This window comes from Ictidomys tridecemlineatus, chromosome 9 (genome assembly GCF_052094955.1).
Source record: "Ictidomys tridecemlineatus isolate mIctTri1 chromosome 9, mIctTri1.hap1, whole genome shotgun sequence".
Classification (NCBI taxonomy): domain Eukaryota; kingdom Metazoa; phylum Chordata; class Mammalia; order Rodentia; family Sciuridae; genus Ictidomys; species Ictidomys tridecemlineatus.
In genome coordinates this window covers 35,628,812-35,872,604 of record NC_135485.1, presented here as the reverse complement: position 1 = coordinate 35,872,604, position 243,793 = coordinate 35,628,812, and the positions used below count along the sequence as shown (strand labels likewise).

The 243,793-nt window shown below is 34.0% G+C and overlaps 2 protein-coding genes across 5 annotated transcripts; both read left to right on the top strand.

Annotated features, from left to right (window-relative positions):
- Window positions 1-374: 374 nt before the first annotated feature.
- On the top strand, window positions 375-73,600 carry Gabra4 (gamma-aminobutyric acid type A receptor subunit alpha4). Its single transcript, XM_005319966.3, has 9 exons — window positions 375-974; window positions 1,364-1,482; window positions 15,132-15,199; window positions 16,219-16,439; window positions 16,588-16,670; window positions 19,383-19,526; window positions 22,784-22,936; window positions 29,062-29,321; window positions 64,213-73,600. Exons 1-9 carry the CDS (start codon window positions 889-891, stop codon window positions 64,744-64,746), a joined length of 1,668 nt encoding a protein of 555 aa, XP_005320023.1. The 5' UTR covers window positions 375-888; the 3' UTR covers window positions 64,747-73,600.
- An 11,926-nt stretch (window positions 73,601-85,526) lies between these two features.
- On the top strand, window positions 85,527-224,266 carry Cox7b2 (cytochrome c oxidase subunit 7B2). 4 transcript variants are annotated; one of them, XM_040292476.2, is made up of 5 exons: window positions 85,527-85,677; window positions 101,225-101,309; window positions 133,642-133,698; window positions 178,608-178,732; window positions 223,752-224,266. In XM_040292476.2, exon 5 carries the CDS (start codon window positions 223,814-223,816, stop codon window positions 224,057-224,059), a length of 246 nt encoding a protein of 81 aa, XP_040148410.1. In that variant the 5' UTR covers window positions 85,527-85,677; window positions 101,225-101,309; window positions 133,642-133,698; window positions 178,608-178,732; window positions 223,752-223,813; the 3' UTR covers window positions 224,060-224,266. The 4 variants fall into 4 exon arrangements, with proteins under 4 accessions (XP_040148410.1, XP_040148409.1, XP_040148412.1 ...); XM_040292475.2 differs by having other exon boundaries at window positions 178,605-178,732; XM_040292478.2 differs by lacking the exon at window positions 178,608-178,732.
- Window positions 224,267-243,793: the final 19,527 nt, after the last annotated feature.

Genomic DNA, 243,793 nt, shown 5'->3' with positions numbered 1-243,793 from the left:
GATGGAACAGCAAAGTGGAGGCCGTGCGTGTGTCGGTGGGCGCTGGCAGAGTAAGCACATTTGGCATTTTTAAAGCAATAGCTTGACAAATAAACAGGGGGTCCACTTCTTAAGTTTGGCGAGAGTCCGCCCAGGTAGTTGAAACCGCTATTATCAGGAGGAATCTCTTCTTCCTTTTGTCACCACTGACATTCCTCCTACCGCTAGCTGCTCAACGGGAGGGTCCCAAAGATTATATCTGCCCAGACCAGATCCCCTTTCCTCACTCACCGCCGCCTCCTACCCCTACGCCCAGCAAACCCTGTCATCCCGCCCTTTCTCCACCTCCAGCACTGACAATGGGTACAAACAGGTCCTCGCACAACCTAATAGAGAGGAGCTTCATTGGTTAGATCCAAATCCCGGCGGAAGAGAGGAGGACCAGGAGGGAGAAGAGGAAGCCCAGCTCCGCTGTGGGCGGAGATACATTGGATTGAGGGCTTGCAGACCTGGAGAGGGGCGAAGGACCTAGGTCCCCGTCCCCAGAGTTACAGGTTGGAACAAACTTGCCTGGCTTTGCGTCGCTGACGCGTCCAAGTTAACCCCTGTACCTTGATGTGCCGGCACCAGAGGGCGAGGAGCGGTATACATAGCTCTACATACACATTGAACGCTGAGCGAGGAAAGGAGGGGGCGAGGAAAGGCAGGTTCCGCCTCCCCTGGCCCGCGTGCACACACACGCCCACCGCGGCTCGGGCTGGCGGAGCGCGGGCGAGTGTGAGCGCGGGCGAGTGTGAGCGCGAGTGTGCGCACGCCGCAGGAGCCACTCTGCCCTCTCCTCGCACCCTGCTCAGGGCATCTTGAGAGCCTGGAAACGTGAACAGGCTTAAAGTATGGCATGTTGCAAAGATGGTTTCTGCCAAGAAGGTACCCGCGATTGCGCTGTGCTCCGGGTTCAGTTTCGCCCTCCTGCACTTCCTGTGCCAGGCTGTTTGGTGAGTTCTCTGGGGTCCTTGGGGGGCGCGGGGGGAAAGGAGAGAAGTGGGTAGCTCTTGGCCCTCTCTGTCCGCCCACCCCTCTCTGAGCGAAATGGACCTGCTTTACTGTAATATCGTGGGCTGAAGCCAAGCTTTTCTGTGACCGCGTAGATGCAGAGAGGACCAGGGGCTCCTGGTGCAAAAAGAATGTGGGTACAGGGGTTCGGGCTGCCAGGGGCAAGGGGTGCGCTTTTCTGACCATTTTGGTCTTCCTGTATTCCAACCCCCAACCCTGTCTCTAGCTTGGGGCAAGCGACTATTTCCCTAGAAGGCAAACCTGTTTCCACCTGTTCTCAGTTGCATTCTTAAAATAATCCTTTCCACCCCCGTTTTTTTGGCTCTTGCAGTTTAAACGAATCCCCAGGACAGAACCAAAAGGAGGAGAAATTGTGCCCGGAAAATTTTACCCGCATCCTGGACAGTTTGCTCGATGGTTATGACAACAGGCTGCGTCCTGGATTTGGGGGTATGAACTATTTTAGATGCACAAGTGTGTTCTGTCTGTCCCTTCCTAATCGGTCTGTCTGTCTGTGGAAAAATCATTAAGTATGCCCTGTGTGCAAAAATGAAAAAATTCTCTTTCTGGCCCTCTTCCCCCTACCCTCCCTCCGCCAGTTTTCCCTCTCTCTTCCTCTCCTCTCTTGGTGAGACCTATGACAAGAAGACCGCCCCCACCAGTACTTTCCCATCTCCCTGCCCCCTCAGAAGCTTTGCCTCTCCTCCACACTAATTACCTACCGACCTGACAGCAGGGTAGGGATGGTTGGGGAGAGAGGAGAGTCAACAACAGATTTATTTGAGAGCTTAGCTGAGACTGCCCTGCTCCCTGTGAACTGAGTTTCCCTCAAACTGGTTACTTGGCCCAGAGCAGGTTCCACTGGAGGCAGCTGATCTGAAGTCCCTTGTCCTCCCACGTGTCCCTTTCTCTGCCAAAAGCTCGGCCTGTGTTCTACCTAGGGCATGAATCTGGGGCACGAAGCTGACTGCTTTGCTAGGGAACTCAATCCATTCCTTTTCTCTTCATTTTACTTTCTTTAGGAAGGTGGCATTTGCTTCCCTGCTAAGATGATGGAGTCAGTAGTGTTCAGCTTTATTTCTTCTTTCAACCATATACATATATAGCCTAACAGATAATCAGCCATTAACAGTACTGTTGCTCTCCTATTCATATTTTCTTTGCATATATAATAAGAACCTATGTGGCAAGCTCTGTGCTGTAGCTTCAAACAGCTTCTCAGTCCAGTTCCATGAAGATAAGTGACTTCCTAGGATCCCACTCACCAGGTCGGCCCACCTCTTCTAATAGCAAAGTCCCTGTTCTTTCTACTGTTCTAATTACCCTTCAGCAAATGAATTGAATAAGAAATAAACACTAGTTTGAAGGAGCTTACATTCTTTTAGCAGTAATAATAGTACCAATAATAACATCCACTAATTTTGTATTCATTATATAAAATTTTCATGTAGACCATGCATTTTTACAGGTATTTCTTTATGCCTCACAACAGCCCCAAGAGCAAACCCTAACTTTATCCTTTTTTTTACAGATGAAGAAACTGAGGCTTGAAAAATTAAGTAACTGCTTCAAGCTCACAGTTAGTAAATGTCAGGGACAGAATATGAACCATGATTGATTGTGTATTTAAAAAATAAACCATGTAGATTGGGATGGTATTATGTACAATGAGATGTGATCAATATCACATAATATTAGAAACATGGAGGAATCTAATGCTTCCTATTGAGGCTATATAAGAGAGAGATGGTGGGAGAATAGAGAAGGCAAAAGAGTGGGGAGTGGACAGCATTAGATATGAGGGAGGATGAGTGTGATCCCAGGTTAGAAAGAGTTGTTGGAGATAATGTAGTTGGATGGAGTAGAGTTGATGATTCTTTGAAATCTGTCTAAGGTCATTCTTCTCATTTAACAAATGAGGCAACGAGGACAAGAAAGGATTTAGACAAGGACACATAGCATATTAATGATAGGCTTGGATCAGGTCTTCTGAATTCCAAATGATTTTTTTTTGTGTGTGTGTATGTGTGTGTGTGTATTTTATTGAGAAAGTCATGGGAAGCCACTGAAGGCATTAATTCAGTATTTGTGTGTAGACAGTGATAAAGATGGATGAAAAGGATGGGAGTTTTTTTTCTGGTTCTTTTCCCATTGCTACTCCAGGGATAGGTTGCCCACACTGCATTTGCCTTCATGCAAATCTGAAAAGAGGCTTCATTAGAGAAGTGAATCATTTGTCAAGGCATGATCTTTCATAAGTGACTGGGAAATTATCATTTTAGATCAAAAATAGTTTTGTGGAGAATGTTTCAGATGATGTGGTGCCATTTAAAACTATATTATACCAATAAGAGAGGATTTATCTGCCCAGAAAGGGTAAGTTTTAAACATGACATTTCAAGTAAAAAAAATAAATTAATTAACAAAAGCATCAACTAGTATATAGTTTAAATATGCATCAGAGAACTGATGTACCTGAACATAAATGAAAGTGAAAAGCCATAACTGGAACTATATGGTTTTATTATTATAGGTTGAAAGTTAAAATAATATCTGTCTAATTGGTTATAAAGCAAGTTGCAATTCAAAAGGGAGAAGGTATCCATTGTATATGGATTTTATTTTTTCTTTTTGACCATGTACTCTCTCCTGTAACACTATATTGATAATGAGTGAAAACAATCTGTGTAAGCCAATCCTGGATTTTGGTTAACTACAATACTGCTAAATTACTCATCTTACTTCTCATTGCCAAGTGATCTGCATTATTCACCTGGGCATACTTTCAAAGCATTGTGGGAAGGGGCTGAATTCTCCTCACTTTAATGGTTAGCAGTTAATTAATGATTAAGAATTTACTACAAAGTACAATGTTAGGCTTTTTTTTTTCCTTGTACTCTGCTCATAAATATTTGTGGTAGATGTGATTCATTTTTTTTTAAGAAATGGGTCATTTTCTAAATGTGTACTATTCCAAATGTGACAGATGAATAGTAATTATCACCTGCAGAAAATGTGTTATCTGTTTACATGAAATTGTAAATGTGCACCAACTGAAAATAATAAGAAAACTTGTTGTTAGCACAGACTCTGGATGCTAGAAGTTTGATCCCTTCTATGACATTTTATACTTTGTGGAAAGTTTGACATTTTATAAATAAGATGAAAACAATTCAGATTTTGACTGGTACACTATAAATATGGATCGACTTCCTGGTTCCTTTAATCCTACTTCTGCTCTTTGTGGAACATTTACTTTTTATCTGTTTATACAACTTTGCTGTGTTCCATTTAAAATAAAGCTAAAAGCAAAGATTTGAATTGAAATTGGATGGTTTGTGATTGCTCAGTAGGCCAGGCAGGGGTTGAAATAGATTTGGAAACTAAATTACATATTTTTAACTCAGCAGCACAGCTTGCAGTGGGGAAATAAAAGGAGCTGAAATGGTTCTCTTCTTTTCATCCCTCCAGGATCTCTTCTCCCTTGTCTCCACATTCTCCCTTTGGGGAAGAAAAGGGGAAAAGGTGAGAAGAGAAGGAAGGAGGCATGTTGAGAGAAGCTGGAATGGGACTTCAGAAGGGACATAGCTCTTTCAACCTCTGATGAATCAGTTGCTATCATGCTGAAGTAGCTTGGACCTGCTTAGAAGTGACGCACAAGAGAACCCTTCCACAGAGAAGCTAGAGGATCATTCCTCTTTGTTCTGGTCCACTTTCAAAACTGTTATCTGCCTTTTTAAAAATGCATAGCTAGGTTACTAACCACTGGCAGATAATTTGGGAATCTTGCCCTAACTCAATTATGCAAGGTTGCTCATAACATAGTAGGACTTGACTGCACATTAGTGGTGTCCTTTACAGTTTTGAAAACATTTTTATATACAGTATTTACTAAGATTATCACATAGACAAAGAGAAGTAGGGAAAGCCTCATTAATCTCTTAGAGAAGAAGGTAGAATTTCCCAAGAACTCTACAGTGAGTAATAGATGAGGTCACAAAATCCAATCCAACTTTAAGCCCTTAGGCAGCTGGTCTATTGCTAGGTCCACCTCTGAGGCTTTTTGCATAATCCTATATATCATTAATTGAATTGTCCCCAAAATGCCTTCTTGTTACTCAGTTACATAAATTCTTGAGATAAACAAAACTATATTTCCCCCAAAGGAGTGAAATGAAACTCAGTTCTTCCTGGTACTGGGAATTGAGCCCAGGGACACTATACCACCGAGCTGTATCCCTAGTCCTTTTTTTTTTTTTTTCTTTGAGACAGAGACTTGCTAAGTTGCCAAGACAGACCTTAAATTTGAACTCCTCTTGTCTCAACCTCTGGAATAGCTAGGATTTCAGGAGTATACTACTGAAATAAGAACTTTGATTCTAAACATTTTATAACATTTAAAATGGAAAAAAATGAATGCAGAAACTTTTATTCATTGAGGTTAATTGAAATATTGTCTCACAAAAAACAAGTTTTCCAAGAAATGCTTTCAAATGATTTATATCTCAAAGTGAGTTCCTGTGTACTAGCTTTATTAATTGAATGTCAACAGAGAACACATTTTTTAAAATACATGGATGTAAAATACATTTCAACTCCACACAGTGATAGAAATGTAAAGCTTCATTCTCTTTTGATTTGTTACATTCATTTATTCATTCATTTATCTATTCATCTATTTATGTGCATTGAGAAATTACTCTGTGTCAGAATAATGCAAGGCTGTGAAGATATGGTTCTGATCCAGCATTGGCCCTCATAGTCTTTATGGAGAGAAATAAAAATAGCAAAGAAGCAAATAACAAAATAATTAAATGAAAATGCTATGATAAAAGCTAATAGCATGTAAGAGAGAGAAAAAGAATTTGGATGGGGGAATCTATTTTAGATAGAAATGGTAGTCAAGGAGGTTTTTCAAATTAAGAAAGACCTACACATGGCAGGCATGGAAAGTGTAGGAGAAAAGTTATTTTCAGGCAGAAAAAATAAAAAATAAAAAGCCAGTGCAAAGTCCAAAGGTATATTGTACAGAATTGTCATTTAGACAGTGAAAGGTGTTTGTTCTGCCTGTAGTCAGAAGGCGAGAGCAAGTCTTATAGAATGAGTTTGGGATGGTGAACAGAGTCTAGGTCATGCAAGACCTTTGGGGATCCTGTATAAAAACAGATTATTTCCTCAGTGAACCTGAAAATTGTTAGAATTCTTTAAGAGGAGAGATTTTCATGCTATTACTTAGATAGTAATATGATCCATCTAGTTGCTACATGAAGAAAAAGAGGCAGGGCAATATGGAAACAAGAGAACCAGTGAAGAAGTTTTTTTGTTGTTGTTTTTGGCAGGTTAGAGTTCTCTCCATTAAGTTGATGGTTACATGGAAAAACAATATAGATGTAGTAAAAATGGGTGTAAGTGGATAAGTGGAATCAGTTGAGGCTTTTTTTTTTTTTTGGTAGGTTTAATTGGACGAAGAATTGCTGTTAAATTTGATGTGGGGGGTGATATACAAAAGGGAAACTTTTTAAAAGATTGCTTGTTTTCTATTTTGGGAAAATGGGTGAGGATGATATTTTTTAAAGTTAAGGAGGGTTACCCAACTTTCTGCTCTCATGAACTCACACTGTAGTGGAAGAAATGGAAAAGAAGCATCAGAGATAAATGGTTTATAGTGTGCTAGATTTGCTGAACTGCTATTGAGTGGACTATTAAAGCAGGGGAGGAGGTTGCAGTTTAAACTTGGGCGTAGTTAGGGAGAGTTCATCGGGAAGGTGCTATTGAACACTGATCATAGGTGAGTAAGAGCTTAAGCCCCATTTGGGTGGGGTCTTGGGGAGAGATGAGATTCTAGGTGCGAACATGCATGCCTGTGCTGCAGGGATAAGGAAAAAGAAGGTGTCTATGTGATGAAGACATAAGGTTGTGCAAACCTTTGAATGCTGAGGACTTTGCTTTTCCTCAGAGTCAGACCAGTCACGACTTGAGGGATTTTAGCAGGGGCAAGTTCCGCTAAAGACTCACCTTGACTGCTGTGTTGAGAACAGTCAGTCAGAGGCAAAGACAGATATGCAGAGGTTTTTCACAATAAACCAGGCAAAAGAGGATGGATATTTTGTCCAAGCTGGCAGCGGAGAAGTGTGTCATTTTCTAAGAAATGATTGGCTTCTGCCCATATTTTGAAGTTAGAGTCAAATGATGACAGCTAGACTGTGGGATATGACAGAAAGGAAGGTGTGAAGGCTGACTCCAAAGTTTTTGACTTAAACACCCAGTAAAAATGGAGTTGTTAAATTATAGCAGAAGCAGATTGGGGTATGATGAACTGTTTTATGTGCCTAAGTTTGAGATGCCTACTAGAATCAAGTGGTCATGAGCCTGGAATTTAGGGATGATGGGCATGTCAACATACATGTTATTTAAAATCATAAGACCAGAGAGGTCACTGGGAGATTACAGATGTTAGAGAAGAGGCTCCAATATTGAGCTCTGATGCTAAGCAGAGAGAAGGGAAAAGGAATCTCTTTCCCGGAAGATTGTGGAGGCATGGCTGGTGAGGTGTGATAGCAGGAAAACAGAGTGTGCATGAGTAGGAAAAAAACCAGTATTTTAATTAAGTTAAACACTTCTGAGAGTTCAAGAAGGGAAAGATATGAACCTAAAATTGACCAATAGATTTTGCAATGTGCATATATTCAATAATTTTGACAAGAGCAGTTTTTAGCAGTATGGTGAATGAAGAAGTCTGGGTACATTCAAGACAGAATGAGAGGAATTTTCTTCTGGGTGTTTGTACAGGAAGTAGATAAATGGGATAGTAGTTGTAAAGAGACAGAATCCAGAGAGCTTTTTAAAAGTGGGAGAAATATGATTACTTTTAAAATTGGCAGGGAAAATACTATAAGTGGAGGGAACTGATGGTATGTATTGATGAAAGGAATTTTTTGTGCACCTTAAGCATGAAAACTGGATATAATTGATGATGAAGTTAAATAGGGAGGGAAGAAGTTGAGGCAGTGTGTACAGATTTTCTTTTTCAGAACTTTAAATGTGAAAGAGACACAGAGGGTTACCTTTTTTAAGGTTAGAAATATCATAACTTGTTTGTGTACTACTGAGAATAATCTAGTTGAGGATAATTTAATGTTAGAGTGGAGGGAAGGGACATTTGAAAGAAAGATCCCCTTTAGAAGATAGACTGGACTTTCTTATTCTTTCAATTTACCAAAACCAAACAAAACACAACAGTTATGTTATTCCTGTGTTAATGCAGGAATATTCAGAGGTAAAATGATTACGTTATGAGAGCTGTAAACAAACCACTCCATCCTAGTTTGAATGGACTGATTGGGTGGTATCTCTACATAGATGGGGTGTGGCTGGTGAGGTGGATCACTGTGGGCATGCCCTGGAAGGGGCGATCTTCTCTGTGTCCCCTTCTCCTTTCTCCCCTTCTCATTTCAGTGATTCCTAGTAGCCATGAGCTGAACAGCTTTTCTCTGTCATGTCCTTCCACCATAATTTTCTGCCTTACCTTGGGCCCAGAGTAGTGGAGTTGACTGAACATGTATTGAATCTCTGAAGAAGCCAAAATAAACTTTCCTCCTCTAAATTGCTCTTGTCAGGTATTTTGGTCCTGGTGACAAAAGGGTGACTACCGCAATAGTACTATTATATGTTTACATTTTCTGTAAAGTAAGGATATGAAGGATGCATTTGGTGTTTCCTGAAACAGGCACTGCAAAATATAGATTGTGGGATATTAGTAAATTGGTGGATATTTAGGTAATACTTCGTGGCTTATTAGATTTTTTTCAGGTAGAAAAAATACCATAGCTAATACTTGTTTATCATTAAACATTGCTGCTTTGTACCAGGCCTTTACAGATATATTTATTCTAATAAGCCTCAGGTGCATATAATTGATTTCTGGATTAAAATATCCTTGATTTATGAAACATTTTTATTGGCTCACACATAACCTTCTTTCCATTCCTCCATCTATACATCTACCCACCCATCCATGTACTAATTAAAATATGGTAAACATACCAACTAAACCATTAGCCAGCACAGAGTAGGACCTTGACAACTTTTATTCTGCTATGTGCTCCCTTCATGCTATCTTTCTCTCTTCCCCTCCCAAATTAACCACCACTCTGAATACTTTTTGAATTTATTTTCAATTTATAAAAAGTTATCTTTTTTTGAAAGTATATTTTAAATGTTTAATTGCCTTGAAATGTCTGTATTTAAACTTTTGATGTTTTTTAGACTTAATTATGTATTGCTTAGCTTCATTCTTATTGTTGCATGCTGTTATAGATCGTTCATTTTAACTGTTGTGTGATATTCCCATAGCATAGAAACCAGCTTATTTATCTTCTCTGCTTGGCAGTTGGCTTATTACTTGTTTCCAAGATTGTATTGCTGTGAATATTCTGGTCCAAATTTCCTGCTGTAAATGTACAAGAGTTTCTTTTGCATACATATCAAGGAATAGATTTTTCTAGGTCTTCGTGTAAGTGGGAGTTTCACTTGAAAAGATAATGCCAAACTGTTTTTCATGATGAGTTTGTAAGATGAAAGTCCCTTTTACAATGAACATGAGATTCAGAATCCAAATACCCTTTAATGTCAGGGAAGAGTGTGTATGTTTGGGTGTATGTGTTTCCTATGGAATATTTGACATGGTAATTTTATCCTGCAGGGATCTTATTTTTTTCTGAGTTTTGTCACGATCTAATGTAGTTGAATATTTTTTCTCGTCTTTACTGGCCATGAGTGAATATTCTTTTTCAGTGAATTGCTTGGCTTCATATTTTTGCACAATTTATTGTTGCTTTTCCTATTCATTTGATAGCTTTAATTATTTGCAGAATAGACCAGCATTGATAGAAGGATAATATTATAAAAGAAGCATTAATCTTTAATGTCTCCTAAGTAAAAGAAACTTCTAGAAACCTATGTTTTCCTGCTTTCTTAGCAATATTAATGGATATCTGTTATTTTTTTTTAATATTCAGGAAAGCTTTATTCCTGTATTTTTGTAAATGACAGGGAAAATTAGTGATTTGGGTATATATTTCACTTAAGATTCTTTGTTGTTTTCCCTCTTAAGTTTTTGAAATCTCTAGAATTTTAGACACCACTAGTGGATTTAGGTGGACACATGATGTGGATGGCTAAAAATTCCAGCACTGTTTCCCTTAGGTGCATAGCTGGGGAGCCAATGTAGAGAACAAGGATTGACTAGTTTTAAGATGAGCAGAACACCTTAGGGCTTTCTCATGATGTAACAGCAAATTGGAAATCATTTTTGGAGAAAAATTAAGCAGTGATACCCTCAACCAGCTCTGTGACTGCTAAAGTAACTAGTGAAAAATTATCTGATACTTTGTTAATTACCTTCACTCTTTCCCAGTAAGATAGAATCATTAATTAGGTGGAAGTATTTTCCTGAATTGCTCTTGGTCTTGGCTCTTTCTTGGACTTGTTAAAGACCACCTTGCTTGCCTTACAGAAAATTTCTTATAATCCCTTAGAGAATTACAGTAATCCTCCTGCCCCCAGCCCGCCCCCCCAAAAAAACCTCCAGAAAAACAAGAAAGAAAAAAAAAGAAGAAAAATAAAATTTCCTTATTATCAAAAAATAAGCAGGATTTTGTAATAAAAGATGTCTTTGATGTTACACGAATGCATTTAAAATTATGGGAAGAAGTCTTTCCAAGCTCAAAATTATTTGGTTTCTATGTAATTATGCTCTTAGTAAGGTTGATTTGAACATCCTAAACAGTGGTATTAGAGGAAGCGTCTCTAAGAATTATTCTTAATTGCATAGCGACCATTATTCATTGACACTTGATTTATCAGAAACCTATTACATTTAAGGCTTTTGATTGGTTCTGGGAGAGAATACAAATATAAATAAGACACAGTTTCTGCTTTAATCTGGAAATATTTTTAGCTTAACTGATGCAGCAAATGAATCTCATTTTTTCCTTTTGAAGGGTTTTAAAATCACTACTTGAGATGATATTAGAAACATATTGAAACACATAGTTATTCAGCACCTAGTATGTGCAAAGCACTGTGCTAGTTTGGGTCTTCATAAAGGATTGAGATTTCACCTTTGCTGTAGACAGACAGACTCAAGCAGACTGAAATGAGAATAAAGTAAAGGCATAAAATGGTACTGCAGGAATGTAGCTTAGAAGCTACTCATGAACACAACAGGAATTATAGGTATTTCATATTATTGACTAGATATAAAATTCCACATTTACTTGAATAATTGTTTATTATTTTATGACATAATATAATATTGTAAAGCTAGAACACATTTAGGAGTTTAATACAAGAGAGTTAGCATTCTGATTTTGGCATACAGTATTTAGCCTCTGTGAGCTCAGTTTCCAGATACAAAGAATTCTTATGATAATAGCACTGTAAAGCATATTGTGAGGATTTAAAAAATTAATATATGAGAAGAGATTCATATAATAGATCTTTAATGAATAATAATTGTTATCTCTCTGCTTATTGCACTTTGGGGGAAAAAATCCTATTCCTTATCCTCTGTGAGCAGTTGCCCATAGAGGTGCTCTGTGGATCTGTTCACTCTTTATCTCCATTGCCACCTCCCTGTCCAGGCCACCATCATCTATCAACTTGCCTAGAGTAGGAGCTGTTCTGCTCTTGCCGCTCTATAATTATTGACCATTCAACTGCCAGCATGATTTTGTAAAAAATATAATTCAGTCATGATCTCTCGGTGATTATGGGATAGAAATGAAACTTCTTATAATAGCCTACAAGAAAAGTGAGAGCTAAGCTGATATCAGAGGAAGAAACCCAGGGAGAAAACATGGAGAGGGGGAGAGATTAACCTCTGTATTCCTTTCCTAGGGCTACCATGACACAATACCACAGACTAAGTGGCTTAAACAATGGAAAGTTTACTTTTTCACAGTTCTGGAGGCAGTAAGGTTGTTTGCTTCTAAACCCTCTTTCCTTGCCTTAGAAGTGGCATCTGTTTCCTATGTCTTTACATGTCTTCCAGACACCAGCCAGATTGGATTAGGGCCCAGCCTGGTGACCTAATTTTAATGTAATTATCTCTTTAAAGTCCTTATCTCCAAATATGGTCACATTTCAAGGAACTGAGAGTTAGGACTTCAACATGTGAATATGAGAGTAACATAATTTAGCTTGTAACAACCCCATCTTTCACTGACATTTCTGCAAGTTCTCTTCATGTAATTTTAACAACATTCACTATGACATTCGTATGAGCTCAGGAGTAGCTGATCTGCTGCACCTGGGCTTTTATTCTCTCTTTGTAGCTTTCATTTCTTATCATTCTTTTCCTTCTTTGCTTTGCTTCAGCCTCACTGGCCTCTTTTCTTGTCCTTGAATACACCAAGACCTCTCCCACCTCTTAGCTTTGTTTCTTGTCTGTCTTTCCACCTGGATCCAGTTCTCTCAGTTCTTCCAATGGCTCATGCTTATCCTATAAGTCTTGGGTTAAAACTCACTGCTTTGAAGAAGCAGCACTGTAGGCAAATCTATAGTCGTCTTCCCAGGCTCTCTCTCACCAGCCTGTTATCCACTCTCCCCTTAGAAATAATAGTATTTTGCTACTTGTTTCTTTACTATTTATACATGACTCCTCCCTGGTAGTGTGTTAAGTGTTTAGGGCTGGGAACTCATCAGTCTTGTTTATCATTAGAGTGTCCGGGCCTGACATAGCTAGGCCTGTTTTTTGAATCAGTGTCCAAATGAATTTCCTTTATTAATCATATGCTTTTTGGATCTCACTCAGTCTCAAAGATACATGCAGTCATATAAAGCAAATACTGCATAATGTCACAAACAAACACTAAGTTTATAATTCTGAACACAAAATATTTTTCAAGAACTACTGAAAAAGTAGCATGTTACATAAGAATTTGGAGATACCCATTAGTATCGTGGAATGATTATAACCACAAGAATTTGCATATGCACACCTTACAACAAATTAATAACAAAAATATTGACCTAGTTTTCATTCTCCTAGACTTCCCTCACTCTTTTGGAAATATCTATAATATTAATGTGTTATAGGATACAGTATTATAAACATCATTCTAGAAAACAGAACAGTATCTGTAAACTAGAGTTAAACTGAACAACCTTACCTAGGAACTTAGAGATGCAGATTGTCAGGCCCCACCTTACACCTACTAAAACTGATCTTTTATGTAGTTTTTGGTTTCTCAGAAATCTTGTCAAATAGTCCATTTTCAGGACATAATCAATCTTAATTGTTTGAAACCTCTTGCCCTTTACCCTGCCCTGCAATGACATGGTCTTTCTGCTGTTCAACACTTTTGCAGTTGTTTTTAAGGAATTAGAGTGATCTCTCCAACTTTTGAAACTGTTTAAGTGAAATTACTATATCCTAGCATTCAACGTACATTACTTGCTTCCTGAATTACCTATTTGGCTTTAATGAGCTTATTACTACCATTTTTATTGTTGTGTACAATTTCTAATTCAAATACAAATTTAATTAACTTCTCTGCTGTCCAAAGATGTAATTTTTAACAAGTAAAACTCACGAAAAATCAGCATGATCTACACTTTTTCTCTCACTATATTTACAAAGGCTTTTTTCCCTTAGGATACTTATTCAATAAAGAATTTTGTCAGTCTCCTTCAATCTATCTTTTTTTGTGTATGTGGCCCATCTTCATCCTTTACAGTGAGAAACATTTTGATTCATTTTTATGAGGCTAACTTTAGACCTAGGACATTAATGATACCAATTGTTCTTTGCCTTATTTTGGCATAGATCCAATTTCCCAACCTGTATCCAAGGGAAATATTCCATCTTGAGAGCAGATGTTATTATTTCCACTTATGGAGTATCTAGCTTCTGGCCATGCAATGTTAAAAATCATCATTTAAGAAAATGATGTTCAAGAGGGCAACAATTTCTATATATTAATAATAAAATGATATATTATCCATAATAGTAACTATCATTATTGAACACATTATATTCTAGCAACTGGGAAAAGTAATTTACATATGTTATCTCAATTAAAACTTCTAATGGTCATTAAAATCCTTATCTATGAAGATATCTTACCTATAGAGGTAAAATCTTTACCTGTGAAGAGGTCCAAGGTCATATAATTCAAAGGTGTTAGAGCCCAATTTGAACTCCAAAATTTCTGATTTTAAGCATTATGCTTCCAATCCGATTGTGGCCCTGTTTCCTCAGCTAAAATCTGTCAGTGATGTTGCCCTCCTGGCACGGCCTTGCCTTTCTGCCCAGACACTGTTCATGAACCAGTTTTACTAAGGCATAGGAAAGAATTTGAGTAATAGCCATTATCAGGAGCAAGAAGAAACTAATATGGAAAGAGTATTTTCACGAGAGAGTCACTGTTACCAGCATCTCATTTGAGCACTTTCATTGGGTCTCTTTTAAGTCTTGCCTGATCCATGTGGTGCCAGCTATTGAGGAGTTAAGTAACTTGCTTAAGATCACATGGAGAATAGGAAGCAGTGCAGGGATACATGTGACTTATAGGAGATCTAGTCTTTGATCCCAATCACCAGCGAATGGTGTGCTTATTGTTAAAGGTGACTTGAATCATTTTAAAAGTTATTTACCAGTATCCTAAACTTTCCAAAGATGCATTCTTTGCAGCCACTACAATTTTTCTCCTCTTCATTCTTGTGGCCATGTTTCCTCTTTTTAGTAGCTCACTTCTTTCTAGGGGCCAATCAGATGATGCATTATAAAAAAAAAAAAAATCACAAAGGCTAAAAGCATTTGTGTCTTTGCACTGCCTGTTGTAATAGTGCCCAGGGGTGATGTGTCTTTGAAGAAGCAAGGTCTTGGTAAGTAATTGGGGTTTCTTTTTTTCCCATTAAGTAAACACTGTTTTCTGATTTGGTTTACTTTAGTAGAGATTCATTATCTCACAGGAAATTTTAGATGCTTATAAAAATATATCATACCTGTATTTACTCTTTAATTATCTAACCCTGCTAAGCTGTTAAATTGGTAATTATTTTTTTTTCACACATATTTACTTTATACCTACTAGGTCCTGTTACGGAAGTGAAAACTGACATATATGTCACCAGCTTTGGACCTGTATCTGATGTTGAAATGGTAGGTATTTGGGAAGCAGTGTACCTTTTGGGGTTTGGAGAAACATGCCAGAAAAGAGACAATTAAAATTTATTTTATTGTCAGTCACACAAAGTTAGAAATTCAAAGAATAACCAAATTAAACTTAAAAGTTTACAAAGAGTAAGACACTGAATTTGCATTTCAGCTCCAACTTTTGAGTGTTGATTGATTTAAAGTCATTCTCAACAAGAGAACTTTCCTATTACTAGTTGCAAAGTACAACTTTGTATATAGTTTTTTTTCCTCTTTAGAAAACTATTGAGGAAGAGAAAATTAGAGGTTATAATTAGTTTGGGTGTGAGCTAATTGCATACACTATATTGTAGTCCTGATTGCACTTGGTATTTTATGTGCAGTTCCTTGCTGCCCACTCTTCCCTTCTCTTTCTCCCTTAATCTCATGCCTAAAGAGGCTAGAATATGAGCATTGGTCAGGAGGAATTTGTTCATCCAACTGTGCTATTTTATATTAAATATATTTATTTAACAAGACAGGAACCTCCTTCATTTTTTTTCCTGACCCTGTGCTTGGAATGATTTGAAATGGTTGGGTTATTTGACAAATTGTGATAAACTTTATGAAAACACAATTTATCCATTTTGCTTTGTCTTAAAAATGCCTACCATCTTATGATTAATCATATAATGATATTTGTTATCCATTAACTGATTTTTGCTATCTGGTCTAAAGTGAAGCCCAAGTCTAATTACCTGGAGCTGGCATTTTTATTGAAAGATGGTCATTATTATGAAATGATTAATATGTGTGGTAACTTATTTTCTATGAGCATAGAAGACGAAGGGAGCCAGATGGACATCAGATACTGTAATTACTGAGAATCTTTTTACTCTATTGATTTAAGATAATTTCTACTTCTATTAATTTCATTTGGGAAAGTCTTTTCTATGAGTGGGAAGAGGCTAGAACTTAATGCATTTTTCTGTATGTACATGTGTAGCTCTCTGTGATCTGAAGATGTCACAAACTCATTTCCCCAGGAATACACAATGGATGTGTTCTTCAGGCAGACGTGGATTGACAAAAGGCTAAAGTATGATGGCCCCATTGAAATTCTGAGGTTGAACAATATGATGGTAACAAAAGTATGGACCCCTGATACTTTCTTCAGGAATGGAAAGAAATCTGTCGCACATAATATGACAGCTCCAAATAAGCTTTTTAGAATTATGAGAAATGGCACTATTTTATATACAATGAGGTAATCAATTTTTTCTTTTTCCTTCCGTTTAGCCTTTATTTTCTCCCTACTTTTCTTCCTTTTTTCCCCTCTTTCTTTCATTTTAGAGATATATAGAATTAATTTTAATAAAGGGTTGATTTTATTTAATTGCATTTTTCTATCATAGACTCACCATAAGTGCGGAGTGCCCCATGAGATTGGTGGATTTTCCCATGGATGGTCATGCTTGCCCTCTAAAATTCGGGAGTTGTAAGTTACAAATGAAAGTGTTTGAATTTCTGATTATCTCACACAAGTTGATATGTGTTTGTGTGTGTGTGTGTGTGCTTATGTATGCCTGTGATCTTCTCATAATATAGCATTTAAATCATTATCCATGAAAAAAAAAATTTGTGCAAGCTTTGATTTTTAGGAGTCTGTTAGCCGGTATTTTATGTAAAGAATTAAAACTTCTCTTTTCTTTCCCCAGGTCAAAAACCTACTTGTACAGATAACTTGAATAGATTAATTGATTGAGTCATAATTAATAGGTTGGTGGTCAGTGTTAGGGACCTCTGAACTTTACATGTTGGTGGTATAACATAGAAAGTACCAATGATTTTCTTTATAATTTAATAGTTGCTGTTATTGGCAGAGTTGTTAGGTTGTTTATAGCAGACTTAGTAAAAGCCCAAAGAAGACTCATGACTTCCTGGCATGACATCAGTTAAAACAAAAGCAGCCCTATCAATGGCTGAAGCAGGACACAAGAATCATAGGAGATACAAGGGCAGGGCTGGGGTGGAGTTGGTGGGGTGGGTGGAGATGGTGAGGTGGGTAGAGATGGTGGGGTGGGTGGTCCAGAGATTATAGTGCCTTCTAGACCACATTAAGGAGTTTGAATTCTATTTGAAAGCTTGGAGCCAGGAGTTTTGAAAGATTTATAAAGGGGTAAATCTTTGATTGACATTTCATAATTTCTTACTTTAGTTCTCCTACCGAGAATGGGTTATAGAGATGCTGGAATGGAAGCAGGAGAGTTGGAGTATGTTGTTTTAATACAAGCAAAAATGATGATGGATTAGGCTAGGATGGTATTAGAGGAGTGACTGTGAAATAGATGTGTCTGGGAAATTTTGTAGAGATGAAGGCAAAAGGATGAGATGAATGGATAGGAAGGAATATAAGATTCCTTTCTTTGAGCTCCCTTCTCTGAGATGGTAACAAAATGTGATTGCTCTTCTAAGGTCTGCCTCAAACATTTGATTCAATCAGAATCTACCAAAAATAGATGCTGGCTTTTACTATTGCTTCAGACTCTTAGTTGCACTGATTGTGAAACTTGCCTGCTGTTATCATTGCTCATTGCTTAACTTAATGAGAATCGGCAGTCACCATTCTTTTTATAACCCTGGTAATCACAATATTCAGTGGGCTAACTTGAAGCTAAAGAAAGTCATTTGCTCACTGACCAATGATTTAATGAGAGAAGATAAAAACAGAAAAATACACATAAAGGGTGATCTCACTATAGTTGGAATTAAGATCCCTTTGTAGTATAATAATTTAAATTTTATACAAGCTATTTTTTATTTAGAAGAAGTATTTTCCATCTGCCACCCCCTCTAGTTCTTGTATAAAGCACTTTTCTGAGTGACCTGAATGTAGTTGGTGATCAATCATGCTTTGTATAAAACTAAAGAAATCATACACTAGTGGTTGATGTTTGGGGGCAGGGAATTAAAAAAAAAAAAAAGAGGCACATCATACTTAGCAAGTTAAGGCCTTACATTTTCTGGAAAGAGAAAAAGAGCACTTAACTATGTTTATAATTCAGAGGAAAGAGAGAAACCAGGAAGGAAAAGGCTCTTCTAGTAAGGTAGGATAGCTAAGAGAATACCTGATTTAAAACATCATCTGTAGAACATCATGTATAGGGCTTTAAATATCTGACAAAGCATGAGTATTTAGTAGATAAATGCTGACATATTACTGGATAATGCTAAATGATACCACAGCCTCGGAGTATGTTTTGCAAAATGGCTTTTAAGGAGAATCTGTCTAGGTATGGACTCCCTTTGTAGAATTACACAATTCCCCAAGACCTCCTGTGTTCTAGCCATTTTAGGAAGGTTTGGGGTGGTGGTGGTGGGGAATGGCACATGATTCATTTTGGTTCTTTTGAACTTATTTGTGTGTGAGCCAAGCTATCTGTTCTGGGTAGACTGGTAAGCAAGCAGCTGGTCTCCATTTGCACTGAGCACCGAATAATAGAAAATGGGCTTAAATTGCTGCTGGGAAGAATTTGTTGAAGATAGAAGGGGAAATGTCCTGATTATAAGAGTTTAAAGGTAGTGGAACTGGTTGTGTAATTATATTCCCCGGAGAGCTTTACAAACAGCATAGCCAGTTGTCACTGTAGAATGGTTTCCAAAGAGCATGGTATTACCCAGAGGCAGAGTCTAGAAGAGGTGACCCCTGGTGAGCTCCTGACCAGTAGAATTTGTTTTTGTTTTGTTGTTGTGTTATTAGAGGAAGCTTCTGATACATTTGAAAATGGCAGAGGTGCATTAGAATGGAAGAAGTCAGTGTTGATCAAGCACTGGAAGAGAGAAGTGCAAGATGCAGGGGTTTGGCAGTACCCTATTGGGAGTTTAATAATCTGCTCTTTAGCTGCTTATCTTATTAGCTTGGGATCACATCCAAATGTTTTAATGCATATGGCCTTGTAGAAGCCTCAGTTTTTATCTCTTCCTCCTCTAGTTATTTGGCACAAAAACAGTGAATCCTGCTGATTTGTAATGCTTTTTGTTTAATATCTATAGATTTCTAAATTGCAACATGTTTGAGTAAAACGAGTTGAGAGAACATTGTTTTCATTTACCCCATCTTTCTTGAACACATATCATGTTTTTAAGTGTTGACCACCAATGCCCATAAAAGAGAACCCTGACAGTAACCACATTCTCTGCTCTCATTCAGATGCATATCCGAAGAGTGAGATGATTTACACATGGACAAAAGGTCCAGAGAAATCAGTGGAAGTGCCAAAGGAGTCTTCCAGCTTAGTTCAGTATGATCTGATTGGGCAAACTGTATCAAGTGAGACTATCAAATCCATTACAGGTGAGAAGTTTAATGGTTAAAGCCAATATGCTATGTAACATCAGCAGTAGAGTTTTGTCCTGGCTTCATTGAAACATCTAGTGTTTTCATGAGAACAACAAAAATTTCCCAGAAATAGAGTTGATGCATAAACCATAGCTCAGAATTTCTTTATTTATATTTATCATCTTATTTCAGTTTAAAATAAATTCTGAGTTGGTGAAATGTGAGAAGTGAGTTGGTTTTCTTATTCAGAAACAGAAGTCAGTAATCAAGTATATTAAAACTATTTTCAACAAAATCATGAGGCAATAAGTCAGTCTGATCCTTCTGGTTTTGGTGCTTTCCAAAAATCTCTCTTTTTTTTAATGTTGCCCAAGTTTATTATGTCACCTTCCCCCCTTTTCCCCAAAGGAAAAGCAAAATCTAAATCTTTTTTTTTTTTTTAAAGAGAGAATTTTTTTTTTTTTTACGAGAGAGAGAGACAGAGAGAGAGAGAGAGAGAGAGAGAGAGAGAGAGAGAGATATCGATCTTTCTTTTTAGAGAGAGAGAGAGAGAATTTTAATGTTTTATTTTTTAGTTCTCGGCGGACACAACATCTTTGTTGGTATGTGGTGCTGAGGATGGAACCCAGGCCGCACGCATTCCAGGCGAGCGCGCTGCCGCTTGAGCCACATCCCCAGCCCCAAAATCTAAATCTTAATTTCAAAACATTAAAAGAAACTAAAATTGTCCTACAAATGGATGGATGTCTGTTATTGATGATTCTTTGTCTTTGGAAAATGAATGGAAAGATTGCAGGATTTAGTTCTTATCATATTTAGTGGGGAAGATCTAATTATTGCTTCTTCTAGAACTCTTTCTTATATACATACACATATAAAGGGGAAAATGTTTTATCATTTTTGTCTAGTACATTTTTGTGCTGCTATAATAAAATGTCATGAACTTGGAAGCCATAAAGAGCAGAAATTTGTTTCTCACAATTCTGGAGGGTGAGAAGTGTGTGATTAAAGTGCCATCAGATTCACTGTCAGGTGAGAGCTTGTTTCCTGGCTCATAGAATAGAAGAGAGCAGGGGCTCACACCAGGAACTTCTTTTATAAGGGTAATAACCCCTTGCATGAGGCCCCACCTTCCTGATCCCAAAGCACTGCACTGTGATTATCTCCTCATTGATGATTAATTAGGTTTTAACATAAGAATTTTGGGGATTAAATATTCAGGCCATAGCAATAGTTAAAATTCATTCAGCAGATACCTTCTTATAGGCTTCATCATGAATTCTTTCCATGTATTGACTCACTTAGTTCTCATAGCCACCCCATGAAATGAATACTATCACCAACTTCATTTTACTGATGAGGAATATGTAAATACAATGTATTTAAGTAACTTGCTTGAGTCATACAGCTATTAAATGGCAAAACCAAAATTCAAACACAGGCATTCTGAGTTCCAAAAACCTTCTCAAAATGTTCTGAATGCCAGATCGGGATGTTAAAATTGCATTAGTAGGGGCAGGAGTTGTGACCCAGTGGTAGAATGCTTGCTCGGCATGTGTGAGGCCCTGGGTTCGATCCTCAGCACTGCATATAAATAAATAAAATAAATAAAAGATCCGCTGACAAGTGAAAAATATTTTTAAAATTTTTGAATTAGTAGAAAATGAGTGGTTATTGTTAGATCTGGGACAAGATTGTGAAATGATAATGTATGTTTTGTTTTAAGAAAAAAAGATAATAAATCAGTCATGTGAAGGCATGATGACTCTAGAATAGTTAAAAATCATACAGGCAGGGAATGAAATGGTGGTTGCCAGGGCTTAGAGGGGAAAGACAAAATTCCCATGACTTTATCTTCCCAGCCCTTGTCATGACTATCATTTCAGGGGATACCCTCTTCTCATCAATTATGAAACTATACAGTAGCCTTCTATCATGGCACTTTGCCCCTTGTCTGTCCAGGAGAAAAACTCTTTTGATAGATATTTATGTTCTAATCTGAATGTCAAAGAGGCAAACTTTCAATTGTACAAGATAATAAATCCTAGAGATTGCCTGTAGAGCCTAGTACCTTCGATCAATAATACTGTAGTGAATGCTTAAGAATTTGCAAAGAGAATAGATAAAAGAGTTCTTTTCACACACACACAAAAAAATATTGAATGAGATGATGGGAAGAAACTTTTGGAGATAGTGGATAGCTTTATGAAAGATTGTGGTGATGGTTTTATGAATGAATACTTATCTCCAAACTAATCAATCACATACATTAAATATATAGAGAGTTTTGCATTCCAATCATACCTCAATAAGGTGGTTTAAAAACTATTCAGTCAATATGATATGTCAAGAGCTTTGTAATGTTGTGAACAACCAATAAAAAAAAAAAAACAAAAAAACAACTATGCAGTCAGGGCACTTTCCACTTATCCTTATAGGAAACAAAATTTTTTTGGAAAGATCTTCATGTTCTAATCTGCAAGGGGGGGTTAAAACACATCTGGAGATGTGAGATTTCTGAACCTTGGGCTTCACAGTCTGTGAATAAGGCTACTGCTTCCTAAATAACTTTCTTAATATGTCCTTTCAGGCGTGATGGTAAAAATATTCCTCAACAGCTACCAGAAATGTTAGGGTATGTTTCACTTACTAGTTTTTTAGGTTATGCCTCTATGCTATACATGTCTGTTTACATTTTTGTTTATAACATTTAGATATACAGGTCTTTCCTAAAATTAAGGCAGCCTTTCCCTTAGCTTGTATGTGTATATGTGTACGATACATATAAATGGAATATGTATATATATTTATATATTTTATATATGAATGAAATCTATATATTTCATTTCTGTCCAAAATTAAGCTGTATATTTTCGTGTGTGTGTGTGTGTGTGTGTTTCCATTTTTTCCCTAGTGATTTTTGTAAAAATTAGTTCTAAATTCTGCTCTCAAAAAATGGTGAAAATGAAAACTAATTGCTTTAGCAGTAATAGGTCTTCAAAATAGAAAGCATTGCAAAAACTTTTAAAAATGATATCCCAATTTAGTAAATTACTTAGTCGCTACACAAAATAAAGTATTTTTCTGAATAATGGTTTTCTATATCATCCACCCTCCTGCCATGAGGAAACTTTGTACTTCTTGTTTGTATTATGCACAAAAGATAATTTCTTTGCTCAGAGTACTGTGTGTTAGTCTGAAATACAATCATGAAGCCATTCAATAATTAACTGCAGAACCAATAATGCATTTTTTTCATGTTTTCTTGGCAGGTGAATACATTGTCATGACAGTTTATTTCCACCTGAGACGGAAGATGGGATATTTTATGATTCAGACTTATATTCCATGCATTATGACAGTGATTCTTTCTCAAGTTTCTTTCTGGATAAACAAGGAATCAGTTCCAGCGAGGACTGTATTTGGTAAGTGCAATTCATTTCTTGGATGTTTTTTGTCCACATTACATAATGATCACGATTCATAAGAAATATGAATAATAGTCTAAGAAAATGATAAACACAAATATATCAAACTTTACTGAATACAGAATCACATAAGCTTTTATTTTTATCTAGCCAATACAAAATAATAATGCTTGAGGAGATATGAGTAGTCTTTCACTTCCTCTGGGGCCACAATGGATTTCCCTTGTTGAGAATCAGTCAAATGAAGACCAACTGTGCACTGCATATAATTTCACTTTTGGTGATATTCTTGGGTTCCTAGCATAATGCTGTGTAATTGAATTAAAATTATATCTAGGTGTTAAAATGAAATGCACTAAGAGCTTAAAATAAAACAAATAAAAGTCATGGCTGAATGAATATGAAAGCCTTAGAATAACTTGTCTTTTAATGAAGAGGAACAAAATGCAATTGGTTTACACTCATTGAATTGGAAGGTATTATGTGCTTAGTTTATAAGCTCATTATTATACTCTATCTACATAACATTTTTTCTGAACCAACATTTTTTTCTTTTTCTTTTAATTGTGGTTTCCTACATATAGGATTCTTAACAATATGAAGTCCAGAACATGTGAGCTTAAACGATTTTGTACTTGTTAATACATCTTTTACAGATCAGTCATGCTTTTACATCATAAAATGATTTACTGTTTAATTTATATTTTTCTGTATTCTTTCTGTATTTATTGTGAGTAGCAAAAGCATTTAGTGGTGGGATAAGAAGGAAAAAGATCAGAATGTCTCTGGAGTGAATATAGTCCTCACAAGAGATGAAGGTTTCCCTTTGCTTTTCTGTTTAGAAGCATCAAAGCCATGTGCAATATTCCTTCGCATTCAATAGCTGAAGAGATGTTGATAAGAGAGAACTGGAGGAAAGAATTGGAGCCTTTCATCCTACCTCTGCTGATAATGGTGTTTTAATGTCCTCAGTGGACCTGAAATACTCCAATAGAGGTGTTTCCTCCCTAGACAACCTCCTTCCTTTAATCTTAGGCTCACCTAAGAGGGTATTTGAGAAACTCATACTAATGTGGAGGCAGGGTGTGATCTCAGCAATACAGTGAGCAGGTATAATGGCACTATCTACTTCATAGAGTTATGGGTGTTCAATTAACAAATAATTGCACATTCTAAGTGTGGAATAAATTTTAGCTACTAAATATAGGTATGAAAATGAAAGAGATAAAACAACATATCTAAGCATTGGATGCTAAGAGGTCATGGTTTAAATCTGCTACTTACTTTTTCCATCCAGAAAATTGTGTTAATATATCTCTCCCTCATAGACTAGAGGGAATTTAAAGAGTTATGAATAGTACTCAGTGTAGGACACGTGGAACACATTCTGTGTGTTACTTTCTCTTTCCTATACCTCTCTTTCATAGGGGAGATTAAATTTTTTTCAGAATTGGTTTGTACTGGTGTTTTAAAGAAAAAATTTACATTTCTAGTGGGTACTACCAGGCATCCTGAAATTCTTAGGTCTTCATACAGTAAGTTCAGAGGCAACCTGACTGTGTAGGAACTGTCTACAAAGGCTGAGCATCAGATCCAAGTCCCTTAACTAATCCTACTACAAAAAAATTAATAATTCAGGAGCTATAGTTATTAAAAAATTTTAAATTTGTTTCTATTAGGCTTTACAAATAAAGAAAGCAGTTGTATTCATATTATCATACTATTTTCTGTGGCCTTAAAGAACTAGAAAGAACTAGAGCAAAAATTACCATTTGTGATGAAGAGGTAATAGTGTCATAAGTGTAGACTTTGGTTCTACCCACAGGGTCTACTACTTACCAGCTATGAACTTTCAGTGAGCTACTTTTATATAACTCATGTTTCCTCATATGTTAAAAATGGACAAATGGCTGTACTTATCTCATAAGGATTCTGTGAGGATTAAATGAGTATTAAGTTTGAATAAGGCAGTTGAAATAATACTTCTCACACAATTTATACAGTTTAAGTTGTTTATACAGTTTAAGTTGTTTATACAGTTTAAGTTGTTTATTAGAGTAATGTTCCACATTGCATCTCTGTCTTATCCAAGAATCACTGTTTGATTGGTTGATGAACTTTGTTTTCTTTATTGACTATAAACTGGCAGCTATTTTTCTGTCTCCATTGTCCCCAAATATTAGAAATCCCCAGTGATGGAGGGAGGAATAGCATTGTTTACAGTAATACTCACTCAGTGCTTTCTATTTGAATACAATATTGCAAGGAAATGATGTAGTATGTTGTGAAGGAATTAATATTACTATTACCAGTGATGAAAGGACTTGCCATATATGTTGAGATCATCTATGTTAACCTTCACAATAATTCTGCAAGATGGGCACTACTAATTTTTATAGATAAGGAAAATAGCTGTAACATATTAGGAAGCTTATATCAAGTTTCATAATTGTACGTGGTGGACACAAGATATTATCTAACTTTAAGAACTCAGTCACTCTCTATTCACAGTGATTAGGACTTTTCTTTTGAAATTTGTCCCTGTCTGTGTCCTGTGCCAGGATACTGCTTTTGACTGATCAAGAAAATTATGCCAATAATTATATGTTCGAAGACCTAAGATGCATTCGGATGGTAATTATTAGACTACTCAGTGAGGATTTAGAATGGTATTTTCTTAGGGAAGTAAAGCTGTAAGTATTGGGGGATATTACCAATCTATTTCATATGAGATTTAGGTGAACATTAATTCTGGGCTAGTTTTTTTCTTTTCTAAGTCTCCTTTCCCTCTTCACTCATAAGGAGAGAATTTGCTGAGTCAGAGTCAGCATTTGAAACCATGCAAAACCAAATCTCAAAAGATCAGCATAACTTTGAGAAGCAGAACATGCTAAATTCTTCACAAAGGACTTCTATCTCCAGACTTGTATGACTCTTAAGTTTTCTAATTATTCCAGTATGGTAAAACATTAAACACAAGTAAATGCCAGCTGGCATATCTAAATCATTGCTATTTCATTTTCTAGGAATGGCCAGCCAAAATTTCACTCCAGTGTACAGTCTTAGTCTCCTCTTACATATCCTTTCCCAGCTCCTGGGCCAGACAATATGGTGCATATTCAGCATTCTAAATGCAAGGACTGGCATCAGTACTTGAATGTGTCAAAAAAAGTTTATGGCTTTGAAAAGTCAGGACGGCATTTACAACAAATTCTTGTACTTCTTTCTAGATGGAGAGGAATGGTGAATTCTTAACTGAAGGGCTGGTTTCTGTTTGCTGTTCTATTGGTGTGTTGTCAGTCAAATGCTTTATCTAAAGCCAGGGATAATAAATCATGCAAGTGCTTTCTTTAAATTTGAACACGTGGTAGAAAGAACTTTTTAATGCCCAAAGTGGTGGAAACTTTTGAACATTTAGCCCTCTTTTTATGCCAGCTAATTTCATAATTTTGCCAACAGTCATAAAATAGGAACCATAATATCTGGAGGGCCATTGCATAAACTTGAAAATCAAGCTGATACAAAGCACTGAAAGAGAAAAGAAAAGCAGCAGCATATACAGCTTTTTTAATTTTAATTTTTATTTTTGGGTATTGGTATCCACATCATCATTTCTGTCATGAGCCTGGTGATCTGTCCACTTCTAAAGAACTGGCATGAAATTTTTGGATTCTCACTTCAATAATTGCTTTAGTAACCTACTTATGAGACATTCAGAAGGGATTTTTTTTTTCACTTGTCAGTAGGAGAACCTGAGGACCACCACTTCTGAGCCTCAGGAGAAATTTTTCTGTGTTAAAAAAAAGTTTAAGTAGCATAGGGATTCTTAAGTTCTTTTTATTTGAATTTGAGTTTCTTTCTAGTTATCATATTAGAGTCTCTGTAGAATTTTCTGAGTACTGAGTAGTATTCTTGTTTAGATTACACTCTTCATATTTTATTTCCAAGTGCTTTCATCATCATTTCTGTCACAATAGAAGAAACATACTACTCACATATCTCAGAAAGTTGGAGAACATTTTTGAATTCCTAATAGTCCATTACATTTAAGTCATATGGATAAGAAGAAACATTTTTGATTTAGCTTAAACTTTGAGGCTAAAGTTTTTCAAGGTTGTTTTAGGATTTATTCATATAGCTCACAGCCAGCAGCATTACAGTGATGCCATTTTTCTGAGTCTGAGAATGGGGAACTAATTGTTTGAAACTCTTTCAGAAACAAAGCCCAATAAATTCACAGTATTTTATTTTCAAATATATGTGGATATATCTGACTGGGTAAACATTTGAACATTTATTTTAGACTGATGAAATGCTAAAAAAATCACAAAAATTCCAGATAAGGAACACTTTCAAAATCTCAAATTTCTTTCTCTGTATAGTTTTTAAGAATGTTTTTGAAAGCTCTATAGCTCATGTGCTGCACAGTTGCTCCAATTTTTCATGTCCTAAGTATTGAAGATTCAGAAGGAGACTGAAATTCAAAGAAAACGGATTGGTGAGGAATTGGAAAAAATGAGTTTTTATTTACTGTGCATTTAACCTGTGCCTGGCACGAGGTGGAATATTATGTTAATCCCTAAAGCTGTATTCAACATGTCTGCCGTCAACAAGAGCAATCAAGTAGGAAACAAGGTTTACATATGTGGAACAGTAAGGGAAATAGCACAAGACAGGGAATAACTAAGTGCTTAATTGAGGAGCCAGTATTGTCCACTCTCAATCAAAACATGGGTATTCCTTTATTGTCACATTGGTTCACTGTGTCTTCATTTGAACATGCATTATTTGCCTTTCAGCTGGGGTCTGCCATGGATTGGAATATACAGTTTAGATGCCTTCATCACTGTCGTCATCACTGCCATCACCACCACCACCATCATCATCCCCAGACACCTGGGTGTGTCAACTTTAGTACCTATCTTAGGCATTGTATAGAATGAGTTCAAATGGATGTAGTAAATCTTCACAGGAATTTCTAGGCTGAACTAGAAATATGGATTAGATAGACATAGTTGGAAAAGGGGACAACTATGGAAATATTAGTATCCTCGAATAATGCATTGCTCTATAGTACCAGTGGCAAGTGGAGTTTTTCTACTGAGAATGGTGACTGACTTGTCTCTAGGCTGAAGGGGATGTTTTCCTGGAGGTGGTATTTCAGAAGTTTGTTGAGGGAAGAGAAATACCTCTGTTCTTGTTGAAGATATTTTCCTGACAGCTATAACAGAGGAATGATGAGCATCCATGTTTTAGAGGTCAAATTGCTCTAGAAACCTATTTGTCTAGGAATATACTTTTATAGTTTTAGTAAATTAGGTTCCTGAACAACTGGTAAATTTATTATTTTAATTTCATAGATAATATTCAGTTGAAAATAAAGACATATATCATTTGTGCTTTTTCTGGCAGTAATTCCCAATAGCAGTGGATCATTCTTACCTAGGAAATTCTGATGCTCCCATTTAGGAGTTTAGTGTTCTCAACGTGTCATGCCTGGTTGAGAGTCACTGCTTTAATAAATCACTCTTTTTGCAAGGTGTGTGTAGTGATTCCTTAGGTATATTGTCTCAAATTCCAGTAGCAACTCACTATGTGCTATGTCCTTCACATACTTTTAAATTTCATATCAAATTCAGTAGGTATCAGTAGGACTCATTTTGTCCCAGCGTCTTAGATATCATATTTGCTCAATGTCCTGTGCATAGGATGGCTTATGTATGTAAAAGATGTAACATCAACACAATGTCTATTAATAGGAAAATCTATTTTCATTCTTAATAAGAATAAAGAATGTGTAAGTTCCATATTATGATTTCTATCCAATTTTAATGCACTTTTGTCAATTTTATTGAAATATTTGCAGAATTGAAAACTTGGAACATAATGGGTTCCAAGACACATAGAGCAAATGATTAGAAGGGTCAGAAATTGAACCATATTTGTCTCTCACTACAAACCTGTGCTAATTTCATTTGAGCCACTAGAACTCAAATTCTCCATCAGTGATGATATTGTATGAGATGTTATTAACCTTGTTCCTCTAATCCTTAGAGTTTATTTTTTGTTTTGTATTGAAATAACAGCAGTTTGCTTTATCTCTTTGCTTTTTTGCTTTAAAGGAATAACCACAGTCCTCACTATGACCACACTAAGCATCAGTGCAAGGCATTCTTTGCCCAAAGTGTCCTACGCTACTGCCATGGATTGGTTCATAGCTGTCTGCTTTGCTTTTGTATTTTCGGCCCTTATTGAGTTTGCTGCTGTCAATTATTTCACCAATATTCAAATGCAAAAAGCCAAAAAGAAGACATCCAAACCTCTTGCAGAAATTCCACCTGCTCCAGTACCGAAAGAAAAGCATCCTGAAGTACCTCTGCAGGTATTTGGTTTAATCTCCTTTAGCCTAAGTTCTTAGCTTTTTTGATCAAATATGTGCCAGAACTTGAAATTTGAGTGACAATTTGTAAGTAACTTAAAAGTCCAGGAAAATATAAGAAAGTTGTTTATGAATTCAAAGTTTAAAACAGATTAATAGCTTAAAAATTAAACAGCTCTGAATGAGGCAGATATAATCAAAATTACTTTTTGTTTGAAAGTTCCTTTCAGAATGAAAGTTTCTCACAGAAAGAGGCAAAAGGTCATATGTACTGTTGTGAGTAACTTGTGGACATTGTTGATTGGTTTGCAAAGGCATTTTAGTGGACCTCATTGCACAAAGTAAAGCAATGGCTCATAATGTGACCCCAAGTGAGGACTATCTCCTGGGACTGGGAGGAACCTGTTCCCTGCTATTTAATAAGAAAACAAAGTCAACAAACAAGATACATAACTGTGGTTGATGTACATCCATAATTGAGACTTTTTAGCTCTACTGGGCTATATTTAATAGAATGTAGAAAGCCTAATAAGAACTACTATAATTTACATTTGACTAATCAGGATTCTGATTTAAGAAAAAATGATCATGTTTTTTTCCCACATGGTCTCTAACTGTATAAAAACAAGAAGCTCTTCATAAAAACAGGAAATATAATGGGCATTCTCTTTCTCTCTCTTTTTCCTTCTGTTCCTCACCCTTCTGCTCCACTACTCTGCTTTCTCTCTTCTTCTTTGTCTCCATTTACTTTTCTTGAATAAGCAGAAAAATGTCTGTAGTCACCCATGCGCAGCCTAATGTAGTTGCCACTAATGATCGTCTAAAAATCCTTTGATCTATATATACCCAAATCAAAGTGTGCAGAAATCATCAACTTTATTCTCTTCAAATGACAGCTCAGTCCTTTCTTCCTTCATTCACTTACCCACTCATTTGACAAATATATATTTAACACCAGCTGCCAATCAGACTCTGTTTGAGGGTCTAAGAATCATTAATGTATCAAAATATCCCAACATATATCCTCCAGAATGGAGTTTATGTTCATTTGTGTGAGGTGAGGGAGGGGAAGCAATTACAAAAAAAAAAAAAAGTAAAACAGGTAGTGATTTAGGTGTAGGTAGTGCTATGATAGATAGCATCACAGTACTACAGAGGCCAGGAAATAGGGGTGCAGAGTGAGAGGCCTGGGATTTGACTCTCAGAGGGGAGAGGACAGTAGAACAAGTGAGGTTAGGTGCCCTTTGTGGCAGGGATTAACTGGTCAGAGTCCTGAAGTTCATAGCTTTGCTCCTACAGGGCTCCTCATGCTGGGTCTCTAAGAATGGCATATGAGCAGGTAGAAAATTGAATGCTTTTCCACCAAGTTTACATAGCTGATCTTTTCTTCTAAGTGACTCTGTATCATCAAGATTTTCAAAATTATCAGAATGCATTTTGTATACTGTTTTTAGTCTTAAAATGCTGTTTTTCAGTTTTTATTTTCTTTGGTGGTTTTATTTTCTTTCCTATTCACCATGGGAAACTTATTGCCTCTCTGCCTTTTATTCTTATTTCATTGGTTTTGTTGTGTTGAAGCCCTGGCCAGAGAATCCTATTTATAGCTTCTTTAAAAGCATCATGCTTTTGATTTATTCATTTTATTGTTTCTGTTTACTTATTATCGATTCAAGATTTTATTTTAATTCCATTTTTCTTTGGGTTAATTATGCATTTTTAGCTTCTTGAGTTTGCTTCTTGATAATTTATTTTCACTGTTTCTTATGTAATAATAAAGTTACTTTTACTGCAGTGAGATTCCTTTGTCTACAACTGTGCAAATAATCAATAATTTTGATTATATAATATATTTGTTAACTATTCTAGAATTATGTTGTTGCTTTACTTTTTGAGCAATAACATTTAAATTTCTAAGTGAGTTTTTCTCATTTATTTAATTTTGTGTCATAGTGCATATGTTCAGAAATATTGCATATGAAGATTTAAATATTAAAATATCTTCATTGTGCCCTGAGTCATGCTAAAAATTTATAATGTTTAAATTTAAAGGAGTTAATTTTTAGTTGTCAAATCAGTTTTACTTAAAGCACTATTTTTTACTGTGTGTGTGTGTGTGTGTGTGTGTGTGTGTGTGTGTGTGTGTTTGTGTGTGGTGCTGGGCCTTGGTCATGCTAGACAGTCACTCTACCACTGAGTTACATCTCCAGTTTTGATCTTAACATTTTTATTCCATTATTTTTTTCATATTAACTTTTTATATTTATTATTATTACTATTATTATTATTATTATTTTTTATTATTGAACCCAGGGCCTTGTGCATGCCAGGCAAGCACTCTACCAAATGAGGTATATCCCCAGACCCCTATTTTTCACTTTTAATAAGTCACCTCTAGTCTTCAGTTTTTCAAATGCCGAGAAATATGTGAAAAATTTTCTTTTGAACTCTTGAATGTTTTGGGATTGCATTGACTTTTTTCCATTAGAACTGTTTTTGTTTTGCATATTTTAGTGCTATGACATCCAACATTTATAGATTCACAACTGCTGTTTCCCTATCAGTCCATGAGTACATCAAATACACTTTATATTTTTCTCTCATATAATACCTTTTCCCTCAAATACTATTTGGTCTGATTTTAATTTTAAAAATTTTCTTTCTATCTTTCCTTCTTTCTTCTTCTCCTTCTCCTCTTCCCCTTCCTCCCCCTCTTCTCCCTGCTTTGCTTTTTGTTGTGGTGGTGGTGCTATGCATTGAATCCAGGGCCTTGGTCATGCTAGACAGTCACTCTACCACTGAGTTACACCTCCACTTTGATTTTAACATTTTTTATTTCATTCTTTTTTCATATTAACTTTTTATATTTTTTATTATTATTATTATTACTATTATTATTTTGTTAAATTTTCCTTATTCTTTTTCCCCCTCATGTATTCTGGAAGCTCTGTATCCTATTTTCATATGATTAGTTGTTAAACTTAAGTTTTAGAACAATATATTTCAACTTGTGAATTTCTTATAATGTTAAGTTATAAAATATACTGACTGTACCTTGTCACTATTAACTCCTTCAGTTTCAAGATTGCTCTAGTTCTAAAGATTCTAGATTTGGAAATGTGTTTTTTATATGTAAATGTATAAACATCTGTGTTTATAATGAATTGATGTAGTTCCCTCTTTGTTTTTTCAAACTCTGATGAGACTTATTACACTGGTGCTATGATGAAATATTACAGATATTTCTCAAATAAGTAAATAGTAGTACACATTGGAACACATATTTGAATAAGCAATATGATGAAATATCACAAATATTTCTCAAATATCCCTTGTAATCAAAATAAAACTATTTTGCAGAATTTCCAAAGGTGTGTAAAGAAACAAATAACCTTCCATTTGCTCCCTGAAGCATATCCTTTGACTACAGCAGTTGCTATAACTAGTAAATGTTTGATTGAACTCATCTGACTGGCTAAGTTCATTATGATTCATTAGTTCCTTTCTGTAGCATGGTGTATATTCTGTGTGCACATGGCATATCCAAGGTCAAGAAGATGAGATGTGTTTGTGAAGGGCATAAAGTCATAACATTTATGAATTGGGAAGGACTTTAAAACTAGTCAGAATACTAATCACATGCTTCACGTCCTCTACATTGTGTGACTGTGTATGTGTTACGGCAATTCACTTGATGAATATCTGTGTTCTAATAACAGTGATTAATGGGTTGCCCCCTCCCCAACTTCCTGAATCCAGCTCCTTTACAGAGAACAGCTGGCTTTAGAGTGTTAATTGCCATTGAATGGCTTTAGTATCAAGTTCAAATTTGAAGGTTGAGAACACATTAAACATCAGGGGGAGACTATGGGAGAGATAGTAAATAGGGAAAAAGAAATCAAGAAGGGAAATTTAATAAGAGCAAAATTTACAACATATTATGGAAAGGAAATATAAGAATCTGCCAAGGTTGAAGTTTCAGTAGAGACTAATCAGACTGTTAAAATTTGCTTGTTCAAATATGTGTTCCAATGTGTACTACTGTTTACTTATTTGAATGATACTGACTTTGCTTAAAATGTGTTTGAGCCCCTCATTTGGAATTGACTTCAGAGTTTAATGATATTTAGTAATTCAATAGTCCTTTGGGAAGCTCAGTAGTGGTTTGATTCATTGTCACCATATGTGACCTATGGACTGTTAATGACCTAGCAGAGGCTTATGGTGACCATTTCTATTCTCTGGGAATTGGAAGCTTATGGTTTATGGAATATTCATGAAATAGGAGAAGAGGCCAACTGGCAGGATGAAAGAGAATCTATCAGTAGTTTGAGTATGTTCTTGGATATCTCAGGAGGCAGAGCAGATGTTTTGTTTCTGCTCATTATTATCTTAGTTATGCCTTTGAATATATCTCTAATACTTGAGTTGAACTCCATTCTTGTGGCTTTATTCTTCCAAACCCTTACTACTTCTTAAAATTACCTTCTCTTCCACTGATGGAGGTGATTTGGATGAACAGAATGGTTTGAAAAATAAGTAACCATAGAGCTGTAAAAGGAAGCTATCTTAATAAAAGCACATTTTAAAAAATAACTTGAAAATATATTCTTTATCCCTTTTTGGCCACAAAGTGTGCAAAAAATCCAGTGATAACATTAATTGAACTCTTGTTTTGTGTTAGGTACTATGTGGTATGCTTACCCTGTGTTACTTAATTGCTAGCTCACAATGTCCTTTACAGATGAAGAAACTGAGGTCTATAGTTTAAATATACTCATGATAAAACAGCTAGAAAATGATAAACCTAAAATTACAATTAATTCAGCTTTGATTGCAGAGCTTGTTTTACCAAACTCTATATCATTTAATTTATGATCTCTCTATAAAGAATAGATATAAGAATGCAGGTGTGTATATATATAGATCTATATGTGTACATATGGTACATATATGTATAGAAATAGATAATGATCAGCCTAATACCGGGTCTTTTGTTCATATTCCTATGAATAATGAATAATAATAATTTTTTAATGTTTTTATCAGACAGTATTAGGAACTTTCCCAGGCATTTTATCTATAACTTAATTCTAATAACATATATAATATGTCCTATTTTCATTCATGTTTTACCAGTGTGGAAATTATTAATTAGGAATTAAATAATTTGCCTAAGGTCTTCTGTCTGGTTAGTGAACCCCATACTTTTAAGTCTCAATCCCTAATGACTGATTAGACCTGTTGAGTGAGGGATATGGAGGATGGGATAGAGGATGGTGGCACTATTAACTAGGTTCAACTTTAGAATTGGAAGATTTCTAAAGCAAGACATTTTTCTCTTTTACTACAGAAGTGATAACTTTCATTTTTCTAATTACATGTACTTATTTCTCTACTGCCTATATCTCCTTTTCCATCTACTTAAATTCTTTTTTCTCTTTATTTTTATTTCACTGTAGATATTCTGCATGAACTTTTCCATTTCAAACTGTACATATATTCTTACAAGCTACTTGCAAAATTAAAGAGCTATTTCCTCTGCTTATAGTCTTTAAGGAAAAGATGATTCAAAAAAGAGAATATAAATAATTCAAGGTATACCTTAGAGTTAGTAATTCAAGGGCCCTCTTAAGAATCTTCTTTTTTACTATCCACTTTCCAAAGTCAAACACAAGGTTTGTTTCCCATATGGTGCTCTTTCTGAGTCAGCTCCGGAATCTCCAGGAAATGATCTCAAAGTTGCACACCTATAAAGTAGGGACATTCATAGAAACTTCTAGAAAGACTTGTAGTAAAGATTGCATTACATCATGCATGTAAAATATACATACAGTACTTAAGTGCCCAAAATAAATGTACTCATGATTATTACTGTCCTTAATTTCATTAAACATTTTTAACATTTAAAGTATTCATGACACTTTATAATATTTGTCACCTTATAATATTCTGTCATATTTCCCTCAAATTATTTCATATGTGATTCCTGTATTTGCCTAGCTAGACCTTAAGCTCATTAGTAAAGTGATTATGATTTCATTTCATTTTCCCATGAAGCACATACTATAGTATTTCACAGTAATAGTTGTCTGTTGATTGATAAGGGATCAACTATAGGAATTGGACAATAGGAAATATGCTACCTCTGAAAACCAACATATTTATCTCCAATTTTCCAAAACATGTCTTTTATGTAAAATTCATAAGGCAGATGTTAAGTAGTGAGTTATAGCTCAATCACTGTAAGCTTTTAGGACAGCAGATACTCATTTTAGCATTCTTTTTTTGTCGTTACTATTTTTATTTTTATTGTTACATAATTCTGTGGTGCAATATGATGTTTCATTTCACATATACATTGTATATTGATCAGGTCTGAGGCACACTTTGTCAGCAGTTGGAGTTAGCTAGTGGGCAGCAACAGAAGACTAAGGACACTGAAAAGTAAGCAAAATGAATAACCTTAACAAATCAACACGTGTAGCTGTGCATTATAGGAAAAGATCATTTTATTGTCTTTTTATCATCTTAGTCATACCACTTTCACAGATATGAAATATTAAATACAATGATTTCCCTGCATGCTTCACTCCATTGCTAAAGGGTGTACAAACTAGGTCAGTTTCAGATTTTTACTTCAATCATTCTCAAAACTGCTCTTAGAAATGCTAGTATTTAAATAAATTAAGCTTACATGCAAAACAAAACAACAACTTACTTTTCCATGGGTTCTTATTTCTTTCATTTCTTAACTTACTTTATAGTCTCTTTCCTTGGCAGTTTGAAAAAGGACATGAAGCGGTACTGTCAGTTCATTTGACATTTAGGTGTGCTGTGACAGAAGTTTAATGACATTCTTTAAATCTTATATAAATAAGTACCTCCCCAAACTCATACCTTTTTAAGTACAGAATGTTCTGTAGTTAGTAATGCTCTTTAGGCAATGAGTGATTGTTTAATTGCACAATTATTAAACTGTATGATTTAAGTGTCACGAATACCAATTATGTTTCATCTTCAATCATTTTTATGTTAGTTTTGTTATTTTTTGAAGGTGCATAGATATGATATGCTAATGCATGACAGCAAATCTCAGCTAGACAGTATACAAGCATCTACCAGGCAGCTATTGTGCACCAGTCACTAAGCAAGGCACTGAGGATTCAAAGAAGACAAAATGTATGAATTTAGTCTAGTGACAGAGACAGGCTGTTAATTTTGTGAATGACTATATTTAGTATCGAAATGTACAGTCCAAGTGTCATTTTTAGAATAATTTTAATATCCTTATACTAGTGTGAACTCATCTTAAATTTTACTGTTACCTTAGATCTGTTAACACTGGTGTCTATATTCAGTTACATCCTGGAATCTATTGTAATTATGGGGTATGTATGGAACACCTATAATCATTAGTTTGGAAATATTGTTCTTGTGTTCACTACCATGAAGGTAGTGGGGAAGATAGACATTGAATAATGAATTTAAAAAATAATGACAAATAAGCTAATATTGTGCCGAAGAGATAAAGGTGGTAATGAGGAACTAGAATTAAGCTGAGACATCAAATTAGTTTTTGAAATGCAAAAAGTGACAAGTGATGGGATATCATTCAAAATGACAAGAGGAAGAAGCAGTCAATTTTAGTAGCTTATTGAAACTTTATTATGCATATTTTGGTAATTATTTGTAATAATGTCCCATGGAAAGAAAAATAACAAGATTAGCATCATAATTGAAGATAGCCTATTTCCTTTTTTAGAGGGGACAATGCCATCAATTTAATGCTGCCTTAGTAAGACTGGTTATATTAGCTAGGGTTTAAGGAAGAAGTAAGACAACTTTTCAATCAAGAATAATGAGTGTGAGCATTTGTGGTATAGATACAGATATAGATGATATAGATTAATAAAAACTTTGTTCATGTATTTTCATGTACTCTATTTATAAATATTATGACAATGAAGAGGGCTGTGAAGCATATTTAATATAAAATTTGAGAAGGTCCATATCACCATGATCACCATCATATGAGAATGCCCATTTATTTCATAAATACTATATGGTATGTATTGTGCTAGCTTTTGCTTCACATGTGTTGTCTCTAACCTTGACAACAAATCTTATGATGAGTTGTGTGTTGTTATGCACATAATTTAATGGCTGAGAAAACTGAGCTTCAGTGAAACATTTTGGTAAGTTGCCTAGATCATATGTGTAGTAAATGGTAGAGTTGGATTTGAGCCCTGTCCGTTTGGCATCAGAAAGCTGGATGCTTTTAGATGCATGGTGCTGCCTCTCACCTAGAAATAACTGTAGGCAGACATTAAGGGATTTTGTCTCTATTCTCATTTCTCCAGTGCAGCTTTGATCACACAACCCAATACTTTCTTTTCCATTTCTCCATCTGTTAAAGGAGGAAGGTAGGCAAGACAATACATTCCCTTCTAATTTAAACAATCAGTGTCACTACTAACTCATTCACTCTGTAAATTAATGCAGATTTACTCTTTAACATGTATATAGTTTAGTATACTTGTTATATCAAGAGCTGATTAGAAGGAAGGTAGTTCTTTCTGGAGTCATTAAATCAGATCCCATTAAATATTCAGGTTATTTTATGCTCTTCTATACAGCAAAAATCCATACTGCTCCAACAACAGCAAATCCATCAACTGATGCACTAACCACATGTCATAGAGTATTTTAAGCATTTTATATATATTAACTCATAATCTTCACAGCAATCCTTTTTATAGATGAGGAAATTGAAGCCCCAAAAGGTCTAAGTGATTTGCCCAAAGTCACACAGCTGCTAAGTGACAGAGCCAAGATTTAAATTCAGATAGTCTGCATGCAAATGTATGTTCAAAAACCGGTACAAACTCCTGCCTCTCATCACTGCTGACCTCTTCCCAACCTCCTGGTGCATACCCACTTCCAAACCCATCCCCAATTTTTCGAAAGGTTGTCATAATGTTCACATTGTTGAAAGTAAAAGCTGTACTTGGAAATGCTATCCCATTTATAAGCAAGTCACATCCTTTAGCCAGTAGTTTAGCAAAGTCACAGGAAATTAATATACTCTAAATCTCCAGCTTAGCATAAAATATATGTGGATTTTGTTGAGGTTAAAAACTATAAATTTAATACAGTCATGTAACAAACTGTAGATTAACCAATCCAATTTTTTTCATATTTTTTGACATTTTAATTAAAACCTTGAAAAAGTAGTACTCTTAATTTTGATTTAGAATAACCAATTTTAGCTGGGCACAGTGGCACATACCTATAATCCCAGCAGTTCGAGAGGCTGAGAAAGGAGGATCACAAATTCAAAGCCAGCCTCAGCAACCACAAGGCTCTAAGCACCTCAGTGAGACCCTGTCTCTAAATAAAATACAAAATAAGTCTGGGGATATGATTCAGTGGTTAAGTATTCCTGAGTTCCATCCCTGGTACCAAAAAAGAAAAAAAAACTATAACTTACTTTACATGCATTAATATATCACTTAAGCTTTTGTTTTATAACAAACATTTAAAAGAATCATTTTAAATGTTGCAAGAAATATTTTAAAGAAGTTAAAGAGGCAATTTTTGCCCTAATGAAATTTATACTATAAAGGTGACAGAATATAGTGAGTAATTAAGAGGAACCAATGTCCTATGAGGACCAAGGGACATTGTAAAGAAATGTACTGACCTTTATGGTGTGGGGGCTGGTGGAAGAACTCAGAATTGTATGAGGTGTTTTATTGATAATCAGCACATGAAGAAAGTCAAATAAGTCAGCTACTCACTGTAAATATCATTAGTTGACTTATGATATTATGGACTAGCTTAAGGATTATTTTAGAATTACGATATAATTTATAAACTACTAGCATATTATTGGAATTTTTATTTTTCCATTTACTTTATTACTTCCCCAGCATACTTGGCACAAATTTCTTAAGAATGTAGCAGGTGATCAAGAAATACCTACTTCTTGACTTCAGTCTTCATGTAGTTGAAATATTGACTGTTTTGTCAGAGATAGCAATTGTGAATGAACCATACCTTTCCATTGGTAAAGTTTTATTATTAAATGTTTTTTAAAAGGTCTTTCAAAATTTTTATTTATTTGATCTTTTTCCATCTATGTCAACAGTGTGAGTGAGCCAGTGCTTCTTTTTGGAATGGAAAAAAATCAACTTCAAAAATATACAACTCCTTTAAACATCTTCCCTCAACATTTAGTTATATTTTCCAGCAAGTTCTAGTCCCTAAGCTACCGAGTAAAATTATTCATTCCTTCTGGTTTATTTGACTAAGCTGCCAATTTTCCCTTTGCTATTTTGAGGAGCTAATTTTCCCACAACATAATATACATCGCTAAATTTCCAGCTTTTTGCTCAGCCTCAGATGATTTAGCAGTTTCAAGAAACATCAGTTTGGGTTTGACTTATTTCATTTCACTTAAATGAATTAGAGGACATTATGTAAGAAAAAAAAATGTCTTTGGTAAAAGAAAATTATTATGTATTTTTGTCAATTTCCCCACAATTTTAAGAAGAGATCACTTTCCATTTAGATTGTAAGGTATAAAATGCATTCCTTAATATTATCTGGTATTTCTAATTCCAAAAGATATTTATCCTGCCTAGATCCTTTTCTTGAATAATATACCATATGCTTTTCCAAACTGTCTTTTGCTGCCCTCTTTAGTGCTCCTGAATTTTCACCTTCTTCTTACTTATTCTACAACATTCTTTTCTCTTTCGATTTATAGCACTTAAGCTTTGACTTTAATTTTTATAACCTTGCTGCTATCATATAGATGATTTGTATGGGGATTTCTATATCCATTCTAGTTTCAATGTTCTCAAACAGTACAGTCCAGTGAATTTTTCTTCTCAGGATAACTTCTCCTTTTCCCTTTCTCTTTCTTTTGGGAGTGGGTAAGCTAAAACAAACCTCAGATTCGAAGAGGAGAAAGTCAACTCTTCCTAAACAAAATGGATATATTGTTGTTTCTAGTTTACAAACCATGAGTATATATATGAACAATTGAGGGGAGTCTACTGGGCAGATTTAAAAAGGAAGCATTTTGAAAATATGAGCTTTAAGACCAGAGTTTAGGGCTGGGGATGTGGCTCAAGCGGTAGCGCGCTCACCTGGCATGCACGCGGCCCGGGTTCGATCCTCAGCACCACATACAAACAAAGATGTTGTGTCCACCGAGAACTAAAAAATAAATATTAAAAATTCTCTCTCACTCTCTCTCTCTCCTCTATCTTTAAAAAAAAAAAAGACCAGAGTTTAGTGCAGACCCTGATACCCAATATTCATTGACTATGTCAGTGAGTGAAAGAGAATATTAATGCCATGTGGTTCCTGCAAAAATATTAATTACAACTGAAAAGTCCTAAATAACAACAATATCATAGGAAACACCCACATATCCATTCCTGTGTTGTTTTTGCTTTCTGAGACCCACTCAGGACTTTGGGAAAACTGAAGAAAGCATGCATATCTCTTCTGTTAATCCCAATCCCCTTGATTTCTTTGGAACCCTATGGAGCAAGTACTATTCCTGTCCATCATTGCTGTGCCAGTGACCCTTAGTTTTATTGTGTGGATTACCTCTGTTTCCCTGTACAGATGGGTCCTTGATGGAAGGTGATAGTAGTGCTCACCTCTGGTGGTCAGGTTCTACTTGGAACACCAGTTACATGTTCCATGGTTCTGTTTGAAGGCAGAGTCTAGAAGATTCTTCTGAGAGCGGGGGTGTTTGGAGGAGCTCTAATGAGGGCATACTGCTTAGAAGGTGGGAAGGGAGTTCCTGTGTGGAGCTTAAAGGGTGCTTCTCCAGGGAGTAAGCAAGAACTGGGCAACCATTTAGTAACTTTATTGTTATTTTCTTAGAGCAGGCCTTAACTTTAAAAATTGGGGAGAGGGGGCTGTGCTGTGGCTCAGCGGTAGCACACTGGCCTGGCATGTGTGAGGCACTGGGTTGGATTCTCAGCACTACATATAAATAAAGATCTATCAACAATTTTTAAAAAAGGGGGGGGCAGTTTCAAGTAGACAGCATGGATTGGACACTTGACCTTCAGAAGTTACTCCTTTCTTAAAGAAATGAGCCTATGGTTTGTTTTGAGATAAACCTGTTTTTTTTTTTTGTTTTGTTTTGTTTTGTTTTGTTTTTTAGGTTGAATTATGTGAAAATGGCTAAAAAAGAATAGGTGGAATATGATCTTTAGAAATAAAGATGAGACCTCATTCTGATTTTTATCAGATGTTTTATTTTTGATAGTAAAATAATATTTAAAAATAAATTGTCCCACTGATGATAATGACAAAGGTTTTTAAACTGGTTTGTTTCTAAGGCAAGGTTGTTGGTTTGAACTGAGAATATGAAAACTGTGGAGCTCCATTTCTAAGCTTGGAGCTGTACAGAGCAAATCCTTGCCTGGGTGTCTGAATGCTCTCTGTAGGAATGTTTTGTTTGTGTTTCTTTGTTGCATGTATTTTATTTTATTTTGATTTGAAGCAGTAGAGGTTTGTATAGATTCTGAGCTTCAACAGCTACTCTCCCTTGCTTAGCTCAGTATTGCTACATCTGCAAGCAAGAAACCCACTTTGCTAAAGCCTTAGCTGATCCTGGAAAATGTTAACATGCTGTCTGTCTAATATTTGCCAATGGGCTGATCTAAAAATGGCACCAAGGAGGTTACCTATTATCCATAGAACATTTGGGGACTTAAATAGATTATGGTCAATGGGGACATGATCTGCTGACAGAAAGTTATTTTAGTATCCCGCAGCAATTTATAAGAATAGAATGAGATTTTTATATAATGAACCATGTTTGTTTTATGTTAAGTAAAAAGTAAACCCCCTCCTTGAGTAGCATTCAGTATTTAATTTCTTTTTCTTTTAACTTATTTTCCCCACAGTGTTTCTTTGTGAATTACATTCATAAAGAAACTTTCAAAATAAAATAATTTATTTTTGTACCTTTTCAATGCATAATATTAACATTCTATAATGTTAACTTTGTATAATGTTAGCATTGTATAATATTATCTTTGTAACATAGTCAAATTTACTTTATCAGAGTCATTACTGCAAATGTTTGTAAAGCAGTGTATCAATGTATCATCGAGATCAAATATGGCAAGACTTAAAAATCACCATTTCTTAATGGAAAATACATTTTTATATGATCCTCAGATTTCTAAATAATTAAAAAAAATTTTAACTAACATACAATGAATAGGTTGATTTTTTTTCATTATTTGCCTGTGATTGCCCAAGTTTGTGACCACTGTCCTTGTGGCCTACCCAGTTCAGCATTTGTTGTGGACAGAAGTACCTTGGCTTGATCAGTGGATTAGATAGTCACTCTCTCAGGGGAAAATTTAAAAGCCTCTATTTTTCTAGAGTTGAAAATTTGCTAAAGCATTTAACCCCAAATAGTAATCTAGGCATATATAATTGTAATTTAGGCATGCTTTCATGGGGTTAATAGTTAAAATGACAATTAATAGAGGATTTCAGAATCTTATGAGACAATTTTAGATAATTATTGTCTACAACTAACTTCCTGATTGCGGTCCAGTCATTTTGTAGCCATTAAGCGTGACTAGATACTCACAGTTCCAGAAATCAAGCATTATGAAGTTTTCCAGTTCCAAAACATGCACATGAAAATGAAGAGGGGGGTGGAGAAGAGAGGGGGAAGAGAGAGAGAAATGAGAAGGATTTCAGATCTTTATTGTGCTGCAATAGTTGTACAAGGCACAGGCCAACTATTCTGTAATGTAACATAAATAAGTGCTGTTGCTTTATTCTCACGGACTTTTTTTAAGATTTTTTTTTTTAGTTGTTGGTAGACCTTTATTTTTATTTATTTATATGTGTTGCTGAGGCTTGAACCCAGTGCCTCACACATGCCAGGCAAGTGCGCTACTGCTGAGCCACAACCCTGGCCCCTCTCAGGGACTTTTTGTTAAACTGTGTTCCTCATTTGGGAAAAAAAATAAAAAAGAGGGGGTGGGGGAGAGGAAGAAGTATGTAAAATTTGCAGTGGAAACAAGTAGAGTGGTTTCATAAATACAAAAGTGAGAAGAGAAATCTTGAATAACATGTCCTTTCTTCTACCTGCTGCAATCTGCCTTATACATCATCTAAGCCCTTCCTTTTTTAGGTCTATTCCATAAATCAGCAATGGAATATATCCTAAAGTGAAATCATAATTGTTGGCCTGAAGGAGAATATCTGCTGGACTTACATTAGGAGGAGAGCAGTACAAAGCCCAGTGTTACATTCCGGAGAGAGCACTGTTGCTTGGATTGTGGTGCTCTGCTTGATAGGCCTGATTTAGCACTGTGTAGAGCAACCTAATTCATTATAGAGCTGTTCATCTCAGAAATTGCTACATGAAATAAAACATTATATACGCTTATTTCAGGCCAATCTACCAGCACAGTACAGTGAGCACAATCATACTCTGAGCTATGCAAACACTGAGATGCAGTTTTTTGCTTTGCTTTTACTAGCTCACCCTAATGTTCTTCCCTAGTTTGAATGTTCTCTACAATCTGATTATTGTGTTTACTCCCCTGTGTTCTTTCTTCATGTCATTAATATCCTATTTTCTGGCTGATGGTCTCTTTACTTGGGATAATAGTTTGATAGATTTCCGAAGCATAAGCAAATGTGATTATTTTAATGGTTAAAGTACAGATTGGATGTTCAATTGAGATCTTCTGGCTGTTTCAATTCAGCTGACAGGGTTCATGGTGGAGGCCTCTTTATGTTCATTATTAGAACAATTTTAAAGAATGCAGAAAAGCTAGAAACATTATTCACATGTCTCTTGATATATTGACCATAGGTGATAGAGTGAGATGACAAGAATACAGCTCCAAGTACGCTCCGTGAAATGACTCCTTCTAATTGCCATTTGCTTGTTGCTACTATTTCCAGTATGCAGTAGTGTATTCCAGCTGACAGCCCCAGCATGAACCACAAGGCATGTGAGTGAAGGTGTCTTCATGGTGACCCCTGTGCCAGCTTCTCTGACTGAAACCACACTAGACATCCTGAGTGAGAACTCTCTAGCTGAATCCAATCAACCGCTAAGCCCATGAAAGATGATAGTCAAATGATCGTGGTTGTGTTAACCCACTGTTTAGGGATGATTTGGTTTGTAGCTCTAGATAACTCTAGATAACTGAGACACACCTGTTTTTAAGTCAGACATTCATTCAAATACTGACTCTGCCTCTTGCTAAGACAAGAGTCTTAAAATTTCCCAATTCTCTTTGTTCATCTTGCAGAAGTTTAATCTGAAACACTGCAGGTGCTCAATAAATATGAGTTTCCCTCCTTTCCTCCTTTTCTTCCTGTTTTCCTTCCATTCTTCTTTCCCTCCTTTGCCTCCTTCTTCCCTTCCTTCCCATTTAAATTCAACTGAGTGCAGCTGCTTTTGTGGTAGGCCATTTCAAACTGGAATATGTTAGTGCCAGGTGTGGATTTAATTGGACCTTTACTTAGAACACAAGCAGACAGAATTCAGGATGCATTTTTTTTTTCAGTGAAAACTGCTGAATCACTCGTTCTAAAATCGGCATAAAATATGCTCAGACCTTCCACAGACAGTGTGTGATGTGATCAAGTGCCTTGGGCAAATGGGGTAAACAAAATTTTTAAAAAGGAATGTTTCCATCAGTTCATGGTGAACATTATCTGAATTCAGTTCGGGCAAAAAAAATATCTTAAAAAGCTAGATAAAGGAAATGAAGGCATGAGCAACATGTTATTTGTAGGAATGACATACATTATCTCCTTGGCAACTGCAGGGTGGCATGCAATTTGGCAATCTATGTTGTGTCATCTTGGATGCCTGGAAGTCACTGTTTCCTACGGAAACAAAGGAAAGAACAACATGAGAAAAAGAGTTCTGATTTTAGTGTTCTAGAAAAGTATTTTAAAACCAAGGGACCAGCAGGCTTCCACAGTACAACTCGAATGCCAAATGGCATTTTATGTTTATTTATTAATTGCACATTCTTTAGAATATGGATTCAATTAAAAAAAAAAATTTGGCCCTGCTGAGTTTTTTATTTATTCTTTGTGATAAAATGATGATTTAAGACATTGTGTGAAACTTTCAGTGCTCTCGAAAAACTCAGGGTCTCATACTCAGGCTTATACATTTTCATTTATCCATTCAATCAACAAATATTTGTGGAGTGCCTAATTTGTGCCAGGCACTGAGGCTGTAGAAACCTTTTACCTTACCTGTGTCTTAAACTCATTCTGTCACATCCATGGAATAATGTGGCATTTCTTTATTAGGAGTGAATCAGTAATTTAGCAAGCATTCACGTAGCCCTAGTTCAGAGACCCTACCTATTATAGTGAGAGCTAAGGGTTAGCAAAAATGAACTGTAAGGCTAAACAGTACTTGATGAGGGAGTTGCAAGACCATTCTCATAATGCCTTTTCTTTTTGGTCAGTAATTTTTGAGCCTTTCATAGTTGTGGTCCTCTTGTTTTCATCAACAGCCTCCAAATGAATAGCTCCAAAGTATTTATCATGGTGACTCACGTTCAATATAATTCCATTTGGTAGGTCATTTGACTGAAGTTGAATATCTTAAATGAAGAAAATGCAGTTTGCCATGTAGCTGAAAAGTCTTCACTTTGATGAGATTCAAAGAAGTGTCTGCATTCCAGAATGCTGTAAAGGCCTCTTAAAGGGTTGCTGGGGGACTGCTTGATCACTGTAGGAGGAGGATATGGCTGGTTACAAGAGATGGAAGCATCATGTCAGAGTTGTACCAGAATCATCAGTGGGCCACTGGGATTTTTTTTTTCCCCCAGAATAGTCCTGGAGATAAGGATTTGAGGTTAACTGTGGAACAGACACTTGGGTTCAGTCATTAGCTCTTCCCAAGGATGGTGTTGCCTCCCACTGATCCACTTAGCATTTCCAAAGCATTGCTTTTGCTGTTTATTTTTTCATCCACTTGCAACCTCATCATAGTAGAAAATGAGGCATTTATTCACACATTTCTGGGGTCTCTTAAGAAATGACTTTGAGGTTGACTGCTAACGTCCACCAGACTCTAATGAAAGTATCTGAAGGCTGACTTTCTGAACAGTGATTTCAGGTGTTCTTCTTGCTCAGAAGAGTAGAAGTCATATGCCTGATTTTATAATTTTAGTGTTAAAATTAACAACCAGATTTCACTTCCTGAAATTTTCTCCCATAGGGGCTTATTTTACTATGTCCTCTCTAAGAGCAGTATTTCAGCTTAGAATTTTCTTGGATTTGTGGAGATATTCATGGAAGATTTAAATAGCATTGCAGCTGTACAGAAAAGCTGTTCTAGTGTGTGCTTTGAAAATCAGCTTTTCAATAAACGATAGCTTTAGAACTATGATTGAGAGGGGAAAAAAAATCAGTCTTGTTAAACAAGCTATTGCAGCCACTGGCTACATGTTCCAAGCAGTTTGAAGAAGAGACTCATTCTCATCATTTGCTCTTGGAGAGGCAGGTTGGTGCTTGTGGGTCTTGTGCCTTTCCTGAGTGGCACCAAAGGGCAAGGGGAATGTGGAGGTTTATCCAGAAGGGACCCTCTAATGCTCAGTGGCAATACTTATCAACAGATGTATGAAACAGGAGAGGAAAAGCATTTCATTCCAGTTACCAGTTAAAATTCCAAGATTGACTCATTAAACAGTCCATTAACTAGTGTAGTGGCCTAGGAAGTATACTCTGGATAGAATAAATGACTGTCATCTGGTTTTCAAGTGGATTTAAATGTGCTGCTTTTGGCTATATTGCTTTGCCAACTACATATCTCCTGGGACACATTGTGTGAAACTCATTTTTTGCTGTTTTGAGTGTACAAGAGGGGATGATTTTGTTGTTGATTTATTTTAGTACAGTTGACTCATAATCTATTTATTATTTCTTCATTTGACTTATTTTTATTGAATGTTTCCTAGTGTTTGGTACTGTGCTAGTTGATGAGGAAAGGAAACAATAAGGCACCACATAGCCCTAAAGAAACTCGCTGTTGGGGAGGGTGCTGACACAGCATGTGAAGTGCCAGGATACAGAAAACATTAGGATGCTGTGTGATGATATCAGAGTCCTGACTGCAGTGTCTATGAAGGTGGTGGAGTGTCAGGTTAAATTTCTCAGAGGAAGCAGTGTTTAGATTCTATCTTAGAAGATATAAAAGGAAGGCAAAGAAGATGGTGGTAAACAGAGAGTGAGAAGAGAAATATGCTGAGACCCAGAAGCAAGGAATATGGTAGAATTTAACCAAGACATCCTGGTTAGTATCCAGATATTTTCATATGAGTTGCCCCCAAAGCTGACTCTGTTGCAAGTATTTTCTGGCAAACAATTTATTTCTGAGGTGATCCCAAGAGGAAATATGGAGCAAGGGAGAAAGGAAGAAAAGGTGATCCAGTATCATTAATATGCAGTTTTACCATTGTTTCCTCATCTTACTGGAAACTCCAGCATATGAGGAATGAGCCTCGAAACTGACCATTAGGTGGTAAAAAGTTGGGGTACTAGCTTACCAGCTCCTGTCTCCCACTGATTAATTTCACTTGGGCATAATTTTTTAATTAAAATCTAATAAATTTAAGGTGTATAGTGTAATATTTTAATATACATATACTGAACTAATTACTAGTCAATTCATTAATATTTTCACAAAGTTACCTGATTTCTTTTTTCTTTTGGTGTATATGTGGTCAGAATACAAAGTCTTCTCTCAGAAAATTTCAAGTATTTAGCACATTATTATTAACTATAGTCATTATCCTATACATTTGATCTTTAGAACTTATTGAAATGTTGTACCGTTGGAGCATCATGTCCTTACTCCCCTCCCCCACTCCCTCCTCCAACCTGGTAACCACCTTTCAATTCTCTGCATCTATGAATTCCATGTTTTTAGAATCCATATAAAAGTGAAATTATGCAGTATTTTTCTAATTCTTGCACTCTGGTCAAACCGTCTCTTCTATCCTAGTCAAGCTCCTATCACTAGAACATCCTTTGGTGACAGAATGTCAATTCTAAAGGAATAGGAACTGTTTTCTGTTCCTCAATTTCATATCATCAGAGCCAAGAATAATGCCTAGAACATAAATAGACTTTCAATATTGGTTGCACATTGAATCTATCAATGGATAGATGAGTAAATGAATAAGTTAAAAGTTTGGTATGCTTTTGGCACACCTGAATTATGTCCTGCTGAATATGAGTTTAGAGTTCTAAAAAAATTTGGAGAAAGTAGATGTAAATTTTATGACTGATATAAAGATTATAATTAAAGCAACTGGATAGGATCATTCACTGAAGATTGAGAAAACTTAGATGATTGAGTGCCAACGTCATGGGAAGTTAACATTTTAAGATTAGACAAAGGAAGAGCATCCCACACTAGAGACTGAAAAAGGTAAATGGAACATTACTGTAATGTGGAATTATGAGGAAATTTTTAAAAGCAAGGAAGGAGTGATCAGCAGTGCTGGATGCTACTGAGATAGTATATAAGTTGCAGATTTAAAAAAATGCCAGTTGGAATAAGCCACAAAAATTTCAAAGGAAGGATTGGAGAGGAATTGAAAATGATTGAAAGAAAAAATGCCATCCATAGTGAAAACAATAATTGTAGATAATTTTTCCACACTGGTACTGATAGAGAATAGTAGGTGGAAGGGGTCAAATATTTGAGAAGTTTTAGAAGTTGATGTTTTTCTTATTTAAAATCTGAAAGAAATTTTTGTATACTATATTTTAAGATGGTGCAAATAGAATAATATCCCTAGGAATCTTGGGATATTATTCTATGAAATCTTATGCCTTTCTTGAAGCATCCATCAATCCAATGGAAACTTTTAAATGGGAGCCCTTCATGATCTCTTTTTACAATTGGCAGATCTCGGCAGCTTGGGTTTTAGCTAGTTATTAGTATTGCTTCAAGGAATGAAGCTGATTATCTCCACCTATGAATAGTAAATAAGATGAATTTTTAACAGGGCACAATGCATTGGTTACCATATATTTCCAACGCTTGCTGAGGTGGAAAGTTACAGTTTTCTTTTAATATCCAATTCTGTTAACAAAAAATACAGAGAATATCTGAGTTTAGAAATAGTGGAGACTTCCTTAGTAATATTTTATACCACAGGGACTATCTATGATAGAATGTGAAATGTTAACACAATAATAATATTTAATAAGTATTGATCATTGACTATGTGGTAAGTGTTGTATTAAGCACTCTACTCTTATCCACTAGTATCTCTAAACAGTAGTTATTGTCATTATCCTCACTTTGTCTCAGAGGAATTTGAAGCAAATGATAGCCCAAGAAACTTCCCCAAGGTTACACAGCTAATTTTCAGCAGAGTCCAAATCTTGATCTACCTGATTCAGAATCTCTGGTTCTGACTTTAGTTTTTTAACAGCTAATAATTCTGTCATATGAAAATGATAATGAAGGATAATGATATTTGACTGCTTTAGGCTTCAGGATTTGTTTTATAGATTTTGAAGGAGGGCACATTTTCCTTGCTGCCTATCAGATATTTGGGTCTTCTAGTTTCCGGCCTGCCTGGCTGAAGTGGTTATCTTGGCAGTATACATTAATGTGCTGATGAGCCATTTGCCATAAATTGCAACTCAGCTACTGGTTCAATTCATGCTAAATTTGCAATCTGCCTTTACTGAAGTGCAAAATTGGCTTTCTTGTCATAAAGTGGTAAAACATGCAAAATAGTCTAATACCTTATTTTCTAGCTCAAGGAAGATTAGCTGGGCTCTGAGAAAGTTTTAAAATTTTTTCACTTTAGATGAACAGCTGTTTCCGCATGAGAGCCTTGTGAAGTGTTGAATGGTTTTGATAGTGCCCCCTTGGAAATTAGAGCTCATACCATGGGACTTACTCCTCAGGACAAGTAAAATTATTTCCTGGAGAACAGCCAAATGACTTCAGCTATTCAGAGGGTTGTCTACTTGATAATATAAGCATTATGAAATGTCAGAATAGAATGTGAATTTGTTCTAGTGACTTAATGCAGTATTTTACTGTAGGTGGAGTAGATCTGTAATGAATTGTGTTAACAGGATAATTCAACCTCTGCTTTCTGATCAATTTACTGTGCTTCCTTGTATAAAGACTGGGGATAAGAATTGATTTAAAAATATGAGTTTATACAAATGGATGGCTTATTAAGTCTTCTGCTGCATGTTCTTGTGTCCATGCTTTGTACATCATTTGACATATGCATTGCTGAACTTAATGTATGTATTTATTGATAGAAAATTTCACCATTTAAGAACCTAAGAGCTCTAGTTTCCAACTAGTGCTTAAGTTGATACTGTTTGTAATACAAGTAGAGGCAAAGTTGCAGTGTCTTATGTACAAGGAGATGTGTCCATCAATTTTACCATATCTTTTGAAGAGCAGATTTTTAAACAGCATTTTAAGCATTTTGTTTAAACTGAGGGGAGAATTTGTAGAAGCAAGTTAAGGAACAGTTTCTCTCTTGCAGAAGACTATCATAAAAATGTTTGCTATACAGAAGATGTAGGTTTTGAGTGTTGATTCATTTGAAAACAACTTGAAGAGAAAGTTTTTCGGTTAGAAAAAACAACTAAATTGCATTTGTTGTTAAAATAAAGTGTTCTGTAAAATAAACCATCCAAGTGTAGGCCTATTTTTAAATATTTAGCCTTAAATGTAGAGAATATTTGTCATACAAAATCTCTAATCACTTTATGGCAACAAGCACCAGAGTAGGAAGAATATTATGAATGAGAATAAAGATAATCAGTGGAAAGCTCCAGAACACTTTTCCCAGATTCTAGCTGGAAGGATTATCTAATCAGAGGAGGAATTTTGTGGGATACAAAGAATTAGTATCAGTGTTTGGCTTATACTCAGATCTTACACACATGTAAATCATATTCAAGGCAGAGAAATTATGCTGTTTATAAATGTCACATAGTTTGGAATTTTGCAGCCATATTTCAGACAAATTCTTGTGACTTAAAAAAAAATCCCTTAAATATATGTGATAGCAGTTTCCAGCCACCTCTTGAAGTGGCTTAGGAGTATGAATTTGGGATTCAAGTCCAATGCATTTTGATTGGATGACCCTGGGAGAGGTACTCAACTTTTTTAGACTTCAGTGTCCTGATTGAGAAAATGAGACTATTAATAGTTTCTCATGAATGTTGTAAGAACCAGGTGAGATTATTTGTAAAACTTATTAAAGTAGTGCTGGGCCTTTCATAAATGCTCAATGCAGTGTGAAGATACTAATGATAATTCAAGATTTCCATCTGAAAAGTGCAGCTATTAGATCTTAATATGTTAGGGCAGAATGTAAAACATTGTCTTAATTGTTTATTTGAAGAGAAGAATAAGAGTAAAGAGAGAAAGCAAAGATTTTAGGACATCTCAAAGGATCTTAAATTTTTCTTGACAAGGAAAATTTTTGGTCTTCTTTATGTTTATGGTACTGAAAGAAGTCTTTGAAAAATTTTCCTTCTACCACCAGGCACTGTTTTTCTTTTCCACTTATCCCCTTTTACAAGATTGAACCTTACCCATCCCTGATATCTTCACAAGTGTCAGTCTCACAAAGAGACTTTCCCAGCTCTCAGGCTAAGTAATATACTCCCTGCTTCCTCCTGCTTTCCTTTATGGAATCTATTGATTACCATAATATTTTATAATTCCTGGAGGAAATTTCAAAGACCATAATATTTCTACCCTCTGTACCCTCCAAGTCTAGAAAAATAACTTGAAGTAAAATTAGACAATCAACAAAAATTTGTTGAATGAGTAAATGAAGGGATGAAACAATATATTGCTTATGACATTAATTGTGAATATTCTATTACCCACTTAATCTGGATAGTAAACTCCAACAGAAGATGAAGCCTGAGACTTGAGCTTTTTTCCTTAAACATAAATCAAGTGATGGTCTGGGATTATGGCTCAGTGGTAGAGTGCTCGCCTAGTATGCATTCGATCCTCAGCACCACATAAAAATAAATAAATAAAGGTGTTGTGTCCAACTACAGTTATTTTAAAAAACAAAACAACTGAGATTATTTATTATCAATGTTTAGATTAAGTAGACAAACAGTGGTGAGAATTCAAAAAAAAAAATTCAGTGAGCTTCTCAAGTTGTGAAAAACCCCTTTACTGAGTGCACAGCTATGCTTTAAAGGGACATATGTCTACTAGTGTTTGAGCTGTGAATTCTTTTCCCCAGCTGAAGTATACTGAGGACCTACCTTTATAAATGATTGTCTTTTATTCATTCCTCCTGCTGACTGCTGAAGCAGATAAACTTTGTGACTCAGACTTTTACTATGCCAGCCTCCTATAGGGTTGGCATAGACCCGAATCTTACTGGAAGGCTATTTTTCATAGCCCAATTTCATTATGATCAAATCCTATCAAGTCTACATTAAGAATGAAGCATTGTTCAAATAATAAGTTAAATATTTTTTTAGTATTGTGATGTTGACCAAATCATTTTCATAGAATGATATGGAGGCTTTAGAGGGAAATTTATTTAGCCACCAAAGTTAGCATTTAAAAATCAAGTAAGATTTCTTTTTTAATTTAATTTTTATTTTTTAAATTTATTTTCAACTTTCATGAAACATAAAAAATAATGTATTTTGAGATATCATGTAAAGTTTTTATACATATATACATTGTGTCATGTTCAAGTCAGTGCAAACATATCTATTTACCCAAACATTTATCATTTATTTATGAGAGAATCAACCAAACTCTTTCCTTCTAGCTTTTTCAGTATCTTATCAGTATTTTTTTATATGACAGCGGAATGCATTACAGTTCATATTATAAATATAGAGCACAATTTTTCATATCTCTAGTTGTGTACAAAGTATATTCACACCAATTTGTGTCTTTATACATGTACTTTGGATAATAATGATCATCAAATTTCACCATCATTTATAACCCCATGTGCCCTCCTTTCCCCTCCAACAACTCTGTCCTATCTAGAGTTCATCTATTCCTCCCATGCTCCCTCTCCCTACCCTATTATGAATCAGGCTTCTTATATCAGAGAAAACATTCAACATTTGGCTTTTGGGGATTGGCTAACTTCACTTAGCATTATCTTCTCTAACTCCATCCATTTACCTGCAAATGCCATGATTTTATTCTCTTTTATTACTGAGTAATATTCCATTGTGTGTGTGTGTGTGTGTATATATATATATATATATATATATATATATATATATATATGCCACATTTCATCAGTGTCTTTAGATCTGTATCCTATCATTACCTTTAGTCACCCTACTGTGCATAGTAGTAAGACTATTTTGCAATGTTTTTTTCAGATATCTATATATGTTAACTCCACTATTAAGAACTAAAATAGTCTTAATGTAAAATATGACAAAGAAAAGTTAAAAGTTATGTTAGCAATTATGTTTTCAAATATTTAAATGAATATGTGTTGTAAAATCCAACACACATACTTAGTTAGACATAAGAGTTATAATCTGAAGAGGTGAGCCTATTGAGGGGAAAATGTTGATTGATTTAAAAAAGAACTAGAGCTGAATCCAAACTAGAAAGTTAAATAAAAGCTCTGATTAACTATATTTCTCTGATTTGGATGAGGAGGGACCAAAAATTATTCTAAAGACAGGTGGAGGAATGTTATATCCAGGCAATATTGACCATTTAGGAGGAGAACATTGATGCCCCCTGGTGGGTATGAAAACATTTTCTTTCCTCAAGGACAGGTAAAAATATGAAAAAGAAATTTAACGTGTCATTCTTGTCAAGAGCATCTCAGTGTCACTGCATATCTTGTATCTTGGCTCTACCAAGAATTTTATAATTTCCATAAAAGTATACCCACATGGTGGAGAAAAGGATGACAGACTAAATTAGAACAAAGTTTTTGAGAGGGAAGAGAGCTGCAAAGTTGTCCAGGTTTTGTTTATTTTTTTTCCCATGAAAATAGTAACATTCACTATTTTAAAATGTTTAAAATCTGCATTCTGAATTTAATTTTAATGATGTTAGATGATTCTTTTACTCTGTTCAGGCTGATGTGATAAAATACCCTTAAACTGGGTGATTTCAGAAACATAAATTCATTTCTCAATTCTAGAGGCTGAAGATCAAGGTATTGGCACGTTTCAGTTTCTGATAGGGGATCTGGTCCTGACTTACAGGTGGCTGCCCCCACTGCATCCTCACACTGTGGACAGAGAGATATCTCTGGTATTTCTCCTTCTTTTGTAAGGACAAAGTTTCTATCAAATAAGAGCTTCATTTTCATGACTTAATTTAAATTTAGCCACCTCCTTCAAGGTCCCCTCCAATATAGTGATATGCAGAGTTGCAACTTCAAATGGTTTTGAGAAGAACAATATTCAATTCATCTATAGCAATGATTAAAACACTTTGCTCTTTTCATTTGTCATCTTCTATGACATTTGTTGCCTTCTGCCATCCCTCATCTAATGGCTTCATCACCTCATTTCCTATATCCAAATTATATGTGCAAAAAAGTCCTTTCGACTACTGATAGAAGTTGGGATAAGAAGTGAAGGAAAAAGAGGAATACTGTAGTGCCAGACCAATATATCCAGATACAATTCTTTTTAATATTCCTTTATATAAAGAAATTGGTCCAGCTAGCCTGGGTTGCCAACATTGTAAATGTGAACTAATGCTCTGGGTATGGCTTTACATAGCATAACGTATGAATATCATCTTGTGGGTGAAATTACAACTGTTTCTCCAGTCTTTCCTGTTTCTCTGATGACCACTTTCTAGATCTTACTGATAGCTGAAAAAGTCCCAAAGAGAGAGACAGAGATCTGTGTGATATAGTAACACAACCACATTTATTTTAGACATTGAAATATTGTGGTTATGGTTTTGCCTACATGGAACATGACATATGGTTGTCTTACTTAGTTCAGTTAGAAACCTGTAAACTTAGTGACAGGAGCAGAAGAACCACTCAGCAGGAGTCAACCATTATCGTTGTAGATTTTGATATTGCTATTTTGTCCTAAAATCCTTTTAATTTGTTTTATGCACAAGTTATAGAATTAACTCTAATGTTAATTTTCATATTACTACCAATATTCATTTCAATTTTGTATTTATTTGTATTTCTTTCTCATTTCAGCCAGCAATATCCTTTCCTTGACTGAACTTCACCATAGACATTTTTTACTTCATTGTTCATCTACTTTTCTGATGATTAGAAATGATCATCAGAATTTATATATATATAAAAGTATCTCCTCAAATTTCATTTCTTATAATGATTCATTTCTGAGTGATGTATCTTTTTCTTTTGGAGGCAGAGACTTATTATTTGACCTCAGCTGTTTTTTTTCTAATATTCATTTGACTACATGGTAGACATTATACTAAGTGCTTTACATGCATTAACTTATTTATTCATTTTGAGAAAGGTACCATTATTAACCCATTGTTAATCCTGTATCAAGCCTTCTTTGAGCTTCAAGAGGTTAAAAACAGCTAGTAAATAACAAATTCAGCATTTGAATCTAGGTCTGACTGATTTGGGGGCCTGTAATCTAACAATTTAGCAGTGTTTTTCAATTTCTGATCCCTGGATCTCTGGCAATAACACTAGAAACTAATGAGTGAAGTTTTGCGAATATGGCTTGAGACTTTGTGTCTTTAAATAGCTTCCAAATTTTTCTTATAAATATTTCACATGACTACAATACTGTTTTTCCTTATCTAGTAGAAAGGATTCATTCATCTTAAGGTTTGGTTTAGAGAAAGAAGGTTGAGTCTCTTTGACCTCTTCCTTTTCCAAGGTTCTGTTGGCAGCATTAGAGAAAGAAGCTCCTGTGCTAGAGAAATCCACTTGACCAAGCTGAGAACTTCTGTTCTAACTAGTGAAGTCTCCAACAAAGCAGTTACACCCATTGGAACCATATATTTATTGTACAATGCATGTACAAATATAAAGAAACACTAGGAATTACTCTGAAACAAAACTAACCACAAAATCTCCTATCTCAAAGGAATCCTAATGTTTTAAACTTTGAACTCCAAATGTGTAAAGGCAAAATGAATGAATTTTTAAAGATCTATTCTTTTGGTATTTCCAAATTGAATACATAAATTTATCTTAGCACCTAATATTGAAAGTAATATTTCTATAGCTTATGGAAATACAAACAGTGAATTAAATACTAACACTGGAAGGAAATGAAATACAATAAATAGGGAACTCAGCATTTTCATTTCTAAAATTTGGAGCTCAATATATGATAAAGTCCCTTGGTAAATATTTATGAAATATTTATTATGTTTATTTGGAGTTGATGTTTTTCATTTCTACATGGTAGCACTTTCTGGAACTGCTGTTGATAGTGCTCAGTAAATTACTTTGGGGTTTAGTGTTAGCTGATGTATCACACTTGTTTGTTTTCTTATTAAATAAGATATGTGGCTACCCCTGAAATTCTGTCTGAGTGGCCTTGAATAAATGTCTTTACGTTATTGGATTCTTATTTTTTTTTGTATGTGACTCATTGATATTCTGGAAGATAAACCTGTTCATTATTAGCCTTGTTAGTTTTTAATTTAGGAGAGTTAAATTACATTTTATTAAACTTCATTAGCTTCTCAAGCAAGCAATATGAAAGTAGCTTCTTGCATTCTGCAAATCTAATCTTAGTCACTTTATCTCCTTGCTGCTAGAGTAATAAGTTGAGATGAATTTTTTTTAGCAGTTTGATAATACTCCTTTAGAAATTGTGTCAGATCATAGTCATGATTGACGAATTGCTTGGATCTGCTCTTATTTTCCTGTTGATGCTTTAATTTGTTGGTAATGTTTGAATCTGCCACCTCACATCTCTATCCCACCAGTTTCTTTGCTTCAGGCTATTGTGACTAATGACAAAATGATTTCAAACTAAATAATTTTTAAAAATTCAAATGAAGCTTAGGTGCCTTTCCTCTTTGGGAACACTATGGGTTTGCTGAATACTAATGCAGCCTCTGAAGTCTCTATACTCTACATGAAACACATCATCACTCTGACTGACACATTAGTTGTTCCAAAACTTGATGGCTATGTGAATATTATTCCTAGTGAGTTCTGTGCCAGCTAGGTCAACAGATTTCTCAATCCTTTTGTGGTTTGTCATCATGGAAAATGACAACTATTTTTTTTGCATACTAGACCTTGAGACAGAAGTACAAAATAACTTGAGTATCATTTAGCTATTAGCAGAGAGCATAGATTGAAGTCCCAAGTCAGTCAAATTCCACTTTCCTTTATGTAAAGAATAATATATAAAATACTGAAACTTGTTAGGTATTTTCAGTCAGACTTGGGATTGAGTCAAAATAATTTATATGTCTCAGGCACTACCTACAATATTCTAGGCATCTGCCCCATAAACAAAGATATAGTACCTTTAGAGACCATATAAAATTTTTTGAAGAATTTGAAGAAGTATTTTGAGTCTGTATATGTTCACATCAGTGCAAATGATCAAGTATGAAGTTGGTTTCTACTATGTTCTTTACAATAATTTATAAAGGTCTTTATATCATAGGAACTTATCAATACTTTTAAACTGGGAATATAAAGATTTGATCTTTATTTTCAGACAGTAATCTTAGTGACATTGTCCATACTACCTCCTCCATTCCCATGAAATCTCTTGCTTTGTTGATTCTTCTTTCTAATAATCTTAGACTAATACTATCTCTCGCCTGGACTCTCTTTTTCTTTTTCTCAGTATATTCTTCATATCTATGCTTATGTTTCTTTGCTGTTTAAACCTCATTACATAGTAGATGTTTTTAGTGTATAATTTTCAAATCATCAAATGCATGACTTGCTGGGTGCAGTGGCAATGGGGGTGTGGCTTAGTGGTTAAACAAGCCTGGGTTCAATCCCTGATACAAAAAAAAAAAAATTACACACATACACAACTTGTACAAATATAGGATTAACATATGTCAAGGATTTGCTTGACTCCTTAATTAATTAAGGAAACACTTATAGGAAAAAATATTTTAAAACTTTTTGAGAAATGGTTACCTGTAAGCATTTTTAAAAAAATGAATACTAGAATAAGATTGCTAAATTAGATACAGAGGTGCCTAATATACAGGGAAATAAAACCATAACTTATGGTCTTCTCTACTAGTTAGGAAGTTATAAGTTAGTATGTAAATTTTGAAGAGTTTGGATTCTAATCAAATATTAAATACCAAAATCATACTTAGTTAAATTATCCTAGAGACTTAATAATCCCTTGGTGTACCTGTTAATTAGTGCTTCATTATGACATTGAAAAGATATGTATTCCTTTTTCGTGTCTGAGTCCTGAATAATTTTTATTAACTGTATTCTTGATTATCACAAATACTTGACTGAGTCAAATAGACGGAGGTACCTTTTATGTGCTTTAAATCTTCTTGCACAATTTAGAGTGAAGAGGCTTTTCATGCCAGCAGGTTAGACACTTGGTATATAATTCACTGACTTCCAGCCAGTCAAGACCTTTCTGCTATTGTTTTCTTCTACTGCAAAAGAAAGAGCTGGAGTAAATGGTTAATAAAATTTCTTCCAGTATTAATATGTTATAATTATTGAAAAATGGAATTATCAAGAGAAAATACCTTGGTCCTTTAGCTGGTACATGAAGTTAGGCAACAGCACCCCCTAAAGGGTTCTCTGTTAGTTCTAGGCAAGTCAGCCTCATTATCCTATAATGTCCCAGAAACTTTCCCTCACAAGAGAGATTTGGAAACAAGTCCTGTTGGGACTTGATTTAATTAGTCTGTATATGTTTTCTATTGTCACAATAATTCTGCATAACAAACCACTACACTGTTTCCTGTACTTACAGCAGATATTTGCTTTTGCTTTCTTGTCTGTGGATCAGTTGAGAAGTTGTTTTGATCTCAGTTAAGCTTGCCTAAGTTGTCCATCTCTTAAATGAGACACACTTGCCTTGTCTACTGTAAGCTAGCTATTTGGTGATCTACGATAGCCTTACTTGGATAACTGGTTCTGCTCCAAAGGATCTCTCATCCTCCAATCGGCTGCCCCAGGCCTGCTCTTTATGGTGGTGGTGGCAGTGTTTCAAGAGAGAGTGAAAGCAAGCAAGAACTCTTTGAGTTCTTGAAACAACACACCATGGTTTCCACTACATACTATTAGCCAAAAAAAGTCATAAGGAAGCTTATTGGAACATAGACTCTCTCTTTTGATGAAGGAGGAATATGTACATTACAAAAGATATGAATGTAGATATGATTAATTGGTGCCGTTTTAAAAACAATCTATTATACAGAACATGATTCACAGGATTTTGGGAAGTTCCAGGAGAATAACAGAATAATGGTCTAAAAGGAATGAAGAATGTGGATAGTCCTGTGCTTTGTTCTATGGATCAGTTAAGTTCAGTTTCATCCTTCCCAGTCTTGCTATTAAAATTTATAAGGCAGCACCAGGGCAATGTTTAGAGCTATTTATACTGTACTACCGAGGTTAGGACCTTCTGAGCCCTTTACCAAATGCTACATGAATGTTGACATTTTCCAGTCTGGCTGTTGGGAACGTACATTATTCCTGGCTTCATGAGAGCATCAGATACTGTTTCCTCAAATCCTTTAAGATGGTCCTTTATTTCAGCCTTGGGTAAGTTACCCCACACTCTTAAACTGATCTTGGCTTAGCAAAATACCAAATGGGGCATGCTTTAGATTTTTGGAGTTCCTCTTTGTTCTGCTTTCTCTCTGTTACTTTGCCCTGAGAACTCTAGTCTCTGGTCTCCCCAGACTGTTAGATCCATCTCTTCAATTCGTAGAATCTTCCAGTTTTTTTCTGGGTTCCCCTTTATTGCACTATAGCAAGGAAACTTTTATTGCACTACAGCAAGGAAACTAAGTTTGTTTCTTCCCTCTCAGTGATTATGGCTCTAATACCCAGTGTCTTTTAAAAAAAAAGTTATTTTGTCTAGTTTTTTGGTGATTTTAGGAAGAAGGATAAATTTAGCCTCTGTCACTCCATTTTGGCTGGAACTAGAAGTCTTCAAATTCTTAGAATTTACTGTTAGGAAAAATAAAGGTTTCTAAAGATCACAGACACCCCAACTTTTAGTGAACAAAGAGAGTATGGAAAACATCAGATTACATTTATATATATATATATATATATATATATATATATATATAAATCTCTGCTATGTGTTTAATTCATTCTTTTTCACTGTCTTCCTCTCTATTCTTAGAATACTTAACATTTTGTCTCAGTTAAAATACTATTTATTTATATATTTATTTTGATACTGAGGATTGAACCCAGGGATGCTCAACCGCTGAGCCACATCTCCAGCCCTGTTTCATATTTTATATTTTAGTTAAAGGAAGCAACTCTCACTGCTGAGCGTCTCACTAAGTTGCTGAGGCTGGCTTTGAATTCATGATCCTCCTGCCTCCGCCTCTCAAGCCACTGGGATTACAGGCATGTGCCACAACTCCTGGCACTTTTTTAAAAATATTTATTATTTTGGGGGTATGTGCATGTTCTTTAAAATGGTAGTATTCACTTTTTAAACTTTAGGGATATAACTTATCCTTTGTATATTTCTTATCATGCAGATAGTATTTTAGAATTAATTATAATGAACTATACATTTCTATAAAAAGAGATTCAAAATCTGAGAATTGATTAAATGTCATTTATAATGTGCTTTGTAGAGCAAAAGTGCAAGACAAGTAATGTTGTCTTTAGTTTTTAGGTTGATGACAATTTTGGTTTCAATTGTCTCCACCAAAATTAGGTGCCATATGTTAGGCTACAGTTTCTCATAAGTCCAGCAGCAGCCTGCTTAGAAGAATACTCCAAGCTGACATGAAGAATGCTTTCTAAACCTCTCAGAGTCTGCTTTGGCTCTGTGTTTTGTGAGACAGTTTTTCCTTCTCAGCTCATCGACCTTGAAATCATAATTTGCAAGTGCATGTAGTATGCATGGAACATTTTAACAATGCTCAGTGAGTGTGGTACTTAGAAAAATATTTGTAGAATAAACCTTCCTCTCCAAAGTGAACTCTCAATTAATTGTGTACAATTTATCTACTTTATACATTATCTGTGAACTGTCCTTCCAGGCTGGCTCCTTCCAGTCATCCACTTATGAGCTATTTTTCTTTCTCCCTTCTATTTTTCTATCTCTTCACCCAGCATTTATTTCACAAAATTGTAGGGAGAGAAGATACTATATAACCTTAACATAACTTGAAATAAATATAATCAGGGAAGATAAATTATTGCAAAAAAGTGTACTTTTTTTCTCAAGTCAGACATGATTACTTAGGGGCCATCTGAGCTCTTACTTTACTCCATAGTGTGGACAGTCTATAGTGGGCTATATTTATTGTGTCCTTTGCATCATGAGAGGAATTGATTTTAATGGTTAACCATGAAATTTTATTCAAACATAGCCTTGTTCTACAAATAAAGCAATTTGATGGAAAATAGTGAATTACATTTTTATTTAATTGCTCTTTATTTGTCAGTGGTATGATTTCAGATATTTATGCAGCCATTTGTTGATGCTGTTTAATGTCTAATACAGTCTCTTATTTAAAGTTAATATTTCAGTTGGGTATGGTGACGCATTCACATTCTGGTAATCCCAGAAGCTCGGGAGGTCAAGGCAGAAGGATCACAAGTTCAAAGCCAGTCTCAGCAGTTTAGCAAAGCTCTAAGCAACTTAGTAAGACCCTGCCTCAAAATAAAAAAAATAAATAAAAAGGGCTAGGAATGTGACTCAATAGTTAAGCGCCCATGGATTTAATACCTGGTATAATTAAATAAATAAATTTTAAAAATAAAAATAAATTAATGTTCCTTTATATTTTCACTATTTTAATTTGATGAAAACTAAAATATGTCAGATTTTTAGATTTTTCACTAATGTGTATGATTGCCTAAGATTCTTTCATGAAAATCAATTCCCGGCATTTAGAAATTAAAGTTTTTAAAGTAAGGAATGTCATTGTTTTAGTTAGCTGTTAGTCTCTTATGACCAAAATATTGGACAAGAACAACTTAGAGAAGGAAGATTGTATGTGTGGCTCATGATTTCAAAGGTTCATTCAGTATATGGTTTGCTGACTTCATCACTCTGGGCCTGAAGTAAGGCAGAATATCTTGGAAGAAAGATGTGGGGAAAAGGGTACACTTGTACATTGCTGGTGAGACTGCAAATTGGTGCAGCCAATATGGAAAGCAGTATGGAGATTACTGGGAAAGCTGGGAATGGAACCACCATTTGACCCAGCTATCACCCTTCTTGGACTATTCCCTGAAGACCTTAAAGAGCATACTACAGGGATACTGCCACATCAATGATCGTAGCAGCACAATTCACAATAGCTAGACTGTGGAACCAACCTAGATGCCTTTCAATAGATGAATGGATAAAAAAAAAAATGTGGCATTTATACACAATGGAGTATTAGGCAGCACTAAAAAATGACAAAATCATGGAATTTGCAGGGAAATGGATGGCATTAGAGCAGATTATGCTAAGTGAAGCTAGCCAATCCTTAAAAAACAAATGTCTTCTTTGATTTAAGGAGAGCAACTAAGAACTGAGCAGGGAGGAAGAGCATGAGGAAAAGATTAACATTAAACCGAGAGGAGTGGTGGGAGGGAAAGGGAGAGAAAAGGGAAATTGCATGGAAACGGAAGGAAACCCTCAACATTATACGAAATCACATATAAGAGGTTGTGAGGGGAAAGGGGGAAAAACAAGGGAGAGAACTGAACAACCACAGATGAGGTAGAGAGGGAAGATGGGAGGGGAGGGGAAGTGGGATAGTAGGGGATAGGAAAGGTAGTAGAATACAACAGTTACTAATATGGCATTATGTAAAAATGTGAATGTGTTACTGATGTGATTCTGCAATTTGTATTTGGGGTAAAAATGGGAGTTCATAACCCACTTGAATCAAATGTATGAAAGGTGATATGTCATGAGCTTTGTAATGTTTTGAACAAACAATAAAAAAAAGAAAGGTGTAGCAGAGGAATGCTGCTCAGATCCTGGCAGCCAGGAAGCTGGAGGGCCAAAGGCAGGGAGGAGAGCCAGGGACAAAATACAATCCCCAAGGGCACAAACCCAGTGACCTACCTCCTCTACCTGCATACAATTACTAGCCTGTAGTCCATTCAAACTATCAATCAATCAAATAGATTAATCCACTGATGAGGCTGCTACTCTTGTAATCTAATCATTTCACCTTTGAAAATCCCTGCAGGGCCTAACATGTTAGCTTTTTAGGGGACACCTCATATCCAAACCATAATGTACATGTAGATGTTACCATTATTATTTTATGCAGAAGAACTTATAAATAAAGGTCTTAAACATATATAAAACTCTAAAAGGTATATGACATATTACAGAATAATTATTTGTAATAAAACTGAACAAAGACCTTCTATAAGTATAGTTATGTACTCTTAAATTAAAAACAAGTATAAGTAGTAATAAAATCTACCCTTCTTTAAGTATTTTAACTCTATAGATTGGATCATATTTTGAAATATAAGATTTTGATTCATAGTTTCAAATCTATGCTTTTTTTTGCTATGTATTTTAATACTTTTGAGTTAAGCCGAGTAGCTACAGCAGATTAATAAAGGTTCCTTTGATAGACTTACGTGTTTTCATCCTTTTAAATTTTGTAGAAATCTACAAAAAAAAAAGTTACATAACCAATTAAATTTTTAAACTACCTTTTCAGAATACAAATGCCAGTTTGAACATGAGGAAAAGAACAAATGCCTTGGTCCACTCGGAATCTGATGTTGGCAACAGAACTGAGGTGGGAAATCATCCTAGCAAATCTTCTCCAGTTGTTCAAGAATCCTCTGAAGCCACATCTAAGTCATACTTAGCTTCTAGTCCAAACCCTTTCAGCCGGGCAAATGCAGCCGAAACGATATCTGCTGCAAGAGCACTTCCATCTGCTCCTTCTCCTACTCCTAGTCGCACTGGGTGTGTGTTGAGACAAACATCAGTTGGATCTGCTTCTGCTCGTCGTGTGTTTGGCTCAAGACTGGAGCGAATTAAGACCACAGTTAACACCCCAGGGGCTTCTGGGAAGTCATCAGCCTCTGCTCCTCCTCCTGCTCCTCCACCTGCTGGATCTGGCACAAGTAAAATAGACAAATATGCCCGTATTCTCTTTCCAGTCACATTTGGGGCATTTAACATGGTCTATTGGGTTGTTTACTTATCTAAGGACACTATGGAGAAATCAGAAAGTCTAATGTAATTTTGTTGCTATAGTAGTTTCCTAAAAGATGATGAAAATGCAGACTATCTTTTTCAATGTTTTTAAATATAATTATTCTTTACTAAAATAAAAATTCTATGTAATTTTTCCACTTTAAAAAAAATATAAGCCGGTTATTGGGAGAGTTAATTGATTCCTCAGTGAAGAGAAAGTGAACCATTTTTCTTTTCAGAAAGAGGGTTTAAAAAGGATCTATTCAGCATTCAAATTAGATGGAATACAGACCTTTCTGGAAAGTTGAAACAAAAGTAATAGGGCTATTAAAGATATGTGGTGCACATTTTTTTGCATTGAAATTTGAAAACAGACCATGACACTTTTAATACCCAATGAATATCAACCAGCCACCCTAAATTTCCCAGTGGCACTGCCCTTAACCAGAATCATTTATTTGATGTCATATGCAGTGACCTTTGGAGATTCTCTTAGAACCCGCAAGAAAAGGATTTTCCCTATTAAACAAAACATCGGTGAAAGGAAAACGGAAGAAAACAAACACTGATCAATAGAGTGAAAATTCTGCAGTGTCAAAAACAAAGACATAGACCAGGGGAAGTGTGTTTCCTTTCATAAGTTGGCCAAACAGTACTTAAAGGTTGACTTGAAATGTTGTGCTCTGAGCCAAAGTTTAACTCCTTGTATGAATTCTTTTTCACAGTAGCTCATTCAGGTGTGTACTGTATTTACTCCCTGCATACTTATTCAGAGCCTAAAGCCTCTTGTGTTCCAGGCACTCTCCTAGACACTGTGTCCTAGGAAAGCTCTGTCACAGTTACCTACAATATTATTAAAATAGTAGAACAGTCAATGCATGCTGAAGAACTATAGCCTAGCAGAGGACTTTGCATTCTTTAATGAAGGAAATATAGTTAGAGTCAACATCATATCCACAATATTGTTTCTCCTCCATTGATAGAGGATAACAGGTATATTTGTTCACTTAGCTACTTTGAGATAAGTCAATGTTAGTACGATTTCAGCAATTTGGTTTTCAAAATACAATGAAAATTTGGTACAGATTGTTCTGTAAGTGACAAAAGCACCATGTATCTGGAAAATAAAAATCTGGGCCTGTAAGATCTGATAGATTATGTGTCTCAAATTTGATAAGGATCACTGAATTTGATCAGAATCACAAAATATTCAGAAATAAGAACTTTTTAGATGTGTTTCCCAACATGGATCTATCTTAGCTGCTGAAATGCCAACCTTCGGACATTTTTTTGTGTCCATAGTTCTGTACTTTCAGGTAGATTTTGTGTTTGTTTTCTGAGAGTTTTGGTAAGGTTTAATAACTAAGGTGAGTATTTTACAATGAAAGCAGCAAAGGAAAGAAATGAAGAAAAAATTCATAGCCACTGAGTCTGTTATGTAATTCAACAGGATTTTCACGTACTGACTTTTCTTTTATTACAAAGCTTAACAACTTAATTGAATTTCTTGCACTGTCTTATGCAGCTCAATTTAGGACTATTGGGTTGATTTGGTTGTTGTGTTACTTCCAGATTTTTCTTCTATATCTCTTTCTACCTGCTCTAGGTGTGTGTGAATGAAAGTGTTCTTAGTGTTTGGGGGAACATTTTGATAGAATGGCCACCTTGCAGATAAGAGCTCTTATTTTTTTAGAAAAGAAACTATATAAATTAATTGGCATCAACTTTTTAGTTATTGTATTGTCTTGTAATAGTTGTATATGAACCCTGTAAAATGTCACAAATATTAATTGTAAATCATATTTGAGAATCCTTCTTAGGCAAGAATCTATCTCTAGGTATTTCATAGAATCAGTACATTTTAAGGCTGAAAGATGCTTTAGAAATCATCCAGTCCAAATCCCTCATTCACAAATTGATTTTAGTAAAATAAGGCCCAGTAAAATCTGTATATATGTATATATTTAATAAAGAGTACTTGTACCAAAAAGCTTATAAACTATTTTATGAATGTGAAAAGATTACTGGCCTTGAGGTCAGTGCTTGGAATTGTGGTTTGAAACTCTGATCATTTAGTATTCAGACAAAATGACTTTATTTCTTTGGTAAGGAAAACTTACTCTGCTTTTCTATTCATGTATTCTTAAGAAATATTTTACTGACTTCCTTTTTTAAAAAAGAAAATTCCTCTTTAAATTTTGTAGGTTTTAAGGGGATAAAAAGTAAATGACTTTAAATTTATAGATCATAGATCCAGGTGAACTTACTGGGGTTTTGGGTTTTGTTTGTTTGTTTGTTTGTTTGTTTTTGGTTTTGTTTTTTGACTCTGGTATACGAAGATTTAAAAATAAATTGGTGGCCAAACCCTGAAAGGACAAACTTAGCAGAGGATTCTTAATTGTTTATTCAAATAAATTCACCAGAAAGCCTACTCATTAGTACAGAAAGGAATTATTTCACTTTCATGCAGTGTTAATAAGAATGTGTGTTTTATTTTCTCAAACTAAAGTCCATCAAATTCATTCAATGATTTTCACTTTTGTCATCATTTCTGTCTGCTTAATAACTCAGAGGTACATTCAGTAAAACACTCCTATGACGAGCCAATGACTCTTCACCCATTAGAAAATCTCATGAGAATACTTAGGGGATCCCAAACTCCTTGTAATTTGTTAAAAAAAAAAAAAAAAGAATAGTAGTTCTGGTTGAGAATGGAGCTTTTGTATACCCGTCTTTTAAAGGTGAAATTCATAATCATTTCATTTTGTACTAGTAGAGTATCTGTATCTAGTTTTCAAATCTGAGTTGTCCACTAACTGCTACATAATCATTTCATTTCCTCCAAGCATGACTAGTTATACAAATATATTTACATGATTAACCCGCAGTTAAAAATGACTTTCATTTGTGCATATACATAGTCCTTAGAAAACGTACATTTTAGGTTGGGCCTGACAAATCTTGAATTAAAGTAGGCAGAGTAGAGTCACCTTCTTTAATAGATGAGATGAGTCACAGAGAAGTTAGTGACAAAGATAAAAGCAAAAGGCTGAAATGAACTGTTGAAGGGTCATTTTTCAATCACCTCACCTTAGCAATAATTTTGTCTCAGGCAATACAAAAAGCAAAAATTTGTTAGTGCTAATTCTGTATGAGGGGCAAAAACTCCACTCTCCACTCCCGTTTTCCAATGATTCCTTCTTCTAGATTTGTGAACCATCTCTAGGAGAAAAGCACTGAAGAGATAGGTCACTTGATTTTAATTCTGAGTGTATTGTGGTTTTAGACAATTAAACCACTCTAGAACTGATTTCTTATTTAAAATAACAGGAAGGGGATGGATTAAATGGTACCTGAGTTTTTAAAGTGCTTAATATTCTTTCATAGTAAATACTGGCATATCCTTGCAATACATATTTTCAATATTTTGAGTCACAAATAGATGAATATTGGAAAAAAGTTTCTATTTAATAGCGTTAAACTCTGACTTACATCAAACTAAGGTATCCTCCTCATCAAAAAAGATTCTTTCTCTCTCTCTTTTTCTTTCTTTTTTTTTTTTTTGTAACAGTGATTAAATCCAGGGGCTCTTAGTCACTGAGCCACATTCACAGTCGTTTTTATTTTTTATTTTGAGAGAGGTTCTCACTAAGTTGCTTAGAGCCTTGCCAAATTGCTGAAGCTTGCTTTGAACTTGCTTATCCTCCTGCCTCAGCCTCCTAATCTACTGAGATTACAGGGTATACACCACCATGTCCAGAAAGATTCTCTAGTTAGATTGGGTATTTCCCCATGAAAAATTTTACCTGTTAAAGAATATTGGTTATTTTATTTTCCTGGATTTTTATTCATCTTTATTTAATGGTCTCCTTCCCAGTATTGGGTACCATGCTGACTTTTAGATATATAAAGACAAAATTAGTCCCTTTTTTTGGACATGGTCACAGTCTAGCAGCTACAATAGATGTATAGACAAGAAATTGTGGAGTACAATAAAGTTCTTCAATTGTATAGAGTAAGGCAAAGATTATAGGGATACTCCTCAGGCACCAACATATGTATCTCAAAACCTACAATACTCATAGTAAATATTTAATCAATATTGTTTAAAAAATAAAAACTCATGCAAAAATCCATGATAAACAAATATGCAAATTATATGATCAACATTAATATTGACCATATAATTTGCATATTTTTCCTCCAGCTCTAATATTTCTGGGCATATCACTGATATAGATGATGAAAAAGAATGCACATAACTTCATAAGTTTACTGATAGGGAGGAAAATAAAGTAATAACAAAGAAGACTTCACAGAGATGATACTAGAGTGAAATTTATAGAATAATTTGGTCTTCTTCTGGCCCCACTCCACCCTGCTTTCACAAACAAACAATAAATAAAAGCACATTTTTATCACCATCTAAAGTCTGAGACAAGATGGAAATTAGAAAGATCAAGGAAAACTTAGCCCAGAAAGTTCAGGATGGTTCAAGGGAAGTGAGGAAAGCATGAATCCAGGCGAATGAGAGTTATTATTGGAAAGACCTGGCAGGGCTGGATTAGGGAGAATTGAAAGGTCATTTTTCAATCACCTCACCTTAGCAATAAGGTGAAACTTGCTAAAAGTTAGACTAGACTCAGATTGTTGGGACAATTTGTTAAAAATCTTGTAGGATTTTAAGATAAAACTAACATGTTTGTGTTTGTATTTTAGAGAAATTATCTGATTTCTCTGTGGATGGGAGGGCTATAAATCTAAAGTAGTAGATCAACTGAAATCTTTCATTTTTCCTTTTAATCTCTGCCTTTCCTTTCACTTTCTTTTTAACTCAGTGAATTCACTGTATTTTGTAAAATGAAACATGATTACTAGAAATAAAAGCATTCAAAATTTTAAAACAATTTCAAATTTCTACTACCCAGAAATTAACATTTTGTGAATATCGTGTCATACCTTTGTATGGATATGTTTGTATAGAAGAGTAGATTGATTAAAAGACAATTTCACAAAATATAAGACCCAGATAAGATCTATGCTATATGTGCTGTTGGTTAACTAATAACTAACTTGAATTCATCTCAATTTAAGATAAAAATACCAAGGTAAAACTGAAGAAATCATTGATGTTTAAGTAATTTTCTTCAAAACAAGACATTTTAAGGGCTCTATGCTTTGTAATCTCAGATTTCAATCATTATTTTGGGAAACGTTTCTCCTTTTATATGTCTAAACAAGTTTTTTTTTCCTTTAAGAATACCAATTATGTAAAATTTCTTTTACCTCTATAACTATTCATAATATTCTCTATAATTATTTTTATGTTTAGATTTTTTTGTCAGAAATATCCAAATGATTTTTCAGTTCTTTTTATTTTATAACTTCAAATATAATTTAAACATCATAATTTTTATTTCATGTATTCTTTTGCTCTCCCATTCCATTTTTTTATCATTTCTGCTGTTTATTTTCCCTTTATTGAAGACATTATATCTTCTTTGAACTTCTAACTCTCTCTTAGTGGGATCAATCTTTGCCTCTGCCTTTTTCTCTGCACTGGTTTCTTTCTATTAATCACTGAACAAAGTCAGCTATTTACTGAACTCTAGTGTGGGAAGTAGTGGGAGGGTGAGTCAGATCAGCCCACAGAAGCTATTTTAATTTCAGATGTCAAGCCCACCTCCCCAAATCTCTTTTATCTTCTTCCCAGAGGCCATATTTTTTCTCTATTTTTGACATCCAGAGGTCTCTGTAGTTCACAGTGTAAATCTCTCAGTTTTACTTTCCCTACGTCTTTATTGCTGGTGGTTACTGTTCCTTCTCTCTCATTTCCCCACTTTAATCTGTATGATCCAGCAGACACTATCATATGTAGGCTATTAGCCATTTATTCCCCTCTACTCCCATCTCGTACCATTTGGGAACATATAACTGAATTGTATGGAAGCAGATTTTGCCTTTCTCTCACCTGTGTATATGCTGTTTCTCATGGCAGCTTCAAACAAATCATCTTTGGAGGATATCTAAGGATCATGACACTTCATAAAATATATGCCCTTCCCATGATACGTGCCATTTTAACTTGGTTTCTCCTATTAGTCCAAGTGGAAAGCTAGTCATCACAGTTTATTATCAGTTATTAGTTAGTTATGGAAAGAGTTTTATTTTTCTCCCAAGTTTTCATCCCTTTTTAAATTTGTTTTGTTTTTGATAGGCCTTAAGAACAGGAAAGTGAACTGTAAATGCTTTTATTTTATCATCTTTAATGAAACCACCATCTGTTATTTGCATTTCCATTAGCTCAGGGGTTAACAGGACAAGACTATCTTTTACTGGAGATTTTACCTACGTATCAGGTATCACTGGAATTGTACATTAACCATGGATTAAATCTGGATTAAATCAACCATGTGACACATCATAATACTGGGAAGGATAAGGAACTGATATAAAGGCCTCCAAAACAAAAGGAAACTCCTCTGTTTTCCTGAATAGTATTTCTGCAACCTTTCTTAGTTTCTCTTAGGGAATCCCAGAGTTCATTCCTGTGAGATTGCTTTCCTTTCTTTTTCTTTTTTTTCCTCTTCATTCCTTTCATTCGTAGGCTTCACTTTTCAGTCATGTATTTCTATCTTTATGCTAATTTTGGTACACCACTTATATTTTACTGTTCATCAGTAGGTCACTGAAGTGGTAATTCTTCTAATCAACAAGACAACAATTTTAATGTGCTTAAAATGATAATGAGTTTATGGGAAATTTAGAAAACTTTATGTAGTCTTAATAGCACATCTTTTCTCACCAATAGAAAATAAGTGGAATGCTCATCTTAAATAAAAAAGAAATGTTGAATAAAATAATGCCCTTTCTTTTTACTAGTGACTAATTCTTTATTTCAAATGCAAGTATGTAAAGAAAATACGGAAATTCAAGACTAATATTTTATCAAAGAATCCACTGATTTCATTGAAAATACTAATCTGGGAAAAAATTGTACAAATATATTTGAAATGTCAGTAGATGCTTTCAGGCTATGGCAGAATTAGTCATAAAGCATACAGGATAGTTCTGTACTAAACACTAAAATTTAGTACAAATTACATTATGATTGTATTTTTCTACTGTATATGCATCATCTAGTTTTTCATCACTTCCACTCATTCTATATAGATCTAATTGCCTTAAGATATAACCTACTTTGGGAATAGCTCCCTGTAATGCATTGAGATTCATTGTGTAATCAAAGAATAAACAAATACTGTCAGTAAAATATTGTTTTAAAAGATAGTTGATGAAGATTTGTATTGACAAAAATTTCTCCCTTATACTTTATATAATGTGTATGAGTATAATGTGAAGAACAATTATTTTTTCAATATGCATCTACATCATCTCTTTAATGACAATATTTAATGAATTCGTTTTTTTTCCAAATATATCTCATTTTTATTCTTACTATAGCATCTCTTAAAAGAGTCTGGCTGGCATATACATGGAAAAAAGTTTACGATGTTCCATAAGACATTTTTATTTTGCCAATTACATAATATTATTTTAAAAATCAAATTAATATGCAAATTATAGATTCCCATTAATTACTGATTAGAATTGAAATAAAACATATCTCTTCAGGAGAAGGGAAAGAAACTGATAACAGAAAATGTATATTCTTGCAGTTAATCTTTGGCATATTCTTTTCCAGGTTTTTATATTTGTAATCTATAGAGTGCATTTCAATTTTGCCAAATACAGTGTATTTGCCAAATGCAGCTTTGCAGATACAGTGCAGAATATTGGCTTGTCATTTTATTGATTATGCATATTGTGTCCTACTGCAAGAATACAGTAAATGAGAGCTTTCAATTTTCAAGAGACAAACAGATTATTGTTGGTTGATAAGGTAAGGCAAGGTTGCAGGATTTTAAGATAGTTTTACTGTAAAATAAATAAGAATCCAGTTTTCATCAGATATGACATTGAATAGCCAGAATATGAAATATAAGGTTAAATTTTCCACTGATTTATCCTTAATGAAGTGAAAGCCCTAATAATTACTTTGATACTGAAATATATTGAGAACCCAAAAGGAGATAAAGATGTTCTTTGGTTTTTCAGTTGAACTGAGGAATATAAATAAAGTAAACTCCCTTCCTCCTTTTCCCAAATAATTTTAAATTGTTTAGTTGGACAGTTGAAAAGATTCCTGAGTACAGAAGTAAAACAATAATGATATGTTATAATGTCATAAAAACTAAATGTGTTGTCCTCCAAGCTTCATTATTCTTCCTGAATCAGAATAGCAAATGTAAAATATGGCATTTATAATGGTTCAAATTTTGGTTAAAGATACAGGTATTTTACTTTCATGGAGAATAGGATTTTCCTACAAAGCATGCACTAACCTTTTAGCAATCACCCCCTGAAATTGGTGATTTTATTCTTGGTAGAAGGATTACTATGGTCCATTATAGTAAGGAGAAGAGCATATTGCCATGATTTTGCTCTCAAAATTTCTTATAAAAGGCATATTATCAAATATTGTTTTAGTATTAAAAATCATCAGGAAGTGATTTTTTAATGTTTCTCTTTTAGCAGATTTCCCTTTCTTCTCAAAGCTAAACTTACTATTCATGGTAGTAAACTTCCTTTGCTCCTTAAAACAAAGTTTATATTCAAGCATAATACTGTGAAATAATTCAGGTCTCAATTTCTCACTGGAAGGTTATTCTTTAAAATAGGAAGGATTTAAATTTCAATAAAAATTAATCACAGATACTTTGTATTTTAAGATAAATGTGTTGGAGCTAAATTCTGGAATCATTAAAATATAGAACATGTATCTTCTAATGTGTTTTTCTATTTAATTTAAAATAATAAACATAAATATCTTTGGAATATTTTTGGCTTATGTTTTTTTTCTGCATTTAAATAGACTTCCAATAAACTGGTCACAGTATTGTGTCCAACATGTTTCACTTTTGAAAGCTTGTTGCTGTCCTGAATATTCCTAGTTTTCACTGTCCTGTAATTGCCTGTATGACCAGTACCATCTGGATTGCAGTTTGGGCAAGTTTAATAATTGGGACAATTTTTGCTAGGTAACATGGATGAAGAACAGTTATAGGATCCATGATATCTGACGTGACATCATAAAACCTTTAAGTTTGTGGTTCTGACTTTCTAACAGAGTATCAAGTGTGTGTGTGTGTACATGGGTGCGCGTGCATGCATGTACTCATGTACTTCTGTATTTCTGATGGGTTCAACTCAAGAGAAAGGGCCAAAATCAATCTGTGACATAGTCCTAACTTGGAAGATCAAAGTAAATTTCTAAGAAACAGAATGAGATTAATGTATAATAAAAATAAATGAGTTCATGCTTTTCAATTTTTAATTTGGAATATTAGCTGCAATTATTTTGATGTGATGAAGTATTTTGATATGACTCTCCTTAATGAAGTTTGTTTTTTTTGTTTTATATCTTATAATGTCTCATGAAATGTTTTGAATATAGTGTTCTGAAGCAACTGTTTCCTGAAGGAAAAAAATCAGCCTTTTGACTGTATCTCTTAAAGAGGAGAAAAGGCCTGAGAGGAAAAATGGTGACCACAGACTGTGTACAATACACTGTCCTATATGAACACTTAGTATTAAAACATAATGTAGAAAGTATTCTTGTTGTCACTTGTTGTATAACATTGGGGAAATTCCTCAATATTTACTGTATTCAATCAGTTATATATGATTCCATACTCAGGTAAGAAAATTTTTATTAAAATTTTAATATTAAAGTATATCATCTAGTTATTTGTTTTATATATACAGTATATATATATACATATGTGTGTGTGTGTGTGTGTGTATTTCTGAAGGTCTTACTGATTATAAGATCTTTTTTTCAATTGAATTAAACCCTATTCATAAACTCCTTGCCTCTTGTTTCCATTGTTGGTAATAGAGAATTATAGCTAATGCAGAAGAAGTTGGAAGTCAAAATTTAAAAAAAATCTACAAATTGAAGCATAAACAGAGCTGTAGAAAAAACAAGCTAATGGAAGACTTGATGGTATAATAACCTTTCAAACTGGATTAAATTGTTTGCTTAAATTATACTCGTTCCATTTGTTTATTTTAATCTTCTATGAATAATTTCTACATAGCTCATGTTAGAGCAATAATAGTCAAAGGTCAATTTTCTTTTTGACTAATTGGAAGCCAAAGCTCATTGCTGGTCTCTTGGTTATGAAAATAAACCCTGGGGTGGTTCAGTAATTGTTAACTTGTTTACGGTGTTACCTAATCTGTATTATCCTTCCTGCATTCTACAAATTAATCTCACAAGAAAAATTACAAGAAATTTTTGCTATTATGTTCTAGCATGCTTTGCTGATGTCAAATACAAATCCATCATGTGAATTCTTAAATGCTATCTCTTTCATTTAATTCCAGAGAATGTAAAATAATATCATCCATTTTACATTGGTTTGGATTATGTTCACGTCTAAAAAGTCTTCAGGGTAACATTTTTCAACTTGGCATTCTAAGCAAATGGATTCATGATTCTGAGTTGTGAGCATTAAGGTAAATGCTAATCAATGGGATCATTTATTAAGCAAGGTTCACATGTCTGTTTCTGTAATAATATTGCTTTCAACACATCCCATGTGTATCTATCAGTTGAAACCAGACAGACCAAGACATAGTACTCTTAACAGAAGCATATACCTCAACTGGCATATTATGCTAACATTTGGATAGTGTTTCCATTATTTTCTTGTCTTTAGTTTTTAGCATTTTGCTTACTCTCTACTTAGTGTAACATAACATTATGTGGTGCCAAAACTCCTTCCATCATAGTTTGTGTTGTTCCTACCAGTGCCACAAAGAGAAAAGAAAAAAATTTTCTCCCTTCTCTTGCAAAATAGAGGTAAAGACATCTATTTTTGTTTATTTCGAATGCATGCTTTTCCAGACTCTATATCATATAATACATAATGCTCCTTCATAAATGAGAACAATATATTCTTCACTCATAAGTAAGAATAGATCTAATGTTTCTTCCAGCCAAAAAACGAAATGTGAAAGGAAAAGCTATTGCTCTTTATTTTGAAAAAGACTGTATTGTGAATAGCATTATACCTCCTGGCCACTCTAAGAATAAACTATACATAGAATGGAAAATGCCCTTCAGAGACTGTCCTAACTGAATTATTCAAATACCTTCCTCAAAGAACAGATCTAAAATGTTGGCATTCGTCATAAAAGTTGAGTGATATATAATCTATTTTCCATTACACAATTACTTCTTGCATTACTGCTCAAGTTTTGACCTTATTTTGGCTTTTTGGTCTCATCTTTCCAGATCTACCCATTCTACCTGATGATGTCAGAATATTTCTAATACACACTTGTGTTCATTTCACACTTGCCTTGGAGTTTCTGTCAATTCTCTATCACCTAAGAGAATAAAATATGAATTCTTTGTCACAATATTCAGGGCCAAACACAATCCAACCCTAGGTCACTTTTATTCTTTCCTTCCACCCAGGATTAAATGAAATTCTCTGAACATATCCTTCAGGGGCATGCCTTGGTGTGTCAAATAAATGTTTTGTCTGTATTAATCTTTCTTTTGCTTTGTATTGCTGGCATTCTCCTATAAATTTCAGTATTTATAACCTCACTGATAGAGAATATCTTTGATTTTCCTGAGTAGTATTAACTCATGGCATTTCCTACATCCTCTACATCTCTTTTGTGGGATCTCTAATATGAATTCATGATTATTTGGTACCATATCTTCTTGTTTTAATTTCTAAAGTTACTGTATTTGGATTAAGGATGGATAAGCATACTATTGGATCACAAGTACACAACTTTATATTGTAAGTTTAAAATACCCATTTGTCCAATGACAAGGACAAGGCAAAGCCCAAACTTCACATTCATTTCCTGGGTTTTGTTAGCAATGTATTCTGTTTTAAAATTATGTTGTTATTTGAGTTGTTTGCATAATAGCATAGACATTTAGTATGGTACTGCTGGGGACAAAATTAAATTGATGCAGATCTAATTATTCTTATTTTGTGCATATATATGTATATATATATATACATATATATATATATATATATATATAACTAAGCCAGCGATTTCCTCTATCTGATGCCTGATTAATAAGAGATGACTTCTTTATAATACAAATTTAATCTTTTTATCACTATGTAAAAATAAATTAAAAATAGAAATTAAGCTATGGAAATAAAAAATAGAGTAGGGGTAAAACACTCTAAAGATCTAAGGTGTATCAAAGAAAAATTAACATTTTTAATTTTTTAACATATTTTGTTGTATCTCTTGTCCAAATATACATTCCTTTTTGGGAATTCTTAACACCTCTAGGCTATATTCATTTCAAGAGCAGAGTAGATGTGATTGTGTGTTTTCTTTGACTTTCAATTTTCAGCATTACTCTTTAGACTGTAGATAATATAGTATGCTGATAATATTGTATGAATGGGAGATCATATGAAAATGATTTTTTATGTAAGTATTTTTCTTTTTTAAGAGGTAGCAAGCCTGGAATTATATAAGTATTAAAATCATGTCCATGTGATACAGGTATTAGATCCTAGATATTTTGGCTTGAATTTAATCATGTTTGTAAACTTCATATATTTTACTAGCTGATAAGATGAAGTTGAAAATGTATTTGAAGAGTTTGCTAAGTGTTAGCATGACTTACTAGACACACACACATAACATATATATATATATATATATATATATATACACACACACAGAATACTATAATGCTACAGTCTCAATATGTAAGGTGACAATATAGTGCCTTGTTTACTACCAAGAGGTAGGTTAATACAGTGGTGGTCAGGGACTATAGATTCCTATTAATACTAATGGTTAGCTTTAGATCTATTTTTAAATCTCAGTTCTGATATGTTTCTTCATAAATTCATTAATGATCAGCACTTATCTGAACAGTTTTTGATACTTAAATTGGGTGATGCATGTGAACACATTGTGAAAAGTATCTGGTACAAAGTTACATGCTCAATAAATATTGAGTATTGTTCTAGTTATCTATTTCTGCCTTAAAAAACTCCTGAAATTTAGTAACTTCAATCATCAATGCATTGTTTTTTCAGCTGCTTTCAGAGAACTGGGTAGTTCTCACAGTGTCTATTAGGTCATTGCCATCAAATGGCAGCCAAAGATGGAATCATAGATTTTTATGCTTGGGTTGAGAGTGTTCCAACAGCAGTGAGTCTTTAAAGATCTTTGTTTCTCTCCATGTGGCTACCTTGGGCTTTCTCATGGCATGGCAATCTCAGAAATCAGACTTTGTACATGGCAGCTGGCTTTTTCCAGAGTAATCATAAACATTCTAAGTGAGAACAAGAGGAAAAATCAAGTCTATTAATGTCCAGCAAACAAACTGGCATAGTATTATTTTTGTCATATTCTATTAGTTAATGTAGTTACATAGTCCACTCAGATTTAAGGAGAGGGGATATAAACTTCATTTCATTTGGAGGAATATTAAAGGATTGTGGCCATCTTAAATTATCACATATACTGACAGTATGCAATGAATTCAAATGTGCTGGCATTATTCATTTATTGAATGCCATCACTTTACATATTGGCATTTAACAAATCTCTGTGGAGTTTAGACACCTTGGCCCTATATTCTCCACATTAAAGTTTTAAAGACCAGTGATCTTTGAATAATTAGCCTTAGAATTAATACAGAATTATAACTCATGCTATTATTTCCCTTTGTCCTGTGTTATTTGCTCTAGTGTTTTTTAACACTGAAATAGTCAAATATCAATCCAATGAGGAGATATAGAATAAACATTTATACTTGAATAAAATCCATAGAAGATTCATCTCTCTACAATTATAACAAATAAAGTAAGACTGAGAGAATTGGGTCAGAGATGTTTCTCTAAGAAGAAACTAGCGGTCATTCTGGTTCTAGTACAAAAGAATTAACAGAGCAGAGGGGCTTTATTCTGTACACCTTACCTAAACATAGCAGCACAATGTGACTGTGACAGTAACATACTGTATTATATATTAACATGTAATATTTCTTACTAATATTATATGTTCTCTTAACTGTCCCTTTAATTAGCTAATTGACTCCACAGTTGATATGGTCTGGCAAATGAGCCAATTGAGTGGCAATCTGAAAGTAGGCAAATTTGAAATTCATTTTTGAAGTTCAATTTCACCAATTTAGAGTCTATATAAATAAACAGTCCATATGTTATAAATAAATGAAGATATCAATTCTGTCAAATAACTTGGAAACCATGGGTTTAAAAAACATAAACAAAATCTTCCCAGGAAGTAGGAAGTCGAATCTCTTATATGTGGATGGTCAGGCTACAGGGCTGTGTATCATAAATTAAATACATTTTGCAAATGCTAGAATAGCTAGATAATTATTTTAGACTTGAATTCTTTCTTGATCAAAACTTTATTTTATGAAAATTTCTCCTAAATTCCATTGGTTGTCCTATTTTTACCTAAATGGAATTACAGAGTTACAGTATAGTCAAACAATCATAGTACACAGAAATTAAAAAGTTAATTTCCTAGCATATTAATTTACTTACTTTGGTTTCATAAATACCATAAAGCATGCACAAATAACACAAACACTTCTTAACATCCTCTTTCATCTCCCAATTTTCTCTCCATATTGTACAATTACTTCCCTTTAATTGCCTTTCAAAGTCCCTATCAGAGTCTCTTGAGATGTAGGCCACGTTTTTCTCACGTTTTTACACTTCCTGCTTTCTTCCTAACTCTCTAGCTTATTTCCTTCTTATATTCCATTAAGTAGAAAATAACTAACCTGGTAATTGAGAAAAACATATTCCCTTTATATATTTTCAACCGCTCCATTCCCCTAAATGGATTCTTGTGTGAGATCCAACTGAAAAAATAAAAAATAAAAAAGTGAGATGGCCAGTATTCTGAAGATTGAGGGGAAAAAAATTAGAATGTCCTTTCCACTTCCAAGATTAAGCTCAGGAATGATGTGAGAGACAGGGAGGTAAACAAAATTTATATTTTGATAGAAGTTAGAAGTCTTGTCAGATGAGACTGCTTTTCACTCCTTTTCTGAAGAGTTCTGGAAGTGTCAGGCTTACAGAAATATACCACACAAAAGAAAGTATATTTTATTTCCTGGCATCTTGTCTTAATAGATTCTTATACTCGTTTTTTTTTTTTAAGTGTTAAAAAATAGCATTCACATTTGCATTAAAATAAGTCAGAGTGCGTTTATTAGATCTTGACTTCTTTTGGTTTCTAGTATGGTCTTATTTAGATATCTATGAAATATGTTCACAATACTGATATCAACACATGATTAAACTATACAATAAATAATAACTTATCTCTGTTTTCCTGACCCTTCTAAACTCTATACAACAAATACTTTTCTATTAAATGCAACATGTAAAACATTTACTAACAGAAACAAAGCAAAGTGATCTGGGACACTTAGCATCTCAGGAGAGCTACAAAAGCTAACTCCTTCTGGTCTTAGGTAGTGGTGGGCACAGTATCAGATGCTATTCCACTTTTTGTCCACTTGGGGTACCAACCAACTGTGGCTTGGTTTGTGTATAGGCTTTGAAGATGCAGTGGCCCTCCAGAGCAAGGATGCCAGTAAATGGAGTTTGTGAAACATTATAGGTTAAGGGCACACAAAATCTCCGTGGGCAATTGAAGCTGACTCATGCTGCTCTCAAATTTATATATAGTAGTCTGAATGCTCTTGTTATAATGTTGTGTCTTTTGCTGTATACTATAAATGCATATTTTATCATTTATCGAAACTTCTAATTTTGCAATGTCTTTCCAGGAACAGTGAGCTCAAAAAAAAAAAGGAAAATGAATGTTAATAAGATTTTAAATTCCAAATTTTTATTTTTAAGAATGATAATAAATAAAATGTAGTGTACAAAAAATCTGTCCATGTTTTAATTCACTATGAAAACATTGTGATATCACTATGAACACTAAAAGACATAAATCTAAGAATCATCAGTACCTACTTCAAAAATAGTATTAAAAAGACTATACTGGCCAGGTGCGGAGGTGCACACCTGTAATCCCAGTGGCTCAGGAGGCTGAGGAAGGCAGATCGAGAGTTCAAAGCCAGACTCAGCAAAAGTGAGGCATTAAGCAACTCAGTGAGAGAGACCCTGTCTCTAAATAAAATACAAAATAGGGCTGGGGATGTGTCCTAGTTGTTGAGTGCCCCTGAGTTCAATCACTGATACCACCCCCGCCCCCCCCCCAAAAAAAATTACTGTACTGGAAAATAAGATAACAGAGTGGGAAAAGGTGCATGTACATATAACACAGATTTTCAGATTTCATTTCAGTTCATATGAAACAGATTTTCCTGTAGATCAATTGACAGTTCAGCAAATTTTTATTTTTAATCACAAGCTTTGTAGTGCAAGTATGTGAGACATGGTAGTTGTTAATGTTACACAAGGACAGTTTTATATCATTATTAGATACTTCTAACAGAAAATCCATTGGGCCACTTTCAATGCTTATTTCTTTTCTCACTTAGTCATAAAATAGAATAAAAATTTGGAAAATTCACTCTTCATAAGTAAAACATACATTATTATTGTGAATGTTATTTTTATTTGGTTACATTACTGGTAATTTAGAGTATTTTAACATATTTATTTTTTTGAAACTGACGTTGAACACAAAGCTCCCTGGCCCTATTTTGAATTTTTTTTTTTTTTTTTTTTTTTTTTTGAGAGAGGGTTGCACTAAGTTACTTAGGGCCTCATTGAATTGCGGAAGTGGGCCTTGAACTTGAAATTCTCCTGTCTCAGTCTCCTGAGTTGCTGGGATTACAGGTGTGTGCCACCACACTTGGCTTAGCATACTTAATTTTAATATTTTTTTTCTAGAATTTTCTGCCAAAGATTTCTGTCTACATTTCTCTTTTATTTTTTAGCATGTCATTTTTAAAATAGTTTTATTTTGTTGATTCTTATGTGGTGCTGAGGATCGAACCCAGGCCCTCGAACGGGCTAGGCAAGCTCTCTACAGCTGAGCCACAACCCCAGACCTCTGTCTACATTTCTATCAGAAGTTTTTCCTCTTATTCAATTTTAATGAATTCTTATACAGCAATCATGTTAATCACATATTATACTTGTTTCAGTTGTTTTTCAAGGTTTTATGATTACTTTTTATTATTTTTGTTCTTTTGAGATATGTTTCCTTTAATTCGCTGTGTTACTTTTACATATTTTCTTTGAAGTTTATGTATTTTTTTTACAATTAAAAGCACTTTTATAATTAGATGTCATATGTATTTTCAATGTCGTTTTTTTCCTAAATTTTTTGATAAATTTATCTTCTACATATGCTTTTGGAAATCTCATTTTTGCCTTCTGTGGTACTATCAGCTTTTGGTTTTTCTTCTTAATTTTTCTATATTTAACTGACATATAAGAACATAAAAATGCACATATTAATTGGGTACCATGTGATATTTCAACACATGTATACATTGCACATTTAAATTGGGTTGAATATATGGATCTTCTAAGATATTTATCATTTCTTGATGGTGACAAAATTCAGAATCCTTTCTTTTAACTTATTGAAATATACAAACATTTTCATTATCTATGGTTACTCCACTGTGGAATGACCGAGCCATAACTTCTAACTCCTAACTGTATATTGATACCAATTACTCAAAGTTTCCCCATTTTTCCCTATCCCCTACTTTCCATAGCCTCTGATAACCAACATTCTAACTTCAATTTATATTAGATCAATATTTAATATGCCACATAAAAGTGAGAACCTGCAGTATTTGTCTTTTTTGTGCCTGGCTTATTTCATTTTACATAATGATCTCCAGTTTCATTCATGTTGTCCTAATAACAGAATTTCTTTTTTTTTTTTGAAGGCTGAATAATATCATGTGGTGTGGATGTACTACATTTTTTAATCCATTCATTACTTAATGAACACTTAAGTTATTCCCATTTCTCAGCTATTATGAATAGTGTTGCAAGAAACATAGGGGGTGCAGATATATCTTCAACATGATGATTTCATTTCTTTTGAACATATACACCAGTAGTGGGATTGTGGGATCATATGGTAGTTCTGTTTTAAGTTTGTTGAGGAAGTTCCACGTTTTCCATAATAGTTGTATTAATTTACATTCCCACCAACAACATTCAAGGGTTCCCTTTTCTCCACAATCTTGGCAACACTTGTTATCTTTACTCTTTTTGATAATGGCCATTATAACTGGAGTGAGGTGATATCTCATTGTGGTTTTGTTTTGCATTTCCCTGATGATTAGTGATATTGAGCATGTTTTCATATACCTGTGGCCACTTGCATTTGTATGTGTTCTTTTGAGAAATGTCTATTGCTCATTTTCTAATTGGGTTATTTGCTTTGTGTGAATGAGTTCTTGGAATTCCTTATATATTCTAGATATTAATCCTTTGACATATACATAGTTTGAATATATTTTCTTCCATTGTGTTTGTTGCCTCTTTACTCAGATGATTGTTTCCTTTGCTGTGCAGAATCTTTTTAGTTATATTTAATCTCATGTCTATTTTGGGTTTTGTTCCTGTGCTTTGAGAGCCTACAAATGTAATTTTATATTCAGTGCAGATAATATTTAAACTAAGCTGAACATGGTGATGAGCCACCATGTAATACCATAGTGGGTTTACATGAGCCATCCCTGTAATCCCAGCAGCTCGGGAGGCTAAGATAGGAGGATCATGAGTTCAAATTCAGCCCCAGCAACTTGGCGGAGCCCTAAGCAACTCAGCAAGATCCTATCTCTAAATAAAATATAAAAAAGGGCTGGGTATGTGGCTCAGTGGTTAATTACATCTGGGTTCAATCCCCAGTACTTTCTCCCATCAAAAAAAATTAAACTAAAATTATTTGCAGTTTCATATAAATTTGAATTGGGCAGAACACAGGCCATAGTAAAATAAATACTAATATTATATTGAGAAACCAATGGAATAATTATGTCCTTATAATTGGATATAATATATATACATATAATATATATATTATATGCATATAATATATATTATATAGATAATATATATACATATAATATATACACATAATTCATAAATTTACCCAAATTATAATTGAAATAGAAACTGTGTTTTTAAAAATTCATAATGTTGTATGTTAACATTAAGTTAATTAAACTAAAAACTTTTTTGTAATAAAGTAGAATTGAATACCAAAAACAATAGCACAATTTCTCCTTGTGCTGCTTCTAAATAGGATTTTGAAATTTTTGATCATTTAAACAATCACTTTGTAAGTAAACTTAAATGGTCTAAAAGGTATTACGTTTTATTACACAAGACATAATTTTTTTGCCAAACTTGTATTAAAAATCATTTGGAAATTTTAATCAAAGAATTTAACTTTTGTGCCAATAAAATTCATGTTTTGAAGATTTTCCAAATTTTAGTTATTGTAAATAATGTCTGTGCCACAGGAAGACATTTAAATTTACCACTGAAAGTCATGGAATATGATGAATAAATTTAATTGACTCTTAAATAACATAATAACTTAATTTTGAAATTCTATAATTTTATTTTGGAATATTTCAAACTTGCACGAAGAAGTTTTTTTAAGGTTCTTATTATAATTTGCATAAATTCACATTCTCAGATAAAAAAATTTAAATGGCTTTCTGATGTGCAGGATCTAAATTTGGCAAGACCTTTGGAAGAATTATAAACACTTTATAAAGTTTGCCTTATACAACTATTTGCTAAAGATAGGTACTCTGAATAGAGGAATAAAAAAAACCCTATTTTTAAGAATATTTGAGGTGCAAAAATTACATATTTCAATTCGAAAAAAGAGAAATGACATTTTCTGTTTAGCAGAATTTCTCTGAGCTTATATTTCAATTTAAAATATTATAAATTACAATGAAAAGTTAATTGATAATAACAAAAAATTCCATATATAACAACCATGTATATGTGTTAAGTCTATAGGAAATTAAAAATTTAGAAACATCACATAAAAATGCACTCTTCAGAAAGTATTAATGACCCAATTATAAAAACAAGGTTGAAAAACTAATTTAAATACATCAGAAAACTGCAAGAATTAACATCCAATGTTATTTTTAATGTTTTTATTATCAAAATGGATTTTTAAAAAGCTTTTGCTTTAATACACAGTTATGCTATTTCAGTTCTTAGAATAGTTTCCTTTTTAAAAATGAATTTGAACCGCACTTTTTATTGGTCAACTAGTATAAAAATTTCAAAATTATATGGATTCAAAAAATAATCCATATAATTGTAATTAATTTTATTGCTCCTTCCACTTTGAACTATTCAGAAGAAATATTACATGATTGCCATAACTAGTGTCATGGTATACTTCAGAGAGGTCAAATACACTACGAAACACCTATAGCTTGTTTGGGGTTGCAGGGGATCTTAAATGTCCCCTCCAAAAGATCAAGTTACACAAAACTACAAATTCCGAGAAAGAGTTCATGAGCTGGCCAACACTGTTGTGATATAAAAGGAAGCCATCCCAAAGGACAGACTGTGTGTTTTGCTCAAGGAAGGAATAATATATTCAGTTCTGTGGTTTCCGTCATTACAGCCGGACACATATTAGAGTAACACTCCTAATGTCTCTACTTTTTCTGGTGGAGGTGGCAACCAGTCACCTGATTGGTCAATTTGGAGGGAGAACGTTTGCATGCATGTCTGGCTCCTCCCTTTCCTCTTAAGCGGGAGTTGCCCGCAGGAAGTGTCTACTTTACTCTAGCCCCTTCAGGTGGAAAACAAACAGACCAGAATTGACTGTCCGCCATCTTCTTTCGCTGCTGCCTGTTAAGTCGTTGGTAAGTCTCTTTCTGGGGTCAGTTTAATTAAGTGCACAGTGATAAGCTTCAGTCTAAGCTCAAGCAGTTATATGAAAATATTTTGTTCTCATTACTACTTCACTTTTTTTGATTTTTTAAAAAATTTTCCCTGAGGGGTAAGAGAGACGTTATATTTTGGATTTCCACACACATTTAGGCATGGAGTAAGAAAAAGAGGAGTTCTTCGTGGCAGAGTCATTTGTGGAGTTTTATACCCTGGCATGGCTTTGTTCTTTGGCAGAATTAGGCTATTCACTGACTACGTTTTCAGTTGTAGTTGAGTTGTAGCGATGGCGATTTTGTCCACAGAGAGTGGTTATTGTATAATAGCAAATATTCTTTTCTGTAGAAGAAGCAGAGTTGCCTGCCTTGGGCTTAAAAAAAAAAAAAAAAAAGCCAGTTTAGAGCGTCTCAGCAAACAAAAACTGACCAGGAGTGCTGAGACATCTTTATTAAATGGGTCCTAATTAAATGATTGTTGATGCTTGGCCTTAAAATCTGCAGGTACGATTTTTTTTTCCTGTGGAGTCTGAAAAAAAGGTTTGATGATAGAGTCTTTTTGTATATAAAGCTTTTAGATCTCAAAGTATTTTTCCTATCTCCAGCAGTTTTTTCCAGGCCTGTGTAGGGGGTGTAGAAAGTTTGCTCATATTCTGATTTTCATTCATATTGTCTTTCCTTCAGACCAAGAGAGGGAACTGTAATAACTTGTATATAGATTTAAAATTTGTTCCAACTTCTTGATCTCGAGTTAGTTTTGAATCTGATAATTCTGTATTTGGCAATAATTCTGATCAATGAGATCCAGATTGTGACTCCAACCATAGGAGGTGTATAGGTTATCATATTATGAAAATATGATTCCATTTAGAAAGAATTTGGGCATTCTGAGAAAAGCACATACCTTCTTCTTAACCTGAGAATGAGAAACAATAGAATTATTGCAAAAACTATTGCTAATAGAGCAAGTAAAATGGCTGATGATTGTAATATTCTGGTTCTGGATTTCAGTTTTGTGTAGGAATATGCTACATTGTTAATATAGAGGAATAGAAGAATGTTAGAAATATTAAAAGAGGTTAGAGCTGGAGGAAATGGTTATTTTATTTTAGAAGGAAACTTGGGAAATTAGAGAATAGACTTACTGGAGTGACACAGAAAATGAGAATTGAAAATGAAATTGAAGTAGACATCTATAAGAGAAAGAGATTAAAGGAGATCAAAATGCTGTACAACAGCATATATGAAACAGGAGATGCTTAGTTGTTACTAGATTGAAATAAGGTACTGGCCCTCAATTAATAAAAAAGAGCTAAACTCTCAAATGAAATGACTCCTTCAAAGAAATTCAGAAAGTAAGAAACTATATTGAGATCACAGATAAATGGTGATATTAAAGGCCATTAGAAATGTTTCATAAAGATTGGGGAAGAGTAGGAAGGTCTCTAGAGTACACTAAGTATCTTTAGGTGATTTAAAAGGTAATGTAACTATTGTAGTTTAAATACAGATATATTTTGTGCTTTGTAGAAACATTCCCAAGGATTGAGAATCAAGAAAAGACTCAGCAAGATGAGTCATATTGCAAGAAGCAGGCAAGAAAATATAAATTAAATTTTGGATAGGCAAGATGTTGGTCTGATGGAGAAAAGTTCTTCTGTGGAATCATATATCCCAATGAGATGGAGAGGAAAAGATTTGTTTGAGCAATAGGTGCTTTTATTAAACTCATAATTAAGTTATTTTGTTGTTGGTAGAGAAGACTCAGCAATTTAAGAAACATGGGAGTTTCTTGCTAACAAAAAATGACGGTTTAAGGGGGAAAGAAAAAGGAAAGTAAGTTATCATTTCCAGCAAATGAATAATCTGTTGGAGAAGAGATTAAATTAATGAGCAGGTTAAGCAGTTAAAAACTCAACTTTTTAAGATTAAATACTTAAAATTTTTAAATTTTCTGAAAAATGTAGAAGAATAGAAGAAAATAAAAACTAGAGGTATTTTTCTTGCTGCAGAAAAATACGTAGCAGAAAAAAAAAGGCTGTTCAAGGTCTGAACAATTCAGTGATAAAAGATGGTGCCTAAAGGAGCAATGGAAGAAGGATTAGTTCTCACTGGTTCCCTGGGGGCTCAGGCTTCAGAAACATCAATTGCAGCTTCAGTTCAGGAATCTGTTGCAAGTGATTTTCCAGCCAAAACAAATGGGATCAGACGGAAACCCTCCCCAAGAGGCAGGTTTCACCAGTTTAGCAATTCCATAACAAGAGGCAGTGGAAAGAGCCACTATGGTATAGGATTGAAAATAGCTGCTTACTGGAGATAGTAGGCTCTGTTTTGGAGAATAGAGTCTTTTCCAGGAGCAACAGAACACTAGAAACTGGGAGCTCCAAAAGGGAATGGAAATGAAGAGATATTTTAAACATGCTATAGAGGAAGAAAATGTTTCTTAAGTGAAACCAGGTCATCTTTATTGTAAATTTTTCTGAAAAACAGAAATATTTCAATTTTCATTTCATATTGTTAACAGTATGCAAAGTTCATTTTCCTCTCAGATTTCATGAATCCATGGTGTCATAGTTAACCTATTGTAGATAGGGGAGGCTGAAACCAACATTATTTTTGTGCCCTCTTTTTCCTTTAGATATCATTTAGTCCTGATTGCTAAGAATACAGTCTTCCTTGGGATAATTTTTCTTGGAGATGTGAATGGCTTATGTTTAAATTTCATGGATGTAGACCCAATTTTGTTAAGTTTTTAATATTGTTTTTGAACAATACATCCAAATAGTTAAGAAACTAAAATGATATAAGCAAGCATATATTGATAAATCTTATTTCTGTTCAGATCTCTACCCATCCCTACAAATTTTGTTTAAATAAACTTTTCTATAAAGCTTATTAAATACTCAGTACTGTTCTGTGTATGCTATTTTATAAATGTTGACTCATTTGTATCAGGTATGAAACCTGAAGTAAAAATTCCTATAATTCCTACATTTTAAGGATAGGTTCAAAAAGATTTTAATTTGTAAGTGGGAGAAAGATACCCAGAGATTCAGGGTCAGAAGTATACAGGTAAACCATTTAGTAGGTTCTGCTATTCTGTATATTTCTTTTGTGTCATGTTTGTAAACATGGTATGTGTGAATATGAATATACACTCTTTATTATTCTTTTTTTCCCCACAAAAGCAATTTTTACACTGCTCTGCTACTTGTCCCCCACGCTATTAACTGCATATTTTAGAAATATTTCTATACCAATATGTAGAATACTTCCTTTTTTTAAAGCTGCATGACATTAATATTTTGTTATGTGAATGTATCATACTTTACTTAAATAGTTCCCTGTTAAGAGATACTTGATGACTTCTATTCTTTTACAATTATAAATAGTACAATGATAAATAAAGTTGTATATGTCATTTTAAAAAATATTTTGTTTTAGTTTTACTTGGACACAATACTTTTATTTTATTTTTATGTGGTGCTGAGGATTGAACCCAGTGCTCCACACATTAGGTGAGCATTCTACTGCTAAGCCACAACCCTAGCCCCTGTATATGTCATTTTTGATAGGTAAGTTTATAGTAGAAATTCCTTGAGGTAGACTTTCCTAGAACAACAACAGCAAAAAAATAAATAAATAAATAAAAAATACATGCATGTGTTGTTGCTTATATATTACCAAATTCTTCTCAGTAAGTGTTGTACCATCGTTCATTTTGCTTGAAGCCTGCTTCTTCATAGCCTCATCAACAGAGTATTAATTAATGTTTGGATTTTTGACAATTTGATAAATGAAAAATATTGTCTTGTTTTAATTTTTTACTTATTATGTAACAATAAGATGTGAATGATTTAACTATTTTTGTAAGGGCCTTTAGTTCCTTTTTATGTGAAATGACTCTCAGATTGCTCATTTTTAGGAAGCTTTTAGTGTAGTTTTTAAAAAAATTTTCACTTGCTTTCTGACTATTTTTTGTATATGTAAGGAGATGGATTTTTTTTTGTGATGTGGATTTTAAGTATTTTCCTGCAAATGTGTCATTTTTCTTGTAACATTGCTTATTTTTCTAATGTAGAAAACTTTATCATTATTTTCCTTTATATTCTGGGTTTTGAGTTATATTTAGAAATGTCTTTCTCATTTCATATTTATAAAGGAATTTGTCTGCTTTAGTACTTCAATGGCTTTACTTTTTTATTTATTTTATATTTATTTATATCTTTGATTCATTTTTTTTTATTTATCAGGGGTCATAGAATATTATATAGAATCAACTCACCTTTTTGTGAGCTGAAATGTAGTTACTTGTCTTTCATATACAATTTTTGAATCTCTGAGGGAACTATGCCTAGTTCAGGCACTGAGAATGTCTCTGACTGAGAGAAAGCAGAAGGAAAAATTTGGGTAATATCTTTTTTACATCACTTAAGCGTTCTGATTTTTAACTTCTTCAAGGTGTTACTTACAGTACACAAGAATTTGCAGACTTTAATTCCTTTGAATTTTAATGTTTTTTTAATTTGAACTTTTTAGGTGATTTAATCTTTGCACTTTCATATCTCCTTGAGAACACATATAATTTAACATGCTTGTTTTCTTTGGCACATCTCTGTAATGTTCAGATTTTATATTTAGAATTTATAAGTCACTTGATCTCATTTCAGGACCTGCGAAGGACTATGCTGGATAATAGAATGGTCATAATTTGGATTAGAAAAAGAATTTTGAATACATTTTCAGCCTTAATTACAGAATGACTACAGATTTAACTTAACAAATGTAGTCTTTTGACCTATTTTCATGATTCAGAGCTCAAAAATCTTAACTGCCAAATGTGACCATAGAATGCTACCCAAATTCATTGTTGGGATAGATGACTCATGAAGTTAGAAGGAGTAATGTCTTGATAATTTGCTGATTTCCTTGTCTGAAGGAGAATTGCTCCATTCACTGATTGTAAGTTCAACAATTAAGCCAAATGGTTTAAGAGAACATCATCCAGGGAAACAGTATATGGGAAGAATTGTAAAATGCTTTCTATCATTTCTGATGTTTCTTTTATATGAAAGATTCATTGTCTTCTCATATCTGACCTCTTGACATAATTTTTACCTGAGTAATTAAGGGAATTATATGATTGTTGAGTTTAGAAGAAATAACTGGGATCTTCTCCTTCTCTTGTTCTTGGGATTCATTTGTCCTCATGAAGTTGCTCTGCTTTCCCATTTGACAGAATTAGGGGGTGAGAATGTAGGTCATTGATAGGTCACTTGGCTCTCACCTGTGAGTCCCTTGGTTTGATCCTCACACTACAAAAACAGAACGAAAGCCTATGTAGGAGTAGGAGAAGGACTGTCCCCATATTATACCTCTGAGACTAATGGAAAAGTCTTTCTAATTTTGGATACAGTACTAGAAAATTTGTTGTTCATGGATGTATTTTCAAGGTTTCCCATAGAAACAGAACCAAAAGGATATACATATATAGACATGAGAAGATATTTATTAATGAGAATTATCTCATGCCATTATGGATGCCAAGGCGTTTCATAATATATACACTTAGAAAAACGGAAAGCCAGGAAAACTGGTAATATATTTCATTTGGAGCCTTAAGGCCCAAGAATCAGGACACCAAGTGGTATAATTTCCACTCCATTGCCTAAGGTCTGAAAAATGGGGAGATTACTAATATAAATTCTGGAGTCTCAAGGCCAGAGGACCAGAAGCTCTGATGTCTGAGAGCCAAAGAAGATAGATGCCCCAGCTCAAGAATAGGGTGACAGATTCACCCTTCCTCTATCATTTTGTTCTCTTCAGTTCTTCTATATATTGGATGATGTCTACCTACATCAGTGAGAGTGGATCTTATTTTATCAGTCTACTGATTAACACACTAATTTCTTCTGCAAATACCTTCACAGACATACCCATAAATAGTGTTTTACCAGCTGTGTGAGTATCTATTAGCACAAATTGACAACAGAATTAATCATCACAGTAGATAGATTCCTTTCTTCATTGTATGCTTTATCAGATACAGAGGCAATATTTTGATCTCAGTTAATCCAGCTGCCTTACCTCTCTTAATTGTTGAGAACTTGAATAGGAGTGCCCACTATAGACTTTTCCTACTCAAATCCATCATGGTGGGAAGCTCATGATGAGGATAATAGGATCTTCCAATTAAAATTTTGGAACTTGATTATGCTTCATAGCTGAGGTAGGAATCACACCAACCAGAGAGACTGTTATTTTCAATATCAGCTCCAATGGCAATCTATGTTGAGAGAATATATGATAGGTTATATTGCCACAAAATATCTCCATAAAAATAAGAAAGTTAACATGAATATCACCATTAATTCTTGAATGCTTAAAATATTTTTAAATGAAATAACAGTGAGAAATCATAGGAAAGGCTGAATTTAAAAACAAAAATTGAAGTTTCATGCTAGGTTCCATGGTCACAGGCAGAAGTTATAATGAAATAATCTTATATGTTATGTACCCAGGTTTTCAGAATTACTGAAACTGTAATGTTCACATCATGTTGGTTTTTAATATTTATGTTAATCTCTTTGGGCTGCTATAAAAAATAACATAACCTGGATATCTTACAAATAATGGAAATTAATTTATCACAGTCCTAGAGTCTGGGAGTTTAAGATCTAGGTGACTTAAGATTTTATGTAGGGTGAAGGCCTACTTTCTCATAAATGATATCATCTTCCTGTATTCTCACAGGCTAAGCAAACAAGCTCAGCACTCTGGGTAAGGGTAGTAGTGCCACTGATGAGGGTTTTGCTCTCATGATCTAATCATCTCCCACAGGCCCTCCCTCTTAAGTATCATCACTTTATGTTTATGAATTTTGGAGGGACACAAACATTGATGACATAGCAATATTTATCTTTATTAATTTTATTTGGAATTTGAGATGCTGTATGTGACAGATTTATTAATAATAATTTCACCTCCTTCCACCTTCCTTCTCACCCCAGGTCTTACATTTTGGGTGATATGATGAGAGCACTGTTAGTTGTTCAATAAAGTAGCCAAACTACCCATATATGAAAAAAGAGAAATAAATTTTTCTTTTTATTGAAGGTCAAGGAGATCCTACAAAGGTTCTTCTTAGACCTTTTGTTGTTGTTATTGTCATGTGTGTATACATATATATATGTGTGTCTACACACACACACACACACACACACACACACACACACACACATTTTTGAACCAGGGATTGAACCCAGGGTGTTTAAATCCTGAGCCACATGTCCAGCCTGTTTTATTTTTATTTTTTTGACAAAGGCTCTTGCTAAGTTGCTTAGGGCCTTGCTAAGTCAATGGGGCTGGCTTTGAACCGCCTTAGCCTCCTGAGCTGCTGGATTACAGATGTGCACCACCTCGCCTGGTTAATATTGGGTATTGAAGCTAGACCCTCACATGTGCTATGCAAGCACTCTACCACTGCACTACCTCACACCTTCAGCCCTAATGGAGTAACATAGTTGTGTGTGTGTGTCAGTCTTACAGGTGTTTCTGTGTCTTGAGTCTCATTCCTTCTTGAAGTTTAAATATCTAGGAATTGCCCCCCACCCCAGAACTCTACTAAGTACCAAGGTACTTACTGCAGTATATGACCCTTTGATTTTGAGAGAGCTGGATTTAATATTAGCTCATAGCAGTTAGTTCTATCATTAGGAAAGCAGATGGCTACAAATTTAATCCTATGATATATGAAAATGTTTCCAAGAGAAATGAAAGAATTCTCTGACTTTATAGTGAATGCATTTCCACGTTTAAGGAGGCTTGGATTTTTTCTAGGAATACAGATATTCATATATTTATTACATATTTTTTGTTATTTCTGAGGCATAGCAAGTAGTCTCCATGGTGGGTGTTATAATAGTATACTTATTATTTTAAGATTTAAACATTACCTATATTCTAATGTTTCAGAAGGAATCATTAAAAATTGAAATTACTGTAAAATTTATTCATTTCACTTATGAAATGAATTTGTAGCTTAAATTTAGATTGGATGGTGTCAATCATAAGCCTTGAGACTACAGAGAAGTGTATACAGTTTCTCACAGAAGGTCACTATTTAGCTCCAACTCACTCCCTCTCTCTTATTTCACTGGCTCTCTCTTTTTGATGAAAGAGCACTTTCCCACAGGTATCAAATATACACGCAGCCACAGAAATGAAACTGTGGTTTTTAAGCCTGTCTTGATGTGCAGTTAAGTTTCCATTCTCTGGGTATAGTCCGAGGAGAGGGATAGCTGGGTCAAATGGTGGTTCCATTTACATATTTCCAAGGAATCTCCATACTGCTTTCCATATTGGCTGCACCAATTTGCAGTACCATCAACAATGTATGAGTGTACCTTTCCCCCCACATCCTCGCCAACACTTATTGTTGTTTGTCTTCATAATAGCTGTCATTCTGACTCAAGTGAGATGATATCTTAGAATAGTTTTGATTTGCATTTCTCTGATTGCTAGAGATGATGAGCATTTTTTCATATATTTGTTGATTGATTGTATATCCTCTTCTGAGACATGTCTCTTCAGGTCCTTGGCCCATTTGTTGATTGGGTTATTTGTTTTTTTGGTACTTAGCTTTTTGAGTTCTTTATATAACCTAGAGATTAGTGCTCTATCTGTGTGTGAGGGGTAAAGATTTGCTCCCAGGATGTAGACTCTCTGTTCATCTCACAGATTGTTTCTTTTGCTGAGAAGAAACTTTGTAGTTTAATTCCATCCCATTTATTGATTCTTGGTTTAATTTTTGCACTATAGGAGTCTTATTTAAGGATGCTGGGGCCTAATCCCACATGATGAAGAACAGGGCCTACTTTTTCTTCTATTAGACGTAGAATCTCTGGTTTAATTCCTAAGTCCTTGATCCATTTTGAGTTAAGTTTTGTGCATGGTGAGAGATATGGGCATACTACAGGGACATAGCCACATCAGTGTTTATGGATGGCGTTGGAGAAGATAATGCTAAGTGAAGTTAGATAATCCCTCCCAAAACAAATACTGAATGTTTTTCTGATATAAGGAGGCTGACTCATAGTGGGGTAGGGAGGGGGAACATGGGATCAATTGATGAATTATAGAGGGAAGAGGGGAGGGAGGGATTGGGAGGGGGCAAGGGATTAGCAAGGATGGTGGAATGTGATGGACATCATTATCCAAAATACATGTATGAAGACACAAATTGGGTGTCAACCTACTTTATATATAAACAGATATGAAAAATTGTGGTAAATATGTTTAATAAGAATTGTAATGCAACAAAAACAATACATGTATAAAGACATTAATTGGTATGAATATGCTTTATATACAGATATGAAAAATTGTGCTCTATATGTGTAATAAGAATTGTAATACATTCCACTGTCATGTATTTTAAAAAATAAAGTCAATAAAAAAGTTTCTATTCTCTCCATAGCTCTATTGAAATGGATTTTATGCCTATCAAGACACTGAGACTTAATCTCTTGTCTTCCTAGTAGTTAAACCCAATAATCAGGAGATAAATTCTATTTCACTTGCTTTTCTTAATCCATCTCTTAGATTTCAATTATTGCTTCAAATATTTTTATTTTATTTTTAATACTATGACACTTTTTAAAATAGGGTACTACAGAACTTAGTTGGAAAGACAAGGCTACTACAGATGGAATTATTAGTATATAGTATAAAATGGGATTTTGAGGTTGCTGGTGTTGAAAGAGAAGAAGGATCAATACAGGCTTGTTGAAGTAATTTGTAATTTTTTTTTGGAAGAGAAATCACATGAGTTGGATCTAGTTTGTATAAGAATGAATGAAGACAGTGTATCATGTATGGAAACTAATATGGACTAGGACCATTTCTTGAATCCATGCTTTGTTAACACTTTTATCCATGTAAGTAGAACAGTTCAGTGATGAACAAGAGGTTATGTGATAAATATCGCTTGCCTTCATAATAAGCTTATACTCAGTCACAGTGATTCATGGATTAATTCATTGATTAGTGTACAGAAGGATATATGCTGGTAATAATGAGCATATGAAATTACATCAAAGAATTGAACTGGTTGTTTTTGGCAATGTGGGATTAACATAGATTTCAAGAGGAAAGTAAAAAAAAATAAACAGTATTTTAGGAAGGTGGATCAGTGGTAAATTGGGGAGATCATTGAGTCAGAAAGACCAATTTAGGAAAATACTGGAATAATCTAAGAAATAAATGATGAGAACATCTAATGTAATTTTAATTTTTGGAACAGAGAAAAGAAAGTTGAAATTTCTTATAGACTTAATTTATGAATGCAAAGAAAGAGGTAATTCAGAACTAATTATTTTGGACAAGAGAATACTAATTTGGAAAGGAAATGGACAAATTAGTTTTTATTCATATTTGGATATTGGTCAGTGAGTATATCTAGGAAAAAAATGTTCTAGATATGAACATATGGTACTGAAATGGTAGGCAGAGATAAAGAAATATTAAAAGTTCACCAGTCTAAAGCTGATGATAGTCACAACAGTAAGGCCTTCAGGGTTTTTTGTTTGTTACCAGAATTGAACTCAGGGGTGCCTAACCACTGAGCTACTTTCCCAGCCCTTTTTTATATTTCATTAAGAGACTGGGTCTTGCTAAGTTGCTTAGGGCTTCCCTAAGTTTCTGAGGCTGGCTTTAAACCTTCCATCCTCCTGCCTCATTGTTCGGAGATGCTGGGATTATTGGCCTGCTGCATCATGCCTTCATATTTTAAGGCCAAGGAGTAGTCTTTGGAGAAAACCTACAGGGGGGTTAAGAGAAAAACAAAGCCAGAGGTCCGAAAACATACTAGTACTGTTGAGGAAGGGGAAGAAATCGTGATGTAAAAGTTATGTAGTCAGCATTATGAAATTTTTATGTGAGGTAAAAGAAAATGAAATCTGAGAAATCCTCACTAATCTGGTTGACACTGTTATCCAGAGTGGGAGGGTAGGGTATGCATTAGAGATCTGAGCTGTTTTGCCCATGGCAGTAGGCAGTTTAAACTATAGTCACCCATTTATTCATACTAATTTCTTAGATAAATTGGGAATTGGCTACTTAATTTGAGCAGTGGAGAGGGCAGAGAAGTAGGAGTATAGATGGAGGTGAAAAAGCAGTACTTAGTTGGCAACTCTCTAGAGATACCATCTTAGGGGTATATGAGGCAGAACACTTAAGAAGGGACAATAATTAGCTGGTATCTAAATTAGTATTTTCTGATCCTACTGGGTGTCATGAAATAATGTTTCTTAGTAGAAACCCAAGTGTTGTTTGTTGATTGGGGATAAAGGTGACTCAGGAGAAATAAAGCTTTGTCTAATTCTCCTGATACAAAGAGAAAAGAAGCCAACTAAACACATGTTGGATTGATCTGTTTTTATATGGATAAAAATGAGAAGAATTCTGTAGAGATGTCAACTCTTTTTTTTTTTTCTTTTGGTCTTGAAACCTAAAACAAGGTTGGTGGCTGGGGAGAAGGGAATCAGATCCTTAATTTTACAAAAGAGCTAGCAGTTCATGACAGGGTCCACAGCCTGAGTGACCTGTATTCCCAGACAGTTGCCCCTGTCTTGACCCTGTTTGTTTCTGGTTCAGTTGTCTGTGCCCCTGGGGTAAGGCTAAAATAGAGGACAATTGGGAAGCCAGCCATAGACTACAAAATAAGCCTTCAATTGTCATTTTAATGGGCCTACCATTTCACCTTAATTTAATTTCCCTACCTCCAAGAATATATCTTGTTTTGTAAATTCACAAGCTGACACATCATCCAGAGAGACTATTTATTTTCCCTATCTTCCTCACACAAAGGCTGAGATTATTCTTGCAACAGTAATCAAGATCTTCTGTCTTTGGGTTGCAAAGAAAATGCATTCAACTGTACTTGAAAGAGAAAATTGAAATTCGGCTACAGATGATAAAGCACATTCTCCTTCTCTTTCAATTTTGTCTGCTCATATCAGCTGAACTGCATTAATAAAAGCAAGGGGTGCCTGTTGCTAGCTATTTGGCAAAAAAGACAACATTCGATTGCCCCAAACTGTGAATTAGGTGTTTTGAGGTTTATTCCTATTATAGAACTTTGTGCTTTTAGTCCATTTGTGTGTGTGTGTGTGTGTGTGTGTGTGTGTGTGTACCCGTACTTGAGTGGTACAAAATGAATCAGGAAAACAGTCCCTAGAGGAAGATTTTTCCACTAGCTTTAATAGCTGAGCAACTGTGAATCTTCCAGAAAATGATTAAATCTCAAGTGTGACTGGCTTGACTATCTGCCTCTTGTAACCATTCTATATTACTGGCGTAATTGTTTTAGGAAGCAATCCAATAGACTTATTAGAATACATAAAGCTAGCTTTAATTATTTATTGCATTTATTCAGTTTTTAATTCATGATATGGCCACTGGGTGCATTTACCAGTACCACAGCCACCACAATAATAATAAGAATCCAGAAATAAAAGTAGGTTGGCCCCTCTGAGATAGAGATTTCCACAAACAGAGGATATACTGTAGGTTTTTCTTTTTTCTCATCAAATAGTCTCATGGGCATGCTGATTGTGAAACCACAGGCAAACTTAAAGAAATGCAAGGGTAAGGACAAAATAGGAGTTTATGCTCATAAACATAAATAATTACTTATTATTCAATAAATAATTCTTTTTGGCCAGCCCTTAACAGAGACCAGTAGCACAATTCTAGCCAAAGTTGTGAAGTAGGAATCCTCATTTTCAGGTTTTTATAGTGTCCTCTTGTGTGTGCTTAATGTTATTACCTTCTCTGGAGGCCCAGTTGGATTTTTCCTCAGTTCTTCAACTGAGGAGATCTCATGAGGGGATAAAATTTATTCTCACTCAAGTTTAAATGATAAAGGTGGTGATGATGCAAAAGAAAGAACTTTTGAGATCAGTCAGCCTGGCTTCAAATCTAATTTTAATCATTTTCTAGGGAAGTGATTTGTAATTAATGACTTTTCCCTCAGGGACATCAGGGTTTCTTTTCCTTTTTTTTTTTTTTTTAATGGCCTGTGTGTGTGTGCAGCCTGAAGCTTGTACAATTTGGGGAGTATTTATGGAAACAAAACTATATATATAAACAGTAAGAAAGTAAATATTTATAATATATATAATATATATATAATATATATATAAATATATATAATATATATAAACAGTATATATATAATATATATATAATATATATATATATAAAGTAAGAAAGTAAATATTTATAATTACACACTAACATGACAAATACAAAAAATGTAGAAAAAACAATTAGAGTCAATTTTTAATTGACTCTAATACCTTTATAATTTTTAATTTAATTTTATAATTCTTCTTTCTTTTTTTTTGTGGCCAGATACTCACTCTTTGATTCCTTAATTTTATTACATCTTCCATGGAGAAAAGAAATGTAATTTTGACTTGCAGATTTGTTAGGTTGCAGAAGTTTCTTCTACTTTGTCACTTATTTTTGGAAATGCTGCATCTTTGACTTTATATATAGGATTTTGCTCAGTTTCATTCTTGTTCAGGAATAAGCCCTGGAAAACTGTAGCATTTTGAAAATTCCTTGCATTCCCTCATCCATGCTATGACTGCCTCAATAGCCAGTTTTACTTTACCAGATCCTTGATATCTGAAAACAAAAAGATGACCCACACTAATAAAAGTAATTAAATCATTTATTTATTTATTCATGATTGAATGCATTTATTCTACATTTATTTAGTACCCCCTCTCCCCCACTTTATGTTGGGTTTAGAGAATAAAGAAATGAAGGAGGCATTTTTGTTTTTACACCATTCACAAACTTGTATAAATGGAGATTTTTCTAGCATAATCTGAACAGTTCAACACCAAAGAATGAAAATGAAGATTTTTTTAAAACAGTGTGAACATCAAAGTGGGACAAAAGTCTGTGAAAACTCAATAGAGAATTCCAGTTGCATAGTATAATGGAGAACATGTGTGTTAATATATTTTCAAGAACTTTCCCATGAACACTAATCTTGTAAGAGACTACGAAATGAAAGGATTTTTATAGCCAAATAAGTTTGGAAGACATGAAATACTATATCTCATTGATAATCAGTATACTCTTATTAAGGTTAAGTCTCTAAGACAGCCTTCACCTGAGGAACCTATTTAAGTTTGTAGATATTTTCAAATCTTGTTTGCCCTTGAAAAAAATGATTTCCATAACAATGAAACACCATACCAAATATAGATTGTGGTCTTGGGGATACAACCACCTATTCCAGACCTTATTATCTGAAGATATATGATGCTTTGACTTTCTCTTTTTATAAGAATTTTTTTTTGGTATTTGTTAAGGTTGATATGGGGAAGAAAATGAAAATTACCTTTTCATATGCCCCGACCTCTATCTTCCATATAAGATGATGGCAAGTCCTCAAAGTAACTAGTATTCAAGCAACGCATACACATGCTTCAGTTTCTGTTTCATGGCCAGGTCAATAAGCATGTTTTATAAAATGTGCCATAAATTCCATCATGAATAATAACAATGAAGATGTATGATATTGATTCAAAAGATGTCTGTCTCTACTGTTTACATATTAACTTATGTTACATTTCTGATGGAATTGTCCTGCTAACTTTATCAAAATATCAGTGAAGTCCAGTCAAAGACCAGTGCAACATTTATTTCATTTTCATTTTAGTCTGTAGAATAATCTATCACATTTATACGGATAGTCCCTGCAGTTAACATCAAAGTCAGGAAAACTCACTGATGAGCTACTGCAGTTAACAAGCAGGAGTCCTTGACTTCTGTGGGAAAAATGTAATCTCTTTTTTCTTTTGACATGAGTTAAGTAGATTGTTCTTTGGAATCTGTGGGTTATACTCAAATATAGTTCTTAGAATTTGCCTCTCCTGAAGGATGCCCAGTGATATCTAAAAATACACTTAAGTGAATAGGGTAAAAGAGCAGGGAAATAAATGAATACGTAAGATGTCCATTGCACAGAGCTGGAACAAAAGAAAGCCTGCTTATATGTGAGACTCATTTTCTCTTCACTGCATCACAATAGCATGCCTGAAATTTAATTTGGTTTAATAATGCTCACAACCAAGCCCAGCTTTCAGGATGTTACCCTGAAAAATTTGTGGTCTCTTTTAGCATTTGCTTTATTCCACTGCTGTTCCCTAATGACATAAAAGGGAAATAATGGAATAAAAGGAAAGAAGCAACGGTGGGCTAAGAGTTAAACAAAATAATCAGGAATGTGGAGACATTCCTTAGTCCACTACATAGATTTCAAACGGAAAATTTAAATTGAACCTATGGAAATATCTGTTTGTAAGGCTCTGAGGTAAAAAATGTGAAATGGAAACTTTAGACAGTTGTGTTATTAAAAGTACATCTTTGACACTTTGTTCAGATAACTTTTGGAATATTGTTCTCCTAATTTTCCCCTTATCTTATTGCTGTTTCTTTTCAGCCCTTCTGCTAGATCCTCTTCTTCATTCTGAACTCCAAAGGTTGAAATACCAAGACTCTGTCTTTTGTCCTCTTTTTTTCTTAAGGTAAGTTTATTCATTACATAATCTGTTAGTTACCATCCATATGCTAAAGACTACACAAATTCTCTAAGACCTGGCCTGAATTCTTACATTGAATTTTGATTCATATCCAGCTGCCTACCTAAATTTAATATATCTAAACTTGAATTCTTGATTTTTCTCTGCCAAATGTATGTCTACTAGTGTTCTTCTTCAATTGTACGGTAACATCTAGTTGCAATTCCCATTGTCACTCTTGTTTCACATCCCATGTCAGCAAAACTGTTGGTTCTACAACTTTTGAAATTTATTTTCAATCTGACTGCTCTTCTTCATTTTCAGTGTCACCACATTAATTTAAGCCATAATTATCTCTAGCCTGAAATCTTACATTATCCTTCAACTTCTTACATAGAGAATTATCTCCATTTAGCTTTGCTTCATGTGGCCAGAAAGTTCTATCTAAAATGTTAATATTCCATTACCTCTGTATAAAACCCTCTGATGACTTTCTACCATACTCAAATTCAAAATCTTTAGGTCTTCAAAAGCATTGCATTACATCTGCAGACTAACTACTGTATTCTTAACTATTCTCAACACTTCTGCTCTTCATCTAGGAATTTATATAGTTTGCTCTCTCACATCTTTTGGTTTGTGCTTTAGTATCAGCAATCAGATTATTAACTGACTATCCTGCTGAGAGTAATATACTTCTTTTACCTTTTGTCTTTATTGCCTATATCTCAGTAAAATGTAAAGCCAATGATGGGGAAAACATTGTTAGATTGTCTCAGTTATCCTCTTTGTATACTGAAATTCTAAAATGTTCTGGCCTAGAGACTGAGTAGATAAGCACTCAGTAAATATTTAGGGAATGAATGGAAAAAAAAGCATCAGTTATGTTTTAGGGACTCCATTTACTTTAGAGCAACTGCTTTTCTGTTGGAGAAGGGAAAAGGAGTATCTGTAGTCAAATCCATTACAGTTGCCAGCCAGCTGCTGGATCCAGCTTTTAGCTGCTAATCTCTGCTAGAACAGAAGCCAAACCTTGTGATTATGAAAACATGGCATATATTAAGGAAGGTGAAACTTACTTTTCTGCTCAGACATTCCAGAATAACATAAAGCTTCAGGACTTATTCCAGATTCTGTTTATTGTGGGGCTTAGATCTGTTGACTTCTTCCTTCAGGTAGATCTGTTATTTTTGGAACTGGGATCAACTGGCCTTTAAGGTTAGAAATTTTGATGCTTTTTGATGCTGGAATTTGTTTTTTTTGGATAAATATTCCCCCCTCATAATAGAAGTAATGCACACTAGACTATTTAGGAAATACTAGAATAATAATAGTAGAAAGTTTCAGGAAGATAATTAGAATTCAATACCTCAGAAACCATTGGTAAAAATTTTGATGGATTCCTTATCAGTTTTATTTTGGAGTTAATGTGTATATGTGTTTACATTGTTGGGGAAAGCAACCATTATGAAGCACTATTTGTATTCAGAGTCTTTTTTCCTGTCATAAGTAAACTTAATAAAACAGCTCAGGGGAATTTGACTTTCCGTCCTCAAATGAGCTGCTCCCCAGAGGCATTCCTTTTACCATTAACCTTTGCTTGTTGTATTCTTGTCTTCTTTCTCATATCTTTCTAGCCTTTCTCTCTTAATAATTGAGAATAATGCCCATGGCAGCCTGGTGTATATCGCTTCTCAATTTGTCATTTTTGTTGTTGTTTCTCTTACAAACCAGAGAAACAGTGGAAAACAGAAATTAATAAGTGAAAATAAGAGTTAAAATGTGTGAGAATATCATTTATTTGAAGAAGAGTGTAGTGGTGCTGTGATGTCAGGCCTGGTGGACATGGAAATAGTTGAATACTAACACTGTTTTGGCACAAGGCCTAACTCCAGAGAACAGATGGCAAAAATAACAGTAGGACTGCACTTTAGGATCCAATACCAGATCTACCAAGGAAGATGGTAAAAGCCTCACCTAGGGGGAGTATAGATAATAGGATAATGGGAGAAGGACATATGGGAAATATTTATAAGAATGGTTTAACTAGTTCTATTGGATGGATCTTTCTCCCTGAATTTGTTTAAATAGTATATTATTATTATAGGAACACTAGCAAGCTACCACACATAAAGATATGTCTTTGTCTTTGATATTTGTTTTATGGTGTTGATGGTATGTATCGTGGGGGATTAGTGAAAGTGTAAAAATTAGACAGGTATGAAAGTGATATCAATGCCGTATGAAATGTTTATGAAAACTTAGTAATCTGTCATCTGTTCTATTCATTATTGTTATTTAATTTGTGGTGTATTATCTCTGTGAGTAGAAAGCATATCTAATATTTAAAAACATTTAATTTTTTAAGTTAACATAAGCAAGCAAGAAATAGAAAATCAGAGAGAACAGGAATTAAGTATAACTTATTTTCTATAAATCCAAAGGAATTCACTGAAGTCTTGGTGGAATGCAATCTATCACCTGCAGGTATCCCCTGAGATACAAGTCTTTGTCTCAGAGGAAAGCATCAAACCCTATGGCACCTACTAAGGGATTCCATTTTGCTACTACCGTTATGCTCAGAATACAGAAATACAGAGCATGTGAGTTATTGCTTATCAGTAAAGTTCTGATGGTTAATGTAAAATGCTGTTTTCCAGATGTTTGGGTCATTAAAAGCACAGCAACCAGGCTTTTCATTTGGGACATCTGTCTTCAGCAGGGATTGGCAGCCTACTAGTTCTTTTCTGATTAATGGCTACAGATAAGAGTCATGTCCAGAAGATGTCAAAGGAATCCCTAGACTAGGCCAACTCTTGTGTTTGTTTTCATTCTCTAGGCTGCCTGCAGTGCACAGGTGCTAACTGCTGAAATGACAGAATTGGTAAAGAATCAGGTATAAGATAGCTTGCTTGCTTGGTATGAGTTGCCAAATAAGACTTGATTATCTTATCTCTATGGGACATTTACTCTTAAGAGTAGTTTATATACATTATCTTAGATGAATCTTTTAAGACCTGAGCCTGGGATAGTAGGTAGTGTGCAGATGAAGGATGTGAGGGAACCTTTTTTAAAAAAATTTTCTCACAAACATCAACTCCATTAGGACTAGAATAAAGTTCTGCTTCTTAAATGAGCTTGCTTGCTTTTTCTATATATATATCCTTAGACTAGGAGGACATGAGTATCTTTCTGTGGAAAATGCTTATGAAAATTAATACCTTAAAATGCTTCTCAGAAAACAAAACAAAATAGGAAGAATAGGATGAGACTGGATTCATCCCTTCTTTCCCTCTCTTTCTTTGTTCTTTCCTTCCTTTCTTCCTATTTGATTTTTATTAAGTCCTCTTGATGTGAAGCACATGTAGTGGATCTTGCTTTTTAGAATTGTAAAACAATAACAACACAAAAAATAGCACCAATTATCTTTTTATGTTGCTGAGATTTCTACCTGGAGAATAAAGCATATCTGTGATTTTTTTCCACACTAATTAACAGTTCTATCCAGTAGGTGGACTCCTTCATGTACACATTAGGGGTTTTCTTTTTTCCTTTAATCAAGTATTCTTTATATCTATAAAGAGGTATTTCCTCCTATTGAACTTCTGGTTTTGTCAGTTTACTCTCTGAAAGACCAAAATTGACTGAGTTTCTGCCTATTCCTTTTTGAGAAATGATTTCATCTTTAGTTACTCTTTTCTTTCATTTTTGTTATAGTATGTATCTTGATATTTAATTTATTAATCAGGGTTCTTTTGCAGTAACTTGCTGTTTTTTATGAGTCTAAATTTATCACCTATATCAAATTTTTTAAAAACAAACTGCATTTTTGAGCTTTTAGAAATTACAGTATATAAATAATGTGAATAATTATATATTAACATCAAGGACCAATAATTATATTTGTGAGAATAAATAGGTTCTTTTTCATATTATTCTGGAATGAGTTTTTTTTTACTGTGTTTATTACCAAGGAATTTGGCATGAATCATTTTTAAATTGATCCCTGTAACTTCAACTAGGCTCTCCTGAAGTTGGCTAACTTTTTGGAAATTTCTTTGTCTCTGTGGCCACTGGGACAAGTGTAGATTAACATTATACATTATCAATCTTTTTTTCTCCCTAAACCATTTTCACTTCTATCTGTTGAAAATATTAATTCATCAGTGGTCCTTAGCCATGAATATGTCTTCATAGTAAAATTTTTGATAGTTAATTCAATGCATTTATTCTAGCAAGAAGAATTCTCTTGACCAAGAAAATCAATTTAGGAAAAGTCTTCTTTTTTCTTAATACTTTTGTACAGTATTTTTGGTGACTGGGCCAATGATGGTAACTTGTGATATGAAACCAAACTTTCCTAATAGTTCATTACCTTCCTGTGTATTTCATTGGAAGAATTAAATGTTGGATAAATGGGGAAAAAAAGACAACCCCTGTCTCACATAATGAATCCTAATTTACCAGCTTTTATTCTAGATTCTAAACTCATTGAAGGGAATAATTGTATCATATTTGTAATTTTATGTATCCTAACATGATTTCAGTCATAGAGGTATACTGTTCTGCCTATTATCACTAGTTGGAAGATTCTTCTTGAATAGAATGGTTCATGCTGACTAACTTAGCAAATAAAACAGTAAGTTGCTGTATGGATACAGATACACAAAAACCATGGTATTAAAAAAAACATGAGTACACCAAGCCAAAGAAGGTAATATATCATTTGGAATTTGTCAGTATGTTTGTTAACTAAGAAACCTATAGCATTACATAAATAGTCTTACATGTATATGTTATTTTTCCTTGAGAAAAGGTATGTTTCAAAAATTTTATATTTCTATTTCCTGATACATAGCTTTATACATAGTATTATCATATATTTTGTGTGTTATATGCATATTTTATTTTCCTCAACAAAATACAATTTAAAAATAAGTAAAACTAGTGTTAAATGCACATTTATATCATGAAGTGCCTTAGATATTATAGCTTGCAATAAATATTATGGAAGGATAGTGGGAAATGACACCAAGTTAAAACAAGACTTGAATGTAATAATGTGAATAATAATGTATCACTAATGACAATATCTTCTAAATTATCAAATTAATGTAAGTTTATACTTGATTCCTATGATCTAGTATATTGGTATTTCAATCTTAATATGATATATTGTGTTAGTTAGCTTTCCATTGCTGTGACAAAATATCTGAGAAAAGCAACTTAAAGGAGGAAAGATTTATCTTGTTTCAGGTTTCAGAGGTTTCATTTCATTGTGGGTCAGCTCTATTGCTTTGAGTCATAGGCAAGGCAGATTATCATGGAATAAAGTTATAGCAGGGAAAACTATACCTCATAACAGTACCTAAGCAGACAGAGAAAGGAAGAGTCCTGGGACAAGGTATATTTCCCAAGGGAATGTCTCCAAGGACCCATGTCCTTTAATTATTATCATTCCTACAGTTTCCACCACCTACTAAATTATGAATACATCAATGAATCAATCTAATAATTAAGTCAGAGCTCTCATGACCCAATCATTTTCTCAAAGTCTAACCTCTGCACATTCCTACAATGGGTACCATGCTTTCAACACATCAAACTTTGGTGGATACTCCAGATCCAAACTATAACATAAATGTCTTGTGCAAAATTACAGACTAATTGTGGGGGGTTAAGAAGAACATTCAAAATCAGGGAATTAACAAAAATGTAACACTTCTAATAAAAATTTTAATGTAGTGAAAAGAGGTAGGTATATTGTTTATGCAATCCACAATAAATTTAAGACTTAATCATGAAATAAAGATGAGAATAATTTGATGGAAGAAAGTATGAGGAAAAATTAAGGCTGCTAAGCCAAGAAAACAATGATAAAATTCACAAAGATTCAGATAAACCACTCAATATATCCTTCCCAGTACTAAGCAACCACAGGAACCTAAGGGAAAACAAAGGGAAGAGGAGACAATATTATTATAATAATATTCATAATATTCCTCCTCCTTTTTTAGTTCCTCTGCTGATTCTTGGTGTCAGAAATCATTAATGTTCTGAAGGAAAAATTGTGAACTAATTTTATTTCTGGTTATACTAATAATACTCCATTATTTGTTGGTAACATTTGATCTGATTTGTATTATAGATGTTCAGAATGTATTCTGTTGCTTCAAATATTGAAGTAACCTGGAATGTAATTTTCTGGTAAGAATAATAATTAAGGACATCATTATAGAATAGAAAATTAAAAACAAAACCATATATATTTTATAGTGAAGGCAGATATAATTTTGAATCATGACTCTATTTACTAGGTGCTTCATCTTGGGAAAATTATTGAACCTCTTGGTGATTCAGGTTTCTATATTTGTAAAATGGGAATTGTGATATTTAGAAACAAGTGAGTATATGATATTATATCCTACAAATTAAGGCTAAAATTAAGACTAAAATCCAGCTCTTATTATTTCTGCTATATGACACTGAAATTGTCATTCTATACTTTAGGTACTTACAGAGCAAGACAGGAATTCTCTATACTGGTTCTAATATCCTGTTTCCAAGATAATGTTAAGGAGAAAAGCTAAGCCTACTAACTTTATTCTGAAAAGAAATTATTTACGTTTTGAAGTGAGACCTTGGAAAGGACTTTAAATTCAGATAACGTAATTAAATGTTTATGGTATCTAAGTTGATAGGAATTTACTTTAGAGAAAATTTTAGTACAAAAATAAATACACAAAGGAAATTCCAAGAAGGCCAAATTACAGAAGTTGATATGTATATAAATCTTAAGTTAGGTGACCAGGACTTCTACCAAACTACTAAATCTACAAAGTAATTTGCAGAAAACATGTGATTAAAAAATGATAGGAATTATCAAAGCAATTGGAGGCAATTAATAATGTCCTTGACCTAGTTAAATATTTCCTTCTAGAATTAAAAAAATTCAATACAGTATGAGGCCAATTTAATTCAGGATTAGTACTTAGTACTACCTAGGATTCAGTCTGGAGCATGAAATTGACTTTATTTTTTTTTCAATCAAGTGTTTAAGGCAGACATATTTTTCACTGCCTATCAAAAACAGGGAAGTTAATTTTGTATCCTGCTACTTTGGTGAATTCATTTATGATTCCTAGAAGTTCTCTGGGAAGTTATTTGAGTCTTCTAAGTATAGGATCATGTTGTTGACAAACAGATATTTTGAGCTCTTTTAATATTCATATACCTTTAATTTCTTTCTTTTGCCTAATTTTGTTCCTGTATAACAATTATGAATCAGTTGGAAAAGAAATTAGGAAAAATGTTTTATTCACAATAGCAACAACAACAACAATATTGGGAATCAGTCTATCAAAAGAGGTAAAAGAACTCTACAGTGAAAACTACAGGGCAATAAATAAAGAAGTTGAAGAAGACTTTAGAAGATGGAAAGATCTCCCTTGTACTTGGATAGACAGAATTAATAGTGTCAAAATGGTCAAACTACCAAAAGTACTACACAGATTTAATGCAATTCCTATTAAAATTCCAATGACACTTGTCATAGAAATAGAAAAAGCAGTCATGAAATTCATTTGGAAAAACAAGAGTCTCAGAATACCCAAAACAATACTAAGTGAGAAACGAAGCAGGAGGCATCTTAATACCTGACTTTAAATTATACTTCAGAGCTGCAATAACAAAAGCAGCATGGAATTGACACCAAAATGGATGCATAGACCAATGTTACAGAATAGAAGACACAAAGACAAACCCACATAAATACAGTTAGCTTATACTAGACAAAGATGCCAAAAATATACATTGGAGAAAAGATAGCCTATTCAATACACGGTGCTGGGAAAGCTGGAAGTCTCTGTGTAGTAGAATGAAATTAAACCCCTATCTCTCTCTTTGCACAAAACTCAAAAGTAGATCAAAGACCTAGGTATTAGACCCTACACCTATTAGAAGAAAATATAGGCTCAGCACTCCTAACATGTTGGCTTAGGAATTGACTCCCTCAACAAGACTCCTTTTTTTAAAAAAATAATTTTTAAAATTTAATTTTATTTAAAATTTTTTAAAATTTTCATTTGTTATATGTGACAACAGAATGCATTACAATTCATATTACACATATAGAGCACCATTTTTCATATCTCTGATTGTACACAAAGTAGAGTCACATCCTTCCTGTCTTTATACATGTACTTAGGGTAATGATGACCATCACATTTCACCATTTTTCCTACTTGTGTGCCCTCTCCCTGGCCCTCCCTCTCCTTTTCTCCTTTGCCCTATCTAGAGTTCATTTAATCCTCCCATTCCCCTCCACCGGCAGCATATTATCAACCAGCATTCTTAAATCAGAGAAATCATTCAGCATTTGTTTTTTGGGGATTGGATAATTTCACTTAGCATTATATTCTCCAGCTCCATTCATTTACCTTTGAATGCCATGATTTTATTCTCCTTTAATGCTGAATAATATTCCATTTTGTATATATCACATTTTCTTTATCCATTCAGCTTCTGAAGGGCATCTAGGTTGGTTCCACAGTTTAGCTATTGTAAGTTGTGCTGCTATATCAATGAGATGAATAGAGAGCCTACTAATTGGGAGCAAATTCTGACCACATGCATGTCAGATAGAGTACTCATCTCTAGAATATATAAAGAACTCAAAAATCTTAACACCAAAAAATCCAATAACCCAATCAATACATAAGTGTGATAAAGTATTTTGAAGCTGCATAAATATTCTGTTTCTCATAAATTTGTTGTTTATAAAATTTGATCTACATAAAATAATGACTTTCTATTTTAATTTTGGGCTCAAATTGTTTCTATTTGAGCAAACAGTAACTCATTTAAGCTTGCTTCTCTGTTCTTACAACATTATTTGAGTATTCCCTTACTTTGTGGGTTACCATCTTTCTCTTTGTCCTAGAATCAACCATTTCTCCAAATAGCCTGATTTCTTTTAGTAAAGAATGGAAGAGGGGCTGGGGATGTGGCTCAAGCAGTAGCATGCTCGCCTGGCATGCACGGGGCGCTGGGTTCGATCCTAGCACCACATAAAAATAAAGATGTTGTGTCCACCGAAAACTAAAAAATAAATATTAGAAAATTCTCTCTCTTTCCCTCTCTCTCTCTTAAAAAAAAAAGAATGGAAGAAGCTAAGGTCTAGGAATTAGGTGAGCTAATTGCTTTTGGAGTAACACAGTTCCAGACCCTGCAGTGGATAGATATTGGGAATATAGATATTTACAACACCCACATGTAAACACATCACATATGCTTATGTCAACAATTATTTTAATCTATATAGTTAAAGCCATGAGTTCTCATTAGTATTTACCTCATATGAGTCCAAAACCATAGTTTCCATTTTGCAATTAATTAATGGCATTTCTTGGATTAAAACAGTGTTTTCATTATGAGGAACCTGAAGGATGAGAATAATACTCTGTGTCATCAACTGTAAAACCAAGATATCTTTCTATTGACCTTATTTAAAAAAAAAAAGTTGTGTTCTTCTTAAACCCATCAATGCAGACCAACAAAAGAAAAACTTGCAAGTGGAAAAAGGAATAAAGATTATTATTCAGCATAATCTAATGGATCACAGTTTAGAAAAGATCAAGGAAAATGAAAGATGATGGCCTTAGTTTATTGTATCCAGAAGGACTAAATATAATTGGACCTTAAAAGGAAGTTGAGGGTCAATCAAAAAAGGGTTCAGTGTGCTGTTTGCCTGTAATTATCTGAAAGCATGATTCAGTAATTAATATAATCTTGAATATTAGCTGAGAAAATGTCTGACTAGCATTTTAAACTTAGCAATTTTTTATTATAAGAAAATATTATTAACTATAAAACTCATGCTGTATGTTATATCTCTAGTCTGATTAATTCTACATACTGAAAGTTTGTTTCCTTTGACTTCTTCCTTTTTCCTCCCTCTCATGATCCCTGCTAACCACAATTCTATTCTGTTTGTATGTATTATGCTTTTTAAATGATTTTTTAAGCTCAGTGGAGTATATTTTATTAAAGCAAAAGCACAAACAATTCACAAATATGAAGCATACAGAACCAGGGCAGGTTCTAAGAACTCTCAACAATGTTTTCAGATAGTATTTAGAGAAAAACAGATGGGGGGGGGGTAAAAAAACTAATTGATTAAACATAACCAAACTTTCAGTTAGTTAAACATAACTAGCTATTGCAGCCTAATCATTTATATAGCTACAGATCCTTTGGCAACCATCCAAAACTCAGTATGATGAAACTTTAAACTTTTGGGCCAGTCCCAAGAAGCCCAGTCCAAATCTGTGACTTCCCATTGGTCATGCTTCCACAGGCAAGAATTTGATCAAAACATAAGACATCAGCACCACTTTCATCAACACCAACCACAGGTTAAGGGGTCCTCATGATCAAGTGTTTGAGTCATTGTCATCCCAGGCAAGAGAGCCCAGTTAGCATCCAGTAGATGATCGCTGCCCATACACATTTAAGACTTTGAGAGGATGCAGTGCCCCAGGGAGACTGACAGTATGACTACTAGGAGGATGATAACAAGGATTTAGACCATGTTTCTTAGCCAGGGTCTTTGTAAATCAAACTGAATCAGATGATTAAAGAACAAGCCAGGTGGGCGGTCTACTCATTTTATTTATATATATAGTTAATTTTCTTCTGACCAAGTCTTTCTAATATCCAGTGTATTCATGCATATGCAACAAAGTATTAGCAATTACAGACTCCTCTGGGTTTAGCTAGTAAGCAGTCTCGCACCCCATAACTGGGTGCAACTGTTTCAGGGGATGAGAACAAATATCTAGAATTTTATTTTATTTTAAAAATAAATCTTTTGCCCATTTTTTTCATTTTTTTCAATTTAATTTTTTTATTAGTTACACATGACATTACAATGATCTTGGCAATTCATACATCTGAATCAGTGGGGTATAATTTCTCATTTTTCTAATTGTATAGATTGCAGAATCATAGAGTCACCTATATACATACATATATATATACATTATTTTTACATATAAGTGAGCTCATGCAGTAGTTTTCTATCTAGCTTATTTTAATCAGTATGTCTTTCTAAGTTCATTCATGTTGTAGCGAATAAGAGGATCTCTTAAAGTTGAATAGTACTCCATTGTGTATATTTTTATTCCTCATTTGTGGGCATTTAGATTATTTCCATATCATAGGTATTGTAAATAAGGGTGCACTGAACATAAAGTGCTGATGTATATCTCTACAAGATGCTGGTTTCATATACTTCAAATATATACCTAGAAGTGATATTTCTGGATTGTATGGTAGTTATATTTTTAGTTCGTTGAGGAACCTCCAAACTGTTTTCCATAATGGTTATGCTAGTTTACATTCCCACCAGTGTACAAGGAATTCCCATTTATTTACTTTCTTGCTAGCATTTACTATGTCTTGCATCATTTTTAATGGTCACCCTAACAGATATGAAGAAATACCTCATTGTGATTTTAATGTGTATTTATTTGATGATTTATGATGTTGATCATCTTTTCATATACATATTCTTTTTTTGACTTCTTTTTATAGATGTCTATTTCAGTCTTTTGCCCATTTTAAAAAATTGCATCTCTTTGGTAGAGCATCCTTATTCTTAAGATGCATGTAATAGTTATACTAGGATCTGGTGTGCATTAAACTTTACTATCATAGTAAAGAAGAAAAGACCTCCTCTATCAAAGAAGAAAAGACCCAGGAGGGAGCAACACAGAGAAGTGATGTAAAAACTTTAGAGATAGTGAAGTCTTTTTATATCCAAAAACTTACCATGGTAAGTGATAGAGCATTGATTTTGGATTTGGATGATTTTGAAATTTTTGAATTTGTCTCTGAAACCACAGGACAGTTGCTTAACAATCTAATGTAAAATTTCCTTATTTGTGATATGTTATCACTTACTTTATATACTGATCTCCCACCACTTTTTCTCTACTTCCCATCCCAAGATAACACCATGTTCAGCTTAATTTGCACCTTTAATCCATTTCTGTTTTGTTTTTAAGAATCTTGGAGGGAGATCATTTTGCCATCTATCATAGCAGTAGTGGGGACTGAGTTTTGAGAATTGTTTGATTTTTGTTGCTAATGATTTTAGTTCAGAAACTTAAAATCATAAACTCACAGTGTCGACAAAATATTATTTCAGACTCTTTACAAGTCTGTTCATGTCACGATAGGTAATATTTTGGATATAACAGGAATTTTTGTCTAGAAAATATCAAATATCTGTAGCCTTCTAACAAAACTCATGCTTGTCAAAGTTTCACAAAGGTTTTCAATTTAATGATAAATACTTGAGAACATTTTGACATTTGGATTTATATTCTAATTCTTTCATCTTAACACAGCTAATACTGAAGTTTTTCAAAAGCTTTCTTCAGACAATAGAATAGATATCTATGTTTGAAACCTGAAAATCCAGAGGTTATCTTTCTTTAGTAAAGAGATTCATCAAAAGATTGTTTAAACATCTCTATCCAGGATGTTTAGCCTACCATTTTGTTTATAAAAGTATTAGTTTTTACCTTTAACAATACATGGATTTCCCCCAATAATATGTCTTAGACAATCATTAATCTATCATTGAGAATAGTACTGTCAGTGTAAATGCATTTTGTAAACCCTTTTTCTGTTGAAAACATATCAAGTTCACTTTGCATCCTTGAGTATATGGTACTAAAAAAATTGCATTGGAAATATTTGTGTCCTCAGTTAATTTATAATATATTTGAATTAGCATTTGTTTTATAGGAGAAACAGCAAAGAGTAACATAAATTTCATTGAATTACACAATCAGATATTAGGTATAGTATAAATTCAGAGAAAAATGTTACCAGTTGGTATGAATAGTTCATACTTTTTATAGAATTTATGACAATTCATTTGACTTTATAGAATAGATAGAATTTAGACAGCTGAAGCTATGGGGGAATAAGGGGAGAATGCTCAGAAAGTCACTGAGGAAGAATAATAATCACATAGCATGGGGAATGAAAGGGAATTTATTTTAATGGGAGCAAAATTGATTTGGGAAGTCTTAGGATGTTCAGTTGATAACTAAAATCAGATTCTATTTCCCAGGCCTTGGAAACCTGTCTGGGTAAGGAGTATGGGCTTTTATCCATGATTACTAGAACCTCAATAGAATCTTGAGCAAAATTGTGACATGATGAAAGTTAGTGTAAAGGACGTTTGTAGTGTGGATTGGAAGTGTCAGAAACTGTCATCTAGTCAGTAAAAAAGAGCTAAAATAGAGCAGGTCCTAGAATTGAGCTATGATACTGAGATTGAAAAAATAAAAACAATTCTGAACTCTTTCCTAGGACAACTGAGAACACAGTGACATGAAAGGAAGTGAAATGTTAAACTTGGCTCCAGAGGATATTGAGCCAAAGGAGTGGGCAGTGCTTTTTCTGTTTGAAAGAAATGTATTAAAATTTAATTGCCAGGGCTGGGGTTGTAGCTCAGTGGTAGAGTGTTTGCCTCACACGTGTGAGGCACTGGGTTCCATCTCAGCACCATGTAAAAATAAATAAATAAAGATATTGCATCCATCTACAACTAAAAAAAAAATAAAATTAATTGCTAGCTATTGAACTTAAAAATAGTTAATTTAAAAAGTTAAGTTTTTCCTTGTTCAGTAAGTATTTTTTTCCATGATATCTCTTTAAAATCTGCAAAATTCCCTTTGAAAAGGCAAAACAGAAAGAATTGGTAATGAAGGTTAGAAACACATAGAACAGAAATTATTTCTACATGCAATAAAGCAGTTACCCATAGAGTATGTGCTCTAGATAACTTATATAGTCTTAGTACCCAGCCATAGTTCTGGAAACAAAGGGGGAGGTATGAAGTATTTTTAACAAGTGGAGAGGGAAGGCAGGAATGAGCTTGTAATTTTCAGAGAATACTTTGGGCAACCGTCTGGTAAGAGCAGACATATCAGAAAGTGAGCACATTGATTAAACGGCCTTATGGTTTTATATCTATGAACAAAAAGATAAAACAGAAGCAAAACAAGCACGTGTCAGTGTTACAAAATACATAAAAATATCAATGTTGAGAGAAATTTCCAGAAAACGTCTGTTAAATTTGCAGATATTTGGTCTTATTTAATTTTCTTAGTATTTTAAAAGTATTCTATCTAGTCTATGTGGATAAATAATACTGTGTGCTTTCACAATGCATGAGGGACTATTTAAAACCTAGGCATCAAAACATAAACTTGATTTTAAAATATGATGAATGTAGCTGAGAATACCTTCTGCTCTTGGAACAAAAAAATGCGCACAAGAGAATCAATGTGATGGGCCATATGTTCTCTGTTAGTTACAGAAATGGAATATAAAACGAAGACTAGATAAATTTCTGTTTCTTGTTTGTTTTTAGTTTTGCACAATAGGTATTGCAACTGAAAAATTTATCCTCAGTACAGATTCCAGGGGTAAAATTTTACTCACTCACCACTTCATTACTTTGGGATCCTATTTTTTGTATCTTCAATGCAACTGAAAACAGCTTTGCCTGAGGCATATTTTGTGGGTCTTAAAAATATCATGAACTTAAGTAAATTCTGATTTTTCCTGCCTTTCAGCTGTGTTGCTTTTACTTGAATAAAACCTAAATTTATATTGTGGATTTTGGTTTTACATTGTAAATCATGCATTCAATGTAGTCTTCACAGAAATCGGAGACAAATGTCTGTTCTTTTAATAAAAAACACAATAGAAAGGTAATCCAGAGTTCCCAAAGCAAGGGAAGCCATGCCTCAGTTTGACTTGAAACGCTAAATGATTTGTAATATGTCAACAAATGTATTTTTGCCTTTGGTATTCTTTATATTTTATTCCATTTACCCAGTGGATATCAAATTCAACATCCTGATAATTTGATCAACAGAATATAACCATGGCTTAAATAAAAAGGAAAATGATAATACTTATACTAACAAATAATAATAGAGAAATTTACTAATCTCTTACTGTATTCTAAATGCGTTCTATTTTGTTTTCTGTTAAATTAAGACCAAATTCCTGTGAGGGGCATTTCACAAAAAGTCAGTGAGTTGTCCAAGGTTACAAGCTAGAAATGTTGAAGAAGGGAACTCAAACTCTTTATGTCCTGCCTGACCTCTGTGTTCATTTCTTTAACTCTATGTTGTAGAATTAATATATTGACATAATTTGTGAAGAATTGCCTTTTGGAAGTTGAGGTCAAAGGTATGTATCATGAAATCTGATAAAGTAATTTGGAATAAAAAAGTCATTAAATATATTAATTTCAATAGCAATAGCAACCAGACAGAGCTCTTTGGTTATCATGTTTCATTAAGAAACCTTTAGTTATTCTTTCTCAGTATCATTTACCAGATGACTAATCTAGAGCACAAAGATATGAAATGTCTTTTTTTAGGATCACAATGATCATAAATGTCAGATTCAGCATTTGAATACAGATCTCTGACTCTTCAAATCTATTCCCTTTTTAATGGAAAACTATATATCAAATAAATTTCAATAAATCAATAAATGGTGAAGGGAGGGACAAGGAGTAGTAAGAGAAGTCAAAACTAGATTAGGAAAAATGAAAGAGTTTATACTCTTGGCTAAGGCAATAGGATAAAGGAGGAAGCTTGGTAGGGCTGAATTCTGTAGATTGACATGTAGAAGACCTCAATAGCAAGAGGAAATCATATTCCTGGTAAGAGAAACTTTTAGCCATCTTTGTTCTTTTAGGGAGTTTACGGGCAAGGAATTGTTCATTAAACAATGCAGTTTTTATCATACTCTGCCACATATGTTAAGACAAAACATTATCCCAGTGTTAGAAATACCAGGTGTCACAACAAATCAGACAGAATACATGCTCAAAAGCCATCAGGCAAGGCAAACTTACTTCTGCAAAAGGGTGTGCTACCAACAAGAATCTGGCAAACAAGAACACTGGGCAGGAAGTCTGCCTAGGTTTTTATTACTTATGCTGTACTGTCCCTTGCCCTGATATGAGTAGTTCGGGGTTACAATCTATGTGATTGACTAATTTAAAATTGGGGAGTGCAAGTTGAAGGGCTGTAGTTATGATTGGATTACCTAACATATTACAGCTGTGATGATTAGAAGACTAAGGACAAAGGGAGATATATTGGGGGTAAGGGGAATGCTCAAAATGGCTACATATCAATAGCATGGTTTTGTGATAGCTTCACCTAACTACACAATATGAAATTTAAGTTTTAGATTATAGCAAATACATTTTTCTTAAACATTAGGAAACTAAGACTACAGGTATAACTTTGACAGAAAAAACATTAATCTTGTTGTCCATCCTAAGTTTAAGGTTGATTCTGCCAGCTATTAGTTAAATAATCAGAGGGAAATCTCACAGCCTTTTTGAGTAGTAAGCAGCATTGATTTTATAATGTTTTGCAAAGGAACACTCCATGATGTTTGTGAAATGGCTTATAAAAGTGGTCAATTCTGTCCTATATTTTAGGCTCGTTACTTTGATTTCCACCCTTTTCATTTTCTTTTATTTCTTAGAAATAAGATATTTTTACATCATTTATTAAAGGCTAGGGCTGTAATTGTCAATCATCATAACTCTGTGACTCAAATACATACATATATATATATGTGTGTGTGTGTGTCTGTACATACAGATGCATACACAAAAATATACACATTCATGTACATATGACACTGATCAGAATTTTCAGGAATTGGTGAACAGAGGCATATCATTCAAAAATGTCTCTTGCTTGCTGAAAACTCTTAGATAATCCTCTTCATTGTGCCAACTTAAACGAAATCAAATAAGTAGGTCATATTTAACTTTACAAAGCAGTATTTTGAAGCTCTAGAATCATCTCTTTTATCCTCCTTTACTTTAATGTTTAAAATATATTCCTTATAAACAAATCTATTCATAAATTAAAAATGGTGTGAAACCTACATACTGTTTCACAAAATGCTGCTTCATAGTACTTTCTTCACTTTATTGAGGTAAGGAGAATGAGGATGGGCTTGAGGTGTTAACAGGTGACATTTATGTTTCCCACATGCAGTGTGCAGTTTCTTTCCTTCACACTTTGGTATGTCATTTCTTCTGTTTGAACATTTCTGGAATTTTGCGTTTCCCTGTCCAACCTAATCTTTTGTGTGTGTGCGTGTATGTGTACCACTGAGCTACCTACATCCCTGGCCTTTTATTTGCTTCAGTCTCAATATACGTCTTTTGCCTTGTGTACTCTTCCTGCTTCCTTAAGTCTAGCAGGGGGTTACACTAATTTGTTGATGTTATCTAATCTTATACTACTTTAACATTTCAATATTTTAATTGTTCGATAACTTCTCTGTATCTTTCACTGGACTGTATGTCTTTGTGCCCTTATGAACAAGTCATAGCATTTTGCTAAGTATTGTGGTTTTTGCCCAGAGGTTACAAACTAAGGAGTCCTCAGTGATATCTATATCATATGTATAAATTTATAGGAGTCTGCGCGCGCGTGCACACGCGCGCACACACACACACACGTTTTGTATTTCATGTATGTATTGCTTATACATTAGAAATTATTTTATACTACTTATAAATATATTGTAAATATGTATATTATACTAATTATAAATTATTTTTTAAAAAACTGAACCAAAAATGTAATAATCAGACATTTATACTAAAAAAGTTTTCTAGTTTCTTTTGAAGGAAATGAATGTCAGAGGTTCTAGTAAACTGTATCAGCTTTCCAAGGCTAGTTTCTAGTATCAATAAAAACACATTACCTTATGTTTAATATTATTAGTGATTTTTTCAGTAAGGGAGGACTGTTTTAATGGGGATAGTATAATTTGGATTTTTAAATAAATCAATATTCTTCATGTGAAATTTGCAACTGAGCAAATTATTTGTTCATCAATATGATCAATTTCTTCACAGTTGATCAGGTAGCTTTTTGCTATCTTTGAGGGACAGATAATGTTTTCTGGAGTGCCAAAGGAAGACATTTCATAGGGAAACTGAGTAATCTTCAGATGAAATTAAGCCATACAGTTTTACCAATTATTCATGTGAAAAGGACACTAATTTTTTGTTGGAGAGGTGACATAATTATATTTCGGTTGCTTTTTGATATCTTCATTAGGAAGAACAGTTATGTTAGATAATTTTACTCACATGCGTATGTCATTATCTCTTTTAATTGTTACCAATTGAAAAATTCTATTTCTCTTAGGGAAGTTATAAAGACAGTAAAAGAGGTCGCTATTGATTAACACTGGAAATTTAAATGAATAGCAAAAAGCAATTTCTTTAGGTTTTAATATTTGTTTTCTGGTGAATGCAAAATTCAGTATTATTAATTTTCTGTATGGAACTCATTTCCAATTTCCCTACTGTACTCTAAAGATATCATGCTTATTCCTTCTTCCTAGGCTTCATATGTTTCTCTCACTAAAACCGTTTCATATCTCTCTTTTGGTTGCTCAAGAGCTTACCTTCTCTCATAAGTTTGTTATTAAGTGTTTTTTTCCATTCCCACACATCCTTTTCAGTGTATATGAGGAAACATTGAAATTTTACGAACCTGGTTTTGAAATCCAACCTTGAACTTACACATTATACAACTGTGTAGACATTTAGCTTTTCTCACCCTGAATTTCCCATACAATTGTAAGAAACAGAAGAGTAATTACCTCATGTTTTTAAGAGAAAAGTATTATAGCATGTTAAATATCTGAAGCATGAAAAAGTGTCTACAAATATTTTGTTTCAGCACTTAAAGAAGAGATTTTATATAACTATTAGCTCACAGAATGCATATACTTCAGAGATGGGTCTATTTGATTTGCAGGAGTTTCTACAATGTTTGAATTAGTTTCTAACATTGAAAAATAGAGATTTTTACATAAATATCTAACTATTTTTTCTATTTAGAAAGTTAAAAGGCCTGGGTGTGTTGGACCAGCATTTGCAAATGGCAGCAATTTATAAACACTGACTAGACAGCTTTTCCAAGAAAATGCTCCAGTTTGCTTTGTTATCTTCTCTTTCCATTGTACTTTTTACTTATTACTTGGACCTAATAATCATTTGAATTTAGCTGCTATTCGAATAAATTCTATTTTTAATCTTCGTTCATCTTCATTTGTATGCATATATCTCATTCTATGGTATATAAAATGCCATATATTCATATACACCTTATATATGGGGTATCTTGTTCTATAGTATGTCTATAGTATGTCTAGAGGGCACATAGTACATAGTAAGTTAGTAAATACTAGTTAAATTAGATTGTGAGGTAAAAATATACTGTACTCTTTCCAACACTTGAATTGTTTTTTTAAGGCTTTTTTTCCATTCACTGAAACGTTAGTACTATATACATTGTGAAGACTCTGTTTTGATCAGGTTTTACTTCTGTAACTCTCCCACTGGGAAATTCTATTCACTCTTTGTTTAATTTAGCTGTTACATAAATATGTTGAAATGCTCCACTATTTCAGCTCCTACTGTGAAAATATTTTGTAAGCAGCAGTATTAAAACATTTCTTTCTTCTAGCTCTATAGATCACAGGAATTTGAAAGCAGCATGAGTGTAAAGCTTATCCAATACACTTCCTCGTGGCTCCACTGAGGTCTAAAAGAAAATTGTAGGTCCACAGTTCACCTGGAGGTAGAAAACCTTCAACTAGGAAACAGGGTTCATGACTCCAGTTCAAATTGATTTTTATATTTTAAGTGGAAATTCAGCTTTATAATGATATTTGTAAGGCAAATAAAATGGATTTCACTGAAATAGTTTTTTTTTACTCTACCTTACAATCCAAGTCAGTGAGTACTTATTAACTTACCATGTATCATAATTTTAGTCTCACAGGAGTCATATAGGGTAAGTATTATTATTATTTTCAATTTGCAGTAGGGAAATTTTAGAAATAGAATGTCTAAGAAAACTGTCAAGAGTTAACACAGCTAGTGAGTGTTGCAGGTGAGATTTTATGTTTAATATTTTTTAGCTGTTGATGGACCTTTATTTTATTTATTTATTTTTATATGGTGCAGAGGATCGAACCCAGTGCCTCACACATACTAGATAAGTGCTCTACCACTAAGCTCTGTAGGTGAGATTTTGAGTCTCACCTTCACTGTAAGTTTTATAAAACATTAGGCCCCTTAACTTCTCATCATGTATTTATTTTCATTCTGTATTGCCTGTGTCATGTTCATATGTAAGAACTTTTATAATGACAGCAAGAGTTTTCAATTTTTCTATGTGTGATTATTTGAAGTTTAACATTTGAGTTAAGTTTCTGTCCTTATTACACAGTTCTGTCAAACTCTTTACTCCATTGTTTCAACTATTTTTTTGTGAATACATAGGTTTACCTATGAAATTACTGTAATTGTGATTTTCTTCTAGTGCAAATATATTTTACCAATGTTTGCCTATAAAAATAGACAAGCAAAAATTATTCACCTATTGATGCTTTTGGATAAGGAAAAATTATTTTCATAGCTTTTTCTCAAGACTTTTCTCAATTACTCAAACAATGTCTTTCGTCAGGGGTACTTTTGGTCTTTGTTATGGTTTGGATGTAAGGTATCCCTCAAAAGCTTACATGCGAGACAATGCAAGATGTTTGGAAGGAGAAATAATTGAGTTGTAGCCTTAACCTAATCAGTGAATTGAACCCTCATAGTGTTAACTGGGTGGTAACTGAAGGCAGGTGGGATGTGGATGGAGGAAGCGGTTCATGGGGGCATGACAGTGAGGTATACATTTTGTATCTGGAGAGTGGAGTCCTCTCTCTCTGCTGTCTGATCACCATGTGAGCTGTTTTCCTCTACCTATTCCTCCACCACGATGTTCTGCTTCACCTTGAGCCCCAAGGAATGGAGCCCACCTTCTGTAACTAAGACCTCTAAAACTGTGAGCCCTTGAATAAAGTGTTCCTCCTCTACAATTGTTCTGGTTGGATCTTTCAGAAGCCACAGCAGCGAAAAGCCAAATAAAACAGTCTTCAGCTATTTTATCTTTTCTGTGCAATGGGTGTTTGCTGGGGTAATAAGCTGTCTGTACTTTCTATTCAGGGGAGAGTTTCTTGTTTAGTTTATTATTATTATTTGTGAAATCTGTATCTAGTGCTGAATAAGGCACAATGGGAGGAGATGAAAGGAATGGAAATTTGATTTTGCAGTTGGGAAGGAGACTTAGAATGCCATGACAAATATTTAAGTCCATGTAAAGTAATACTAACTAGTAGAAGTTAATGTCTAATCTTTTAGTGCTAAGCTTTGGTGAAGTGAGGGTCATGGACTTTGGAAGGAAATTTTGGTTCCACAGTTAAATCCTCTGCTTGGCTCTCAATACTCACTGATTTGTAGGAAAAAACAGATGATTTAGATCTTTGCACTATTTTGTATAATATTTATTTTTGCTGATTATATAAGAAAATCAAAGTTAACTGTGTTTTAAAAACTACAAAAAAGAATAGAAAAATCACTTGTCACTCCAACACCCAGAGAAATCTATTGTAAACAGCTAATTATCTATTTTCTGTTTCCATATATTTAACTACCTCAGTACCTGTTTGGATGAAAAATGACCTGAAACTCACATGCTGCTTGAATTGGTTTGTTAAAATATCTTAATAGTTTATATTTCATATAGATATGTACAATATAAGCTTAAATAATTTTGTGTAATAATTGTGTACCTCATTTTTTTGTTACTTAACCCATAGTAGCACAATATCATGATAGTTTTCCATATGCTTAGTATTATTCAAAAGCATGTTAATAATGCTGCCACCATATTCTCTTTTATGATAATTAGCATATATTTTGTCATTCTTACCTTATATTTTTCAGTCTTTATTTTAAATTAGGAACAAATGAATTCTTATACAGAAATCATTGGTATTTCTCTTATCAAATGAATAACAAAATTATTTTTGCTTTTGAATATTTTCTTAATTTTTGGAGGAGTTAATTCTAGATTTAGACTTTATAGATTAAATATATGAGCTTTAGAAAATAAATAAAATCCTCTTATTTTAATGACAAAGTAAAACATTATAAACTTTGTAAAATATAGACTGATAGTGAAAAGTGAAATATATATAATCTAAGTAATATAATTCAGCTTGTGTTGTTTACATTTTCATAATTATTTCACATTAAAATATTACTGTGGCTTATTTCATTTAACTATAAAACATGAAAGTCTTCCCAAGTAATATTTTTTTCCAATCATATTTTTAGTGGTTTTATAATATCCTATTATAAGAATATATCATTATTTTGTTATTCATAGTGTCTTGTATTATAAAAATTCTATAATAAACATATCAATATATATTGTCAGATTTTGTTCTTAGGACTATCTTCCATTTACTTGTTGCTTTAAGAAGTATTATGGGAGTAGGGGATAGGAAATGTAGCAGAATACAACAATTACTAATTGGGCATTATGTAAAATTGTGGATGTATAACCGACGTGATTCTGTAATCTGCATTTGGGGTAAAATTGGGAGTTCATAACCCACTGCAATCTAATGTATGAAATATGATATTTCAAGAGCTTTGTAATGTTGTGAACAACCAATAAAAAAAAAGAAGTATTATGGAATGTACAGTGTAGAACGTTTAGTAAGTATATAAATATTTATACCATTCAATATGGTTATTTTATTTTAATTAATTTAAACTTGAATTTAGCCACATTTGACTTGTGGCTACCATCTAGGAACTGTCTTTTAAAATTTACCTATTGATGCTCTCAGACCTGCCAGCTTTCTTGACTACTAGTTACTATTAGTGCTTTCATGGGATTTTTACATAGATGTTCTTATTATAGAAAGAAGAGTATTATCTTAGTATTATCCTAACACATAGTTTTTATGAATTCAGTAATAATTTTTATATTCAGTGTATTCGGTAGCCAGTTATCCAAAATAAAAGCATAAAAAGTTGTATATCTTAGTATTATCCTAACACATAGTTTTTATGAATTCAGTAATAATTTTTATATTCAGTGTATTCGGTAGCCAGTTATCCAAAATAAAAGCATAAAAAGTTGTATATTGACAAATGTTTATCATATGTTAATATAGATGGTACTTTGTTACAAATAGCTAATTATGAGGCTCTGCAAAATTATGTAGTAGGCCAGTTTTAAGAATAATCACAGTCTACTCAGAAAATAATGATGCTTTGATTTATATCATTAAAATTGTTTTAAAGAAGCAGAGTTAACACTCACTTGAATTATCTACTGGTAATACATTTGATTCATTTGCTTTTAAATTTTCTCTTTGCACATCTATGAAAACCTGTACTTATAACATAGATTCTGGAATTGAAATAGAAAAAAATAGATTCATAATTTATAGGTGATGTATAATCAATCAACTGAATGAAAATATGCCATTAGTCACACTTCTGTGGGTATATATTTTTGGATAACTCTGAGTCTTAAATTTATATTAATATTTTATAGATTACCATAATAAATACTGATGGTGAGGGAAGCCAAATAGAATGCAAACATTTAAAAAAGCCATAATTCTTTTAAAGATCAATAACATGTTTACACTAGAAAGAATAAGAAAGAACACAATCAAAATTACTGTGAGTTGCATATCTTAACTGGATACTGTATGTTTAAAGACAAAATATTGTACATAACTGATATTATCTTATGTTTCTGTAGAGAAATGGGCTACCAAGCATGCATTTTATACATAAATATTTTCTAGAATTTTAATGCATATACTAAAATTGAGCAAATCAGTTTTAAATAATGAGAGCTGAGTTTCCAGCTTTTCCTGGTAGAAATATAAATAGTAAAGAGAAGTCTCAAATGAGTCCTGTATTGCATGGTGTTGCATGGATTAGAATTAGACATGTCATTAGAAATTCATTGCTTTAAGTACTTATGCAGGTGGATTAAAGAATACAATTGATTCTTGTTATTCACAATAGTTGTGGTCCATAAAAGCATTGAGCTGCCAGGTGATAACCCATTGCTCCTATGGTTAGATTATGTGGTTAGATTTTTGTGAACTCTGGTCACAATATTTTTGTCAGTTAATCAATAGGTAGCCTTGTTTCATGTGCTTCTTTTTTTAAAGACAATTTATTTAATATATATTGTTGAATCCTTAGTTTTGAACTCAGAACCAATTACACTATAACTCATTCCTGAATGAAGTTTATTTTCTCACAGTAGAATCAGGAAGAGTAGATAGACTTTAACATTACACTTGGAGCCATTTTAAACAATGAAATAACCAAATGAAAGTACAAAAATACTAAAAATTTGGCACTGAAGGTATCCACCAAAAGGACACACGTTTATAGTATGACAAGATAGCAGAGCATTGCCTTACTTTATCTCAGCAGGGATGATGGGCTTTGAGTGACTCAAATATTTTACTGCTCTGCACATGTCTATGAATGAATATGAAAATGCCTCAAGAATTGATTTGGGGGTTACAAGTAAATACAAGTAAATATTTGTGTATATATATATATATATAAATCCTAGTTATTACTGCTGAGAGGCTCAGACACAGTGGGATTCTATAAACAGTGATTACACCCAGCACTCACATCTTAGTCTCTCAACATCATTACTCAGTAAAAAAATTAAAACTCTTATAGAGAAGTGAGAAGTGGTTGATTCAGGGTTAGGAAGAAAAAAATGCAATGAAGTCTTCAATATCTTGTGGTGCCAGAAGTAAGAAAATGGAGGAAAAAAGGGGATGATGCTTTGTCAAAAGATCATAGGAAACAACCTGCAGGAACCCCCAGTGTCCACAGCTGGAGCAAATTGAGCAACAAAATAAACTATAATATAGGATTTTAACATAGAGAATGAAATAAAATATTCATGATATTTATGAGTCCTTACTGTTATTAATAAATTATTCAGTAAAAAAAAAACTGAACATTAGGGAGAAGAGATGGTTCTTCCTAACAGTACAATTTCAGTTCATAAATGTAGAAGGAAATAGGAAAATAGAGAATCACCATTAGGCAAATACCAAAGTAATATATGCTTCAGAGAGAATCTCCTGTGAATTCTGTAATTAGTAAAGGAGATATTGAGGAAAAATAGAATTTGCAGAGTCTGACAGTACTTTCCCAAGATGCTTATCTACTAAAAAAACTCTATGGAAAACCCTGGTTAACATTAGCTTCATCTAATTATCAGTGTAAGCATCATTAGTAATAAGACGTATTAGTAGGTATCATAAACCTCTTGGCATGTTTCACTGAGGAAATCACACCACTTTTATGGTATTTTTTAATAAAAAAATCTTCATTCTAATCTTGAGAGATCACTAGACAAACATAAATTGATAGTGATTTATAGATTAGTCATTATTCTTCAAAAGTACCTAGGCCATGAAAGAAAAGGGAAGACATAGGGCCTATTATAAATTGGAGGCTACTGAAGAGAAATAACAACTAAATGTGTTATGGAGTGTTAGATAGGATCTTGGAACAGTGACAGGCTTTCAGTGGAAAAACTTGTCAATGTCAAATAAGGTCTAAAGTTCAGTTCATAATATTATGTCATTGTTAATTCTGTACTTCTGTTATGTAAGGTATTAACATTGTGGAAATAAGTGAAAGATGTAATAGAACCCTTACTAATTTTACAGTTTTTCTCTAAGTTCAAAATAAAAAGTTTTAAAATAATATCAATATTTATTGAGTTATTTTCATGCCTAATATAGAATTAATTTTAGGGGTAAAAAAGACTGAGATTCATAAATGTCTAAGAGTAATTTAAAACAGGCTTGGCCTATCTTATATAGACAGTTGTTCTAGTTTATCTTTTCCAGTTCATATAAATTTACACTGGTTCAAATTATCTAAGACAAAGAGACTGTTCTTGTTAGAATACAGGTGGATTCATATCTGATGGCAAAGCAAGTCAGTCCTCTTGGGGGTCACCTATCTTCTTATATCCTGTCATGGACCAAAACATCTCTAAAGATAACTCATCTCTCTACTCTCTTTGCCTGTTGTTTCCTTAAAGAGAGCAAAACAAAACAACCCAACTTACCTCTTTCTTTATGCTTCTGTCATCCTCAGTTCTGTCATTGCTTCCTTTTCTTGGTGCTTCTTATTTCAAATTCAAAGGTAAAGTAATATGTTGCTCCAGGTCATTTTTTTTTATTGAACCCACCTTCATTGATTGTCACAAGCCAACTTAATTGATTCTGTGCCTTTGAATTATGTGCCTAGCCCTGGTCCTTTGGGACATCAATTCATAGCACATAGTCTAGTCACCTAGGTTGGGCTCTCATAAGGAGCAATGAGTTAAGCAGCTTGACATAAATGTTCATAGGCAATGTGTTTGACCTATGTAGAGTAGCAAAGTTTAATAATTCATTTGCTTGTAATACTGTGATAAATAACTCTACAGTGTTTGTATTATTTATCTACTTTTGCCATGTTTAAAAGGTTAAAGTTTTGTTTACTTATATAGCTTCATGTGATACTTTATGTTAAAATGAAGTAAATTCTTATCCCTGTGGTAAATGGAATATAGATATTAATGTTATGCATAATGAGGTATTTTTCACATGAGGTAACTATGTGAGTACATTGTACATTTTGAAAGTACAACAAATTTCATTTAGCAGGCTGCCTTTTTTATTCCTGGATCTTGAAAATATTCACTTAGTTTGTCTTAATAAATAATTATTGATAAGTATATACATCAGTAACACAAAGAGTGATAGTCAACAGAAGCACTATAAATCCTGGAAGCAGCCTTACTTGCATCTTATTCAGTTCAACACCTTAATTTTATCAAATTGAAGTCATTTTATCTGTTTTCCCCAAAATATTAAAGAAGACATATGCTCTGATTTTTGCTTTAATCTAATGATTCTATCAATAAATTATTAGAATTTATCATCGAGGAAAAAAGTTAATTCATTGATAAGAAACACTTTCTTTTGTTGAAAATATCACACAATCTATATTTATCTTTCTATAACAGGTATGAGAAAACACAAGGCTATATTTTATTTTCAAAATGTAGTAGTTATATGCATACTTTCTCTAATTTGTTGAACAAATTTTTGACTGAAACTGTGTTAAACATTATGAAGGTCCTTTCTTAGCTGTAGTTTAGATCTGTTTCTCTAATGGTATATTTCATTTGTTTGCCTGTTTCCATTTTAATTCAGGCCACCTCAAATCATTTTGGAAAGTTGCTAATCAATCAATCAGTGTTTATTGAATGCTTGCTATGTGCTAAAAAACGAATCAATGAAAAGCTAATCAGAATCTCCAGTATGGAGGGGCTTACGTTCAAATTCACATACAAAGGCTATTAGGAAAGTTGTTAGTAATAAAAGAAGTTAAAATCACTTCCGTGCTTTGATCTAGTTTTATACTTCTCTGTGCCTCACAGTGTCAAGTACATTACTGAAACTCATGACCACTGAACAAAGTGAAACAGGAGCAACTGATTTAATCTTTTAGCCTTGACAATGGAGCAAAGCCTAGGGAAAATCTTTGGCCGGGGGCAGAATTACATTTCTAGTGTATGCAAAGTATAAACAAATAATGTGTATTTATGGACATATATATAAAATTTATATACATATACATATATTATACATCCACATATACTTAAGTGATGTAAAAGTACATTAAAGACATAAAAGGGACACATTTGTGATGTGTCCTCTAAAACAGAAACCTTGAATACTTCATGTTTTATCCAACTTGGCCCTCTATGTGACTAGTAAGTACTCAATAAATCTTCATTGAATGAATGGAGGAGAAATTGCTTTTAAAGCTTATAAGAAAATGGAATGCTCACTTCAGATAAATCTAGATAAATGGTGAATACTAATCACATTAGAGTACCAGACAGACTTTGTTTTGTGACAATACTTTGTAAGTTTGCATACAAATTTTAGATGTTAACAAAAGCAGCAGGAAATTTCTTTCATTGAGCCATACCTAGTTAACTCAAGGCCTTGTACATAATACTTGTACATTAGATTGGCTTCTATTGATTTTTATTTTTGGAAAAATAAAAGCCAATCTAAGCATGTCTTATAACAATGTAAAGTTTAAAAATAGGTTATGTTAGCTCTTTAGTAATTAAAATAAGACAACTTTGATTGGTATTGTTAGCCAGTTTTTAAATACCAACCTTCCAAGTCATAAACAGTGAAGTAGCACAGTTCTGGCACTAATTGGGACTTCCAGTGAATCTAATAAGACTGAATTGTCATTTACGCAGCAGTGAACATCTGACTTGATTATAAGTACCCCCTCCCTCCAAAAAAAAATCTGTGGGAAAATTAATAAGTGCTCAAAATCAACTGTAAATCTTGCAGTGTAAGAACTAGTATTGATAGTGAATAAGTGTCTATAGCAGAAAAAACAAACACTTTGTCATTTCTATCAATTCTATACAGCATCAATTCCCTCTTACCACTCTCTCTAAAGGGGGTAAAGCAGAATTCTCCAAGGCCAGAGGGCAGGTCACTGACCCTGGTCTCTCATGCTTCTTTGTAGCTTCTAGCAGATCAACAGACTCAATTTACCTCTGGCCTTTTGTCTCATTCTTCTCAGAGGAAGCTGGCATTATGCCTCTTGGAGAAATGCTTTTCTCTTGATTTCCATCCTACTTCACTGGCCTTTCTTTGTGTTCATTTTCCTGGCTCTTTCATATCTCTCTAGCCTCTAACTATTGTCATAACTTAGCATTTATATATTACTTTTCTACTAGTACATTACAGATAACCATAGATAATGGTTTAAAAAGCATACATTTTAAAATCTCACAGGTTCTGTGGATCAAAAGTCTGGGCATGGCTTAACTGGGTCCTGTAAGATTATACTCAGGGTATCAGCTGGGACTTCGATATTATCTGAATGCATGACTAGAGAAAGATTTATTTCCATGCTTACTCAGATTGTTGGCAAAATTTATATCCTTGGAGCTATATGAGGGACTTATTCCTCTCTCTCTCTCTCTCTCTCTCTCTCTCTCTCTTTTCTTTTCTTTTTTTTTTTTTTTGGCTAGAGGCTTTGCATACTGGATGGTAGCGACTGTTCCTTACCATGTGGTTCCTCTATATGGCTTCTGGCTTCACAAGAGTCATTCAGTAAGGGAAAAACTCCACTAAGGTGGGGGCAACAACAGTGTCATTTGTGTAATTAACATACATTTTGTCACTTAATTCCTTCACACATTCTATTGGTTAAAAACAAGTTACAGGATTTTCTCACTTTGTAGGAGATGGGAAACATACAGTGGTATTGTTAGTTTTTCATTGCTGTGACTGAAATACCTGACAAGAACAATTTAGAAGAGGAAAAGTGTATTTTGGCTTACAATTTCCGAGATTCTGTCCATGGTTGGCTGACTCTATAGCTCTGTGCCCATGGTGAAGCAGAACATCATGGCAGAAGGGTGTGATAGAGGAAAGCAGTTTAGGACTGACCACCAGGAAGCAGTGAGAAAGTTCTGCCTACTAGTGACAAAATTTAAACTGCAAAGGCATACCCACTGGGACCTACTTCCTCCAGTCATATCCTTCCTGCCTATAATTACTGCTGAGGTAATCCATATCAGTGGATTAATCCACCAATTAGGTTATACCTCTCATAATTTAATCATTTACTTCTGAAAATTCTTACATTGTCTCACACATGAGCTTTTGGGGTTATTACAGACATGAACATGTAAGGTGAAGAGGGTGGTGTAACCAAGAGTCTATAAACTCCAGTGTTAATTCTCTGTCCTGATCATCTCTCTTCTTTTAAACTTTTAGTTTTTAAAAAATTTGTTCTAATTAGTTATACATGACAGTAGAATGCATTTTAACACATTGTACACAAATGGAGCATAACTTTTCATTCCTCTAGCTATAGGGTAATAACGACCATCACATTCCACCATCCTTCCCATCCCCACACCCTGTCCTCTCCCTTCACTCCCCTCTGCTCAATTCTAAATTCCTTTATTCTTTCCTACTATCCCTCCTTATCTATCAGCATCCACTTATCAGAGAAAGCATTCAGCCTTTGGTTTTTTGGGTTTGGCTTATTTTGCTTAGCATGGTATTCTTCAGCTCTGTTCATTTACCTGCAAATGCCATAATTTCATTCTTCTTTAAGGCTGAGTAATATTCCATTGTGCATATACACCACATTTTCTTTATGCATTCATCTGTTGAAGGGCATGTAGGTTGGTTCCATAGTTTAGCCAGTGTGAAATGAGCTTCTATAAACATTGATGTGGCTGTGTCACTATAGTATGCAGATTTTAAGTCCTTTGGGTATAAACCAAGGAGTGAGATAGCTGGGTCAAATGTTGATTCCATTCCAAGTTTTATGAGGAATCTCCATACTGCTTTTTATAGTGGTTACACCAATTTGCAGTCCCACAAGCAATATATTAGTGTACCTTTCCTCCCCACATCCTTGTCAACGTACATTATTATTGCTTGTATTCTTGATAATTGCTGTTCTGACTGGAGTGAGATAAAATATTAGAGTGGTTTTGTTTGTGTTTCTCTAATTGCTAGAACTGTTGAACATTTTTTATTTGTTTGTTGATTGATTGTGTTTCTTCTGTGAAGGCTCTCTCTGCACTTATTTCCTCTTGTCTTATGTCTTTTAAGTTCTGTAAGTAAAGGATAATCTTTACTTTTATGTCTACAAGTTGAATCTTCTCTTATCTCCATATTTAATATTGTTCTGGCTGTGTCTTCTGAGCATGTCAAATTTCACACATCCACAGCCTAAATAATTATTTTTCTCCATTTATCTGACTTTCTCCCCATGTTTTTCTAGTCTCACTGAAGTTATGTTTTGTCCTTTTAGTTGATAAAATCCAAAATAACATCATCCTTCATTCTATTCTCTTACAGCCTACATCTAGTTTATCAGAAAATTCTGTCACCCTTCCACTTTGTTTAAAACTCTTTGCGTTTTATTTTCGGGAAACCTATTATTGTTTTTCCTCAAATCTTTTAAAGTTTTTCATATCTCTGTTAGTATTTCTATCTTCCGCTGGCACTAGAATCTTATCTCAAGTACAAGATATTTGGTTGCCGTTTATGATGATTTCAATCCTGTGTTAACTTTTCAGTTTCCCTGTAACTGGCTCAGGATCTGCTTCTAAAAAGACAGACCTCATGGGATGGGGATGTGGCTCATGCGGTAACACGCCCACCTGGGTTCGATCCTCAGCACCACATAAAAATAAAATAAAGATGTTGTGTCCACGAGAACTGAAAAGTAAATATTAAAAAATTCTCTCTTTCTCTTCTCTCTCTTTCTCTCTCTTTTAAAAAAGAAAGACAGCCCCCATAGGACCTCAGTGCTACTGCTCTGATTTTGCTATTGATGGAAGCTCATGCAGCTTTACCATATGCCAGATTTGTTTCATATCAGTTGTTGCCTCTTATCAAACCAGGCTGCATGTACTCTGGTGAACCTCTCAGTTCTTATTTCATCCCAAAGACTCAGAAGGATAGAGAGCAGGCAACAACAAGTCACCTTCTTCCTCTCCCAACATATTTTTCATACAGGATTGTTTTCTTTTTGGCCTGTCCTCCTTTTATTCAGTATTCTTTTTTCTTCCTATCCCCCAGTATTCTCCAAATCCATGTTAAAATTTGCTTTCTGGAGTAGGACTTCCAATCATTCATTAGCATTTAAGTCTAATGTATTATGTCATTTTTCTCTAGGTGTATTTTTATTTCAAATTGTTATTCATTGTAAAATGAAAATATTTGTTTCATCAGCATTTGAGGCATTCATATGCTGATGAATTTGTTTCAGGGAACAAAACAGTAGAAAAGTTCATTCTGGTTTCTGTGAACTCACATCAAAGAGGTAGATGGCTGTTCTCCAAAACTAGTAGTTGAACCTTGGCTGGAATTCTCCATCTCTATACTTGGTCTCAGGTAAATGGTCACTCAGGGGATAGCTAAGGGACAAAAGGGGGATGATCTCAAATAGATGGATTGAGAGATTTTTACAAGCGTTCTTTCTCCCATGAAGATAGGTAACTATGCTCTCATCCTTTCTACATACTTTGTGATGCTTTTAACTTTGCATTGTTTCTTAAAATTTATTTTAATTAGATGTCATTTATATGAAAATAATTACTGTTGGAATAGCACATGGTGATTTTCTCTGGTAAGTGGCCTATGCTTACCTTTTCTTTTTTTCTGAAGTCTCACACTGATTTTCTAATTGTATTTTTAGGAAGCTGAATCTAGAACATTCTGAGGAAAGCATCTGGATTTCAGTTGTTCTTGTCAGGTAATGAGAAAATATGGAGAAAAATGGCTTATAATGCCTACATCGAAATTTCACCATGAGTTTCAATTTTAGATGACTTTGACATCACTCTCTCTTTTTAATGGGAAAATAATATTAAAGGTTTGGTAGAAAATTTTGTAAAAATAAATCAAAATTGACATGGAAACACTTTTTAAAATGTTGGTTGTGCTGTAGAGCACTGTATTTATTACTGGGAGTAAGTCCAATTACAGAAAGAATAAGAGACAGATGCCAGTTTAAGTAGACAAATGTTTCCAAAATAAAATATTTCCTATCAGCAGAAAATGTTTTACTTCAAAGACTAACTTGATAGTCTCTAACCACACAAACAGTTGGATGCAAGAGAAAAATGTGTGTTTTGCCAGCAAACACTTTCAAAGATAAGCACTTGTTGTAAGTACTACATACTTAGAAAATCTTTCTTTTGGCCAGCTGAGACCACCACGTGTTTTAAAATATGTCATCCATCATTTTAGTGTTAAGAGCGCCCCCTGGTGTGATTGTGTAAACATTTTTATGTGAAATTTAGGTACTTTTTAAAATCTCATTTTACTATTAGGTAGTGAGTGATTACCTTTTTATTTTAGGTTAACTTGGCCAGTATGGTATATAACTGTTTAGAAATATGGATTTAAGTTTTTTTCTTGTCCTTACTCATGATTATCTAGACATAGATGTCAGCTTTAAAATGGAATTTGGGAATATCCTAATTTCTGCACTTCTTTCTTACAAGCTAATGTCATTTAGTAAGTGTGAGATTTATACTGAGATAAAAGTTTACAGGGCAACCAAATATGTTGGTGATAATAACTTTTTTACATTGCAAATTGATGTGACAACTCTTTGGTGAATTCATCGAACATTTTAATAATTATGAAAATTCAGACACCTGCTTTTACTATATTAACTGTGAAAAAATCTTAATTTTGAGATTTTTAAAATAAATAAACAGCTATCCTGTTATCTACAGAACTTGCATATATAAATAGAATTCTATCATGAATGATAGAGTTTTTATCTATCCCCTGCCACCACATTAGAATGACATGAAATCACCTCTACTGCTATAAATTCTCAGTCAAAATTGGAAGTTGCATACTTGTTTATAATTGTTATTTTTTCTTGTATTTAATTTTTAATCCTTTAGGGATAATTAAACCATCCTTGAAAAGTTAAATTGTATATAATATTCTAAACCATATTTCTATTAATTTGATAATTGCAGTTATTTCTCCCTATTATCTCTTCTGTATACTATATTACATTGACTCTTTCAACTCTTTCCTATGGAATTTTTCTTCTAAACTTAATAATTTGCCAGACTACAGTAGTGGGCTGTTTGCAATAGAGTGCTTTGTTTTTATTTTCTTGTGTATGTTCCCCATTATTTGGTGCTGAAACCATGAATTTAATTCCTACCTTATTGAAAGAATTCAACAACAACAACAAAACAAACAAACAAACAAAACAGAGCAATTAACCAGCCACAATAGACTTGTGTTTCAATCCTGGCTTTCATACTTACTTGTGATTTTGGACATGTTGGTGACTTTCTCAGAAGCTCAGTCTCTTCTGTTTTAAAAAAAAAAAAAAAGAGGGAATAGAATTTACAGTTTCACAGGATGTTGTTAAAGCATCCTTTACATTGTTAATACATCCTTGTATTAAGTATGTATTTAAGACTTATTAAATGTCTGATTTGGGGTTCTATATATTATGAGCATTTATTTTTCACAGAAACTTGAAAAACTAGTTACCAATGTTTCTTTATTATTGATGATGCATAGTGAGAATAAGAAAACTCTTAAGTGGAAAAACCAAAGATTCTAATTAAGGTCTTTCTGACTTGAAGTGGACATATAACCCACTTATTTATTATTTAACTCGATCATATTTATTCATTTCTACTAATGTGTTGATTTAATTGTGTTTAAGGACAAAAAGAAACAATTCAATGTTCAAACATAAAGGAAACTTTTCCTATGAAAAATAGTAGGGAGATCTTTTAATATAGATGCTCTTCTTATAAGGAAATAAGAATGATTTAATTATTTTGGGGGGCTAATTCTTCTATACCATTGTTTCAAATCTGGTGGTACATTAAGAAATTCCTTATTTTTAATGTCATTGAGCTGATAGCAGCCATGACAAGGACTAGTGATATTGGGTTAGTGAGCTTAAGGATGTCTTCATAAATAATATAAAAACAGAATAATAGAACCCTAATTTTAGAGCAATTAACTGTTACCTGCTTCTAACTCAATGTTTCTTTTGGTTTTCTTTGGGTCTGGACCATAATACTTTATAAGGTGTTACTATTCTCTTTTAAGTATCTAATTACTTGCATTAGATTTGTGAACTTTCTTACATAATGTACCTTATGGGTTAAGAATTTTTATCTGATGTTATTTTTTAACTAGATTTTATTTTTTAATTGCTATAGAGGCAATTGTTTCCTTAGTGAGTAGTTTTGAAGGTTTCTTGTTTCCTTAGTGAGTAGTTTTGAAGGTTTGTTTAATAAAATATAGTGTTTCATATTATTCCTTTGGTTTTTAAGATTTTTTTTTAAGAGAGAGTGAAAGGTGGGGGGGGGAGAGAGAGAGAGAGAGAGAGAGAGAGAGAGAGAGAGAGAGAGAGAGAATTTTTAATATTTATTTTATTTTAGTTCTCGGCGGACACAACATCTTTGTTGGTATGTGGTGCTGAGGATCAAACCCAGGTCGCACGCATGCCAGGCGAGCACGCTACCACTTGAGCCACATCCCCAGCCTGGTTTTTAAGATTTGCTCTAGGAATCAAGGTATTCAGCCATGATTCAAAAGCACATAATTGTTTCTTTCCTTCACTTTTAAAAAAAATTTTGTAATTGTAGATGGACATCATGTCTTTATTTTATTTATTTTTATGTGGTGCTAGGATTGAACTCAGTGCCTTGCATATGCTAGGAAAGCCCTTTGCCACTGACCTATGGGTCAGCACTCCTTCACTATTTTGATACATCCCAAAATAACAAAAAACAATAAGAAAATAGTGTCAATAAAAATAGACAATAGTTTGTTTTTGTTGTCTGTGCTTTTGAGGTCAAATCCAAAAAAGCATTGTTTATGCCAAGATCTACTATATGACCCATATCCTGCTCCTGGACGTATATTCACAGGAAATGGAATCTGCACATTCAAAAGATACCTGCATGCTTATGCATATCATGTGTGACACTATTCACAATAACTAAGATGTGGACTCAACCTAGTTGCCTCTCAGTGTATGAACAGATAAGGAGAAGGTGGTATATATAGAACATGGAGTATTTTTCAGCATCAAAATAGATGGAACTGGAGGACATTATTTTAATTAAATAAGCCAGACACAGAAAGATAATTACCTCACATTCTTTCTCATATGTGGAAGCTAAAATAAGTTGACCTGAGTGTCAAATAGTGATTACCAGAGGTGGGAAGACAGTGGTGGGTGGGTGGGGTATGGATAAAGAGAGACTGGATCTGATGAATTCATGCTGTATGCATGTGTTGAAATATCACACTGAACCCATTAGTATGTGCAATTAATACATGTTAAGCAAAAAAAAAATTCAAGAGCACATTGTTGAGCTCGTCAGTGGCTGAGTGGCTGTTTCCTTATTTGAGTTACTTCATGACCAACTCAGGTCAGGTATATAGATATCAATATGAGCAGTTATGCATGTTATGTCTTACTTAGGTAAGGTAGCACATTGTCCTAAACATGCACTAACTTTACAAAAATCAGTTTAACCCTCATTTTTGAACCAATGAATGAGTGAAGAAATGATACTTGTCTTAGATTTTTATCCTCATTTCTGACTTATTTCTGTACTAGATAGATCCACTTGCCAGGTCACACATAACACATGTAGATACTCATGAATAGCATTTGATAAATATCCTCTTTGAATCTTCTTATTTTCTAAATCCTCTAATATTATTTTTGTTTAGACCTCCATGTTTTGAAAAATTGGAATATTCCCCTAACTCTGCTTCCTCTCTGTCTTACCACCTTTAAAATAAACTGTGCCCACACTGGGCCAGGCTAATTTCCTAAAGCATAGAACTAATATCAGCTTGAAATAAGTCAGTGTCTTTTGTCCAGAGATACCCTTTGTTTCTTGTTTACCTCCAGCTTATCTCATTACCATTGTCTTCAGCCCTGGATCTTTGTACTTTGCTTCACTGAACAAGTTACAGATCCCAAAGCATATTTTCTTTTTTTGTCTCCCCATGTCTTTAATCACCAGCTCTCCATGTGAGTAACACTGTCCTGCATTTTTTTTTTTGCTGAGATCTTTTCATCTTTTTAAGACTCAGTTTCACTTTCACTAATGTATGACAATCCTTCCTAGACTAAAATTCCAACTGTACAAGTACACACACCACTTGAGTTAAGTACTTTTTTAGTGGACAGCTTTAAGACTGTGTCCATTTCTGTTATTAGCAAGTTCAGTTTACAGAAGGCATCTTGAAGGCACATTTTATGTTGCATAATTCATTGTATCTCATTGCCATATATATAGGAAATAACCAGGAAAAACATTATTTATGAGGTTCATGAAGAGATTTAAGTAAAAAATCTAAAGATATTGTGTTAGAATTCCTATGAAGCCCATACCTTCAGTGAGACTTTTAAATGGATCAAAATGCCTGGCTCCCATCAGCTATTATTGAGCAGTATTGTGAAGCAACCATCAGTTAACTTCGCATGCTCTCTTTCATTTACATTGACTCTTCCAGTTACATATATTCCCTACAGTGCACCAAATTTCCCCTCTTACTCAGTATTCATTCTCCTCTCTTGTTTTCTTGCCAAGTCTCAGCATTGTTTTAGGCAAAAGCAAATACACAAGACCCATAATTTTCTCATCCTCATTATTGCTGTGGAGGACAATCTGTCATAATTCTGTCCAGTGAGATATAAACAATTCTGATGTAATTTCTAGTAAAGTTCTAGTTTCTTGGTGTAGATTTTGCCCTGTGTTCCTTCTGACACCTTATTTGTTCCTCATTCCTGGAAGGTATACATGATTATTAGAACTAGAGCAGCTACCTTGCTGCTTTTAATAAAAGCCCAAGAATTACTGAGACTAACATTGTTATCCTCAAATTTTCAAACTGATAAGCAGTAATTATCATTTCACTTATGACAGTACTTACCAGACTAAACTTCCAGTTGCATAATGGAGATGGTCATTCCTTCCTCAAGTTGTTATTATGTTGGTTTCTAGTGCATCAACTGTCTTAATTCCATAATACTGAAGTTGATTGCATAAGATTGTCACCTCTTCTCTTATGTTTTAATTTACTAACTATGTATCAGACCCACTATCCATGTACTGCTTAGACACTAGATATAAAAATTTAAAAACATTCATATGCAAATGTCTTTCAGTCTCATGAGGACAGAAAAACATAAAATTAATTATAACAAAATACCATAGAAGATGAAATATATAATATAGTAAGTACCACAGTATGTATGTGTAGAAAAACCTAAGAGTATTTGCATTTTGATCAGGAAGCCCTAAAAATATTAGAAGTTTCTAAAAATTAGCCTTAAAAATATTAAAAGTTTTAAAACAATTGAGTGACTCTCTTATATGAGATTTTAGGCATCCCAGAAAGGACTTATTCCTTGTGCCTTTCAATGACACAGTGTAGGTGGTCACCTATTTGTGTCAACTTGCTGTCTCTCAATACTAATGAAAATGAGCACAGTTCAGAAGACTAGAGATAAAAATCCACACTTGGAGCTGCTGAAAAACTATCTTTGGAAAGCCAAATTGGTGAAAAGCAATCTGTGGAGAAGGAGGGGCAAGAGCTGACATGAAGTTGCCAAGGATTCTGTTGACACACAGACTGGAGCAATAAGCCAAGAGCTATAACAAAGAAAATAGTAAACAAGAAACTAAAGCTCAGTGGTTGAAAGGCAAGAGTTAGTTAATGGAGAGAGACATCAAAACATCAGGCAGTTGACAGCCTGGAACAAACTCACAATGAGAGAGGACTAGGGAACAAGTCTCCCCAAGAGAGCACAAAAATAGGCTGCTCTACTCTGGGGCTCTCCGCAAGTCTCTGTGAGGAAAGCCAGAAGCAGACCATAATAAAGACACTATTTATAAAATCACAGAAGTTCAAAGGAGCTAAAATGAAAAAAGAGTCTCAAAATAAAACATAAAAATGGTAATGAGTAGCTGTTTTATAAAAGCATTCAGTGCTCAAAGAATCTGATTCCAAAAAGAGGGTCCTGGGACTTGGGCATTGATTTGAGTGCTTGATCTTGAGATTTTTTGTGTGTGTGTGAAGATTTTGAAATGCAAAAATTTCCCAAAGACAAAACTAATGTGGAATAAAATTTCTAGGGATGGGCCAAAAATGCTATTCAAAATTCTAGGTGGTCTTGGGATAAGCTACAGAAGAAAATTTGAACACATTACCATTTCTTCTAACTGAGACACAGCATATTCCCAGAAGATGAATGAATGGAAAGCTGCCAATGATCTTGTTTTGAATAATAAGGACTGACCATCACCAGTACACATTCAACCCATGCACTTGAAAGAAGCTGTGACTACCAATAAGGCATCAAGACATGTTTGTGCAATCATAAAGTACTTCATACTATCATTCCACCGAGTATTAATGGACCAAGTTATGCCTTGGTGCATGACCACAAGGGTCTGATAAAGTACCATGATACTCTTCTGTGACACAAATCCAATCCTCCTGAAAAAAAAAAAGAACAACGAAAATATAAAGAATAAAAAATATTCTGGCTTCTATGGCAGTTCTGCCTACACTTTTCATCTAGTTAGGTAGGATAACTACCTCACCTGGTGAAAATGAACTGAGATTGGTTTTTTGAAGTAGCTTCATGTAATGTTTGCATTTTATATAAGAATATATCATCAATTGTAATATTAAAATTATCTAAGTTATTCTCAATGTAAGTATATACCAGCTTGCCCATGATATTTTTCTTTTTACTTTGAAAGTTAAAAAATTATGATATTTTGCTGTCTCTGTGGCAGTATAATTATTTTGCATTGTATCAGATGTCACAGAATAGAGATATAACTTAAATACCTTTGAAATTTCTTAATTTTATGCTAATATTTAATGTGTAAATTCTTCTAATTCTTTCTTGAAACTGTTTGGTTGCACAGTTGTTAGATTTCCTCGACCTGTGAAACATATTATGTGCTTTCAAAGAGTATATCTTTTTCTAGATTTGAATTCTAGGCATCTTACTCAGTAAATACTCATGTTCATTCTCTCCACGCTTTGTTTCTAATGATTTCAGTTATTTCAACCTCAGTTTTTCCCATTTAGTTCTGTCCTATTGCATCTCTCTCAATTTAGAAATCTTTTTATGGTTTGTTCTTGTTATTTACCTTTGCCACACTTAAATATTTTGAAATTTGGCAACAAACAGCATAAGTCAGTATAGGAACACACAGAATAGAATGACATAAAAAATGTGAACATTTAATTGCTATTAGTTTTCTAATAGCACAAACTTATCCTTATCTTTAATTTTTTCATTATGGTAAAATATATATAACTGTTAAGATTTGGAATATTTGGATATTGTTTGCCCCTTCAAAACTCAAGTTGCAATTTAGTCCCCATTGTGAGATACTAATAATTATCCCATCTTATTCTGTATTTCCAGATGTGGAACACCTATACAAACTTTAAAATTGATGAACAAATATACCACTTCTCTTAACTTTGAAATACTGAATTAATCTCATCAAATTAATTAATTGAAAAATTGTAATTTATGGATTGAGAGAGTGGACTTAATCTGAGTATGGTATTTAAAGGTGTGACCAATGGCTGTGATTAGGGTTGCATAAAGTCATAACAATTAGAGATTCTAGATTAAATACTGGTGGCTTTATAAGAAGAGAGAGAGAGACCAAATATAAATATGTATGTTTTTCCTATTTCTCTCCATGTGAGTGATTTAGATAGCTGTAAAATATATGTTAACATCTGAAAGGGATAGTATTCCTTTATTTCTTTTCTTACCTTTTTAAATACGTAAAATTCACAACATTTCAAGCATGTTTATCTAGAATTAGCATATTTAGGTCTCCAAAACAAAATCAAATACAATTCATTGGTATTTTAAAATTAGGATCATCTTATATTCATTGTTTAATTTAAGAAAAATTGTCACTTTTTTGGTGAAGTTTTTTTTTTTATTCAAGGAAATGTATAAATCTCCATATATACGTTTTGTCTTTTAACTTTCAATAATTTTCTTGTTTTTTTCATAAAGAACTTACATATATTTTTAGGATTTTGTTGTTCATTTGATTGCTTTTATATAGCTTTCTTATTTGCTCTAATTACTCTCCTTTTTCATCTTATCTGTGACTTTACTTCATCAGTCCTACATTTTATAGCTGTCTTGAAACTCTTTTGAACTGGATCCTCATTTCCAAATTTAAATATCTTCAGAGAATTCCAATTTGGCAGCCTGAAATATACTCTAAACCTCACCATATCTTCAATATTAAACCTTCTTTTGTATATTGCTTTTTCTTTTTTTTTTTGTTTTGTTTTTTTGGCCAAACTCGATCTCTCTCCCTTCCCCTTTTCCAGCAAATAGATAAGGTGTATATAATCACACAGACTAAAAGAAATCAGTAATTTTAAACTTGGTTCTTATCTTCCTTATTTAATTGCTTTTGATTTCCTAAAAAATCTTCCCTATATACATTTTTTTTCTTTTTCTCTTTGTTTTTATAGCATCTATCCTATTTCAGGTTCTCCTTTTGTCTTAATTGGGCCAGGTGTGGTGGCACACACTTGTAAACCCAGCAGCTCTGGAGGTGGACTCTTAATTGGACAACTGTAGTAATTTTCTACCCCTATTTCATTTTATTTATTTGCATGCTTCTCATGCAGCTGATGAATATTCCACATGGTTCTTATCTGCCATCACCTTTTACTGGAGCCATGTATAAAAAGTTCAAATTTGTTACCTATAATCTATTTAATCTCATTTTACTCTCTTATTTCAGAAGGCTAATCATACATTATAATATTTTGTGTAAACAGAAATACTAGAGTTCTTATATACTCTTTATTTTTTTCCCTCCCTTTGTTCTGTTTTCTCTGAATATCCTATATCTCCATCTCAGAATATCAGAATTCTTCCTAAATTCCAGTTCTAGATCAAATGTTATTTCAACAAATCTTCTCTGATTCCCTTATTTAATGATAACTTCTTCATCCTCTATTGAAGTGTTATCAGATGGAGTGTCACTTTATGACACCTTGCTTTTCTTACAGCTATTTATATGTATCTCATCTCCTTCACCAGAGGAAAAGCTTCAAGATGACAATTCTTTTGGAAAAAAATTACTAATGGATTCTTCCCTGAAAAAAATTGCACTAGAAACACGCACGAACATGTTCTGTAAAAGAGTAAAATGTGTGCAGGTTGAGTAGCAAATAGACCTCCAACAGATTTGTAAATACATTATTCTTAGACAATGTATTCTGTGATCACCAAATGATTGTTAAGGAATGAAAAACATTATTACTTCATAATATTCAACCTAACTGAATCATGATTGTTTACACACTCTTCTATTTAAACAAGATGGGTCTTGGCAGTATGACACACACCATGAAAAATAAGTGCATCCTCTTTAGAAAGTAAAAGTGATGATGAAGAGACATTTTGATATTCTCCAAGGAATGCTGTATTCATTTGATCTGAAGAATGATTGTAATCTAAAGCATGTGCTTAGATTACATAGTTTAGACTATCTTCATAGTTTAGACTATCATTTGAAAAAGGAAGAGTAGCTTATTTCTAAGGATATTGTCTCACAATACAAAAGTGTTAAGAAGCATGAATATACACATAAACAAATTCTTTTATATGCAGGGAATTAACCATAATTCTATGTTAGCAATAGTATGCAGTTATATTTAATAGGATTTCTATTCAATTCTGTTTTTCTTATGACATATTAATTTTACTGTATATGATATAATTTTATTCTTTTCACTGTGGCTTAGAGTTACATATCATGCATATATTACACTTTTATCGTCTTATCTCCTGTGATTGACATCTGTTTTGTAGGTCATATGCACATATAATTTCACTAAGTACTTCCTAACTGCTTTGCAAAATTATTGAGTTCATTTACAGTCCTGCCAGGAAAGCATAGCAGTTTAATTTCATCATTATACTTTTTAACATTTGGTATCACGTAACTTCCAATTTTTCTGAGTTTGAAAATGGTAATTTGAAATTTGTGGTACTTTAGTGTTAGAATTAGTTTCTTTTTCATACAGCTTTCATTTACTCTTTCATGCAGTTTTTATTTACTTTCTTTTGAATTTCCTGTCTTGTTTTATCAGAAGTTCCTTGTATATTATATATGAATGACTTGTTTTAGATATTGCTGTTTTAGACATTGCAGATATCCCTCCCAGCCATTAATCTATTTTTGAACTTTGCTTACAGAATTATTCCTTGAACAGAAATTTTTCTTTATATTTTGTCAAGATGATTAGTTTTTGCTTTCTACTTTTCTAAATATAATTTAATTAGGCATACTTTACAGTAAAATGTAACAATATTAGTTTGATGAGTTTTGACAACTTATGTGTACTCAGCAACATAAACAAGATACAGAAAATTACTCTCCTTATAAATTTTCTTCCTGACCACTTTCATCGATTTCTGCATTTGATCCTCAGCACTTAGTGACCAGTGTTTTGTTTTCTATCACTAAAAATTATTTTGGATTTTTTCTAGAATATCATATAAGAGAAACTATGCACTATGTACATTCTATGTTTGACTTCATTTACTCAGCAAATGAAAGAAAATTAGAAGATTTCACTCTCTGACACAGACACACACTCAGCATACATCACATATATTCTTTGCATTTCTGATGCTCTTCATTCCTTACTATCTATCCAAGTTGTTATTTGGGGTCATTAACCTTTAGTCCTGAAGACTTACTTTAGCACTTCCATTAGTACAGGTAAACTATAAATAACTCATTTGTAAAACCCCCAAATAAGTTTTATTTCATTATTTTTGGAGGGGAGTTTTACTACATATTAGATTTTTGACTGAAACCTTTTTCCTCTTCTACTTGGGACATGTCATTATGGTTTCTTCTGGCCTCTACTGTTGGCAATACAAATCTATCATCAAAGATTATTATTACCATCTATATAATATGTGCTTTTTTCCCCAGATGATTTCAAGATTTTTTTTCTGTAGCTTTCAGAAGTTGACTATGAAGTTCATGACTTGACGTTCATTTTGTTACTGTTAATCCTACTTGTGGTATGGTAAACTTCCTAGATCCGTAAGTGAATATTTGTTTATACCAACTTTGGTAAGATTATAATCTTTATTTTTTCCATAGTTTATTCCTTGCTTTTTTTTGTCTCTATTACCCTGGGACTCTAGTGACTTGTACATTTGAATCCTTTCAAAATGTCCCATAGTCTCTGAGCCTTTATTAATTTTTCTTTAGTCTTCCTCCCATCCTGTACTATAAGTTTTATTCATTCCATTTGTCTGGTTTGATTTCAACCAACTTCCTTTTACCATGTCAAAACTAATATAGATCCAATTTGATGGATTTTATATTTCAATTATTATGATTTTCAGCTTTACAATTTCCTTTCCTTTCTTTTTATAGTTTTGTTTCTTTACTGAAATTACCTGTTCATACATTGAATTGTATTATTCCTTAATATTTTTTACAAAGGTGTTTCACTCTCATAACTTGAACATATTTATAATAGTTGCTTTGAATTCTTTGTTTGGTCTATTCAAAGTCTGTCTATTTGAGGGTCAGTTTCTCTTAATGTAATCTCATAAGTAAAAGTCATAGTTTTTTTTTCTATTTTTATTTCTTTGCCTGTCTTGTGTTTTTGATGAAAGTTAGACATCATAGATAATGTGTTATAAGAACTTTTAAACTGCCTTTTTCTTTTAAGGATTATTATTTAGTCAATTTCCTTCTAATTATTTCATTTGTCGACTGACTTTATGAACTCTTTTTCTCCTGCAGGGTTGAGCACCTGATATTCCTTTTTCTTGTATTTTTTATTCTAATTTGTTATATATATGACATCAGAATGCATTACAATTCATATTACATAGAACACAATTTTTCATATCTCTACTTGTATACAAAGTATATTCACGCCATTCATGTCTTCTTCATGAATATATATCCATCTCATTCCACCATCTTTTTTTAACCCCCTTGCCTCCTCCCTCATGCTCCCTCTCTTTTGTGCTGTCTAGAGTTTGTCTAATCATCCCATGCTCCTTCTCCCAACCCCATTATGAATCAGCATCCTTATATCAGAGAAAACATTCGGCATTTGGTTTTTTGGGATTGTCTAACTTCACTTAGCATTATATTCTCCAACTCCATTCATTTACCTGCAAATGCTATGATTTTATTCTCTTATATTGCTGAGTAATATTCTATTGTGTGTGTGTGTGTGTGTGTGTGTGTGTACACACAACACATTTTCTTTAGCCATTCATCTACTGAAGGTTGCATCTAGGTTGTTTCCACAATTTAGCTATTGTGAATTGTGCTGCTATAAACATTGATGTGGCTGTGTCCCTGTAGTATGCTGTTTTTAAGTCCTTTGGTTATAGAACAAGGAGTGGAATAGCTGAGTCAACTGGTGGTTCCATTCACAGTTTTCCAAGGTATCTCCACACTGCTTTCCACATTGCCTGCACCAGTTTTCAGTCCCACCAGCAATGTATGAGCCTGCCTTTTTCCCCACATCCTCACCAATACTTATTGTTATTTGTATTCTTAATAGCTGCCCTTCTGACTCGAGTGAGATGAAATTAGAGTAGTTTGATTTGCATTTCTCTAATGTCTAGAGATGTTGAACATTTTTTCATAGATTTGTTAATTGATTGTACATCATCTTCTGAGAATTGTCTGTTCAGTTATTTGGCCCATATATTGATTGGGTTATTTGGTTTTTTTTTCTTTTAAGTTTAGCTTTTTGAGTTCTTTATATACCCTAGAGATTAGGAGCACATGATATTTCTACTAAGATTTTATTTCGTTTTCAGTTTGGTGCTGCTTCTCATTCTTCTCCTTTTTCACCTTTTCTTTTTGTCTTCTTCCTTTTCCTTTTCTTTTTTTTCCTTTCCTTTTGTTTTCCTCCTCCTATTTTTCCTCTTCCTGTCCTCTTTTTCCTCTTTCTTGGTTAGTTTCCCAGGCATTTTGCCTGAGCCTGCAATTTCTAATTAGCTAAGGAATTTATGTCTAGAGTTTATATGGATGATTCCCAAATTTAACTTTTATAATTTTTCAACTTTACCATGAGTTCATTGGGGTTAAACTAATTTTCACCTTTCAGTGATTTTATGATGACATACTTTTGTTGTAAGTCAAGGAGCATCTGTATTTAGATTCTGGTGCTTACCCAGTCTGTTACCTTTTGCTTCATCTATTGACATGTATTTTATTTTTCTACTTTATTCATTATTGTGCATTACACTGATGGATTTTTATATGTATACCAAACCTCTTATTCTGAGGTGACATTTTATCACACTTATTTTCCTTTTAGTATGTTTTTAGATTTGATAGGCTAATATAATGTTAAAGACTTTAACATTGTCATGTCATTTTTTTTTCTCTAATATCTTAGATGGGTTTTGGTTCTTGGACAATGCTGGACTCAAAGAAGGAGTTATATTGTATCCCATTATCTTTTTTGAAAATTGTTTTTTGTTGGCTTGGTATTATATCTTATATATTTGATAAAGTTATCAGTAAATTAGTCTAGACCCAGCATATTCTTCTTGGGTAGGGTTTTAGTCACAAATGCAGTTTCTGTAGTAACTGTAAGGCAATTTACTTTTACTTTCTCATCTTGAATCAGTTTTAATTTGTTTTTCTTAGGGAATTTATCAATTTTATCTAAATTGTTGAATTTATTGGAGTAAGGATAGAAAGAACTCTTTAAAAAGTTCATGATATCTTTTATTCATTAAAACTGTAGTATATAAGTTGTTAAGTCATTTATTCTTAATGTTTATAGATTTTGTAGTGCAACCTCTCTTCTGTTTTCTTTTTTTAGTGATTTGTCTTATATTTTCTTGATTAGACTAGCTGATTTTGACAATTTTTTGGTGTTTTCAGTTAAATAAATCTTGATTTTCTCTTATTCCCTATTATTTCTAAGCATCTAATTACTTTTTAAAGTAAAAATACATGTGATTTATTTTTTTCATATTTTTAATACATGTTATTTTTATTGTTTTGTTATGCTAAGGATTGCACATGCTAGGTAAGTGCTCTACTTCCAACCTGTATCCTCAGAAGTAATTTTATCAATTTTAAACTATAAATTTTGCTCTGAGCAACTTGTTTATGTATGTCTCACAAATTTGGTAAGGTTTTTTTTAAATAAAGTACTGATTGATTTTCAAATATCTATCTTTTTGTTATAATTTTTAAATTAATTGTGCTTTTGTCATAGAATATGATCTTCATGTGTGAGCCCTTTAAATTAATTGTGTCTACGTTTATGGCCCAGGGTATGATCTATTTTGTTGAATGATTGACTGGAGATTTCAATTCATATGTGTTTTTGTAATGGAGTTCAGATCATTCAAATCTTTCTTGATTTTCTGTTAATTTGTTCTAACACTTAATAAGAAGGAACCATTGAATGTTCCAACACAAATTGTAGGTGTTTTCTATTGCTATTTTAATTTTCCTCTTGACTCTTTTATTTCTTCTGCAGCCCCATTACCATGTGTCTCCAGCAAATATCTTTATCTCCACTCCAGCAAAAGAGATCATTCTATTCTTATCCCCCTATTTTATTTTTAATTTTATTCTCTAAGAGTGACAGATCTAACATTATAATCAATATCTTTTCTTATTTCTTCTATGTGTAAACTAGATGCAAAATTGCTAAGCAAAAAATCACATGAAAAACAAATTTAAAATAAAGTGCAATGTTTATGTATAATTCTGTTTTTAGTGTTAGAGTTATATAAGAGAACTGTTTGCCAGCATTATTTAGTTTAGCTCATTTTCTTCTACACTGTTTTTGTTGAGGTAAAACCTTGCATTTGTAATCCAGTAAAGTTCAATTAAGTCTGTTTTGTCTTGGGATCACCCAAAAGTCTGATTATTTATGTATACTGGAAAGTACACTCTTTATGAAGGTTTTTTTTTTTTTTTTTTTTTTTTTTGCGGGGAGAGGGGTCAGGTGTTTAGAATATACTACTGTGGTACCATAGAGAAGAGTTTCACCAGCCTAAATATTTTCCTCATGCATCCCCTTTAAATGTGACCCCTTTTTCTTTCCCCAAAACACGGGAAATCACTATACTATTTTCTGTCCTATACTTTTACTTTTTCTAGAGCAACATGAATATTATCATAAAAATTTTAAACTTTTCACATATTTTCCCCCTTGGCAAAAATGCATCTTGTGGGCATCAGAAGTTCATTTTGTTTCTGAATTATATTCTACTTAGATTCACCATCATTTGTTTATACACTCACCTACTGAAAGATATCTTTATTATTTCAGGTTTTGGGTAATTATGAATCAGGCTGTTATAGACATTTCTGTCAGCAGGTTTTTTCAACTTCTACACTAATTGACTTTTTGCTTCACATAATGATTCATTGTGTGTGTGTGCACAAAGGCAAGGTTGGAGGAGGAGGTTGCTTTCTTCCTGTGTGCTCAGTTTTTTTTTTTTTTTTGTAGCTTTTCTGACCTCTACCTAATAATGTCATTATCCATTCTGATTCCCAGATTGTTTTGTAGAACTTTTAATAGATGCATATTAATTACAGAATGTGTTTCATTCTGGAATATTAATACTATATACAATGTAACTGAATCGAGTTTTACTCATTCCAAGATTTGTCAAACAAAAATGTTTTCATACATTTGCAGATGTCACCTGGGAATAAAATTGTACTTAGTTGACAATAACTAGATTACAAGTTTTTGTCTGAATTTAAATTTCCAATTCACTTGAGTAAATACTAAGAGTAGGATTGCTGAGTCATGTCATAAGTACTTGTCTAACTTAACAGGAATTTACCATACTGCCTATTATAGTGGTGATAAGATTTTTGATTGCCACTATCAATGAAAGCTCCTGTTTGTTTATATCTTTACCAGATTTTGATTTGTTATATTTGTTTTACTTTTATCCATTCTAACATGTACATAGTGATATTTCATTGTGGTTTTAATTTATATTTTCCTAATGCTCAAGAGTATTCATTCTATGAAGACAGTGCTAAAAGGAAAGTTCATTGCTTTGAGCTCATTCATTCAAAGAATAGAAAGTCAACAAATAAGTGACATAACATTACATCTCAAAGCCCTAGAAAAAGAACAAATGAATACCAAAAGCAGAAGACAAGAAATAATCAGAGATGATGAAATTGAAGCAAGACACAATTCAAAATAATTGACAAAACAAAAAGTTGGTTCTTTGAAAAAATAAGTAAACTAGATAAGTCCCTAGCCACACTAACAAAGAGAGAGAAAACTCAAATTACTAAAATTCATGATGAAAAAGAAAATATCATGAAGGACACTACTGAAATACAGAAGATAATCAGAAACTATTTTGAAAATTTATACTCCAAAACAATAGAAAATCTTGAACACATCAATAAAATATAGAGACATATGACCTACCTAAACTGAATTAGGAGGATATACACAATTTAAATAAATCAGTTTCAAGCAATAAAATAGAAGATACCATTAAAGTTCTACCACCCAAGAAAAGCCCAGGACGAGGTGGATTCTTAGCCGAGTTCTACAAGATCTTCCATGGAGAATTAACCAACAATACTCCTCAAATTATTCCATGAAATATAAAAGAGGGAACCCTTTCAAAATCATCTTATGAAGCTAGTATCACCCTTATACAAAAACCAGACAAAAAGACACATTAAAGAAAGAAAACTTTAGACCAATATTCCTGATGAACATAGCTGAAAAACTTCTCCATAAAATTCTGGCTAATTGCATATAAAAATGTATTATAAAAATAGTGCACCACAATAAAGCGGATTTATCCCAGGGGTGCAAAGCTAGTTCAACATATGGTAATTAATAAAGAAAATTTATCAGATCGAACATGGCGGTGGGCGCAGAGAGATCAAGTCTCTGACCTCTTTAGCTGTGCGGGCATAGGGAATTGTAAACAGTTTAATGCTGTTTGCTCAGGATCACTAGGCAATGCTGAGCTGACGTGGATCTGGGGTGAACAGTCTGGGCCTCTCAGAACACACACTGAGCTCGGATCGGCTGAATTCAAGCTTCCGTTTGCCTGCTTTCCGAAGATAAACAGCCGTGACTCAGCACTAATCCATCCAGCTGAAACAACTGGTCGGCCCTTCTGATCCTATGGAGGTAAATGCCAACCGAGCCTTCATAGGCAGTGGCCACAGGATTGAAACGGGGCTTGGGAGAGACAGGACCCACCCTTTGCATTGGTCACCTGGCAAAGGGAAACGAACTGTCGCCATTTGCAAGAGATACCACCACTGATGTCACCAGACTGCAGCGAAGGAGATAACTTCATTGAAACCAGCGGCTACAGGTGTGTAATCCCCTAGCCTTCCCTCTTCACACATCGGGGAAACCTTAAGGGCCCCTCCCAGCTCTCCAGTGAGCGCGATAGCCAGACCGAGGGAATCAGGAGTGGCGTAGGACCCCCGACTACCTCTCCCACCAGTGCTGACAACTGAGATCTCTTGCACCAGCTACCAGGGGCGTGGCTACCAGAGGGCAAATAAAATTCGCTGAGGATTCTCAGCCCCAAGCTCTACAAACTTAGGGTCTGAGGGAATGGCATACAGGGAGAGTGTGCCCAGTTGTTCATGAAAACAGGGCTCCCGGGATCAGCAGACCTGGCGTGTAGCCAGATTGTGGTGAGCATCACTGGTGACAGGGGCCTGGCTAGAGGAAAAGTGGGGAAGTGACTAGACACAAGAGGAGGCCCTAGGCACTCAGGATTGGAGACTCGCCCAATATGGGAGGAGGAGCTGCTGCACAGTGATTGGTTCCCGCGTATTGACAGGAGAAGCTTTGCCTGCTGGGCACAGCTCCACCTACTGGAAGAGAAGTTAATCAAACTCTAAGATTGCATTTATTATTATTTTTTTGATTTGAGGTTTTAAAAATTTTTCATTTTTCTTGTTGTTTTTAAAATTTTTTTAAATTTTTTTAAAAATATTTTTCTTCTAATTTTAATTTTAATTTTTATATTATTATTATTTAAAAAATTTTTTTTTCTTTTTTTAATTTCCTATTTTTTTCTTCTTTTGTCTTTTCATTTCTTTACAATTTTCTTATTCCCCCTTCCTTGAATTCTCCCTGCTTATTCTCTTTAGTGACTTCTTGCCTTCCCTTCTAATACCTTTCCTCCCAAGCATCAAATAAATTTATAGGAATAAACAGTAACTCAGCAGTCAAACAGAACAAGAAGTAACATGAGCAGGATGAAAAAGTAAGGAAGAAAAGGAGTACAAACAATGCAGGACAGCCTTAATATTCAGGAGGACCTAGAGTCATCAGAAAAATGGTCATATAAAGAACTCAAGAAACACCTTAGACAGATGGAATGGAACCTTAAAGAGGATATGAGACAGCAAATTCAAACAGTGAAAGAACACATTGAAAACGAATTACATAAACAGATAAAAGAAGAAGTTAAGCATCTTTAACAGGAGAGAGATTATTAAAAAAAATCATACAATAATTCTAGAAATGAAGGAAACTATAAACCGAATTAATAACTCAAATGAGAGTATCACTAACAGAGTGAAGTAAGTAGAAGCCAGAACATCAGATAATGAAGACAAAATATATCATTTTGAAAAAAACACGAGAAAAACATCCAAGAGATATGGGATAACATAAAAAAACCAAACATAAGAGTCATCAGGATAGAGGAAGGTATAGAGATTCAAACCAAGGGAATGAGTAACCTGCTGAATGAAATAATTACAGAAAAGTTTCCAGAAATAAAAAAGGAAACGGATATACAAATTGTAGATGCATATAGGACACCGAGCATACAAAATCACAGTAGACCAATGCCAAGACACATTATTATGAAGATACCCAATATACAGAACAAAGAGAAAATATTAAAAGCTACAAGAGAAAGGAGGCAGATTACATTCAGGGGTAAACCAATAAGGTTAACAACGGGATTTTTCATCACAGACACTGAAAGCAAGAAGGACCTGGAACAATGTATTTCAAACACTGAAAGACAATGGATGCCAACCAAGAATTCTGTATCCAGCAAAATTAAGCTTCAGGTATGACAACGAAATAAAAATCTTTCATGATAAACAAAAGTTAAAAGAATTTGCAGCCAGAAAACCAGCATTGCAAAGCATTTTGAGCAAAACACTACACAAGGAAGAAATGAAAAACAATAACCAAAACCATCAGAGCGAAGTGCCTCGGTAAAGACAGAGGGCGAGGGGAAAGATAATCATGGAGAAACAAACTAAATTTTTTTTAAAAAAAGGATAAATAATCAAACATGGATGGAAGTACAAACCATATATCAATAATAACTCTGAATGTTAATGGCTTAAACTCTCCAATAAAGCGACATAGGCTGGTATCATGGATTAAAAAAACAAATCCAACAATATGCTGCCTCCAGGAGACACATCTGATTGGAAAAGACATACACAGGCTGAAGGTGAAAGGATAGGAAAAAATATACCATGCACATGGTCCTCATAAGCAAGCAGGGGTGGCCATCCTCATATCGAATAAAATCGACTTCAAGACTAAGTTAATCAAATGGGATAAAGAAGGACATTATATACTGTTAAAAGGAACCATTCACCAACAAGACATAACAATTATCAATATTTATGCACCAAATAATGGCACTGCGACATTCATAAAACAAATTCTCCTCAAGTTCAAGAATCAAATAGACCACAACACAATAATTATGGGTGACTTCAACACATCTCTCTCACCATTGGACAGATCCTCCAAACAAAAGTTGAATAAAGAAACTATAGAACTCAATACCACAATCAATAACCTAGGCTTAACTGACATATATAGAATATATCAACCATCATCAAATGGATATACTTTTTTCTCAGCAGCACATGGATCCTTCTCAAAAATAGAACATATATTATGCCATAGGGCAACCCTCAGTAAATATAAAGGGGTGGAGATAATACCATGCATTTTATCTGATCATAATGGAATGAAACTGGAAATCAATGATAAAAGAAGGAAGGAAAAATCCTACATCACATGGAAAATGAACAATATGTTACTGAATGATCAATGGGTTACAGAAGACATAAAGGAGGAAATCAAAAAATTCTTAGAGATAAATGAAAATACAGACACAACATATCGGAATCTATGGGACACAATGAAAGCAGTTTTAAGAGGAAAATTCATCGCCTGGTGGTCATTCCTCAAAAAAAGAAAAAACCAACAAATAAATGAGCTCACATTTCATCTCAAAGCCCTAGAAAAGGAAGAGCAAAACAATAGCAAATGTAGCAGAAGGCAAGAAATAATTAAAATCAGAGCGGAAATCAATGAAATTGAAACAAAAGAAACTATTGAAAAAATTAACAAAACTAAAAGTTGGTTCTTCGAAAAAATAAATAAGATCGACAGACCTTTACCCATGCTAACGAAGAGAAGAAGAGAGAGAACTCAAATTACTAACATAAGGGATGAAAAAGGCACTATCACAACAGATGCTACAGAGATACAGGAGACAATTAGAAATTATTTTGAAAACCTATATTCCAATAAAATAGAAGATAGTGAAGACATCGATAAATTTCTTAAGTCATATGATTTGCCCAGACTGAGTCAGGAGGATACACACAATTTGAACAGACCAATATCAATGGATGAAATTGAAGAAGCCATCAAAAGACTACCAACCAAGAAAAGCCCAGGACCGGATGGGTATACAGCGGAAGCGGAGTTTTACAAAACCTTTAAAGAAGAATTAATACCAATACTTTTCAAGTTATTTCAGGAAATAGAAAAAGAGGGAGCTCTTCCAAATTCATTCTATGAGGCCAACATCACCCTGATTCCGAAACCAGACAAAGACACCTCAAAGAAAGAAAACTACAGACCAATATCTCTGATGAACCTAGATGCAAAAATCCTCAATAAAATTCTGGCGAATCGAATTCAGAAACACATCAAAAAAATTGTGCACCATGATCAAGTAGGATTCATCCCTGGGATGCAAGGCTGGTTCAATATACGGAAATCAATAAATGTTATTCACCACATCAATAGACTTAAAGATAAGAACCATATGATCGTCTCCATAGACGCAGAAAAAGCATTTAACAAAGTGTAGCATCCCTTTATGTTCAAAACATTAGAAAAACTAGGGATAACAGGAACTTACCTTGACATTGTAAAAGCTGTCTATGCTAAGCCTCAGGCTAGCATCATTCTGAATGGAGAAAAATTGAAGGCATTCCTTCTATAATCTGGAACAAGACAGGGATGCCCTCTATCACCACTTCTATTCAATATAGTTCTCGAAACACTGGCCAGAGCAATTAGACAGACAAAAGAAATTAAAGGCATAAAAATAGGAAAAAAAGAACTTAAATTATCACTATTTGTGGGTGACATGATTCTATACCTAGAAGACCCAAAAGGGTCTACAAAGAAACTGCTAGAACTAATAAATGAATTCAGCAAAGTGGCAGGATATAAAATCAACACGCATAAATCAAAGGCATTTCTGTATATCAGTGACAAAACTTCTGAAACAGAAATGAGGAAAAACACTCCATTCACAATATCCTCAAAAAAAAAAAATACTTGGGAATCAACCTAAAAAAAGAGGTGAAAGATTTATACAATGAAAACTACAGAACCCTAAAGAGAGAAATAGAAGAAGATCATAGAAGATGGAAAAATATACCCTGTTAATGGATAGGCAGAACTAACATTATCAAAATGGCGATATTACCAAAACTTCTCTATAGGTTTAATGCAATGCCAATCAAAATCCCAACGGCATTTCTTGTAGAAATAGATAAAGCAATTATGAAATTCATATGGAAAAATAAAAGACCCAGAATAGCAAAAGCAATTGTAAGCCAGAAGTGTGAATCAGGCGGTATATTGATACCAGATTTCAAACTATATTACAGAGCAATAGTGACAAAAACAGCATGGTTCTGGTACCAAAACAGGCGGGTGGACCAGTGGTACAGAATAGAGGACACAGAGACTAATACACAAAGTTACAACTATCTTATATTTGATAAGGGGGCTAAAAGCATGCAATGGAGGAAGGATAGCATCTTCAACAAATGGTGTTGGGAAAACTGGAAATCTATATGCAACAAAATGAAACTGAATCCCTTTCTCTTGCCATGCACAAAAGTTAACTCAAAATGGATCAAGGAGCTTGATATCAAATCAGAGACTCTGTGTCTGACAGAAGAAAAAGTTGGCTCCGATCTACATATTGTGGGGTTGGGCTCCAAATTCCTTAATAGGACACTCATAGCACAAGAGTTAATAGCAAGAATCAACAAATGGGAGTTTCTTAAACTAAAAAGTTTTTTTCTCAGCAAGAGAAACAATAAGAGAAGTAAATAGGGAGCCTACATCATGGGAACAAATTTTTACTCCTCACACTTCAGATAGAGCCCTAATATCCAGAGTATACAAAGAACTCAAAAAATAAGATAACAAATAACCCAATCAAGAAATGGGCCAAGGACCTGAACAGACACTTCTCAGAGGAGGATATACAATCAATCAACAAGTACATGAAAAAATGCTCACCATCTCTAGCAGTCAGAGAAATGCAAATCAAAACCACCCTAAGATACCATCTCACTCCAGTAAGATTGGCAGCCACTATGAAGTCAAACAACAACAAGTGCTGGCGAGGATGTGGAGAAAAGTGTACACTTGTACATTGCTGGTAGGACTGCAAATTGGTGCAGCCAATATGGAAAGCAGTATGGAGATTCCTGGGAAAGCTGGGAATGGAACCATCATTTGACCCAGCTATCGCCCTTCTCAGACTATTCCCTGAACACCTTAAAAGAGCATACTACAGGGATACTGCCACATCGATGTTCAGAGCAGCACAATTCACAATTGCTAGACTGTGGAACCAACCTAGATGCCCTTCAATAGATGAATGGATAAAAAAAATGTGGCATTTATACACCATGGAGTATTACACAGCACTAAAACATGACAAAATCATGGAATTTGCAGGGAAATGGATGGCACTAGAGCAGATTATGCTTAATGAAGCTAGCCAATCCCTAAAAAACAAATACCAAATGTCTTCTTTGATATAGTGAGAGCAACTATGAACAGAGAAGGGAGGAAGAGCAGGAAGAAAAGATAAACATTAAACAGAGACATGAGATGGGAGGGAAAGGGAGAGAAAAGGGAAATTGCATGGAAATGAAGGGAGACCCTCATTGCTATACAAAATTACATATAAGAGGTTGTGAGGGGAATGGGAAAATAAACAAGGAGAGAAATGAATTACAGTAGATGGGGTAGAGAGAGAAGATGGGAGGGATGGGGAGGGGGGTAGTAGAGGATAGGAAAGGTATCAGAATACAATAGTTACAAATAGGGCATTATGTAAAATTGTGGATGTGTAACTGACGTGATTCTGCAATCTGCATTTGGGGTAAAAATTGGGAATTCATAACCCACTTGAATCTAATGTATGAAATATGATATGTCAAGAGCTTTGTAATGTTGTGAACAACCAATAAAGAAAAAAAAAGAAAATAAAAAGAAAATTTATCACCTGAGTAGACCTAAAGATAAGAAACATGATTCTCTCAAGAGATGCAGAAAAAGCATATGACAAAATACAACACCCCTTTGTGTTCAAACACTTTTGAAAAAGTAGTGATGGTAGGAAGATACCTCAACATTATAAAAGCTATCTATGTTAAACCAAGTCCAGCATCATTCTTAATATAGAAAAATTGAAATCATTCCCTATAAGAAATGGAACAAGACAAGTATGCTGTCTTTCATGACTTTTATTCAAAAACATCTTTGAAACTCTAGCCAGAGCAATTAGAAGAAATAATTTAAAGAGATGAGAGTAGGAAAAGAAAAACTCAAGCAATCACTATTTGCCTACAACATGATTTTATATTTAGGAGACCCAAAAAATTCCACCAGAAAACTTCTAGAGCTAATAAATGAATTCAGCAAAGTAGCAGGATATACAATTAACACCCATAACTCAAATGCCTTCCTATACATCAGTGATGAATCCACTGAAAGAGAAATTAGGAAAACTACTTCATTCATAATAGCCTCAAAAAATTAAATATTTGTGAATCAATCTGAAAAATGAGGTGAAAGGCCTCTACAATGAAAATTACAGAACAGAAAAGAAAGAAATTGAAGAATAGCTTAAAAGATGTAAAGATCTCCCATGTTCTTGGATAAGCAGAATTAACATTCTCAAAATGGCCATACTACCAAAAGCGTTATACAGATTTAATGCAATTCCTGTTAAATTCTAATGACATTTGTCTAAGAAATAGAAAAAGCTATCATGAATTGCATTTTGAACAATATGAGACCCATAATAGCCAAAGCAAGGAAAGTGAAACAGGAGGCATGAGAATACCAGATATTAAATTATAGTACAGAGCCATAGTAACAGTAATGGCATGGTATTGGCACCAAAATAGACATGTATACCAATGGTACAAAATAGAAGACACAAAGACAAACTCAAATAAATAGTTATCTCTTTCTAGACTAAGGCTTCAAAGACATGCATTGAAGAAAAGAGCCTCCTGAAACTGAAAATCCATGTGTAGCAAAACCAAACTAAACCCCTATCTCTAACCCTGTGCAAAACTTAACTCAAAGTGGATCAAGGACTTATTCACTAGAACAGAGATGCTGAGCCTAATAGAAGAAAAAGTAGGCCGAAATCTTCATCACATGGGATTAGGCCCCAACTTTTTTAACAAGACTCCTAATGTACACAAAGTATAATCAAGAATCAATAAATGGAATGCTTCACAGCAAAGGAAAAAAAGCATTATTATGAAGAGAGATCAGAATGGGAGAAAATGTTTACCACATGCACCTCAAAGCATTAATCTCCATGATACATAAAGAACTCAAAAAACAACACCATAAAAACAAATAACCCAATTGATAAACAGGCTAAAGAACTGAACAGATACTTCATGGAAGAAATACAATCGATCAACAATTATATGAAAAATTTTCAACATATCTAGCAATTAGAGTAATGCAAATAAAAACTACACTGAGATTCCATCTCCAGTGAGAATGACAATTATAAAGAATACAAGCAATAGTTGAATTTTGGAGAGGATGTGGTGGAAAAGGTACACTCATACATTGCTGGTGGGACTCCAAATTGGTACAAAGTGTGGAAAGCCGAATGAAAGTTCCTCAGAAGAGTTGGAATGGAACCACCATTTGACCCAGCTTCCCACTCCTCAGTTTGTACCCAAAGGACTTAAAATCAGCATACTACAGTGATACAATCACATCGATGTTTATAGCAGCTTACTTCACAATAACTAAATTATGGAACTAACCTAGATGCCCTTCAACAGATGAATGAACAATGAAAATGTGGTACATATATACAATGGAATATTACTTAGCTTGAAAGAAGAATGAAATCATGGCATTTTTGAGGTAAATGGAAGGAGCTTGAGAATATCTGTTATTGGTTTGTAGTTTAATTCTATTATGGTGTGAAAATACTTTTTTATATGATTCAAAATTTATTAAATTTTAAAATATAGCCCTGGATATGCTGTATATTTTAATTCTTCATGTATACTTATGAAAAGTATGTATTATGCTAGTGTTGGTGACTTATTTTATGAATATCAATTAGGTCACAGTAGTTCATAGTGCTGCTCTAGTTATTTGCATTCTTTGGGATTTCCTGCTTAACTTTTCCCTAGGTTACTAAAGAGGAATGTTGATGTTTCCAAATATAATTATACATTTGTCAGTTTTTCCCTTCATTGCCTTTGACAATATAGTTTAAATTTTTTGTGAGATTTACAAACATTTAGAATTGTTTCATCTTCTTGAAGAACTAACTCTTTCTCTCAACTATTATTTTTTTAAATTTTTTTAGTTGTAGTTGGACACAATGCCTTTATTCCATTCATTTATTTTTTTATGTGGTGTTGAGGCTTGAACCCAGGGCCCTGCACATGCTAGGCGGCGAGCACTCTACCGCTGAGCCACAATCCCAGCCCTCAACTGTTATTTTTAACTTACTGGTGTATTTAGTTATCTAATAATTTATGTCTGCATCTATGAACACTTTCTTTATTCAGTTTCAGAATCTGGGTTTACTAGACCCATGAAATAAGTTGAGTAGAAAGTTTGTTTTTCTGTTAAGAATTTATGTGGGAAGATCCAACATGGCGGCGGGCGGAGAGGCAGAGCTTTCAGTACCCCCTCAGTGATGGGGTCAGAGAGACGCATAGATACGCTTAGATTCTACCTGATGAGAATCTCCTAGCAAAATCCCACTGAAGAGAGACCTGCCAGGAGTTACTAGGATTTTTGGAGGTGACAGTTTGCCCCAGTCGAGTGAATCCCTGCCATGAGACACAGAGGTCCAGACCCGCCAGCCGCTGTCCGTGCAATGCAGCGCAGCTGCCTGCCCCTAGCCACCGTGACTGGGCAGCTAGCCCCAAGAGGCAGCTTGGCAGGAAGAGGTCTCTAGCCAAGCCTTCATGAAAATAGCGAGCTGGGAGCTGAGGCCAACCGGGGTTGGACCAGTCCCACCCCTTTCTTCGTTCACTCCAGCAAGGAGCCTGGGGCCCACCATAGCAGAGAGGTGATGTCACCAGAGATGGGCCAACAGAATTCCTTCCCACCGGAATCCACTTTAGCAGGTGTGTGACTCCCACCCCATCCAGATACAAGCAGCCAGGAAACTTCAGGGATCCCTCCGGGGGTGTGTCTGTAGGGAAGCAGAGGGGATTCCCGATCCCCAACCCCCCACATCACCAGCAGCAACTCCCAAGGTCTTAGCCGCCAGTTTACCACAGCACTGGGGCTTAATTGGGACACGCGGTGGGGCTGCAAGTGTAAATAGATCTTTGGGGAACCGCTTCTGGTGAACAGGACCTGCCTGGCTGGCTGACAGGAGGAAGCGGGGAGGGGCTGGAGAAGTGAAAGGGCTCTGGACTGACAAGATTGAGAGACTCCTAGGAACCGCCTTACAGGGATTGCTATTGGCACATAGAGGGCAGAAGCTCAGCTCGGAAGGCCCAGCTCTGCCTACTGGAAGAGAAGAAAATGGATCTCTAAGACTTCAATTTTTTTTTCTTCTCTCTCTCTTCTTTTCTCCCTTTTTCCTTCTTTCTGTCTTTCCCGTTTCAAGTTTTATTGTTCTTTTCATTCTCCTCTAATCTATCTCTCTCTCTCTCCCCTTCTTTCTTTTTAAGAGCATTTAACTTCCCCTACCCACCAACTTTCATCCACAATAGCTAGACTGTGGAACCAACCTAGATGCCCTTCAATAGATGAATGGATTAAAAAAAATGTGGCATTTATACACAATGGAGTATTATGCAGCACTAAAAAATGACAAAATCATGGAATTTGCAGGGAAATGGATGGCATTAGAGCAGATTATGCTAAGTGAAGCTAGCCAGTCCTTAAAAAACAAATGCCAAGTGTCTTCTTTGATTTAAGGAGAGCAACTAAGAACTAAGCAGGGAGGAAGAGCATGAGGAAAAGATTAACATTAAACAGAGACGAGTGGTGGGAGGGAAAGTGAGAGAGAAGGGAAATTGCATGGAAATGGAAGGAAACCCTCAATGTTATACAAAATCACATACAAGTGGTTGTGAGGGGAAAGGGGGAAAGAAAACAAGGGAGAGAACTGAACAACAGCAGCTGAGGTAGAGAGGGAAGATGGGAGGGGAGGGGAGGTGGGATAGTAGGGGATAGGAAAGGCAGCAGAATACAACAGTCACTAATATGGAATTATGTAAAAATGTGAATGTGTAACTGATGTGATTCTGCAATTTGTATTTGGGGTAAAAATGGGAGTTCATACCTCACTTGAATCAAATGTATGAAAGATGATATGTCATGAGCTTTGTAATGTTTTGAACAACCAATAAAAAAAAAGAATTTATGTGAGTAAATATCTGTTCCTTGAAAAATTGATATACTTGTAAAACATCTAGGTCTTTGTAGTGCTTTGGAATATGGGAAGGCAGCTTTTTAATTGAAATTTCAATTTGCTTAATGATTTTTTAAAATCAAGTTAATTTTTCTACTTTTGTGCCAATTTGACATGATGCTGTTACTTTCCTACCTGTGACAATAGATGAAGAAGCATTCATCTACATATGTGAGGGAGAGAAAAATGCACAAATAGATACTTCTCCTCTAATCTTTGCCTTGTAAACTTTATCCACCTTTATTCTATCTTTATTATCTTTTGTCTGCCTAAAGTTTTCTCATAGTTTTTATGTTTTATTTTGGGTTCTTTCAGTTGTACTTTGTCCCTTTTGAAGCATAGACCTTATTGGTTTTGTGGAAGCGATTCAGTTCATATTAGTGACCTTTCCTCAGGAAACAGAAGTTCCCATGTTTTCCATTAAAATCAATTGAATTAACTGAATACTTAAAGTATATGAAGCACTTGGTAGCTATTTTGGCAATGTAAGAGATATGTGATTTCACTTTGCTAGTCTTAGTTTATGTAGTCAACAAAAGACTCCTTAATATTCCATTCATAATCCTGAGTGCTTGACATTGATAATAAATATTTGTGACAATGTTTATTTAATTTACAAATTTGAATTAACACATAGGAGTTTATACTATTTCTAAAACAGTGTAAACTGTTTTCTAAAAACATGGTATGGTGCTGTGTATAGTGGCTCATGCCTATTATCCCAGTGGTTCAGGAGGCTGAGGCAAGAGGATCATAAGTTCAGATATAGCCTCAGCAAAAGCGAAGCATTAAGCAACTCATTGAGACCCTGTTTCTAAATAAAATACAAAATAGGGCTGGGGATGTGGCTCAGAGGTCGATGAGCCCTGAATTTAATCCCTAGTAATCTCCCACCCCCAACAAAAAACAAAACAAAACAACATAGTATGGGTGTTTTCATCTACATATTGAAATTTTAAACTTGATGATCAAAGGAGTAAGTGATCTACTTAATGTAAAAAAGTAAATGATAGAGTTCTATAATATTCTAACTCTAGTTTCTTTTTTTTTTTATCACTAAACACACTATTTGGTAGCCCTTTTCTGCTTATTGTGTTATATATTTAGGGACACATAGTCAAATATATTTAAGATCTGTTGGGATTCAATGAAAACTTCAAAGAATGTTGCTGCCACATATAATTCATGTTTTCTTTTGAAAAAGCAATTTCAATTGGAAGGGATTATCTATGCTATCTAACAGTATTTTCTTTGATGAGAGTGATGAAATTCTCCTTGGTACATCCTTAAAAGTGCCTCTTATGGCTCTTACCTCATGTTTTCTTATTGAATTTATATGATACCTTGTTATAAATAATTACCTGACAATGTGTGTTTGAGTTGAGAGCAGAAAAACTTAACTTGTAAAACTCAAGAGGTGGTTTTTATAAAAGCAAAGTCAACATAAGGCAGTGGATCTATTGTTAATATACATAAAATCCAGTACAAGGATATGTTAAAATTTAGATTTACAGGCTTTAACTGTAGTCATTTTGGTGGATTTCGATAATACAATATCAAATGTACATTTTTCACTCTTAGAATATATGACTTTTTTTGAGATATACTGTTTAGCTACTATAATATCTTAGCAGAAAGAACAATACCAGGTTAGATGGAGGGTTTTCTTACTTCAGTCTGATTTCTTAGCATATCATTTCTACAGAATCGGTGCAATTTCTTATTGGAATGAGGACAGTTATTGAAAGGTATAGAATATGGCTCTTATCATCCAATCTGTACTTGAGATTACATCAGGTTTTACTGTCACTACTCTGATTAACATTTGATCATGGTTTGTAATTTTTGCTTATCTCTTATACTGATATCCCTATGTCTAAATTAACAGCTTCCTAAAAACAGTGTGTTAGTTTGCTGCTTCATCTCCAGCCCTTAGCACAGGTGTTTAATACATATCTGTAGAAAGAAAGGATGAGGTGGTACCACAAAAGAGGCTTTATGAATAAGGGTGGATAAGAAAGTTATTCTATCAGTTGTTTCTATATTTTATAAATTTTTCTGTCAGAAGTGGTCACTTGATAATCTCAATTATGCAAGAAATTCTGTCACTTGTCAGGCAAGAGGTAGCATTTTTTAAGGCTTTATTTTTAAAGGGGGAAAAAGTGAATGTGATCATACCAGAATAACTGTAAAACATTTTATTACTTTGTTAAGTCATGCACCTTGTTATGGTTTGGATGTGAAGTGTGTCCCAAAAGCTCATATGTGAGACAAGGCAAGAAGATTCAGAGGAGAAATGATTGGGTAGTTAGAGCCCTAATCCAATCAGTGATAGGTATTAATTGAGTGGTAACTGAAGTGGTAGGGTGTGGCTGGAGGAGGTGGGAATTGTGGGCATGGCTTTGAGGTATATATTTGTATCTAGCAAGTAGAGTCTCTCTGTTTTCTGATCATCATGTGAGCTCCTTCCCTCTGCCACACTATATCTTCCACCATGATGTTCACCTCACTTGGAGCCCCTGGAGAATGGAGCCTGCTGTCCATGGATTGAGACCTCTGAAACTCTGAGCTCACAAATAAACTTTTCTTCCTCTATGATTTTTCTGGTCAGATCTTTTAGTCACAGCAGCAAAAAAAAAAAAAAAAAAAAAAAAAAAAGCTGACTAAAACACATCTAAAAATAATTATTGTAATTATTGAGCACTACTTGTAATATAAACCATTAATTATACAGTCATAGGTGGAAAGAATGATCTCCTCATTCTTGAAATTTACAGTATTGGGAAAAGAAAGAGAGCCAAATGCATTATTTAAATAAGGGGTATGCATTATTTAAATAACACGTGCATAGCCAAAGTGGCTAGTTCTGTATTTGTGGAGCATAAGACTGATGTGCCTTCTATAGTACATTTCATACTGATGATTACTCATATGTGTGCTATACCAAAGGGCACTGACCATAGTAATGAGCACATTTCTGTATATATTTTGTATATATTCAAAAACCTCATTTTTTTCCCATAACATTGAAAGATATTTTAGATATGGTAGAAGATAGTTGTTATACTCATGTATTCTTAAAATGTTCAGTACAATACTCTGGAAAAGTGGAACTTCAATAAAAGACATTGACAAAGTGACCCTTTCCACCTTCTGCTCGATATGTAAAAGATTAATAAGATGGAAGATTCAATAAAGGTCACTGAATGCATACAGGGACACTGAATAATTGAGAATTGATGTATAATTTTTCTCTTTACTCATGCTTTTTTGTCCAGCCATTCTGAGTGTTTTTAATCCATCCTAGTGTGGATGCCAGTTCACATACCCTTTGTGATGTATATCATAAGACTCACTGGAAGCCTCTGCAGAGTATTTTGGGAAGAAATCTCTTTTGCAATGTTGAATGTTTCTGAAATTTGAATTTCTAATCAGTTCCTTTTCTGTTCTGCTGAAAACTGTGTAGGTTCAAAGGTTTATTCACAAACATCTCATATACAAAGCAAGATCAGAAGTTGGGGGAAAATATACTTGAAGAGGGTCTCAGTAGGTGACCCTCTCATTTCAAAACTCTAATATACTGAGATGATTAGGAATTCTGGCCTTCTTTCAGCTGCCCCAGTTTGAGAATTTATCCACATCTCCTGGCTTTCTTTAAATTTCATTGAATCTGACTGCGGCAAGGCTTATAAGCCTCTTCAGGCTATATTTGCTTTAACTTTATCATGCTTCCTCAAAGGGGAAAGTATTTGAGAAAGTTCTATTTACTTTGTGACCTAGGATTATGCCTTTATTATGTAATTATTCAGTTTTAGAGCTTTAGTTAGATAATTTAGAGCTTTAGTTGGATAATGAGAGTTTCCCAATTAAGGAATGTCACAAATTAGAAAAAAAAAGTTAAACTGAAAATGTCAATATTTAGAATATTTTTTAGTTTATTCAGGATCTTACAGTGAAGAGGTCATTGACTTGAGATGAATGGACTGAAATGTGAACCATGGCTTATCTATTAACTTGATATCTACATTTTTGTTTCCAAACTATAGTCTCCTCAAAACTTGAAAGGGAATAATTATTCTACCTATATCATAAGTTTTTGTTACAGTGGAATAAAATAATTTATGGAAATCACTTAACAGAGTGTAGGCTATTGGTAAATATTAATAGGTGTTAATTCCTTTTTAATTCTTTTGTCTATCCATACATAGGTAAAATGAGATAGACAGTAGAAAGGAACAGTAATGTCATCAATTAAGCTCTGCATCCACATATTAGAGGCTTATAGTTCATTTGCTTCTTCTCAATTATGTCTCTTCTTCTCAATTATGTCTCTCTTAAATTTCCTGCTCTAGCAGGAGCAGCCAACTATAAATCTTGAGCTAAGAATAAATCACTCATTCTCTCTTATACTAATTCTGATAAAATGAAACAAAATCTTGTTTGTACCCCCACTGTGAAAAAATTCTGAGACTTTCTCTCAAATAGTCTTCAAGGCCTTTAAAGTTCTCAGTTAATAAACTGTAACAATGCAGCACCACTTAACTGCCTCAATGTCTCTTACATAGGTCTAGTTCTAGTCTCCATAAAGCCTACCTGAAAACCAATCAGTGGTATGTGTAATATTTTGCTTCAGGTGACTCCTATGAGACTATAATCTCTTTATTTACAATATGATATCTTTCTAACTTTGGCAAACCATCCTGATGCAAAACAGGTAATATTTTGAAATTAAATAATATTTTTTAGCATTTTATGAAGTTCTTATTTTGGGAAAGATATGTTGCTAGAAATTAAAGAGGATTTAAAAAGATGCATGCATGAACCATGATTTCAAGATAAGTATGATATGGTAGCATAAGTATTAAAATTATAATGTACAATAGGTTCTTTTTGAGAGTTTCTCCTAAAGTACTATAAAGATTCAGAGAAGAAAAGGATTACTTCAGTTTTGGTTTTAAAAAGGGTGGTATTTGAAAGGTATTGGCATTTTAGTAGCCATTATAGTACAGAAAACACAGAAGAATTAAGAAACTGCATTGTAGGCAGAGAGAACAGCCAAAGAAATGGAGTTCAGAATTTATGAAACATGTATTACAATTATGAAATTATGCATGAAGTGTAAAGGAAGAATGAGTTGAGGCTTGACTCTGTTGTTTAGGGCATTTAATACAAAGCTGCAATTTGTTTTATAGGCATTCAGAATTACAACAAATTTACAGAATATTATAAATGTAGGATGGATTGTTGTGTACTCAGTATACATTTTTATGTTTATTTTATTGTTTAGTGGGTAGACTGAATGTGGCCAATATTAGTGGAGGATACAAACAGAGCCATTCCTCTAGATGTTGTAAAAAACATATATTTTCAATAAGATATATTCGTAGACTTTTATTTGTCTAAAACAATCTAACCATCATGAGTCTCACTTTATGCCCATCCATGAGAGAGAATAGGAAAGTTTAAGTGATCTTTTTGTTATTTGGCAAATCTTAGAAGTATTTATTTAGTACTTTTCCAAAAGAAAGTTTAAATATTATTACTGGGAAAACAAAGTTTTATATGCTAAGACACTTAACTTGTTTTATAGTCATTTTAGAGGTCAAAGCTTACTTTCATGGTGCATTGCAGTGTTCTCTGTCACCCTGATGTCATAAGAAGCCTTTGTTCAAATAACACTTCCAAGGACAGGTTTAATAATAGAAAATAAAAGGATTATACATTTCCCTTATCCTGAACAATAAAGTAAGATTGATACTGTTTTATAAGTTCTTAATGCACCACATGAGCAAATTGAATCTGCATTTCTGCATCTGTCAGGGAAAGAAGAACATATTCTTTCCTAACTTGTTGAGATTTATTTTACTAGCAGAGTATCCTGTAATTTATAAGGTTAAATTCTAGAGTTTTATTCTGTTTAGCACTAAGAATATGCACGGGGAAGGCAGATCCTCATAGAAATATAAAAATGGGAATGGGTATATTAAAATTATTAACAAGTAGTTGTTATCACATTGCAGGCCATAATAATAAATATGACTATCATGCATTCTAAATAGAACCAATTCAGTATGAATCTATAGTTTATACTAGAAGATGATTACATCTAAAAAGGATGCTCTCAAAGAGCTACATTATTGATTACTTTTTGCACAGTGGCATGTATTAATTATTCAGATAGGAAAGTTGCAGATTATATAAAGCAACTACTCCTGTGAGTAGGGAAAGCAAAATGGAAATCTAATTCTGGAATCTGGAATTGCTACAAGTTTGATATCCAATGAAAATTCAAGAATTTGGAAAATAAGTGTTTTTTTATTTAAGTTTGTCTCATGACTAAAAAGAGGTATTACAAATTGACCTCAGAATTCAGATTTAGCTATGTTATTGTAAAGACCAGTTGTTGCCTACCAAAATTCTTGTTTTCATCTTGGGTAGACATTTGTCAGGCTTTCCTGTCAAATTGTCATAGTTATGTAACTGAGTACCAGGAAATGGAAAGTGAGCAAAAGTGGTGCACTGCCCTTATATGCCTGAACATGAAACAAAACTGCTCATTGATAAGCACATACTATTCTTTTTGGGAACCTGAAGACTGCACCTTGTACTGGGAAGGTCAGTCCCACCGTTCACTTGTCTAATACTTCTAAAAGACAGATAAATTTCTGATGTATTTTACTCATACTATATTTTAGAGTATTTTTGTTATGGTTATTAACCTACCCCAAATAGTATAAATGTTTATTATAAAAATTATACAGAACACCATTTATATTTCAATACTAGAAATGAGTAAACTATATATCCAAGGTTCCCATTTATTTAACAAAACAAACAAAAGGATATCAGCAAGATGGCAGACAAAAAGCTCATTCTCTTCCCTCCACAAAAAGATAAAAGCAATGAATAAATTACTACTTTTTGGGCAGAAAACTTGGAGAGCACCAGAGAAGGGCAAAGAAGCAACAAAAATACTGTTGGGCTCTTGTTCTGCCAGGAATTAAGATGAAGGAAGAAGAAAAGACCTGGACTTCAGGTGGTCAAATTAGAATTTTTAAAGATATCTTCTAGCAAAAGAGTTTGTATATTCCAAACTCTTTAAGTATTTAGAGATTACTCGAAGATGCCTAAGGGTTTTTCTTTCATTTTATTAAATTTTAAAAGCAACATCTAATAGAAGCAGAAAAGAGTAAAGGTATATCTGAGATCATATTGGTCTATGAAAATTCACAAACTTGTTAAAACTCCACGAACTGTGGAAGGGATTGGGAAATTTTGTGAAACTAAAAGTAGAAACAAACAGAACAAAAAGAAAAAAACAAAATAACAAAAGACTTGACATTTTAAAAACTCTGGCTTTAGACCCTAAAATTGTTTATTACCACATTATCTTGCCTTTTCTAATGTTACCTTTGGTTTTCCCATTTGTAAATAAGAAATAAGAATTATTGATATGTATACCTTGTAGTAGTAGTAAAATGCAGATAAAATAATTGATGTAAAAAAATCCCTGAAAGTTAAATAGTTTCTCACACATAAGTAGCTTGTGTGGTATGTTTATCACATATATTTATTTACTATGTAGCATAGTGATTCTTCTTGTATGGGGTGTACTAGTGATATTTTCTTAACAGAGACTTGAAAGGTAGCATAAAGACAATATTTAGTACAGAAGATAGCAGCATAAAGTTTCATTCTGATTTTTAAGACTCAAAATGAGAACATAAGCTATATTTAGTATTTGATTTCTATATGGAAAACTTTAACTCTTGAAAGGAAGAAAAAGCAGTAACATATATTAGGTGAAATTGTGCCCAATAAATAAGCACAATTATGATATGAAAGCACTGTAAACATGGGAAAAAGTGATCTGCCAAATAAAGACATAGGCAATATTGATAAATGTTGAATGTTTTTGAAGAGAAAATGCAGAAATATGATTGGTTGGTGTTATAGTTTAGATATGAGGTCTTGCCCAAAAGTTTAAGTTCCTATTAATTCAGGAATATTCAGAGGTAAAATGATTAGAATATGAGAGCTGTAACCTGATTAGTCCATCCTCTTTTGAAGGACTGAGAGGTAACTATAAGCAGGTTGGGCATGGCTGGAGGAGATAAATCACTGGGTATATGCCCTAGAAGCATGTGTCTTCCCTGTGGTGCCTCTTCCCCCTTCTTGAGCCTGTCAGGAGCTGAGCAACTTTATTACACACTGGGTCATTCCACCATGAACATACTGCCTCATTTTGGGCCCAGAGCAATGGAGTCTTCCTTCTGGACTGAGACCTCTGAACTGTGAGCCCCAAATAAACTTTTCCTGTTGTTCTTGGGAAATTTGATCACAGCGAAGCAAAAGCTATAGTCTGAAACATATGGTCTGAAACTTTTAAAGGAACATTGTCTCAAGACACATAAGAATACAAAAAAATATTGACTAATGAAATATTTGATAAGGAAGTGGAAAGAATGCTGACTTAGAACATGGAAGCTAGGCAGGGAGCACTAATAGAAGTCAGCATCTTAATAATGAATAAAGAATACTTTTTAAAATGTAAGAATAGACAAAATATTTTATACCATAGCCTTGTTCTAGAGGGTAGCATGACTTCTTTTCCAGTAGGTCTGTAGCGTAATTTGTGCTTTTCTTCTAGGGGAATATTAAGGAATAGAGAATGAAGCACCAAATATCAGAGAACTGACTTCAGGGTTTTCCAAGATTTTTAAAACACCATAATTCATAGGATCATGGGACTGAAATGTACCTTTAATGTGACTTTTGTCAATTTCCTCATTTTAAGACCAAAACAGAGTATTTAAGTTCTCTAAGAATATAATAAAATGTTGTTTGCACAGATATTGGTAGGTAAGGAAGTTCGTGGAATCTCCTTTTTGATAGATCATTCATGATTATCTGCCTGTACCTATTGGAATAGAAGGTAGATACCATTTAGCTCATTTTTAAGTGTTATAAGAATTCTCCTCCAGAATAATCCCTTCATAGTTTAATAGCACTTAAGTTTTTCACTTTATCAATCCTTAAAGTCCCAGTAGCTTTACTACAGTTAGTTGTGGGGATAATTTAAGTGAGTCCTACATCCCTCCAATTTCATTTCTCAGAACTTCTGTTAAAAAATAACCCAAGCATGAGACACTTTACAAATGTGACAGCCTAGTTTTCAGCTTTTGCTGTAATCAGAAAATCTTGTGACTACCCTTTGGAGAACTACTCAAAGTAGCAAATTTCCTCAGTAGATTGCAGCATGGTCTTGTCATTCATTCTTTGTTATTTAAATAACATTATGAAATTAAAGCAGTGTTGCTGAAGCATGATAATAAGACTTTTAATTAGAACTGTATGCCTAAAAAGGTCAAACTTAACCAAAAGCTACAAAATTTTCTGTTATGCATGGTTTCCTCAACATGGACCTTTCTATTAAATTAACAGTCATTACACATTTCATGAAAGAAACCATAGATATGAGCCAAATAAGCAAGTCCTTGGCTGTTTTGAAAGAGACTTGCCAGGATGTTTCAGACATAGTTAACATGATTTCCTTGTTTAGTGTTGCATGTCTACTTTAAACTGGTAGATCTGCCCCTGGTACATGCAACTAAAACTACAGTTTTGGTGGGCTGCTGGGACTCCACTTTCTTCCTAAGTATTGGATCACAACAATGGAAACCACCTTAGTCTGAACTCTCATTATAGCAGTGCCACTACACTGATTATCATCTATTAATGGAGGAGTGTCTTTACTCTATTAACATTGTATCCAGAGTTCACTTTTCTTCCTATGAACAAATCTTAGAGAAGATTTGAAGACAGTCACAGCTTCTTAAGGCAGAGTTTGTATTAGTTCCTGGGTCTCTTGGTCAGTTTCCCAATACTTCTGCGGAGTTAGAAGCCTATAATCCCAGGGGCTATGAAGGCTGACGCAAGAAGGTCTTGAGTTCAAAGCCAGCCTCAGCAACTTATTGAGGCACTAAGCAACTCAGTGAGACCTGTCTCTAAATTTAAAAATATATAAAAAAAGGGTTTAGGATGTGACTCAGTGATTAAGTACACCTGAGTTCAATCCCTATGTATTAGGGTTCTCTAGAGGAATAGAATCAACAGGAGATATAATTATAGAAGGCATACTTACTAGATGGTCTTATGTCAGAAGCTGGATAGTCCACAGTGTTTGTCTGCAGGCTGGAGATCTGGGAGAACCAGTAGCAGCATAGTCCAGGAGGCTGAAGCCCAGGAACAAGAGGGATCAACGGTGCTACCCTAATCTGAGACCTAAACCGTCTGGAGAAACAGTCAAGAGTCAGCTTTGGAAGACTGAAGAAGCGAGAATCTGATATCCTTAGGTGATCACACAGCAGCAATCAAGTACCCATTCAAGAAGAATCCAGCTTACATCTGCCTCTGCTCCTTTGTTCTTCCAGCTTTTAGTCCATCCACGCCATCATCCTATTGGTCGGTGCTACCCATGCTTTGGGAGCATCTCCATTTCAGTTGGCTGTCCCACGTGTCAATTATTCCTAGACACACCCTCATTTACACACCCATAATCCTCTTAATTCTTGGTATTTCTTAATCCAGTCACACTGAAAATTCAAATTGACCATTACACCATGGTACAAAAAAAAAGATGAATAGGAAACCAAGGCACCATGAGTAAATGGTACCTCTTAAAGCAGATATACTTGCAGGCCTGAATTATCTCTTCCTGTGCCAAGCTGATTATAGAGAATCCCCCATTAGGCTATAGGTGCAGGCCAGGAGAGAGAAGGAAGTATAGCGGGAGTGTGTGTGTGTGTGTGTGTGTGTGTGTGTGTGTGTGTGTGTGTGTGTGTGTAGGGGGACGGGGGGAATCATGGGCAGTTGGGACACTTCTTCATGTAACTTGCTTGTGCCTTCAGGACCTTCTCAACAAATCACATATACAGTACTTATACATATACAGAGTCTTGCTGTGCACACCAACTTTATGGCTACTTAGGACAGATAACACCTAGTTCATTAAGGGGGCAGTTTAGGTTACATGGGAACTCAGTAACCCATGATTAAGCCTTTAGTCTTTACTACATCCCAGTAGCAGATCAACAGCAGTTTCTTAAAGTGATCTTAACCTGTGGATCATCATTAGGCCTTGCTTCAAAATCTGAAAGACCTATATTATGATCACCTATTTGGGCCTATCAGAGACTACAAACAGCATTCCTGTCTATCAGTTGAACTTCAAGCACCAGTGCCTGCTAGATGATGTGGTGCAAGTAGAACAGTAGCTTATACAGCAGTCTGAACCTGTTGTAGAGCTCTTATTCTGGGCCTTACTCAAAAATTGTAGCTTTTTGAGCCACTTGGTAAATGAGCTAGAGTAACACATTCAAATGAACAATATGTTACCTACAAAACTGAAAGAATCCCACTAGGAATTGTGCTTCTTTGTTATAGAAGGGGCCAGATGTAGAAACTTATCTTTTACCTTAGAAGAGATAGCTCAACATGTCCCACACTACTGCACTCCTGAAATTTCCCCTGAGATGGAAAGCCTCTGAATTTCAGTTAATTTTATTTCTCAACATCTGATATGCAGATGGCCATTTAAATAACTGAAATACTATGAATACATTTTGGCTCTGTGCCCATTTGAATTATGTTATCTTATTTCAGGGGTACGTATTAAAAATCAGAATAAAAAAGAAACCAGGAAGAAAATTTTATCTTATAGTGTGTAGTACAAACTTGGGTAAACATCAATAAGCATTACTGGGTACAGAATGGAACTCCCAGGCAAGAGGATCAGTAGTTACATGTCCATTATTCTTTCAGTATCCTGTGGGAAGGAAGGTTTGGATGAAGATACTGCTAAGTGGTATATGGGTTTGGGTTTCAGGAGAAAAACTTTTAACATTAGTTCTTCTCTTTTTTATTACTTTTATTGGTTCTTTTTAGTTATACATAACAATAGATTTCATTTTAACATAATTATAAAAGCATGGAATATAATTTGTTCTAATTCAATCACCAGTACTTTCCCTTTCTCTCTCTTCTCCCTTTCCCCCTTTCCCTTCCTTCTACCATAGTGATCCTTCTGTTACTTATAGTTCTTTTTTTTAAAAAAAATTAATGTCTTATAGATATAGTTCTCTTTTAATAGAGCAGTGTGATAGTAGATTTGTTTGGAAAGAAATGGACAATTTGTACTTAGGTCCAATTGAGGGTTAGAAAATGTACTGCCCAGTAATTTGGGATCTTGAAATGTGGTTCCTGAAGGAGTTGAGTTTAGAAGGAAGAGAGCACTTAGTCTCAGCTAAGTTACTGTAAAGCCATCCAAAGGAAGCATCCAAGTTAGTTGCCAGACAGTGGGTATAATGTGACATTATATAGACAGGTAGAAATCAGGGCCACTTGATTATCAAGGTCTATCAGTATTCACCTTAATATCTATTAAAGATCAGTCTTTTTGTTCAAAATAATATTGTGTATATTAGAATTATAAAATACCATATATCTTTCCTGGTGTTATTTCTACTTAAAAATATGAGTGGTACAAAATATTAGGGTTTCAGACATTAATTGAAGCTGAAATGAAGTATTTTCATGAAATGTACTGAATTTCCCAATGGAATTTCAGTGTTATTAGGGAAGTGGAGAAAAATTTTTAAAAAGTGAGAGTAAACAACAGAAATCAAATGTTTATCAAAATTAGGGAGTTAGTACACAGTTCCAAAGTGATGGGAAGGCTTGTACCCAGAGTTCATTCAACAGTGTTTACCTCATCAGATCCCAGTGAGATGTAATACAGTGCTTTCTTTGGACAAATTTGCTTCACCACTAGTAAAAGGCTGAGCTTGGAAGTGCCAGGAGAATATGAGTAATTAGAACTGGTATGTGTTGAAAATAATTTGAATGAGTTGGAAAACAGCGTAACAAAGACAAGGAATACAATATGGAGTGACTCAGATTATCTTATCTGAGTTGGCATGATCCTGAAATGGAGTAGTTGTAGTGATAGAAAAAAAAGAGAGCAACAATTAAGACAATTAAGATAAGTCCAGTAGTAATAAATAATATATTATCTGTGTAAATACATTTAAGTTTTGAAAATGAAGTGACCAAACTTATTGATCAAAATGCACCATTCAGAATGCCTCATGTTATATTATCAGTACAAGCCTAAGAAGTATGGCTCTTCAGGAGCTATTTAGCTTCCCTGTGTCCAAATGAGATAGAACCAAATGAATTTAGGATATAAACTATGAGTTAGCTACAGAACCAGCCTTGAGCTAGAGTTTAATAAAGATTTGTTGAGTAAGTTAGCAAAAAACACATCTAAGATTGATAAATTGTTTACTCTATTCCTGTTACAAATTTCCATATTGAGTCTAAGCGGATATCATGTAATAATGATGTATTTAGATGACATTATAAAAAATAGAGAAATCTTTTCAAACAAAGTTCATTTTATTTTAAGATGTGTCAATGTGAAATCCAACATATTTTTACTGCCTTTTTAAAAACAAATGTATAAAAATATTTTTCAATGGAAAATGTATTATAATCTTTATTTCCTTTAGATACTAAGTGGCAGTTCCAAAGAAGGTTTCAGTTTGGTCATGTTCTCTTTAAAATTAGAATGGCAGCTATTATGCATACAAACAAAAATAAGTGTTGGTGAGGACATGGGGGAAAAGGTACACTCTTACACTGCTGGTGGAACTGAAAATTGGTGCAGCCAATATGGAAAGCAGTTTGGAGATTTCTTGGAAAATTGGGAATGGAACCACCATTTGACCCAGCTATCCTTCTCCTTGGTTCTATACACAAAGGACTTAAAAACAGCATACTATAGGGATACAGCCACATCAATGTTTATAGCAGCACAATTCACAGTAGCTAAACCCTGTAGCCAACCTAGATGCCCTTCAATAGATGAATGGCTAAAAAAATTGTGGCATATATACACAATGGAATATTACTCAGCAATAAAATAGAATAAAATCATGGCATTTGCAGGTAGATAGATGGAGTTGGAGAATATTATGCTAAGCAAAGTTAATCGATCCCATAAAACCAAATGCTAAGGATGCTGATTCATAGTGGGATAGGGAGAGGGAGCATGGGAGGAATAGAGGAACTCTAGATAGGGCAGAGGGGTTGAAGGGGAAGAGTGGGGTCATGCGGTCATTAATGATGGTGGAATGTGATGATCATTATTATCCAAAGTACAAGTATGAAGACACAAATTGGTGTGAATATATTATATGTATAACCAGAGTATGAGAAATTTTGCTCTATTTGCGCAATAAGAATTGTAATGCATTCCGCTGTCATATATAAATAAAAAAAATTCTGATAAGTGTCACGTTAGAAACTTTTGCGAAATTAAATTTTCAGGATGCGAATAGAATATACTTTAATTGGATTTATTAAAATAATTCCCTAAAGAGAATACTCTGACCAGTTTACAGAAAACAATTTAGTATATACAGAGGGGTGGGAATAAATCACTGAACAAACTGTTAGTCTTCCTTTGCTCGGTTTAATGTTTAAATTGGAAGACTTGGGAATGAAGTTCTACTTGTTCATTTGGATGGCAATTCATTCTTCTTCCCTTTGAATTAGTTGAAACATTAATTTTGTTTTACCTTATATGTTTTTCTCCAGCGGTCCAGGACACAGTTAATGCTATCAACAGTAATATGTCCACCATATATTTTAGGATTTCCATGGTAGCAGTTGTAGGTCAATGAAATTAATAACTCAAAAATATTTTTATTTAATAAACAATTTCAGTGTTTACAGAAAATATTTCAAATATGTTTTTTGTGTGGATTTTTTATGATGATTATTTTTGACTTAGCACTGATTTAACAATTTGAAGATATACAATATTGATCTGTTATATTGTGTGATTTCATAGCTTTATCTACTTTTTTATTGTGAAAATTTCTATATTTGGTTCTTATCTGTTAGAAATTGAAATAATTTAGTAGCTAAAGGAGAAGCAACTGAAGAAAAAGAGAAGTATATGCCCTTGATAAGACATACATTAGCTAATCAACTTCTTAATTTTTGAGTGTTGATTGGATTCACCTACCGTGAAATGGAATCCTGTATAGATTTCCTAACTAAACTTCAATTTAATTTTGCTTTCCTGTAAAAAATTTTCCCAAGTTTGAGAAGTTTGCAAACCAAATACTAATGTAGAGCACACTGGGGATGAATTACAGCCTAAAACAAAAAAAAAGAAAAAGCATCTATTTTGGGAAACTTCAGCCAGCATGGTGCTTTTTAGAAATGGTGATCACCCCCTCAAAATTTTTCTATCATCCTTTCTTAAAAAAAAAAAAAACAAAAAAAATGCAGTTTTCTAGTTTGCATCAAAATATAAAGTCATGTTTTCTATTCATCACTTTTTATATGATCTCTCAGAAATAATATTGTTTTTTTTCAATGCAGATTTTAAGGTATTATACAATATCTAACATTTGGTTTTATTTATATTGATTCTTAATATAATGAGACTGAACATAAGGGATGGGTGATATTGAACATATTATATTGTGGAATATGGGGCTTCTTTCCTTCCTGATACTTTTTTTATGTGACATCCTATAACTTTTCCTTTTGCCTTTTTCCCCTGGACTTTGCCCTTCCTGTTTTTTCAATCTGAAAACAATTCTTTTTAAGTATGTGGCCATACATGGTGATGCACACCTGTAATCCTAGTTAGTGGCTCAGGAGGCTAAGACAAGAGGATGGCAACTTCAAAGCCAGCCTCAGCAACTTGAGGAGACTCTAAGCATCTTATTGAGACCCCGACTCTTAAAAAAAAAAGGGGTGGGGCTGGGGATGTGGCTCAGTGTTTACATGTCCCTGGGGTACAATCACCAGTACCAAAACAACAATAACAAATCAAAAACATTAAGTCCATGTACCCAGCTTGATTTGTTGAAAGCTCTGTACTCTGAATTCCAAAGCTATAAGTGAGCTAGCCTTAAGAGGAAGAGGTGGGGATCATGGGCCATACACAGGGAGACTGCAATCATCCAAGAGAAATTGAGTAAGGAAGAAAAAGACACACTTCAAATGGAATGGCATTATATAGTCAGGAAATGGGTAAGTAGAAGTCATGAACTATAGTATAGACTGAAACTGAGCAAGGAAAATGGCAATGCATAAGATAAGTACAGCCAAATCAGTTTGTGATGGTCATTTTAGAATTTGTTTTTAGTCTCCCTATTTGGCTTCTTAAGTTCTGCTGAACAGTAGCCCAGGTCTTTGTATTATCATGTGTATCATGATTCTGCCAGATACTACCCCTGAGTACTTCTATCTCAAATGTTTTCTATTCAATAATTTCTCTTCAGTATCCCCCAAGTAAGAAGAAATATGTTCCCAATATTTGTTTAGTATGTACTTTATTTTTATTTTCAAATTCAATTTAATCAATACTGAATGACTGCCATGTTCCAGACATTCTTTTAGGAACTAGAAATATAGTTATAAATAACACAAATTTGGCATCTTCACCTTTTCCACAGCAGACCCTTGAAGTCCAGGAACTCTCTCAAACTATCCTAGAGAAATTGAGTAACAGAGAAGACACACTTCAAGTGGCAGGATGAAATGGATGATCGGGAACTACATAAGTAGAAGCCACTAAAACCAGGTTAGACTAAAACCCCCGAAAAGAAAAAAGGCAAAATACAGAATAAGAAGATGTGGTATGTGGGTTACTTGTTAGCATTCAAACTTCTTAAATGTGCTATGCTTCTACCATATTCTCTCTAGATACCTTGCCTCAAAGCAACTATGTTTTATTTAACTGAATGCACCCACAAGCATTTTTCTCCAGCCAGACATCCCTTTCTTGTGGTGCTGCTCCCCAGGATGTCTAACATAATCTCTATAGTGGTTTTAGGTTTTTTATAGAAAGCAGGATTCTTTAGGATGCTTTCACTTTCTACCAAACCCTTAGCCCTGAGAGTAAGAATTACAAAACAAGATTATTTCAGTAAAATAGAGAAAAGGGAAAGGAGAAGAGATATCTGGATCTTTCAAAAATTTATTTGCAGTCTAAAGCAGAAGACAGATCTTAAAAATAAAAACTATTTTATATATCATAATTTTAAGTACCAGTTACATGTAGAGGATCTATTTCCCCAAAGCAAAAATCAGCAAACACTAATATTTACTTGCATTTCTACCTATTATAGCATCTCTTATTGGATATTTAAAGAAGGGAACAAAAGTGATAATTAAGGGGAAATTGATCAAATAATATATTATATGTAAGTCTGTACTACATAGAAACATTGGAATTAAATTGATTTTAGTTAACATGAGAAGATGTTCATGATATACTTCAAGTGCAAAAACAAGTTACAAAGATTGTGAATGGAAAGATCCTTTTCCAGAGTTTTACCAGTGATAATAACTAAGTAGGGCAGTTGGTAGGAATCAAGAGTTTTCAGATTTACTTTTTTTCTGTAAATATTTTTTGTTGTCAATGGACCTTTATTTTATTTGTTTACATGCTGTGCTTAGAATCGAGCCCAGTACCTCATACATGCAAGCACTCTATCACGGAGCCACAATCCCAGCCCCAGATTTACTTTTTCTCCCAAAGGAATGTGTGTTTTACTTGAACCAGGAAAATAAGACCAAAAAAAAAAAAAAAAAAAAACTAACTTGAATTTCTTAAAGAACTACTAATAGCTTCCATCTATTGTACATTAATTGTGTGTCATTTGCATTGGTGGGCGTTTTGCATACATGGTTTCTGTTATGTTTGCCAATCCTGAGAAATAAGTATGAAGATAATTGCAAAGAATTTTTTTTCTGTTTATGTTCCCTCTTTTTTCCTGAAAGGAGGATTAAATGGACAGTTATTTTTAATACTGAGCAGGATAACTATGTGGTAACAAGCTCCTCTTCTTCTCTATCCATGTGGTTGTCCCCCCACACCTCCCCCACCTTAACTCTCTTTTTTTCCTTTCTCTTTTGTTAATATCTTAGCATTACATTGCTTTTAATTTGGTTAGAATAAGGTTATTGGATGAGAGCAAAATGCTTTAAGCCTGGGAATGATAGGGAGAAGTCTGATTTTTTTTAAAAGGTGACAATTGGGGAATTTTCACACTAACATTTGGATTTTACAGAATTCCTTCATGTTCATTTTCCAACTAGAAGAGATATTTTTAATGAAAATAGTATTGTGTTACATCTGTACTTTTTGCAATTGATTCCACACCAATGATGGCATAACTTTCTCAATAGGGTATAATCCACTCATTTAATATTCGTGAGAGGGGAGCTCTACTGATTTGGGAATTTACAAAATAACAACTACACAACCAGTGGCACATAAAGTGATAAAATAAAACTTGTGCCTTACCTGACAAATTTTAATGCTATTTAAATGTATTTAAACTTTGGAGTAATGAAATAGATTTTAAAAGTTCATTGGAAAACTATTTTTTTCTTTTCAGTTACATGCAATTTTTTTCCTGTGTCTTACACACATGACCATTTAATTTTTCCCTTTGATGAACATATTTAGCTAAAAAGTAATGAATCAAAAAGAAAATAACAGAATGAAGCAAAACATAATAAAAGCCCTATCAGGTCAAGAAGCTAATAACTGATGATCAATAATGTTATAGAAACACAATACTGTGTATATGCAACACATCTAGATGGTTTTAAGGATAAAACTATGTAATGAACATGTTTTAGACAGCTTTTTCATTGATATAACCTGACAAGAACAATTAGAGGAAGAAAAGTTTATTAGGTGGCTCATGGTTTCAAAAGTCTCAGTCCATGTAGATGGCTAACTTCATTCCTTGGGGCCTGAGATGAGACAGAGCATCGTGGTGGAAGTGTATGACAGAGGAAATCTTAGGACATGACAGCAGGAAGTATAAAGAGAGAGATCTACTCAACAAGCACAAACTATTAACCCTAAATGCACGCCCCTTTAGGGACCCTCCTCCTCCACCATACCCTACCTGTCTACAATTACCACCAAATTATTCCTTTCAAGCAGATTAATGCACTGATTAGGTTAAACCTCTTACAACCCAATCATTTTATCTCTAAACTTCTTTTGCTTTGTCTCACATATGCAGTTTTGTGGGATACCTAATATCTAAACCATAACACAATCCTTGTTGGTGAGACATGAAAATTACAACTGCCACAGAACTGAACCTTCCGTGGATGTTGGGATTCAGATTTTTACTTCAGGTCATTTTGAGTAGTCTGGAAATAGATCATTCAAATGCTTCACAATGTTTCTCTTCTAAGTCTCTTCGGTCTGTAATATCCAAGACTAATTTACAAAATAGTGTTTTATTGTGATGTAGAACTTTTTATCTAATGAATATATTTTTTATGATACCAATCCCCTCCTCTTAGTTCTTTGTACCTATTCTGCTCCATGAAGTTCTGATAGGACTGCTATTCTTAAAAGTAATTGAGTTGTACAACAGGACTGAAACAAAATTGAGGTCAGGGTATGAAGGATATGGGTGCATAATCCAAGACAAGGGAGTCTGAAACTTTGGTAAAATGAAGACATATACTGGGAAACAGAAGAAGAAAAAAAATTCATGATGTTGTCTCATGTGCTCTGCCAAAGACAGGCCCCCATCTTTAATAGAAACCCCAGAGTGAAGCAAAGGTAACAGTTCAGAATCCTGATAATATTCTATTGCTTGATATCTAATATAGATCTCATCCCCAATCTTGCCAGGTATGTGAATCAGTATGTTTGTTTCTTTCTTTTTTGGTTTAAAATAATTTGAATTAATTTGCTTAAATAATTTGTTTATATCATTCCCAAACAGAATTGTAATTGGCCTCATGGAATGAGCCCAGCATGTGTGAATTTTCATTAGTAACACTGTTACTTCAAAGAAAGCTACAAGTAAACAAATAAATAACATGACCTGAACTGTAGATGTAGTTATTCTTAGTCAACCCAAAGTTTATTCAGAAGGCTTATTTACAAAATAGAGGTAGTATGGAAGTGATAAATGTGTTCTGTGGTATGGATTTCCCCTCACCAGAACTGAGTTGGCTATTTCTATCTTGATGATCTAATTTTTAAAAGTCTTTAATAAGCAAGAGGGTCAATGTATGTAATAATATTTTTTAAGAGATGAACCATCTTCCTGGTTACAGGACAACTATAATGGGTTTTTTAATTTTATACAAGTGAACAATATGTATTCTCAAAACTACTTATTTTGGCTTTTGTTTTCCTTCTGATTAAGTTTGTTCTAGATCTCATGGGTTTACTGAATGTTGTAAACATTGGTTCAATATTCTGCTCAAATCATCTCTCTTACTCACAGTGGAAGAAGAAATACTTGGATCATCACCTATATGTTCCCTGGTCTTTGATATACCCCACTTATACTGGGGTATCATTTAGAATTATGTTTATTGTTTAGAATTATCAGGTTGTCATTTATAATTATTTTATACTGAAAAAATAACTAGGCTAAGAATGTAAGAAAGGATCCATAAAAGGTATTAAAACCAAACCCAGGGAAGGGCAGGGATCAGGAAATCTCTGCCTACATCTACAATGGGTATAGTGTCATCAGATGACTCAGCTCTAACTAATTGCAGTTTCTGGAGAGTGGGTATATATATTGTGTTTGTTATTTAACCGAGAGAACAATACTACAATTTCCTGAAGGAGAGAATCTGGTTGGCTTAGTTTACTCCTATGATCAAGGTAGGAAGATTAATAATATGCCAATATATTAATTGCTAGGCAGTCAAGGAATGGATTATAGTAGCTACTACTTTTGCATTCTCAATATATTTCTTTTATGCATTATCTATGCTGCCCACCTTTCAGTAGCTATGTCATTGGAAATATGAACTAAGCTGTTAGTTAGCATAGCTAGCTGTTGTTTAGGTAGCCTTTTCTAATGTCAAAATGATAAAGAAGTGCCAGACCTACCAATGCAGTGCAGACCTACTGCACAGTGTGCTCCCTGTCTACCAATGTGGCCACCTATCATCACTGAGCTGCCTGCTGTTGCTGCCTCATCTTCCAATGTGAATGCCTTCATCTTGGAACACTGCAGCTGCCACCATAGCCACCTTGACATGGGGAACCTCTACCTTGGGACACTGGAAAGGGCCTGGAGATAACCACGTGCCATAGTGCCACCTACCATAGCTCCACCCACCACAGCACTACATCTGGAACATGGCCACCCACCATTAATGGACAGCCTGCCCTTGCTGCCCCATTTCTGAAAGTAGTCACTTCCATCTTGGAGCACCTCTGTTGTCATCTTGTGTTACCTCTGTTACCACCATCACCATCTCCAGTTGTAGCAGCCTCCATCTTGGGACACCAGCCCGGGCCTGGAAGCCCACTATGAAGGTGCCTGTGGGTTTGCTATCACCACTGCCACCACCACATAGAGATGTGGCCATTCCATCTGGGGACACCAGCTAGGACCTGGAAGACCATCATCAAGGTGCCTGCAAGCTTGGTAACACCTGAGGTCTCTCTGCTAGGTGTGCAAATAACCATAATCTTGCCACAGAGGCAGGAGAGAGCCTTGCACCGGATCAGTAGATTGGAAGAGGTGTGAGGACATCTTGCTCTCAGCTTGCCTAGCCAACCAGAAAGGCATCCACCGTGTTTCTGGGGCCAACGTGAGCCAACACTTGTTGGGACCCAAAACAAGACTGGTCCCTGATTCCCTCCCTAATCTTAGATGAAATTTTAGAGTAGTTTTGATTTGTATTTCTCTAAATGCTATCAATGATGAACATTTTTTATATATTTGTTGATTGATTGTATCATCTTCTGAGAAGTGTCTGTTTAGGTCCTTGTCGGCCCATTTATTGATTATTATTTTTTATTTTTATTTTTTGGTGTTTAGCTCTTTGAGCTCTTTATATACCCTAGAGATTAGTTCTTTAATGTGTGAGGGCTAAAGATTTGCTCTCAAGATGTAGGCTCTCTATTCACCTCACAGATTGCTGAGAAGATTTTAGTGTGAGTCCATCTCATTTATTGATTCTTGATATTAATTCTTGCACCAAAGGAGTCTTATTAAGGAAGTTGGGGGCTAATCCCACATGATAAAGATTAGGGCCTATTTCTATTAGATACAGGGTCTCTGGTTTTATTCCTAGGTCCTTGATCCATTTTGAGTTGAGTTTTGTGCATCCTGAAGAGATAGGGGTTTAATTTCATTTTGTTGCATATAGATTTCTAGTTTTCCCAGCACCATTTGTTGAAGAGGCTATCTTTTCTCCAATGTAGGTTTTTGGTGCCTTTGTCTAATATAAGATAATTGTAATTTTGTGGGTTAGTCTCTGTGTCCTCTATCTGTACCATTGGTCTATCAGTCTGTTTTGGTGCCAATACCATGCTGTTTTTGTTACTATTGCTCTGTAGTAAAGTTTAAGGTCTGGTGTAGTGATGCCACCTGCTTAACTGTTCCTGCTAAGGATTGCTTTAGCTGTTCTAGGTCTTTTATTCTTCCAGATGAATTTCATGGCGCTTTTTCTATTTCTATGAGGGATGTCATTGTGATTTTGATCAGAATTGCATTAAATCTGTATAGTGATTTTGGTAATATGGTCATTTTGATAATATTAATTCTGCCTATCCAAGAGAAAGGTAGATCTTTCCATATTCTAAGGTCTTTCTTGACTTCTTTTTTAAAGTTCTGTAATTTTTATTATATAAATCCTCAGAAAGGGAAGCGAGGAAAACTACCCCATTTATAATAGCTTCAAAAATAAAATAAAATAAAATACTTGGAATCAACCAAAGAGGTGAAAGACCTTCATATGAGGGAAGACCAAGTTGTATCTCAGCAGATTTTTCAACCCAGATGCTCAAAGCCAGGAAATTGTGGAATAACATATACCAAGCTCTGAAAGAAAAAGATTAATTTCAAACAATGAAATAAAAGATGCCATCAAAAGCCTACCAACCAAAAGAAAAGCCCAGGACTATATTGATTCTCAGCTGAGTTCTCAAGACCTTCAATGAAGAACTAACACCAATACTCCTCAAACTATTCCATGAAATAGGAAATGAGGGAATCATTCCAAACTTATTCTGTGGGGCTCATATCACCCTGATACCAAAACCAGACAATAACATCAAGGAAAGAAAACTTCAGGCCAATATCCCTAGTTAACATAGATGCAAAACTTCTCAGTAAAATTCTGGCCGATCGCATATAAAAATATATTGTAAAGATAGTGAACCATGAACAAGTTGGTTCGTTCCAGGGATGCAAGGCTGGTTCAACATACAGAATCAATAAATGTAATTTATAACATCAATAGACTGAAGATAAGAATCATATGATCACCTCAATAGATGCAGAAAAAGCATTTGACAAATTGTAACACCCTTTCATGTTCAAAACACTTGGAAAACTAGGAATGATAGGAACATATGCCAACATTGTAAAAGCTATGTATGTTAAGCCCAAAAGCAACATCATTCTAAATGGAGAAAAATTTGAAGCATTTTCTCTAAAAACTGGAACAGCATAAGGATGCCTTCTTTCACCACTTCTATTCAACATAGTTCTGGAAACTCTAGCTAAAGCAATTATATTAATAAAGAAATTAAAGGGATATGAATAGAAAAAGAAGAGTTCAAACTATCGATATTTCACTATTTGTCAATGATATGATTCTATATTTAGAAGATCCAATTTTTTTTACCAGAAAAATTATAGAGCTAATAAGTAAATTCAGCAAAGTAGCAGAATATAAAATCAACACCCACAAATCAAATGCAATTCTGTACATCAGTAATGAATCACCTAAAAGAAAAATTAGGAAAAAAGAGTTCCAGAATTGTCAAAACAATCCTTACCAAGAAGAGTGAAGCAGGAGACATCATAAGACCAGACCTTAAATTATACTACAGAGCTATAGTAACAAAAACAGCATGTTATTGGCACCAAAACAGATTGATAGACCAATGGTATAGAAGACACAAAGACAAAACCACATAAATATGATTATCTCATAATAGACAAAGGTGCCAGAAACATACATTGGAGAAAATATAGCCTTCTCAATAAATGGTACTGGGAAGATTGGAAATCCATTTGTAGTGAAATGAAATTAAACCCCTATCTCTTACCCTGCACAGAACTCAAAGTGGATCAAGGACCTAGGAATTAGACCAGATACCCTGCACCTAATAGAAATGAAAAGTAGACCCAAATCTTTATCATGTCAAATAATAAATGGGATAGATTTAAGCTAAAAAGCATCTTCTCAATAAAAGAAACAATAACGTGAAGAGAGAGCCTATAGAATGGGAGAAAATCTTTACCATAGGTACATCAGATAGAGCACTAATTTCCTGGATATATAAAAAATCAAAAAACTTGCCACCAAAAAAAATGACTCAATAAATAAATAGACTAAGGAACTGAATAGACACTTCACAGAAGAAATACAATTGATCAACAATTTTATGCAAAAAATGTTCAACATTTCTAGCAAATAGAGAAATGCAAATCAAAACTATTCTAAGATTTCATCTCACTCCAGGCAGAATGGCAATTATCAAGAATACAAGCAATAGTAAGTGTTGGGAAGGATGTAGGAGAAAAGGTACACTCAGACATTGCTTATGGGATTGCAAATTGGTGAACCACTCTGGAAAGCAGTATGGAGATTCCTCATAAAACTTGTAATGGAACCACCATTTGACCCAGCTATCCCACTTCTTGGTTTATACCCAAAGGACTTAAAAATCAGCATACTACAGTGAAATAGCCATATCATTGTTTATAGCAGTTCACTTCATCATAGCTAAACTGTGGAAATAACAAGCATGCCCTTCAACAGATAAATGGGCAAAGAAAATGAGGTATATATAGACAATGGAATATTATTCAGCCTTAAAGAAGAATGAAATTATGACATTTGCTGTCTCAAGTCACATATCTAATTAAGGACTGAAGAAGGAACTGAAGCCCTGCAGTGTCTAGCTCTACCATGACACTCTGTTTTTCATACACTCTTGATTCTTAGTTATACGTCTATGTGCATTCCTTGAGAAAACTGGAGCTATCTACCTGGTAGATAGTAGTTCATATACTACCTTAATTGTTATAATAAAGATGAATTGAATACCTCTGCCTCCAATTGTACCTAGGATTCCTTTCTTTATATCTTATCAGTGATGTTATTCTGACAGTTTTCCCCTTTCTCGTCTATATTAGTTTTTTCCCCCTCTATCTACTGGAAAATTCCAAATCAGAGGACATAGACACTATTATTTCTCCATTATTTAAAGTACACATAATGTTTTCCCAACCCCCTCAGCTACTCCAACTCCTTCAGCTACTGGTCTTTTTATCTGTTCTTTACTAAAAGCATAATGCCTTATGATTTATCTACACTGACCATTTCTAATTTCTTTTCCATTTCTTTTTAAAAACCATTGTATTTGGGCTTTTACTACACTTGCCCAGGTAAAAAGGCTTCCATTTGTCTAAACCAAAGATCACTTTTCAGTCTATATTAGCTTGTCATTGCCATTTGACATAAATATCTTTTTTCCTTGAATTTCCATTTTCACTTGATCATATTTTTGCTTTTCTATTTCACCAATAGCTTCTTACCTTTTATCATTTTCCCTTCATCTACTTACCATACTAAAAATAGAATGATCCAGGGCCTTATTTTTGATAATTTTTATTCTGTTTCTACATTGACTTATTTGACAATCTCATATAGTCCTAAGATTTAAAATACAATAAATACTAATATGTAATAGTGTGATTTTGCTCCATAATTCATTCCTGCTTCACTGGAATCAAACTTTCAAATTCTTTCTCTTGTAACTAACATCAAGCAGTTCTACCCTGTAGAAGGAATATACTTTGCCACCCTGTTCTGTTGCTTGATCATGTGATTTACCATATTTGGCCAATCAATATGAGTAGATGTGATTTCCAATTCTCTCCTGCCTGTACCTTTATCCCTCTATGTATGTATGCATGAATGAATGTACATACATACCAGGGAGTGAACCACTAAGCTACATTCTCAGCCCTTTTTATTTTTTTTATTTTGAGACTGGGTCTCACTAAGTTGCTTAAGGCTTTACTAAGCTGTTGAGTCTGGCCTTGAACTTGTGATACTCCTGCTCAGTCTCCTAAATCACTGGGATTACAGGCATGCACCACAATGGCCAGCTACATCCTCTGTATCCTCTTTTGACACAGGAGTCATATTTTAAAATATAAGTTGTGATTGTATATCATTCCTCTGCTTATTACTATTAAGTAACTTATCACTTATCCTCTTAGTCTATTTCTTCTGCTATAACAAATACCATAGAATGGCTAGGAAAGAGTAGAAATTTATTTCTCAAGTTCTTGAATCTGGGAAATCCAAGATCAGGGTGTCAGAAGATTCAGAGTCTAGTCAAGACCTACCCTCTGGTTCATAGATGACTATATTTTCACTGTGTTTTTACTTAGTATAAGGACTAAGGGAGCTCTCTGCAATTCCTTTTATAAGAGTACAAATCTCATCTATGTGGGCTCTGCTGTCATGATATATTTACTACCCACAGGCCTCCTTCCAAATACCAAGTCATTAATAGTTATGATTTAAACATAATGTTTTTGAGGGGATACTATAATATTCAGACTATAAAACTCAGAGTTATACCTAAATACTAACAGTGACTTCTGATTCTCTATACCATCTTTAATCATTTCTTCTCTAAATTCTGCATATTCTCTTTTTAATTCCATCCAGCCAGGCTGGCCTCTGCTGCTTTTGGAATTCCAAAGATCTGCTGTATTCTTAGGATTTTTACTTTCTTTTACCTCTGCCTGAACTATTTGCCTCAAAGTAGCCAGATGATTTGCTATTTCACTTCCTGTGATTATTTTCTCAAATACCATATTTCCAATGAGGCCTTTCTTTAACTCCCTATTCCAAATTATGGGTACTCCTTATTGCCCTTATGCCCATCACCTGTGTTTTTCTCCCTGAATTTACAACTTTTGTTTAATTATAGAAATTCTTTTGATACTTGTTTCTCCATCATTAAAATAAGAGATTTTTCCTGTTTTGATCATTGTTATTTCCACAGCTGTTATATAGTTGGCAGTTAGCATAATAAATATATGTTATATGAGTATATTGTAGTTTTGTGGATATCCCTTGCATGCTTTTATGAACTAAATGCTTTTGTATTCCCAAAGTTCATATGTTGAATCCATTGTGAAGGCATTTGGAGATGAGGCCTCTAGGAGGTAATTAGGTTTAGGTAAGACATTAAGGGTGAAGTCTCCATAATGGTATGAGTATCTTCATAAGAAGAGGAAAAGAGACCAAAGTTTTCTCTTTCACCATGTTAGAACACATTTGTGACCATTTGCTAGTCTCCAAGAAAGCCCTCACTTGGAACCAAATCATCAAGCACCTTGGCTTTGTACTTCTTTCTAGCTTCCTGAACTCAGAAATTAATATCTGTTGTTTAAGCCAATCAGTCTGGAGCATATGTTATAGCAACCTAAACTGACAAATTTTGGTACCAATAGTGAAGTGCTGATGTAACAAATACCCGAACACGTGGAAGTGGCCTTGGGTACCTGTTAGAAATGTGGATGTTAAGGGTAATTCTGATGAGATTACAGATTCACATGAGCAGCATCTTATTGAAACTGAAGAAAAGTGATCCTTGCTATAAAATGACAAAGAACTATACAGTGCTATGAATATGAACTAAGAACTGTTTTGTAGAATGTGACATTAAAAATGCTGAAATTGAATTTTTTCCCCCTCATGGGGCTGAGGATTGACCTGAGGCATTGCACGTGCTAGGCAAGCATACTACTACTGAGCCACATCCCAAGCCTCAGAAATTGGATATTTAGCTGAGGAGATTTGTAAGCTAAGTGTTAACTGAGTGGCTTGGTTCCTTTCTGACTTCTTATGCAGGAAGATATTTATTCAAGAAAGAATTATTAAGGATAAAAGAACCAGATTTGAAGACTCAGAATACTCTTAAGTCTATCCATATTGCAGAAAAACAATGAGAAAGCATATTCTGAGGCATCAAGGGTATAGCTGGACTGTCACTTGGAAAAGAGATTATATGGGATCATATTAACAGAAGCACTATGAGTTTGAATGAAATAGTATGCGATGAAAAAAAAAGGGTTAAGATTTCTTTGATTTGACAGTATGTGATGATACAGCAGCTTGTCTGTGAACATGCACTGTTCTTCAAGAATTAGGAAAAATGACTCCATAGATGGTTTAGAGGTCATCACAGCCATTGCCTCAGTATCCTCAGGCCAGATGAATTCCCACTGGAGCCTTAAGGTTGATTTTTATCATATGAGGGCACAGTAAGATGATCAAGAAGGTAATCACCTGCAAATTAGGAAGAGAGCCCTCACCTGTAACCAAATCTCTCAGCACTTCATCTTAGACTTCTTAGCCTTCAGAACTGTGAGAACAAAATGTCTCTTATTTAAATAGCCCTGTCTTTAGTATTTTTTGTTATAGTTGCCTGAGCTGACTAAAACACATGCCATTTTAAACTAGTGGAATTCTTTATAATTTCCTAACTTGCCAGAAGACTTTCTCAAATTTTGTTCTGACCATGGTATTAGAATGAATTTCAGAGAAACATTACAATGTATTTTGACACAGTAAACATAAAATTACTGAAAATACTTGATTTTCAGTCATCGAGATATTAAGCAAGCTTTTTTTTTCCCCCCTCAACCTAGGAGATGTTACAGGAACGGGTTCTCTTAACTGTAGGGTGATAGTATTAATGATTCATGTATTTACCCAGAGGAGTAAATTTATTAGAAAATTACATAATTCTTGGAACTAGAAAATAAATTTTAAGACAGTTTAGTATCCTCAGTTCCATATAGGACTTGACTTTTTTCCATGTTCAGTTTGGATGATGCAGCAGCTTTCCCACATCTTTAAACTGTTTAGATTTAACATTCATCCAATGAAGGGAAATAGTAAGAAGAAATTGGGATATTTACTTAAAAATAAAGGTAACCAGCATCATCTTGCTGCTATCTATGGTAAATGATATGCTTTCCCACAAAGGTTGAAAGTGGGAAAACAGTTGATAGCACAACTTTAAACTAGCTAGTTTGTGATGCTCAAGAGAAACCCTAAATCATTGGTATAGAATGCTTAGAGATTCTATACTCCTTTTATTGGTTCTAAGTAAGGAATGATGCTTATAATCTTTACAGAGCTCCTCCTACTACATAGAAGTCCAAGGGTTTATTATGTTCTACATCTCTAGTTACTGAAATAAAATGGTAAAAGAATGGAGGCCAGAGTCCAAGCAACATTATTAATTCTTCCACTATTTTCTCTATAAATAACCAGCTAACAAATTCAGGTAAAACTATTTTTCTTAATTTTTTTTCTACTTTTCTGCACTTCCATCACCACTACTTTAAACTTCTTATTGAGTTTATTTCATCTGTGCTTATCCTTCTTCTGATTTTCTGGTTATGTTCCTCTTCACATCATACATAGAATTTTCTTTCCAGAAAGCAAAAAAAAATCTCCTCAGATTTTTCTCCAACTTAAAATTCTTTAGTGGGCCCTCATAGATCTAGTCCAAATTCCTTAGCAGAAAATGGTAAAAAATAAGTTCAAAAAGATGTTTTTGCCATCATGTGTACTTTGCTGTTTGACATATAACATGTAAATTTCTTTAAATGTGAGGTTTTGGGGTCAGAAGAATCCCTTGCTTTCTTGATGGCATAAACATGTTACTATATAATTATACCTTATACTACAAAATTATTGTTGAGAGCCACAGACAAGTCAAAATGGTCCCTGGCACTTTGCCAAGAGGAGTGGTTTGAGAAGTAACGCCAGCAAGCCATTAAGATGATGGAGATTCCTTAATGACTGCTATGTCTAGATTCTGTCAATTAAGTTAAGCTGTGTATAATTATTAAGATATGAGGATTCCTTGGCAACTGGTTGCTGTAACTGGATGATGCTAAATTGAAACAAGCTGTGTATTCAGTTATGTATATATACCCCTGCTGTCCTACAATAAGGCAGCTCCTGCTGTATCAACCTTCACAAGTTGCTTGTCACCCTCCCCCCCACCGCCCCATTACTTTGCCCAGCCAGACTGCAGCAAATTATACCTTAATTCTACCTTGCCGCATACTGTTTTACAACCAAGGACATGTATATTTCGACCTGTCTTAATTATCCACTTATCCAGTTGACTGTAAGTTCCTTGAGGTCAGGAAGTATATTTTATTTATTAGTTTATCTCCAGAGCACAGGACAGTTTCCAATGTGAAATAAATATGTTTAGATAGATATTTTTAATTAAATATTCTGCTCTCATTTCTAGAATTGACAAATATTTGCAACTTACCTTTCACCAAGTACTTGGAAATAATGTTGACTATTTTCTTAGTATTTGCATCTTCCTTTTGGCTTCAGGTCTCTTTGACAACAGAGATCTTACTACCTCATAAGGAAAGCTACTTCTTATAGGAAGCCTTTAAACTTTATAATTCTAACTTCACATTGAGCCAAAGTCTACCTCTAAAGTTCTATCCTAATTATCTTACTTTAGCCCCATTGAACCCCACTACTGTTCTTTTAGCCATCATAAATAATCGAAGATTTTGGCTGTCTATGTATCTTGTTGCTACAACAGATTTAACTTGGAATTTGGAGAAAAAGATATTACTCAAATCTTTCTATTACATATCCATACATAATTCAAGGTGCTGATCATTGTGACATGACACAATTAGACAAAAACAGTCAACATATTTATCACCAGATTGTGAAAGATGAGGCTAATAAAAGTTCTACATGATAATGTGGAGTATATTTCAGGGAAATGTAAATTCTAAAAACTGAGTATCATGCTTTCCATAAAGAGAGACTTAAAAGTCATCCTAAAGTAGAATGACTTTTCTCAATTTTGTTAAAATAATATAGAATAGATAGATTTGAGTCTTTTCACAATATATGACTATAATGTGAAAATTTGGCTGAAGAAAATACGATATTCTTGTTTATAAAATATACTCTTATATGATTTTCTTAACATACTGGATATCATATTCATCCTCTTCTCTAAAGAATATGACTTGTTTTTTGGTAGTCATTCCTTTAATACTTAATAATAATAATCTCTTAATACTCAATAATTTGTCTAACAAATTTTGTACACTTGTTATTTATGATTAAGTGTCAACACCACCCATAGTGTCTAAAATTAAGGTAATTATGCAGTTGAGGTTACAAATATGAATACTAAAATTCATAGGAAACTAATTTTGTTTCAAAGACATAGAAACATCAGTGAACTATTTGAAAATTAAGTAGTATATCTTGTTTCTTTTTTAAAGTAAGTATAGTCTTTTTTCTCATTAGAAAAAAGAGCTCTTAAGTTCTAGGTGAATAATTTACTCTAATTAGAATAGAGAAAATATAAATTGCTTTAGTCATATCCATGATACATTTAAATTTTTGGTTTTTTTTTGGAATCAAGATTACTGCTAAGAAAAATTATCCATTTATCCTTAAGATTGCTAATGATCAACTACCATCTTAAACTACTTAAGATTTGAGAGAGGAGAGATAAGTGAAAAAGCATAGAGATATATGAAAGTGATGTAAGGTATATATCAGAGAAAGAGAAAAGAGAAATAATGAAAAAACCCTATATAGCCATCAATATCAACTAATGACACTCCATACATTGAATTAGGTGAACAGAAAATAATCCTCCAGTGATACATACACATCATGTTTTCTTTAATGTCAAGATCCCCACTTTGATGCCAGTATGATAGACTATCCACAGAAGACCTAGAAAGTTGTTGATGTACTTGAAAAATAATAAATTAGACCATGGAACAGAATATAGTCAGTCAGAGAACTAGTATAATTTTTCTGAAGTTGAAGGCAAGTTCTGATAAATTTAAAATCCACCACAGATTGAAAGTAGCCATTGTTAGTAGAACCAACCCTAAGTCAGTGGGTTATAAATGTGGTGTATTCCAAGGCAAGTAAGGAGAACAGCATTTTCTAGGAGAATTCACTTGCAAAAATTGGAGGCATCTTAGAAGAATGCAATAATGGCAATTTGAACTATTGATAACGTACAAAGGGTCAATCTCTTGAAAGCATAAACTAAATCTATTATATCTGTCTAGAAGGAGACTATTAATGGAATGTTCATAAATTCCAGAAAATCAGAGTTGAGAGCAAAACTGCAGGAACATGTTAGAGAACAACACAACAACAGAATTAAGGGGCAAATTTCCAGTTACTGCAATCATGATTTTCTTATTTAATTCATAAAATTAAGTTTAGTCATTATCTGGATAAAATATATTTATAGATAAAAGCCTCAAAGTATGAGTTCACAAACTAACTGTGGCCCCCAGATCTTTCTGCCTTATACTGAATTTTTGGAAATTAAGTCTATTATTAAAAAGTCAAGATATTTGACATCTGTTTCTCTTAAAAAAATAGATGTGAAAATCCAGCTTAAATTCTAGGATGGCAAAAGTCAGGGCATTTGGTATTTTTTTGAAAGAACAAGATTTCCCTAGTTCATCATGATTTTCAACATACCTATTTCTACCCACATAGAAGCTTACACAATACCTACATAGAGGAATATTTCTCTGTTCCCATGTCTTTATCTAGAGGGGAAAATCAAATTAGTTAAAAATATACTTCATATTGCATGTATTTCTGTAAGGCAGAGAATATATAATTTTTATCAAAATATAACAATTTTCTATTTAATTTATGAGAAAACCTTCAATTTGCCACATTTTCCATTTTTTCTAGTTCTATGGACATTGAAGCCTGTGCTTTAAAGTCCATATTTAAAAGTAAGTAAGTAAGTAAATAAATAAATGGATATAAATCTTATTTGCATGTCACCATACAAAATCCATAGGCAATTTGATTTCCCAGAATCTACTTATAGGCATAGGTACCCTTAATGAGTAGGCACTATCAGTAAATTGTTGTTTAAGACTCAACTTGGATAGTATGATTTGATCATCTGAAACAGATCATTCCATATGAATTGAAAAGTATTTGTGTGAAAATGAGGACATGGTATTTGATTGTGATCATGCTGCTGAGGAAACCTACAGAACATTCCTTGGCATTTCTTTCTTTTTAGTTTTTTACCTTTATCAAATTTTCTCTCCATCCCCTGCTATATTGAAGTTAATATGTATGAATTTAAGGCATAGAACATATTTGTGTGTTGTGAAATAATTACTACTATCATTTTAATTAATGTATAGGTAACCACATATTTAACTTTCTTTTGCATATCTTATGATAAAATTTAAGTTTTACTCTCAGCACATTTCAAGTGTATAGTAATAAATTATTATTTATTCTGGTGCCCATGTCATATATTTGATTTCTGTAATAAAGGCCACATAACTGTAATGTTTTATCTTTTAACTAGCATATTTACATATCTATCACACCCTAGCATCAGGAAACTATCATTATACTCTCTAATACTAGAGCTTTAAATTATAAAGGTTTAACTTATAGCATATATATGTGAGGTAAAATAGTATATTTGTCTTTCTGTTTCTAGAATGTTGCCCTTAGCATAATGTCCTCCAGGTTCCTCCATGTTTTTATAAATGGCAAAATCTCATGTTTTGTGGGTCAATAGTACTCTATCTGTTGGAATGTGTGGGTATGTGCACACACATGCACCACATTTTCTTCTATATTTATCTGACAACAGACACTTTGGTTGATTTCAACTCTTGGATATTGTGAGTGATGCTATAATGACCATATGGGTGCTGATACCTTTTCAGTATATTTATTTTGTGTCTCTTAGTTATAGGCCTAGAAATTGGACTGCTGGATTTTTTGGTATTTATATTTTTAGTATTTTGAGGACCTTCCATACTGTTTTTCACAGTAGCTATACAAGTTTACATTTCCACAGAGCAACAGCATATAAAGGTGTTCCTTACTCTACATTCTCACCAACACTTATACATTTATCTCTTGGTTTTTTTAAACAATAACCATTCTAATTAGTATGAAGCAATTTATTATTGTGATTTTATGCCACAGTCTGGCTGGGCAAAATAACTGAGAGGTGACAAGCAACTTGAAGGTTGAAGCAGGAACTGCTTTATTACAAAACAACAGCGGTGTATATATACCTAACTGATTACACACAGCTTGATTCAATTAGCATCATCCAGATACAGCAATCAGCCAATAAGGAATCCTGACCATCTTAATGGCTCGGTGGCGTTGCCTCACAAACCACTCCTCCTGGCAATCTGCCAGGCACCATCTTGACTTGATTTGCAGTCCTCAACATCTCCCCCCTTTTGTTTTATTAAACAACCAGTTTGTGGTTTAGGGTCCCTGCCTGTTTTAGATTGTCCAATACTACATATGGTCCTTATACATCATTGGATGGTCTGAACTCAAATAGTCAACCTCCTGGCTTAGGTTGGTACCATTGTAATTGGATCTTACCCGTCTTTGACTACCAGCCCAATATATTTAGCCATACTTGTGGATCTGTGTAATCCATACAAACACCATAAACAACCTGCCACAAGCAGAAGGAGGAGGATACAAAATACCACCAGGATACCAAGCCATTGATAGCTCCAAGTGAGAAGTCCTTGGAAAAATTGTACCACCGATGACACCATCAGCAAACAAACCTTGGTACTATTACGATTATCAATAGGTTAGTTCATAATGCATATAAGTGATACACAGTCCAGGTAAGTTCTGTAAGCAGCTTAAAGCAGAGGAATCCATTAATATGTCCATTTCTTCTTAAAGTAAATTGACTCTTTGATTGAGCATTACTTATTGAGTTACATTATTCATTGATGCATCCGTTTATACAGTTTGTGTGATAGCTATCGCAGAAGCTGCAGCAGCAGCAGCAGAAACAGCAACAGCTGTGATGATGGTAGCTGTAATTCCGAAGTTTTCAGTAATACTGGAAATTCTTCTGTTTTTGTCTTCATTGGCACTGGGATGAAGGTAGGAATTCTGGTAATGATGGCTAAAGAAAATTGTGTAGTATTCCAGCAGGCACTAAGAAAACAATTTTCTGAACAATTTAGTACATTATCCTGAACAGAATTATTAGATATAATGAAAAGGAAAGGTGAAAGTAAACAAACAGGAGTTTTGTTCACATTTTAAAGCAATCCTTGTAAATTTCTGAATTTAGGTAGATTATTTCATAGACATCAACATATTTTTGAACACCTAGAAAAACTTGTAAGCTTAATTTTAAAGATATCTTTATTTTCATCTGTTTACCCAATTTAAATTAAACTGTTTAAATCACGTGAATAAAAGATATTTGGATCCATTTTTTAAAAAATTTTTCATAAATGATATAATAAATGATATATGGACATACACACATACAGACATACAACACATAACACAAGTGTGCATAACACAATAATAATAATAATAATAATAATAATAATAATAATAATAAGTGTAACACAATAATAAAGGCCTTGTAGCTTTTCACAGGTGAAATCTCCATGGCAATGTTTAAAAACCCCACAGTTGATCAAAAAATAAAACTGATCAGAAAAACATTAACCTAGACCTGTATGAGCTCAAAAAATAAAATTGAAAAAAGCATCCTGGCTACCACCTGGGTTTGACTCTTCTTTTGATATCTCATCCTTCTTCCTGTAACTTGCATATGGGTTTGAAGGTCTTCCCACAAGTAAGCCTCAAGGTTTTTACATTTGAAATAGGCCTTAATGGGGCTCATTATTCATTAGCCTCCAGGTGTGGGAGAACCATGTCAAAGATGTAAGGATAGCTAACCTGAAGTTCTGGATATCAGCTGTTATGGATTTGAACCAAATCATCATCTTTTTGGTCTGTAGAAATCGCTTTAGTTAGTCTCTCTGGAATCCAAATCGGCTGCTGTTCTCCCTGTGGAAAAACAGAAACAGACCTCCGACTTCAGACAATCACTGGGTGGGTCAGGACTTTTAATGATAATAACTGTAAGCTGATGCAGCTGTGGTGAAAGCTGTAAAATACCAAAGTATCTGCAGGTAAATGCTATCACCATAATTGAAAACTGGAGTTCTGGATATCAGCTGTTATGGATTTGAGATATTGCTAACCCTGCCCTTATAAAGCTCAGAAGGCTTGAGAATGGCAGGTTGTCCCCCCCCCCTTTTTGTATAAAACAGGGCCAATCCTGAAGTGGACCCTGGGGGGGAATGTCCTTTGGAGGCTCTTTTCCACTCTCTCAAGGAAGGTGGCAAGATCCTTCGTAGCCGTCCCCTAGCAACCTATGGCCCTGGGGAGTGTCCCGGACTCGAACTGCCACTGGGCCACCCAGGCTCGGGCTCACGGCAGTGGCGTCCTGCTCCCTGGGTGAGGGGTGGGGTAGGGCCGCCAGCAGTTAGAAAGTCCCTGCTGTGCCAGGACTGTCTTGTGCACGTGGTGGCGGCCTCCACACCTCAATGCCTCACTCACCCTTAGGTGACAAAAATTGGTTAGTAGCAGCCTTTTTTTGTAACTCCTTCCCTGATAGTCCTTCCTCTTCTGAACTTTCTTCCTCTTTCTGACTAGAGTTCCTGAGCTTTTATCAACGTATGCCCTATCTGTTCTTGGTTTTACTGGGTTGCCTCCTTCCTTCAGCAATTTACTTAACATCCTTTCGGTTTGATTTTTACTAACTTCTGATCCCATGTTTCCATAATAAAGACAATACAATACACTAAGATAAAATGAAACAAAAATGAAATGAAACAAAAACATACTGTATCAATTTTTCTATTTTCTTGAAATGGCCATCCATCCTCTCGCCCTATCTGTTTCCTCTATCTATTTCTAGGGACGGGCAGCTTTCCTTGTCACTTACCCCTGAGTGTCCCAGAGCTCCCCATATGGGCCACCATTTTCTGCAGTCCAGCTGGGCAAAATAACCAGGAGGTGACAAGCAATTTGAAGGTAGAAGCGGGATCTGCTTTATTACGGAACAACAGTGGTATGTATACCTAACTGATTACACACAGCTTGACTCAATTAGCATCATCCAGATACAGCAATTGGCCAATAAGGAATCCTGACCATCTTAATGGCTCGGTGGCATTGCCTCACAAACTACTCCTCCTGGCAATCTGCCGGGCGACATCTTGACTTTGATTTGCGGTCCCCAATAGTTTTGATTTGTATTTCCCTCATTATTAGTGATGCCCAGCATTTTGTCATTTGGCCATTACTATAGTTTGGACCTGAGGTGTGTCCTGAAGGCTTATGTGTTAAAGGCTTTTTTGACACTCTGTGGTGATAATGGAAGGTGGAAGAACCTCCAGGAAGTAGGGACTAGATGAAGGAAGTCAGTCATTGGACACTAACCCTTTCTTCTCTCTTTCTTTGTTTTCTGGACACCATGAGTTAAGAAGTTTTGCTGTAACATGTATTCCCTGCAGCAATGTTCTGCCTCTCTAGAAACTCAGAAACAACAGAGACAGTTTACCATGGAATGAAACCTCTGAAACTTTGAGCCAAAATAAACCATTTCTCTTTTTGAAGTTGATTTTCTCAGGTATTTTGCCAAGGTGACAGAAAGTTTATTGAAATAGCCATTTTTATGTCTTTGAAAAAATATCTATTCATGTCCTTTGCTCACTCACTTTTTAATTGGGTTAGTGTTTTTGTTTTTACTAATTAAAATTTGCATAGTCCTTACATATTTTGGAAATTGTCCTCTTACCCTGCATGGATTAGAAATATTTTCTCCCATTTCTTAGGTTGTCTCTTCACACTATTGATTCTTTCCTTTGCTGTGCAGAAGCTTGTGTCCAGAAGTTTTCATCTTGTAGTTTTATAATGTCATGTCTTACATCGAAGTCTTTAATCCATTTTGAGTTGCTGTTTGTATATAGGGCAAGAAAAACATTAAATTTTATTCTTCATGTGAATCATCAGTTCTCTAGGAATTGTTTATTGAAAATAATATTTTTTTCACCATTTTATATTCCTGAACTCCTGTCCAAGACCCAGTGACTATAAATGTGTGGATTTATTTCTGGGCTGAAATGAAGAACAAACTAAGTGCAAATGAGCAGAATGAAGTACTCGCTAGTATTTCTTATAAGGCATGACTAATGGTAATGAAGTTTTTTATGTTTTCCTTTGTGTGGAAGGGCCCTCACATGTCTCTCATTTCTGAAGTGAAAAGTATTCTTGGTTAGTAGATTTTTTCTTTCAGTCCTTCATATCATCCTATTCTTTTTCTTTCTACAAGGTTTCTTTAGTAAAATTCACCAGTAGTGTCTTGGATGTTCCCTTGTATGTGACAAATAACTTTTTCTTGCTGCTTTCAAAATTCTCTCTGTATCTTCAACATTTGAGAATTTGATTATAATGTATCTCCAAGATGATTTCTTTAGGGTTAATCTTTTACTGGAGTTCTTTGGGCATTCGCTTCCCACTCTAGATTTCAGAAATTTTCTGTTATATTTATTTAATTGAGCTTTATATCACTTTTTCTTTCTCTGCTCCATGAGCATACTGATGATACACATGTTGGTTTACTTGATAGTATCTCATAAGTCCCATAGACTTTCTTCACCCTTTTTCACTCTTTTTTGGGTGGTGGTGGTAGTTGTTTATTTCTAAGTCAGTTTTCCATCTTTGTGACTAAAATACCTGACAAGAACAATTTTGGAGTAGGAAAAGTTTATTTGGGGCTTACAGTTTCAGAGTTTCAGTACATGGTTGGCTGACTCCATTGCTCTGGGCATGAGATAAGGCAGAACATTATTGCATGATGGAAGAAAAGCTGCTCAGCTTATGACAAACAAAAAGCAGAGAGAGAAGGAACCAAGGACAAAATATAATTTCCCAAGGGAAGTCCCCCAGTGGTCTAGTTACCTCCTAGGAGAGTAGTCTTTTCAAATTATTAATTCATCAGATGTATTAATTAAGTTATGACTCATAATCCAATCTTTTTACCTCTGAAAATTCCTGCATTGTTTCACACATGAGCTTTTGGGAGACACTTCATATCCAAACAACAATTTTCTTTCCCCTAAGGAATCCTAAATGATCGTTTTGAGCTCACCATTTTTTTACTTCTATGTAATGAAGTCTGATATTGAAGCTGTTTATTGAATTTTTTTGGTATAATTATTGTTTTCTTCAGACCAGAATTTTTCTTTGTTTCTTTTCTATAGTTTCTCTTTGTTGAATATCTCATTTTATTCATATATTGTTTTCTTCATTAGTCCATCTGTATTTTCTTATTGTTCACTAAGCTTCCTTAACACTGTTGTCCTGATTTTTCATTAGACATTTCTTAGATATCCATTACTTTAGGTAAAGCCTAAAACCATTGGACCACTCTGTTGCTGGGATAGGCCTAAAGTTTGGGCCCACAGTAGACAGCCTGGAGAGTGGGGGTAGGCTTAGAGTTTAAATCCATAGGACATCTGAATCCTTGGAGGGAGGCCTGGATTCTGGGGCTTTGAGTGTCTGCTTGTTGCTCAGATGTCCCTCAAAAGTTTGGGGCCATGGTGGATATCCTAGATACAAATTGTAGCACTAACCTGGAGCCTAGGGCCACAAGAATGAGTTTAGAGTTTGGGCCTCTGGAGATGAATTAAGCCAGGATAGGTGTTGGCTTAGTGCTTAGGGCCACTTGGGCAAGCCTATATGTGGGCCAGGCCTGGAGCCTGGGACCACAGGGTCTGGCTTGATGTTTAAGACTGTAGTTGCTGGTTTGGTGTAACAGGATTCACTGGGTCACGTCTGTTGCTGGAGTCTGCAATGAAGTTGGGTGTTCACTTCTTTTGCCCCACTACAATGGGTATCTCAGTGTATACTGTGAAGGCTTGAGGGAGGAGTGACCCAAGTCGCATGAAACTGTCCTGCCTTTCTTCTTCAATGCATCTTTTCTTCTTTCTATGCTCCATTCAGCTGCTCTAATCTCTCTTTGCATATATTATTAGTTCTTATGTATGTTTTAGATAGTTTGTCAAACTGATGTTTCTGTAAAGAGACATGTGCTGGCAATACCTATTTCACCATCTTGCTGATATCATTTATCCTTGGCATTCATCAAATGAGAAATGTATTTTGTTGTTTTCAATATTTTTGCATGTCAGCTTTTTAAAATAAGGTTTTATCCGACAATCAATATATGTATTTAAATGTGGCAGTATTTTCTTTTAAAATCTTAGCATTTTCACAAGAGGAAATTAAGTAATATCCAATGCCTTAATAAGCACAAAGGTCCTGAATAGCAAGAAAATATACTGAAGAATTCTGGCATAGTAATAGTCCTTGAAGGAAAAGAGTTTTGTAAAGTAATCTTTTAGGTCATGTAAAATCAGCAATGTAGTTGGTTGAGTACTCTTAGCAATTCTGACCTGAGTGTATCATTCTTGGCCATATTTGGAACTCCAGATTCCTTTTGGACTGCTCTAATATCATTCAAGAGTTTGAGTTACCTTCCACCTGTAGATAAATTATATTTAGCCTACATGAACAGATTCAAATATTAGCTCAAATAAAAGGCTGGATAATTAATTGATTTGTTGCTCAAGTCAGTAATCATCTGCTTGAGTGTATATGTGTGCATGCACATTAGATAAGCATGCACACACATGGATGAAACTTAAAATGTAAATGTATTTGAATTCTCTGTTGGTTGTATCTTTAGTCCAGTGATTTAAACTCTGCCTTTCCACTTGAGAAGTCATAAGGAACTTATACATAAAGATCGTATACATAAAGAACATATCCTTATTGATTGATTGTATGTCCTCCTCTGAGAAGTATCTGTTCAGGTCCTTGGCCCATTTGTTGATTAGGTTATTTGTTATCTTATTGTTTAATTTTTTGAGTTCTTTGTATATTCTGGTTATTAGGGCTCTATCTGAAGTGTGAGGAGTAAAAAATTTGTCCCCAGGATGTAGGTTCCCTATTTACCTCTCTTATTGTTTCTCTTGCTGAGAAAAAACTTTTTAGTTTAAGTAAGTCCCATTTGTTTATTCTTGTATTTAACTCTTGGGCTATGGGCGTCCTATTAAGGAATTTGGAGCCCGACCCCACAATATGTAGATCAGAGCCAACTTTTTCTTCTATCAGGCGCAGAGTCTCTGATTTGATATCAAGCTCTTTGATCCATTTTGAGTTAACTTTTGTGCATGGCGAGAGAAAGGGGTTCAGCTTCATTTTGTTGCATCTGGATTGCCAGTTTTCCCAGCACCATTTGTATCCTTCCTCCATTGCATGCTTTTAGCCCCTTTATCAAATATAAGAAAGTTGTAATTTTGTGGATTGGTCTCTGTGTCCTCTATTCTGTACCATTGGTCCACCTGCCTATTTTGGTACCAGTACCATGCTGTTTTTGTTACTATTGCTTTGTAGTACAGTTTGAACTCTGGTATTGCTATACCTCCAGATTCACACTTCCTGCTTAGAATTGCTTTTGCTATTCTGGATCTTTTGTTTTTCCATATGAATTTCATGATAGCTTTATCTTTTTCTACAAGAAATGCCATTGGGATTTTGATTGGCATTGCATTGAACCTGTAGAGAACTTTGGGTAATATCGCCATTTTGATGATGTTAGTTCTGCCTATCCATGAACAGGGTACATTTTTCCATCTTCTAAGATCTTCTTCTATCTCTCTCTTTAGGGTTCTGTAGTTTTCATTGTATAAATATTTCACCTCTTTTGTTATGTTAATTCCCAAGTATTTATTTTTTTTTGAGGATATTGTGAATGGGGTGGTTTTCCTCATTTCCATTTCAGAAGTTTTGTTGCTGATATACAGGAATGCCTTTGATTTATGCGTGTTGATTTTATATCCTGTCACTTTGCTGAATTCATTTATTAGTTCTAGTAGTTTCTTTGTAGACCCTTTTGGATCTTCTAGGTATAGAATCATGTCACCCGCAAATAGTGATAATTTAAGTTCTTCTTTTCCTATTTTTATGCCTTTAATTTCTTTTGTCTGTCTAATTGCTCTGGCTAGTATTTCAAGGACTAAATTGAATAAAAGTGGTGAGAGAGGGCATCCCTGTCTTGTTCCAGATTTTAGAGGGAATGCCTTCAGTTTTTCTCCATTTAGGATGATGCTAGTCTGAGGCTTAGCATATATAGCTTTTACAATGTTGAGGTACGTTCCCGTTATCCCTAGTTTTTCTAGTGTTTTGAACATAAAGGGATGCTGTACTTTGTCGAATGCTTTTTCTGCATCTATGGAGACAATCATATGGTTCTTATCTTTACGTCTATTGATGTGGTGAAGAACATTTATTGATTTCCGTATATTGAACCAGCCTTGCATCCCAGGGATGAATCCTACTTGATCATGGTGCACAATTTTTTTATATGCTTTTGTATTCAATTCATCAGGATTTTATTGAGAATTTTTGCATCTAACTTCAATAGAGATATTGGTCTGTAGTTTTCTTTCTTTGCAGTGTCTTTGTCTGGTTTCGGAATCAGGGTGATGTTGGCCACATAGAATGAGTTTGGAAGAGTTCCTTCTTTTTCTGTTTCTTGAAATAGCTTGAAAAGTATTGGTATTAATTCTTCTTTGAAGGTTTTGTAAAACTCTTCGATATACCCATCCAGTCCTGGGCTTTTCTTGGTTGGTAGTCTTTTGATGGCTTCTTCTATTTCTTCCTTTGTTATTGGTCTGTTTAAATTGTGTCTTCCTGACTCATTCTGGGCAGACCATATGACTTAAGAAATTTATCAATATCTTCATTGTCTTTTATTTTATTAGAATATAGGGTTTCAAAATACTTTCTAATTATCTTCTGTATTTCTGTAGTGTCTGTTGTGATATTGCCTTTTTCATCCCATATGTTAGTAATTTGAGTTTTCTCTCTTCTTCTCTTTGTTAGCATGGCTAAGGGTCTGTCGATCTTATTTATTTTTTCAAAGAACCAACTTTTAGTTTTATCAATTTTTCAATGTTTTTTTTGTTTCAATTTTGTTGATTTCCACTCTGATTTTAATTATTTCTTGTCTTCTGTTATATATGCTGTTGTTTTCCTCTTCCTTTTCTAGGGTTTTGAGATGTAGTGTGAGTTCATTTATTTGTTGTTTTTTTCTTTTCTTTTTTTTTTTTTTTGAGGAATGAACTCCAGGAAATGAATTTCCCTCTTAAAGCTGCTTTCATTGTGTCCCATAGATTCTTGTATGTTGTGTCTGTATTGTCGTTTATCTCTACGGATTTTTTGATTTCCTCCTTTATGTCTTCTGTAACCCATTGATTATTCAGTACATGATAAAATGCTCACCATCTCTAGCAGTCAGAGAAATGCAAATCAAAACCACCCTGGCGAGGATGTGGGTACACTTGTACATTGCTGGTGGGACTGCAAATTGGTGCAGCCAATATGGAAAGCAGTATCAAGATTCCTGGGAAAGCTGGGAATGGAACCACCATTTGACCCAGCTATTGCCCTTCTCAGACTATTTCCTGAGGACCTTAAAAGAGCATACTATAGGGATACTGCCACATCAATGATCATAGCAACACAATTCACAATAGCTAGACTCTGGAATAAACCTAGATTCCCTTCAATAGATGAATGGATAAAAAAATGTGGCATTTATACACAATGGAGTATTATGCAGCACTAAAAATGACAAAATCATGGAATTTGCAGGGAAATGTATGGCATTAGAGCAGATTATGCTAAGTGAAGCTAGCCAATCCTTAAAAAACAAATGCCAAATGTCTTCTTTGATATAAGGAGAGCAACCAACAGAGCAGGGAGGAAGAGCATGAGGAAAAGACTAACATTAAATAAAGACGAGTGGTGGGAGGGAAAGGGAGAGAGAAGGGAAACTTTATGGGAATGGAAGGAGACCCTCATTGTTACACAAAATTACATATAAGAGATGGTGAGGGGAAAGGGGGAAAAGAAACAAGGGAGATAATTCAATAACAGCAGATGGGGTAGAGAGGGAAGATGGGAGGGAAGGGGAGGAGGGATAGTAGGGGATAGGAAAGGTAGCAGAATACAACAGCCACTAATATGGCATTATGTAAAAATGTGTATGAGAAACTGATGTGATTCTGCAACTTGTATTTGGGGTAAAAATGGGAGTTCATAACCCCCTTGAATCAAATGTATGAAAGATGATATGTCATGAGCTATGTAATGTTTTGAACAACCAATAACAAAAATTAAAAAAAGAACATATTCTTGCTTTGTGATGGATCTTTTCTAAAATTCATAAACTATGAAATCCATTGGATAGGGATGGGCCAGAAGTTACAGTTATATAAGCAAATAAGTGTGAATGAAATAAGGGATAATTTGGCTGAATTATGATATATATGTATATGCTGTATCCTTACATTTCTATATATGTTTACCTTTGACTGTTATGATATATGAAAACCTTAATGAAAAACTTATCTTTTACTTTTCTTTGTTTGTCTACTGTCACCCTATGGCTGTTCACCTATCATGACTTAACTCAATTATTCATTAATTCAGCAAACATTTGAGATCTTTTATGTCCAAGGAATTCTGTCAAAAGAATCAAAAAGAATCAAAAGAATCAAAAAAGAATCTAAAGAATCCCTCATAAAAACATTGTTTATGATTAAGTAGGAAAACAAAAGAGGAGGGGAAACAGTATCACAAGTGTGTGGTTTATTTGATGAATGAGCTGAAACTCCTTTACTTTCTCTTTGCTAGGCATTATATTCTCTTGTCTTATTCCTACTCCCGTGAAGCCTTGTAGAAACCATTTCTTTTTGACTACAATAGGTGTATTAGTTTTATTTATATATGAGGAAAGTTTTCAACCTGCCCAAGGTTACATATAGTAAATAAAGTTTCAGACTTGAGACTAGAATTTTCTGGATCTTGCATACAGGATCATAGTATTCATACAGTTATTTGCATTCTCACTAATTGCTTAATAGAAAAAGAAGAAAAAAACATAGATGGCAGTTGTGACGAAAGAGTTTGTAAGGTATCCTAATGGAAAGTGGGATTTTTAGATCTATTATAATTCACTGAATTCAACAACTTCTGACCTATAGTTAGAATTTCTGATTTCTCCTGGGCTCTTTTGATTTTTAATCTGCAGTATTTTCAAAGGTCTGAGAAGGGCATAACAAAAAGCAATTCATCATGTTGGTCAGCAGAGATCTATATTTCCCTAGAGCAAAGCAGTGAACCTTTGAGTTTCAAGCAGCTTGAGATGTTGAGACCAAACATTCACATTTCAGACATAAAATAGTAAAAGGAAGTAATAACCTATGAAAAATGCATTTCAGCCCTAATTCTATGTTATACTTCCTCATCAAGAGAGACTGTTGCCATATCATATGCAGAAGCAGTTAAGCTCTCTCACTTGCCCTGGGATCAGGGGAATGCACTAGGAATGATTGACCAATTAAAGCAATATAATCCATATGGATAAGGAAGAGGAGCTTGTGTATTTAGTAAAGGCCATTTCTAATGTGCCTCTAGAAGCTATGCCAGCTCTTTAATGGATACCTTGGCTGCGTGAAAACAGCAGGAAACTATATTACACTGTAGATGCTACAATTTAGGTGGCCCCCTGCTACTTATTTTGCTGACAAGCAGGTTGTATAGATAGAATAGGGATTATGTTTCATGGAGTTCTATCTTCTTTTACCTTAGCATTCTTTTTAAAGCTTTTAAAAAAAATTTATACTCACTTAAAAATGCTCTGATTGAGGGAGAGCTGAGGTCCTGCTAAAGAGAAAACATTTAGCTCACTATGTAAATAGCTCATCTGTCTTCCAAGAAGTTTTCATACATTTGATTTACAGCCAGTTCAGGTGACTAAGCAGTCAAAAGACAGTGGTTTTCAAGAGTCAAAATGAGAAGGAAGTTCTGAGCAGGCCTAGTTGGAAGTAATATTTTTATTATAACTTCCCTTCATGTACACTAGTGTACCAAAACTTGACTCCATGTACACTCACTTGTGCAGTTCTGAGTTCCCTTTTAGGTATTTGCTCAATTACGAATAATTTCCTTGGATTAATCTTGTTTACTATTTCTCTCTTCATCTGGGCCTAAACTGCTATTAAATACATTGACTAAATTTTTATATCAGTTATTTATATTTTTGGAAATTCCATTTATTTTTTTCTAGGTTTCTTAGTAATTCTTTATGGTTTATTGCTAAGGGTCATGTCATTCCTTACTTATATCTCTCAGTTGAGAATATTAGGAAACAACATATCTAAAAGAGATTGTCTTTATTGCTATAGAACAATGGTCAGTATATTCTGATTTAACAATATTGTCACAGTTTTTATAGAATACTTATATAATAATAGGTTGTAATAATGTTCTGTGTTTACAAATCTCAATTCCCTTGGAGGGGTCTGCAAGGTTGCAAGTGGATTCTATGGACCTTTCCTACCTACCTGGTGTTACCTTTCTTCTAATTCATCTCTTTAGTCCACTGGGCATTTTTAAGTTTCTATCTCAGGGCCTTTGTATGTTGAACTTTTGCTTAGAATTTTTTTCTTTTTTTCCAGGGATATTTCTGATCATTATCTGGTCTCACTTTAAATTTACTTTCCTCAGGTAAATCTTTCCTGCTTACTCAGTATAAAATCTAATTATTCCCATTGTTTAGCATTTGGTATTTTATAGCATTTTTCACATTTTGTAATTATATAGGATTGTGGTTATTAAATGACTTACTTCCATATTGTTCAAACTCCACAAAGGCAGAGAGCATGTCTATTTTATCACTACTATTTCAGTATATACCTAAGGTCACAAATAACAGAAGAGCATAAGAATTTTCTCAGTTTTGTCTGGTATAAAATGAAGATAATAGTTAATATCCACATTTTCTGCTAGAAGTTAAAGGAGAATAAAATGTTAATATAAGAAATAATTCATAAAGTAGATATACTGATGTTGACTAAATGACATGGCATGTACTCCACCCCCAACATTAAGTTTATATATGTTTCAGCAAAAAATTCCAAGTGATGTATGCCATAGGCCTAGTTTGTCATTTTTGAGTAGAGACAGTAACCAAGAGAATATAAATACATTTCTGAGAATAGTTTGATTTGGTAACAGAGGGATTATTTGGATGCATGACTGAATGGAGTGAGAAGAAAAAGAACCAAAAACTCAGTGATGAGAAGGACTAGAAAGAAAGGGAAAGAAAACCACATGTAATAAGACTGCAGAAAGTGGTTTGGGAATTTTTATAAAATGTTGCTGAATAAGTGGCCAAAAGCCATGAAAGTTTTATATATCATTATTATATACTGAATGTTTGTATGCCTCACCCAACCCCCCACCAATCCAAATGTCAAAACTCAATACCCATTGTATCTTTATTTTGAGATAAGAGCATGTGCATGGATGTTAAAGGTTAAATGAGGTCATTGGGGGTGGACCCTAATTCCATAGAGATGATCCCCTTATAAGAAGAAGAGACATCAAAACCTCATCTCTCTCTCTCTCTCTCTCTTTCTCTCTCTCTCCCCCTCCTCCCTCTCTCTCTCCTCCCCCTTTCCTCTCTCCCTCTCTCTCTCTCTGTACTATATGAGGACACAGAGAGAAGGTGTCAGCAAGGAAGCCCTTAATATAAACCAAAATGTTGCTGAACCTTGATCTTGGGCTTTCCTTCCCCTAGAACTATGAGAAAATAAATCTCTACTGTTTAAATCACACAATAAGTGTATTTTGTTATAGCTACATAAGTAGACTGAGTCATATCAAAGATAAGATAGTTGAATTAGATAACACAGTTCTCCATTCAATACAGGAACTCAAGACCAATGGAACTGTAGATTGAAAGGACTATTCCCAGTGTGTCAGGCTGCTGTATAAACTTGATTTTGTTACTATTCATGCGAGAGCATTAGGACTGATATGAACTTTTTAGTCAACCAAATACTATAACAAACCCTCTGGTATATAATTTCTCCACTTTTATGACAGGTGAATATATAATCATTCCTAAAATGTAGATTTCTGATTAGTGTACATCAAATACCAACTGAAAACCCTTATGCTGTAGACTGAACTTAATTTATTATTGTGTGTTACACTATTTATATTGAAGTGTTTTTAAAAATAAATGATCACAGAGGTAGTGTAACTGAATTTTCTGTGTCAATTTGGCATAGTCATGTTTCTGCTTTTAGAATATCACTTTATTAGCAATTGGGAGAATAGATTGAGGATAAGATATGGCAGAGGTGTTTCTAAAAGACCATTTAAGGAAAGTACATAAAGAGAATTTTGGCTCTCATAGATACAATTTAGATAAAAGATGAGTTAGCAGATTTGAGTTTTTCTTAACATGCGAAATGTGAAGAAGCAATGGTACATTAAATCCTGTGAGGGATTCAAAGGTATCAAGAATTATTTATGAATTTAACTTGCTCAACTAGATGGAAGGAGGTTGTGTTTGGGATAGGAGACATTAGTAAGGTCCAAGTTTGAGGGTAAAAGAATATGACTGTAGGCTTAAGCCTGGTGATTTTTTCCATGCACTTGAACTGTGTTAGTAGAAATATTAGAAAGGCAGTTTCATGTAATGCTCTGAAATTGTTTATTTGTGGGGATATAATTTGATTTTATCTATCACCCTCATAAATAAGTTTATTGGTTTGGTTGGTAATACCTAGAGAGGTGGAGATTAAGAAGTGAAAATGGAGGGAAACTTTTTTGATGAACCATGAAGAACTTCTACATTTAAGAATCTGTTGGAGGAAGATGAATTTACAAAGAAGAAATTACCACAGAGATAGAAAAACTCAGAAAATTATAAAAGCTATTTTAAAGTGGATTTCTAGAGAAGGGAAGTTTCATTGTTATTACTGCAGTGAATAGTGAAGAAAAACGATCTAAATTTTTCATTTGTGGGAATAGAAAGGTCATTGACACATCTACCACTGATAAATATAGAATGATAGAATAGAAACTGGGATGTGCAAAAGAAGAGCAATGGAAGTTCAGAAATGGACAGTGTTCCTTGAGTAGATTTCTGAATATGGATCCCTTTTTCCATGTGGCAGGGTCCTTCCATCTACATTGTGTATAGTATTTAGGAAATATAAATTATTGTTTTGACTTAAATAATTTTTTGTTCTGAAACTGTTTACTGCAGTCAAATAAATGAATGCCTTATGTAGGGAATTCCCAGCATTATTTAGCTGGTGAGTATATGCATTTTCAATATTTTTAGACTTTACAAAATTTTAGCAGTTACTGTTTGTATGCTCCTAAGATAATGTGTGATAATAACTTCATATTCTTTAGCTTAATTCCTCTCCTGTATAAAGTATGTTTTATGGAGTATTACCACTATTGATTTTTTATTGCTTCCAAGATTTTTAAATATATTTTTTCTGTTTTTTAATGTGACTGATAAAGTTACAGATAATGCTGCAGCGTCATGAATTCTGGTGTATATGCAGGAAATGGCTCCACCTTGTATATTGTTATTTCTAAATACAATTGAATTCTAACTATCTTAACTCTGATCATTTTATTTTGATCCAGTTTTATGAATTACATTTGTTTTCAAGAAGTCTCTGAAGACTATGTCCTATGAGTTTATACTAACATTAAAAACAAATTTTATGATGATTACTATATGATGTTAAATCAAAATGAAATCATATTATAGCATTGGCAAAAGCCAGAAAGAGCTTTATTCTAATATAATGCTTATGTACCACTGTTACAAATGTTGCTGTTATGAATTTGACATTAAAGGAAAGTCTCCTGATTTATATATGATTGGCCTTGAAGGTCATTTCTAAAGAAGTGTTTGAAAACTAAATTTTACCCTTGAGGTAGAAAAAAGCCTTTAATAAATCTTTCCACCCCCATTTTTATTTTCATTGGGCTGATCCTGTTTGTGGACTTAGTGTATGTATCAGTTACTCCAGAATATATTTCATGAGCTCTTTGATAAGAAAGATGTCTCTTAGTTTTGGTGGCATAATATCCTAATTGAAACTTTATGATTACCTGTCTATTCTGCTAATTGAGCATTCCTGGAAAGAATAAACTATTCTTGCTTAGTTTTTTGTAACTCCAATGTTTAGCAGTGTGTAGTCAAGTAATAGCAGATTAATTGAATCTACTGTACTCTTGAATATTTTCTAGAGAATCAGTTCATGTAGTAAAAAAATCTTGAAACTTTCAATTCTGGAAACAAGTTGCAGAAAAAAGGATGTGCCTGTGTCTATCCTTGCACAGTCCTAATTGCCCCTAGCATTGATTCCTCTGGGGCAATGTAACACATTTATTTGTAACTGTAGATACAGAAAATAAAGAGATAAAGGTGAAAGAAACTACAGAGTATCTAAACCCCTGACCCTTGTCACTCAATGCATAAACATTTTTATTTTCCCTTCCACATTCAAAAGTATCTATAGTTGTATAGGTGGCCTCATTTGGAGGTGGGGAGTGGTCATTCAGTATCCCTTCCATCTACCTCTGCAACTCCCTTTCTATCTTAGGAAACCCTTCATCTGCCATTCTCAGTGCCATGATTCTAGAGTAGGACAAAAGATTCAAGCACCTCATCTGTTCTATACTCAGATTATTGTGCTTCTTTTGTAATTATATGTATATAATTTGTATTTATATTTTTTCAACACTTTTTCCTTAATTAACATGGTAACCATGAAAAGAGTAGTGGGATCTGTGTATTTACCATCTCCTATTTCTGTCTACTTTGTTCCTCAACATATATTTATCACATCTAGTCATTAAAGTCCAGTGCCCAAACATTAATTAACAGTCAATTTAAAGTGATCAAAAGTTCCTCAAATCCAGTGATTTGGATTTGATGAAATATAGTAAAATTATTATCTATATAAGGAAGCCCATTTTTCTATTATCAGCAGTGGTTTTAAGCTGTATTAACTTTGTGTATAATTAACTATGTGCATAGAAATTTTATTTTTCCAATTAACAAATGTTTAAATGGACATTCTGTTGACTTAGTTTTAAAATGTCTCTTTAGCCTATGGAATTTTGAATACCATTGCATTAATGAAAGAGAAACTAAAACTTACTAACCCTCTAAAAATAGAATTCTATTGGAAATTTTAATATTTAAAAAAAGAAGATTACCCTTCTAGAAGATCACCTACAGAAGGATGATCTGTTTTATCACCCTTCCCTCAGGAATTTAAAAGAAAAAGTAAAATGAAATACCAGTTCACTAAAGCAAGCACCCTGCCCCAAGGTTTGGCAAAGTGCATCCTGTCTTACTGTTTCTACTGCAGCTTCTACAGGGAAAAAGTCAGTCTCCAGAGGCAGCTCCAGCCCCTCAGGCTAAAGATTTTCCCTCTTCCAAATAATGAATCCAAAATGGAAGAAGAAAAAGGTAAAATGCCAATGTCTTGTTAAAAGTTTTGAAAAGTTTCCAAAATTTTTGACAATGGAAAAAAGAGAAATTATCCTGAAAGACATCACTGGCCTGGTAAACAACTTGCAAAATGATCACATTTACTACTTTAAAGCTGTGAAGTGCTCTTCTCATCAAATGGAATTCTCTGCAAATGCTCCCTAAGTTGTCCAAGTGATGGCAATAACAAAATCTTTAGTCATAAAGGTCTAATTTAGGGGTACATTTTGAGCAGAATTTAAGAGAGCCAACATAGATTAAGTTGGGGGTGGGGCTAGATACTTCAGATATAAGGAGAAAAGGATAACCTTATAATGCTGAATATTACAATCTGAATTTGGATCTTTATTGAAATTAACTTCTAGATTACACTTTTATTGGCCTGAGTTCTAGTTAGTAACTGGAAATGATTTTTATGCAAAACAGAAAGAGTTGGTAATAGTATTTACAATTAAAATGTCTTTACTACCTAAAACTTAAACTTTTTAAGGTTTATTTTCACCAAAGTAATTCAGTGCTATACTTGTACATTTTCAAGATTTAAATGAAATTTCCAAATTATGCAATGAAGGGTCATGATGGAACTCTAATGGTTTATGCAGAAACATGCATCCTTTATATTCACAGGGCATTTCATGAATACAGATTGATGTGTATACAAGAGAAACATCTGCACAAATATTAAAACTGCTGAAATTAGCAGAGTTAAATGCTTCTATTGAGTGTTGTTAAGATACCCTCGGCTTACCATATATCTTGAGTTATATGTTAAAAGTCCCCATGAAGAAACAATTTGTTTTGTGAAATGTCTCCTGGAACTATTTAGCCACTGGAAATGGGTACAAATATGTAACATCCTTGGGAGCACAGAGTCTTCCTTTGGTGTTCTCCTAATGTGTTATGGAAAATCCTAATACATTATGGAGATACACTCCAGGGAATACAAGTGTGACATGCCTAGCTAAGTTTGGAAAGAACCACATAACATCCTCTCAGACAATCACTGTGTACACAAGGACCATAGAGTTTGAAAAATGCTTAAAGATTTCCTAAACTTATATGCCACTGGAGCTCTTTTTCAAGTAGCTTCCACTAATGGCAAACAGAACTAGTGAAATAGGCATGTGATTTGGGGAAGTACTGGTAGAAGGTCATTTTAAAATTGGAATCAGTGTCAGTTTAGTAAAACTAAGAAATAGATTATTCATTTCAGTAACTGAAATGGAATATGTTTTAAAGTTAAGGAAATAAATTCCTACATTTAAGTTCATTAAATTCTGAGAGTTCCATTGAGATAAAATGGATCTCCATAGGTTTGCCATCACTTGATGCCTATGCAGAAGTAACAGGGTTTTGCTCTGCAAAGCTAAGTATTAGATGCAGAATTATGATTATAACAAAGGCCTAGCACATTTTGGGACCTTCACTGGTAAACTATATGCATTTGTGCCCTCATTTTTTCTTATTGGAACTATTATAATAGCCCCATATCCAGCTCTCATTGTCCAGTTATATTCCACTGCAAATTCTTCTCTACAATTGTGTCAAAGTAAGTTCTTAATTGCAGATTTAACATATCAACCTATATTCTTAATGTCTTTTAGTAACCCTATATCAGTTTATGGATGAAGTCTTTCAAGGTTTCTGGAATTTTATTATGACTATGATCTCTTTCTAGATTAGAAGAAATAAATGGTATGCATTTATCCAAGTGTTTTAACTTTCCAGAGCTTCTGAAATAGACTATTCTATTCAGGCTTGACTATACAACAATCATTGAACCATAGAATGTAGTTAAAACATAAAACCTCTCAAGAGTAACTACAGCTCTCTATTTTATAATACAAGTACATTTCCTGAAATAACAGAATAATAGAATTAGCTACTTCCAATGTTTTAAATATATTTTAAGTAAACATAACATGTACATACATTGAAGGAAATGTGTCAGCACTTCTTGAAGTTTATTATCAAGCAAAATAAGAATTATTGCACGGTCATGCAACTTACTTGCAGTGCAACGTGAAGAAAAGCCCTCAAGCTCTTTTTTTACTGTTGTATCTTTTACACAGATATCAGAAAGGAAAGAATTAATATAATTGGAAAACTGATTAAAAACATTGTGTGTATAGCTAACCTATGGAACCAACCTAGGTGCTTCAACAGATGAATGGACAAAGAAAATGTGATATATATACACAATGAAATATTACTCAGCCTTAAAGAAACATGAAATTATGGCATTTTCTGGTAAATGAATGGAGCTGGGGAATATCATGCTAAAAAAAATAAGCCAATCCCCAAAGAACCAAGGCCGAATATTTTCTCTGATATGCAGATGCTAATTCACGATAAGTGGAAGGGATAGGGAAGAATAGAGTTACTTTGGATTAGACAGAGGTGGGTGAATGAAAGGGAGGGAATACAAAGTTAGAAAGGATAGTAGAATGAATTGGGTATTATTACCTTATGTGCTTATATGATTGCATGACTGGTATAGCTCTGCACTGCACCATGTACAACCAGAAGAATAAGAAGTTATACTCCATTTTTGTATGATATATCAAAATGCTCTTTACTGTCATGTATAACTAATTAGAACAAATAAAATATTGTTTGTTGGTAGTTACATGAACCATATTAACATGATCAAGTACACAAAATAAATGCCTCAGTTAATGCTTTCCTTATTCCCAGGGCAGACATTATTGAATACTTTTCAGCATCCCATATAGGATATAAATTGTTGGTTTAGATTTTGATTATGGGAATAATATGAGAAGAATGCAGATCTTATAGCCCTTAACTCTTCAGACAACATTTGGACTTGGAGGATGTTAATTTATAAAGATCTTTGTCTACTCTGTTCTTTTTGCCTCCTGGCATATCAATTCATTGCTGCATTCTGCCTTTCTGTTTATTCAGGTAGCATTAATTTACATAACTTACTAGACTTAATAAAGTGACAGAAAGTATAGCCTTAAGCAAAAAGCTATACTATACATCAATTCATTGACTCAGCAGATGAAGCTATTACATATAAAATGGAACCATTGTTCAGATTTTCTACCAGCAGTATTGCTTCCTGCAGGGTTCCCACATTTCCTGTTATAAAAGGACCAAGAACTTAAGTAGCCTGATGGAAGACACTCGTACTGTGTACACTTAATCCTCCCTTGAGCATCACAGTTTTCTGACAAATACATAAATGAACTGAAGACACTGCAGGTTATGTGCATTTTCATTTCAAGAAGATTGCCTTTTTATTGTTTCTTATTTTGCATTGATATTCTAAGGCTCTAAAAAGAAGAGTGGAAATAAAAGCATGTAGAAATGAAGGTGCTTCAGTTGAGTAATGTTGTCTAGGAGCCTTAGCTTTGAAATTGTATCATTCATTATATGGCAAAGTACCAGTATTACTAGTGCTTTTAATGTTTTTAAATGCTGCCAAATGTTTCTGTTGACTAACTTATTCCCATGGGGTCCCTATAACTCTTTCAGGTCACTCAGGTACTGCTTTCTAAATTACCATGATAGTGAATTCAATTATTTCTGTACTTTTTCAGTGGCCTAAAAGAATAAACGGTTTTCCTAAAATGTTTTCACTTTGGAAAAGCCTAGGGTGTTAGAGTTAGATAGTACCTTAGAGACTATCTGATTCAGTGTTCCATAAACATGTCTGATTATAACACTCTCCTAAGAACTTATTTCAGAGATACAAATTCTTAGGGTACTCCTCGGCATAGTCTCTTACAATACACTTATCATGAAACTCAGAAATCTACATTTTGTAATAAAGATTCCAAATGATGCTTAGGATTAAGCAGGTTTGGGGAAAACTAAATAAGTTCAAGATATTTATTTTATGGAGAAGATAGATTTAAGTGATTCATCTAAATTATAGCCCAGATAGATTTAATTGATTCATCTAAGTTGTTGAACTGTAAAACACTTTTCACTATTGGGCTTAGTTCAGGGAAAATTGTTGATGGGCAACCTTTTTGTATCCCATGGAAGGCAATGGCAGAATATAATTCCTTAGAACATAGGTTATCTTCTGTATTGAGTAGAAAGATGTTATAAATTGTGGGGAAAGAAATAGGACAAATATTACTTTGTATACAACAGTGATTCTCAGCTGAAAGTTATTTCACATACTGGGTGACTTTGGCAATGTAAGAAGATATTTGTGGTATCAAAACTGGAGGCTGGGGTTGTAGCTCATTGTAGAGTGCTTGTCTAGCATGCGTGAGGCACTGGGTTTGATTCTCAGCACCACATATAAATAAATAAAACAAAGGTCAATTGATAACTAAAAAAAAATATTAAAAAAACTGGAAGTTGGTACTACTGGTATTTTGTGGGTAGAAGAGGGATGTCAGTACATCATAAAATGCATAGTATTAAACCCTTCATCCCCAAAGAATTATTTCTACCAAAGTATCAGTTGTAGACAAAACAGGAAGTCCTAATATAAATTTAATCCCTTCATGTGCATGATCCCTCTGAGGTATTTAAGAATAATATCTGGCACATTTGCAAAATAGAAAACTTTCCTATTTTCTCCTTGAAATTACATAGAAAACCTTATATTAGCTAAATGGGTCATTTAGGTCCATAAAGTTTTTTTCTTTAGGATCATACAGAAAATCCTTTCAGGATTCTGCTCCCTTTTAGAGCACCTCACTTATATATTTTTGATTATTCTGGATTTTATGTATAGACCACTCAAACTATGATTCCCTTGGGTTATCTACAGGCTACAGAGTTAGTATCTTTCCACAGATTGTGAGCAGAAATTTGGACAGAGCTTTAGCTGAAATCTTAACATAGAGAATAATTTATTGGAATTCTCAACTAGAGTAACTCATTTGCTAAATCAATTGGATTTCATTTTTCTAATATTTCTAATTATTTTATATCATTGTTATCTTTTACGTGAAACATTGCAGTAAATGTCTCACTAATGTTTAACTACTTACATTTTTGTCATTCTCTTCATCAGTTCTCTACGTAACAATTATCTGTGTGAAGTGGTTTTTATTCCTAGACTTTTCTGTTATCTCAGTCTGTTTCTGATTAAACCAATCAGTAGTTTCTTCTCAAATGTGGGTTATGTGTAGAAGAATATTTTCATAGGGAAACATTATCACTTGACATCTTAAATTATTTAATTGTAAAATCATCTTCTATATGCAGTCATGAAATCAAATTTATCTTCTTTTATGTTTAAAGATAGAGGAAAAGTCTGGGAATAAAAACCACTTCATACAGATAATTGTTAGGTAGAGAATTGATGGAGAGAATGACAACAAAAAATGTAAGAAGTTAAACATTAGTGAAACATTTACTGCAATTTTCATGTAAAGGATGTATGTCTTTGATGTAAGTTAATAATTTTAATTCTGCATTTTATTTTCATAATATTAAAATATAAGAAAATAATGAGATCTTGATAATGTTGCATATTGATTAATAGTGCTTCTGCTCATCTTTGTTTTATATTTTGTTTGCATTAGTATAAAATTATGCATTTTGTATTAACACAAAAAGAATATGTGCAGCTTTTATATTTAAATAATATGTTAATGCCTGAAACAAAATAAGGAAAATTAGAAGAACCTAGTCATACCAAAACTTCCTATATAGTACACACACATGAAAATAAAGGAAACTTCACCTCTACAAGTAGTAGTAGAGTTTCAGGACAATATTAACTGTCATACTGAATATGGCAAATCTGAATTTTCTTTGTTTTATACATTGGTTCATTTTTAATTTGAAAACATTTTAATTTTATAGTTGTATCATGCTTTAAACATAAAGTTTGAGAACTTTTTTTCAATAATGGTAACCACTAACCAGTAAAATTGTGTCTAAATGCCATAGAAGGCATACAAAATCCTCATTAAACCTGTACATTCTTCATCTCTCCACCTTATCTGTTGGAAATTTGTTGCTCCAACACTTATTATTTGGTGTTATTGAGGTTGTCAAATTGCACTCTCCCCATGGCATTTCAGGCTTCTGTAGTTATGTTTTTTCTGCTTCATCTACATAAGTTCCCCATTGTTTTCTGTTTTCTTTGTTTTTGCAATGCTGGGTATTGAACTCAGGGCTTTGTGCACACTAAGCAAGCACTCTACCACTGAGTCATATCCCCTATCCCAGTGTTTTAAAATTTTCTATTTCTAAAACATCTTTCAAGATCCAGCATATCATTTCATCTAAAACTCTGTCTAGAAAGGGACCAGTTTTCTTTCTTAGAATATAGCTATTTATTCCTCAGTATACCATATATTACTTAAGGGTAGACATTATATTGCTGGCATCCAATCCTGGCCCAGACATGCAGTAGTCACTCAGTGAGTACATTATAAACTGCAGCAACCCAATTTCAATTAAAAGGCTATGTCTGATAAACACAATTTTACTTTTATTTTTGTTTGATTGAATTCTGTCTTGTTTTGTAGTAGTTATAGTTAAATATAAGTATTTAAGAAGACCTGAGAAGTTGAAAATTTTATAAGATTTCATTAGATTTAAAATAAGAGTGGTTGTGTTCACTTCTGTCCTATCATTTGTTCTTATGTGGAAAATGGGAAAAAATAAACACCTTTCTATAAGTATTTGCACATACTCACTGATGTGCAAAATCCTGGCACAGTCAAGAAGTGTTAGATCTTCTTACATAATTAATACCTACTTTTATGGTCTTCAGTGATTTGAAATTATTATTTTTACCACTGATGTTTAAAATCTTAAGGTACTTATTATTGTTGTTAGACTGAGGTCTTTTTTGTTTTTTTGAACTGAATTTCAACATTCCTGTATAAAACACATGACACAATTTTTCCTTTTAATCCTCACAAGCTACATCACTCCCTTTAAATATTTATATTTATTCAGAACATAATTTTTTTATTGCCACAGGCATGAGGAATTTTTACTTTGTTTTTGTTATCTAAAGAAATCTGTCTTCTTCCATCTCTTTGTGTCTTTTCTCATCAGAAACCATCTGCTTTGAGAAGTATTTCCTTTTCCTGCATTATATTATTGAATTCCCCATTTATATGCATATGTATTTATACATTGTGTGTGTGTGTGTGTGTGTGTGTGTGTGTAACACATACACACCTCTAGGGGAATCTACTGGAACCCATAGCTTTAGTTCATTGGGAAGTAGGCTAGGATTCACTGATCTCACACATTGATTGTAAAGGAGAGTCATGGGGAGTTAAGCAAAATGGAAAATTCCTCCAATCAATGGATTTTACATGTGTTTCATAAATAAAGATAGATATAAGTTCGATCTGAAGGCAACTGATGCAACAAGGGAAAAATGAGAAGATCGCATTATTATAATATGAAGTGCTAACCACAAACTACAGAAAGAGTTTGTAAGGACAATTCTGAACAATAGGCACTTACTGCTGCAAGAAAATTCAAGATGGACAGAAAAGAAAAGCCTCATAATGACAGGAATCACCAAAGAATGCACTAAACTACTAACTGATGCAATCACTGTTATAAGAGGAAAGTATCTGAGTTTCAACTTAACATTGTGAAGATGGAAGTAATGCAATCAATGTATCATAAAGCATTAGTCATGAGTTGATGACCCACTAGAGGTCCTTTGGTTACCTGCCTTCCTAAAGTCCAAAAGTAGTGTGTGCCATATGTGCTTTTGTGTTGAAGTAAGGCTACACCTGTCACAATCCGACCTACTTTACTTTCAGTTTACTATGAATTAAATTCAGATTTAAACTTTGGTGCCTTTTGGTGGAGAGATTCACCACTAATTAGAAACATCTTTTAATATTTGGAACTTCAGAAGAAATTAATTTGGCTCTGTACTTGCCTTGTTTGTCACAATCATGAAGAGTACCACTTACCATATGGTACAAAATTAAAGAGAACCTTAAGGTCTTATTTTCTATGCTGGGAATAAATTCTTTTGAGTTGGCAAATCTCAGTGAACAATTATAAGTTTGTAAATATTGACCTCAGGCCCTTTTATATCCATGTTGTCTACATTTAGGCCACAGTTAACATATGCCATTGCTAAAGGCTGAGCAGTTTGACAGCTTTCACAAAGAAAGGGAAATCAAGAGAATTCTTCAATCTGTTTCTACTTCTATATTTCTTATTATAACTATAAAGAAATAAAATCATTAGAGCTATTACAAAACACACATATGATTTTGTTATTTTTTACTTACTTTTGTATTTATGTGGCTTTTTATGAGGATACCAATATTCATTTATACTTTGAATTGGTTCAAAAAGTTCTCTCTAGGCTTTTGTGTCAATCTACTTTTCATGAAAATGTCTCTCTCTTCCTCTCAGAGACCTTACAATGTAACAGGAAGGAATAAAAGATAACACCTTAATAGAATTACAAGGTGAAACATAGGCAAGGAGAAAATATTTTCAAAAGACACATCTGATAGAGGCATGTTATTCAAAATATGCAAAGGACTATTAAAATTCAAAAATAAGAAAATGAACCATTTGATTAAAAACATGGATAAAATATTTGAAACAGGCACTTCAACAATGAGGATATACAGGTGGCAAATAAATATATGAAAAGGTGTTCAGCATTATATGTCAGTTAGGAAACTGCAAATTAAATAATATACACACCTCTTAGAATGATCAAAATCCCAAACATTAACATGCCAAATGCTATTAAGGAACTACAGGAACTTTCATTCATTGAAGGTGGAAGTGAAAAAAATATATATGTGCACAACATTTTGAAAGGCAGTTTGATAGTTTCTTACAAAATGAAACATACTATTACCATATGATTCAGTAATCACACTCCTTGATATTTACCTGAATTCATCAAAAACTTATGTCTACACAGAAACCTGCACATAGATGTTTAGATTTTTTTTTACAATTGCCTGAACTTGGTATGAAACAAAATTTTCTTCTGTAAAAATATGGATAAAAAAACCTCTTTGTCTGGCCAACCAATGGAATATTATGCAGCACTAAAAAGAAATGAACTAGCAAACCCTAAAAAGACAGGAAAGAAAAGTAAATGCATATTACTAAGTGAATGAAGTACATCTAATAAGGCTATATAATATATGATTCCAACTATATGACATTCTGGGAAAGGGTAAAACTATGGAGTCAATGGAAAGATCAGTGGTTGATAGAATTAATGAACAACAAAGCATGAATAGAACACAGAGGGATTTTTAGGTAACAGAAACTATTCTGTATGTGTCATCATATGTTTCTCAAAACCCATAGGGTATACAGCCCCAATAATATGGCATAATGTAAATTATCAACTTTCATTGATAATGATATATTACTGTAGGTTCATCAATTACAACACTTATGTTTTTCTACTGGAAGATGTAGATATCTAAGAGACTGTGATTATATGGTGTTAGAGGGTATTTGGGAAATCTCTGTACTTTCAGTTTGATTTTACTATGAACCAAAACTACTCTAAAAGAATAAAAGCTGTTTTTAAAAGACTATACTTCATGTCAAATGCTACAAAAGAAGGGTTAAAAAGTGTGGCAGCCCAAGAAAGGGGATTTATTCAGCTTAGGGATGTTTGGAAAAGACTTCACAGGAGTAGTGACTTTATGCTGAAATTTCAAATGCCAACAGAATTTTTCTTGTAAAAAGGGGAAATTAAATGTTTAGGTATAGACAGAGCAGAAGAGAGAAGTAGGAGTTAAACAAGAACAAGATAAAGCAAGATGTTAACATATTTTGTGATTGCCTGATAATTCTGACTGAAGTCTAGAGTATATATATTAGAAATGAGACTATAGATTATTAGATAATGGGCCACTTTGGATATGATTTTAAATGGCTATTTTAAGCCTGTTAAAGTTGGATTCTATTTATATAGCAAGTCATTGAACGTTTATGAAAAGTAGAGAAGCTAGCACTTATTGCATGTTTACTCAACTTCTTGTTGGACATTATTATCTCAGTTTGACAAAGAGGAAACTAAGGCAAAGAGAGGTAAAATAACTGACCCAGTTCATATAACTAAACAATAGCAAAGCTGAGATTCAAATCCAGACATCATGATACCAAAACTCACATGCCTAACCACTGCTCCAAATGATGATATGGGCTAAACATTCAGAAAGCAAGTAATTGAATGCAGATCAGCTTTCATTGCCTTTTTTGTTTGTTTTCCCAGGTCTCTTTGCAAGGAGTTTATAGACCCGTAACTGCAATCAACTGCAATCCTGTCATACCTTCATGATGTTTTCCTTGGCAAGATATGCATTCAGTAGTCTCAAGATTTGGAGAATTCAGCAAATTATGGCAAGACAGAGTCACATAAAACAATCACCAGATTTTCATGACAAATATGGCAACATAGTACTAGCTAGTGGCACCACTTTCTGTGTTGTTGCATGGGTGTTTTTAACTACACAGACGGGGATAAAATGGAGCCCATCTCCTGTCGGCAGAGTTACCCCCAAAGAGTGGAATAATCAGTAACCATCACTATTATTATAATTCAGAATTGTTTCAAAGCCAATTTGTCTTTTGAGTACTGTTGCTCATTACAATGTATATGCTTGAAAAAAATAAAATCTTTAAAGTCATAGAGAATAGTCATTTTAGTGCCTGAAAGCAATGCAGTGGATCTAGATTACAGGAAACTATAATATATATATATTTTATATATAAACTATTATATATAATATATATATATATATATATATATATATATATATATATATATATATATATATATATATATATATATATATATATATATATTGTGTTTTTGTTTTTTGTTTTTCGGTTCCAGAGATTGACCCTGGGGGTCCTTAACTACTAAGCCAAATTCATAGCCCTTTTTAATTTTTATTTTGAGATTGGTCTTGCTAAGTTGCTTAGAACCTCTAAGTTGCTTAAATGGGCTTTCAATTTGCAATTTTCCTGCCTCAGCCTCTTGAGCTTCTTGGATTACAGGTGTGAGCCACCATGCTCAGCTAAATAACAAATATTTGAAAGTAGAACTAATAAAACATGTATTCTTCTGTTTACTGAATTTATTATAATTTTTTTCTATCTGCCTCTTTGCTTCTGTACTTCTTCCTTTTTTCCTAAGCCTGAACCCCAAACCCCAACACCATGTATTCTGTTTTCATTGTAGCAACAGAGTGATCATTTTAAACATAATCTATTGATTTCTCTTCAGAGGTAAAAGAACAAGAATTCTCTCTATAGGAGTTCCCTACATGTTGCACTGACAAGTTTACCTCCTGCATGCATCTTCCCTGTATAGGGAATGCATAACTCCAGGTTCTGTATGACTCACATTGTCATGTTATTTTGAGATTGGTTGACAGATCATCTTTTCAGGAAAAGGCAATTGTTTACTCTTTTTAAAATTACAGTTTTGACCGGGCTTTCTCTATCCTGCTTTCTAACTTCATTTTGTTCTCTAGTATTTACATCATCTTACATCATATATATTTTACTTACTTATTTATTTTTGGTGTGTAAAACTCCGAAAAGCATAGGAATTAGAATTTTTTTTTTTATCATTTTAACCCTAGAACAAGACCTGGTAGATTAGGCTTTCACTTAGAAAAAAAATTAATGAATTAATGGGAAACTTGAGCTAATACAGAGTCCTGATTAGTCTACTAATATGATTTTTTTCCACTGTGGGTTTCAATGATTACTGGAGAGAATATTATTGCCATTTTAGGAATTATCCTACTTTTGCATTTGTTATGAAGTGTCTCCCAACAAGCTCATGTTTATAATGGAAAATTTTTCAGAGGTGAAATGATTAGATTATGAGAGCTATAACCTCATGAGCTGACTAATTCATTTGATGGTTGATAGATTAATAATTCGAATGGATTACTAAGTTGTATTTATGTAGATGGGGTATAGCTGGAGGAAGCAGGTTACTGATAACATGCCTTGGGAGTTATATGCTTTTCCCCTGGCTTCTTACACTCTAGCAGCCACGAGTCAAGCAGCTTTCCTCTGTCATTTGCTTTCACCATAATGTTTTGCTTCACTCTATACCTATAACAATTGAGTCAATTAACTGAACCTTTGAAACCATAAGCCAGAATAAACTTTTCCTTCTGTAAATTGTTCTTGTCAGGTATTTTGTTCACACTAATGAAAAGCTAATACAGAAATTGGTACCAAGAAGTGGGGTCATTCCTGTGACTAATCTGATCTTGTGGTTCAAAAGTTTTGGAACTGATTTGTGGGAGAAGTTTGGAAAAGTCTGAAAATGCATGCTGGAGAAGCCTTAGATTTTTGTAATCAGAGCTTAATGGATGATTCTGGTGAGAGTTCAGAAGACCAAAATGCCTAGAGAAATACAGACATTAAAGACTATGTTCATGACTTTTCAGGAAACAAGGACTCTGTTTGGAATTGGACTAGAGGCCATTCATGTTAAATTCTGGCAAAGAACATGTCGACATTTTTCCCATGCTCAGAGACTTTCTGTGAGGTTGAGTTTAAAGGTGATGGGCTAATTAACCAGATGAAGGAAATTTCAGGTAACACAGTATTCAGGCAGTGGCATGGGTATTTCTGGAAGCTTTTATCGAGGAGTAGAACTAGGATCAGAAAGCAGATTAATATATATATATATATATATATATATATATATATATATATATATATATATTTTAATTTGCAGTTTGTACAGAAAAGCAGACATAAGACTGGGACAAAGCAAAGCATGGTTGTTGATGAGATTACTGCCTATAAAGAGAATCTAAGAATTTTACATATAGACAATAGAAAAGATGCCTTAAAGTCATCTCAGGAATCAGCAAAACCATACCCATGTCAGGCTCAAGGGTATAAAAATGAAAACTCAAATTTTAAGAGAACTTGGGGGCAACTGGCTTACACAGAGGAACCTAGGAGGTATTTCACTAGGATTCATTTCACCATGTTTATCCACCCCAGTACTAGAAATTGCTGCAGTTGTGGTCAAGCTAGTGCTTCAGTTGATGGCAGATGTTGGTATCGTCCATGTGGTGCTGTTTCTTCAGGAACACAGGATGCTAGTTATAGCATCATGGAAGCTTCACAAATCTTTCAAAAGAAGGCCTGGTGGAATCTTTATGGAAAGTCCTTGAGAGGGCAATATGTGAAACTGTAAGAAGGAAACTGAAGCTACCTTAGGACCCTGGGGATTAAGAGAGGCCTGTAATGAGGAACATCTACTGAGGTAGTTGATATCTGCATACAGAGCCAGCTTAAGAGAGAGATGATGTGGGCTGCAGCCAGTAAGGCCATAGGGCAGGGCCTAAAGCTCAAGCTTTTTAGAGAGCACAGTTCACTTCTATTTGCCCCAGATGCTAGATATGGTGCTATAGGACCTAATGTTTATAGCTGATTTCCATTCTTGTTTTGGTATCATTCCTTCTATGTCTCTCTTTCTCCCCTTTGGAATGAGAATATTTAGTGTATGCTACTGTATATTGAAAATATACAGTATTTTATCTTTTTTTGTTGTTGTTAATAGGGACTCATGGATAAGAGTTTGCTTTGAGTTTTGGAGGACATTTTGGACTTAAACTTTTGGGCAAATCTGAAACTTTTTAAAATTATGAGGACACTTGCTGATGAACTAAATATCTCACAATTTTCCATTGTAAGATAAATGTGTTGTTTTGGGGTCAGGGATAGAATGTTATGGTTTGGATGGTGTCCCCAATAAACTCATGATACACAATGCAGAGTGTTCAGATATGAAATTATTAGGTTATGAGTGTTATAACCTAATCAACTGAATAATCCATTTAATTGATTAATAATTTGAATGGATTTGATAACTATAGGCAGGTAGGGCATGACTTGAGGAGTCAAGTCATAGGTCACTAGGGATATGACTTTAGGGTTTGTGTTTTGGCCCTCCACCTCATCTTCTTTATTTACTTTTGGACTAACAGAAAGTGACACGCTTTCCTCTGCCTTTCTCTTCCAAGAACTAAAGTACTGAGTACTGAAGTTGCCTCATCTTGGAACTAAAGTACTGAGTACTGAAGTTGACCAACCATGGAATGAACTTATAAAACCATGAGCCCCAAATAAATTTCTCCTACTGTAAGTTTTTCTTGTCAGATATTATTTCACAGCAACACTGAGATGAGTAACACAACCCTAAACTCAGTGACTTAAAACATTTACTAACTCACAGTTTCTATGGGTCAGGAATCTGAGCATGGCTTATCTGGGTGCCTTGATCTCATATTTCTACAAAGTGTCACAAAGTATTGTCATCATTTCAAAGCAAAACTGAGGGAGGATCCACATCCAAATTTACCTATATGATTGTTTGTCCTCAGGTTCTTGTTAGATGTTGGCTAGCTGTGAAATCTTTGTTATGTGGATCTCTCTATAGGGAAGCTCATGATAAATTACCTGATATCCATCAGAATTATAGAGGATTCCCAAGGTAGATGCCAATCTTTTTTGTGGCTTCATCTTGCGGGTTAAAGTCTGTTACCACTCCACATTCTATTCTCCAGATATAAGCAATTAAATCAAGCCCATACATAAGGGGGTGGGTTTATATGAGGACATGATTACCTGATGGAAGAGATCATTGGGGGCTACCTTAAGGGATACTCAATTGCCAACAAAGACTTCCTCCTACTACTGTATGACCAACTTCAAGGTTAATATCCTCAACATCAAATATATCTATGTTAGTATAATTATTCTCAAGATAAAGGATATTACATGTCACCCTATCCTCAGTTTTTACTGTCTTGATTTCCTCCAGAATTCTTTGTACATGCAGAATTAGTAGGTTTTAGGGAATGCCCATATTAAGCTTTGCGGTATTTCTAAATTATTTTTGAAAGTGGTTAGAGTTCTCATAAGTTTTACTATTTTCTACTTTGATGAGGATGAAATAGTAGTTCATGTTTTTTTTTATTTTTTAACTAATTTTTATTTTTCTGATTATTTATGAGTTTGAACATCCTGTGTTATCTTTTCATTTTTTCCTATTGTGTGACTTTTCTGTTCTTTTTTTTTTGCTTACTTTTATCTTTTGCTGGTTTTACTTATTTGTAGATTTTTTTTGTATATTCTGCATACCACTTAGATCAGTAAGGGTTTAATCAGGGAGGCAGAACCAGTATGAGTAGCATAGAATATGTAATTAATTATGGAATAATTAGAATGAGTGCAATTATGGGAGCTGGTAGAGAATCCTTTACACGACTATTGCCTGTGTATCCAGTATAAAACAGGTTTCAGTACAGAAAAGCTTCATGTGAAGTGGGGAAAAGGTACCACCAACTGGAATTGGGAAGAATGCCCTGAAATCATGAAGCTGATTGGTTGTAATTAAAATAACTTGGATGCTCTACCAGAGAATTTGTGCTCCTCACTATGGGAATACATATTCACCTGGCCAAGGACTCAGAAATGCTGAAGGAAAAAAAGTGGTGGGATTTTAAATAGTTATAGGCCTAGACAGTATTTCTTATCAAAGAAACAAGCCAGATCAGCAACAAATTACACAAGCTGCCATACTGCTGGATGCTCTACACTAACTTCCTAATTGTAAAATTGTATTTCACATTCACTTGCACTATCTCATGTGTTTTTCTCTTGTAGCTGACTCTAACCTGAAACCAAACAGGGAAAGGAACACTGGTGCTATGATTTGAATTTGAGTGTCTCCAAAAGTATATATATTAAAGGTTTGGTCCCCAGGATGGCCCTATGGTGAGGTGTCTGGCATAGTGGGAGATCCTTAAGTAGTTGAGGGCATGACTTAAGGAACTGTGGAATGCTATTCTCTCTCAGACTTCCTGACTGGTGATGTAGCTCTTTATACACATTCCACTCCTACCATGATGAGCTGCCATCTGGTGGTCTTACTAAAGCAATAGTTCTGCCCCATCCTGGACTTTGAACCCCCAAAGCTATCAGCTAAATTAAACTTTTATTTTCATATTTAGCTGCTTTTTATACTTTGTTGTAATAATTAAGGCTAATAAAACTGGGAAAATTAGTTTAAGCTTACCTACATAGACACTTAGAAAGCTATATTATGCTATGCCAACTTGACATTAGTACACAGTTATCCTAACCATACTTTCATTTCAAATGAAGGCAGCCGCAAAACATGCTTCCTTCTAAGATAATGCAACATTCTTTAAACTAAAAAAATACTGTCTGTATTCCCCCCACCAAAAAATCTTATGTATGAGACAAGGTAAGAATATTCAGAAGTCAAATATTTTGGTTATGAGAGTTTAACCCAGTCATTGAATTAATCCATGAGAGGGATTAACTGAGTGGTAATGGAAGGCAGGTAGGGTGTGGCTGGAAGAGATGGGTCATTGCAGGCATGCCTATAGGTATATACTTTGTATATAGTGAGTGGAGTCTCTCTCTCTGCTTCCTGGTGTGATGTCTTGAGCCACTTCCCTTCATCATACTCTTCCACATGATGATCTGTTTCACCTTGGGCCCCAAGGAATGGAGCCAGCCTTCCATGGAGTGAGGACCCCTGAAACCATGAGCCCCCAAATAAACTTTTTCTCCTTAAAATTGTTCTTGTCAGGTCTTTTTGTCACAGAAGTGAAAAGCTGACTAAAAACCTATATCTAACACTTCAAAAGGTTGTTACACTGTTTTATCAGTGATTGAAAACATGCCACTACTTGATTCCCATAGCATGAGTACATCACTGCATTTCATTTGTTATAAAATGATTTTCTTAATCAAAATCAGGAATGAATAGCCTAACATGATGCTGAATAAGGTATGTTTCAAGTCCATGGATAACAGTGTTTCATAGAAGATTTATAGAGATAAAAGGTAAATCTACTTAATGTGTATTAAAAGGAGAACAAAGTGCTGCCTTTTCCATGATAGAATTGGTTTAATGTAATCAACTCAGTACTGATGGTTTTCACTTCCTCAGAGAATGGTACCAAATGTAGGTACAGTGTTGATCTGTCCGTTTGGCTCTGCAATGGCTATAACCAGAGTAGCTCTCATAAGTGTAAGTCTGCATTGCACAGCTGATATGTAGCATTAATCCTTGCTGCCATGGTAACTCTTACCTCTGAAACACTATGAAAACACAGGGTGGCTAGGAAAGTTATAATAATGGATCATCATGTCCACCTCATTATTAAGATGCTTCTCTGCCGAGTATCTTTTCAGTGAGCATTTATTTATGTGGGACATGAATATTATCTCTGCACTCATTTGTTGAAATATATTCATACAATTCATTCTCAGACTTCTTGTTACCAATTTTCTAAGAGTTCCTTCTAATTCTCTGACCATCCTATCAAGATATTAGCTTGTACCTATGATTCCATGTATAATTGTCCTTCTGACCATCTTTCCTTCCAGAGAGGAAGAAAATTTGTACAGCTCTTTAGGAAAAAAATCCTTTTCCTTCAGGATCAAACCTGAAGCTGAACCAGACCCGATTTTTTTCTTCTTTGGAAAGCTTATAATAACTATCTATGGGGTTATAGATGGACATGCTTGTAATCTCTAGTTTTAAAACTTTCCTGAACATACAATTTGTAAACAACGTATTCAAGACTCAAACCAAGATCTCTTTTGGCTTTAGAACCTGTTATTTTCTTTTTCTTCCTTTCTTTCTTCCTTCTTTTCTTTCTTCTTTCTTTCTTTCTTTCTTCCTTTCTTTTTGTTTTAGAGCATTATAGTCAGTAATTGGGTTCATTTTGACAAAATCATACATGCAAGGAATTTTATTTCAATTCCCGAACTGCCTCCTCCTTCCCCTACACCCTTCTATTCTCCTTCCCCTGCTCTACTGGTCTTCCTTTCACTCCTTTATTTATTTAATTTATACTTTCTACAAATAAATAAAGGTGAAATTCCCTTTGGCACCTTTATATATGCATATAACATGATTTTTAAAATTAAATCCAAAGTTTTCCTCTTTCCTGTCCTTATTCCCTCCCTCTTTCTATCTATCTTCTGCTCTACTGATCTTCCTTATATATTTATGATATCCAATCCCCACCATTACCTTCTTTCCCTTGTTTTGTTCTAACTTTTGCATGTGAGAGAAAACATTTGAATCCATTTCCATCCAATTACTAGCAGATTTCATTATTTTGTTAATCTTTATAGCTGAGTAAAACTCTATTGTGAATATACATCAGTTTTTTTGATTCATTCATCTATTGATATTCATCTGGACTGATTCCATAATTTGGCTATTGTGAATTTTGCTGCTATGAATATTGAAATGGCTGATTCTTTTGAATAAATAACAAGTATGGGATTGCTGGGACATATGAGCATTCCATTCCTAGTTTTTTGAGGAATCTTTAAAATGTTTTCCAGATTGGTTGTACTAGTCTGCAGTCTCACTAACAATATATGAATGTACCTTTTCCCCACATCTTCACCAGCATTTATTATTATTTGTGTTCTTGATAATTGCCAGTGTGATTGGAGTGAGATGAAATCTTTGTGTACTTTTGATCTGCATTTTTCTGATTGATAGATATGTTGAACATTTTTTCATATATTTGTTGGACATTTGTGTTTCTTCTTTTGAGAAATGTCTGTTTAGTTCTTTTGCCTGTTTATTGACTGGGTTGTTTTTTTATGATTTTTAGTTTTGAGTACTTTATGTATTCTGGATATTACTCCTCTGTTAGAGGAACAGCAGGCAAAGAATTTCCCCCCATACTTTAGATGTTCTCTTCATGCTTTCAATCATTTCCTTTATTGTGCAAAAAGCTTTTTAATTTGATGGCACCTCACCTATTGATTCTTGGTTGTATTTTTTGTGTCTTAGGAGTTTTTGTTAAGGAAGTTGGTTCCAGCACCTTTGGGATAGAGTATTGGCTTTACATTTTCTTCCAGAAGTTGCAAGGTTTCTGGTTTAGTTCCTAAGTCTTTGATTCATTTTTATTTGAATTTTGTGCAGGGTGAGAAATAGGGATCTAATTTCTCATCTTACAAATCAATATCCAGCTTTCCCAGTACCATTTGTTTAAGGGATGTCTTTCTTCCAACATATATTTTTGGCACCTTGTCCAGTATCAGTTGTAAAAATTTGGATTTGTCTCTGTTCGTCTGTTCTATTCCATTAGTCTACATGTTTGTTTTTATACTAATATCAGTTGTTTTGTTACTGTAGTTCTACAGTATAATTTGTGATTGAATATTGTGATTATCTCCTATCTCACTCTTCTTGTTCAAAATTTATATGGCCATTTTGGGTCTCTTATTGTTCCGAATGAATTTCATAACTTTTTTCTAATTCTTGTGAACAATGTCATGGTATATTTGAATTTTTATATTTATTTTGGTAGTATGGATATTTTTATAATATTAATTCTGACTATTCAAGAACATGAACAGTCTTTCCACCTTCTAAGATCTTCTTTAATTTTTTTCCCTATGGTGTTCTATAATTTTCATTGTAGAGATCTTTTAGCTCCTTAGTAGAACCTGTTCTTTTCCTTCCAAGCTACACTGTTTACCAGTCTTTCTTCAACTTACATGTTGAAAGTTGTAATAGAGGATTGAATATGGAGCTAGAAAGAGAATCAGATTTTTGTGAAAGTTATGGGAATCAATAAGATTCTGAAAAGAATGTACCAAATAGGAACTGGTGGTAAGGAATGAGTGTGACACATAATAAATATTTTAAAATCATAGTGACTTTTTCCCCTTAACTTTATCCACAATATTTGCTTATTTGAAACTGGAATTTAAATCAACTTCTTTAGACTTATATATGTATATGCATGTGTGTGTGTATGTAGAGAGAAAGAGAGAATGTGTATGTATATTATTAATAAAATATACTATTTGATAGTTATTGAACATATTTGTTTGCTCTCATACAAGATGGAGAATTAGTTTTAACACATGCTATTTTTAATTGGAAACTGGTCTACTGGAGGTATGTTTTACTACTGAGCTCTGAGTAAGTATGAATAATAGGTAGAAAGTGAATAATTAAAATTCATCATAACCATGTGCATTTACAGTTGGTACAGGACAAAATGTTTTCTCCTTTGAAATTTACAGTATTTCTGTAAATTCCATTAACTGTTCATTTACTCTGTTGACTAGATATATACCCACTATTAGCTATGGGTTGGTTAAATGACATGGAGTTCAGTTAAACATGGAGATAGAAATCAAATACACACCTCTTGGTTTTTAGTTGATTACTCCATTAGAAATTTCACAAACTTTCCAAGAAAAGATAGCCTTATTCTTATCCTGAGAGATGATGTTTAAGTGATAGATAAATGTGACTGCATCCCAACTATTGGGAGAATTGGAAAGGAAAAGAATCACACTAGTTAGTAGGGTCAAGTGGATAATATTTGTTTGACCACTCTGATTTGTGTGCAACCAATTTAATGGGATTTAAACATGAAATTCAGTTCTTACTTCATGATACCATCTAATCAATAATTATAAGACCTGCCTAAATAACCATATGAATTTTGGTCTCAGGTGTAAATAGATATAGATATAGAAAAGACATAGGTCTTTGTCATAGAATTTTCTCCCACAAAATTTTTTTTTTACTGATTTAACATGTACTGTATGATATCTTTAAAGATGTGATATAAGAAATGTGAATTTGAGATTGCAAACCAGTTATTAGTAACAATTGCCAAAATAAAGAGAGGTAAGTGCTAATTTTGCATTGTTTAATTATCCTGATAAGTATCATGATAGGTATTAAAACTGCAGAAAAGTGCATATATGTATGACATAATCATAAAATCTTTCATGTTTGATATTAACAGCAATTATTTTCATGAGAGGGATGGCATTAATTTAAGCAGTATTATTTATTTTCCAATAACCTTTTACATTACAAGAAAATCTGCAACTTCATTTTCTTCCCCTATCTGGAAACCATAGAAACCAATGTGAAATTATAGCTAAGAAGTTCGTCACTGGGCTATCTCAAGCTGATCTCCATGGAAACATTTCACATTTTCTTGAAATGAAAAATCTTCCAATCAGAAACATAACCATAACTGATGGGTATCTGACAAATACAACAACAAGAAGAAAGAAGTATATGGATATTTTATTTGATAATATATGCAAAAGATTTTAAAAACTACTTCATAAATAAATGGTAAATATAATGCCAACTACAGAAATAAAGTAAAATACAGTTTTGAAAATAACACTTTGCCTATTATTCCTTTTACATATTGCTCTTTTTAGATTTTTGCATTAAAGAAAATTTCCTAAAATAGTATAGACTTTGGATTCAGAAAGATCTGTGTTCAGAGCCTAACTCAGCCCAATGGCTATCTAGCTCATCTTTCCTATTTTCTTATTGTTGAGGGCAATAATAACTAAATTACAGAATTTGCTTCAAGATTACATGAGTTAAGATAAATCCTTAATAAGCAGTTGTAAATATTTATCTGATAAAGCAAATTAATGAATGATGGAAGTATTCATAACAGTTACAGCTCTGCAATGAATGGTTATTCAAAGCTAGTCTTGTTCTGTGAGATAGATATTAAATATGGACACCACATTCTCTAATAGAGCTCCAACCATGAATTTAACTTTGAAATATAGCTAATATCCAAAATTTCACTTTAAAACTGTTGTTTGGCACTTGGGTAATATAAACTAGGATAAGGAAGAAACTTGTTCATATTGTAGATTTTACCTAACAGGTTTATTTATCATATTTTAAATATTTTCTTAAATTGCATATAAAATGTAGTATCCATTTGAATATAGATTTTTGTCACATAAAAATTCATATGGTAGTATACATTTGCCAAGAATTATACATGACAAATGTAATATTACAATAGACTTCACTGAGTGTGAGGACATGCCCTTATGAGAGAAAAGTGTCACAACCCCCAACAACAACAACAACTACTCAGGAGCATGTTGACCTATTGTACAAAACCATAGATGGAATTTTCTGTCCTGTATATAACTTTCTTATCCTCTTTACCTATCTTTTAAATTTTTTTATCTCTATCATTCTATACCTATCTCCTAGTCTCTTTGTTTCTCCCCTTCTCACCCCATCTCTGCCTTTTCTCTCTCCCTGTCTATCTCTAAATCTATATGGTGAAATCTGATTAAACTAAATGCATGTACGATGGGATTAATATGTTACCATAGAGACAATATTAAAATTAAGCAAAAACTTAAGTTTTTCTGCTGCAACATGTGAAGACTAATGGATTATGACCAACTTCTAAGGCTGTGTTCAGAATTTGATTAGTTTTAAATATGAAAGCTATGAGAACATATATATTTTTGTGGGTTAATCACAGGTATTCATAAAAGTATTCATAATACATAATTACTACATTAATTATAGAATTTCTCCAATTACTAATTTGAAGGAAACACTGAAGTTTCAAGTCATATAGTTATACTTACCTAATGTATTTTAACCATGTATTTTTCAAATTATGCTTACCTTAGGTTAAGATAGGTTTATAGTTAAAACACAATTTCAAACACATTATAGTTGACACTACAACTTTTTGCCTTAATGAAACATTCAAATGCTAGTATGTAAGAGGGACATATATTAGGAATAACCTCAAATTCACTCTAAATTCTTCTTTTTATCTCTATATCTACCTCCCCTAACACTAAATCATTTGTGAACTTGCATTCCCAACTGTTACTACTCTACTAAAAAAGAAGGCATATTATTACATTATTACTGTATCATCTGCTATTATGAGAATGGTGGTGATGTTCACTGATCAAGCTGTCAAAATAGTTTACCTCATCCATTCTCTAAGTTGTAATACCAAGAGTTTTTTTTCAATTCCAGTAATTCTATAAATTACTCTTCAAAAATACTGAATAAGCAGTAGAGGCTATTATTTCCATTTCAATGGGATAAGACTTGTGACCTCACATGTGTCAAAAAAGTTATATGCTTGTTAAGAACTACTCCCTTTTACACATAAAAGTGTAAATTCAATTTGTTAACATATTTCCAAAGTATTGTTCATGAAAGCCAAATAAATTTGAACTACGCTTCTGTCATTTTCCCACTATGATGATATGGAATGACTTTGATGAGCATGAAAATTGTTTGATACAATTTTTAAAAATAATAATTTTACTTTTCATGATGGAACAAATTGCATTAAAATCTGGTTAATTAATGAATCTAACCAACAAAATAAAGATAGAGTTTCTTTAGTTTCCTAAATATTATTCAACTTCACCGTGCTTAGTTCTTTTGTTATTACCTTAAAAAAAGGAAATTTGGGATATTTATGTAAAATAAAACATGCCGTTAACACATTTTAAAGGAAATTTCTCTGGCAATTGTAAGAAATATACTATTCAAAGCTTTTTCTGATATTCACATAAAGTTTTAAAGTAGAACTTTGCTTATTTATCATATAAAGTAATGGTTTGGACTGAAAGTTTGATCCCTTCAATTAATCACGAGGGCTGTAGCCTTACCAATGGATTAATCTACTGATGGAGTCATAATTTAATGGGCTATGGGGAAGTGGTAGGAATTTACAAGTGGAACTTGGATGAAGGAATTAAATCTTGGGGCATATATTTGAAGTCTTTATTTTGTTATGGGCCCTTTTTTCTCTGTCTCTCTGCCTCTGGCCACCATGAAGTGAAGAGCTTTGCTTTCTACTACACATTCACCACTGTGATGTTCTTCCTCACTATGACCTAGAAACAACCCAGCCAAATGACCATGAACTGAAATCATGAGCCAAAATAAACCTGTATTCCTTTTAAGTTATTTTCTTATATATATATTTATTATATATTTTGTCACTTATTCAACTAATAGACTGTTTTGTGTTCTTTACCCTTTATAAATTAATAATGTTTTGGATAATTTTATGAATCCTCTACAAATGCAAGATTTTTAACTAGTTTGTGGAACAGAATTTTAGAATTCAAAATGGTTGTGGGAAAAAAGTGGTAAAATAAAAATGTAGCCTCTTTATGAATCATTTCCAAATTTGAGTCATATTTTATGCATGTTAATTTGAACTGATTATTTAATAAAGCTAAATTGTCAAACCAATCTCTTTTTGGGCCCATAAACTTGATAATTTTTTCTATAGTTAGTTAGATACAGTAAGATAAAATTAAAGAGGAAAAAAGTATACACAGTATGAACAAATAAAATTTTATTTTTGTTTTATTTACCACTCCAGTTTAGGTAAACAGTTCATGACAGTAGATTGCATTGAATATAGCAACAACTTTTATAGAAATAAGCCACAGGATATTCAAGGACAAAGAGGAGGCATTGACAAAAGGAAGAGAATTACACCTTTCCTCAAGCCAAACAGATAAGTTTTCATTTTCTTCCAAAATAGTGTGGTTATAGAAGTCCTACTAAATAAGATTGCATACATGTATATAATTAAAGCAATATATTCTATTAACTGTCTACATTGCAACTTAAAAAAAAATTCCTAATCATAAAACAGAAAGCCTCTTCCACCAGGAATTTTAAAAAGATAAAACTCTGTAATAGCTTAGGGTGGCTCTTTGAAAGTTACCATAATATGCCTATCTCTTCTTCTGGTAGGGCCCCCACCAAGACTGTGGGATAGAAGGAGGAACACGGCAATGAGAGGGAAGCAGAGGTGAGGTTACTAGGTAAGAAGGGGCAACAGAGCAGAACTTGCTATGACTCCTGGTCCTCCATACCCCAGAAAGGAGACAGTGAAGGAGCAACTGACCTGAGAGAACATTTACACCTAGGTTAGAGGAATTGTAGAGAATGCTGTCAACAACTTTTTGTTTTTCGTAAGGTTGATTAGTATCCGGCTTTGCTCTGAAGCAATTGTAGTAAACAGGGTTTAATGTCTTCTATCATTCAAATGGTGCTGATACTGGGGAAAAACACATTGAGTGAAACGAGCAATACCTACATAATTTCCCAGTTAGGGCCCCTTAAAAGAAAGAAGTTAATTAAATAGTTCCTTGCATAAAAGAAGTGATAATCATCCCAATAGATAGGTGGACATATAAGCAATATGAAAAGGCAAGGGAACAAACCAATGAGTTCCCAACACTTCAATAACTGATCCCATTGACACCACAGTGCAGGAAATGTTGGAGAAAGAATTTAGAACATTTGGATTTAAAATGTTGAAAGAATTAAAAGATGATGTAGAGAAAGAACTTAAAAAACAGGAAGTGTAAATGATTTCAACAGAAAGAGCTAAATGGAAATCCTGGAAATGACTCTGTAAACCAAATTTGAAAAGTCAGTGAAAAAAGTCACCAATATATTTGACAATTTTGATGCTAAATCCTCAGATCTTGTAGACAAAATAAAGTTGACAATAAAGAAAAGATGTTAAGAGAGCATGACTGTAACATTCAAGAAATTGGAAATAACATTAAGAGAGCAAACTTTAAAATTATTGGGGTAGAAGAAGGCTCCAAAAAGCAAAATAAAAGAATCCACAATATTTTTCAATGAAAGAATATCAGAATATTTTTCAAATCTTGGAATGAACTGGAAACCAAATACAAGAAACATCAGAACCCCAAATAGGAAAAACCAATAAAGATTGTCTGTATGACACATGATAATGAAAATGCCTAATATACAGAATAAGTATAGAATTTTTAAAACCATAAGAGAAAAACAGAAAGTCACATTTATATATGTCAAATCAATTTCAACTGATTTTTCAATATAGTCCCTAAAAGTTATAAGGGTTTGGAATAATACATACCAAACACTAAAAGAAAAGAGGTTCCAAATGAAATTACTATATCCAGGAAAGATATTCGTCAGAATTAATGAGGAAATAGAAACCTTTCATGATAAGCCAAAATTTAAATAATTCATAATGACTGTTTGCACTATAAAACATATTTCTTGCAGAAAAATTTATAAAAATGGAAACCAGCATAGTTATAAATTGCACTAGATGAATAGTCAAAGGAGAATTAATTCTGAATTGGGCATTAGAAATAAATCAAAATGGCAGGAAATAAAAATCATCTCCCTATATAGAATAAAATTGAATGTAAATGGTCCAAATTTTCTAACCAAAAGCCTAGATGACCAGATTGGATTAAAAAATAAGAATCTATCATATATTATTTACAAGAGACTCATCTTATAGGCACAGTCATTGAGACTGAAGGTGAAAAGAGAGGAAAAGCTATACCATGAAAAATGGAAGCCAAAAGCAAGTAGGTGTAGCTATTTTCATATCATACAAAGTAGACTTCTAGACAAAATTAATCAGGAAACAAAGAATGTCACTATATATAAAAAGATTCATCCAAGCAAGATATGATGATATAAATATTTATGTCCAAACAATGCATCTATGTATATAAAACCATTCTCAATATAAAGAATAAAGTAGAGTACAATACAATATATTGGTTGGTGTCAACACTGTCTCACTATTGAATAGGATATCTATGCATAATCTAAGTACAGATTCTTTAGAGATTAAACATACTACTAATAAAACGGATATAACAGACATCTATAGAATATTTCACCCATCAACAACTGAGTCCACTTTTTTTCTCAACAGTACATTTAACTTTCTCTAAAATAGATCATATATTAGGATAGAAATAAAATTTTAGCAAACACACAAAATAGATAATTCATTGCATCATAATCTTGTTAGATCATAATTGAATTAAACTAGAAATAGAAAAGATAAAAAATAGAAATCATTATAGAACCTGGAGATTATATAATGTTCTTTTGAATGAAGAATGGATCACAGAATAATTCAGGGAAGAAATAAGTTGTTAGAAACAAATGAAAATAGAAATACAACATATCAAAATTTCTGGGATAGTATCAAGGCAGTTAAATAAGAGGAAAATGTATGACATTGAGTTTTTACATTAAAAAATAGATTCCAAATAAATGATAATAATACACCTCAAGTTTATAGAAAAAACACAAACTAATTCCAAAATTGTAGAAGATAGAAAATAATTACAATCAGAAATAAAATTAATAAAATTGATAATAAAAAATACAAAGTATCAATGAAACAATCTGTTGTTTGGAAGATAAACAAGATTGATCAGGCCTTAGCCAAACTAACCAAAAGAAGCAGAAGACTCAAATCAACAAAGTAGAGATGAAAAAGGAGACATCACCATAGACAATTCTGAACTCCAGAGGATCATTAGAAATAATTTTGAAAATTTATATTCCAATACATTAGAAAATATTGAAGAATTAACAAATTCCTATAGATCTATGACCTACCCAATTTGAACTATGAAGATAGAGATACAGAAAAACAGACTAATAACAAGCAATGAAATTGAAGCAGCTATTAGAAACCTTCCAGGGAAGAATGGTTCTGGGCTTTTCTTTTCTAGAAGGTTTCTAATAGCTGCTTCAATTTAATTGGTATTAGCTTAAATTTTCATATACATGTGCATATAAACAATGGAATATTACTCAGCCATAAAGAAGAATGAAATTATGGCATTTACTAGTAAATGGACGGAACTAAAGAATACTGTGCTATGTGAAATAAGCCAATCCCAAAAAACCAAAGGCCAAATGTTTTCTGTGATATGCAGATGCCAATGCACAATAAAGTGGGGATGGATTAGGGAAGAATAGAAGTACTTTTGATTAGACAAAGGTGAATGAAGAGAACGGAGGGAGAATGGGAATAGGAAAGATAGTAGAATGAATCAGACATTTCTCTTCTATGTGCATATATGATTACATGACAATGTAATTCTACACCATGTATGATCAAAAGAATGAGAACCTATACTCCATTTATGTATACGTCAAAATACTTTCTATTATCATGAAGTAATAAGAACAAATAAAGAAAGAAAAGCCCAGGACCAGAATGATGCTCTGCTAAGTCCTACCAGGCCTTTAAAGAAAAACTAATGCCAACCCTCCTCAAATTATTCCATGAAATAGAATAGGAAGGAATATTGTTGATTCTATTAAGCCAGAATTACCCTCATAACAAAGCCAGACAAAGACACATCCAGGAAAGAAAACTTCAGGTCAATATCCATATTGAATATATATGCAAACACCCTTAATAAAATGTTCGCAAACCACATTTAAAGAACACATAAAAATGATAGTGCACTATGATCAAGTGGGTTTCATCCCAATTATGTAAGGTTGGATCAATATATGCAAATCAATGAATGTAATTCAACACATAAATAGACTTAAGGACAAAAATCATGTGTTTTTTTCAATAGATACAGAAAAAGTATTAGACAAAGCACAGCATCTATTCATATTTAAAACACTAGAGAGACTATGAATAGAAAGGACTTGAAATACTGTCAAGGCTATATATGATAAATCCACGTAAACCTCATACCAAATGGAGAAAAACTGAAAGCATTGCCTCTAAAAACAGGAACAAGGCAAAGATGTCTACTCTCACCACTTTTATTCAATATAGCTCTTAAAACTTTAGCCAGAGCAATCAAGCAGGAAAATGAAATTAAAGGGATACAAATGTAATTGAAGTCAAATTATCTTTCTTTGTGGATGACACGATCCTATATCTAGAGGATCCAACAAAATACCAGAAGTCTTCTACAGCGGATAAATGAATTCATCAAAGTACCAGGAAACAATATCAACATATATGAATCAATTGCTTTTTCTTATTCCAATAATGATTCTGCTGAATAAATCTAACCAGGGAGGTGAAAGACTTCTACAATGAAATCTATAGAATACTGAAGAAAGTGATGAAGACCTTAGAAGATGGAAAGGCCTCACATGTTCTAGAAGATGGAAAGACCTCACATGTTCTCAGTAGGTAGAATTAATATTGTCATAATGGCCATACTTCCAAAATTGTTGTACAGGCTCAACACAATCCCCATCAAAATACCAATGACATTTTTTTTCACAGAAGTAGAAAAAAGTTTTAAAATTCTTTTGGAAGAAAAAGAGACACAGAAAACCCAAATCAATAGTGAGAAGGAAGAGTAATGCAGGAGGCATTACAATACCAGACCTCAAACTATACTACAGAGATATAGTAACATAAGCAATATGGTTTTGGCACCAAAATAGATACCAAGACCAGTGAAATAGAATAGAAGTCACAGAGACAAACCTCATAGATACAACCATCTGATACTTGACAAAGGTACCAAAAATATATATTGGAGAAAAGCTAGTCTTTTTTAACAAATTATGTTGGAAAAGTGGATATTCATGTGTAGATAAATAAAACTTGATTCCTGTCTCTAACTTGTACAAAATTCCCCTTAATGTGGATCAAACAATTAAACCAGAAACTTAGCAACTGCTAGGAGAAAGCATAGAGTCAACACTACAATATATATGTATCTGCACTGACTTCCTTAGCAAGTTTTCTAAAATGCAAGATTTAATATGTGGGGTAGCATCAAATTAACAACTTCTATACAACAAAGGAACCCAGAGTGTGAAGAAAGAGCCTACAGAATGGGAAAAGCATATTTTCCAGCTGCTCCTTAAGAGTGTAATATCCAAAATACCTAAGAATTCAAAACTCAAAACCAAAAAAAAAAAAAAAAAAAACAACCAACCAACCAACCAAACAAACAAAACACAACAATTAATAAAAGGGCAAAGGAATTAAACAGACACTTCTGAAAAAAAGAAATTCAAATTGCCAACAAATATATGAAAAAATGTTCAACATCACTAGCAATTTGGGAAATGCAAATCAAAGCTGTATTGAGCTTTTTATCTCACACCATTCAAAATGGAAATTAACCAGGAATATAAACAGTAATAAATACTAATGAAGACATGGGGAGGAACACACACTAATACATCGTTGGTGGGACTGCAAATTAGTACAACTACTCAGGAGAATTAGAATGGAGTTTCCTTAAAAACTAAGACTGGAACCACCTTATGATCTAGCTGTTTCACTCCTTGTTTTATATCCCAAAGATTTAAAATTAGAATACTATATGGATATAGCTACCTTAATGTTTATAAGAGTGCAATTCACAATAGCCAAGTTATGCAACAAGCCCAGTTGCTCTCTGTCAGACAGATGGATAAATACAATGTGATATATATATATATATATATATATACAATGGAGTTTCACTCAACCACAAAGAAGAATGAAATTATGCATTTGCTGCAAAATGGGTGAAACTGGCGACTCTCATGCTAAGTTAAATAAGCCATACCCAGAAAATCAGGTGTTGAATGTA

What these genes read in the sequence shown, in the direction of transcription:
- Gabra4 (XM_005319966.3), top strand. Translation starts at nt 889, where the DNA reads ATGGTTTCTGCCAAGAAGGTACCCGCGATTGCGCTGTGCTCCGGGTTC. An exon ending in TTCCTGTGCCAGGCTGTTTG is followed by an intron (nt 975 to 1,363) that starts GTGAGTTCTCTG and finishes TGGCTCTTGCAG; the next exon opens with TTTAAACGAATCCCCAGGAC. An exon ending in GACTATCAAATCCATTACAG is followed by an intron (nt 19,527 to 22,783) that starts GTGAGAAGTTTA and finishes TTTTCTTGGCAG; the next exon opens with GTGAATACATTGTCATGACA.
- Cox7b2 (XM_040292478.2), top strand. Translation starts at nt 223,814, where the DNA reads ATGATGTTTTCCTTGGCAAGATATGCATTCAGTAGTCTCAAGATTTGG.